The following is a 267,646-nucleotide window of genomic DNA, read 5'->3' as shown; positions in this document are numbered from 1 at the left end:
TGCCCCAAAGGTGCCTCCGAGGATGGCAGGGGGAGCCTGGCCAGGAACATTTGCTCTGAGCAGCTCTGGGTACTTGAGACCTGGCAAAACCCAAAGGCAGGACAGCCCAGACAGTCCCAGCCCTGGAATCAGCCTGGGGCTTCTCCAGGGGATCCATCTGCCCCATCCACTTTTATAAGAAAGAGTTAATTTTAAGTACATTTTAAAATCAGCTTTTTATGGCTGGGAGCAGCAGCCTGGCTGGTGGGGTTTGGGAGCTGGGGTTGTCTGCTGAGGGAGCAGTCTGGGAGCACAGGGTGGGAGGGGAAATGGTCATCACAAGGTGCTGGGCAGGGGCAATTCCTGTAGCTTTTTTCCTGTTTGCAGAATCAAAAGGAGATCTCCTCTCCCCCAGAGCACCCCCAGCAATACCTGGTAGCTTATCCCCTGCTGGTCCTCAGAAAGAAAACTGTCTGCCTGGCATGGATTTCACCATGCTCAGGACTCTTTCCCCAAGCACCCTCCCAGCCAGCTGTCCCCTTTGGTGCGGGTGGAAGAGCTCCTAAGTCTCAGAATCTTAGAACCATGGAATCCCAGGATCATGGAATGGCTTGTGTTGGAAGGGATCTTCAAGGTCATTTCACTCCAATTCCCTGCCATTGGCAGGGAATCTTCCCCTAGACCAGATTGCTCAAGTCATGTTTGATGTCTTGGCCACACACTTGCCCTCTTCCATGGACAGGAGCCTTCCTTTTTAGAGACAAACCATCCCAATGATGTCCAAAGGCAGCTCCAGTGATGGCCTTTCTGCACAAGCAGAGTTTATTGTCCCTGATTGCAGCAGGAGTGTCCCACGCCAAGCTTTACAGAGCCCTTATCAGCAGCAGTGGCATCTGTGCCCAGGCTCTGGAGCCAGGCCAGCCCCTGCTCCCCCTGGAACGTGCAGTGCCTGCTGTCCAAAGCCAGCAGGTCTCCAGGGTGTCTTTGTTCCCACTCCAAAATCCCAGAATAGTTTGGGTGGGAAGGGACCTTAAAGCCCATCCAGTCCCACCCTGCCATGGGCAGGGACACCTTCCACTAGCCCAGGGTGCTCCAAGCCCCGTCCAACCTGGCCTTGGACACTTCCAGGATGGGGCAGCCAGAGTATGCAATGCTCTCCTCTACCCCCCACTTTGGGGTCAGGTGGGCTGTTGGTGGTTGTAACTTTGCTGTCTCACACCAGAGAGGGACAACTCTCACTGGGAAAGTGTGACCCTCTGGCCCTGTGACACCAGCACCTCACCCTGCCCTTGTCTGTACCCCCTGTCCAGGCCAACAGGACCATCCCAGCACTGACCAGGGAGCTGGACACGCTCCACATGGATGTGTCCATGGGGGAGGAGCACAGAGTGCTGAGGACATTCACAGGCACTGGGACAAGCACAGAGTGCTGAGGACATTCACAGACACCAGGACAAGCACACACACTGATGTCCACAGGCACTGGGACAAACACAGAGTGCTGAGGACATTCACAGACACCAGGACAAGCACAGAGTGCTGAGGACATTCACAGACACCAGGACAAGCACACACTGATGTCCAGTCACTGCACAGGGGGGGCTGGTTTGGGACCACGCTGTGAGCAACCCGACAGCTCTGGGGGTGCTGCTGGGTGCACCCACCATCATTTTTTGTGTGTGGTGGCAAATTCCAAGGGTTTGGACTGGAACAAGGTGTTGAGAAAGGTCCCACCTCCTGGAATCATGCTGAAATGCCCATTGCTGGCTGGAAGGAGAGGCCGTGCTGCAGGGAAGCTGGATGCAGGTCTTTGGGTCTTTTTCTATTTCTTTTCCCCCCGTCCAGAATGTTCTCAGTGCTGCCAGAGAGCCCGGACCCTCTGCCTGCCTGGCTGGGCAGGATAGAGTGGTTGTAAGTTCCCTGCTTTATCAGCAGAAGGACAGAAAATGTATTCCTAAATCATGCAAAACAAGGATTCCATCGTCTTGAGACACCAACATGTCTCTCCTCTTGCTTTTCAAGTTATTCCTGAAAAAGCACTGCTGAAACTGAGGTGCTTACATGGAATCTTCCCATTCCAGTGAAAAAACATGCTTCCATTGAGCCAAAATGACTAAAAAAAGGCTCTGATCCATCCTGCCTGAAAGCTGCCCTCATCCCTCATCCCCTCCCCTGGGGATCGAGCAGATATTTCAGACACTGAACTCTGATCAAAATGCACAAAGTAATGGGGGGTGTTTTCAGTGCTGATGCAGAAAATGCCTTTGATCAACTTCTTGAAAAAAATGGGTACCAAAACACGGAGGGGCAAATTTCTGCCTACCCAGTGAACCTCTACACATTTAAATCCTTGTGTGGGGCCAAACTTCTGCCTAGTCAGTGAATCTCTACACATTTATATCCTTGCAGGCATCACAGGCAAAGAAGTTTAGGGCCAGAGGAGTCCCTGCTTGCCCTGCACTTGGCCTTCTGCAGAGAACAGGGCTAAATCCTCCCCAGGGGTTTCAGCAGGCTCAGGTGTACTGGGTGAGCTGGGGCTGGCTGGGCTGGGCTTTGCCCATGGCTGGATTTCAGACCAGCATCCCCTGATGTCCCACTGGAGCTCTGTATGGGAGGGACACCTCAGCCTTGCTCTGTGTGTGCAGGTCTGGGACCAGCAGGGAGGGGCAGCAGCAGCTGATGGCTCAGAGAGCCTGGACCCTCTGCCTGCCTGGCTGGGCAGGATAGAGTGGTTGTAAGTTCCCTGCTTTATCAGCAGAAGGACAGAAAATGTATTCCTAAATCATGCAAAACAAGGATTTGATGGCCAGGCTGACCCCCTCTGCCCAGGCTAGCCCCTTCTGCCCAGCCTGGCTGCCTCTGCCCAGCCTGGCCTCCTCTGCCCAGCCTGGCCCCCTCTGCCCAGCCTGGCCCCCTCTGCCCAGCCTGGCTGCCTCCCCAGACCGTGCTGCTCCAGCACCCAGAGCCCCCCGCCCCCCTTTCCTGCCCCTCCCTCCCTCCCTCCCTGCAGCAGCCACAGAGACACTGAACACAGAGAGCTGCAGAAGGTGTGGGGTTTATTGCCCGGTACAGACACAGCTGCTCGTGTCCCGAGGGTTTAGTGGTACTTGTGGGCCAGGGCGTGGGCCACCACCCCGACCAGCTTCTGCCAGGTGGCCTGGCAGGAGGGGCCGAAGTCCTTCCCGAAGTGGGCGGCCAGGACGATGATCAGGATGTCACCCAGGAGCTGTGGAGGGGAGGGAGGGAGGGAAACCAGGTCAGCAGGGTGCTGGCACCCCTCGGTCCTGCACAGCACCCCTGGACCAGGGGCTGGAGGGACCCTGCTCTCCCGTGGGTCCTGGGGTCTGCAACCCAGGGAAGTAGCATTTTCCATCCTCTGGATTTTATTTCCAGATGTTTTATCTTTTTTCTTTTCTGCTATGAAACCCCACACCTGCTGGAGCAGAGGGTCAGTGTGAGGTCCCCCTGCTACATCCCCAAAGCCAGGCTTAGGCAGAGGCTGAAGCAGAGGCCACCAGCCCCATCCAGCCCTCCCAGTCCCTTCCAGCCTGATCTGCTCCCTCTCCTCACCCTCAGCGAGGGTGCCTGTGCCCTGACCTCTGGCTTCACTCCACTCCTTCTCCCCCCTCCTCTGCTGACCCTGTCCCCCACTCAGACCTCTCCTCTCTCTCCAGTCCCAGTCTCCATCTCTTCCCATCCCCGTCCAGCCCCAAACCACCCCACACTTGCTTTTCCCTCTCCTCCCCTGCCTGCCAGCCTTTGAAATGGGAAGATGAAATGATCCCCAACAAAGTAGTCTCTGTCCATGGGGCCAGGAGGTGCCAGGGGGACTTCCCTCCATGCTCTCCACCCTCAGCCCCACTCAGCCTCCCAACATCCTTCTCCTTTTCTCAAGCCATGCCTGCACAAGTCTCTAGGCTTTCAGAGCATCTCCCTGTTTGTCCCCAGGTTTGTCCTCACAGCCTGGAACCTGGTATTTCCCTGCATTAGCAAATGCCAAACCTTCCCCACTCCCCCCGTGCCCACCCCAGCCAACCTCTTCCTGTTTGGTAAATAAAGTATAAGTTATTTATGCCTGTTGAAAGCCCCCAAGTGCTGAGGTGCTCTGAGGAAGGAGAGACAGAGGGCCAAGCCCCAAGCACGGCTCACCCTGAAGTTCTCGGGGTCCACGTGCAGTTTGTCACAGTGCAGCTCTGACAGCTTGGAGTAGGTTGCCTTGAGGTTCTCCAGGTTCTTGATGGCCTCCCCGAAGGAGGTGAGCACCTTCTTGCCGTGGGCACGGACCTTGGGGTTGCCGATGATGGCCGTGGGGCTGGAGAGGTTCCCAAAGTTGTCAAAGAACCTCTGGGTCCAGGGGTAGACGATCAGCAGCCTGGGGAGAGACACAAGCAGGCCCAGGGACACATTAACACCCTGTGACCGGAGGGGTTTCTCTCCAGGTTCCCGAGTTGGACGTACCTGGCCAGGGCCTCGGCCCCACATTCCTCCACGTTGACCTTGCCCCAGACGCTGCTGATGAGCTGCTTCTCCTCTGCTGACCAGTGCACCATGGTGGCTGCTCTGCTGGGCTGCAGGAGGGCACAGACCCCGTAGCTGAGCCCAGACCCCGCCGGGCCTTTTATCCCCTGCCCGCAGCCCCTCCCCGGCCGTCCCGAGGGGCCATGGGATGGGGGGTCCGGGGGGCTGGGCTGGCCGGGCAGGGGTCAGTCTGCAGCGAGGTGTGGCCTTCGAGGAAAGAGCCCTGGGAGTCACTTAACAGGCTGCTCAGGACACAGGACACTTTATCTCCCTGTCCTTCCCCCGGGGCCGCCTGCTGACCACAGGCTGGACCTGCCACCCCATCCCCACGGCAGGCACGGACCCACAGGGAGGTGCTTTAGGATCATGGAATGCTTTGGGTTGGAGGGACACTAAACCCCATCCAGTGCCACCCCTGCCATGGTCAGGGACACCTTCCACCAGCCCAGGGTGCTCCAAGTCCCTTCCAGCCTGGCCTGGGACACTCTCAGGGATGGTGTTAGCGAAGCAGAAGTCACCCCCTCAGCTCCAGGTTTCCAGGAATACCTGTGTGGGATGTCAGGGCAGGCTGGGGGTGGGAACAGGCTCCTCTGTTCTTTCCATGTGTGTCCAGTGTTAACCCTTCACTGGCCTCTCTCTGCTGGGAATTAAAAGTCTTCCACGAAGCAGGACCTGTCCTGTCACAGCCAGACCAGCAACACCCATTTCCACCAGGTCCAGGTCTGGCCAAAGGCTTTGGATTGACTCTGGGTGTCACAGGTGTTTTCCTGGTTTCCAGGCTGCAGGTGAAGCTTTGCTCCCGTACTCAGAAAGCAAAGCCAGGATGAATGAGGTGTGGGACATCCAGACAAAACCACGGACCCTGGAAGTGCTCCAGGCCAGGTTGGACGGGGCTTGGAGCAGCCTGGTCTAGTGGAAGGTGTCCCTGCCCATGGCAGGGGATTGGAATTGGATCATCTTCATGGTACCTTCCAATCCAAACCATTCCATGATTCTATGATTTTGTTCAAACTTTGGGACTGTCTGTGGGAATTTTAGGTTTCATCCAGACCTCTTGAGACATTCTAGTTACAGATCTATACTGGTCCATTGATCTAAGAAGGCTGGAGAGGGACTTTGGACAAGGGCTTGGAGGGACAGGACACAGGGAATGGCTTCCCACTGCCAGAGGGCAGGGCTAGATGGATATTGGGAAGGAATTCTTCCTGTGAGGGTGGGGAGGCCCTGGCCCAGGTTGCCCAGAGAAGCTGTGGCTGCCCCTGGATCCCTGGAAGTGTCCAAGGCCTGACAGTGGAAGGTGTCCCTGCCCATGGCAGGGGGTGGAACTGGATGAACTTTAGAGTCCCTTCCCACCCACACCAGTCTGAGGCTCTGTGATCTCATCGGAGCCACGCTGGCACAGGCCCATCACTCTGCTCCAGCTGGGGGATTCACATCCACAGTCACCTTTTAGCTCCTCACCAGGGTCCCATGGGGCTTTATTAATTTTTTTTCCATGTCCTGATCGTGGGAGAGGCCCCAGGCCCCCCTGAGCAGCCCCAGAGCCCCCGGTGTGCCCCGATAACGCGGCGGGAGCGGGGGCTGCTGGCGGCAGATAAAGGGATCTGCAGGTGGCCAGAGCTGCCTTCAGCTCCTCACCTCCAGAGCAGAGTCACGACACACCCTCGGCTTTAAGGAGACCTGAAGACTTCAGAAGTTGTATAATTTCATAATGCAGATCTCCACAGAGTGGAATGGAATATGGGCAGCCCTAAATGTGCGGGCAGATGTTCCCACCCTGTGAGCTGGGCAGTGCTGACCAGCAGCTGGGGGTGACAACAAACAGCTTCAATGGCCCCTGCATTTATTTCTTCCCTGCAGCCTGAATTCCCTGGCTCTGAAATTAAAACCACATCTGGGGCTGTTCTCAGCAATGCACTCGCCTCATCTGTGACGGGAGATTCATTTCCTGCTCTGCAAGGCTGAACTTTAAAAGGGAAGAGATAATGATGCTTTTCTGCTGCATATGAACCAGCAGCAGGGAAAAGCTGAGGGGGAGAGAGCAGGAGGGTGAAGCTGGGACAGGCAGGACAAATCAAACACAGAGGCTGGAGGAAAGTGTTAATGGCAGCTTTAATATTATTTTACAAAATGTGGTTCATAAAAGCTGGTTTTCTGGGCTCTGTGGAAAACAGGCAGAGATGTGGCTTGTGGTGAGAAACATTCAGGCCTGACCCCACACTGACCCATCAGGGTCTGGTTTTACTGGAGAGGGGGCAGGATGGCTTTTCATGGGGTGGTTAATGATGGCCACAAAGAGCTGAGGGAAAGGGGCAGGGGGAAGGCAGAGGAAAGGGGAGGAAGAGAGGCTGAAGTTGTTTTCATCAAGATAAGCCCATTCGGTGCTGTTTGCCTGTATTGATCCCTTTAATGGCTGGTTTTATCCCCACAGCAAGTCTTTAACCTCTCTAATCCCATCGGATGGAGTCAATAGAAAGGAATAACAGCAGGTGAATCAGCCAGTTAATCGGATTAGGGTCATAGCAGAGGCTTGTGGGCTCTGGCTGGGGAGAGTCTGTCATGGCAACAGCCTTTTACAGCCACTGGGGCTGGAAATCTGTACATCAGCTCCAGCCAGTCCTGCCCCACTGCTCCCCACTGGCCCATTTGGCTGTGACCAGTCTAGAACTGGTGCCTTGGATTAACTGGAAGGCCAGAGCTGATTTCCCCCCACCACACTGCTAATGCAGACATCCAGTAACAGAGGCTCCACAATGGGGCTTGGGGCAAAAGAGGATATCAGGAACCCCTGGAAAAACTGCAGAGAGGCTTTGAACAAGGGCCTGGAGTGACAGGGCAAGGGGGAATGGCTTCACACTGACAGAGGGCAGGGTTAGAGGGATATTGGGAAGGAATTCCTGGCTGGGAGGGTGGGGAGGCCCTGGCCCAGGTTGCCCAGAGAAGCTGTGGCTGCCCCTGGATCCCTGGAAGTGTCCAAGGCCAGGTTGGACGGGGCTTGGAGCACCCTGGGCTGGTGGAAGGTGTCCCTGCCCATGGCAGGGGTGGCACTGGATGGGCTTTGAGGTCCCTGCAACCCAAACCAGTCTGGGATTCTATGAACCTTAAATTCAGGAGCAGAGCAAAGCCAGATTCTCCCAGGCTGTAGGGAAAGGGGCAGAGGAGCTGCTCAGTTCAGGATGTGGTCAGTGACAAACCCGGGGAAATGAAACAGCAGGTGGGTCTGAATCAGCACAGTTTGAACAGTTTCCCTGGCTGGGACTGGTTGGTTGCTCACCTGAACATGGAAGCCAAGAATTTCTGAAAATGCAATTTTTTCCTTAGAAGGGACAGGGAAACTGGGAGACACCATGGATGGGAGAGGTGTGGGGGCTCTGTGGTGGAGACTGGGGCAGGCTGGGGCTTTACACCAGAGAGCTGGATGTCATCACCTGGAGGAGAGTTATCTCTGCTGTAACAACAAACTAAGTGAAAACCTCACTGCAGGTCAAATGAATTCCTCTCTGCCCCTAATGAAGTTCCCTCATTTCAGGATCCAGGCTTAACCCTTGGTACCCTTTAGGTCTGACTCCAAGAGGTGTGGAGCACCCCTTGCTCTGACTGCTCCAGCCTGCATTTCGTGCCATGTAATCATAGAATCATGGGATATTCTCAGCTGGAAGGGGCAGAATCACAGAATCCCAGGATCACTGGGGCTGGAAAAGCCCTCCCAGCCCATGGAGTCCCCCCTGTGCCCCATCCCCACCTTGTCCCCAGCCCAGAGCACTGAGTGCCACGGCCAGGCCTTCCTGGGACACCTCCAGGGCTGGGCACTCCAAACCTCCCTGGGCAGCCCCTGCCAAGGCCTCACCACCCTTTGTATGAAATTCTTCCCGAAAAAGGACCCAGAAGGACCATTGTGTCCAACTCCTGGCCCTGCACAAACCACCCCAAGAATCCCACCACATGCCTCACTTCTGACACAAACATGTTTTAACTGACTTAGAGCCTTTCACTGGGTTATTTTAATTTTATAGGAAATCTCCTGGGTCTGAAATGTGGGTCCTGGGTGACACTGCTGGAGGCTGGGGGCTGGATGCAGAAAAAATGCCCCAAGGACCTCCTGGGCACAACAGGAGACATGCCCTGACCCTGTTCATCTGTCCCTGTATCCCTGCAGAGGGATCCACCGGGATGTGCTCAGCCCTAGAGTCAGTGCTGTGGGCTCTGGGGTTCAGTGCTGAGTGGAGTGAAGGTGTAAGAGGCACAAGGTCAGACCCGAGAGCCAGGATGTCCAGGGAAAAGCTGGAATTTAATTAGACAGCTTCTGAGTTATCCCTCCCCACAAGTACTCGGGCAAAACCACCCAGGAACAGACAAAAGCAGTTTTTTCATTCCAGACAAGCCGTTTCCAGGACAGGCTCGCTGTGGGCAGGGGTTTCCTCCGTGGTTTGCTCTCAGCCCTCGCTGGGGTTCCATCTCCTCAGCACGGCAGGGACACGGGCTCCTGGCAAGAGGGTCCAGCCCGTGGCTTCCCCCAGCCCCTCACCCTGGGCTGGAGGGGACATTGGGAGGGACAGCGCGGGGGGGTCACGGTCGGTGGGGGAAGGAAGGGAGGGCAAGAGCGATGGTAGAGGGAGCCGGGTGGGCTTCCCGGCTGTGACCGGGTGGCAAACAGCGTCACGGCACAGCGGTGGCACAGTCGGGGCTGCCCCGGCTCTCAGCGCTGGGCTGTGTCCCATCCCGGCAGGATCCCGAGCACTGGGCTGTGTCCCATTCCGGCAGGACCCCCAGCTATCGGGCTGTGTCCCATCCCGGCAGGACCCCCAGCTATCGGGCTGTGTCCCATCCCGGCAGGACCCCCAGCTATCGGGCTGTGTCCCATCCCGGCAGGACCCCCAGCTATCGGGCTGTGTCCCATCCCGGCAGGACCCCCAGCTATCGGGCTGTGTCCCATCCCGGCAGGACCCCGAGCTATCGGGCTGTGTCCCATCCCGGCAGGACCCCGAGCACTGGGCTGTGTCCCATCCCAGCAGGACCCCCAGCTATCGGGCTGTGTCCCATCCCGGCAGGACCCCGAGCTATCGGGCTGTGTCCCATCCCGGCAGGACCCCCAGCTATCGGGTTGTGTCCCATCCCGGCAGGACCCCCAGCTATCGGGCTGTGTCCCATCCCGGCAGGACCCCCAGTTATCGGGCTGTGTCCCATCCCGGCAGGACCCCAGCTATCGGGCTGTGTCCCATCCCGGCAGGACCCCGAGCTATCGGGCTGTGTCCCATCCCGGCAGGACCCCGGCTATCGGCCCCGGCCGAGCCCAGCCGCCCTGTATCGCCCGCGGGCAGGGCTGGCCACCCCCGCCCTGCGAGCCCGTCCCGATATCCCCTCCCCGCAGCCCCTCCCGGTAGCCCCGCGCCCCTCCTGCGGCCCGAGATAAACCCAGCGCTGGGACGGGCTGTTTGCTGCCCCGGCGCTGAGGGAATGGGGAACGGGGGGGCTGAGCCCGGCCCAGCTGCCCCCGGAGCACGGACAGACCTACGGACAGACCCCCATCCTCACATCCAGTCACACCGGCATGCAGCCCTGGCGTGGAATCACACACTGGTTTGGGTCGGGAGGGACCTTAAAGCTCATCCCGTGCTGGGAGCAGATTCCTCACTGAGCCCTTCCCTTGCTCCTCTCCCCCTCTCCACGGAGGGACCCCGGGGCTCCCTGGGCAGGCTGAGCATCCCGAGGATGCTTGATTGTGGCTGTGCTGGCAGCACAGAGTGGAGAGCAGGTAAACCCCAGAGAGCTCAGAGGCCTTGCTTTCCCCACAACAAGGCTCCAGTCTCCGTTTTCTCAGACACAGGTTGGCTCCGAGGGACCCGGCCAGTCCTCCCAGCACCACACCTGCTGCAGGTCGAGCTGGCTCTGCCTGTCACTGCTCTGCAGAAGATTCCTTTAACCACAGAACTCCCCCAAAATCCCCCAGCACTGGCTGGGAACCACGAGAGCTGTCCCAGACCTCACAGTCCCAGGCACTTGCTAACAAAGGTTCTCTTTGCACAGGGACAGCTCCATCAGGACCAAGGGCTTTGCTGAGCTCAGACAAGGACTGTCCTCATCCTGCTTGTGGCCTGGGCCCTGCTGGGTCAGGAACACAATTTATGGGTCATGTGCTGCCTTTCCAGACTGTCCAACTGGCAATGGCCAGAGCCAGACCTGTTCCTGTGCTGGGGCTGGTTTAGGAGGGCAGACCCGACCCCAGCCTGGCACCTGCCACTTATTCAAGCAGCAGAACTGGCTCTGAAGGTGGGGTGGCACCCGGGGCAGCCCCTCTGCAGAGGCTGAGCAGCTGTTTGGGGGCTGCCTGCACCCTGCACCACTCAGATGGGAGAGCAGCCCCTGCCCCAAGCAAGGCACCGAACCCCATCTTTGGGGTTCTGCCTTTGGCAGAGCCTCTGCAGCCTGGACAGAGACCCTGGGGCTCATCCCAGCACCTCTGTGGTCCCAGGGCTTGTGGGTGAATGAGGGACTGGCCTGAAGTTCATCACTCACTCTGCTCAGCTCTGCCCAGCACCCAGCACTGGGCAGGATCAGGGAACCCCAAATAGCAGTGTCTCTGTGGGGCTGAGCTGGGCTGGGGGTCAGGGCACAGCCCACAGACCCCATTACACCCCATCACACCCCATCTGAGGGGACACTTGGTTTTGAGCGTCCTCTTCAGACACACTGGCAGGAAGGGAGCTCTGAGACCAGGGTCAGGGTTAGGGTTGGGGTCAGGGTTAGATTTAGGTGGTCTCACTCCCATGTCCAGGACTCAAGCCTGTTCTCTGCAGTGGGACGTTGAGTCACATTTAGGATCAGGGTCAGGGTTAGGCCTAGGCTTAGGTTTAGTGTTAGAGTTAGGGGGTCTCAATTCCATGCCCAGGACTCAAGCCCCTTCTCTGCAGTGGGATGTTTATGGGCTCTCCCATGACAAAATTGCATGTGATGAGTTTGCACCAGGCACCTGGGACAATGGCAGGGGCAGGGGCAACCTTAGGGTCAGGGTCAGGATTAGGGTCAGGGGTCAGGGTCAGGATTAAGGGGTCTCGCTCCAAGTTCCAGGCTCAAGCCCGTTCTCTGCAGTGGGGTGTTGGGTCAGGGTTAGGATCAGGGTCAGGATTAGGGTCAGGATTAGGGGGTCTCACTCCAAGTTCCAGGCTCAAACCTGTTCTCTGCAGTGGGGTGTTGGGTCAGGGTCAGGATTAGGGTCAGGTTTAGGGGGTCTCACTCCAAGTTCCAGGCTCAAGCCCATTCTCTGCAGTGGGGTGTTGGGTCAGGGTTAGGATCAGGGTCAGGATCAGGGTCAGGATTAGAGGGTCTCACTCCACTCCCAGTTCCAGGCTCAAGCCCGTTCTCTGCAGTGGGGTGTTTATGGGCTGTCCCGTCCCTCCCTGGGTGTGATGAGTTTGCAGAGGCCGGGGGGCAGTGCTGAGTCACGGCTCCGGGCCCGGCCGGGGGCTGTGCCGGGGCGATAACGGGACGGCACAAACAGGGGCCGGGGGGCAGCGATAAGGCACCCCCGGCCCCGAGACCGTGCCCCTTTCTGCTGTGTCAGATTCTGACTCAGCAAATGTCTCTGCTGAGGCGGTGGCAGCCCGCGGGAAAGCTGCCAGGTTCCTTTATTGATTATTTATTTTCCCAGCAGAACCAGGAGGGCGGCCCTGGATTACCCAGCACGGGCTGCTCACCCCTGTGGCAATGAGGGCTTCAGGACCCCCTCCACCTGTGGGGCAGAGCCCGAGGCAGGCTCAGGACACTCATATTCCCAAAGGGACGGTGGGACATGCCCTGGTATCCAGCCCCAGTTCTTCATCCTTCCCCCTTGCCCTGTTGCAAGTCCCGGGGATGGGGGGATGAAATGTCCCAGCTGCTCACACCTTGTCCCTGTCCCAGAGAACAGCTCCAAGGGGATCCGTTCTCCCTGGCTCCCCTGCACCCCTTGCACTGGCCACAGGCAGAGGTCCCCGGGGGGAAACTGAGGCACAAAGTGGCTGCACTCCCAAAGTGCCATGAGATGCTCATGGCAGGCAGGATCCCCCCTCCTCATGGGTCCCTTCCAACTCAGCCCATTCTGTGAGTCTGTGTTTGCTGTACCATGCTCTGCTCCTACCCCAGGGACACAACAAGATATAATCTTCCTTAGAATTAATAGAATTCCTTAAAATTATTAGAATTCTATAATTGGAATCTTAGACTCGTGAAATCCCAGAACAGTTTGGGTGGGAAGGGACCTTAAAGCCCATCCAGTGCCACCCTCCTGCCATGGGCAGGGACACCTTCCACTAGCCCAGGTTGCTCCAAGCATCATCCAACCTGGCCTTAGCCAGACTTCCATTCACATTCCAGCTGGATATTGATGCCCAGCCGCTTTGGGGGTGGGAGTGTAATGCCCTCTCAACCAACCAAGCCCAGTGCCAGGGGGTGGGTGCTGAGCTGGCTGCGCTCTGGGCAACCTCCTCCTGTGCTCCAAACCTGGCCTCTCCCGCAGGGATTGAGGGGCTTTTGGGTGACTGTGGTTTGGGATGATCCACAGGGAAAACAGTTTGTGTTGGGAAGCATGAAGCCATCCAGCCTGAGCTCCTGGGGCACAAGATTACCCTGGAACATCCGTCATCTGAGGAACTTGCAGTCTTCAGGAGCCCCTTCCAAACGGGCACCGAGTGAGGATCCAGTGGCACCACCCCTACTCTAGGAAGTGCCTTTTCCTTCCTGTTTAGGATGTGGCAACTCCCCGGGGCAGCCTCTGTCCTGGTTCATGCCAGGGGACCACAGACCCTCGGGGGATGCAAAAGGACCGACAGAGCCTTGGGATGAGGCAAAAGGACCAACAGACCTTGGGGCGACAGAAAAGGACCAACAGCCCTTGGGACAGACGCAAGTGGCAGCAAACCCGCTTTCTCCAGGCAGGGAAATTAAGCACAGATTTAAGGCAGGTGGGGGGAGAAAAGCAGGAGTCACTGGGGACTGCCCCTCCCGGGAGCCCCGGGCCAGACGGGCGGGCGGCTCTGCCCGGGGTGGTGGCAGCGGCACCGGCCCCGCCACCGCGGCCCCCGCACCCCGGGACCCCGGGACCCCGGGGCCGGTGGGGCTCGGCCGGGGACAAACCCGGAGCCGGGGGGGTTCCAGCTCCCTCTGGTGTCGGGGAAGCGCCGCGAGCGCGGCCGGAGCGGGGCGGGGGAAAGGGGACACTGAGGCACCCACCTCGGTGGGCTCCTGATCCCATCGGGGACCGGCATTCCCAAGGGACATGCTGGGATTTGGCTGCCCCAAGCCCATCCTCAGCCCGGGTGTGGATTTTCCAGCCAGGCTGGGTTTGGTGCTGACCTCTGCTAATCCCAGGCTTAATCCAAAGCCATTCCCAGAAATACAACCCAGGTTTGGTGCCCGGTGTGATGAGGGGCAGAGGGTGCAGAGCAGAGCTGGGGGGAGGGGGGGATGAGCTGCACCCCCCCATCCAAGGCTCAATTTATCCCCCCTCTGTTCCAGATGTGTCCCCAGCACGAGGCCAGAGCCACAGCACAGCTGCTCCCTGGGGCTTTGCACTCCCGTTTGCACACCAGCCAGGGGTGGAAAGCACCTGCAGCCACCACCCCACAAATCCCTGCCCCACAAACACCTCATTCTGCACTGCCACAGCCACGCTGCTCCAGAGAACCCCCTCCCTCCCCAGCTCAGTCCATCTCTGCTCCCAGAGCCAGTTACTGATTCTGTGCCTCTGTGATTGTGCCAGCCCAGCCCCAGCTCGTGTCCTACCCCTTTCAGCAGAGACTCTGCCCTGCCCCAGCACGTGCTGTGGTGGGAAACTGGGGAGCTGCTGGCTTGTGGCACAAAAGGTGGCTGAGATAAGGCAGTGCCCCAGTTCCCCCCCCAGCAACCAGCACGGGCTGTGAAAAGCACAGGCAGAGCTTGGGAGGAAGAGATGGGGCACAGCAGAAATTTAGAGCAATCAAAAATTAACCCTGACAGTTCCTGTCTCTCAGGGTGGACACTGAACTGGAATTGTGCTGTTTTAACTGGTCCTGTCAGATGTTGGTGCCCAAACACGACTTATTCCTCCTCCTTCCCCTCTGTGTAATGTGGGGGGTGGTTGTTAAAGAGCTTCTCAAGGACTAGAGAAACTTCCCACACATTAAAGTGGGCAGCTTTGAGCAGGCCCAGGGCAGTCCATGGAACAACTGGACTGACTGATGACTGGGAGGAGATCAGAGCCTTGCAAGCCCCAGTTCTGCAGCTGGAAAGTGGGCAAATGGGGCCCGGGGTCTGGACATGGATCTGGAGAGACTCGTGGTCTGCCCTGGGGTCCGAGGGACTCACGGGCACAAGAGTGAACTGAACCGAGTGGGCGAGGGTCGTGTGCTGTCCTGACCATCCCCGAGGAGGAACAGGGCTGGGGGTGCTGGCCATGCCCTCGTGAGCAGGGCTGGTGGGGGAGTGGGGACAGGGCAGGCACTGCTCTCTGTGCCTGTCCTTCTGCCACCCAGGACCACGTGTGGCCCCAGGGAGTCCAGGCTGGCCACCAGCCATGCAGACGGGCCATTGTAGCTGAGGGGGAGGATGAGGATGAGCAGGAGGTGAGGGGTCTGGGTCTGGGTCTGCCAGGGTCACCTCCACAGCTGGGCTGGTGTCCCCAAACAGGGGCTGACAATAGAAGTGGCTCCTGGGTCTACCAAGGGACTGGCTTTTGGGCTCAGCCAAAGGTGGTGTTTCCCTCTAAAACACAAGGATTTTCCTCCCTAGTTTCAATCTGTTTCACCTGGAGCATTTTGCCTGGCTTGGGCTGCACCACCAGCTTTCTGGAAACAACTGTCATTCCAGAATTAGCAGGCACTAATTAGGCTGCTGGAGCTTCCACAAGGAACTGCAGCTCAGCCTCCTCACACTGGCTCATTTAGACTTGGACTCACAGAATCACAGACTGGTTTGGGTTGAGAGGGACCTTAAAGATGGCCTCATTCCAACCCCCTGCACTGCCAAGGCCACCACTAAACCATGTCCCCAAGTGCCACATCTCAGAGAATCTCTGCCTGAGACCCCCTGGCAGAGCCTTGCCCAAGGTGAGTCCTCCTGTCCTGCCCCTCAGAGCTCTCCTCAGACCCCCTCCCTCGGGGACGAGCTCTGGGACACGCTGTGGGAGGCAAAAGCTTCCACAGGCACAAAAAGCAGTGAGACGATTAAATCCACATTAAATCCACGGGAGTCACCCCCGGATCCCAAAGCAGCCTCCAGCTCTTCGGTGTCAGAAGCGCCGCCGCGGGTTTTCCCCGAGCTCAGACCCTTTCCCAGAGAGCTGCAGGTGGCCAGGCTGGGATGGACAGCGCCGGGCCGAGCTCCTGGAGCAGCAGCTCCGTGTTGGCGCTCGGCGGGCTGGGCTGAGCCGGCCCGGAGCCACCGGGGAGCTCCGAGGGCAAGTGGGGAGCCCCGGGGGGCACCCGCGCGGCCGGAGCCGGGGCCGTCCCGCCCCCCGAGCGGGGAGATGGAGCCGTGATCCTGCAGTGTCCCCCTCCCCTCGGCCGTCCCTGCCCAGCCCGGGCCGGGCCCCGCGGGCGCGGAGCGCGGCTCGATGGTTCCCTCTGCCGGGGCTGCGGCGGGACGCGGGGAGGCTGCGGGGAGAGGGACATGGATGCGGGATACGGGGAGGCTGCGGGGAGAGGGACGTGGATGCGGGATACGGGGAGGCTGCGGGGAGAGGGACATGGATGCGGGATGCAGGGAGGCTGCGGGGAGAGGGACGTGGATGCGGGATGCGGGGAGGCTGCGGGGAGAGGGACATGGATGCGGGATGCAGGGAGGCTGCGGGGAGAGGGACGTGGATGCGGGATGCGGGGAGGCTGCGGGGAGAGGGACATGGATGCGGGATGCGGGACATTGATGTGGGCAGCGGGACATGGATGCGGGATGCGGGGGAGGCTGCGGGGAGAGGGACATGGATGCGGGATACAGGATGTGGATGTGGGATGGGGATGTGGATGTGGGATGGGGATGTGGATGTGGGATGGGGATGGGGATGTGGGATGGGGATGGGGATGTGGGATGGGGATGCCGATGTGGGATGGGGATGTGGATGTGGGATGCGGGATGTGGATGTGGGATGGGGATGTGGATGTGGGATGGGGATGTGGGATGGGGATGTGGATGTGGGATGGGGATGTGGATGTGGGATGGGGATGTGGATGCGGGATGTGGATGTGGGATGCGGGATGTGGATGTGGGATGGGGATGTGGATGTGGGATGGGGATGGGGATGTGGATGTGGGATGGGGATGTGGATGTGGGATGTGGATGTGGGATGGGGATGTGGATGTGGGATGGGGATGTGGATGTGGGATGTGGATGTGGGATGGGGATGCCGATGTGGGATGGGGATGTGGATGTGGGATGTGGATGTGGGATGGGGATGGGGATGTGGGATGTGGATGTGGATGCAGGAGGTGCGATCGGGATGCAAATGCAGGTCAGGGATGCCCCAGTCCCTGTCAGCCCCAGAGCCCCGCGGCCTCAGCCCGCCGGTGGGAACTCCCAGATAACCAAGGAGAGGACACATCTCCTCTTTGGGACCACAAATCCATGGGGTCACGTAGGTTGCCCCGTGCCAAATGCACCCAGAGCTTGGGAAAATACCTGGCTGCAGTCAGTCTGTCTGGGTTTATCTCAGCCCCAAGTCTTGATTTAGTGCTTTATTGAGGTACCCGGATCTGACTTCCTTCATCCTTTCATTAATTTCCATCCCACACAAACGCTGATCACTCCCACTCTTTGTTAATGCTGGATTTTCCCTTCATGCCCCCACAGAGCCCTGGCAGGGCACAGCCCGGTGCCGAGCCCTCGGGCCGGGCGCAGAGGACGGGCACACTCGGTGCATTGGTGCCCGCAGGGCAGGAGCAGCAGAGCCTGAGCGCCCACAGAGCCAGCAGAGCAGGGCCAGCCCTGGCAGCAGGGCCTGTGTCCCCTCTGTAGGGGTGGCTGGAGGTCACATCACCAGCCGTGTGTCCGCGGCCATCCCCCTCTCCCTGAGCCCGTGAGAGGGCGCCGGGGCAGCTCCAGGGGCTGCCTGGGCTCCGTCCCACGCCAGAACCTCAGGGATGCCCAGGCAGCTCACACGGAGAGTCCCACTCCAAACCACGGCAATTTGGTACATTTTTCATCCCATTTGTCACTCTGCTGCTCCTGGCTGGAGCCCCGTGGGGACCCAGGGAGGGGGTGTATAAAGAGTGTCACCTCCATGAGCCCAGATCATGGAATCATTAAAGCTGGAAAAGACCTCCAGGATGGAGAGAGACTATTTACAAGGGATGGAGGGACAGGACAAGGGGGAATGGCTTCCCACTGCCGGAGGGCAGGGATAGATGGGAGATTGGGAAGGAATTCCTGGCTGGGAGGGTGGGGAGGCCCTGGCCCAGGTTGCCCAGAGAAGCTGTGGCTGCCCCTGGATCCCTGGAAGTGTCCCAGGCCAGGTTGGACAGGGCTTGGAGCAACCTGGGCTGGTGGAAGGTGTCCCTGCCCCTGGTAGGGGTGGCACTGGGTGGGCTTTGAGGTCCTTTCCAACCCAAACCACTCCATGATTCTATGATTCCTTGATTCTATGATGTGCCTTTACATTTGTGCCTCAAACCCAGGACAGACCTATGGCAAACCTATCTCATGGTGGGTCTGACAGCTTATCCAGTGTGTCTGAGATGATTCATCCAGCAGGAACCCCACCTCAAGGACCTCCCTCCCTTGTCAGCTCCTCTGCAACCCACAGACCTGGTCCCTAAAACTGCTGATCTCTGAAAGCTGCTTTTGCTTTGCTGGTTAAAGTTTAACTCTCCTTTGTGCCCCCAAGAATAACTGTTCTCTCTGATAACCCCTGCCTGGCCCCTGTGATCCCTGCAGCTCTGCTCCCTGATTACTGATGGAAAATGCTGATCTCCCTGGCACAGGAGCAGTGGATATCCAGCACTCTGCTGCAGCATTTGAGACTTTATTGAGGCATTTATTAATTCTTTTTTTAGCAAAGACATGGGCACAGCCTTGTTCTCCACTAGATGTTTTTGTGAGGGGAAAATCAATAGAGGAAATTATGTTTGGTTCGAATATGAATGTGGTGACATCACTCAGGGTATGGGCATCTCTCCTAATTAATAACATCTCAGGCATGTGATGCACAGAACTGCATCTGACCCTAAAAATGGCACACACAGAGTCATGGAATCATGGAATGGTTTGGGTTGGGAGTGACCTTAAAGACCATCGTGAGAGTTCACACCCCTCAAGTGGAATTTTGTTGCCCAAGTCTTTACAGCTACTGCAGTTGGTACCAGGTGACGAGTTTTTAATGTCATTCTCATTGCCTTCCTGAGCTCTGGGACCCCCCACCCCCCGTGAGCCCCTGCCCACCCACATGTGCCACCATGACAGACCCCCCAGCTCTGATCCAGCCCCCCCACGACTGTGGAGTCACATCTGGCTACCTGCAGCTCTCTGGTGGTCTGATGCTGACCCATCTGGGTTCTGCTCTGCACACAGTGGGGTTCATCATGGGGGGACCAGCAGCAGACAGTGGCCATGAGGGTGGGAACAGTGGGAGAAGCATTTTCCTGAATTTGTGAATGATGGACAGGCTGGTCACTGTGGTGCTGGATGTTGCACAGCACAGGTGTGGCAGGTGCAGGTGTTCAAGGCCTGGCCCTCAATGGTGGAGAAAGTGGGGATGAAATCCATCTCCCTGAGGACAAAGCAGATGGATTGGTGCTAAAACCCACACAGCCCCCACTGCAGCACCTCCAGCCCCTCACTGTCTGCTCTGCTCAGAGACCCAGACTGGACCCAGTGCCCAGACATGTTCTCACCAGTGCAGGACTGCTGGGGAACCACTGCCCTGCACAACCTGAGAACCCCAGCACCCCTGAGACCCAGCACCCCAAAGACCCAGCACCCCAAAGACCAGCACCCCCAAAGACCAGCACCCACAAAGACCAGCACCCACAAAGATTAACACCCCTGAGAACCCCAGCACCCCTGAGACCCAGCACCCCAAAGACCCAGCACCCCAAAGACCAGCACCCCCAAAGACCAGCACCCCCAAAGACCCAGCACCCCTGAGAGCCCCAGCACCCACAAAGATTAACACCCTTGAGACCCAGCAGCCCAAAGACCCAGCAGCCCAAAGACCCAGCACCCCCAAAGACCCAGCACCCACAAAGACCCAGTACACACAAAGATTAACACCCCTGAGACCCAGCACCCCTGAGACCCAGCAGCCCTGAGACCCAGCACCCTGATTACCCACCACCAACCACCTTCACTGCAAGGTCTCCTGAAGCTGGAGTCACTCATGCCCAGCAGGGCCCCAAACCCTTTTCCAATTCTCCCTTCTGGCCAGACAGTTCTCATATGGAATAAAAGCACCGATTACAATGAAATTTAACCCAAAATCTGTGGGCAAAATCTGCTCAGCCCCAAGGCAACTGCACAGTCTGTCCCCAAGTGCTGTTTTATTCCTGCTAATTATTGTTAATGATAACAACGGGTTGTTGTGACTCAGCTGAGTGTTTGAATTCTGTGGGATTGACTTTCTAAGCAACCTCACGTCTCCCAGTCCTCAAAGTGTTCTGATTGCAGGAAGATTATCAACACCCAGACATCTCTGTCTGCTACTCTCTCATCCCGCTCAGAAAGCCTTGATGCCACTTCCAGCCTCCCCCTGGGAGCTGCAATCAGCAAAAGCCTCAGGGAAACACCTTCCCCATGTCAGCTGGGAGTCCATGATTTACAGACAGCAAAGGGGCTTGTTTGCTCCTTTGTTTTTTGGAATTTTGTTTTCTTCTGGTGGAAGGTGTCCCTGCCCACGGCAGGGGTTGGAACTGGGTGGGCTTTAAGGTCCCTCCCAAGCCGAAGGATTCCATCCCTGTGGTTCTGTGCCCCCAGCACGAGCTGTGACAGGGGTCCTGCACAGTGACCCAGGGCCATGGCACGGCCACCGCTGGCCACGGGCTTTGGACTGGGTTTGCAAGGACTGGGGACTGAGCCACATCAGGCTTGCTCCCTTGGGACTTGTCCTGGGCCTTTGTTTTTGCCACATTTAAGAGCCAAGGCAACTTTTATTCAGACTGTGGCAGTGGCTCTTTGCTCCTCACTGCACGTGTGGCTTCGGTTTCACACAGAGAACGGCAACACTCGGTGCTGAGGGAGATGTTTGTGCCTTCAACACCCCTGTGGTGCTGGGAAACACACACCTGGCAGGGTGGCAGGGCCTCAAGGAGGGGGGACACGGAGGGGACACAGAGGGGCACAGGCATGAGGTGATGAGAGACAGGCACAGGCTGGTACTGCCTGTATATAATATATATATATGTGTGTGTGTAACTGTTATATTATACAACTATGTATAACTCATGGCTATAAAACAACTCTGGAATAGTCAGTTAAGGAAATACAAGCTCAGAGTGGGGCAAAAATGCCTTGGGGGTGGCAAAGAGAGCAAAGAACAAGCATCTGACATGAAAAAATGCATCAGATCCAGGAAATGTCGGTATTGTGGGCTTGCAGAGCAGCGAGGGGAAAGCAAGGTGTAGAAGCACATTATCAAAGGTAAAACAGACACAAAGTGGGCCCTAGAGGGAGGCAGAAGAAGCCACAAACACCAACATCATGACTCCCTGTGAAGGACTCCAGGTTTTTGTGGTTCTGTGTATCATCCACCACCAAACAGAAGTCACCAAGCTCAGGACCCCAAGGAGTAGGGAAAGGGTGACCCCAGCAAAGAGGCAGAAATTGGGAAGAGTGTGTATCACAATCTTAATTTATTGTTATTATTATTATTACTATTTTTTTTCTGTAGAGAAATATTAATTTAGCTCTTTTTTCTGCAATAACTGGCTCTGGACTCACACTGACTTTAGTGTTGGCCTGTTGTCAATGGCACCAACAATTAATTCTTGCCTTTATACACGCAGTGCCTTTGCTTGTTTGCTGGTTAATGATGCTGACCATAACAACCCCTGTGGCCCCTGTGGCAGTGGGAGCCACGTGGGACCCCCTCAGCCCTCCTCGGTGGGATCTGCCATCTCCAGCAGCACTGAGCCCTCCCTGCAAGGACAAGGTCTGCAGTTCCCATGGAACACCCCGAGAGGCTTTTTGGAGGGATGGGGGGATCTGCACAACCACAAACAGGGGCTGTGTGGAACAAGCTCACAGGAAATGGAGCAAAGGGCTGAATCCACACACACTCGGATGAGCCCCATCCCTGGAAGTGTCCAAGGCCAGGGTGGACGGGACTCGGAGCAGCCTGGGCCAGTGGAAGGTGTGGCAGGGCATGGGGGTGGGCAATGCCCTTTAAGGTGCCCACCAACCCGAAACTTCTGTGGTTCTCTGATTTCTGCTTTTCAACAAATTTTGTCTGGGAAAGGGAGAGGAAAACATCAAGTCAACCGAGTTTCTGATAATATTAAATCCCTCCAGGACCAACTGTAAAAATCTGCAGCAGACCATGGTGCAGCAGCCCGGGCAGGAAGGAGTTAATGTCTTGCTGTGCCTCAAACTCCGATGGCCACTCAAGCAAGAGAGCTGGACCAGGATGTGGCCACCAGGATGTGGCTGGGAAGGGGCTGTACCAAGGTGGGGCAGCACCTTTCTGGGACAGCACCTTTTTGGGGCCAACTTCCCTGTTCCTGTCCGTGGTGACCCCACAACACAGGGGACAGCACCGGCGCAGGAACGGGGTCGGGGGGGGGGGGGGCACGAACTGTCAGCTGAGGGTCAGCCCAGTAGAGGGGGATCAAGACCTCCAAAAGACCCTCAAAACCCCTCGAGCCATTCCCAGAAAGGTCCAGAAGAACAGACTGCACGTGCTCACTCGTTTACATAAAGAGCAAGAAACCCGATCCGGGGGGGGGGGGGGGGGGGGGGAACTTCCCCACAAAAAGGTGCCCCCCCAAAGCCTGGGCAGGGGGGACCCCAGGACTGTGGACACCCTGTTGGTCAGACCAGTGCTGGAGCCAGGACGGGTGATTCCCTTTCCTCTCCTATCCAAGCTCTCTTTCACACTCTCCTTCTTCCCTCTTTCTTTCTACTCTTCTGTTTCTCTCACCATTAGAAAGAGGGGGGAAAACATGCCCCAATTTCCACACGGAGAGTGGAGTTGGCCAATTAAACTTGGAGAGCTTTGTTTTTTGGACCCTTCTGGCTTTTGCCATCCTTGTTTAACCACGGGCATCTGCGACTCTTGGGTGCTCCTTTCCACGTGGGAGTGGGATGTGACACCTGGTTCGACTGAGTCACTGAACAACAAAGCAGGAGATTTTACTGCAAAAGCAGCTGAGATGAACAGGCAGCGATGCACTGGGGAGAGCACGGGGCACGTCACATGGAAGATGACAGGCTGGTGGCTGAAAATTATCTCTCAGGAACAAGCTGTCACTGCTCTGACAGTGTTACAACACAGTTCAGTGATCAGCAGTTCCAAAAACAAACCAGATATCAGAAATTCCCAGGCAAGGAGCAGGAAAGAGCCAGGACAGCTCAGGGCATCTGAGACCACCCCAGTCCTGCACCTCGGGGGAAACACTCATCTGGTGGGGGAGGAGGGAGCAGAGCAGGGGAAGGGTCAGAGGCGAGAGGGGAAGATCTGCTCAGTGACAGCTCCAGTGCGAGGGGGAGAAGCACGAGGTTCTTTTCTACCTGCAGGAGGGGGGAGCCGGGGGGGGTCGGGCTCTGCTGCCAGGGAACAAGGGACAGGAGGAGAGGGAACGGCCTCCAGCTGTGCCAGGGGAGGCTCAGGTGGGACAGGAGGAGGAATTTCCTGCTGGAAAGGGTGGTGAGGCCTTGGCAGGGGCTGCCCAGGGAGGTTTGGAGTGCCCATCCCTGGAGGTGTCCCAGGAAGGCCTGGCCGTGGCACTCAGTGCTCTGGGCTGGGGGACAAGGTGGGGATGGGGCACAGGGGGGATCCATGGGCTGGGAGGGCTTTTCCAGCCTCAGTGATCCTGGGATTCTGTGAGCACTAAAGCGGGTTCTCCCAGAGCCTAAAGTGCTCACACATGGAATTTAGGAAGATTTGCTCCCTAGGCAAGTGGTTCATCACCAAAACATCAGCAATGTGAGTGATGAGAACAGCAAAACAGCCCCAAAAGCTGCCCTAGGAGGAAGACTCTGAGCCCATGCTGAGAGTCAGGGCTTTCCTGGGCTCTGGAGAAGCTTTTGGCAGCAATGACTGTGCTCAGGTGTTACAAGGAGCTGCACTGCTCCCCTCAGCACCTGCATTTCTGGTTTGTGTAGGGGATTGCTGTTATTCTTCCTTCTGAGGCAGCAGCATTATTCCTGCATGTCATTTGCTGCCTTTTGAGTTTATTGCACTACTTATTACAAACCCTGGGTCAGTCCCTGCCTGGCTCTGCCTGGTGTAGGGCCAGTAGAGGAAACACAGCTTGTTATGAAGGGCCAAGGCTGAGCACAGACCTGGTTTTGGAACCAAACACCCAAGTGTCTCCCAGGGAAGAGGTTCTGCCTGGGAAAGAGGCCAGATGAGCTGGTTATAACAAAACAACAAAACATTGACCTCTGCAGAAACAAAGGCTGGCACGAGTGAAACCTCCCTAAACACAGGCAGAAGTTCCTCCCAAGAGCTACCAGGAGCCTTCCTATTAAAGCTGCCCCCAGGAAGCTGCTGAGCTGAGTGTTTTTAAGGTCTTGCAGTAGGTTTAGAAGCTCTCGGGGCTGGTAAGGTTGATTTTTTTTTTTTTTGGAGGGGAGACTTGGTTTTACATATATGAGTGTAGTTATGACACAAGTTAGGTAATTCCCAGTTCTCAGATTTCTGTGTCTGCTTCCTCAGGTCTGTAACTGCTTCTTCTGGGGGTTTTTATGCTATTTTAGTGCTGTAATGGCTTTGTCCTGCTCCTGTGTTTTGCAAAATCCCTCTTAAAAGGCACTTGGTTTAGACCCTTGTGCTGTATTGATGAGGAATGGCAGGGAATTTGCTTGTTTGGGTCTTGTTGTTGGCTGTTTGGGTTTTTTGGTTGTTTGGGTTTTTTTTTAGTAAATTATGATAAAATTTGTCCCAGGCAGGCAGAGGCATCATCCCAAGGCATGATGGTGTGAAATGTCTTTTGTTGCTCAAGTCAGGCCAGGCTGGACAGGGCTTGGAGCAGCCTGGTGTAGTGGAAGGTGTCCCTGCCACTGGCAGGGGGTGGAATGAACTGAGCTTTAAGGTCCCTTCCATCCCAAACCATTCTGGGATTCTATGATTCAGGTCTCCCCTGGAGAGGGGACCCTCCCCTCAGGAGAGGGTCTCCAAAGTCCCAGACACAGATAAAACAAAAAAAAAAAGCTTTTCTGTCTTGACATATGCCTGAGGACAAGGTGTGGCTCCTGCAGCTCATGGTCCAGCCAAGGTGTCTGTGCATTTACCTGCCCCCTCTGAACACTCTCCAGGGATCCCTGACCTACCCCTGCCTCGGTGCGGAAGGTTTGGGGTCTGGAAGCTCCCTCTGAAGCAGTGGGGTGGCAAAGGACCCCAGTCTGAGCGGGTCTCACACAGGACCCCCGCTCCCCTCGGGGGTGTTGAGCACTCCCGGGGTGTTCTTCCCGACGCTGTCCCGATGATAACGTGTCTGACCTTGCAGCCCTGCCCGGGGGGAGGCTGTGCTTGTGTCCTTGGTGCCGTGAGCCGCTGGCACAGCCCGGCAGTGCCCGGCCCCCGCAGCACCTCCCGAGCTGCTGCCAGTGCCCGGCCCCTCCCGAGTGTCCCTGTCCCCGCAGCCCCTCCTGAGCTGTCCCTGTCCCCTCAGCCCCTCCCGAGTGTCCCTGTCCCCTCAGCCCCTCCCGAGTGTCCCTGTCCCCGCAGCCCCTCCTGAGCTGTCCCTGTCCCCTCAGCCCCTCCCGAGTGTCCCTGTCCCCTCAGCCCCTCCCGAGTGTCCCTGTCCCCGCAGCCCCTCCCGAGTGTCCCTGTCCCCTCAGCCTCTCCCGAGCTGTCCCTGTCCCCGCAGCCCCTCCCGAGTGTCCCTGTCCCCGCAGCCCCTCCCGAGTGTCCCTGTCCCCTCAGCCTCTCCCGAGCTGTCCCTGTCCCCTCAGCCTCTCCCGAGTGTCCCTGTCCCCGCAGCCCCTCCCGAGTGTCCCTGTCCCCTCAGCCTCTCCCGAGTGTCCCTGTCCCCGTCCCCTCAGCTCCACAGCCCCTCCCGAGCTATCCCTGTCCCCGCAGCCTCTCCCGAGTGTCCCTGTCCCCTCAGCCCCTCCCGAGCTATCCCTGTCCCCACAACCCCTCCCGAGTGTCCCTGTCCCCTCAGCCTCTCCCGAGTGTCCCTGTCCCCACAACCCCTCCCGAGCTGTCCCTGTCCCCACAACCCCTCCCGATCGCCCCTGTCCCCACAGCCTCTCCCGATCGCCCCTGTCCCCTGTGCCCAGCCCCGGCCGGCCGTGCCATGGCAGCGGTGCCGCTGGTGCCGGTGCTGTGGGTGCTGTGGGTGCTGTGGGTGCTGTGGGTGCTGCTGGCAGCCGGGGCGGTGCTGCCCGCGAGGGACCCGCTGCTGAACGTCTGCATGGACGCCAAGCACCACAAGAGCCAGCCCGGCCCCGAGGGGAAGCTGCATGACCAGGTATGAGCTGGGGGGCTGTGTGGGGCTGTCGGGGCCCCCTGTACCCACCTCCCCAGATACTGGGGGCTGCTTTGGGCTTGGCTGCTCCTTGCCTGAGGGAGAAAGCCCACGCTGGGTATGAGACCTGTTTGTTTGCTGCCTTCTTCCAGCAAATGGCCAGGGCAGGGGCAGGGGTGTGAGGAGCTGTCAGCTCAGTGTCACCCCTCTTTGCCAGGACATCTCCCCTTCCCAAAGCTCGGGTACCCCAGAGCAGAGCCAGGGAAAGGACGGAAAGGGAAGACTCTCCTCTGCTCCCTCTTGCTGTTGGAGACTCTCCTTGCTCTGCCCCAGGCCCTCGGCAGAGATGGGGCTAAGAGCAAGTCAGGGTGCCGGAGAAGGGGTTTGCTCCTGTTCCTCAGGGTGGGACTAATTCCTGGTGAGGCTCTGACCTCCACCTCCTGCTCTTCCTCCAGGGCTTCAGCCCAGAACTCCTCAGCCCAAAGTGCCCAAGGGTTTGCCGGAGGACAGAAAATCCTCTGGCTGCTGAAGACTCCTTGCTGGGGGCCCTGCAGGGAACCAGCACCTGCAGCATCCTCTGCCCCCCTGGAGCTCCTGCCCTGCCCAACAGCCTGTCCCTTGTTCTGTCACAGTGTTCTCCCTGGAAGGACAATGCCTGCTGCACAGCCAACACCAGTTCAGAGGCCCACAAGGACGAATCCAACCTGTACAACTTCAACTGGAACCACTGTGGAGTGATGCCACCCAAGTGCAAGCGCCACTTCATCCAGGACACGTGTTTGTACGAGTGTTCCCCCAACCTGGGGCCCTGGATTGACCAGGTAGGATCAGATCATGGAGTCATGGAACTGTTTGGGTTGGGAGGGATGTCAAAGCCCATCCAGTGCCACCCCTGCCATGGGCAGGGACACCTTCCACCAGCCCAGGGTGCTCCAAGCCCCGTCCAGCCTGGCCTTGGACACTTCCAGGGATCCAGGGGCAGCCACAGCTTCTCTGGGCAACCTGGGCCAGGGCCCCCCCACCCTCACAGGGAACAATTCCTTCCAAAAATCTAGGCTGTCCCAACCTTTCCTACTGGGTGGAAAGATTCCAAAGACTTTTCTGGCCACTGCTTAGGCCTGTCTGACTGATGGAAGAGCTTTTGTCAAGGCACATCTCTGTAGGGGCTGAAACACTTCTGAGATCAGCTCTGGAGCCCAGCAAGAAGGGCTGGGGGGGATCTGGGGTGGGGCAGATCCTGCCCTTGATTTTCAGGCCCCCTCCCCAGCGTGCTTGGTCCTGTCCCCTTGCAGGCTGACAGCAGCTGGCGTCGGGAGAGGATTCTCCACGTGCCCCTGTGCCAGGAGGACTGTGAGCAGTGGTGGGAGGACTGCAGGGAGGCCGTCACCTGCAAGGAGAACTGGCACAAGGGCTGGAACTGGGCAACAGGTTGGTGGGCTGTGGGGAGCCTCTCCTCGCTCCCCCAGGCAGGTCACTGGCAGTGTCACTGCTGCCAGGACCCCAAATCACCCTTACATTCCAGGGCTGCCAACTAGAAGGTGGCCAAGCCACCCCCGTCAGCCCCGGTGTGGCGAGGGGCTGGTGAAGGGCACCAGGGGAGGGGTGTCCCAGTGCTCGTGCTGACCTCTCCCCCTGTGGTGCTCTGTCCCCAGGAAGGAACCGCTGTCCCTGGGGCTCCCTGTGCAGACCCTTCAGCGAGGTCTTCCCCCGGCCCAGAGACCTGTGTGAGAAGATCTGGTCCCACTCGTACAGATACACCACGGCACGCCGGGGCAGCGGCCGCTGCGTCCAGATGTGGTTTGACCCTGCCCAGGGGAACCCCAACGTGGCTGTGGCCAAGTACTACTCTTGGAGAAAGAGATCCTCCCCTGCTGGGCTGGAGGACGTGGCTCCTGAGGGTGACCACGCTGTGTGTGCTCTGCCGTGGTCTGTCCTGGTCCTGCTGCCCCTGGCCCTCGTGCTGCTGCCTGAGGCAGCCAGGGGCTGTGGATCCCGTGGATGGGGGTCCCTGTGACTCTTTCCTAAAGGGACATGGCCTGGACTGCTCCGAGGAGCTGGCACAGCTAACTTGGGTCTGCCTGTCCCAGCTGGTCACACACCCCAGTGAGTGCTCAGTGTGAGCAGCTTCCAGCTGACCAGGGCAGGGATTTCCTTGCCATCCTGGGAAAGGCAAAGCAATCTCTGCCCTGATGTAGGAGCTCCTGCACAGCTGTTCCCACCCCATGGCTGTGCTGGGCTGGCTGAGCTCTGGTTTTAAGGTCCTTTGGGCTGTGGGGACTCCCTGAAGGGTGGGGTTGATAATAAAGTTGTGCTCTGGACCAGCCTCTCTGTACTGATGTGAAATTCTGCTGAGGAGAGGGAAATGTCCCAGGGGGAGGAAGGGGTCGGGTCTGGGGGGTGGGGGGATCTGTAAATGTAGGAGCTTGTCCTGGGGGGGTAGGAAAGGTCATAAAACAACAAATGGTTTGGCTTGGAAGAGATGTCAAAGCCCATCCAGTGCCACCCCCTGCCATGGGCAGGGACACCTTCCACCAGCCCAGGTTGCTCCAAGCCCCGTCCAGCCTGGCCTTGGACACTTCCAGGGATCCAGGGGCAGCCACAGCTTCTCTGGGCAACCTGGGCCAGGGCCTCCCCACCCTCACAGGGAAGAACCCACCTATCCCTGCCTTCTGCCAGTGGGAAGCCATTTCCCCTTGTCCCCAGTCCCTCTCCAGCTCTCCTGGAGCCCCTTTAGGCCCTGGAAGGGGCTCTCAGCTCTCCCTGGATCCTTCTCTTCTCCAGGTGAGCCCCCCCAGCTCTCCCAGCCTGGCTCCAGAGCAGAGGGGCTCCAGCCCTGGGAGCAGCTCTGTGCTGCTGTGCTCATTTGAGGCTTTCCTTCCTCTGAAGCAGAAACAAACCTCCAGGGAAACCTCAGCAGCTTCTGAAAGGAAGGGGGGAATGGAGCAGAGGAGGAGGCTCTGCCTGAGTGGGGGACAACACCTTGAACACTGCCCTGCTTGCAAAGCTGTTGGTGGTGGATGGAAAGGAGAGTCACTGCTTTTGGGGTTGGGTAAAGCTGGACCAGCCTGACTCCTCAATCCCAAAATTTAACCAGCCTGAGGTGAAGGTGTGGCAGAGCTGGTGAAGTACCTGAGAGAGGAACCCACAGGTGACAGCACTGATACCTCATGTAAAGCTGCTGAGCTGGCACAGCCCAGGGACACCTGACTGACAGCCCAGTGCTTTATCCTGTAGAAGCCCAGACCCAGTTTTAATGAGAGGGTCTCCTGACATCCCCTTTCTCAGAGTACCTTCCAAGGACACTCATCAAGGTCACCCCTCGAGGCTGAGCCAAAGAGATTTGCCCATGGTTGTTGGTCTGGGTGAGTGATATCAATCTCTGCTTAATAATTGGTTTGTTAACTTTATTATAGTTGCTCCAATATTGCTTAAAAATAGTTGTAGCTGCTATATTGTGTAGTAAATAATTCTGATTGAGATCTTTGAGTCTAATCAGAATCCTGATAAATAATTTATTTATATACATATATCTGGTTAGCCATCCTTCATCCTGTGAGACAAAGTTGCACAAAGGTTCAGTCACGGCTGCACAATCCTTTGGACATGAACCATTGACCAAGTCTTGGGCTGGGGTTGGATGCACTGCACCCAGACTCCTCTCTGGGAAGGGGTTTAGGAAACCAGGGGGTCCCAGGGAGGTTTTGGAGGGTCTGTGGGGGGTGCTGGGGGTCCTTTCTGCCCCTCGTGGCTCAGCAGGAGGGTCTCCCCAACAACCCTTGTCTGGAGCTCCCACCCTGCCCGTGGCAGTACCAGGGCAATGCCAGTCAGGCCAAGTCCAGGCTGCAGAGCTTTGTGGTACTTCAGATATTTTCAGGAGTTTTTAGATCAAAAGCAGATGTTTCCAGAAGCTTTTCTGGCTCACTGTTTTTATTTTTAAATGCTTCTCATGATGCAGCCTCTGTCACAGCTGGTCACTAATTCCTCGCATTTACATGAAACAGAGAAGCACTTTTTCCTTTCCCTCTCTAACTTCAATATGTTACATTTAATCTAATCTCTCTAAATTTAGTATGTTGTCTGCAAAAGCCGAAGGTATCCCAGGACTGAGCAGGGCTTAGGCTCAGAAATGTCTCCTAGCCCACGTGGGGGGTGTGAGGTTTGCCCTGCCTGCCCCAGGCAGGGACAGGGAGAGGGAACACTTGGGGCTGATTCCTGTGACAGAAATGATGGATGGGGCAGGACAGGAGGGAGAGCTGGAAGTGGGTACTGTGAGCAGAGAGGCAGAACTTGGTAGGTGAGATGAAGAGAAACTGTTTGGTCCCAGCCCTGTCCCAAAAACCTTTCTCCCCACTGGGATCTCTGACACCTGGCCAGGACTCGTGCAGGAATGTTGCATTTCCCGGGGTGTCCATGGGGGTTGTTCCAAGGAGAGGAGCAGTGCCACCCAGCAGGACCTCCCCTGCCAAAGACCTTCGTTCTCTTGGGCTTTTATTTGCTCTTCTTTGTCTGGTTTTTGTAACTGAAAGCACTTGACTTCAGCAAGGTGGGCTTGGGAAAACTGAGCTGGAGATACCTCGTTGCCCCAGCCCTGGAAGTGTCCAAGGCCAGGCTGGACAGGGCTTGGAGCAACCTGGGCTAGTGGAAGGTGGAAGGTGTTCCTGCCCATGGCAGGGGGTGTTCCACCCAAAACCATTCCAGGATTCTCTGATCACACAAAGACAGTGCCTGGGAGGACACATTTCAGGAAGTCGTTCAGTTTGTTACAGATGGAATCAAAACAGCAATTTTTTTTCCCAAACCCCACCAATGGAATGATTAACCAAGAAGAGCACTAGAAAGTATCAGCATAAATCCCCACCTTTGCAGTGATCCCTGGCATGAGAAGAAAACAGGAGTGATGATTTACAGAAAGAAGCAGCAAGAGCATGGAAAGCAAAAGAGTAAGGGATGGGAAGGCAGGAGGTGATTTGCATTCAGTGAGCACAGATTGATGTACGAGCTGCTTTGGTATTCAAATGCTGGGGAAGCACAGAGAGTGATGGATGGTGTGACCAGGAATGGCAGGCTTTATTTTTTAGACATAAATTATTTTTCCTGGAGTTGTCTAACAAACATCAGCAGCCAAGTAAGAAATCAGAGGAAATAGGGAAAAAATACAAAGGTAATGAAACAGATGGTTTTAAATGAGCAGGGTAGGGTAAGAGCAGGGTGACAATTCCCCTGGGAGCACTTTGAGAGGGGCAGGAGCAGCCCCAGGGCTGCTGGCAGAGGTCTTGGAGGATAAACAGGAGATAAATGGGAGTGAAAACCAGCATGGAGGGAGGTAACCCCAGGGCCTGCCACAGGAGAGGTGGAAAAGGGCAGAGAACCAGCCAGATTAACATTCATTCCCTGAAAAACAGCGACACGGAGAAGGCCAGTCTTTGTGGAGCACACATGGCAGCAGCAACCACGAATTTCTTAGGAACAAATTGTGCCAAGGAGCTGTAATTTCTGCTGCAGCTGGGGCAGCACGTCCGGCTGCCAGGGCAGGAGCAGGGCATGGCACGGGCCCTGCTGGGACTGCACTGGGACTGGGGCCCTGCTGGGACTGTACTGGGACTGCACTGGGACAGGGGCCCCACTGGGACTGCACTGGGACTGCACTGGGACTGCACTGGGACCCTGCTGGGACTGCCCTGGGACTGCCCTGGGACTGCCCTGGGACTGCACTGGAACCCTACTGGTACTGCACTGGGACTGGGGTCCAGCTGGGACTGCCCTGGGACTGCCCTGGGACTGCCCTGGGACTGGGGTCCAGCTGGAACTGCCCTGGGACTGCCCTGGGACTGCCCTGGGACTGCACTGGGACAGGGGCCCCACTGGGACTGCCCTGGGACTGCCCTGGGACTGCCCTGGAACTGCCCTGGGACTGCCCTGGGACACGTCCCATGTCACGCCTTCGGAAATGGGGGAGTGGAGAATGGTCTCAACGAAACCACCCCAAAGTGAAGACAAAACTGCCTGGAAAAGGACTGTCTCCAGACCAAATTATTGATTCTGCATCTCCAAAGAAGAGGGATGTGGTTGTGTTGCTGCCTGTATCCCCTGCTTTCGTTAAGGAGCGGCTCGGGCACAGCGGCGGCGTTGGGTGTGAACATTTCAATGTCACGGCACTCTGGGGGTGTAGAGCTGATCTTCCCTGAAGGATCTGCCCTTGAATCACTGTATTCCATGTGGATGTCCCAGACTGACGTGGTCTTTATTATTCTGCCTCACTATTCACAGGTTTTGGTGTGACTCCAGTCTCCTTCCAGCGCTCAGATGGCACCAAACCCAAGTGGGGGCACCTTCTGTGAGGTAACACAAAGACCTATTAGCAACAAAATAATTAAAGTTCCCCAGGAAATGCAGCACAAGGGCTCCTTTCAGGCACAAGGGGCTTTTGGAGAGGTACAGAGGTGCCAACCAGGAACATTAGATCAGCTTTACTGAACACTCTTCTGGGTTGGTTTGGGTGAGCTGTTGTCCTTCAAGGGGGGCAGCTGGACCACATGATCCCTCAGGGTCCCTTCTATTCCTACTTTTCATGTTTCCTTTGAAAATTTCACGTTAGATGTTTATTTTCCACCACTGCCCTGCACACCTCATTTGTTCTGTATGTGTCTTGAGATTCCTCATCTACATCTAGGACAGCTTCTCCTCCTGGGGTGTGTTGATCTTCACTAACAGGGGCACGGGGGCCTGAGTCACAGAGTCCCAGAAGGGTTTGGGTTGGAAGGGACCTTAAAGATCATCTTGTTCCACCCCCTGCCCTGGGCAGGGACACCTTCACAAGAAGGTTCCTGCACCTCCCTGGTGTAATTCCAGTGTTCATGAATACTTGGGCCCTGGGGGAGACCCACCAACCCTCTTGCCTTTCCTGTATTTTCGTCAGCAAATTGTGTGGGCTGGTTGGATTTCTCAGCTTTAAAAAAACCATCAAAGATGGGGGATTTTGTTTGTTTTTCATGAACATCCTGGGTTTAAGCCAGACTTTGCACCCTGTGAGTCTCATCCAGGCTCAGTCTGGGGACCTGACTGAGAGAGATGTTATTGCAGTAATATTGGGTGTTATTAGAGAGTCAGTGATATGAGGAAGGGAAGGGAGCTGGGGGGGCTCAGCCTGGAGAAAAGGAGGCTCAGGGGGGACCTTCTGGCTCTGCAACCCCCTGACAGGAGGGGGGAGCCGGGGGGGGTCGGGCTCTGCTGCCAGGGAACAAGGGACAGGAGGAGAGGGAACGGCCTCCAGCTGTGCCAGGGGAGGCTCAGGTTGGACAGGAGGAGGAATTTGCTGCTGGAAAGGGTGGTGAGGCCTTGTCAGGGGCTGCCCAGGGAGGTTTGGAGTGCCCAGCCCTGGAGGTGTCCCAGGAAGGCCTGGCCGTGGCACTCAGTGCTCTGGGCTGGGGGACAAGGTGGGCATGGGGCACAGGGGGGATCCATGGGCTGGGAGGGCTTTTCCAGCCCCAGGGATCCTGGGATTACTGGCTGCACACAGATTTGCCCCTCAGAACCCCCCATGCAGACCAGGTTTCCCCTCCTGAGCCCCCTGTGGGGCCACCAGGACCCCTAAAAGCACAAGGGATGGATCAGAGAACGGTGGCAGAGAAGTGTCACCAGAGGCTGTTATTTACACATTTTATACAAAGAATGTTCTTCCACAAGACTTATCTCCCAGCTCCAGCCTTTGGGCTAATGAAAGAAATTATCTCTCATCTGAAAAATAAAAACACAAAAGGCAGGGTCAGGTGTCTGAGAGAACCCCAATTTTCAGAAAAATGCATCATTAATTGTGATTGTTTGCTGGAGGGAAAAGTGGCCCAGTATTAAAATAATTTGCTTTTGCAAAAATTATCCAGAATCATTTTCTAGCACTGAATCCATCGCTCCCCCCAGCAAAACCACATCCCTCTGACGAGTGAGGATGAAACAATTACTGCTGTGGAAGCTCCTGTTCCCAGGGGTGAGTCACCTTGATCCCACAGCTCCTGGTGTCAGGGGCGCTGCGGAGGTCAGCGACAAATGGGGCCCCACAAGGGTTTAATTCCCAGAATTTGTGGTAATTATGGGATAAGTTGGATCATAAACGCCCCCATCATACTGACCGTTGGGCACCATGCTTCACCTGGGGATGTGCTTGCACCCGGCAGGAGAGGCAAAAAGCCACAATCAGCAGTGAAAGTGGCCAGAAGAAGGATTTCTGAACCCAAGAAATGCTTCAGAGAGCTCACCCCTCCCTTAGCCACGATCTGACTGTCCAATTGCTCTTCTGTTTTCTCCTCAGATCTGTTTGCTCCAACTCTGCCTCTTTCCTGACAGACACAATCATAGCAAGGGAACTTCTCCCCCTGGTTGTGCTGAACCAGCCCCAGCCCAGCTGCCAGAGCCGGTTACACGGAGCACTCGGGGTTTGAGCCTGGCCCAAATCCCACTGTCCCTGTGCAGAACAACTGGCACTTGTCACCCCAGGAGGAGAAACACACCCTGGGACCGCCCAGTCCAGTTTGGGTCACAGAGCAATACAGAGGGGATCGATTCCCACCCGGGAAAAGTGAAGGTCTTGATTTCCAGAATGGGAATGTGCTTAAAAACAAAAGCCTGGGAACAATGTTAATGTATCTTGCCTTGAGATTTGTTTTTTTCCCTTGTGCCAGGTGCAATCAGGGAGTTTCCTGGAGCAAGCCAGGGCAAATGGAAGGTGTCCCTGCCCATGGCAGAGGGATGGACCTGGATCATAGAATCACAGAATATCCTGAGTTGCAAGGGACCCACAAAGATCATAGGCTCCAACTCCTGGCCCTGCCCAGGACACCCCAACAATCCCACCATGTGCCCTGAGAGCGTTGTCCAAACACTCCCTGAGTTCTTGGTGCTGTGACTGCTGCCCTGGGGAGCCTGTTCCTGTGCCCAACCACCCTCTGGGGGAAGGACCCTTTCCTAATAGATGATCCTTGAGGTCCCTTCCAACCCAAACCCTCCTGTGATCTGGTGATTCTCAGGCACCACAGGCAGGTTTCTGTAACCTGCAGGTGACAGGGACCCCGGGGAGGCTCAGCACCTCCTCACACCCTGCCAGCCCTCAGCCCTCTCCTGTGCCCCTGATGCCCAGGGCAGCCTGGGGAAGCCAAGGGCAGGTCTGGGGGGCTGTGTGAGGGAGGGGACGTGGACAGAGACAGTCTCCCCTCTCTGTGTGAGGGAGGGGATGTGAACAGACACGAGCTCCCTGCTCTGTGTGAGGGAGGGGACATGAACAGACAGTCTCCCCTCTCTGTGTGAGGGAGGGGACGTGAACACACACGATGTCCCTGCTCTGTGTGAGGAGGGGATGTGAACACACACAGTCTCCCCTCTCTGTGTGAGGAGGGGATGTGAACACACACAGTCTCCCCTCTCTGTGTGAGGAGGGGATGTGAACACACACAGTCTCCCCTCTCTGTGTGAGGAGGGGATGTGAACACACAGATGTCCCTGCTCTGTGCAGTGCCGTGGGTGCCACAGCAGGACCCCGGTGACACGGGGCACGAGCCCTGCCAGGAGGGAGCTCTGCAGGGAGTGTCCAACACAGGGCCACTGTCACCGTGCCTTGGCACCAGTGTGGCTGTTCCGGCAGGGCTGGGGGTGTGGGGCCAGCACAGAGCCAGCACAGGCAGGGAGTGTCTCTGGGAGCTCTCAGAGCTCTGCCCCGGAGAGCTCCTGCTGTCAGGGCTGGACCTGACCCGGTACCTGAGCTCTCACATTCCCTCTGTCTGTGCAGCTCTTGCTCTCAGGCAGAAAGACACGTGAACCAAGGCTGAGACGGCTCGGGGGGATGATTTTGCATCTGGTTTCAGTCATAAGGTTCACTCGTTCGTCTGCACAAGGGATGAGATGTTTGTTCACACTAAACCCAAACACTCCCCTCGTTCCCAGCCCTGCCACCCCAAAGCCCAGCAGCTGCTGTAATTCCTCTCCATGTTTAGATCCTGTGGAGATTGGCCCAGCTGCTCCCTGATTCTTCTGCAGAGCTCAAAACCAGCCCACGGAGGGGGGAAATTCCCTGGGGGGGTTTTTCTTTCCACCCACTTCCAGTCTGATGAGACAGTGCCAGGGTGGCAGTCAAAAAGCAGTTTGCTTCAGAGCCCATGTCAGCAGGTGCATGTTTTGCAAGGGTGATGTTTAACCACAGGAAGAAGTCAGAGGAAATATTAGGAATATCCTGAATTCTCCAGATTCGGGATTTTTAGAATTCAACCAACTAATGTTTGGGCAGATGCTTTAGAGAAAAACGAACTGCTGGTTCAATCCAGTGGATGTCAATGGACAGAGAGAGCATGTGGGGTAACAACCAGTCTGGAAAAGTTCCTGGCATGTCCTCCCCAAAGTGGTTTCTGCCTGTTCTCTGCATGACTGTGAACCACTGGAGTGCCACTGGAAAACAGTATCAGAAGTGTCTTTGGATGGGGACCCAGGGATTATGTCTGAGGAGGGAATACTAAAGGAAATATTTCATGCATAACATGTTAAGGAGTAGCATTTAAAGCATTCTCAGTGATTTCTCCCAGTTGTGAAGTGGTGGGTTTGTCAGGTGAAGGTGCCCAAAGCAAAGGGTCGGAGTGGCTGCTCAGCAGAAGGTGCTGTGACCCGGGTGCTGGGTCAGCCGTGGGGTCAGGGTGGTGTTGGAAGTCCCACGGGACCCTCAGGTATCCTGAATCCTCACCTCCATCAGTCCTTCTTTGTATCAGCCATAAAGGCCAGTCTGACCCTCTCCAAAGCTGAGCTGGAGTTTCCTGATGGTCCAACTATTAAGGCCTGAAGAGTTTTAGACTTTGCTATTGTCTCCATTAACTACCAGTATTGTTTTGTGTCTCTCCCAGTTACTTTCTCTTCCCTTTAACCGCAGAGGTCTTTATTTGACAGCCTCGATGAAGCAGACCCTTCCATGGGGACTAGGCAAGGTCAGGAAGAGGCAACAAAAACAACCAACAAGCATAAAACTATTTCCATGCAGGGGAGATGTGGGTGAATCCGGACTCTCCAGCCTGGAAAAGGGATCACTGGAGGATGGGGAAGCCAATTCCAGGAGCCGTTTTTCCCTCAGCAGGATCAGGCTTTGGAATGTTTTGTCAGAGCAAACTGCAAACGGCAAAAGTCTGCAGGGCCTTCACTGAGTGGGGAGAGAAATCCACAGGAAAAACAAGTGCATGGAAGAATATTCTCCCCAAAACAGTTCTCCTGGTTCAGGGAGCGCTGGAGCTTGGCAGAGAAATGAGCCTCCTGTGCCTGCTCCGTGCTTGTGCCTTTCCTGAGCACTGCCCCGGGCACAGCCCCAGCCAGGGGCACCCTCAGCAGCCCCCGAGCAGCACAGGGACCTCCGGGGCTGTTCCCGAGCAGCACAGGGACCCCCGGGGGCTGTTCCCGAGCAGCACAGGGACCCCCGGGGCTGTTCCCGAGCAGCACAGGGACCTCCGGGGCTGTTCCCGAGCAGCACAGGGACCCCCGGGGCTGTTCCCGAGCAGCACAGGGACCCCCGGGGGCTGTTCCCGAGCAGCACAGGGAACCCCGGGGGCTGTTCCCCCCCGAGCAGCACAGGGACCCCCGGGGCTGTTCCTGAGCAGCACAGGGACCCCCGGGGACTGTTCCCTTCCTGAGCAGCACAGGGACCCCCGGGGCTGTTCCTGAGCAGCACAGGGACCCCCGGGGGCTGTTCCCCCCCGAGCAGCACAGGGACCCCCGGGGCTGTTCCCCTCCCTGACTCCGGCATCACCTCCCATCCCACACACAGGACAGGGAGAGAAGCTGCCTGGAGGGGGGTCCAGCCCCATGGAGCATCCCTGAGTGTGTGAGGAGGCAGGACAAGGGGCAGCAAGAGCCCGTGGAGTCAGGAAAGTGGGAGTGCTTTGCCATCATCCTCACCCAGCCACGGTCAAACAGCTTCTGAGCTGCTGCATCCTCCCACCTGACAGGGGGAAGTTCTGCCCCAGGAGCTGCTGGTCTGTGGTGACCCCAGTGCCAGAAGGTCCCCAGGCCTTGTAAAACATCATTTAAAATGCTGTTTGCTAGATCTAACACCAAAGAGAGAGGTCAGTATGGACAGTCTGATGTCCTTCCAGATGCTGCCCTAAGTTGTGCCGGGGTGCAGCTGCCTTCCAGTCACAGAAACATGGGAACATTAAGGCTGGAAAAGATCCCTAAGATAATCAAGTCCAACTCTCAACCAGCACCACCACCATGGTCACTGCTTAACCATGTCCCCAAGGGCCACATCCACATGTTTTTTGAACACTTTCAGGGACAGTGACAGCTCTGCCCAGCCCAGGTTCAACTCCTGACCCGCAGCATCGAGGGCATCACCCACCCCCAGCCACCCTCCCACCCCCACAGCCAAAGCCAGGGCTCAACAGCCCCACTGACCACTGATTTTAGTGGCTGTTTGTGGTCTCTGAAGGCTCAGCTTCCTCAGCACAGCCCAGCCCCAGCCCCAGCCATGCAGAACAGGGCCCGTTCCCCAAACAGCACAGCAGGGCCGTTGCCCTGAGGGTTTGTCCCTCTGGAGCCCTTGCAGAGCCCCATCTCACTGCCGAGGGGTTTTGCTGATGGGACTCAAGGGCAAAGTATGGAAGGAGTGTCTAATCCCTTCTCTCTCTTCTAATTAATATGTTCATTCACATGGGGTTTCGTCCTCGTTACAGGAGAGTTAGAAAATCTCAAGGCTGGGGAGGATCACTGAGATGTGTTCTGACATCCCACATCACGTTTCTGGGAGGATTCTGTGACCCATTTACCCACCAAGCCCATTCATGGGCTTCAGGCCAGGCCTGGGTCTCCAAGGAACTTCTGTCCTTCGCTTCAGGGTCCCAAGAGACAAAGAATCTGTCATCTGTCCATTTTTATCTTCAGATTTGCGAGCCATCGGCGTCTCATTTCATCCCATTTCAGTGTGGTTGTGTCTGCAGTCACCAGCTCACGCTGGGCTTGGGGGTTGTGCTGAAGAGTCATCACAGCCACCACACCCTGGGGACGAGTTTTAGATCAATTCAGATTTTCTTTTGCCCCTCCTATCATCTGAACTCAGTAAGTCAGGTCTCTTTGTACCTTCTTTCTCTCTGCTGGTAAGATAAATTTGCATTATTTTTTTCATATTTTTTTAAATCTTAATTTTAATTTTTTGCATTTTTGTCCAGACTTTATTCAATCTTTATCTATTGGATGAACAGTTACAAGATCTTTGGGTCAGACCTTTCACACTTACTGAAAAAAAAAAATGAAATAATCATCCTCAGTACCATAATCCACCTTCCCAGGACCAAACCTGGATCAGGGGGTTGGAAGAGTTCAGCTCGCTGCAGGATGGACACATGAGATTTAATCACTATTTAACCATGATTTACTACTTGAAATCAGAGTATTTTTAAAAAGAAACAAACAAAAAACCAAAAACAAAAAACACCGAAACAGAAACAGAAAGAAACCAAAACAAAACCCAAACTAAAACAAAACAAACTGAAACAAAAAAAACCCAACGTTGCTATGGGGAACTTGTAAATATTGAGGCAGCTGATAAATTTCAAAACTCCTTGACATGTCTGTCTGAATTTGTCTCTTGTTCATGGGTATTTTATCCAAGAAACACCAATGAGAAGGGTAAAATAACCAGTGTCGTGTTCATTAACCACTGCTGTGAGCCTGGGCAATTTAAGAACAGTAGTAATAATAAAATATATCGTATGTGCACATGAGCTCTCTGGTTTGGGGCAGCACAGGGATTTTCTGAGTGTTGAGAAGGTTGGACTGGGCAGTTCCTAGTCAGGATTGTCAGGGATAGAATTTTAAAATGAAAACCAAGTTTTTATAGTTGAACCTGTAATGTCCTTGCAAGCAAAGATCTTCCAGCCTGAAGAAGGAATTCTGGGGGTATCCAGTTTTTATATTTCCAAGGACTGAGTCCCCACCCCCATGAGGAAGAATTATTCCATTATTCTCCAACCAAATTTTCCCATATTGCAACTTTTCCACCCACCCTCTTGTCTTTTCACCTCAGATGGGTCTGATTCCCTTGTTTTTTCTGCCTTAGGTTTCAGACATCGAAAGATTTCCTTAGAAACTGCCTTTGCTTTCTTTTCCTCTGCTCAGAAGCCCCAGTTGCACCACCCCCCCAGTGGTCCCACCTGGACCTGTTGCAGTTTGTCATCACGTGCATGGAAGGGCCCCCAGCTGGACAAACCTTCCAGATGTGGTCACTGATAAAGGGTAGAACCTCCTCCCTCAGTGCATGGAAGGACCCCCAGCTGGACAAACCTTCCAGATGTGGTCACTGACCAAAGGGTGGTCACTCCTCCCTCGGGCTGGGGGAGGCTCCCAGCGTGTCCCGCAGTCCAGGGACACCCTGAGGCCCCGTCTGACCTGCTGCCCTTCCTGTGCCCAGCCAGTGCCAGGGCAGGGCTGCTCTGCCCCACGTGCAGGAATTTGTGGGGAGCTGGAGCAGCACCAGACCCTGCAGGGCTCAGTGTCCCCCGGGCTGGGAGAGGCTGGGGCTGCCCGTGGCTCCAGCAGCTCCTCTGGAAGGGGCACATTACTCCAGGCATCCCTCAGACACACAGATCCTTAGTCACAGTGACTCACACGAGACAGAGACACAGATAAGCAAATCCAAAGTCTGGGAGAAATGGTTCATTAGCATAAGGTCATTTTTTATTGCTCTCATGAAAAGGGGGCTCATAAAAAAGAGGGAGAACGACTTTTTACATGGACAGGACAAGGGACAGTGGTTTTAAACTGAGAGAGGAGAGATTTAGGTGGGATATTGAGAAGGAATTCTTCTCTGTGAGGGTGGGGAGGCCCTGGCCCAGGTTGCCCAGAGAAGCTGTGGCTGCTCCTGGATCCCTGGAAGTGTCCAAGGCCAGGTTGGACGGGGCTTGGAGCAACCTGGGCTGGTGGAAGGTGTCCCTACCCATGGCAGGGAGTGGGACTGGATGAGCTTTAAGGTCTCTTTCAACCCAAACTGGTCTGGGATTCTGTGTTGCCTCAAAGAAATGAACAGGGTTTATTTCAACGTGTTCATTCTCTAATTGCACCTGGACTGGGGGTGTTCAATAAGCTCCACGGCCCAGCTGCTGGGGCAATGAAAGGCTTGGCCCCTGAAGTCCATCAAAGACCTCTGAAAACCCCTGTCTAAAACGTGAAAGCAACAGTTGTTATTGGTGAGCTTCAGGCACGAAGGGGAAACCTCTCCAGTTCTTGCTTCCAGCTCAACTAAGTTGGTGTTGAAATGCTTCCCTTGTGCCTCTCAGTTAGACTGAGACATCATAGAATCACAAAATCACAGAATTACAGAGGGTGGAAAAGCCCCTTGAGCTCATCAAGTCCAACTGCTCCCCCAGCGTGGCCAAGGCCACCAGTGACCACGTCCCCAAGTGCCACATCCACAGGGCTGTTCAATCCCCCCAGGGATGTGACTCCACATCCCTGGGCAGCTGTGCCAGGGCTGGACAGCCCTTTCAGCAGTGAAATTTTGCCTGTCACCCAGCCTACACCTGCACAACTGGAGGCTGTTTTCCCTCCTCCTTGTTCCCTGGGAGAAGACACCAACACCTCGGGCAGCCTGTCCCAGTGTCCCTGCCCTGCGTGTGCCCTGCCAGATGAACTGAGCCCAGGCAGGACCTCCCAGGGCAAGCTCTGATTTCCACAGGCTGATGCAAACCTGGCTGTGGTTAGACCTGGCCTGGAGCTGGGGGTGGGATGTTCACACAGTGCACCACACAAGCAAACTGAAGCACAGCTGCAGCTTGGCAGCTACTAAAGAAAATGATTCTGGCCCGTGCAGAAATAGGGCGTCGTTTGTCCTCGTGCTGGCTCAGGACCTGGCCCCACTGAGCAGGATTTACCCTCCCACTCACAGCTCTGCACACCCCGCTGAGGGCCCAGGACTGGCACCTCTGGAGGTGCCCATGGCCCACATCAAGGCTCAGGTTTGGTTTCACTGCAGTTTTGAGCTCTGCCGATCCAAGCAGGGCTGGGATGGAATGGGATTTGCATGACTTTGCTGCAGCAGCACTGCTGACCCAGGGACTCCAGGGATGGTTTGTGACACTCCTCTCTAGGTCCAGGCTCGGTGGGATCCCACTGAGGAGACCCTCCAGGCCAGTCCCTGTATCTCCCTCACTTGGAGAACAGGGATCATCCCTGTGCAGTGTTTCTGTGGAGCTGTTTGGCCAGTGTGTGCGCTGGCACTGAGATCACCACGGCTCCACCAGCTGTATTTAAAGGGTTTATTGATCTGCAGGGGCTTGCTCATTCAGCTCTCCAGACACCCCAGAAAATCACTCCTTTATTCTTCTCCAAAGGATCAATGCTCAGGATGGGACACACGTCCCTAAAACAGACCTACAGCAAAACAGCAGCCCAGGTTTGACACACACCCACAAAGGTTTATGGTTTTATAGGCAGATGGCAGAGTTTCAGCATAAATTAAACCCAAATGAGGATTTTATAGAATCAGAGAATGGTTGATGTTTGAAGGGAACTCAAAGATTATCTCTGACCTAATGCAACTCAAACACTGGAAACCAAAGCCAAGCTTAGATTCGTTTCTCACCTCCAAACTCCATGGAATTGGTGATTCCTGGCAAAAGGAAACAGCTCAGCTCTGTTTTACAGGGAACCAGTGACAATGCTGGGTCCAGCACTGCAAATGGGCCATTTTATAAGTGTGGTAACACCAGTTTCCTCCTCCCTTGCAGCTTTTGTGACCCTGATGGAGCATCCACCTAGAAATTTTGTGGGGTCAAGAGCCAATCGAAACTTGGCATGTTTTGGAACTGAAACAGGTTTGGGATTTTTTTTAATCTGGGGTATATGTAGCAAGACAAGGAATCTCTGCATTCCTGCTTTGGATACCAGCACCTTTCTCATTGTCATTGCACCATTTTGGTCCCCATGTTCCCCACCATGGACACAATGGCACCATCAATTCCTCTGCCTTTGACCCTATTATTTTTTGGGGGTGAAAATGAGGCACATCACGAACTGTGATCCCCACACTGAGTCAGAGAGGCTGAACGTGCTGAGGGTTCTGACTGCAACTGAGAGCCTAGAAAATGAGATTTTTACCATAAAAAAACTTCATCTAATTTAGATTCTAAAGTGAGGCTCGATGTACCTTGGGCAAATCACCAAACCCATCTTTGCTGCTCAGAATGAGAATAAACACTCAAAATGGGAATGAGCAACACTTTTGTCCCTCTGCCTTCATAAACTGCCAGGTCTGTAGAGTCTGCACAGCCTCTGGCTCTCCAGTTGGGTGGCTGGGGCAGTGATGGATTTCCACTGGAGCATTAAGCCTCTGCCATTAAATGAGCGATAAAGTGGCAATGAATAAAATACACGTTGCTGTAGAGAAAACTATGAATTATACATGTGGCTGCCACTGGCTGGAGGCCTTGGAGGGCAGCACCAGCTTCTGCTCCCTCACAGCCACCTTCAAACAGGCAACAGTTTTTACTTGCTATTTCTTCACTAAACAGCAATCCCATGTGGTACCTCTGAGCAGCAAGAAATGAAGTCAAACTACTGAATGTTCCACCTCAGAATGGCATTAAATATCTTTTTGCTATTTGTAGAGAGAGTAACTCCAAACAAAAGGGTATTTTAGCCACAAAATGTGCTCAGTTGCACGGCTCAGTGCACCAGGCTGCTCTGAGACACCCGGCAGCCCCTGCCCAGCTCTGCAGCCCTGCCCAGCTCTGCAGTTCCAAAGGGATGCCCAAGAGATTTTTAAGCTCCAGGAAAGCAGCTGCTCTGGAGCAGGAGCATTTTTAGGATTTGATAACAACAATTTGTTTCAATGCCATTCTATGATTCTTCTGGGAATGATTTTTCACCAACGTGTTTAATCAAAGTAAGGTCAATTAAGGAATAAAGAGACCTCATGAATGCTGAAGTGCAACACTTGCTTTATCTCTGTGTTGTTTCCTTTTGGAGATTTTCCAATACTATGAATTTTATTAAAGAATAATTCCCTAAAATGAATTCCATTACACACTTGTGATTCAGAAGAACACATTCATTATATGTCTTTCCACCTGACTCCAGAGAACACAACTGAGATGGAGATTTATTCTCATGCCACAGTGAATTCCACCTGCCTCCTCCTCATAAGGGATTTACATGGGAAACTCCAGCTGAATATGAGGGAAAATTTCTTTGTTGTGCAGGTGACCAAGTACTGGAAGCAGCTGCCCATGGAGGGTGTGGAATCTCCTTCCCTGGAGATGTTCCAAACCCTTCCTGAATGTGATCCCAGGTAACTGCTCTGGGTCAGCCTGCTTGAGCAGAGAGTTGGATGAGATGATTTCCAGAGGTTCCTTCCCACACCAACCACCCTGTGAGTCTGGGATTCTGGGGTTTCCCCCAGGTGACATACCTGGGGTAGGTTCCCATTCCTTTGGTCGCTGTCCTCCCATTGCCACAGATCCTGATTTTTGCCTTTATCTTTCATTTTCCACAAACTCATGGACAGCGGTGGGGGGGTGTCGGGTGTTCTGTGCTTGACTGGGATGGCAGAAGACTTGGGAATGTTGCCTGAAAGAGTTGAAGGACACTCTGGGGTGGGGAGCTTGGAGTCCCATCAAGGTGTCCATCACCTTCACTGCTGTTCTCCCAGGAAGTGGCTCTTGGAGCAGGCAAACACCTTCACACCCTTCTCCCTGCTCTACTGTGCCCTCACTCTGCACACGAGGGGCTCAGAGGGGTGGGAGCAGCACGTGCAGGTTGGCCAGCAGGATGTGGACGTGGCAGGGGACGTTCCAGCTGAAGTGTCACATCAGAGCCAGGAAAGCAACGGGAACGTAGAAAAAGACTGAAACACAGCTGGGAGAGCCACAGGTGCTGGAAGCCTTGTGGTCCTGGAGGAGCCTGAACAGCACCACGAGGATGAGCACACAGGACACAGCGAGGAGGCCAGGGTGGAGCGTGACCACGGCCAGAGGCACCGTGAGGCACCAGCTGCTGAGGGAGGTGTGGGTGCGGGCCGGGCGGGCGGTGCCCGTGTGCCCACAGGGGGTGTGCAGGATGACCCTGTGCCCGCAGAACAGCAGCCACTTCAGCAGGAAAATCCACGGGAAGATGATGCAGAAGCTCCTCAGCAAAGCCCCCAGGCTGGTTTGGCCGTGGCTGCCGGGGCCAGCACTGCCCCTGGCACAGCGGGAGCAGATGGCACTGGAGCAGTCAAAGGCTGTGGCCAGCGGGATCCCCGACCCCCCGAGCAGGTGAGTGCAGGGAGAACAGCTGGGTCAGGCAGGCACCAAAGGAAATCTCCTGACAGAACCAGAACAGAGCCAGCCCCTCGGGCACCGCTGTGGTGGAGAGTGCCAGGCCAGCGTGGGCAGGAGGAGGTACATGGGCAGGAGGAGGTACATGGGCAGGAGGAGGTACATGGGCTGGAGGAGGTACATGGGCAGGAGGAGGTACATGGGCTGGTGGAGGTACATGGGCTGGTGGAGGCTGTGCTCGCTCCACGTGGGGAACAGCAGGACACTGCTCCCCAGCAGGGCTGCCAGGTATGAGGTGCAGAACGGGATGGAGATCCAGACGTGCAGCTGCTCCGTGCCCCGATCCCAACCAGGATGAACGTGGTCAGTCAGGCTGACCAGGGTGTGTTCACCTGAAGGCAGAAGGCACTGCAGAACGGGATTTTGGGTGCTCGAGCTCCTCCATGGGCTCCAAACGCCTGCTGGCACCTGCTCTGCTCTGTGAAGAGCCACAGCCAGAGGTACCAACCCAACTCACAGCCCCGTGCTCTGCACTGCCCTGCAGCCTGTCCTGGCTCCCCCTCCTGTGTGAACAGCAACGTCCATGTTTTCTCCTCATTTCATTTTAATACAACAGAAATGTGTTTTTCTTCCAAGTGCTTCCACTTCAAACAGAGTGGCTGGAGACAGAATCAGCCTGGTTGCACAGATACTGTGATACTTCTGTGTTCTCTGAGCCCAGAGTAGAAGGAAGAAATCAAGCAATGAGAGAAGAAAGGTCAAGTGTTTGCAGGGACGCACAAGATGTTCTCAGACATCAGGAATGGGGACTTCTAAGGCTCCTGGACTCACACTTAGAGTAGAGAACAAAATCAGCTCCAAGTCTGAAGATAGCTGCAAGTTCCTTCCTTATCTCCAAAGTCTCTCCCTTCCCTTTGGGCTCTGGGACCCCATTCAATTTGCTTTTCAGTTCTTTTTCAGAGCAGAAATAAAATTTAACCAGGCACTTGGAAAGACCTTTGTGTCAGGGGAAAACCTGAGTGAGGTGGAATTCCCCCTCCAGCCAGAGGAAGGATGTGCTGCTGCCCTAGAGAGACCTGAAGAGCCCCAGAGGCTGGATCAGAGCCAGACTCACGAAAGTTGAAAAGAAATGCAAATGTTTTCAGCAACTTCTGCATTAGCAATCAGGTCTTACATATCAAAACTCAAACCAGGAATTATCCATAGTGCAGCCAAGAGGAGAAAGTGGTGCAAGTGCTGAAAAACAAAACTGTGAGGTTCCTGCACACCAAAAAAAATTGACTCTGTGTGTTAGAAAGTAACTGTACCTTCAACAACAAATTGGATTCCCTGTTCACATTCAATTCCATGTCTACAACATCCTGAACCATGAAAGTCCAAGGAGCTTGATCCAGGGAAACACAACATGACAGTGGACTGTCTTTGAAAATAAAACTCATCAAAATAATAACTGATTCTATAATAATAATGAGAATATGGAAAATTATTGTATAACAATAATTACTATTCTTTAATAATAACAACAAATCCTGTAAATTATTTAAAACAGTTCAGTGTAAATATTGCATGAAACAAAAATAGATGTGATGTATTAACAGACAAACTATTACTAGTGCTGGTAGCTGACAGCTGTGCTGCCATGCCAACAGCTCTGCCTCTCCAGCAACACGGGAATGCAAAACTGCAAAGAAACAGGGATCCAGGGGGAATCTCAGTGCGCCGGGAGCTCTGCACCAAAGGATTCTCCTCAGCATTAGACCCCTTCTCCATGATCTATCAGACCCCTTCCTCCGTCATCCATCCTCACTATAAACGTCTGTTATCACGGGTTTTAATGCAGCTCTAAGGATGCAGATCCCACAGCTTCCCTGAGCAGCCCCTTGGATTCTTCTTCCCTGGACTCTTTTAATTTCAATTTAAACTAAAAGCAATTACCTAAATAAACAACCCCGTCCCTGCCGAGCTGCCCTGGTATGACGGGAAGCTCTGCAGAGAGCTCTGGGATCACCGCAGAAGGGTTTTGGTGCTGCAGAGGGAGGGAGAGAGGCTAGAGCCCCCCCCGCTGCATCCCTGGGGGCAGCCTCCCCCCACCCCCAGACAACCGGCCTTCAGGAGAGAGCTCGGGGGAACAAAACCCGGCTGGGGGAGAGAGGATTCCTTGGTTATTCCCAGTGATTCCCCTCTCAGGAGAAGGAAAATCGCAGACCCGTTTCCCTTGCATGGAGGACAGTGGGGGATGCTGGGGCTAAGCCAGGCGGGAGATCCACTCCGGCATCGCCCCCCGAGCATCTCCCTGGGCGGGCGGGGTCACTCCCGCCTGCTCCTGCTGCTCGGTCACCCCCAGCCCGCACCCCAGCTCTCAGGACACCCCCAGCCCCCATCCCCAGCTCTCAGGACACCCCCAGCCCCCATCCCCAGCTCTCAGGACACCCCCAGCCCCCATCCCCAGCTCTCAGGACACCCCCAGCCCGCACCCCCAGCTCTCAGGACATCCACAGCACCATCCCCACCTCTCAGGACACCCCCAGTTCCCATCCCCAGCTCTCAGGACACCCCCAGCCCCCATCCCCAGCTCTCAGGACACCCCCAGCCCCCATCCCCAGCTCTCAGGACACCCCCAGCCCGCACCCCCAGCTCTCAGGACACCCCCATCCCCCATCCCCAGCTCTCGGGACATCCCCAGCCCGCACCCCCAGCTCTCAGGACACCCCCAGCCCCATCCCAGCTCTCAGGACACCCCCAGCCCGCACCCCCAGCTCTCAGGACACCCCCAGCCCGCACCCCCAGCTCTCAGGACACCCCCATCCCCCATCCCCAGCTCTCGGGACATCCCCAGCCCGCACCCCCAGCTCTCAGGACACCCCCAGCCCCATCCCAGCTCTCAGGACACCCCCAGCCCGCACCCCCAGCTCTCAGGACACCCCCAGCCCGCACCCCCAGCTCTCAGGACACCCCCAGCCCCCATCCCCAGCTCTCAGGACACCCCCAGCCCGCACCCCCAGCTCTCAGGACACCCCCAGCCCCATCCCAGCTCTCAGGACACCCCCAGCCCGCACCCCCAGCTCTCGGGGACACCTCGTCCCCGTCGGAGCGCGGCGGATCTCAGTCGGATGTCTCCGTCAGGAGGGAAGGCTTTTCCCCGGTTTGTTGTTAACGGGGAATTTGACAGCTCTGCGCCAGCCTCTCAGCGCCCCGGAGATCCCTCGGGCCCCAAATCCAGCACACAAACACCGGCTCCCGACCTGGGGAGGGTTCCCGGCTGCGCTGGGGCGGTGGGAGCGCTTGTACCTGCTCGGGACCCCCGAGGGCGGGGAGGCTCCGTGCCCTGCTCGGCAGCTCCAGCTGCCCCGGGGTGCCCTCCCAGTCCCCCAGTGAGGAGCCGAGCCCCGGGGTGCCCTCCCAGTCCCCCAGTGAGGAGCCGAGCCCCGGGGTGCCCTCCCAGTGCCCCAGTGAGGAGCTGAGCCCCGGGGTGCCCTCCCAGTCCCCCAGTGAGGAGCCGAGCCCCGGGGTGCCCTCCCAGTGCCCCAGTGAGGAGCCGAGCCCCGGGGTGCCCCGGGGTGCCCCTCACTCCCCGGCCCCACACGCAGGAGGTGCCGCTCGCTGCACTCCCGGTCCCCACGGCGGCTCCGTGGGAGCCCAGCGAGGGCACAGTGACGGCCCCGCCGCCCCTCCTGTCCCGGGGGCTCGGCCAAACTTCGGGAAAACAGGAGCGAGGAGTCCGCCAAGCCAGTGTGACACGGACAGGGGCGAGCGGCACGGCGAGCACGGGAGATCTCTGCTGCAAATAACGGAGCACACCCGCAGAAATAGCAATCCCTGGCTGGAATGACTATTGCTATGCAGATCGCTCTTGGTGATTAATTCCCTAAAAGGAATTTGGAAGAGCTTCCCCACAGGAATGAGAGAGGAATCTGAGGGCTAGGCTCCTCTAAGGGATGGGAGGAAGAGTTTGGGGCTCTGGAGCCCTCCTTGGAAGTGGAGTGCCAGGGTGGCATTGCTGCCCATGGCAGGGGGGTGGAACTAAATGATCTTTAAAGTCCCTTCCAACCCAAACCCTTCCATGCTGTGATTCTATGAATGCCTGGGCCCCACCCCGGGGCAGTGGGTGACCACCCCTCCCTCAGCCCCCAGGGATCTCACCGTGGTTAATGCTGGAACACATCCACCTGCAGGAACAGTTTCCTGCTGGACCATTCCAGCACTGATGAACTCCAGGCAGCAGCAGCAGGGAGTCACTCCAGCACCTGGAGAAACACGGGAAGGTTTTGACCATAATAAAAATAATAATTCCACAAGAGCAATGTGAAGCACAGCATCAAACACCCCTGAACCCCCAGGGCAAGAGTGCCACCATGCTACTGCTTGGTTAGGGTTGCAGGTATTGCAGGAGTCATGGGAACATGGAATGGGTTGTTTGAGGGGACCTGAAAGCCCATCCAGTGCCACCCCTGCCATGGGCAGGGACACCTTCCACCAGCCCAGGTTGCTCCAAGCCCCGTCCAAGCTGGCCTTGGACACTTCCAGGGATCCAGGGGCAACCACAGCTTCTCTGGGCAACCTGGGCCAGGGGCTCCCCACCCTCACAGGGAAGGATTCCTCCTGACATCTATTGGTTTAAAATCATTGCCCTGTGTCCTATCCCTCTCTGCCCATGTACAAAGTCACTCTCCACTTGGATTGCTAATCCAAATAAATCCCAAACACAAGGTGAGGCCTGGCTGTGTCATGCTTTAGGCTGGCACAGGTGTCCCAGAGAGCTGCAGGATTGCTGCTGCAGTGGAATCACTGCTCCAGGCCCTGGAAAAGCTCCGTTGGTGCTCTCCAGGGGGATGCTGGGCAGACGATATCTGCTGTCCTGGCCAGGCTGGAAACACGTGCCTGGAACTATCCCACACTGCTGCCTTTGCCAGGGAAGGGGCCAGTGCCAGAGAACATGGGTGGGCACCAGAGCTCAGCCATTGTGTGAAGGAACACATGGAAAGGTCCAGCCTTCAGCTTGAAGGTTGGTTCCCAGCCAACCTCGTCCCTGGGGCCCAGGGAGAAGCATGACATGGGAATCACGAGCTCAGGGAACTCCAGGGCCATTTCCACTTGAGACAACCACCACACCCACCTGTTTGCAGGCTGCCATGGCCAACCCCACTGCAGAGCCCCCAGGGACCTTCCCTCTCCACTCCAGACCCTGCTCCCCTCGTTCTCTGAACACCCCTGTCCTGCTGGCTTTGCTTTGGGGATGTCAAACACCCCGAGTCTTCACATCCCAGCCAGCCTTTGGGGCCTTCTGGGGTTCTGCTGCCAGCCCTGCACCCCCACACCTGGGCTCCCCCCTCTCCTCTCACGGGCTCCCAGCAGTGGTGGATTCTGGCAGCATCCCCACCGAATTCCCTGTTCCCAGAGCAGACACGCTCCAGCACCAAATCTTCACCCAGCCGAGAAAAACTGGGTTTGTTTCGAAACAGAGCCAAAAGGAGGCAAACGTGTCTCAGCATCCCACGGTTCGCTTCTTGCTTGTGTGGTGCTTGGAAAGAAGCTTTCACAGGCCCCAGGTCGCTGCTCAGTTTCCTCATCTGCAAATCCAAAGAGCAGTGCTCGTGGAGGCGCTGGAAAAACCCAGGTGCAGAGCAGAACAGCTTTGTTTGTTCAGCCCTCGCTCGCAGCTTTCAGGCTGTTTGATGTCCACGTCAATTTTCTGAGTTACAGAAGTTTCCTTTTCATCAGAACTCCCCTGGTCCGTTCACAGAGAGCCCGGCTCGTGTCCGGGGGCTGTGCCCAGGGCAGCTCCCGAGGGATGAGCTGTGGTGTCTGTTCCCAGACTCTGTGCCAGGAGCAGGCAATTCCAAAGCCCAGGGTGTGTTTGCAGTCCCAAAGAGCTGCCCTGCTCTGCAGTTGTCTGCTTGGACAAAATCTGCTGCCACGCACACCTGGGACACGGCACCGATGCCAGGTTGCTCCCTGTCCCCACGATTCATCCCTCATGCCCCCACTGCCCACTGGGGACAGCAGTGGCAGTGCCCCACCACCCCCCTGTCTGCTGGCTGTGGCTCTGCCTCCTGCTCACTGAGATGTGACGGGACAGCACAAGGGGGAATGGTTTTGAACTAAGAGGGCAGGGTTAGATGGGATACTGGGAGGGAATTCCTGGCTGGGAGGGTGGGAAGGCCTCCAAGTTGCCCAGAGAAGCTCTGGCTGCCCCATCCATGGGAATGTCCAAGGTTAGACAGGACATGGAGCAACCTGGGATAATGGAAAGTGGATGATCTTTAAGGTCCCTCCCAACCCAAACCCTTCCATGGCTCCATGATTCCATAATACAGGGAAGAATTTCTCACTGAGGAAGCAAATGAGTTGCTTCCCACCGGCTCACGTCAGCCCTGGTGCTGTCCCCTGGCACCTGGCACAGCCACGTCAACAAATGTCAACCTTTTAAAGCTAAAATAATTCCTTTTCAACCAGTATATTGCAAAATCCACATAGAATCCTTCTGAGAGGACTTTCCACAGTGTGCTTGGCATTGATTTTCTATTTGTTCATGGAAGAGCCGTGGCTGGAGATGCTCATAGGAAGGTGTGTGGAAAACAGTCATGAATTCTGCTTCTGGGTGGCCTTGGAAAACTCTGGAGTCCCTTCAGACTCTACCCAGAGCTTTGCCCATCAGAAACTCATCACTGCTGTCCTCGTGTTCCTCCACCCCATCCTGGGAACTTCAAACTGTGCAAACGAGTGTTGTACCCATAAAACTTCACTGCTGGTGTTCACCTGCAGGTCACAGAGCCCTGCGTGGAAAGGGAGGGGCTTTAAGGGTAAAACAGCTCAGAACTGACACTGAAGGACAGCACAGCAGGGCTCAAGCAGCCCGGGAGGATTGTAGAGACCCTGGTGACTTGGACTGTGATGTCCCTTGGGCTTTGGTGGTCCCTGTGGGTCACTTCCAGCTCAGGAAATTCTGTGATTCTGAGATCTATCCTTGCTGAGAAGAGCCCATCCAAAGGGGATGGACAGGAACAGCTCAGAAACACCAGGAATTGTCACACTGCAAACATGCACAGAAGTAGGAGCTGGGGGGCAAACCAGGAGTGAGGACAGGAGAGCTTCTTGGTCCTCCAAAGATGTCATTGAGAAAACAACTTTGTACCCAAAAACTTCCCCTCTCCACAGGGTCATGGAGATATGGGCATAGTCACTGCTGGGAAATCTGCTGCTGCTCTCACGTGCCTCTCACAGCAGTTAATTATTCTCATTATTCAAAATAAGGCTTTTATTTCTAATCAGAATATGTCTGGCTTAGTTTTCCATTCATTCCAATTCATCTTTCTCAAGGGCATTAAACAATCCTCAGCATCAGATGTTTTCTCCTGGGACTTCCACAATGAAGATGCCTTACAGCTCTTTAAAAATTAATGTTTTGTACCCTGTAGAAAACAAGTGTTTTCTACAGTCCTGGAATAATGTCTGTTCTGTCTCCCTGCTTAGAACTTTTTGCTGTTTTTTTCAAGCACTGATCCCTAAATCAGAGCTGGAGAAGGACTTTGGACAAGGGCCTGGAGAGACAGAACAAGGGGGAATGGTTGTCCACTGCCAGAGGGCAGGGATAGATGGGAGACTGGGGAGGAATTCCTGGCTGGGAGGGTGGGGAGGCCCTGGCCCAGGTTGCCCAGAGAAGCTGTGGCTGCCCCTGGATCCCTGGAAGTGTCCAAGGCCAGGTTGGACGGGGCTTGGAGCAACCTGGGCTGGTGGAAGGTGTCCCTGCCCATGGCAGGGGTGGCACTGGGTGGGCTTTAGGGTCCCTCCCAACCCAAACCACTCTGGTATTCTAAGACAGAATAGAGTCCCCTGGGTAATCCCAGCCCTCAGAGGCTGCACTGAAGCAGCTCCTGTCTAACAGCCACCAGTTGCTGGAACAGACCTCTGGAAGTGGGTGGAGGACCAGGGGTGAGACTCCCCCATGCCAGGACACAGGTGATGGGAACTGGGGCATTGCCATTGCCAGCTGCCACTGCAGCCACTGCCATTGCCAGCCTGCTCCTTGCACTTCCTACAAGGCTTCCAGTGACTGAAAAAGGACAAAACTTTAGTCTTACAGGTCTTGAACACCCGTGACAGAACCTAACCCATGACAGCCTCTCACAGCCACAGAACTGTGGAGTGATCCAGGCTGGACAGGACCCTGGGATGTCTCTGGTCCCACCACCTGCACAGAGCAGGGTCAGCCAAGGGCTTGGGTGCCAAAATCCTCTGAGGATGGAGCTCATGAGCTCTCCAAGGAAACCTGCTCCAGTCCCTGCTCTGGGCTGTAAATCAGTCAGCCCTGTACAAGGCCAGCCAGAAGAAACAGAAAATTCACACTTTGTTCCTGTTCCATCTGATAACTTACATTGTCCAGGGAGAGCTGGGATTCCAGGCAGATGCTCCAGGCTCCTCTGTTGCTCTAATGCAGAGGGAACTCTCCAGATGGTGCTCACAATCCAAAGATGTCCATGGCTCAAACCAGGGGTTTGCCCTTCTGCATTTACCAGACCAGCAGAGGGATATTTAATGCCAGAAATGCTGAAATATGTAAAGAAAGCTCTCCCCTTCCTACCCCAGCCCAGGGGGAAGGCCACACTGTTCAGGTCAAGGTAGCACCCCACAGCTCACCTGAAGTCACCTGACGGCCTCCCAGCCCCTCAGCAGACACTCAAGGAGCTCGTCTTGATTTCCAGCAGTCTCTGGAACAAAAGACTTATTTTTCACAGCAAAGGACTGCTGTGATCACCCACCTTCGCCCCTTCATCACCCCAAAAAGCACCTGTAAGGTGCTTTGCTTTCATTTTCCTTCAAAGTTGGATCCATGTGCTGGTTCCTTGTCTCATCCCCATCACCACTGGAGCAGTGGGAGAGCTGTCCCAAGGAGACTGGGAAGCTCTGGGAGGAGCAGGACCTGCCTTGGAAGCCAGCACGACTCTAAGCCCCCCTTCACCATTCCCTCCCTATCCACATCCCAAAATGTGGCCCTGGGGACTGGGTGAAGCGTTTGGGAACAAGCTGAGGGACACATGGCCCTGTGCTGCCCACCATCACCCCTGGCTGCCCCCGGGGACACACGGGGACCCTCACGTTGGGGCCAAGCACCCCCCAGGTGTCCCCACCAAAACCCTCCTTCCCTCAGACCCTCGAGCTTCCCAATCCCCCCCAGGGCTGGGCCCCTTCCCTGGAGCTGCCCCTGCCCCCCTCCTGGGGTGACTCTGCACTCATCTCAGGTGTCTTTGCCGGAGCTAAAAACCTGATTAGCAAGGATTTTGTGCTTGTTTCTACAGAGCTGACACCCATCACAGAACAGGAGACCCAGCATTTGGCCAGTCCCTGCAGAACCTCCCGGGAAGGTGTGGAAAATGAGACATGTATGGAAAACATGTATGGAAAATGAGACATGTATGGAAAATGAGACATGTATGGAAAACGAGACATGTATGGAAAATGAGACTTTGCAGTTGGCCAAACTCCACCAGCAGCTGCTTTACTTATCATTTATTAATTTGTTTGTGTGACATAATGAGCTCTGCATCACAATGCTGTGACAATAAAAAATGGGTTGTGTCCAGCCTTGGGGTAACTTTGTCACCCCATCTGGAGTCACTGGCAAATGAAATGCCAGGACTGCACGGAAGGCAAACCCCCAAAGAGCCCTGATTGCTGTTAATTGCATTCCTGCCCTTTTACACTGTATTGATCAGGTCTCATGTTCACTTTGCCGTTATTTTATTTGGATCTAAAGGCAAATGAAACCGTTTCAGATTTCTCTGATAATCCTATTTCTCTGTTAAATTGAAGCACATAAACTTCTGTTTTTCCTGACTTAAGTCAGAAACTTTTTTTCCTTTCCTGACTGGTTTGGCTGAGCCAGGGGACACCCAAGGAAGACTCACAGTTCTGGTGGCTCCTCCACCTGCTCTTCCAGACCCCCCCAGGCACACGTTGTCCAGATCTGCTGATCTGCACTTTTGATAGAGACCTACCATTCTTTGGGCCACTGAGATTATCAAGTCCAATTTCTCCCCCAGCATGGTCAAGGCCACCACTAACCCATGTCCATGTCCCCAAGTGTCACATCCACACAGCTGTCAAGTCCCTTCAGGGATGGAGGCTCCACCACCTCCCTGGGCAGCTGTGCCAGGGCTGGGCAGCCCCTTCTGTGGAGGAATTTCCCCAATATCCAACCTGAGCCTCCCCTGGCACAGCCTGAGGCCGTTCCCTCTCCTCCTGTCCCTTGTTCCCCCCCGGCTCCCCCCTCCTGTCAGGGGGTTGCAGAGCCAGAAGGTCCCCCCTGAGCCTCCTTTTCTCCAGGCTGAGCCCCCCCAGCTCCCTCAGCCCCTCCTGCTGCTCCAGACCCTTCCCAGCTCCCTTCCCTTCCCTGGAGGATTCAGTAGATTCACTCCAGATATGCAGAGACAAGTTAAAAGCCCTCAGCAGCAGGGCATTGTCACAATATCCAGGGTGCAAAGGGGAATTTTGGGTCCCAGGAGGAGTGACCAGGTGTGTCAGGAGCTGCCACTGTGTGCATTCTGTCTCTGGAGCACAGAGGAGGGCTCCAGGCTGCTGCTGGATCACCAGGAGCTGTGGTGCCTGTGCAAAATAAACAATGAAATTCTCTGAGCATCCAGGCACTGGGGACTTAGGGAATATGGAAAATTTACAGCACATTCTGCACTGGCTCCCTCACAGTCCTCTCCAAGTGTTAGAGGAACACAAACCCATCCTTCTCCAAGGGAAATCCCTTCACATCCACCAGGTCTGGAGGAACTGAGCAGGGGCAGAGTGCTGCTTCCACCCCCTTGTGAAACACAACAGTGCCCTCCTGGACCAGTTCATGCCTGGAGTTTGGGCTCACCCAGCTGGAACTGCTGCCAGGGGATGGCCACGTGCCTCTGGCAGTGTCACTCCATAAAATGGTCACATACCTCTGGCAGTGTCACTCCATAAAATGGCCACGTACCTCTGGCTGTGTCACTCAATAAAATGGCCACGTACCTCTGGCTGTGTCACTCAATAAACCCTGTGGGGACCCCAGCCCATCCCACCTCTCTAATCCACCTCTGTCTCACCACACCCAGCTGAAACAACAGTGCTGTGACCCAGCCCTGGGTGTCACCCACCTCCTTGTGTCACCACCTCCTGTGCCATCACCCACCTCCTGTGCCATCACCCACCTCCTGGGTGTCACCTCCTGCGTGTCACCTCCTGTGCCAGCCCTGGGACAGCCCCAGCCTGGTGTTTAAGGCCCGTCTGGTGGCCCTGGGGCACTGCAGGGCTGTGGTTGTGCTGGCACAGGTGGTGAAGGGCACCAGGGACATCGCTGGTTCCTCTCCCTGGGCATTTCCTACCACTGCACTAATTGGGTGGGGACTGTCAAGCCCTGCAGACCTTCAGGCTGTCCCTGAAGGAGTCTCAGGGAGTTCTCACCACTCCATCACTCATCACCCCCCGCCACAGTCAGCCCTGCACAATTCATTCCCTGGTCCTGGATCCCAAAGTGGTTCCCAGGGTTGTGCCTGGACCAGCCTGGGTAGGTAGGGACCTGTACACCAGCTGTGAACTTTACCCCTGTCCTTGCCCCAGACTCAAAGTGTTTTGGAACCAGAAACTGTTTTAGCTTTTTGGGGAAACACGATGGAGAGGAATCTGGGAGCTCTGAGCGAGAGATCAGCAGGTATTCCTGCTACAAACCTCTCAGTTGATTTTGTCCTCATTTCTGATTTTATTGGATTACTGTTTCTCCCCTAGAAACCTGCAGAGACGCTGAGCAGGCTGTGCAGTGAGGGCAGGGGACCTGCAGTCAGCACCTTCCTGGCTGCCACGACCCTTGAGGGAGCTGTCAGGGACCTTTGGGGACCAGCAGGAACCTCTAATTCCTGAGAGCAAATCAGTCAACCAAAACCTCCCCCTGAATGCTGAGTTACCACCTCGTTTCAGACAGGACAGTTCAGGGAGGTGCTGTGCTGTTTATTATCTCCATGTCTGTGTGTGGTGGGGATTTTATTAAATTAGCACTTCATAGAATCATCTCATTCCACCCCCTGCCCTGGGCAGGGACACCTTCCACTAGCCCAGGTTGCTCCGAGCCCCATCCAGCCTGGCCTGGGACACTTCCAGGGACGGGGCATCCTGACTGGGTGGGCTCCTCACCCACCCCAGGTGAGCTCCACACATCCAGCTGGCCACTGACACCCCCCTCCTCCTGTCCCCTGCCCGTCCTTCCCAGAGCCACTCTCCTGCCACCTGCCAAGACATTACAACGAGAGAAGTGAGAGGAATTAAAACCATGAAGCTTCTCTGCTCTAATTCATCGTCCCCAGAGCTCTGCAGAGGAAGGACAGTTAACAAAGCACCACTGTCCATGGACAGCAATAAACCCCAGTGGAAATGGGGTACTTGAACCCTGCACACTCGAGGCTTTGTCCGTGATGAAAGCCAAGCCTGTCCCTGACCATGCAGCAAAGCAATCACACACTGGAGAGAGTTTTCCTTTCAAACACACGCTGAGAGCTTGACTCAGCACGAGCCCGAGGCTCCATCCCCACTCCAGGCACAGACTCAGCTCCTCTGTGTGCAAAGACATTCACTGAGGGCAGAGGATTCTCAGCAACTTCCACTTATCTCCCAAAGGTTTTTGAGATTTCATTTACTTTTCACAAAACGCCAGTTGAAATTATAGAATCATGGAAGAACGTAGAATGGTTGGGGTTGGGAGGGACCTTAAAGCTCATCTTGTTCCAACACCCTTCCATGGGCACAGAACCTTCCTCCTTCCCTTCCTCCCCCTCAGAAAAGGGTTCTTGCACTCCGAAGACACAAAAACCATCAACTGAGCTAATAAAGAATAGGTGTTTCCAGAGCTGGAGAAAAAGTAGGAAGTGCAGGAGCTGCAGTTTCCCACCACGTGTGGGTTATTAAGCTGACATTTTAACCACACTGAAATATAAATCTCCCTGCTCAGCTGGCTAATGCCCCATTAGGCATGGGCCCCTGGCCAGGAATGGCCCAGCTGGTGATTCATTGACTCTGGGACATGTCCCTGGGCAGTTTGCTCCTGACCCAGCCATCATGTCCACCCAAGGAGCAGAGCAGCGAGTTTAAAACTGCCTCCCCCAGGGTATAAAACCATTATGGGAAACCCCAAGGAGCAGACAGATCCATAGAACCACAGAATCATGGAATCCCAGAATGGTTTGGGAGGGAAGGGACCTTAAAGCTCATTCTGTTCCACCCCCTGCCATGGGCAGGGACACCTTCCACCAGCCCAGGTTGCTCCAAACCCCATGTATTGACCAACTCAAATGGCAGCTCAGCTGTTCTCAGAGCTACCAACAGCAACGCACTCTCCTGACGCATTTTCCTTCTCACAGCTCCCTCTCCTATTAGAAACCACATGGCTGTTCTGAGCAAATACTCTTTCTTTTGCTAAGGAAGCCAGTGCAAACACAAATGTTCTGAGGACATTAAAAAAACCCAACGACACGAGCAGCTTTTGTACCCGGCTCTGTTATCTCCACTGGGAGAAAAACAGCCTTTAATGAACAGACTTTCATTTCCCCTGTGCCCATCACAGGGTGCCTCCTTTGATCAAATCAGAAGAAAATAAAAAAAACCAGAAGAAACGCATTGAGAGTGTTAAGAACGTTTGGGGGTTCTGATCTGAAATCATAAATCTCTCTCTTTCCCTTTTTTTGAAGTTGTTACTGGGATGGCTGGAGCAGAGCAGGGATTGGTTTCTGTGTCAGTCACCTCCTGCGTCACTCAGGTGTGAAGACCCCTGGTCCCAGAGAGCAGAGCACCTGTGGCTCCTGCTCTCCCTCAGGGAGATTGAGTTTGATCCACCAGCTCCTATCCTGACGCAGGGCACAACATTCTGTGGAGCCCATATCCAGGGAGAGCCATTCCCTGACACCCTGGGGTCACCAGCCACTCCAGACGTTTGAGTTCAGTTCAGCAGTCATGGTTTAGGGGATATGTTTCCCTCAAACATGGGACAACAAAGCCTTTCCTGACCTCCCACAGTTCTTCAGCAGGGAAACAAACACCTTCAGCAGCAAGAGGTGCTGGGGTCCCTCAGCAACGAAGGCAGGACAGGCCAGCCATCCTCTGTGCTGTGGTGAGCAGTGAGTTGCCCATCCAGCCATGGTTGATGTGCCAGGCTCTGGTCTGGTGACTGACAAGGTGTTCAGAGTCTGGGCACCGAGAGAACAGGTGAAGGAACAGGCAGAAACGAGTCTGTAGGACAGCAAACACAACCAACAGCAGCAGGTGACAGCGAGTCAGGAGGTGTAGGAGCCTCGATGCTCCTCAGCTGAACCTGCCGGTCTCTGACGATGGAGCATCCATGGGAAGCGGCTCCAGGAGAAACAAACAGCAGTGAAAGTGCTGATGACCCAAGCCCCAGAAATCCCACCACCCTCAACTTGTCCCGAACCCCTTGGGCAAACCTTGGGTGAGAAGTGCTGCAGCTCTTGGTGCTGCTTTCCAAACCCCGTCCCGTGTCCCCCTTCCCCTGCTCAGCACCTGCCCCCGCAGCCGGAGCAGGGACGCTCCCCTGCGGGGCAGAGGAGGCGGAGGACACGCTCCCGGATCTGCCTGGTCTTCACCCCATAGACAATGGGGTTGAGCATGGGCGGGACCACGACGTAGAGGTTGGCCAGGAGGATGTGGACACGGCTGGGGATGTGGTGGCCGAAGCGATGCGTGAGAAAGGAGAAGAAGGCGGGCACGTAGAACATGAGGATCACGCAGAGGTGGGAGCCACAGGTGCTCAGGGTTTTGAGCCGCGCCTCCGGGGACGGGAGCCGGAACACGGCCCGGAGGATGAGCACGTAGGACACGGCGATGAGCACGACGTCCAGCCCCGAGGAGAGCAGCGCCGTGGTCAGCCCGTACCACACGTTGGCTCTGATGTCGGCGCAGGCCAGGCGGGCGATGCCCATGTGCTCGCAGTAGGTGTGGGGCATCACGTTGTGCCCGCAGTAGGGCAGCCGCTTCAGCAGGAAGATGGGCGGGAACATGATGCAGAAGCCCCGGACGACGGCGGTGAGGGCGATCTTCCCGATCACCGAGGGCGTCAGGGTGGACGAGTAGCGCAGCGGGTCACACACGGCCACGTAGCGGTCGAAGGCCATGGCCAGCAGCACAGAGGACTCCACGATGAAGCTGAAATGGGTGAAGAACATCTGTGTGATGCAGGCATCAAAGGAAATCTCCCTGGCGCTGAACCAGAAGATGGCCAGCATTTTGGGCACCGTGGTGGTGGACAGCATGAGATCAGAGACGGCCAGCATGGCCAGGAACAGGTACATGGGCTCGTGGAGGCTCCGGTCCGTGCTGATGACGAAGAGAAGGACTGAGTTGCTGAACACTGCAGTGAGGTACATGAGGCAGAAGGGGACGGAGATCCAGATGTGGGACTCCTCCATGCCTGGGATGCCTGTCAGGACGAAGGTGATGGGGTCGAAGCTGCTGTCGTTGAGCTCGTACATGGCGCTTCCGTCCTCGGGGTCAGCCTGGCTCGGCTCTGCGCAGGAAAGAGATGGGATAAACTGCCTGCTGAGCCTGGATTTGACCACAACCCCCTACTGATGTTACAAATCAGGCCACAAGGCACCTGCCTTCCACCCTGAGGGGTTCCCCCACTGTGCTTTGCTGTACGAAGCACCTTGTTTGTTCTATCAGTGCTACAAACTGTGTCTGTAAGGAAAACATCTTCTCTGTGCCTCCATCGCCACCACAAACCAGGTCAGGCCCTTTCCTAGCTCAGCTTTATCCACTGTCCCACAAAGATTGCAAAAGTCATAAAAATAGTCATAAAAGTCACCGTCAGCCTTGTCACGACTGGTGGCTGCATCTGTGAGCGCACAGAGCCGTGTCTGGGGTGGGACTGTGTGTTCCTCCAGGGAGGTGAAATCACACCATTCCTCACCCTGCTCAGATCAGTGACTGATTCTCCAAGAGCTCCTTGTACAAACCACAAATACAGGGATGAATCCTGCCACAGTGCCAACACTGGGAAGTGTCTGCAATGTGACTTACACCCAACTGCACCTCTGAGGGCTGTGGCCATCCCTGACACTTCTCTCTTGGAGACCCTTTAGGCACTGGAAGAGGCTCTGAAGTCTCCCTGGAGCCTTCCCTTCTCCAGGCTGAACACCCCCAGATCTCTGGAGCCTGGCTCCAGAGCAGAGGGGCTCCAGCCCTTTCTTCTCCTGCCTTTTCCTTCCTTCCATTTCTGCTCCTTCATAAAGAGGGGCAAAGACATGGTGGGCTGCACAGAGTGATCCTTGGACAAAGGAATGCTGGCCCAAAGCAGAAACACCCCAGAGAGACACCCCGAGTGCAGAGTTGTGCCCCGATGTCAGCCCGTGGCACCTCCCAGCCTCTGAACTCAGTGCCACAGTTCCTGAAGTGCCGGGCAGCCTGAGCTCGGAGCTGGATGTTTGGAGCTGGGAACATCATCCCTGAGCTGGGAGCTGGATGTTTGGAGCTGGGAACATCATCCCTGAGCTGGGAGCTGGATGTTTGGAGCTGGGAACATCATCCCTGAGCTGGGAGCTGGATGTTTGGAGCTGGGAACATCATCCCTGAGCTGGGAGCTGGATGTTTGGAGCTGGGAACATCATCCCTGAGCTGGGAGCGCCCTCCCATAACTGATCAGCCTGCGGGTATTTTTGCGCATTTGAATAACACAAACAAGCCAAGCTGCGGCTCCTCCGCGGAGGCTTTACCGTGAGAAGGGCTCTGAGGAGAAGGAGCACCACAGGACTGATGGGTTTATGTGCTTTCCCCCATTTTAGCCCCCCAGCCCCCATGTAAGCACCATCATACGCTAGAAAAACTCCAGGCCAGGGTTGGGATTGAAGGAAAACCAGATGGTTTGGACCAAACCTTCCCAGTTTGCAGCCTGGTTTACTTTCATTGCAAACGGCAGATACCCAAGTCAGACGTGTTTGCATTTCTAAGCACTTCCATTAAGGAGGATTCTCGGCCTCCCTGAACCCAAAGTCCACTGAAAACATTGCTCGGTACAGAAAAGACCTTCAGCTCAACGCAAATATTTATCCAGTCTCCTCTTCCACTTGCAAGCCCACGTCACCCAGGTGAATCGAGCCGGGCTGGGTCTAGAACTGGGGATTAAATCCGCCTGGGAACGTTCCCAGGCCAGCCGGTGAGATTCCGTGTGGGCTGCAAAGCGCCTTCCACCTCCACTTCCAGTTTATGGAAATCTATTCCTCTCACACGCCGCTTTTCTTCCCTTCGGTCTTTTCAAACAGAATCACTGCCCCGGATCTCAGCGCTCGGTATTAAATGACTCACCAGGAGGACCAGCCCAGTGTGGGGATTGGAAGCACAGCCCGGGCGGTGCAGAGCTGGGGACCCAAACCCCGCGGTGCTCCAGGGGGGGATGTCGGTCCTTCCCTCTCCCGGCTCTCGGAGGGAGCATCAGCCCCGGCACCTGGGGAAGTTTAAATTGGCCATGCATTAACCATTAACAGCAGTTAACACGCCCGGGTGAGGCATTTCCTGCTTTTCCAGCATTTGCATTGCAAGTGATTTTCCTCTCTCCCTCCCGGCCGTGAGGACCTGCGGGGGCTCAGCCCGGGCCCTCCCGGGAGCATCAGCATCGCGGATCCTTGGGAGTCTTTCGTCTGCAACGGGGGAAAATTGCCTCGATCCACTGCTGAAACCTCCCAAAACAACCCCCTCGTGCTGCCACAGGGGAGGGGATTCTCTGCCCCCCGGCCCGTGGGCACTGAGCTATAACCACGAGCATGATGTGAAGATCATTGATCAAATCAACAATCTACAAAATCACGATTTGCAAGAAATTCTTGGCTGTGAGGGGGTGAGGCCCTGGCCCAGGTTGCCCAGAGAAGCTGTGGCTGCCCCTGGATCCCTGGAGTGTCCAAGGCCAGGTTGGACGGGGCTTGGAGCACCCTGGGCTGGTGGAAGGTGTCCCTGCCCATGGCAGGGGGTGGAACAGAATGAGCTTTAAAGTCCCTTCCCACCCAAGTCACTCTGACATTCCATGATTCTTTGATGGTAAATTGAGTTTAATTTGGCTCAAGCATGCACAGGTACATATGGAAGACCCAGTTGTATTCACTTCCCAAGCTTTTCCCTTAAAAAACAACACCCCAACTTACATCCTCTGTCACATATTTAAAAAAAACCCCCACAGTTCAAAAGCCAAGGGTGACCTGGCCAGCCATAAATTGCATTTATTCTGGAATGGTTGGGCAGTTATTTATTTCAGCTCTTCAAAACATTGTACTACCTAAAGTATTTCTAATCAAGTGCGAGAGTAAACTCATCGTACAGAGCAATGAGAATACCTTTCCCTGACATGGAAGATTATTTCATGTGAAACACTTGGGGTTTTTTCCCAGAAATCTGATGTGACAGATTATGCAATGAGGGAGGACACAACCACCTCTCACTCCCTGGCAAAGCAACATCTCCTCCAGCCATTCCCTCTCCAGATTTGCTGTATTTCCTACACTATTGTGTCTCCAGGACAGGGCAGCAGCAGCAGGAGGAGGAATGTTCCCTCCCAGCCCGAGCTCTGACCTGCTCCCTTGGCTGTGATGCTTCTCTGCACTCAGCTTCAGCCCCACTAACACTAAATTAATGTGATTTTCACCCAGTTCTTAATAGAACACTTGTGTTTCTTCCTCAGCTGGAACCACAGAGTCTGCAGCAACAGGGGAATTCAAAGAGAAGGTACAAAATGGAGTTTTGTCCATGAACTGGTTCCTGATTAAACCCCAGTGATGTGGAGCAGGAGAGGGACAGAGGCACCCACGTGGTGGGGACAGGAGACAAGGGGCTGTGCAGGGGGAGAGCTCACTGTGGCCCTGCACCCCAAAATCCTCAACCCCCTGAACCTGGGTACCGTCATGAGGGTGGTGAGGCCCTGGCCCAGGTTGCCCAGAGAAGCTGTGGCTGCCCCTGGATCCCTGGAAGTGTCCAAGGCCAGGTTGGATGGGGCTTGGAGCAACCTGGGCTGGTGGAAGGTGTCCCTGCCCATGGCAGGGGGTGGAACAGGATAAGCTTTTAAGTCCCTTCCCACCCAAATGAGTCAGAGATTCCATGATTCTGTGACCCCTAAGATCATCAAGTCCAAAACTGTCAGAGAAGACAATTCTGAGCAGTGCCCTGCCCCACCCAGCAACACTGACCCCAGCCCTGGCCCCTCCACCCCAGCCCTCCAGGGCCCTTTTCCCTGGGACACATCTCCCTCCTCCCCCAGAGTTGGGAATGCCTCCCCATGGCTCCTGGGGTCAGAAGGCAGCAGGAGAGGGAGGTCCTGGTCCTGCAGAAGGATCCAGGATCCAAGAAAGGCAACAACTCTCTGCCAAGGCACCATCACGGTGCAGCAGCCGTGGAAACGTTCAACGGGAGCCAGGCAGAGTGAGGGCATTAAAACATCGGGATCATCTCTCCTCGAGGCCTCGTGCATCTCAAATTGCAGCATTTGGATTGGATTCCCCTCACTTTGGCTTTAGGAAGGGATTGGGATGATGCTCTGAGCTCTCCCGGGTGAGGGCTGGGCTCCTCCGTCCCCGGTGCCAGCACTGAGCCACCCTGTCCTGGCCAAGTGGGAGCTGTAGGGGAAATTTTTCCATTGCAGGTTGGACTCTGTGATCCCGGAGATCTTTTCCAGGTTTAGTGATTCTGTGATTCTACAGAATGGAGGATGTGCTGCTCTGCACCCCGAACACGGGGCTTGTACAAGGAGCTCCAGGTTTCCTCCCTGCTGTGGACACTTCCCACCTTGGGCTGGTTTCCAGGAGGCTCTGTGGGGTACAGCAGGAACCCTCGGGGTACCTGGCATGGCTGGGGCTGAGCAGAGCCCAGGAGCAGGGAGGAGTCCCAGAACTAGAGGGTGTCACTGTGAGGAGCAGGACACGGGGGTTGGCCCTACTGTCCCCAGAGCTGGGGCACTCACGGGGTCTCTCTGGGGCTGGTGTGAGGAAGAGGAGCCCACAGAGCTCCTTGGGGTGCTCCAGCCTGCACAGGACAGGTGAGACCGGGCAGCACGGCTTGTGTGTGACTGGAGAAATGCTGAGACTTTGGGAGGGTGACTCTAGAGGTCCCTGTGAGGCAAGAAATGGTCCTGCAGCCCAGCAGCTCCACAGGGCTCCTGGTGGCATCACCCAGAGACTGCGGTGGCATCACCCAGGGGCCAGGGGAGGTGGCAGGATCAGACCCCACAGGCACTGGGCAGCTGGTGTGGGGGGCACCAAGAGGGTCCAGGCAGATGCTGTGGAGGAGGACCAGGGCAGAGAGGGCAAGGATGTACTGCAGCCTGGCACAGGGTGGGACACAAGCCCTGTCTGTCCTCCAGGACATGAGGGGTGTCCGTGGCACGTCCTGAGGCAGCCCCTCACCAAGACCTCACCGTGCCCTCAGGGTAAGGGGCGTTGGCACCACGGCTGCAGCTGGGTCTGGCTTCAGCAGAGCCTTAAGGAGATGGACCTGAAGTGTCCAAGGCCAGGTTGGACAGGGCTTGGAGCAACCTGGGCTAGTGGAAGGTGTCCCTGCCCATGGCAGGGGTGGGACTGGATGGGCTTTAAGGTCCCTCCCAACTCAAACCCTTCCATGATTCACTGCCCCATCCCCCGAGCTGCTCATCCCCCCGGGGCTGGCAATGACAAGAGTGACAGGGACAGACTGACAGGAGGGTGGCACGGCTGGGCACAGCTCAGCACGGCTGGGCACAGCCCTGCTCCCTGCCCTGAGCCCTCACCTGCTGCTTTCCCAGGCTCAGCCCCGCGGCTCCCACCCCAGACCGGGCAGCCACAGCTGCTGCACCATTGTTCCCAGGGCTTTTTAAATCATTTTTATTTACCCACAGGCTCTTTTCTTCCCAGTGCCTGCAGCAGGCAGGGGGGCTGTCCCCCCACTCCTTGGTGCACCTGAGCACAGAGCCCTGGCACTGCTCTGGACTGGACCAGGCAGGGCCCACCAGAGCTGAGCCCCCCACCATGGGAACTGCCCCATCTGGGTCTGGGTGACATCAGCTCCCCGTGTGACCCCCAGGGTCCTGCCGACCCTGAGCTTGGGAACCCCCCGGCAGCCCCGTGTCTCACAGACTCCCCCCATCTCCAACCCCGTGAGGGCTGCAGGGGGGAGCTGTGGGACCCCACAGACAGGGGTCCTGGCTGAGCAGAGCTCTGAGGTGAGGGGGGCAGGAATTGTTTGGTTCCCACAGGAATGGTGTCAGAGAAGATTCCAGCAGGAAAGGGCAGCAGTGGCTTCCCCAAAAGCCTCCTTTGGGACTCCACCCCTGTCCTCAGCACTGGGCTTTGTCCTTCCCCCTTTCACCCTCAAACCGGACCACTAAACTCCCCCCAAGAGATCAGAGAGCAGCAGAGCTCAGCTCCACACCAACCTCACAGGGTTATTTGCTTTTCTTCTGCTTCTCTCGCAGATTTGGGGCCAGTTCACACCAGACATGGGCTCAGGGGGTCCCTCCTGCCTCTCTCACCAGAGCCACGGCCATCCCAGGGAGCAGAACTGGGACATCCCCCCTCGTATCTTCTCCACGATGTGGGTTTGTGTTTGTCTCCTCACCCACAGAACCTCGGGATGTATTTAACCTGTAAGTGTTTTCTCCCAGAAAGAAGAGCCCAGAGCTGTGGAACACAGTGTAACAGCCCAGAATAACTCTGTGGTGAACAGGTCCTGAGGTCAAGAGAGCAGGATGTGGAGCAGCAACACGGATGCTCAAGAGCTGCTGTTTCTGCTCTCAGAGCACCTTCCCCAGACAGAGCATCACCTGCACCAGGTGTGTAGGGCACGGCCAACCTGAGGGTGTCATCCCCCCCTTCTGCATCAAGGCCAGGCCAGGTGTGCTCTGGGGACCCTCTGCAGAGGATGGAATCATGGAATTGTTGAGGCTGGAGGAACATCTGAGACTGTCGAGTCCCTGTTCCCCAGCACTGCCAAGGCCACCACTGCCCCACGTCCCCAAGTGCCACATCCCCACGGCTGTGGATCCCTCCAGGGGTGGGGACTCCACCAATGTTCTCAGTATCCAACCTGAACCTCCCCTGGCAGAGTGTGGGGCCTGGGCCTGTTTGCCCACCCCGTGCAGGGCAGCTCCAGTCCTGCACTGCTGCTCTGCTCCCTCCCACCCGGGCAAACACGGCTGGGATGTTCCCCAGAACACCCCCAACGTCCCCTCACCTCCCACCACCCCAGGAGGGGGATGTGGCTGCGGCCCCACGGGGGTTCCCAGCACAGAGGGACGAGGAGGGCAGGTGGGACAGAGAGTTGGCTGAAGCTGAAACTCCCCCCGGGGCTCCACAAACCTGCAGGAATTTCCCGTTGCTGCCTCGGAGTTTCCGGGGGGGCAGTGAGGGAGATGCCAGAGTGCAGTGTGTCCACAGAGCTCCCCTTCCCCAGAGGGATTTCCAGAATGGAACATCTGCGGGGTAAAACTGAAATTTGGATGGAAACGGTGACACACGGACTGCGGGGCTCGTGCAGGGTAAATAATGACTTTACTGAATAACTAAATAATTAAATAGCTAAGTAATTAAATAATGAATTTGCAGAATAACTAAATAATTAAATAAGTAATTGAGTAATTAAATAATTAATTTGTTGAATAGCTAAATAATTAAATAACTAAACAACTCAACAACTAAATAGCTAAGTAATTAAAAAACTAGATAACTAACAGCCTTGGGCAGAAGCAGCAGGCAGTTAGTTATCTAGCTACTTAATTATTTCCATTAACTGCCCTCTCCATCCTGAGTTGCAGGGCAGCTCAAGTAAGAGGACCTCCAAAATAGATGTGTGGGATGGGCAGAGCTTCCCCCAGGCAGCGGCTGCAGGACCTGCTGCTCTGCCACATGGGACACCCTGGGATCACTGAGCTTGGAAAAGACCTCCAAGGTCATTGAGTCCAACCTTTGACCCATCAGCACCTTGCCAAGCACCCTCTGAGGCCATCGAGTCCAACCATTCCCCAGCGCTGCCAAGGCCACAAGTCCTTGCCCCAAGTGCCACATCCACACATGGAGGTGTGTATGTGTGGTGACAGCAGGGTGAGGGGAATGGGAAGGTCTAAGCAAGGTGAGGAATTCCCACGGGAAGGCCCCGGAGCACAGATGCTGGGGAAATGCTGACTCAGCAGGGGCTGAATCCACCACAGCAAATGTTGTCACCATGCACCAAAAATGGCAAAAAATCACATAGAATTACATATAATGACAGGTAACTACATGCCTGACTCAGGCTGTGGTGACAGCCCTCCCAGCCTGCCTGGGTCAGGGGATGGGCAGCAGCTTCCTAGAGCTTGGATAAACAGCAATTCCACCACGGAAACCTCTCTAGCTCCAGCTCCAGCTCCAGCTCCAGGCTGCCCCAGCTGCTGGTGGGAGCTCCTGCCTGGCACCAGGACCCTCCAGGTGGGACAGGTGGAACGGGGCTCCTGGGGCTGGACCAGGTGCCCTGGGAGTGCCAGAGCATAGGGAGGGGGGCACGTGGGGATGGGGCTGCTCTGCCCCACACAAGGAGAAGCCCCTCGGGAGTGTCACAGGAATGTGGCACAGACGGGGACAGAGACCCTGGCAGGGAGCAGTCAGACACTGGGACTGCCCTAAGGGACGGGTGGGAGAGGGACATCAAACCTCTGCCGGGTACCTGGGCAGGGGCTGGCACACCTTGAAAAGCCTGGTGGCACCCACAGGGCCCCAGGTGGGGACCATGCTGGTTCTCCCTGTACTGCTCTCAGGCCCAGGGAATTTTCCAAGCACATCTCCATTCTGGGAGGGTCCTTCTGCCTGCCCTGCTCTGGGGAGAGGCAGAGGGCTGTGGCAGCCCTGGCAGCAGCCCCCTGCCCTGCACAGGACCCAAAAGCTTGTTTCTCTCACAAGTTGTGCCAGAACATCCATCGCTCCATGTCTCATCCCATAAGGATCCTGCAGTACCATCGATCCCTGAGCTCCCAGAGCTGCAGCTGAACTGTCCCCACTGGGCTGGAGAGGGAGCAGGACAAACAGCCTGGCCTAATTCTGGGAAAAAAAGGTGTGAGGGAGACTCTGACTGACCACGGGGCAATGCTGTGGTATGAGATGGGGCTGAAAAGCGACAGCCCAGGCCAGGGGGCTGGAATTTCCTGCTGGGAAGCAGCTCTAGCAGGGACCCAGCACATTGTGACTGTCACAGGCTGGCAATTAAGAGCCTGGAGGTGAAATTGGGACCGGGGTCCCTGTGCACACACAGGCTGGGGGCAGGTTCAGGTGCTGCCCCTCAGGGTCCATCCACTGGAGAAAGGGGTTGGAAAGAGGCTTGGCTGGAGCCAACGTGCTCTATCCCATGGTCTGATAATGAATGAAGAGCTCACAGGGACCTCAGCAGGCCCTGCCACATCCTGAAGGGCCGAGTCCCTGTTGGGTGGAGCGGGACACTGTGGGCTAATGGAAAAACTCCTCGAGGACCTGACCCTGCAAAGTCTTCAGCAATCCCAGAGAGATGATGGATGTTGTCCCCAGGAGCTCACAGATATCGTCCCCAGGAGATGATGGATCCTGTCCCCAGATGACAGATACTGTCCCCAGATGATGGATGTTGTCCCCTGTCTGCCTCAGGAAGCATTTAACAATTTCCACGATGGCACCCGAAGTGTTCTGATCATGGAATCACAGAACCATGGAATGGTTTGGGTTGGAAGGGACATTAAGGCTCAGCTCACTCCACGCCCCTGCCATGGGCAGGGACACCCTCCACTGGGCCAGCTTGCTCCAAGCCCGCTCAAGCCCAAATTTCAAGCACTGTGTGAGTTATGGGACTTCCAGCTTTGCAGATTATTGAATTGTTCAGGTCCCAAAGGGCGACTCTGGACAAGCCACAGGAGGACAATGAGTGGGAGCTTCCCACTGGAGCGTGGGGTGACACCAGCACTGGGGTAGCCACAGGTTTGGGAGCCAAAGGTGGGACGGAGTGTCCTTGAGAGACCCTCAGAGCCGGGATGGGGCATCTCCTGGAGGCACAGGAGGGAGGGACACGCCGTGTGCATCAGCAGCGCGGCCCAGGGCCCTTCGGGGAGAGCACAAGGAAGGTCTCCCAGGAACCCAACAAAGGAGCCCCGGCCACGAGGACACCGGTACCGAGAAACCCGCGGGGCGAGGCAGGAGCCGAGCCGGCAGCGTCCCCACAGCTGCAGGTCACGGACTGAATGGAGCCTGCAAATTAAATTCCTCAGGAAATAATGAATCGCACAGGCTGGTGCTCCGGCCTGGGGAGGTCGGGGACAGCTCACAGCAGCAGCTGCCCAGCCAGGGGGTGGGGGCACAGGCAGGGACAAGGCTGGGGGTGCTGGGTGGCTCCAGGAGCAGAAACTCAGGAGCTCAGAACTGCAGACACAACCTGGATTTGGACACCAGAAATCCCAGAGTCATTTAGGGATCATCAAGTCCACCCTGTGCCCCATCCCCACCTTGTCCCCCAGCCCAGAGCACTGAGTGCCACAGCCAGGCCTTCCTGGGACACCTCCAGGGCTGGGCACTCCAAACCTCCCTGGGCAGCCCCTGCCAAGGCCTCACCACCCTTTCAGTGAAGAAATTTTTCCTAACACCTAATTTTTCCTGGAGCTGCTGGAGGAAAGAGCCAATCCAGCAGTGCCCGTGGGGATTTGGATTCTCCATCCCAGGAGAAGGAATCCTCACTGACAGGACAGAAAAGTACCAGGATGTGGAGTGGGAAGGTGGTGGCCAAGGCAGACTCCTACTTGGATGGCCAAAGCAGGGCAGAGGGGAATCCCCACAGCCAGACCGGGGGGAGGAACGAAATCCTGCAGGTGCCTGCAGAAGAGGGAAATCCGTGAAAACTGTGGGCAGATGCCAGGCAGGCTGAAAGCTTTGACAAGCAACTGCCTCAGGGGATCCAAACCAGCCCCAGAGCCTTCCTCAAACAATTCCAGAGCAGGAGGCACCACAGAGAGCTCATGGGCCAAGGGGTGGTCCTGGCCAAAGGGGGCCCTTGCGGCAAATGGAGCCTGGAAAGAGCAGAGGGGTAAGTCCCTGGATCTTTTGGGTTTTCCCCAGCACAGGAAGGACATGGAGCTGCTGGAGGGAGTCCAGAGGAGGCCACGGAGATGCTCCCAGAGCTGGAGCCCCTCTGCTCTGGAGCCAGGCTGGGAGAGCTGGGGGGGTTCACCTGGAGAAGAGAAGGATCCAGGGAGAGCTGAGAGCCCCTTGCAGGGCCTAAAGGGGCTCCAGGAGAGCTGGAGAGGGACTGGGGACAAGGGATGGAGGGACAGGACAAGGGGGAATGGCTTCCCACTGCCAGAGGGCAGGGTTAGATGGGATATTGGGAAGGAATTCCTCCCTGGGAGGGTGGGGAGGCCCTGGCCCAGGTTGCCCAGAGAAGCTGTGGCTGCCCCTGGATCCCTGGAAGTGTCCAAGGCCAGGTTGGACGGGGCTTGGAGCAACCTGGGCTGGTGGAAGGTGTCCCTGCCCATGGCAGGGGTGGCACTGGATGGGCTTTAAGGTCCCTTCCCACCCTTGAGAGAGCTGGAATTGGCAGCCCCACCCTGGAATCATGAACCCCTCAGATCCACAAAGGCTTCTGCATTTGGAAACTTTCCACTGGAAATGGAGGTGCCAAGGTCAGTCTGAGAGTGGCATGTGCAGGGAGAGGACAAGGAGTCCCTCCAGCAACTGGAACAAGTGCAATTGGAATAACTGAGCTGTCCAACAGGAGAATGCATTCCAAACTTTATCTGACAAGCACCGACCTTGAGAGAGCTGGATGGGGATGAGGCTGATGAAGTGAACCCTCAATTAACGGAATTGGCGGCGTGAGCGGCGTCTGTTCCACTTTGCTGGGGAGTCAGGGTTGGCTGAGGGACACAGCCAGGGCCATGGAACAGCCACCAGCTCCCAGGGCCATGGATCATGTCAGGCTGGCTCTCCTGTGCCAGGGAGATCTCTGGAGCCACGGATCATGCCAGGCTGGCTTGCCCTGTGCCAGGGGGTCCTCCTGTCCCCACAGCCCGACCTGGGGGCTCCTGCTCCGGAGAGAAGAAGAAAAAAGACAAACCACTCCACTCCTACCCCTGGAAGGGGTTGGTCCCTTGGCTCTGACACAGGTTTCTGTGAACTTTTTGCAGGAAGTAAAACCCAGGAGCCTTGGGACAGGTGGGAAATGAGGGTCCCCATCCCCAGTGTGGCCCAAGGGGACATGAATCATTCCCCTCACCAGTGCTGGGAGCTACTTCCCCAAACAACCCCAAATCCAGCAGCTCTAAGCACGTCAGGAGGGCTCAGGAAGGGATTAGGAAGGGATTAAGAGGAAAATCTTTTACCAGGAGCTGTCTCTGTGCTGGACCCCCAAGGGCTTGGGGAGGGGGGAGACACAGGCCACCCCCAGCTCAGACACCCTGACGAAGTCCCAGTTTGGTGCTGAAAATGGGCTTGTTGGGATAATTCACAGGAGAGGCCCATTAGCTGGACAAATCTACTTAAGGGAGTGAAAGAGGATGATTAATCACTCTGGGATGAAGGCTTGGGATAATCTTCCAAGGAGCAAATAATTGGGCATTAAAGTGGGGGGGAAGACTCTGAGCAGCCTGTGGATCAGTCCTGACTTTGGGGGCTTCCCCATGGGAACCACGTGGAGAAACAGCACAGCCCCCAGTGCCACGGGGCTCCCAGGGTCCCCCTGGACAGGGTCCTGGATCCACCAGGGAATGGGTATTGGAGGTTTGGGGAGTCATGGCCATGTGCTGTCCCTGCCACAGATGGGCTTCCAGGGGGCCCCAGTACCTCCAGGGCAGCCTGGGAAAGTGTCCTGGGAAGGGGAGGAGAGGGGGGGACAGGGAGGATGACGATGAGGTCCTCCCACAGGAATAGGAGGCTGCACGAGGCAGCCTGAGCACCATTCACCTGGGTCTGACAGCCAGATAAACGTGTCCCTGTCACGGCACCGCAGTCGGGGCTCATTCCCAGCATCCCCAGCACTGCATCCAGAGCCAAACCTGCAGCATTTGGCACTGGGGAGGGTCAGCCCAGATAGGCACTGTCACAGCCCAGGGCACAGGACCCAGTACAGCCCCGGGAATGGGATCTGGCACAACCCAGGGCACAGTCCCTGTCAAGGAAATCACCATCAATGTGGTTTTCACAAGGTCAAGGCTCCCAGCCCCAGCAGCGCCAACAGATGGTGCAGCTGGAACACTGGAGAGGAGCAGATCCCGCAGCAGGACCCAACAAGCTTTGTGGGACCCGCTGCCACCCCCAGTGGGACACCAGCGCTCAGGTAACCCGGGTAACCCGGGACACCAGCGCTCAGGTAACCCGGGTAACCCGGGACACCAGCGCTCAGGTAACCCGGGTAACCCGGGACACCAGCGCTCAGGTAACCCAGGTAACCCGGGACACCAGCGCTCAGGTAACCCGGGTAACCCGGGTGCAGGACACTCCACTGCTCCCCGCTCCATCCCTGTCCCGGGGAGGGGCCATGTCCAACAGCAGCTCAGGAAGGAGATGGCTGTGGGGCTTGTCCTTCCCAGGACACAGCCAGGGCCGGTGGCATCATCCTGATTCGGGGGTGGTTCAGTGCTGGGATGGTTCAAGGGCACTGAGCTGGGGGGACTCATCTCCCTCTGCTCAGGAGCTGGGGGGGGCCACACAGGCGCTCAGGGAATGGCTGATGGATGTCCTGTCCCATTTCCCCCTTTTCTCCTGCCCCCACATGCTCCTCCCTTCCTACCCCAGCCAAGGGAGCCTGGTGCCCAGGGCAGTGACACTGCCCAGGGGGGAAATGCTCCCTGAGGCCAGGATGGCTGTCTGGGCACAGGGACCCAATGGTCCCTGTGAGCCCCTTCCAAGGGATGTCCCATAGTCATAAAGTAACTGGTGGATGAATCCCAGTGTGCTCATGGCACCCACTGGCACTGGGAAACCAGTAAGAACCCCCACTGGCACTGGGAGACCAGTAAGAACCCCCTGACCAACTGGGGACTCTCTTGCTTGTTGTCCCTGTACACCAGGTCCCGCAGTCTCCGCTGCTCCCAAATTCCCAGCACAAACCTGTGACAGTCCTGAGGCTCTGGCAGGGCCAGGAGGGAATTTACAGATGTCCTGAGCCTCGAAGGTCTGAATTTACTGGGAATTGTATGAACTTACCTTACACCTCGAGGTTTGTTCCAACAGTCTGAGCACAAAGCACGGCTACAGCTCGACCCCCTGAGCTCCAGCCTGTGGCCAAAGGTGTGGGGCTCACCTGCAGCAGCTGGAGGCACCCAGAGGTCATGGAATCATGGAACAGTTTGGGTTGGGAGGGACATTAAAGCTCGTCTCGTTCCACCAGAGTTGGCCCAGGTGAGGTGACACCACCGGAGCTGGCCCCAGGCCCCTTCACCTGCTGCACCTGCTGTCACCTGCTGCAGTGGCACTGGGAGTGGGGACACGACCCAGCACAAACCAGAGAACTCACTGTGACACACCAGGAGGTGACAGGAGCAGCTGGAGCGTGTCCCTTTCTGCCTTGTGCTGTGCCTGGGCTCCCAGTACCACACCCCCGAGCCCACCCCAGCCCCGTGAGCTCCCAGGAGCTGTGCACCCCACAGGACTCATTCTGGATCACACACAGGTAATTCCACGTTCCCAATGTTTATTCCTCCCCCACCTCTCCCCACAGTGTCAGAACTTCTGGAACTGCTTCTTGGTGCCCGCGGCCTTGGTCACCTTGAGCACGTTGAAGCGCACGGTCTTGCTGAGCGGGCGGCACTCGCCCACCGTCACGATGTCCCCGATCTGCACGTCCCTGCAGGGACACCGGGGGGTCAGGGGCTCCCGGGGCTCCCCTGGCCCTCAGAACCCCAAACCTGGCTGTTCTCCCCAGGAGGGAGCACAGAGCTCCCACAGGTACTGCCCAGAACCTGCCCCATGGTTCAGCACATGCCAGTGGCGTTGTCAGCAGCCCCTCACCCGGGGGACTCTGCAGACCATCGTGAGTTTGGACATCATCACCTGGGAGCAGATTCCTGTGAGGAGCTGGGCCATGAACCCACCTATGTCCCACCCAGGTGTGCCCTCACTGCAGCTTGTATGAGTTCAGCACCACACATGGTCAGTGTGGACAGGTGTGGGGACAACCCCAGCACACCTGGCACAGCCCAGGGACACCTGCACACATGGGGACAGGGACAGAGGGACAGCTGCACACCCCTGGAGCAGGGGGACAGGGGCACAGGGACAGCTGCACACACCTGGAGCAGGGGGACAGGGGCACAGGGACAGGGGGACAGGGACAGCTGCACACACCTGAAGCAGGGGGACAGGTGCACAGACATGTTCTTGTGGCGCTTCTCGAAGCGGTTGTACTTGCGGATGTAGTGCAGGTAATCGCGGCGGATCACGATCGTGCGCTGCATCTTCATCTTGGTCACCACACCTGGGCCACGGGGGACAGGCACAGGTATTCCTCCACGTTTACCTGAATCCCAAACCCTAACCTCCCTCTGGGGGGCTCAGTGTCCTGCCAGGCCACAGGGCAGCTACTCCCTCCCTGCCAGGCCACGCCCTCTCCATTTCTGTCACAAACCCAATTATGGCTCTTTTTGAAGCCCTTCTAACACACTCTCTAATGCTTCCTGCACCACCTGCTCCTGCCCCAGAGCAACACCTGCCCCCCAGGCACAGCACACCCGGGGGGTCCCTGCCAGCACCTGGTCCTGTCACCTGCATCAGTGAAGCCAAGTGGCAGCGTCGTCAGGCCCGTGGTGGGCTCGGCAGACCATCGTGAGATCGGCATCATCTGCGGCTCCAGGACCAGGGCGGGGACAGGCACTTGGGCGGGTTTCCTGCTCCAGGGACCTCAGGGGCCCTGGCCGGTTACCTGCCCCAGGACTCCCCTGGGATTCCCTCGGGGATGTCCCATCTCACCTGAGAGGATGCGGCCCCGGATAGAGACGTTCCCAGTGAACGGACACTTCTTGTCGATGTAGGTGCCCTCGATGGCCTGCAAGGACAGGTGGGTGCCAGGTGAGTGGACACGGCTCAGGTGACACCAGAGCTCAGAGGACACTCATTGCAGCAAGGAATCATGGAGTGGTCCAGGTGGGAATAGCCCTGGAGAAGACTGGCTCTCACCAGCACCACCACTGCCCCTTCCCAAGTGCCATGCCCGCCCTGGGCAGGGCCCTCCTGGGGGCACAGCTGGGGGTCACACAGGCCCTGCCCAGGGCCCCCTCACCTCCTTGGGGGTCTTGAAGCCCAGCCCCACGTTGCGGTAGTATCGAGGCAGCTTCTCCTTGCCGCCTTCGCCCAGCAGCACCCGCTTTTTGTTCTGGAAGATCGTCGGCTGCTTCTGGTACGCGCGTTCCGTCTGCAGGGGGCGGGGTGGGGTCAGCGTGGGGCCGGGAACGGGACCCGGGCACCGGGCTGTGGCACCCTCAGCACCGGGCTGTGGCACCCTCAGCACCGGCGTGGAGCCGGCCCTGGCCCCGGGGCACTGAGGCCCTCCCCCGCCCCCAAAAGGCGCCGGGGGAACAGAGACCTCACACAACCCCGGGGCACCGGGCCTCGTGCCCTACCCCAAACCCTCGAGGCACCGGGACCCTCCCTCCCCCTTCTCCAAACCTCGAATCACCAAGACCCACCCCATAAAATCCGGGGAGCACCAAGATCTTCCTCAGCCCCGGGGCACGGGAACCTCTGCCCCCACCCCAAACCAGTGGGGCACCGAGGTTCCGCCCCCTTCGTCCCTCCATCCCGGGGACACGGGCCCATCTCCTCCCCCCGGCCCCCAAAACCCCGGGGCACCGAAATTCCCTCCCCTCCCAAACCCGCGGGGCACGGGACCCTTCCCCGCCACCCCAGGACCAGCCATCCGTCGCCCCCACCCCAAAACTCCAAGCACCGGGACCCCCCTCTCCCACTCCCAGCCCCGGGGCACGGGTCCCTCTCCCGCCCCACCCCAAACCCCGAGACTCTCCCTCGGCGTCCCGCCACAAAACCCCAGGGCCGAACCCCCCTCGCGCGCCGCTCCCGCCGCCCCTCTCCGGCCGAGGCCGCCTCCCCCGCGGCCCGCTGGCCGGTGTGGGGCCCTGAGGGGTGTCCCCGGGCCGTGCCGGGGGGTCCCGGGGGAGCCCCCTCAGCGCCCACCTGCGTGTCCGCCATCTTGGCGCGCGCGGGCCGAAAGAGGCCGCGGAGCACGCGCGGCGCGGGTTAACCCGGGGGCGGGGCCAGGGGCGGCAGCGACGTCACGTGGCGTGTGACGTCACGGGGCCCGTCGGGTGGAACGTGACGGGGAAATGGAGCCGGGATCGGGGCCGGGATCGGTCCGTGCGGGGGAACCGCCCGAGCGGGACGGCCTCGGCACCCGGCCCAGAGCACCCAGCGCCACGGCCAGGCCTCCCTGGGACACCTCCAGGGATGGGCACTCCAAACCTCCCTGGGCAGCCCCTGCCGAGGCCTCACCACCCTTTCCAGCAGGAAATTCCTCCTCCTGTCCCACCTGAGCCTCCCTTGGCACAGCTGGAGGCTGTTCCCTCTCCTCCTGTCCCTTGTTCCCTGGCAGCAGAGCCCGACCCCCCCCGGCTCCCCCCTCCTGTCAGGGGGTTGCAGAGCCAGAAGGTCCCCCCTGAGCCTCCTTTTCTCCAGGCTGAGCCCCCCCAGCTCCCTCAGCCCCTCCTGCTGCTCCAGCCCCTTCCCAGCTCCCTTCCCTTCCCTGCACACGCTCCAGCCCCTCTGTGTCTCTCTTGTGAGGGCCCAGAACTGGACACAGCCCTGGAGGTCCCTCAGCAGTGCCAGCACAGGGGCACAAAATCACTTACACAGTCCTGTTGGCCACACTGTTTCTGATACAGAAATTACCTCACCTGGGCTGAAAACCTCACCTGGAGATAAAGGGATGACTGGGAGTTGCTCACAATCAATTGGGAACTAGGAAAAAGTCTCATCCACAGGGATGTGAGGGCTGGAACGGGGCATGGTGGGGGCAGGACCCCCGGATTCCAGCCCCTGCCCAGCTCCTCACCGGCGGGGAGGTGCCACTGGGATCTGACCACAGCGGGTTCATCTCCCTGCACTATTATTTGCTATCACTTCATCCCGTTGATTCCCAGCCCTGGTGTGCAGCTGGAGCCCCAGAGCCAGGCTCTGCATTGCTGGGTGGGTGACCTTCCATACTCCTGGGGAAAAAAAGGCTGGAATAAAGCTCGCTCTGTTCCCTCTCCCCAGTGTTTCCATCTTGTACAACAGGGAATGGAGAAAAGCTGCAGTGGACACACTGAGTGACTGCAATAAAAACATGAACTATTGGAATCGAAAATGTGGATGCTCTCCAGCCACTGCTCCTGCAGGACATGGAGGGGTAAACAGGACAGGGAATGGAGTCGCTGCCCTGGGGCACCCACCAGTCCCCCCAACTGCCTGGGAGGTGCCACCACTGGGGCCCCATCCCTTTTATCCCCTTCATCCTCATCCCATCCCCTCATCCTCATCCCATCCAATCCCACCTCTATTCCCATCTTCATCCTCCTCATCCCAACCCCACTTCCATCCAACCTGCATCATCCCCGTCCCTAACCCCATCCATCCTCACCTCCATCCTCATCCCCACCCCAGCAGCACTGGGGAAGCTGCGGGGCGATGGCCATGAACAGGGAAGGGGTCCCAGGGGTCCCAGGTGGGTGCTGGAGCCCCCACACCCCCACACCTGGGGGGCCAACACCAGCACCTTCTCCATGTGCTGCCGCTGCCCCCCAACAGTCACAGCTTCACCCCACGGCTCTGGCAGCACTCGCTGCCCCATGGCCACCCCCCGAGCCCCCCAGAGCTGAGGAGAGGCAGACGTGGGGTGTCTCAGGCCAGCAGTGCCCCGACAACAGCACAGACAAGGGGACGATGCCCTCGACCAGACCCTTTATTCCGAAGGGTTTTACACAGCACAGACACACACACCCCCTCCCCATGCACGGCCCCCCCGCGCCCCTCCAGCCCCACACCCCAGGGGTTGCATAGAGAGCAGCTGGGTGGGCACTGGGGACCCCGGGGGGGCCGAGGGGGGCAGAGCCAGCCCGCCCCGCGCCCCCCCGCCCCTCGAGCCCAGGGGACCCCCAGGGTCCTGCCCTGCCCCCTGGGGCACAGGGCGGGGGGCGGCCACTCGTGTCCAAAGTGCAGCCCTGCCTCAGCCCAGCTCCGCCCCAATAAATTAAAAAGGTCCAAGTCCGGGGTTAAAAAGGGGCCCGGGGGGTCACTCCTCGGGGGGCTCGGTGAGGAAGGGGGAGGTGACGGCGTGGGCCTGGGCGATGGCCGCCAGCTCCTTGAGGAACTCGCTGAAGATGACGGCACAGTACACGGCGTTGCGCACTCGCAGGGCCTCGCCGTGCCGCGCCGGGGGGGCCAGGGGAGGCAGGGGCTGCAGCCCCCCGTCCCGCAGCCCCTGCAGGGCCAGCTGTGCCGCGTGCCGCGCGCGCGTCGGGCTGTTGGCGTGGCGCAGCAGCAGCTCCCCCAGGGACGGCTTCCGGCTGCGGGCTGTGGGACGGGGGGCACGTGGGGGGTCACATCTATGCCCTAGTGCACCCCCAGACCTCCCCCAGCCACTGCATAGACAGCTCACCTCCCCCAGACTCACACTCCCCATGGAGAAACCCCAGGGCTCCCCAGGTCCCAGCACGGAGCCCAGACCCCCTGTTAACACACCATGCAGCCCCCAGCCCTCCCCGCAGCCCCTCATACTATGCGCAGCCCCCAGCCCCTCCCTATAACCCACGCATCCCCCAGCCCCCCCCACCAGCCCACAGCCCCCCGTGCAGACTCCAGTGCTCTGCACAACCCACTACGCAGCCCCCAGCCCCTGGGCAATGCACAGGGCAGCCCCCAGCCCTTAATGCAGCCCCCAGCCCCTTGTACAGCAGAGCATGCAGCCCCCAGGACCCGGCCCTGCCCCCAGCCCACTCCACAGCCCCAACTCCCTGCACAGCCCCTATTGGTTTCACACAGCCCCCAGCCCCCCATGCACCCCCAGTCCCTGCCGAGGCCGTGCCCTCACCCAGGGTGTCGGGGCGCCGCAGGGCAGGGGTGGCCCCAGGCCCCTCAGCCCAATCCAGCCGTCCCCGAGCAATCAGGTACTTCTTGGCCTTGAAGAGAAGCGCTGGGAAATCCTCCTGGCTGGCAGCGAAGCTCTCGATCTTGTTCTTCACCGAGCCCAGCACCTGCAGGACCACAGGATGGAGGTGTCCCAGAGGAAGAGGGAGTCCAGGGGCATGGGAGAGTCCCTGTCCCCACAGCAGAATAACAGCCATGTTCCCGTGGCACTTGGGGACACGGGGCAGTGGTGGGCTGGGCATTGCTGGGGGAACTCAACAGTCTTGGGGGCCTTTCCAACTCTTTTCCGTGACTCCATGAGGGAAGACGGTCCCAGGGAGCCATACCTGGAGCAAGGACTTCACACTGGGCTGGAAGACCATGTTGGTGTTGAGCAGGAAGGAGCGGAGCAGGGGCTGGGGGTAGCAGGCCAGCTGGGCCACCAGCCCCGTCAGCAGGAAGTTGACATAGAGCGAGTTGTGGGGCATGTTCTCCAGCTTCCCGAAAAGCACCGACACGAAGGGGCCTGGGGTACGGGGGGGTCAGGTGGGGGCACAGGGGGGTCAGGTAGGGCCCCGCCGGCAGCCGGGACCCCCACCCCATCCCCCCGTGCCCACCTGTGAAGGGCTGGCTGGGGGGCGGCCCCACCGCCCGCGGCGGGCTGGCCACCACCTGCGCCAAGGGGTCCGGGGGCCGCGACGGCGCCCGCCCGGCGCCCGCGTCTCCCTCAGGCAGAGCAGCGAAGCTGGCGAAGGCCTCCTCCTCCTCACGGGACAGGGGCGGCTCGGGGGGCTCTGGGGGGGCGGCCAGAGGCCCCCCCACGCCCCCGTTCCGCATCTCGGCCTCGATCTCGCGCAGCTCCTCGGTGAAGGTCTCGATGGAGACGCCGGTGCCGGGAGGCTCAGCAGGCGCACGGGCCAGCAGCTCCTCCAGCAGCGAGTCCACGGACGGCAGCGGCTCCCAGCTGGGGGGCTGTGCCTGGGGGGCCCCATTCGGCGCCCCCCCATTGCCCTCCCCCTCGCCCTGGGGGCTCCGACGGACCTTCTTCACCACCACGTCCCCCTCGGGCCGCCCCGGCTCGGCCGCTGTGTGTGCCCCGTTCACCAGCGTCCCTCCATCCCGGGGGTCGGGGCCAGACCCCCCCACACCGGGCTCATCCCCCCCGAGGGACCCCCCCAGCGCCTCTCGCGCCCCCTCCTCGGGCAGCCCCCGCTTCTTAGTCCGCGGGGTGGGGGGCCCCGGGGGCCGCGCTGGGGGGCTGTCGGGGTCAGGCGGGGGGCCGGGGGCGCGGGGGTCCTCGCCGTCGTAGGGGGCTGACCAGACGCGGCAGGCCCAGGCACAGCGGTCGATGCTGCGCCGCGCGTCCCGCAGGTATTCCAGGTAGTTCCTGTCCAGCTCCGCCACCTCGTCCCGGGGACCGGCACAGGGGGGGCTGCCCGCGGGGGCACCGGGGGAGCGGGGGGCGGCCGCCTCGGCGGGGGCCGCGCTCGCCTGGCGCATGAAGAAGGAGAGGCGGGACGGCGTGGAGGGCTTCGGGGCCGGGGGGGCGTCTGCGCCGGGGCTGCCGTGGGCTGCGGGGGGAACAGGGGTCAGCACCAAGCTGGGGGGGAAGGGGTTTGAGGGGCTGTGGGGGGAACAGGGGTCAGCACCAAGCTGGGAGTGGGGTTTGAGGGGCCACAGGAACGGTGGGAAAGGGTTTAATGCTGGGACAGGGAGGGGATCTGAGTGGTCACAGGGATGGGCTCAGCTCTGAGCTAGGATGGGGATGGGGTCCCAGGGGCTGTAGGGATGGCATAGGAGCACTCAGCACTAGGACAGAAAGGGGGTCCAGGGGCCATGGGGACAGCAAGAGAGCCCAGTGCCAGGACAGAATGGGAACAGGGTCTGAAGGGCCACAGGGATGGCACAGGGGGCTCAGTCCTGGGATGAGACAGGGCCTGAGGGGCCATGTAAAGCCTGGGAGGGGGTTCAGCATCAAGCCAGGATGTGTAGGGGGTGCGAGGGGCTGCGGTGCCATACCCCTGGCCCGGGATGGGGGCTCCTCCTCCCGGTCGGGGGGCGGTGGGGGGCTCTCGGGGCGGCAGCAGCGTGGGATGAGCGACAGGAACTTGGCCGCTGTCTTCCCGTAGATGTCCAGGTCCCGCACTGCCCGCTTCTGGCTCAGCATCACATGGCTGCAGGGCAGCAGGTACCTGGGGGCAGGGGGGCACGGAGGGGCTGCAGGGGCGGACACCGGGACAGGGACACCCCACTAGACCCCAGCCCCTTCACAGCCAGGCAACAGTGTGGCTGCCCCACACCCACATGCGCAGCTGGGAGCAAAGCCCTGGGTCCCATCCCAGAGAATCCCCTGGAATGGGGTGGCAGCAGGTGACCCCCCCGAGCCCCTCCGGTCCCCATTACCTGAGCACCAGCTGCAGCATCACGTCCTCGCAGTTGAGGCTGAGCAGGGTCCGGAACAGGCTCAGGGACACCATGCACAGCTGGGGACAGCACAGGCATCAGGGGGGCAGTGGGGCAGGTGGGCTGGGGATGGGAACGGGATGAGGATGTTGGGGATAGGGATGTCGGGGATGGAATGGAAATGGGATGAGGACAGGGATGATGGGGGGCCGTGGGGGCCGCAGGGGCTCACCTGGGAGTTGCTGGTGCAGCCCACCAGCGTGTCCCAGTCGGGGTGAGTATGTTGGGGATGGGAACGGGATGTGGGGGGGCCATGGGGGGCTCATGCAGGAGTTGCTGTTGATGTGGCCCACCAGCGTGTCCAGGATGGGATGGGGATGGGATGGGGGTGTTGGGGGGCCACAGGGCTCACCCGGGAGTTGCTGTTGATGCGGCCCACCAGCGTGTCCAGGATGGTGGCGTTGTCGTGCCGGTGCAGCAGCACGAAGCGCAGGAAGGTTTTCAGCAGCGCCGTCTCGCTGACGCTGCGCAGGAACAGGTCCAGGTATGCCGTGCTGGCGATCATCTCCTCCACCGAGGTCTGTGGGACGGGCACCACAGGATGGGCACTGTGTGGCCCTGCCCACCCACACAGGCAGGGGTATGGGCAGCAGACCCACACTCTGTGCCTGCTCCTGGGGGTCCCTCACCTTGTGCAGTGCCGGCCCCATCACAGGCACGAGGAACCCGTTGTGGACGTAATCCACCAGCTGCTTCTGCACCAGCGGGTGGGCAACCTGTGGGGCCACAGGGAGGGTCAGGCAGCCCCCTACAGCGCTGGGAGCCCCCCACAGCCCCTCAGAGCCCCCCGGCCCCACCTGGATGACAGCGTTGCAGAACTCGAGCGAGTTCATGAAGAGGACGAGGGAGGAGACACCAATCCAGTCCTCACGGCGCAGGAAGTGCCAGTCATCCCCCCGCACCTCGATCTTGCGGGGCAGGGAGGAGTACAGGGCGCTCAGGCCCGTGGCCAGCACCTGGGGACACACCTGGGTACTCAGCTGCTCCACGGCCCCTCAGACCTCCGGCCGCTGGACCTGACCAGCCTCCTCTGAACCCCAATCCCACAGGAACCTGCCCCCCTCCAGCCCGGCTTCAGGCAGGGCAGCTGGGCTGGGCCCAGTGTCCCACTCTGGCCCAAGGGACCGGCCCCCTTGTCCTCAGCCCAACACTGAGCCCTCCATCATCTTCAAGCCCCTCCATCATTCCCAAGCACTCCATCTCCAGGCCCCCTGTCACCTCCAAGCCCATCACTTGCAGACCCTCCATCATCCCCAAGTCCCTTGCCATCTCCAAGTACCCCATCATTCCCAGGCCCCCCATCACCATGCTATCTCCAGGCCCCCATCACCCCCAAGCCCCCTATCTCAAAGCCTTCCATCACTCCCAAACTCTCCATCACCTCCAAGCCCCACAAGATCTCCAGACCCCCATTATCTGCAGACCTCTCCCATCCCCAAGCCCCCATCCAGGGCAGCGCTCCTCCCTCCAGGCCTGTCCGTGGCTCCAGCCCCAGTGGCCCAACCCAACCATGTCCCAGCCCTGCCCCAGGCAGGGGAGGCCCCGCTGGCCAGTCCGTACTGGGCAGAAGTAGGAGTTGTCGGTGATGGACTGTGCCACGGTGCGGTTGCTGGCCGACATGGCCATGATGAGCAGCAGCGCGTCGCGCGCCTGCTGGCCCCGCGCGCCCTCGTGGTGGATGAAGGGGATGAGGAGCGAGAAGATAATGAGGTTGGCGGGGCCCTGGTCCGTGTGGCTGTGGAAGAAGAGCTCCAGGATGGCCGGCTCGCGGGCCACAGAGACGCAGAGCTGGTTGAGCAGCAGCACCAGGCTGTTCTCGAGCGGGGCCGAGGCGGGCTCGGCGCACACGCTGAGCAGGCGCAGCAGCGGCGTCAGCACCGCCTTGTGCCGCAGCAGAGGCTGCTGGGCCTGGCTGATCAGCATCTCGTACAGCTTCAGCTGCTCCACCTGGGAACGGGGACACGGACGGGGTGGGAGAGGCACCGAGACTCCCGGGTCCATCTGCTCCCCCGGCGCTGCCCAGCCCACCACTGAGCCCCATCCCCAAGTGTCACAGCCAGACAGCTGTGAAATCCCCCCAGGAGTGGGGACTCCAGCCCTGCCCTAGGCCACCCGTGACAGGGCTGAACAGCCCTTTCCAGGAGCAATTTTCCCCAGTATCACAGAACGATAGGACGCTGTGGATTGGAAGTGACCTTAAAGCCCATCTAGTCCCAACCTAAATCCAACCTGAACCTCCCCAGGTGCAGCAACCAGCCCTTGGCCTGGCTGACCCTCACCCCACCACCCTCACCCCTTGAATCCAGCCTGTCCCAGCCCCCCGCAGGCCACTCACTCCCGCAGACCCCTCCCCGCCCTCTCCACTCCTCATCATGGACCTTCCTCTCCTCGGTGAAGTCTCCCTGCAGGTGCCAGCACAGGAGCTGCTCCAACAGGTTCTCAGCAGCCACGAACTCCAGGATGGGCCCGCAGGCCATGTCCCCATCCCCCTGGGACCTGTCCCCATCCCGCCGGGGCCGGTCCTCGGCCAGCAGGTTCAGCATCTGGTAGGTGTTGTTGCGGACGGCGCTGAGGTCGTCGGGGGCCGGTTTGCTCCCGCGCCGCTCCAGGATCCGCAGCACCTGCGGGAGGGGGCACACGGCGGTGGGTGCCGGGGGCTGGGAGATGGGGGGTCCCTGCCACCCCTGCGCCCCACTCACCTGTGCCCAGTGGTTCTTGAAGACCATGAGGCAGGTCTCGGGGTCGGCGGTGACGGGGGGCTGCAGGCTGGCACTGCGGGGGGCTCGCTGCCCACCCGCCCGCGGTGTCAGCTTGCTCAGCCAGCTCATCCTCTCCATGGGCACGCGGGGCACGGCAGTCACGGGCAGCGCCAGGGGGCCCCGACCGCTCCGGCTGAGGCCTGGCACCGCCGTGGGGGCACGGGCGAGCGAGCGGGACACCGGGGTCCTCTCTCCATGCTGCTGCCAGTGGCTGCAGGGAGAGGGGAGGTCAGGGACCCCCAGCCCGGCTCTGCACCCAGCAACAGGGAGGGAGGGAGGAGGGGAGGAAGGCAGGCAAGCTGGAGTGCCGGGAGCTGGGCCAGGGCAGGGAGGGCAAGTGCGCTGGAGCAGCGGTGGCCGGAAAACTCTGGATCCCAGCTTTGCTCACACCCAGAGCCGGACTTTGAACTGGGAACCAGCCCAGCGCGGGTGTGGGGAGCACCCAGCACCCACCGGGACAGCTGGGACAGCTCCCACCCCAGGCAGCATCACCCACAGCCGGTGTGGCATGATGGTGCTGCCAGGGATATTTATAGGGCCCTGTGCCCCAGAACCTCCACCACAGGCACCGGCACAGGACCAGGCACCGAGTGTCCCCGGGGGAGCCTGGTGACATTGAGACACCAGGAGTCCCCCAGCAGCACGTGGGGAGAGCAGTGGCACCAAGAGCCACTGCCGCAGCCCCCATGTGGGGCTGAGGGAAGTGAAAGCGCCATTAAAGACACCCCAAACCGCAGGAGCAGGAAAGGGAAGTGGCCAGAGCCAGGGTAGTGGGACACAGCACCGGCAGAGCCAGCTATTTATACCGGCACAGCCGGTGTCCCATGTCCCACCCACGCACCAGGGCTCATGTGGCTGCTAAAGTTAGACCTGCCGAATGCCGGGGCAGTGCCAGCCCAGGGCCCAGCACCACAGCCCTGCACAGCCACAGCACGGACACAGAGCCAAAGGCCACAACGTGGCACACCAGGCACAGGGACCTGTCTGGCACACAGCCAGAGCCATGCCAGTGGGATAGGGACACTGGCTGCTGCCACCAGCCCCATCCTGGCACCAACACCCCAACACCCTGACCCGGCAGCTCCCACTGCATGTGAGGGGACACAGCCAGGACATGGCACGGGCCGTGTCACCGGGCGGGGCTGCAGCGAGGGACTGGCAGCAGGGGAGCAGCCGGTGACCAGGGCATAGGGAGGTGTCTGGGTGTCACCAGGGCAGGAGCACCTGGGGTAGGGACAGCAGGGGCACGGCCACCATGGGTAGGGGGTTGCAGCCAGTGCCGGGGGGTGTAGTTGTGGGCACCGGCCCCTCCTATGCACCTTGGGAGGGGGAGCATGGTGTGGGGTCACCCGGGGGGTCACCGCGGGATGCCAGTGGTCCCGGTGACGCTGAAGGCTTACGCGCGGCTGTGGGCTGTCCCACCCCGGGGCTGCTGTTCTCCAGCCCGCGGGAGGTGCTGCCCACCCGGGCACCCCCAGTCCCGGGGCCACGGTGATACCGGGACCTGGAGTCTCACAGACCCTGGGGTCACGCAAGACCGGGACCTCCCCATGCCCCGGGGCCGGGCCGCCTACCTGGGTCAAGGTCGCGGCGGTCCCGTCCCGTCAGCGCCTCACCTGGGGAGGGCAGAGGAGGCGTCGGACGCGGGGCCGGGACCCCCCGGGACCCCGCGCCGCTCCGGGCCCCCCCGGCACCGGGCCCCTGCCCCGCGGCACCGCGACCCGCCCAGGCCCGGCCCCGCCGCGGCTCCCGCGTCCCGGACACGGCCCGGCCCGGCCCGGGCGGTCCCGCACGGCCAAGGGCGGGCGGCGGCCCGGGCGCCCCAGGACCGCGGCGAAGCTTGGCCGGCCCGGCTGCGGGGCCCGCCCCGCCCGCGGTGCCCCCCGCTGCCGCCGTCCCCACGCGGGGCGTCCCGCTGGCGCTGTCCCGGCCGCGCCGGTGCCCCCGGTCCGTCCCGCCGCCGCTCACCGCCCGCCCCCGCCGCGGGCCCCGCGCGCCCGCCGCCATCTTCGCGCCGCGCCCGACGCACCGCGCGCCGGCCCCGCCCACCAGGCACGGCCACGCCCACCACACCTTGGGGGCGAGCCCGACCGGGGGGCGTGGCCGGGCCAGCCGAGCGCTGATTGGCTGCGCTGCCGGGGAACGGGGAACTGCGAACCCCGAACGGGCACCCCTGGGACGGGCACCCCTGGGACGGGCACCCCTGGAACGGGGCAGCCCTGGAACGGGTACCCCTGGAACGGGTACCCCTGGAACGGGGCAGCCCTGGAACGGGCATCCCTGGGACGGGCACCCCTGGAACGGGGCAGCCCTGGAACGGGTACCCCTGGAACGGGCACCCCTGGGACGGGCACCCCTGGGACGGGCACCCCTGGAACGGGTACCCCTGGAACGGGGCACCCCTGGAACGGGCACCCCTGGAACGGGGCACCCCTGGAACGGGTACCCCTGGAACGGGCACCCCTGGGACGGGGCACCCCTGGAACGGGTACCCCTGGAACGGGTACCCCTGGAACGGGCACCCCTGGGACGGGGCACCCCTGGAACGGGTACCCCTGGAACGGGGCACCCCTGGAACGGGCACCCCTGGAACGGGGCACCCCTGGAACGGGTACCCCTGGAACGGGGCACCCCTGGAACGGGGCACCCCTGGAACGGGTACCCCTGGAACGGGCACCCCTGGAACGGGGCAGCCCTGGAACGGGGCATCCCTGGAACGGGGCACCCCTGGAACGGGGCAGCCCTGGAACGGGCACCCCTGGAACGGGGCACCCCTGGGACGGGGCAGCCCTGGAACGGGCACCCCTGGGACGGGCATCCCCGAAACCGGGAACTCCCCCGAGCCGGGCATCGAGAACTGGGCATCCCTTACCAGAACCCCTGCAACCAAGTAACCCTGTACAGGCACCCACTGTTACGAGGCACCCCCAAAAACCGGGCACCCCTCCGAGCTGGGAACCCGGTACGTGTGTACTGGGAACCCCCCGTAACTGGGCACCCCTGAACCGTGTACCAGGAGCCCCTGCACCGGGTAGCCCCAGCAGACTGCATCCCCAGAACCGGACACCCCGGACTCAGGCACCCCCCTGAGCCAGGCACCGAGAACTGGATTAACTGGGTACGGGGACCCCTTGGAACTGGGCACTCCAGAACCCGGAACCCCTGTACCGGGACGCCCAGAACTGGGCATCCATGTACCAGATAACCTTGTACCGGGCACCTCGTGCCAGGTAACCCCGTACCGGGCACAGCTCTGACGTGTGCACCACGCACCGGGAGCTGCCACCAGCTATGCAGAGGGCACTGCCTGGCACCGGCCATTGTCACTGGGGCCTGGCCTGGGCCCCAGCACACCTGGCCACAGCTCCATGCCCTGGCCTGCCCGGTGCACCTGGCACCGTGGCTGCCACAGCCCGGGCATCCCGGGGGGCCGTGGCTGCCCCAGGGACCCCACGTTGCCAGGACGCACCTGGCGCTGCAGGAGCCACGTGGCCGGGACCCCTTGAGGGACCGCGCTCAGGGCCGGGCACCGGCAGCAGCACCCGCTGGGCACTGAGGTGCACAGGACCCAGCACAGGACTCAGCACAGGACCTGGCACAGGACCCAGCACAGGACCCAGCACAGGACCCGGCACAGGACCCGACACAGGACCCAGCACAAGACTCAACACAGGACCCAGCACAGGACCCGGCACAGGACCCGGCACAGGACCCACCAGTATGTGGATGCACAGGACCCACCCGGTACCAGGACGCACAGGACCCCTGTCGCGCAGGATGAAGCCCCTCAGCTCCCTCCTGTCCTGCCGCTGGGCCTGGCTCCGGCCGTGCGGCACCTCCAGGCCCATGGCCGGGGCTGAGGCTGGCACCGGCACTGGACACGCTGTGGGGTGAGCAGGGCACGGCTGCCCACTGCGGGGCTGGGGTGGGGCACTGCAGGGAACCCCTAGGTCCTACAGGTGCTGGGGGGTGGCTGAGCCCCAGAGCCCCTGGCAGCTGTGGGTGGGTGCAGGGCAGCAGGGCCAGGGGTCCAGAATGGGGATGGGGTGACACTAGGTTCCTCTGTGCCCCCAGCAGCACTGCCATTCCTCAGAGGTGGACCCTTGACCCCGCTGGGGACTGGCACTACTGGTGGATCAGCCTCATGGTGCTGCCCATCCTCTACAACTGGGTCGTCCTCATCCTCAGGTGCCAGGCAGGGGGGTCAGGGCAGGGGCGTGGGGCGTCCTGGGCCCCTCAGCCCTGTCCTGGTGACGCCCTGTGATGCCACCTGCCCCCCAGGTGCTGCTTCCCCGAGGTGCAGGAGGCACATGTGGGGCTGTGGCGGGGCCTGGACGGGCTCAGTGATGCGCTGTACCTGCTGGACATTGCCGTGCGCCTCCACACAGGTGTGTACACACACACAGACACACAGTGTTACACACAGACAGACACACGAGTGTGTTACACACAGACAGACACACAGTGTTACACACAGACAGACACACACACACAGACACACAGTGTTACACACAGACAGACACACAGGTGTGTTACACACAGACAGACGCACACACACAGACACACAGTGTTACACACAGACAGACACACGAGTGTGTTACACACAGACAGACACACAGTGTTACACACAGACAGACACAGGTGTGTTACACACAGACAGACGCACAGTGTTACACACAGACAGACACACACACACAGACACACAGTGTTACACACAGACAGACACACACAGACACACGGGTGTGTTACACACACACACAGACACACAGTGTTACACACAGACAGACACACGGGTGTGTTACACACAGACAGACACACAGTGTTACACACAGACAGACACACGGGTGTGTTACACACAGACAGACACACGGGTGTGTTACACACTAACACACACATACAAATGCACAGGTGCGTAAACACACACACACAAATGCACAGGTGTGTAAACACACACACACACACACACACACATGCACACACTGGTGCACTCCCACCTGGCACAGCTGTCACCCAACCCTGCACGAGGGGGATCTGGCTGGGCACTCTGGGGTCCCAGCATGGACTGCTGACCCCTCAACCCCACAGTAGCCCAGGGGACCCCCAGTGACATCCCCAGGGTGCCCATCCAGAGGTACTGGTCTCCAGGACACACCCCCCACTCCATGGCAGGCACCCACCTAGTCCCTACTGCCAGCCCCTCCCATCACAGGGACCCCCTGAGAAACCCCTACCCCTCAACTCTCCCGGGCCCCTCCGGCGCCATGACCCTCCTGGCTGCCCCCAAGGTTTTCTGGAGGATGGGATCCTGGTGCGGGACATCAGCCGGACGCGGCGGCGCTACCTGTGCTCCTGGGCCTTCCCCTGGGACGTGGCAGCTGTGCTGCCCACCGAGCTGCTCTGCCTGCTCCCAGGGGTCCCGGGGGTCCCAGGGGTGCCGGCAGCACGTGCCAACCGCTGCCTGCGGGCGCCACGGCTCTTCGAGGCCTTCGACCGGTGTGAGACACGGACGGGGTGGCCCAACACCTTCCGCGTGGCCAAGCTGATGATGTACCTGGTGCTGGGCATCCACTGGCACGGCTGCCTCTACTTCGCGCTATCGGCGTGGCTGGGGCTGGGCACCGACCCCTGGGTGTGCCCTGCCTTGGCGCGCCCGCTGCGCCGATACCTGCACAGCTTCTACTTCTCCACGCTGGTCCTGGCCATGGTGGGCGACACGCCGGCGCCGCAGCGCGAGGAGGAGTTCCTCTTCACCATTGCCGGTTTCCTGCTGGCTGTGCTGGGCTTCGCCACCATCACCGGCAGCATCAGCGCCGTCATCGCCAACCTCAGCGCGGCCGACGCCGCCTTCTACCCCGACGCGGGGCCGGTGCGGCGGTACCTGTGTGCACGGGGCGTGGGCGGGCGGCTGGCGAGGCGCGTGGCGCGCTGGCACCAGCACCTGCGCATGCAGCGCAAGCTGCCGGCGGAGCGGGCGGTGCTGCAGCACCTGCCGCGGGGGCTGCGGGCCGAGGTGGCGGCCAGCGTGCACCTGCCGGCCCTGCGGCGCGTGGGGCTGTTCCGCGGCTGGGGGCACGAGGTGCTGCGCCAGCTGGTGCTGCGCCTGCGCCCGCAGGTCTTCGGCCCCGGCGAGTTCGTGTGCCGGCGCGGTGACGTGGGCCGCGAGATGTACTTCGTCCGCGAGGGCCGGCTGGCCGTGGTGGCCGAGGACGGCGTCACGCAGCTGGCCGTGCTGGGCGAGGGGCTCTACTTCGGGGAGATCAGCCTCATCAACATCAAGGGTGAGCCCCACACCTCACACCGACGCCGACCCACGGCCCCCCTGGCTCATGGCCCCCACCCTGCAGGGAACACGGCGGGGAACAGGCGCACGGCCAACATCCTGAGCATCGGCTACTCGGACCTGTTCTGCCTGGGCAAGGAGGACCTGGCCGAGGTGCTGGCTGAGTTCCCCCACGCCCGCGCCGCCATGGAGGCCAAGGGCCGGGAGCTGCTGCTGGGCATGGGGCGGCTGGACACGGGTGCTGAGGCAGCAGCAGCGGCAGCCGAGGCCGAGGCTGAGCGGCGGCTGCGGGGGCTGGAGGTGGCCCTGGAGGGGCTGCAGACACGGGCGGCTCGGCTGCTGGCACAGCTGGAGGCCAGTGCCCTGCGCATGGCCCTGCGCATCCAGCGCCTCGAGGGGCAGCTGCACCTGAGGCAGCAGCAGGACGAGGCAGCGGGGATGGCTGGGGCAGCAGGAATGGCCACACCGCAGTGGCCAGCCAGGACACGGGGTCCTGCTGTAGGACAGGGGCCCCCCAGGACACGGGGTCCAACCGAGACGCAGGGTCCCCTCAGGGCCCGTGATCCTGTCGGTGACTGGGATCCCTTCAAGGTGCGGGTTGCCCCCAAGGCACAGGGTCCTGTCCAGGGACCAAGTCCTGCTGGAGGATGGGGTCCCACTGGGGTGCAGGATCCCTCCAAGGCACAGAGTCCTCTTGGGGATCAGGGTCTGCCCAGGGCACAGGGTCCCCCAATGGCAGAGGGTACCCCAATAGCACAGGGTCGCAGTGGCACACAAGGTCCCCCCAGGTCACAGGGTACTCCCACGGTGTGGGGTGCCCTCAGGACACAGGGGCCTCCCAGGACACAGGGTTCCACTGGGGCACAGGGTCCCAGTGGGGTGCAGGGGCACAGGGGGGCACAGGCTCCCCGCAGGGCACAGGCTCCCCCCGGGGGCCGGGTTCCCCCTAAAGCACAGGGTCCTTCCATAGCACAGGGACACCCTGGGGGAGGGGGTCCCCATAGGATGCAGGGTACCCCCATGGCACAGGGTCCCTCTTGGTCACGGGGTTCCAGACGAGTGCAGGAACTCCCCGGGGCTCGAGGTCCTGCGAGGGGTCGGGGTGCAGGGGGACCAGTCCCGCGGCACTGAGGGGTCACCGGGGGGGGGACAGCAGCGAGGCACCGACAGCTGCTGCCGCTGCGGAACGGGGACCGGGACCGGGACGGGGAAGGGGCTGGGAAGGGAACGGGTCGAGGTCGGGGAGCGGTGGGGTCTGGGCTGGGAACGAGCCGGTACCGGAGCCGGAAGCAGCTCGGGACCCCCAGCCCGCCGGGCCGTCCCGGGGTCACTGGCGGGGACACGGTGACAGTCCCACAGTGACAGACACCGCGGTGACGGCCGCCGCCGCCGCCCGGCGCCGCAGGAGCGCTCCCGGCGAGCCCGGTGCGAACCCCCCGACCCGCCCGGGGCTCCGCCTGCATCCCGGTACTCCCCGAGCCCCGCTTACGGACTCTCCGTGCCCCCCGCCGTCCCCCGGGTTCCCCCGTTCCCGACTCCCCCGCGTTCCCCTCGCACCCCCGGGCTCCCCCCGCCGCCGCCGCCCCCCGCCCCCGGCCCCGGCCCGCCCCGCGCCGGGCGCCGCCCCCGCTCATCCACCGGCGGCTCCGAGCGGAGCGGAGCGGAGCGGAGCCTCGTCCCTCCCGGAGCCTGCCGGTGCCTCCCGGTGCCTGATCCCTCCCGGTGCCTCCTGCCGGGGGGGGGGGCGCGGGGGGGCCCACCATGGATCCCCGGTTCCCCAACGAGTCGCTGCAGGAGCTGCTCTGCCGCGCCGGGAACGGCACCGGGAACGGCACCGGGAACGGCACCGGCACCGGGACTAACAGCTCCGCCTGCGACCTCCTCCGCAGGGGCCTCCGCGGGCCCCCGGCGCCCAGAGGTGAGATGGGGGAGGGCGGGAGGGACCCCCCGTGCCCGGCCCTGCACCCCCAGGCACCCCGCTTCGTTCCGCCGTGCCGCCCTCGCCCTGCGCACCCCGGTGCCCCCGGTCCTTGCCCGGTGCTGCCCCCGATCCCCGCCGTGTCCCCCATCACATTCCGCATCCCGGTCCCTGCACCCCGGCCGGAGGCTCGGCGGCCCCGGCACTGCCCGGTGGTCCCGCTGGGGATCCCGGAGGGGACACACCGGGCTGTGCCGGGGCAGCAGGAAGGCGGAGGGGACCCCGACAGGGGTGGCGCAGCCACCACCCGTCCCGTACCCCGGCCCCACTGACGAGGCAGGGACCCCCAACCCCTCCCCTCTGACCAGCCGGGACCCCCAATCCCAACCCACCAACGGGGCTGGGACCTCCCAGTCCCATTCCCCGACTGGAACCCCCCAACGCCACGGTCAGGGCTGGGGCTCTCATCGCCCCCCCCCGCCAGCCCCCGCTGTCACTCGGCTCCCGGGTCTAGACGTCCCCGGTCACGTCCCTGCGCTGCCGACGGACCGGAAGCCCAGCTCCGGGGGAGGGTGGGCAGGATGGGGGCACCCGTATGGCTCAGGGTCCCCCAACCTCATGGAGCAGAGCCGGGGGTCAGCGGGAGCACCCCGATCCCATGGCGACTGCCACACGGGGAGAGCCGGGATGCTCAGCTGCCGGATCCCCACCAAGGCACCCGGTCACGCTGGAGCTCCGGTGCCCCGGAGCCCGGACCTGTGCCGGGGTGCCTCCGGGGTGCCCTGGGGGTGTCTTTGAGGTGCCACTGGGGTGCCTGGTGCCTGCTCTGCACTGAGCCCCGTGGAGCCAGCCAGAGCCCCAGTGCCTGGACCTGTCCTGGGGTGGCTTTGGAGCGCCTCTGGAGTGCCACCGGGGTAGTCTTAGGGTGCCTGCGGGGGTGCCCTCGTGGTGCCTTTGGGGTGCCCCGGGGTCCCCAACGCGGCTGCCCGCAGAGCTGGACGTGGCGGTGCGCGTGGTGCTGTACGTGCTGATCTTCGTGCTGAGCGTCGGGGGCAACACGCTGGTGGTGGCCGTGCTGGCGCTGAACCGGCGGCTGCGCACCGTCACCAACTGCTTCCTGCTGTCCCTGGCGCTGAGCGACCTGCTCCTGGCGCTGTGCTGCATGCCCTTCACCCTGCTGCCCGGCCTCATGGGCGCCTTCGTCTTCGGCGATGCCGTCTGCAAGCTCGTCGCCTACCTCATGGGTACGGGGGATTGTCCTGCCTCATGGGTACAGGGGGATTGTCCTGCCTCATGGGTACGGGGGATTGTCCTGCCTCATGGGTACGGGGGATTGTCCTCCCTCATGGGTATGGGGGGGGATTGTCCTTCCTCATGGGTACGGGGGATTGTCCTGCCTCATGGGTACGGGGGGATTGTCCTGCCTCATGGGTACGGGGGATTGTCCTGCCTCATGGGTACGGGGGATTGTCCTTCCTCATGGGTACGGGGGATTGTCCTGCCTCATGGGTACGGGGGATTGTCCTTCCTCATGGGTACGGGGGATTGTCCTGCCTCATGGGTATGGGGGGGGATTGTCCTGCCTCATGGGTACGGGGGATTGTCCTGCCTCATGGGTATGGGGAAAGGATTGCCCTGCCTCATGGGTACGAGGAGGGGGATTGTCCTGCATGGGTACGTGGGATACAGGGTGGGGGGCTCGTCACCTACCTCATGGGTACATGGGGTGCACTGGGGGGCTGCAGGAGGTCACGGGGGGCTGTAGGATCATGCCACACCCACTGACCTCCCCCACTGCCCTCAGGGGTGTCAGTGGCCGTGTCCACCTTCAGCCTGGTGGCCATCGCCCTCGAGCGCTACAGTGCCATCTGCAACCCGCTGCAGTCGCGCGCCTGGCAGACGCGGTCCCACGCCTGCCGCGTCATCGCGGGCACCTGGGCGCTGGCGGCGCTGCTGATGCTGCCCTACGCCGTGTACAGCACCACGCGCCCCACTGCCCCCCGCGCCCCCCGCCCGCCCCCCACGCAGTGCACGCACCACTGGCCCAGCGAGCGCGTCCGGCAGGCCTGGTGAGTCCCGGGGGGGCACGGGGGGCATGGGGGACAAGGGGACACTGAGTGACAGAGGCCACTTGTCCCAGGTACGTCCTGCTGCTCCTCATCCTCTTCTTCATCCCGGGCGTGGTGATGACGGTGGCGTATGGGCTCATCTCCCGCGAGCTCTACCGGGGCATCCACTTCGAGCTGCACATCAAGGGGGAGGCGGCAGGTGAGAGGACGGGGGGGTGATGCTGGGGGTGACCCTGCCCCAGAATGAGAGGGAGGGTAGAGCCCCCACCCCATCTCCCCATAGCGGGGGATTCCCCGGGGACATCCCCTTTCCCAGGGACCTCCTTGTAGGATGTTCCCACAGCCTTGGGGTGCAGTGTGTCCCTGTGATGCCATAGATGTGTCTGTGTCCCCTGCACCCCATCCCACTGCCCAGAGGATGCTCCCATGGTGTTGGGGTGCAGCATGTCCCCCCAGTGCCACGGCCCTGACCGTGCTCCCTCGCCCCACAGCCCAGCGTGGTGCCGGGGGGGACGCGGTGCCCAGCTGTGACGAGGGGGACGGGTGCTACCTGCAGCTGTCGCGCCCGGGCGCGGCACTGGAGCTGCGGGCGCTGGGGGCGGGCGCGCAGCAGGACCGGGCACGTGTCAACAGCTCGGGGGCCCAGCTGGCAGCCAAGCGGCGCGTGATCCGCATGCTGGTGGTCATCGTGGCCATGTTCTTCCTCTGTTGGCTGCCCATCTTCACCGCCAACACCTGGCGCGCCTTCGCCCCGCGGGCGGCCCAGCGGGCGCTCTCGGGGACCCCCATTGCCTTCATCCACCTGCTGTCCTACACCTCGGCCTGCACCAACCCCCTCATCTACTGCTTCATGAACCGCCGCTTCCGCAAGGCCTTCGGGGCCACCTGTGCGGGCTGGGGGTGCCGCCGCACCTGCCCCCGCCGCCCCCCCAATGACGAGCCCCCCATGGCCAGCGCCTCGCTCTCCAAGTTCAGCTACACCACCGTCAGCAGCCTGGGCCCCCCCTGAGCCAGACACCTGAGCTGGACCCCTGAGCTGGACCCCCTTGAGTACCCCAATACGAGTGCCTGGGGCCCCCTTGAGCCCCTACCCTATGAGCCCGGTCCCCCTCAAGCCCCCCATGGCCAGAGCCTCACTCTCCAATAATTCAGCTACACCACTATCAGCAGCCTGGCCCCCCCTGAGCTGGGACCTGCCAGTTGGACCCCCTTGAGCCCCCCCACACCAGTGCCTGGGGCCTCCCTGAACCCAGCCCCCCTGAGCTGGACCCTACCAGCCGGACCCCCTCGAGCCAGACCCCCACTTTGCAAACCCCGGGTGCTGCCAGCACCCTCTGTGCCCCCCCGCTGCCTCCCAGCTCAGGGCACCCCGAGTCCCCAGCCCCCCCCCCTTCCTTGACCCCCTCACCCACCAGCCCCACTCAGCCCCCCGCCCCCAGTCCCCATCTGGGTGGGCGCGAAGGGCGAGGCAGGGGAACCCTCGGGGCTGGGCAGGCTGCGAGCGGGGGGAAGTCGAGGCGTCCACAGCCCGGGGTCCCCCTGCGCCGCTCCCCGGCTCCAGTCACAATAAACTTGTCCTGTGCCGACCCGCGACAGCTGTGCCACCGGTGCCCACCCGCGACAGCTGTGCTCCCACCACGCCTGCCTGGCCGCCGCGGAGGCTCCGCAGGGCAGCCCCGGGTGGGACGGGGGGTCGGCACCGCGCAGGGCTCGGGGGGCGGCGGGATGGGACCCTCCGCTGCAGGGACCCCCGAGCCTGGCGGCGGCGGGAGCAGCCGCGGGGGGCTGGGAGCCTCGAGTCCGTTGTGACCCCGCCGCCCTCCGGGGGGTGACCCCACAGCCCCATGTCCGCCCTTTACACCCCGGCACGCCGAGGTGCCCCGGGACTCCATCTCCCGTCATGCCCCGCGCTCCAACACAGGCCCCGCCCCTCACACTGCGTGTCTCCCCAGGTGGCCACGCCCTCTCCCCATAACTCCGCCGGCTATTGGCCACGGCCATGCTCCTGTTGCTCTCGGCCGCCCCGCCTCTGGCACAGGCACGCCCCCCCGCGTCCCGGCCCCGCCTCTCGCTAGGACTACCGTGCTGGCCCCGCCCCCGGCTCCGCCCCCTGTCCCTCGGTCATGGCTGCCGGGGCCCAGGCCCCGCCGGGGCCGCTGTCCCGGTCCCTGCCGCTGGCCCTGGCCCTGGCCGTGCTGGCGCTGCTGGCGCTGCCGGGGCCGGCGCAGGCGGGGCTGCCCCCCGACCCCGGCGAGCAGCTGGTGGCGGCGGCGCCGCGCTGGGGCTGGAGGAACGTGTCGTGTCCGGCCTGCCGGGTGCTGTTCGGGGCGCTGGACCTGGCGCTGCAGGTGGGCGCGGGGGCACCGGGACACGGCTGGCACCAGGGAGATACTGGGACACGGGGGGCATCGCGCGGGGGACACCGGGGCACCGGGACACGGGGAGCACCGGGGGGATACCGGGCGGGGCACGGGGATGGGACATCAGGACACCAGGACGGGCAGAGCAAGGCGGCAGAGACGCGACAGGAGCGGGGACAGGGAGTGGGACGGGACAGGGACGGGCTCAGTTACGGGAACGGGGACAGGGACAGGGCAGGCCGGTCCGGTCCCTCGTGACGGGGCTGGGCCGGGACAGGTCGGGGCTTGTGACGGGCACGAGACCGGGACAAGAACGGGGACAGGGACGGGCGGAGACAGGGAGACTGACAGGCTGGGACAGGAACGGGGACAGGGACGGGCGGGGCCAGGCCAGGGGCTCTGCTTGGGGGAACAGGGACAGACAGGGCAGTGACAGGCTGGGACAGCGATGGACTGGGACAGGGACGGGAACAGGGACTGAGACAGTCTAGGATGGGCCGGCAGCATCATTCGGGGACAGCGATGGGAGGGAATGGGGGCAGGCAGAGACAGGGACAGGCTGCGGTGGGGATGGGGTACAGGCACCCCGTGTCCTTCCCCAGGAGGGAACCGGGCTGGGGGATGGAGGGGACAGAGAGGATGGGGGGCCATGTGGGTCCCCTTTGGCCTCGGGACACCCAGCTGAGGGCTGGGGGTGGCCAGTGGGTGTGAGAGTGTCAGCAGCCATGGGTCAGGGTGTGGGGTCCGCCCCGGGGAGCTGGTGGGTACAGGGTAGTGAGGACACATGGGGGGTCAGTGTGCTGGGGTTGTGGCCAGTGGGTGTGGGGCAGTGAGGACAGTGAGGGGTTTTGGGTGCTATGGCCATCCTGGGGAACTGGCGGGTGCAGGGCAGTGAGGCTGGCCATGGAACAGGGCGCCGTGTCCATCCCCGTGCAGGGCTGGCAGGCGTGGAGCAGCGATGGCAGCTGGGGTTTGGGGTGCATGGCCTATCCTGGGGGGCTAGTGGGCATGGGCAGCGGGGGCACCCATGTTTCGGGGAGCTGCGTCCATCCCGGTGTACCCCCACAGCTGGAGCCGAACGTGGCGCGCGTGGGGCGCGTGGCATCGCGGCTGTGCCAGGAGCTGCGGCTGGCACGGCCGCCCGTGTGCCGCCAGGCCGTGCAGCTGTTCCAGCGCGACGTGGTGGCGGCCTGGGCGCGCTCGGTGCTGCGCCCGCCTGAGGCCTGCGGGCTCCTGCTGGGCCCCCGCTGCGGCCACTGGGACATCCTGGGCGCCTGGAACCTGTCCCTGCCCGCCGCCCCCAAGCCGCCGGTGCGGCCCCCCGTGCCGCCGCCGCCCGGCGCGCCCACCGCCCGCATCCTGTTCCTCACCGACCTGCACTGGGACCGCCGGTACACGCCCGGCAGCGCTGCCGCCTGCCCCGACCCGCTGTGCTGCCGCGGGGCCCCCCGCGACGGGCCGGGGGCCGCGGGGTTCTGGGGCACCTATGGCAAGTGCGACCTGCCCCTGCACACCATCGACGCGCTGCTGGCACAGCTCCCCAACGCCAGCAGCCACACCAGCGACGGCTCCGGCGACGCCAGGAACAGCACCGGAGGGTTTGCGGCCGCGTACTGGACCGGGGACATCCCCGCGCACGACGTGTGGCAGCAGAGCCGCGGGGACCAGCTGCGGGCGCTGCGCACGGTGACGGCCCTGCTGCGCGCCCGCCTCGGGGGGCTGCGCGTCTTCCCGGCCGTGGGCAATCACGAGGCCACCCCGGTGAACGCCTTCCCCCCGCCCTACGTGCGTGGGAACCAGTCGGCCGCCTGGCTCTACGACGCCATGGCCGAGGCCTGGCAGGGCTGGCTGCCCCCCGCCGCCCTGCGCACCCTGCGGTGGGCACGGCGGGCGGGGTGCTGGGGTACCGGGCATCGGGGGCACAGCGCTGGGGGCTCTGGGCTGTCAGGGAGAGGGGGCTTGGGGTAACAGGGCTGGGGGCTTCTGCAATGGAGGGAGCAATGGGGGAGGCCTGGGCTAGCAGGGGTAAGGGGGGCTTGGGGCTGGTGGGGGGCTCTGGGCTACTGGGGGCTCAGGGCTAGGGGGCAATGAGGGCCCCAGGCTAGCAGGGACTTGGGGGGCTTGGAGGGCTGCGGGTGTCTCAGGTTCATGGTGCAGGGTCGGGGGGGTGTCTGTGCATAGAGGAGGTGCAAGGAGAGGGTTCATGGCTGGTTGAGGTGCAGGGAGCTGCTGGCAGGCCAAGGACAAGGGGGCCTCCAACTGAGGGGGGCAGGGGTCTGTGGGCAGAGGGGGTGGGTAGCTGGGGGGCTGTGGGACGAGTATGGGGTCCATGGGTTGGGGGGCACAGCACTGACTCCCTCTTTCCCTGCAGGGCCGGTGGGTTCTACACAGCGCAGGTCTGGCCTGGGCTGCGCCTCGTCTCCCTCAACATGAACTTCTGCTCCCAGGCCAACTTCTGGCTCCTCATCAACGCCACGGACCCTGCGGGGCAGCTCCAGTGGCTCATGGGGGTCCTGGCAGATGCTGAGCGTGATGGGGAGAAGGTGAGGGGGGAATTCTGGGGGGAGATTGGGGCGTCCCGGGGTTCCTGGGCACCCCCAAGCCCTGGGTCCCTACCCCCAGGTGCACATCATTGGGCACATCCCCCCGGCCCACTGCCTGCACAGCTGGAGCTGGAACTACTACCGCATCATCAGCAGGTCAGTGCCCACACACACCCCTGGCCCGGACCCCCACCCTGTGCCACACACCCCCAGCCTGGACCCCTGGCCCTAACCCCCACACTGTGTGCCAGACCCCTGTCCTTGTGCCCTGCCCCACATGCCAGACCCCCACACTGCACCCTGGACTCCAGCCCCATGTGCTGGGCACCTCACCTGCACACCAGACTCATGTCCACAGGCCCTGGACTCCTACCCCACACATGAGACCGCTGCCCTGCACGCCACACTCATGCCCCGCATGCTGGACCCCTACACCAGACCTCCACCCCACGGCCTGGACCTCCACTACATGAGTCAGACCTCTCCCCACTCGCCCTAGACCCCCATCCTGTGTACCAAAGACCAAAAGCCCCTCCCCACATGCCAGACCCCCACCCCATGTATCCTGGACCCCCACTCCACACGCTGGACCCCCTTGGGGTGGCATCAGCATGGGAGGGGGGCAGAGGATGGTGTTGGAGCACCCAAGGCTGGGACCCTGAAGCTGCCTGTGCCAGGCAGAGCCATGCCAAGAGGTCTGTGAGTGGCCAGGCCTGGCTCAGGTTGGGGGCCCAGGGTGAGGGGCTGTGGGTCTGGATGCTGCCCCCCCTCACCCCACAATGGCAGGTTCGAGGGCACCATCGCAGCACAGTTCTTCGGGCACACACACCTGGATGAGTTCGAGCTGTTCTACGATGAGGAGACGCTGTCACGCCCTGTCTCCATCGCCTTCGTGGCACCGAGCGTCACCACCTACATCAACCTCAACCCTGGTGCGCCCCGACCCCCCCACATGTCCCCCCACCCCGCAGTCCCTGGCACTGACAGTCCCTCCCCCGCAGGGTACCGCGTGTACGAGGTGGCCGGTTCCTACCCTGGGAGCTCCCACGCGGTGCTGGACCATGAGACCTTCATCCTGAACCTGACGGAGGCCAACGCGGCCCCCCCGGGGACGCCCCCCCGCTGGCAGCGGCTCTACAGCGCGCGCGAGGCCTACGGGCTGCCCGCGGCCTTCCCGGCCGACTGGGACCTGCTGGTGCGGCGGCTGCAGGACGACGAGCGGCTCTTCCAGCGCTTCTGGTTCCACCTGCACAAGGGGCACCCTCCCCGCGAGCCCTGCGGGGGCCCCTGCAAGGCCGCCCTGCTCTGTGCCCTGCGCTCCGGCCGCGCCGGCGACCCCGCGCTCTGCCGGCCCCTGCGCCCCGCCCTGCCCTTCCCACGCATTCAGGAGCTCTGGCGACAGCGGCAGCTCTGCTGACACCGTCACACTGGGAGCGGGCTTGGAGTCAGCACATGGTCACACTGGGAGTGGGGCCGGGAGCGGGGCCGGCACATGGTCATGCCAGGACTGGGTTCGGTACTGGCACGTGGTCCTTGCATCTCACCAGATGCACAATAAAGGCACAGTGGGCCCCACTATCCCTCCCCATCCTCATCCACCAGGATTGGGATTGGAGTCAGGATCAGCACACAATCCTTGTGTTCCCATCACCCAGCCAATACAGGTGTGATGGACCCCACTGCCCTTCATCTTCCTCTTCCCAATCCTCACCCCACAACACCTTAGGGAGAACCAAACCAGGTATAACGTAACCCTCACCCCTTCTTCCTCCTTCCCGCATGAGGCCGAAGGCAGAGCCGAGCCGGGCTGGTGGAATGGGTTTATTAATTAATGATTTAGTACAACACAGACCCTCATTACGCCGCATGCATTGGGGACGGTGAGGGGGGGTGTGACCCACCACAGGGGCAGTGGGGGTGGGGCAGGACCCCCGACCCAACACCACGGGGAACTCTGTGCCCTGGGGCGTTGGGTCGGCCATCCTGCCCCCCCTCCGCTTTGCACTCCCCGTGCCCTCACCCCCTTCAAGGGGTCTGTGCCCCTCCCCGCCGCGGTTTGAGGGTCCCCAGGAGGGTCTGCACCCCCCGGCGCACGGAGGAGCCCACCCGCCGCGCCACCGAGTCCGCCGGGGGGGCCGGCAGGCAGGAGCTGGAGGCCTGGGGCCGCGCGTCCAGGCACTTCTGGTAGCGGAGCTGCGGGGAAGGGGAGTCAGAATGGGAGAAGGGGGGCTCGGGGGTCCCACTCGCCCTGCAGGCGGCCTGCAGCGGGGGGCACAGGGAACTGGGGGCTCGGGGGTCCCACTCACCACGCAGGCAGCCTGCAGCGCCTCGCTGAGCCCCGCGGCGTTGGGCTCACACCACACCATGTGGCAGCGGAAGGTGCCGGGCGCGCTGGCCATGATGAAGGCGAAGGCGCGGACGTCGCGTCCCACCCCCATGAAGGACAGGAACCGCACGCGGCACTCGCACAGCACCGCCTCCGTCTGGGGGCACGCGGAGGGGTCAGCACGGCACCCCGCCTGGGAGGGGATCCCCAAGGCCCCGTGGAGTGGGGGGACACACTGTGTCCCCGTGGTACGGGGAGGGGTCCCTGCAGCCCCCCAACACAGAATGGGGTCACTGAGGCCCCCAGAGCAGGAGGGCATTACCAGTGCAGGTGGGGGTCACCATCTAGGGGGGTCACCAGTGTGGGTAGGGGTCATTGCAGCTTCCCAGAGTAGGACGGGGTTATCACAGTGAGGTGGGGGTCACCATGGTCCCCAGAGTGGGAGGGGGGTCACCACAGCCCTCCAGGACAGAAAGGGGGTCACTGCAGCCCCTCAGAGTGGGGAGAGGTCACCACAGAACCCCCCAGGGTAGGGGGGGTCCCAGGTGGACACACCTGGTGGTGGGCATTGATGAGAGTTGGGAAGTAGGGTGGGGTCCCCCAGGGCAGGGTGGGGGTCCCAGGTGGGCACACACCTGGCGGTGGGCAATGGTGAGGGTGGCAGGGGCCACACTGACCACGACAGGGGTGGGTGCGGGGGGCTCCCCCGAGCTGGGGGCCAGTGCCGCCTCCAGCGCCGCGTTGATCACGTCCATGCCTGGGGGGTACAGAGGGGTCAGGGCAGCCCTGAGGGTGCCCCCAGCCCACAGCATCCCCCAGAGGCCGGAGGGAGCTCCCTTGAGCCCCCCACTCACCTACAGGCTTGGCAACAGGGACACAGCCCAGGTAACACACGGGGAAGCGCTGAACCGCCTCACTCTTGGGGGCCGGGAACTCCACTGTGGGGGGCACGTCAGACCTGCCCAGAGCCCCCCAAAACCCCCCAGAGCTCCCCCACCCCTCAGTCCTCACCCAGCACACCCCAACACCCCCCATCTGCACCACCTCGCTCCTGGGGACTGGGAACTTCACTCGGGGGGCACTGTCAGGAGCCCCCAAAGCCTCCCTGAACCCCCCAACACCCACCCTCTCCCCAACCACCCCCCAGCACATGCAGCCTCCGGACACATGAGCCCCCTGCCCTGGACCCCCCCATGCCCCCTCCCCAGCCCTCCTCCAGCCCTTTTCCCCCCCACCATCCCCCAGATCCCCAATCCCCTCCGGGGTACCCCCCAGATCTCCCCTGCTCCCTCACAGGTACCTCCCTCTCCCACACCCTGCAGGGGGGTCCCTCGGCCCCATGCCCCGTACCCTGCAGGGGGGGCTCCCCCAGCCGGGGGTGGTCCGTGCCCAGCCCGTTGGCCGCTGCTCGGGCGCTTCGCCGCTCCTCCGTCAGCTGGGGACAAGGGGCACAAACCCCCCCAGTGTCACACCAGGGCACCCCAGGACCCCCGTGGTGACCCACGGCCCCCTAGACGTCACACCATGGCTCCCCTGGATGTCACACCACGAGGATCCCCAGGGACCACCTGGTTGTTCTGTGGGGACACCAGGAGGAGAGGGGCTCACCCTGGGGGCTGGCTGGGGGGCCTGGGGGACCTTGGAGGTCTCACCTACCCACAGACCCGGTGTGGGATGGGAAAGCGGGGTTTGGGGGTGTCACCTGGACATAGACGTGGTACAGGCCAGGGGAGGTCCCGGGGGGAAATGGGGTGGTCTCACCTGGGGACAGACCTGGTGCAGCCCAGCAGGGAGGTCCTGGGGGGTTTGGGGGTCCCAGGGGTCTCACCTGGGCGCAGACCCGGTGCAGCCCAGCGGCGATGGCACTGGCCGGCCCCTCACAGTGGAACACGTGGCACTTCAGCACCTGTGTCAGGGGGTCCCGGGCCACGTACGCGAAGTCCCTGGGGAAGGGGGGAATGTGCTCAGGACCCCCCCGGCCCCCTCCCTACCCAGCGTGGGCTGAGCCTGGGGGCACTGGGGGGCTGGGGGCAGGTTGGGGCCATACCTCTCCCTGCGTCCCCGGCAGCACGGCAGGACAGAGCAGGGTTAGATGGGGCAGGGGAGGCATGGATCCCCCCCCAGCCCCAGGACCCCCACAATCCCCCCGAACTGGGTCTGACCCTGCTCCACACCCTTCCCTGCTGGGGGGTTCAGTGCTGAGACCCCATGGCCCCCATCTGCTACCCACATGTGGGACTCCCCAGTCCTGTACACGAGACCCCCACACCTCACCCATATGGAACCCCCCAGCCCCCTGCCCACCTCCACACCCAGATTCCCCCATCCCTGTGCCCCACATACATGGCAAGCCTCCAGCCCCATATAAGTGGGACTCCAGAGCCCCCACTCCATGCACGTGGGACCCCCAAGCCCCATGGACCCCCACACGCCCAGACCCCTCCCCATCTCTGCACCCCACATACACAGGACCCCAAGCCCACACGCACCCAGCCCCCTGCAGACACCAGCCCCCCGTGCAACCGCCACCTGGCCCCACGCCACCCCACGCCCCACACGCAGGTAGCCTGTGCCCTCACCTGGCCCCACGCCCCACACGCGGGTACCCTGTGCCCCCACCTGGCCCCACGCCCCACACGCAGGCACCCTGTGCCCCCACCTGGCCCCACGCCCCACACGCAGGTACCCTGTGCCCCCACCTGGCCCCACGCCCCACACGCAGGTACCCTGTGCCCCCACCTGGCCCCATGCCCCACACGTGGGTACCCTGTGCCCCCACCTGGCCCCACGCCCCACACGCGGGTACCCTGTGCCCCCACCTGGCCCCACGCCACCCCACGCCCCACACGCAGGTACCCTGTGCCCCCACCTGGCCCCACGCCCCACACGTGGGTACCCTGTGCCCCCACCTGGCCCCACGCCCCACACGCAGGCACCCTGTGCCCCCACCTGGCCCCACGCCCCACACGTGGGTACCCTGTGCCCCACCTGCTGCCGTGCCGCCCCACGCCCCACACGCGGATGCCGCCCACGGGCTGCGCGTGCAGCAGCGCCCGGTCCCGGGGGTCCACGAGCTTCAGCGTGCGGCCCTCGAGCAGCAGCAGTGCCCGCGCCTGGGGGCACAGGGTCAGGCGCTCCCTCAGCCACCCCAGGTGCTGGGGTGGCGGTGAGGGGGGCCAGGGGGGTCTGGGGTCACTCACCTCCCCCCAGGTGCCAGGGGGGCCGTCGCGAGGCCCCGAGAGCTGCCGGATGCAGGCGCTGACGGTGCCGCTGCTGCGGCCGGGCCCCAGCTCCTCCTCCCGCAGCTGCACCCAGCCCAGGGAGCGCACCGGCAGGCCCTGGGGGCAGTGGGGTCATGGGGGGTGTGGGGCTCGGGGGAAGCACGGGGCAGCCCCAGCCCCCAGCAGAGACCCAGCCCCCCTCCCAGTGTAGCCTCCAGTCCTGGGTCAGGGTGACTCGCAGCAGGGCACAGCCAAGGCCCCTCCCATGGGGGTGACAGCCCAGGGCAGCCCTGAAGAGGGTCGCTCAGCCCCCCAACAGTGGGCCAGATCCCACAGGGGTGGGGAAGGGGCCCTGTGGGTTAGAGGATCAGGGACCAGCCCTACCTTGGAGTTCAGCACGTCCTCCTCACCCAGGGCCATGCTGCAAGGGGAGGTGGTCAGCAACTTCACCCAGAGACTCTGGGACACCCAACTCCGGCCACGTAAACCCTGGGAGCCCCCCCACCCCCACCCCCAACCCCCAAGACCCTGGGACCCTCCCCACCCAACCACTGCTTCCTGAACCCTGGGGTCCCTCCACCCCACAACCCCTGACCCCCATACTCTGCCCCCCTGCCCTACACCTAGATCTCTGCCTCCCATGACTCTGAACTCCCCACACCTGGATCCCTGTCCCCTGTGACTCTGGAACCCCCCACGCCTGGGTCTCTGCCCCCAGAGCCTGGCTCCCAGCCCACACCAGCTCTCCCTCCTCCCATGCTGCTTGTGCCCTGAGGTCCCACCTCCCCATAGGGCCCAGGCACAGCCCCCTGCACCCCACAGCCCCCGTGTCCCCCCAGCACCCCCCACACCCCTCTCCCGGCGATCCTGGGCCTGGTGACGGCGTCTCTGCATCTGACACTCCCGGTTCCTCATCTTCCTCCTCCTCCTCCTCTTCGGCCGTGGGGTCCTGGGGGGCAGGGGGGGCTCGGTGGGCCACTGACCCCTCCTCTCCCCTTCCCCCCACTGCCCCCCCTCACCTTCCACAAGTCTCCATCACCGAAGGTCTCAGCTGGGGCGAAGCTCGTCCAGGAGAGCTGGGGAGGGTGGTTTGGGTCAGGGTGCACCGTGGGGCAGCCCCACAGCAGCCCACGGCCACCCCATAGGCATCCTGTGTCCCATAGCCATCCTACCCCACAGCAGCCCCCAGTCACACCATAGGCACCCCGTGGTTGCCTCCCAGTCACCCCCCAGCACACTACGGCCACCCCACTCCTGACCCACAACCCCTGATGCCCCATGGCAACACCACAAACACCCACAGCCATCTCCAGATGCCCCACAACTGCCCCCAGTCACCCCATGGCCCACAGCCACCCCACGGTCACCCCATGGCAGCCACATGGCCACTCTGTGGCCTCCCCACAGCTGCCCCACAGCCACCCCCCAGTCCCCACTCACGGTAGGCCCCTCGGTGGGGGTGCTGCCATCAGAGGGGGTCTCGTGGGGCCCCCCCGGGGGCTCCCACTGGGTGGTGCCAGTGGGGACGTGCCAGTAGTAGGTGCCTGAGGTGTCCTGCACCCGCAGCCACCCGGGGGGCAGGTCCCCGTGTGCCCCTGCATCGCGCGGCCACAGCGACTCTGGGAGGCATGGGGGAGTCAGAGGGGTCAGCCCAGCCCCACACACAGCCCCCGTGCCCAGGGACATGGGGACCCCCAGGAGGGCTCCACAAGGACAAGGGGGCAAAGGGGGGGCCATGGAGCTAACGGGGGCTGGAGGGCAGCGGTGGGCACACAGCCAGGGGTGGGGGCAGACAGGACCATGGGGGCACGGGGAAGGGGCAGGCAGGGGCGGCCGTGGGGCAGTCACAAGTCACCGTGGTGCCCACCTGGCTCGTCAGGGGAGCTGCCCTGGCTCAGCGTGGCCCAGCTCGAGTCTTCGTCGCTGCCGGGGCCGGGCCCCCCGAAGAGGCGGCTGGCGCTGCGCCCGGGGGGCTCCCGCGGGCCCCGCTCCGCGCCCAGGGCCGGCGGGGAGACCCCGGCCCCGTCCTCCTCCTCCTCGTCCTCCTCCTCATCTTCCTCCTCCTCTTCCTCCTCCGAGGCGCCGATCAGCAGCGCCCGGGGGTCCCCGGCGGCGTTCCTGGCGTTGCGGGCCTGGACCCCCGGCTCCAGCGCCTCCGGGGACGCCCCCGGGCCTGGCCCCGGCTCCAGCTCGTTGCGGTTCTGGTCCCGGCCGGCCTTCGCCCAGCCGGCGCCGGGCAGCTCCTCGGCCGGGGCCCCGCCGGGCCCGGTGCGGGGTTCGGGGGACAGCCCCAGGCTCAGCCCCGGGCACCGGTTGTCGTTGGCGAGGTCGCTGCGCTTGCTCAGGGCCCCCGACATGGCGAGGACACGGGGACGGGCGCGACCCCCGGCACGGCGGGACCCCCCGGCCCGGCCCGGCCGCTCCTGCCGCTGGGGGGGTCCTACAGCCCCCGGGGCGCCTCCGCGTCCATCGGGCCTGGGGGGAGCGGGGGGGCAGCGCGGGCAGGGGACCCCGGCCACGGAACCCACGACCCCCCGGCTCCCCCCGCCCGGGGTCCCCCCGCTCCTGCCCCGCGGCCCGGCCAGGGGAGGCCCCCGAAGGCCCCGCACGCACGGCCCCCCGCCCGGGCCGGCTCCGCGGGGTCTCAGCGCTCCCGGCCCCCCCATCGCCCCCGCAGCGCAGCGGGGCCGGCCCGTGTCACTCCCGCGCATCCCCCCCGTTCCCTCCCGTCAATCCCCATCTCCATCCCCGTCTCCACCCCCGTTCCCGTTCCCATCCCGATCCCATTCCCGGTACCTGCGGCGGCGGCTCCGCTGCCGGGGGGTCGCGGGGGGGGGTCTGGGGGGGCTCAGGGGCTGCGTCACTTCCGCTTCCGGCCAGCGGAGAGACAGCGCCCCCTCCCGCGCCGGCACCGCGCGGGACCCCCGGGAATAGCGGGGACCCTCCGGGACCCTCCCCGGGAATAGCGGGAACCCTCCGGGACCCTCCCCGGGAATAGCGGGAACCCTCCGGGACCCTCCCCGGGAATAGCGGGAACCCACCGGGACCCCCGGGAATAGCGGGAACCCTCCGGGACCCTCCCCGGGAATAGCGGGAACCCTCCGGGACCCTCCCCGGGAATAGCGGGAACCCTCCGGGACCCCCGGGAATACTGAGAACCCTCCGGGACCCTCCCCGGGAATAGAGCCAGAAGGTCCCCCCTGAGCCTCCTTTTCTCCAGGCTGAGCCCCCCCAGCTCCCTCAGCCCCTCCTGCTGCTCCAGCCCCTTCCCAGCTCCCTTCCCTTCCCTGCACACGCTCCAGCCCCTCAGTGTCTCTCTTGTGAGGTTCCAGACCTGGACACAGCCCTGGAGGTCCCTCAGCAGTGCCAGCACAGGGGGACAGTCCCTGCCCTGGGGCTGTGCCCACACTGGGGCTGGCACAACCCAGGGGCCATTGGCCACCTGGGCACACCTGGGCTCATGTCCAGCCTCTGTCACCAGCACCCTCAAGGCCTTTTCCAGCTTTCCAGTCCCTCTGTCCCAACCTGGAGCATTCCGGGGGTTGTGGTGACCCAAGGGCAGAAGCCAGCCCTGGGCCTTGTTTACCCTCACCTTGTTGGCCTCAGCCCATCAATCCACTCTGTCCAGATCCTTCTGCAGAGCCTTCCTGCCCTCTGGCAGATCCCCATCCCACCCCACTCGGTGTTGTCATTGAACTCACTGAGGGTGCCCTTGATCCCCTCGTTCAGGTCATCGATGAAGATGCTCAGCAGGACCAGCCCCACACTGAGCCTTGGGGAACCCCAGCAGTATCCACCCCACTGGATGTCTCCCCATTCCCACCCCTCCCTGTATCCAGCCATCAGCCAGGAGCTGTCCCAGCCTGGGGCTGCAGGAGCTCCAGGAGAGCCAGAGGAGATGGCTTTGCTGAGCTCCAGGCAGACACACCCACACCCCTCTCACATCCACCGGATCACCTGGGCACAGCAGATCAGGTGGGTCAGGCAGGACCTGTGTTTCCCAACCCCAGCTGGATCTGATCCCTGGTTGTCCTGTCGGTGCCGTGGGATCCCCCCAGGGTGATCTGTTCAGGGCCTTCCCAGCATCCAGGGCAGGGACAGCCTGGACTTCCCTGGATCCTCCTCCTGGCCCTGCTCGGGGAGGGGGTCACTGGGCACCTCCAGGGCCTGGGACCCCCCGGGGGGCAGGGGCTGTGAGGAATGATGGGGAGGGTCCAGGCGAGCTCTGTTGCTGTCTGGGTTCCCCCTGGGGTCTGGGCCTGAGGGGAGTGGTGGGAGCAGCTCCAGGACCCCCCCACAGCCCCCATGGTGGCCCCAGGGGTCCATCAGCCCCAGGGACCTGTGGGGTCTGAGTGGCTCAGCAGGTCACTGACCCAGTCCCTGCTCCCAGTACAGACCAGTCTGACCCAGTATGAACCAGCATGACCCAGTCTCCACTCCACTATAGCCCAGTTTGGCACAGTACAGATGAGTATGATCCAGTACAAATACAGATCTGTCCAACCCACTCCCCGCCCCCAATATAGATCAGTCCAACCCAGTCCCTGCTACCAGTATGGACCACTCTGACCAATACAGACCAGTCCATCCCTGTCCCCATTCCCAGTTGAGACCAGCCCATCCTGTCCCCACTCCCAGTCTGTCCCAGCCCGTCCCCGTCCGTGCAGAAGGGTCAGTGCTGGCAGAATGCCCAGGCTGGGCAGCGCCCGTGGTGCCACCAAGCTCCAGGCACTGTCCCTGTCCCTGCTCAGCCTGGCACTGCCGGGGGGGCCCAAGGACATGGGGGGCAGCAGTGCCGTGGGCAGGGTGTGTGCAGGGCAGGCAGAGCTGTGGGGCAGCAGGGGCCAGGGTACTTCCAGAATACTTTATTTTGTACATACAGTTTGTCAGCGTGCGGCGGCCGCCCCTCAGGCCCCGGAGCCCCCCAGAGCCGTGGGGCAGCAGTGCCGTGGGGCAGCAGTGCCGTGGGGCAGCAGTGCCGTGGGGAGGCAGGCACGTGCCATCACCCCACGGGGCTTGGGGCTGGGGAGGGGGGGCGGGGGGCAGCCCCTGTAGGGCCCCAGGACTGACTGCCCCCCAGCCTCCCCCAGCCCTGCCCATGGCTCCCCCTGCCCCACACACCCCCCATCAGCCAGGGCACTGGGGCTCCAGGAGGAGGGGTCAGATCGTGACCCCCAGGCAGCCCCCGCCCCGTGGGACCCGTCCTTGTCCCCCAGGCCCGGCCGCCCCCCAGGATAAAGTGCACATGAAGCCAGGGCGGCGCGTGGGGGCAGCGAGGCCAGGGGCAGCCGTCCCTCGGGGCACTGTGGGCCCGTCCTGCCGTGGCGTGCCCGCGGTCCGGCGTCACTGCAGGTACCGATAGGCCTTGAAGCAGTGGTTGCCCGAGTCAGCCACGACCACGTGGCCATCGGAGGTGAGCGCCAGCCCCTGCGGTCCGTACAGCGGGTCGGCCGCCGTGTTGATGTAGGACAGGAACGAGCCCGCGCTGTCGAACACCTGTGGGGGGACACGGCTGTCCCTGACGGCCCCACAGCCCAGGACTCCCAGCCCTGATGGTCCCTGTAGTGGTCTCAAACCATGACAGTCCCCGACAGCCCCATGGCCCAGGGACCCCCCACCCCAATGGTCCCAGACAGCCCCACGGCCCAGGGACTCCCAGCCCTGATGGTCCCAGACAGCCCCACGGCCCAGGGGCCTCCAGTCCCTATGGCTCCCAACAGGCCCATGGCCCAGGGACACCCAGTCCCTATGGCCCCTGGACCTGCATGGGATCTGCAGGACCCACTCCCTGTGGGAGGACGTGATCAAGTCCCCCCAGGTCCATCCCAGTTGACACAAGATCCTTCCCAGTTGCTCCCAGTTAACCCTAAACCCCTCCCCAGTCCATCCCATTTGCTCCCAGATGACCCCAGACTCCTCCCCAGGCCATCCCAGTTGCTTCCAGTTGGCCCAAAACTCGTCCCAGTTCCTCCCTAGACCCCCCCATAGACTCTCACCAGTTGACCCGAGACCCATCCCAGTTGCTTTCAGTTGACCCCAGTTGGCTCCACAGTCTTCCCACTTGACCCAGTTGCTCCCAGTTGACTATAGCACCCCCTCAGACTGTTCCTAGTTGACTCCAGACCCATCCCAGTTGTTCCCAGTTAATACCACTTGCCTCTCAGTGACCTCCAGGTGCCCCATAGCACCTTCCCAGTGCCTCCCAGAGCATCCCATCAAGAACACCTGGGGTTAGGGGGTCAGGGATTGGATGGAGAGGGTTTGGGGAGGGGCTGGTTCTGGGGCTGCAGTGGGGGTGTATGTGCAGGTACAGGGGTGGGTGCAGGTACAGTTGTGTGTGCAGGTCCAGCTGTGCAGGTACAGGTGTGTGTTCAGGTCCAGGTGTGTGTGCAAGTGCAGCTGTGCAGGTACAGGTGTGTGTTCAGGTACAGGTGGGTGCACAGGTACAGGTGTGTGTGCAGGTACAGGTGTGTGCACAGGTACAGATGTGCATGCAGGTACAGGTGGGTGCACAGGTACAGGTGTGTGTGCAGGTACAGGTGGGTGCACAGGTACAGGTGTGTGTGCAGGTACAGGTGGGTGCACAGGTACAGGTGTGTGTGCAGGTACAGGTGGGTGCACAGGTACAGGTGTGCGTGCAGGTACAGGTGGGTGCACAGGTACAGGTGTGTGTGCAGGTACAGGTGTGTGTGCAGGTACAGGTGGGTGCACAGGTACAGGTGTGTGATCAGGTACAGGTACAGGTGTGTGCGGGTACAGGTGTTTGTGTGGGCACAGGTATTTGTGCAGGTACAGGTGTGCAGTACAGGTGTGCAGTACAGGTGTGCAGTACAGGTGTGTGTGCAGGTGCAGCTGTGCAGGTGCAGTACCTGGATGCGGCTGTTGCCCCAGTCGGCCACGATGATGTTGCCGTTGCTGTCCACAGCCACCCCCGTGGGCGCGTTGAACTGCCCGTTGCCCTCCCCGTGCGACCCAAACTTGAACAGGAACTCGCCCTCTGCGTTGTACACCTGAGGGTGTGCAGGGGGACACACCAGGGGGTCACGGGCCGTCATCACAGCCCCCCCAGGCCCCACGGCACCGGGGGGACCCCAGCACCGGCTCACCTTCACCGAGTGGTTGTGGAAGTCAGTCACCACGATCTCGTTCTTGTTGTTGACAGCCACAAAGTGGGGCCCTGGGGGAGACATGGGGGGGTCATCCCTGGGACTGGGGGGCTTAGCCTTGGGGGGAATGGTGGGGCTCAGCTCTGGCCCCATGGCAGGACCAAGATGGACTCAAAGCCCTGACCCATGGACAGAGCCCAGAACCCAGGGCCACCAGCACGGAGCCACTGTCAGAACCTGAGCCCAGAGCCACAGCCCAGAACTGAATCCAGAACCCAGAGCCAGAACCTGGAAGCGGATCCCCAGCCCAGAGCCCCAAACCTGGCCCTGGAGCCAGAACCAGACCCTGAGCACCCGTCCGGCCCCAGAACTCAAACCAGAGCTCAGAACAAACCCCAAGCCCAGAGCCTAGATCCAGAGCCCCAGCCTGGAACCAGGTGGACCCAGAGCCTGGACCCAGCCCCCAGCCCACCACTGGGGTCCCAGTGCCACCAGCCACCCTGGTGACACCAGACACATGGTCCTGCCTGCCCCGGTCCCTGGGGAGCCCAGGGCCCCACAGCTGGGGACCCGGGGGGTACCTGCAAACTGGCGCTCGGCGGTGCCGCGGGAGCCGAAACGCGCCACCAGCTTCCCATTGGGCTGGAAGATGAAGACACAACAGGCCTTGTTGTCCACCACGATGATGTGCCCATTGCGGTCTACGGCGACACCCTTGGGGCCCATCAGCCGCCCTGCACCCAGCTTCGTCTGGGGGAGGCAGGGGGTCAGACCGGGGGTGCCATGGACACCCAGCCCCACAGACCCCCCCACAGACACCCCCTGCTTTCTTTTTCCTCACCTTGAACTTGCCCTCAGGTGAGAACACGCTGACCCAGCGGTTGTCGTAGTCGGCCACGATGATGTCGCCATTGGTGTCCACAGAGACCCCCGTGGGGCGCTGGAGCTGCCCTGGGGAGCGCCCCCGCACCCCGAAACGCAGCCGGAACTGCCCCTCGTTACTGAACACCTGGGGGGGCAGCAGGGTCAGGGGGGGTCAGGGGAAGCACCCCCGCACCCCGAAACGCAGCCGGAACTGCCCCTCGTTACTGAACACCTGGGGGGCAGCAGGGTCAGGGGGGGTCAGGGGAAGCACCCCCGCACCCCGAAACGCAGCCGGAACTGCCCCTCGTTACTGAACACCTGGGGGGGCAGCAGGGTCAGGGGTGTCCCGGGGGAGTCAGTGGGTGTCCTGAGGGAGTTTGTGGGTCTGGGGGGGCCTGTACCTGCACACATTGGTTATTGCTAATGGGGCAGTGGGGTCATGGGGATCTAGGGGTACCCAGGAGGGTCTTGGGGGGATCAGTGGGGGTCCCAGGGGTCTATATCTGCACGTACTGGTTGCTGCTGTTGGGGTCAGTGGGGCAGGAGGGATTCAGCAGGGATCAGGACAGTGTCAGTGGGGGTCCTGAGGAAGTCTGGGAGACCCAGGGGGTCCGTACCTGCACACACTGGTTGTTGCTGTCAGCCACAACGATGCGGCCGGCGCTGGACGTGGAGATCCCCTGCAGGTTTGTGAACTCGCCCTTCTCCCGGCCGCGGCTGCCTGCGGGCACCGGTCAGGGAGGCACAGGGGGCCCCAGGAGACCACTCACCACCCCAGTGAACCCCTTCCACCTCTGGGGCACTCCACCACACCAGGGACTCCCCCACAACCCCAGGGAGCCTTAGGGAGCCCTGGGGAGTCCCTGCTGCTGTGGGTAGCCCTACCACCCTGGGGAGCCCCCATTGCCCTGGGGAGCCCCAAGAAGGGTCTGCTGCTGTGGGGAGCCCTGAGGAGCCCCCCACCACCCTGAGGAGCCCCCACCACCCTGGCGAGCACCAAGGTCCCCCCCGTGCCACCTGCTCACCGACGCGGAAGATGAGCTCATCCTCGATGGGGTTCTCCTTGCGCTTGGCGCTGCCGTACATGCTGGCGGGGCGGCGCAGGGCCTTCTGCCGCACGTGCCCCCCGCCCGGGGACTTGACGCGGCGCTTGGCCTCCTCAGGGGACGGGGGCACGTCGCCGGGACGCAGGGCACGGGCGCGGAAGGGGGAGCCGCGCACGGGCTGCCCGTAGAGCAGGATGGACAGCACGAAGTCGCCCTCGGCGCGCGGCGTGTACACCAGCTCGTAGGTGCCGTTGCGGTTGTCCTGCACCTCGGCCTCGGCCGCGGCGCCGTCGGGGCCCGTCACGGCGAAGCGCAGGCGGGCGCCGCCGCTGCGCACCAGCGCCCCGTCCTTGTCCTTGGTGGTGACGCTGAGCGAGCAGGGCTGCCCCACCACGGCCTGGCGCAGCCCCTCGCCCGTGGCCACCGTGGTGTGCGCTGTGGCACTGGTGGTCAGCAGCGCGCCCAGGTTCTGGATGGAGCGGCGCAGCCCCTCGGGCTCAGCACGGAACTCGAGCTGCGCGTTCTCGTGCGGGTGCTCAGGGAAGGGCCGTGCCGCCAGCTCCCGCAGCCGCTCGCCCATCTGCTTCTGCACCAGCAGCACCTCTGTGGCCGAGCCGTGGTGCAGCGCCTGCTCCGTGAACGCGCAGCTGCTCAGGATGCTCTCCTGGCCCTGCCGCAGCACCTCCAGCTGCGCCTCCAGCACCTGGGGGGAGCAGCACCTGTGACACCAGGTGGGACCCACACCCAGCACCCACACCTGCATCGCTGTCCGCACCCCAGCCCTGAACCCACCACAGCACCTCCAGTTGCGCCTCCAGTGCCTCTGGGCATGGCCCATCTCTGTGGCGCTGGGGCAGGACCCCCAGACCCAGTACCCCCAACCAACACCCCACCTGCATCCCCCACCGGCACCCGCACCTGCACCACAGCCATGCCCACAACCCCAGCCCTGGTGCTGCACTGGGACCCCAACTGCCACACTGGGGGTGCCACTGGCACTGGGGCACGGCTGGGGCATGCACACCCTCCCAGGAAGGGCTGGCAAAGGGTGCAGGGGCACACGAGGACAGGTGTGTTACCTGCTGCTTGGCAGCACAGGTGGCCTCCAGGTCGCGCAGCAGCACCTCCCGCCGCTGCCGCAGAGCCGCCTCCAGCTCCTCGAAGCTGCTCCCGATCTCGGCCTCAGCCTCGGCCCGGCGCTGCCCCAGCTGCCGGCTGATCTCGGCCACCAGCCCCACGGCCGCTGCCAGCTGCGGGAGCCTGGAGGGACAAGGGGAGCCCCTGAATGCCTCCAGACCTCCAACTCCCTCTTCCAGCACCCCCAGCTCCACAGTGCTGCCCCAGCTGATCTCAGCCACCAGCCTCACTGCCGCTGCCAGCTCTGGGAGCCTGGGGGAATATGGGGACCCCCTGAACCCCCAAAGCCCCCCACAGCTGTAGGAGCCTGCAGGACTAGGACAGTAGGGGGACCCCAGATCCCCCTGGACCAGCCCCAGTCCTTCCAGCCCTCCTTCTCCCTGTACCATGTGTGAGTGACACCAAGCTGGTCCTGCAGCCTGCGGGAGCGGGGCCGTGGTGACCCCCGGGCACCCCCAGGCCCCCATACCTGGCGCGCACGGCATCGAGCTGGTGCTGCAGGGCTGCCTTGTGCTGCTCCAGCACATCCCGCAGCGGCACCGTGTGGTGGTCCCGGTGCTCCCGCCGCTCCCCCTCCGTGCACTCCCGGCACATGGCTGTCTCACAGGTCTCGCAGTAGAACTCCATCACCTGCCACACCTGTGCTCGTCAGCTGCCCCCCGCCCCAGCCCACGGCGCCCTGCGGGACCCCCCCTTCCTGAGCCCACACAGCTCCCACAGTGCTCCCCAGACTCCCTGGACCGCTGTAGCCCCCCCCCGGCCCCCTGTGGACTCCCTCTCCAAGGCCCGCGGCCCCCCAGACCTCCTTGGCCCCCCCAGATCTCCACAGCCCCTCCTGTTACCCACAGGCCCCCCAGCGCTCCCCAGATCCCACACCCTCTGAGCCCCTCCAGCTCCTGCAGCCCCCCAGCCTCCCCTGCTCCCCCACCCCCCTGAGCCCATACAGCCCATTGCAGCCCCTCCAGCCCCCCAGCCCCCGAGCCCCCACCTTTCCCTCGTGGTTGGGGCAGCAAAGGGGCTGCCCGGTGGCGGTGCCCAGGGGGGGCAGGGGCGCAGGGGGGGCCCCGTGGGGGTCGGGGTCCCGCTGCAGCACCTCCATCAGGTTGGTGATGAAGAAGTTGTTGGGCAGTGCCGGGACCCCCCGCTCAGGCAGGATCGAGGTCTGGCGGCACACAGGACACGACAGGGACAGGCTCTGGGCCGGGATGTAGTTCTGCAGGCACCTGGGGTCACAGGGGCCATGGGGGTCACAGGGGTCAGGGGGCACAGAGAGCACAATAGGGACAGGCTCTGGGCAGGGACGTAGTTCTGCAGGAGCCTGGGGTCACAAGGGGTCACAGGGGTCAGGTCAGGGGTAACCCAGGGCTGGACAGGGACAGGCTCTGGGCTGGGACACAGAGAGGGCAGGGACAGGAACTGGGCTTGTAGGGGGACATGGGGGAAAATGGGGTGACAGAGGATGGGACAGATGGAGGGACAGTGGGATGGGGATGGAGGGTTGGGATCTGCTGGGGATGGGGGCAGAACGAGGGAACAGAGGAACAGATGAATAGACAGGGGACAGAGAGATGGATGGTGGAGATGGATGGGGGACAGAAAGGTGGACAGGGAGCGTGGGACAAGGGCAGAGCCATGGGGTTGGGGGTGGGCAGAGAACTGGCTGGACAGACAGACAGGGGGTCAGGCTGTGGGACAGGGGCACAGGGACAGGTCTGGGGACAGGCAGTGGCAGGGGGACAGACAGATGGACAAGAGGGCTGCACATCGGGGGCAGGGACAGAGGGACAGTGGGGCAGCAGGATGGACAGATGAACAGGGGTTCAGAGTGCAGGCAGAAAGCAGGGAGACAGACGGACAGAGGGGCTGTGCCGTGGCACACTGGGGTGCAGGAATGGGGGAATGAGACACAGACCGAGGAGACAGATGGACAAGAGAGGAGCCTGCACCGTGTCACACTGGGGTGCAGGAGCAGGGCAAGGGGGACAGACGGACTGACAGACGGCAGGGCTGCACGGTGTCACACTGGGGCGTCAGTGGGACAGACGGACAGACAGACAGGAGGGCCGTGTGGTGTCACACTGAGGGGGAGCAGTGGCAGGGGGTGGCAGCCAGCCAGACAAATGGACAAACGGACGGGATGGACACAGGGCAGGGGTGCCAGCACCCTCGGGGGGAATGGACAGATGGACAGGAAGTGGATGGGGAGACTGAGGCAGGGCCAGGGGGGCTCTGGGAGCACAGAGAGAGGGGGCTGTCAGCACCCAGATCCCCCCACTGCAGGGACCCCAGCCCAGCCCCCCCATATACCCCACACTTGGGGGGCTCAGGGGCTGGGCACAGCAGTGGGGTCCCAGCCCCGCCATGGGCCATGGAGTGCAGGGGGGTCTCAGCCCCCACCCCTGAGGGCACGGGGAGGCTCGGCCCCATGTCTCACTGGGGGGGCAGGGGGCCCACGGAGCCCTAGCTCTTCCACAGGTGGGGGGTGCTGGGGGGGGTGTCACACTGCAGGTTTGGGGGGTGCAAGGGGGGACACTGGGGGTGCAACTGTTGGGGGGGGCAGTGAGGGGAGCCAAGCTGGGGGACACAGGGGGGGTGCAGCAAGGCAGAAGAGGGCTGGGGGCACTGGGGGGGCAGGGGGGATTGGATGCTGGGGGGCCAGGGGGCTGCAGCAAGAATGCAGCACAGCCAGGGGGATGAGGGGCTGCAAGGGGGTGCAGTCAGGACGTTGGGGGTGCATTGGGGGGTGCAGTCAGGACACAGTGGGGATGTGGTGGAGGTGGATGCTGGGGAGGTGCAACAGGGGGATACAGGGGGCTCAGAGACATGGTGGGGATGGAGTGGGGGTGCTGGGGCACAGGGGGGATATCGGGAGCAGTGAGGGGCTGCAGTGAGGGGTCCCACCTCTCACAGAAAGTGTGCAGGCAGGGATAGGGCTCAGGGGGGTTGAGGGGGGCTCAGGGGGTCCCACCTCTCACAGAAGGTGTGCAGGCAGGGATAGGGCTCAGGGGGGTTGAGGGGGGCTCAGGGGGTCCCACCTCTCGCAGAAGGTGTGCAGGCAGGGATAGGGCTCAGGGGGGTTGAGGGGGGCTCAGGGGGTCCCACCTCTCACAGAAGGTGTGCAGGCAGGGATAGGGCTCAGGGGGGTTGAGGGGGGCTCAGGGGGTCCCACCTCTCGCAGAAGGTGTGCAGGCAGGGATAGGGCTCAGGGGGGTTGAGGGGGGCTCAGGGGGTCCCACCTCTCGCAGAAGGTGTGCAGGCAGGGATAGGGCTCAGGGGGGTTGAGGGGGGCTCAGGGGGTCCCACCTCTCGCAGAAGGTGTGCAGGCAGGGCAGCACCTTGGGGTTGCGGTAGCGGTCGAGGCAGATGCTGCAGACCAGGAACTGCTGGTCGATCTGCCGCACCACCGGGCTGGCGGGCTCGCGGCGGGCCATGGCGGCTCCTCAGCCTGGGGGGCACGGCACAGTGAGGGGGGTGCCCCACAGCACCCCACGGAGCTCCACGGCACCCCACAGCCACGACCCATAGCCCCCACCCATCCCACAGGCTCATGGTGGGCCACGGCAGACCCTCAGGCTAGGGAGGGGAGGATGTAAATGGGTGAGGGGCATCCCGTGGCACCCCACAACCCCCCACTCAACCCACAGTGCCCCACAGCCCCTTGCCCACCCCACGCCCTCACAGAGAGCCACGGTGGACCCTCACTCTGCGGCAGCAGGGTCATTGAGCTGTGGGCACCCTGGGGTATGCACAGCCCTGACCCACAGCACCCACAGTTCCCGATCCCACAGACACATCGAGGGGCACACGGGGGGGCTGCCCCTGCCCACCAATGTACCCACGACCCCCAGGTGCCCAGAGCCAGCCCCACACCTGCCCCCCAGCCCCACACGCCCCCGTGCCCCACAGCACTCACCTCCCACAGACCCACCGACCCCACTGTGCCCTATGGCACCCACCCCGTGCCCCGTGGGGCACCCACTCCACAGCACCCACAACCCCCACCCCCGACCCCACTGCCCTCCCTCCTGTGCCCCGCAGCTCCCACCCTACCCCCTGCTCCAAGGAGCACCCATCGCCCCCGCTACCCCCCATCGCCCCCCACCCCATCGCCCCCCTCCTCTCGCCCCGGCCCCGCTCACGGCGCTGCGGCGGCTCCGCGCTCCAGGCCCCGGCCCCGCCCCGGCCGCCATTGTGCGGCACCGCCCCCCCGCCACACCAGGACCCCGAGGGGGGTTTTGGGGGGTCCCACACCCCGCATTTCCCCATGGGGGTCTGCCCCCTTCATCCCCGCTCACCCACCCCTAAACCCCCCTTACCCTCCCCACGATTGCCCCCCTCGCCCCCCCGATCTCCCACCGCTCACCCCGTGCCCACCGCCCCCCACCCGGGCCCCCCGGCCCCACTCACCCCCCCCGTAGCCCCCTCCTCGCTCCAGCCCACGCCGCGGGACCCCACGGCGCATCCTCGGCCCCGGCCCGGGATGCGACAGGGAGGCGGCCGGGCCGGGCGGCACCAAGGGCGCCGGGAGGGGGGGATTAGACTTGTCACCCCTTCCCCCTTCAACGAGACGCCCCCCGCCCGCGGACTGCCGACTCAGGGGCAGAAACGAGTCCCTCCGCGACGCGTTGCCGCCCCCGAGTGGGGGATCCGCGGGGGGGTCCCGTGGGAAAGTCCGTAAAGCGACCCCTCAACCCCCCCCCGACGCGAGTGGTCTCGCCCGGGCTGTGGCTCTGCAGTGGGGGGGGACTTCGCGCATCCCGGGGTACCCGGCTGTTGCCACGGCAACAGCATCCCGCCCCCGAATTTGGGGGGTCAACCCCCCCAAATTGCGGGGGGATAGGATGGAGGAGGGAGGGGTGCGGGTACACACTGGGGGGTGGAGGTTTGGGGGGGGCTCACCAAGTGCGGAGAGATGGGTGGTATAAATGGGGGCGAATAAAGGGAGGGAAAAGGAGGTCTAAAGGGAGGGCCGGGGGGGACACAGGGGGGTAAAAAGAGGGGTAGAGAAAGAGTTATGAAAGGGAGAGGGTATAAACAGGGTACCGGGGGCATGGCGTGAATAATTGAGGCACAAGGAAGGTACAAAGAGTGCTGTAAAGGGCAGGGGTTAGGAGTAATACCAGAGCCCAGTAGCCGTCCACACAGCCCCTCAGTCTGGGGGGATCCCACACCTGCCTGCTGCCACAGGTCCCCCTCCACCTCCTCCACGTGGGACTCCCCACTCATCACTCCCCCCCATCTCAGGTGGGCCCCCTCTGCCCTGCAGGGCAGGGTCCCCCTCTCAGCTCAGGACACGGGGAGCCCCTCACCGTGGCATCAGGCCCGCATGCTGCAGCCTCCAAGGGAATTCCAGCAGGTTCCTGGATGGCTTCTTTTGGAGAGAGGGGGGAGGAGCAGTTGGCAGCCCACCATAGCTGGGGGGTCCTGGCAGAGCTGGAGTTCAGGGGATGCAGAGGGGGTGACCCCATCCCTGGCCAGCTGACCACCAGAGTGAAGTGTGGGGGGGACGGTAGACACAGGGACAGGAGGGTCCTGACCCAGCCCAGGGGGGTACAGGGACCCCCAACCCTGTGGGGTCTCAATGGGGAGAAGTGGCTCCAGGACAGACCCAGAGCTCTGTCATGAACCATCCCCCCAGTAAATCTGTCCTCATCCACGTGCGGCCCCCGTGTGGCCCCCAACCCCACACCTCATCCTCAGTGTCTGGAAGGTTCCTCAGCCAGGTCAGACCTGGTTGTGCAGCCGTTACAGTCCCCCAGGAGCAAGGAGGGTCATGGGGGTGCACAGAACATGGGATCCCTCCGGGCCCCCAGCTGGGCACCTCCGGCAGCAGCAGAAAGCGCTGGGGATCAGGGGTCCCAGGGGCTGCAGCCGGGACACCTGTGGCACAGGGCAGGGTTCAAGGGAGTCCCCCTCCACCAAGGACCTCCCCCAGCCCACCACCCTCACCTCCAGCAGCTCCTTGCCCCCACAGGGGCCCAGACCCTTCCCCAGTGTCCCACATGGTCTGGCAGATGGGCCTGGGGGGACACAGCAGGTGCTGGGGACTCCCCACCCAGGTACAGGGTGACACTGAGCCCCCAGGGGTGACACCCCTGTCCCTGCAGGGGGCACACACCCACCCAACCCTTGCAGCTCAGTGAGATCAGGGACCCCCCACATCCATGTCTGGGGAGCAGTGGGTACCCCCATTCGCCCCACCCCCGCCGGGACCCCAAAGAGGTGAGGAGCAGAGACCCTCAACACTCTCCCTGCCGGGACCTTCCCCCATGGAGAGGGTTTCAGTGTCCGGGGCAGTGCCTTGGAGGGACACTGGGGAGCGGGAATCTCCTGGGGGGCAGAATTTTCCACAGGGAGTGTCCCAGGGGTAGGTCAGTGACCCGGAGGTTGTCTGGAGGTCCCAGGGGAACAGCAGCCGGAGGCGTGGCAGGTTGAGGGGTGATGGAGGGGGGCACCGTTTGGCACCGAACCCAGTGCCCAGCCTGGGGACGGGGAACTGGCCCCATGGGACCTCTCAGCTCCCAGTGTGAGCAGTAGGATGGTAATGACAGCACTGGGACCCCTGTGCTGAGTGCCCCCAGCCCCCACTCCCGAGGCACCCCTAGCCCATCCCTGTTCAGCCCTGCCCTGTCCTGACTCCTGCTGCAGGGTCGGGGTGAGGGGTAGCCCCTCAGTCACCCCCCAGAACCACCTCTTCCATGCACCAGCTCCCCACCCCGGGCCCTGGCCCTGTCACAGGGGTCTTGGCCCTTCTGGGGCTCATGCCCTTGTCTCCCACTGGCCCCAGCAGCCCCAGCCCATGGGGTGCAGTCCCCTAACACCCCCCAGCTCCCCAGCACAGGGGTCCCGGCTGCAGCCCAGCACACACTGATCCGTACCATTTATTGGGGTCTTACAGAAGTGTGGGGGGGTCAGATCGTCACCGGGAGGGGGTTGGGGTCAGATCCCAACATTAAATTACGGGTTAAATTAATGAGCAAGAAAAACCAACAGTTTTGTCTCAGGAGAAAGTGCCCAAGTGCAGGGGCGGGCTGGGGGCCCCTCGTGGGGTGGGGGGGACACTGGCCAGGACCCCGGCCCTCCGTGTGCAGCACACGTGCCCTGGGACACACGTGTCCTCGCACACAGATACGCACTGACACACGTGTGCACCTCCAGTGCCTCTGCTGGCGTTTGGTCCCTGCTTGGAGCTCCCCTGGCCCCCCAGGGTCCCAGTGCTTGGCCAGCACCCTCCCCCCGCTCCACTAGCAGCAGCGTGCAGGGACCCCCCCAGCTCAGGATGCCACAGCCCCAGGGGAGCAGAGGGGGCTTGGAGGAGCACAGCCCCCCCCGGGTCAGGAGTGCAAGAGCAGCCACCCCAGAAACACTTGGGATTGGCCTGGAGGGAGCCGGGGTGACCCAGGTGTCGGGGGGACAGCAGGAGCCCCCACAGGGGGGGACCCAGAAGGGGACCCTCACAGCCCCCTGGCACAGGAGGGACCTGGCTGTTCCGGGGCTGGCCCCCCCCAACTCCACTGTGCCACAGGCAGGGGTCTCCCTGGGGGAGCAGGGAAAGGACCTGGGGGGGGACACCCCCATCCTGCCTGGGGGAGGCAGAGGCAGGCAGTAGAGGGTCCTGGCCCACCCCGAGGTGAGCAGGGGGACCAGGGTGGGGGTGCAGCCCAGCAAGGGGGGCGTCCCCAGCCCCTCAGTGGTGCTGGGGGGCAGGGGTTCTCAGGCTGTCTGCTACGTGGGGGTCTGTGCTGAGGAGCTACTGGACTCTACCCTGAGGGGGGCTGTGGGACAGTTGGGCCCCACCCCCACCCCTCTGGCAGCCCCCACCCCCAGCAGGCCCAGGCTGTGCCTCCAGCAAGCCCCCGGCCACAACTCAGGTCCATGTGTACCCCACAGGGGGCTCCCCCGTCCGGGGGGGGCGCGGGGGGCTCACTGCTCCTCCAGCCAGGAGGGCTTCTCAGCGCCAGGGGTCTTGAGCTTGATGTTGAACTGCTTGAGGGTCTGCTCGAGCTGCTGCTGGTTCCCGGCAAAGTATGCGGAGATGGCGTTGTGGAACAGCAGCAGCTGCTTGTGCATCACCTTGATCTGGGACAGGGGGGGTTATGGTCCGGGGGGGCCCGACTCCAGCCCAGCAGCAAAGGACTGGGAAAGCCCTTGGAGGCCCCCCCAAGTCCCACTGCTCCCCCAGCGCTGCCCACCCCACCGCTGAACCATGTCCTCGAGTACCACATCCAACACAGCTGTTAAATCCTTGCGGGGACACCCCGCCCCTGCACCCTCCATCTGTGTCTCCCATCCCTGTCCCATACCCCTCACCCCCGTGCCCCCCACCCTGCATGCCCCACCACGCACCCCATCCCTGTTCCACCCACGATCCCCCTGCCACCTTGTTCTCCTCCAGGAACTTGAGCTTTATGGCCACGTCTGCCCGCAACTTCTCATACTTGTCCTTGTGGCTCTGGAATTGGCTCTGGGCTGCGTCCAGGCGGCTCACGGCGCCAGCGTCACGCGGGCCCATGCTCAGCTCCTCCAGGTCCGTGCGGTACGCATCATACTCCAGCCTGCCGGGGACCCCTGGCATCAGCGACCTGCCCCTGGAGCCCCCCAGGACCCCTGAGCCCCCCCATCAGTTCCCCTGTCCCACCTGGCTGTCTCATACTGCTTGACCGTCATGAGCGTGTCTTCCATGGTCTTGTTGACCAGTGTGTTGATGCTGGACACAAAGAAGTTGACAGCGCCCAGCAGTGTCTCCCCGTTCTTGCACAGCAGCTTTTGTGTCTCCGCGTTGTACCCAAACTCCTCCTGGCACCGGACAGGGGCCACAGTCACAGCCCCGCTCCCCTCCATTGAGGGTCTCTTGGGTTGGAAAACTCTCTCCCCTGAGACCACCGAGCCCAACCACAACCCAGCGCCACCAAGCCCAGCTCCAGCTCACATCCCTACCAGCACGGGCTGTCACCCCTAGTCCCAGCAGTCCCCATCTCCCCCGGCCCTGCTGCCCAGGTGTCCCTGCTCTGCCCTGGTGCCCAGGTGTCCCCCAGCCCTGGCCCCGCCACCCAAGTGTCCCCCCCCAGTCCCGGTGTCCAGGTGTCCCTGCTCTGCCCCGGTGCCCAGGTGTCCCCCAGTGCTGGTGGTTCCCATGTGCCCCTGGCATACCTGGAGCTCAGGGGATTTCTGGCTGAGGTCGGCGAAGGCGTCGCCCAGGGCGTGCTGTGTCTGCACGAGGCTGTACAGGTGGGCCGTGAGCGCCCGTGCCAGCTGCAGGACGCTCTCGTACTTGCGCTTGGTCTCGCGCAGCAGCTCGATCTGCGTCTCCAGCTCCAGGTCCACCGTGCGGGACCCCCGCCCGAACCGCTCTGACAGCAGCTGCTTGGTGCACTGCGGAAGGGGGGGTCAGGGGGCCCGGGGTGTGTGGACCCCCCAACTGCTCCAAGAGCAGGGCACTGCAGGACAGGGGGTTGGGAGGCCCGCTGGGGTACCCTCAGTCCTCACCTTGTAGGTGTTGATCCCCCATTTCTTGACGATGTCAAACTTCTCGACAGCGATGCCACGCACGACCTCCTCCCCGCTGGGTGGGGGGCCGGGCGGGGGGGTGTGCAGCCCGGGGCCTGGCACGGGGACAGCACCTGGCACCAGCTCTGGGGGGGCAGCGCCCACGGTGGGCCAGGCAGCCCCTCCCCTCCAGAGCCACTGTCCCCACAGCAGGGTCCCCAGCTCTGGCCACGTGTGTGCCCAGCACCAGCTCATGGGCATCGTGGTGGGAACCTTGCTCCTGCCAGCCCCCCAGGGGGTCCCACACAGGGGAACAGACCCCAGCCCAGCCACATCTGGCAGCACAGCCGAGCCCAGGCCCTGCCTTGTTCTGCTGTCCCCCATTGCCAGGGGGGAGCAGGACCTGGCAGCACCAGGGGACCCTCGGGTGGGCTGCAGGGGCAGGGAGGACCCCCTGACTGGGACCCACCTCTGAGACCCCTGGGCCCATCAGCACTGTCCTTTGTCCCAGTAGCAGGACGGGTCGGGGTGGGGAGAAGGGCAGTACCTGCGGGGGAGGCGGCCGGGCGGGCCATCCTGCGGGCAGCGGGCGCGCTGGGGGACACCGACGGTCCTCGGGGGGAGTGAGGGTGGACAAGAGAGCCTGGAAATGGGGGGGCTGCAGGTGCCGAGCGGGGGGCGGGGCAGGATGGCAGGGCACAAGGCACGGGACAGGGATGACCAGGGCAGACGGGACAGGGGGCAGGGAGTGGGGACGAGTGCGCGGGCATGCGGCAGCGGACAGCGACGGCAGCAGGTGAGTGTTGGAACACAGAGACGTGGCTGCGGCCACACAGATGGACCCCTCTGCCCCAGGGAACCCCCCCCAGCCCCCTCTGGCTCCTCTGTAGGGATCCCTGTGCTCCGATATCCGGGCAGGCCTGGTGTGCCGGGGACACAGGGCTGCCAGCCCCGGGAGAGCACGCACACACACTCCCTCTGCCCCCACAGACCCCTCCAGGCCCCGTGGGGGCTGGGGTCTGCCATGGAGGGACTTTCAGGGTCAGATCCATGTGGAACAAGGACAGAGGAACAGCGGTGCCAGGGTTCCTGCAGCACAGGGCCGCCCTGGCCCCACCACAGCCTGACCCAGCTGGGGCAGTGAGGAGAGTGCAGTGGAGAGCGGGGCTGAGCTCTCCAGTGAGAGCACTGCCTCAGTGCCCCCTGCCTGCCCCCGCCATCCCCGGCACAGCCCAGAGCTCTCACTGCCCCTGGCCTGCAGCAAAGGCAGGACCCTTCACCAGAAGGCCCAAGAGAACCTTGCTGGGGTGTCCTGGCTGAGAGGATAGAGATTCCACGGCAGAGACCCCACCTTGGCCCGGGGGGAGCAGGGCTTGGGTCAGCAGCACAGCCCCCATACGGTACCCCTGCACAGGGCCTGAGCCCAGCGGGGATGAAGCCCCCCAGGAGGGGCCTCGGCTGAGCGGCCGCAGCAGAGCTTCATGCCAGAACTGGGGACAGTGAGGGCAGATGAGCACACCCTCCCCTGCAGGAGCCCCCGTGACAGCCTGTCCCCAGTACCTTTGATAGTGCCTGTGGGGATGATGCCCTCGGCCGTACCCCCATAGCCGCCCGACACAATGCTGGTCTCATTGAGGTTGGGTCCCGACACCATCACCTGCTGCAGGTCCTGGGGGGCAAAGGAGAGCGGGAGGGCGAGCTGCAGGGCCAGCTCGGCCTCAGCAGGGCCCCGGCACAGCCCCAAACACCCCCGGGGTCCCCAGCCCCCCAGACCTGCTCCAGGCCATCATCCTCGGGCAGACTGCTCGTGTCCCCGTTGCTGCTGATGGGGATCTCCATGGTGGCCGCCTTGCTCAGGATCCCGTCCGACATCCTCAGGGCCTGAGGGGACACGGAGGCGGCGCTAGGACCTGTGGGGCCGGGCTCCGATGCCAGGGGCAGGAGAGGGCAACGAGGGGCGTCCCACTCCGGCAGCTGCCGGCACTAAGCAGCCTCTGTCCCTGCCCAGGGCCTCCTGCCGCCACTGTCCCGCCCGGCCCTCGGGGCTCCCCTGGCTCCCAGAACGCTCCCGGGGAGTGGAGCGGGCACGTCACGGAGGCACCAGTCCCAACCCCGACCCCGGTGCCAACCCCAGCCCCGCGACGGCTCTCCCCCGTTCTGCCCAGGCCCCCCCGGGCCCCTCCGCTCCCAGGGTCGGACCGCGCGCCCCCTCACAGATCCCGGCGGGGACCCGCAGCCGCTGTCCCGGGGCAGCGGCGCCAGCAGCGCCGGCCTGCCCCGCAGGAGCGCGCCGGGAGCCACGTCCGCAGCCCAGGGGGTGGGGGGGGCCCCGAGCGCCCAGACCGGTCCGGGCACATTCCAGGGCAGGCGGGGCCCGGGGCGGGATCCAGGTGCCCGTTATCTGTGCCGTGTCCCTGGGCCCGGCTCGGCGGGAACGGCCCGGCCCGGCCCATCCCAGCGGCAGGGCCGAGCCCTGCGGGCCGGGCCGGCACCCCTCCGCGCAATCTCCCGGGGCAGCGGCCCTGCAGCCCCCGGGAAGTGACCGCCCGCACCCACCCCCGGCCGAGCTCCGAGGACCCCGCGCCGGGACCGACCCCCGCGGGGACCCCGGGCGGCCGCTTCCGGTGGGACCGGCCAGAGACGGCCCGGCCCCATCCCGGGGCCGTCCCGGACAGGCCCCGCCGCCCCGCGGCCGCTCCCCGCGCGCGGTGCCCCCCGGCCCCACCTGCGCCCCGGCCCCGCCGGGCCCCCCCGCGCCGCTCCCGCTCCGCCTCGGCCCGGACGCGCCGGAAGCGTCGCACGGCAGCGCCGCGCCGGAAGTGGCGTCAGCGGCGCGCCGCCGGGAACCGCCGTCGGGGCGGGCCCCGCCGAGCGCGGGGGCACCGGCGGGCCCGGCATGGACCCCGCGGCCGAGCACCGCCAGCAGCTCCGCAGCGTGAGCGGCCGGGACGGGGGGCGCAGGGGGCTGGGCTCGTGGGGCTCTCGGGCGGGATCCCGAGGCCCCGGGTTCGGAGCAGCCCATGGCTTTCGGGCCGGTGTGGGGGGTCCCGGTGGGTTTCGGTGGTCCTGACCCCTGCCCCGTGTGACTCCCCCCGTGCCCCCCAGCTACGAGACTTCCTGCTGGTTTACAACCGCATGACCGAGCTCTGCTTCCGCCACTGCGTCTGTAGCCTCAACTACCGGCTGCTCACAGGCCGCGAGGTGAGCGGGGCGGGGGGGGGGCGGGCGGCCCAGGGGTCCCCGCGCTCCCTGACCCGCCAGCCCGTCCCGTCCCGTCCCGCAGGAGTCGTGCCTGGATAGCTGCGCCGCGAGGCTGGTCCGTGCCAACCACCGCCTGATGAGCGCCTACGTGGGGCTGGTGCCCGCGCTGCTGCAGCGCCGCGCGGCCGAGCACGGCGCCGCGGGGCCCCCGGCCGCGCCCGGCCCGGCCCCAGGCCCCGCCGCGCCCTCGCTCGACGCTCCCGGTGCCGGCACGTAGCACGGCCCGGCCACGCCTTCCCACGGCGGCGGTGGGGCAGGATCGGCCCCCCCGGTCCTGGCGGGAGCAGCAGCGCCGGGGCCCCACCGAAGCTCCGGGCGGGAGCAGCGGCTCCACTCGGCCCCGGGCCGGCGGCACAGAAACAGGGGAGCCCCCACGTGTCTGGATGTTTGGGAAGTGGATGTGTGGTGCCAATAAAACGTCTCTTCAGCAACGGCTCCGTGCCATGCTCCAGGAGGGCACCAGAGCCCCAACCCTGTCTGGCAGGGGTAGCCCATGGGGAGCCCAAGGCACAACTGGGAATCCTGCCTAAACATGAGACAGACGTCTCTTTGTGGGGGCTGCAGAGGGGCAGCACCAGGCTGTCCGGGAGGCCCTGTTATGGCAGAGGGGCAGCACTGGGAGTGGGGGGGGAAGGGGGAAGGGTCACAGCTGCTCCACCTGGGCAAATGGATACCCCCAGGGGTCCTGGGCCTGATCCTCCAGCTCCAGCCAGCACTGGGGGATCCATGGGGTCTCCATGTGGGCCAGGGGCAGCACAGAGGCTCCTGATGGACACACTGGGGAGGGTCCTGGTCCTACAGCTCTGACCAGTGCTGGGGAGCTCCCAGAGTAAGGGGAACCCCTGGAGTAGGACAAGCCTGGAACAGGGTATCACAGGGCCAGTGCTGCCCTCAGAGCTGGGGTCACTGCAGGGAGGCTGCAGGACCCCCGTGGGCACCAGGACAGGGGTGTTACAAATGGCTGGTGCAGAGCAGGCACCCAGTACCAGGGGGTGTCGGGTGCTGTGGGGCCATCACCCCCAGCCCAGGGCCTGCATGTGCAGGGAGAGCCTGTCCCCTGCCTGTGCTGCCCAGGGTCAGAGGGGATGTGCTGCAGCCCCCGGCCTGGGCTCAGGGCTTGAGCAGGAGCCCCAGTACAGAAATAAATCAATATATTCCATGTATAAAACATGCTCCTGCGGCCCGGCCGGACGCTCCCACGCATATAAATAAGGCCCGGCCGGGCGCCCCCCTGTCCTGCCCGCGGGGCCAGCGCCTGCGCCGGAGCCACCCCTCCCGCGGGACCCCCGGGCTGGCCGGGGTCACTTGAGGTCCACATCAAAGTCCAGCACCAGCAGCTTGGTCTCCTCGGTGCCATTGCGGCTGCCCACGGCGCACACCAGCTTTGTGTTGGAGGCACGGATGCGCCACACGACGCCGCCAGAGCCCCCGCTCTCCAGGGCCACCAGGTTCCGCACAAATTCCCCCGTCTTCAGGTCCCACAGCTTCACCGTCCCATCGTCAGAGCTGGTCACCACGAACTTGGAGCTGAACTGCAGGCAGGTCACAGCACTCTGGTGCTTGCTGGGACCTGCAGGGAGAGAGCTGTGAGCCCCAGGAGCGCCCGGGGCACCCACGGCTGCGTGACACCTGCCCCGCCACATCTGGGGCACCCACAGCCAGGTGACACCTGCCCTCCCACATCTGGGAGCCCCACTCCCTCTGCAGCCCCCTGAGGGAAGGAACTGCTCCCTCCCAGCCCCCTGATTGAAGGGAGCCCCCCCTGCCACCCGCTGGCCCCCAAGGGTGGGGAACACCCCTCACCCTGCAGTGTCTGCAGGCACTGCCCCGTCTTGATGTCCCAGATCTTGACGGTGGAGTCGGCGTTGCCAGACACGAGGATGTTGTCGCGCAGCTCCATCCCACTGGTGAGGGACTGGTGCCCCATGAGGGTGTGCAGGCAGTTCCCGCTCTCCACGTCCCACACGCGGATCGACGTGTCTAGGGACCCGCTCACAATGTGCGTCCCATCAAACTGCCAGAGGGGGAGGCCCAGCTCAGCCACTGGAGCCAGGAGTGCCCCCCGCTTTGGGGTGCAGCCCCCCCAGCTCCAGCTCAGTCCCTGGCTTAGTGGCTGAGTCATGGCCTCACATACCCCTCAGCTTTTTGGGGTCTACAAATGCTCCAGGGAACGGGCACAGAGGAGTGTTTGTGCCCACAGCATGTGTGTGGGAGGGAGTGTCAGGGAGGTAGAGTGTCCCCACAGGACACAGATGTGGTCCATATGTCTTTGCATGGCACAGATGTGTCCCTTAAGGGCACAGATGTGGCCTACGTGTCCCTGCAACACACATAGGGACTGTGTGGCACAGCTTGTGCCCCGCGACTGGAAAGCAGGGGAGTGACAGGTGAAGGCAGCAGAAGGGCAGGTGTGTGAGGTTGTACCTGCAGGGAGCAAGGAAATCAGGGCAGCAGGAGGGGGGAAGGCAGCAGGAGGGGAGGTGTGTAGGGCTGTACCTGCAGGGAGGGCAGGGCAGCCAAGGAGTGAAGGCAGCAGGAGGGGAGGTGTGTGGGGAGAGCAGGGCAGCTGGAGGGGGGAAGGCAGCAGGAGGGGAGGTGTGGGGCCGTACCTGCAGGGAGGGCAGGGCAGCCAAGGAGTGAAGGCAGCAGGAGGGGAGGTGTGTGGGGAGAGCAGGGCAGCTGGAGGGGGGAAGGCAGCAGGAGGGGAGGTGTGGGGCCGTACCTGCAGGGAGTAAACGCGGTTGGTGTGCCCCTGCAGGGTGTGGGTGCAGCTCTCGCTCTCGGGGTCCCACACCTTGACCGTGTAGTCGTAGGCGCCACTGACCACCTTGTTGCCATCGTACTGGACGCAGCGCACGGCCGCCACATGCCCCATCAGCACGTGCAGGCACTGCCCCGTCTCGATGTCCCAGAGCCGCAGCGTGGCGTCCCGGGAGCCACTCACCACCCTGTGGGCAAGGGAACACCTGGGGCCCGACTGCCAGGGTGGCCCCAGGGCAACAAGGTTCACCTCCTGGGCTCCCCCTCCCACAGAGCTTGCTCAGCCCGTACCTGTTGCCGTGCAGGTGCATGCAGCGCACGGTGGAGGTGTGTCCATACAGCGTGTGCACGCACTCGCCACTGTCCGCGTTCCACACCTTGAGCGTGCGGTCCGTGGAGCCGCTGATGACGATGCTGTCCCTCATCTGGGAGGACCACACGCCCCCCGTGTGGCCCACCAGTGTCTGCACACACTGCAGGGGGCAGGGCGTGAGGGACAGGTGGGCCTCTCCCACCTACCCCCACCTGCGGCAGGGCAGAGCAGCACAGCTCAACGTCCTTGTCACCAGGAGCCCAAACTGATCCCCGGGGTCAGGGTGCAGCCACATCTGTGCTCAGCATAGGGGGATGGTCCCTGTCCCGGCCCCCCGTGGCACCAGTGACAGTGGCACACTCATCTGCCCCGTGACAGTGACACCTGCCCCGTGACAGTGACACTCACCTCCCCGGTGACAGCTGACCACACCTTGAGCGTGTTGTCATCAGAGCCGCTGACGATGCGGTTCCCACAGAACTGAAGGCACGTGATCACGTGGTCGTCATGGCCTTTCAGCACCTGTGGGAGCACAGGCATGGAGGAGGGGCAGTGTGGGACCCCCAGCCCACAGGACCCCCCAAACACGGTGAGCAGCGGGAGGCAGCAGGTGCCACGTGGAAGAAGGGCAGAGGGCTCCCCAAATCACCTGCACCTCCCAGTGCTTCTGCACGGCAACAGAGCCAGAGGGAGTGGTTGGGCAGCTGCTGCCAGGGGCAGGAGCCTACTGGGGAACAGGGAGTGGGGGGGGCTCAGGAGCAAGACAAGAGGCAGCAAAGGCTCTGCCCAGACGGCAGGAGGGACCCCCAGGGAGAGCATCCCAGGGGTCTGGGACCCTGCATGGGAGACAGCTAAGCCCTGGGGGACTGTACCCTCCCTGGGTACTGGATTTGGCTGCAGCTCTGCACAGGGGCTTGGAGAGGGGCAAGGGGAGGGTCCCTCCTTACCCAAGCCCATGGGACTCCACTTCTGCTGCCCCCACTGCTTCGAGCTGGATCTGCTCCCTGTGGCTGATCCCACACCAGCTCCCCCTGTTACAGTGCCCCAGACCCACCTTGGGGGCTCTCAGCTCCCCAGAGTCTGTCCCTGGTGGACACCCAGACCCACCTTGGGAGGCCGCAGCTCCCCACTGCGCCAGTTCATGTCGATGCGGTGCTGGCGCAGGAAGGCGAATTTCCAGGGGCTGTACATGAACCCGGGGCTCAGCAGGCGCCGCTTCCGCAGGTGCAAGGGCTCCTCGATCCCTGTGGGGGGAATGCAGCGGTGCCTCACCTGAGCTGAGCCCAAGGTGGCCCCCAGCCTCCACCCTGGGGGGCCCTCACCTTCCTCACGGCACTTCTCCCTCCAGAGCAGGTTGTCCTCAGCCAGGACTCTCCAGTAGCGGCAGGTCTGGGCAGCGCGGAGCAGGTCCCGCGGCTCCAGGAAGGACAGGACATACAAGGCCAGCTGCACAGGGGACAGGGGTCACAGGGGCCCCTGGGAGGGGGTCAGGCCATGCCCGTGGGCCCCCAGCCCCACTCACCTCCTTGGGCAGCAGAGAAATGAAGTCCCGCTGGAACTGGGGCTCGATGACCTGCATCATGTACTTGATCTGCGCCGGCTCGCAGCGGTCAATGAGCTCGTCCAGGGCCAGCAGCTTCTCGGGGCCGCTCCAGCGCTGCAGGGAGACCCCCGGTGACCCCCAGCTCCGTGTCCCTAACCACAGGCCAGCACACAGGTGGGGACCTCCTGGTGCCCCCAGCCCAGCCAGCCTGGGCTCCCGCACCAGTCCCCAGGCCAGGAACCCACGGCAGACGGGAGCTCGGTGGGACACATGCGGTGGGTCGCAGGTCACATGCAGTGTGACAGGTGACACCATCTCAGGCCAGGGGGGCAGCAGGATGGGGCAGCAGGATGGGGCTGACACCCCCTCTGTGCTCCCTCACCTGAGCAAAACTCCCCAAAATGCACTGTGGGCCCAGCCCCTGCCCGCAGTGGGGATCCATCGGGCCCGGCTCCTACCCTTTGGAGCCCTGAGTGAGCCATACCTGAAAGGTGCGGAGCCAATCCTGCAGCTCAGGTGGGGGAGCCACCGAGGGGATGCGGCGGCGCCGGGCCTGCCCCGCCTTGGCATTGCGCAGGTCCCCGAAGGTGGTGGTGGGGCTGGGCGTGCAGGGACCCAGTGTCCTGGGAGAGACCAGGCACAGGTGAGGCCAGGGCACAGGTGAGGCATGCCAGCACTGCTCCAGGCCATGCCGTGCCAGAGGATCCGGGAACTGGTCCCCACTGCTGGGAGCTCCACCCTGCTGACTCTCTCCCCTTGCTCCCACCCTGCTGACCCCTTGCCCAGTCTCCCACCCGGCCACAGCCCTCAGCCCAGCCTGCTCAGAAAATGGACAACTAGTCAGGCCTGGAGATCATCTGGGCCAAACCCTGATCAACCCAGGTAGCTCCAGCATCCTCTCGGGGTGAGCCGGAGGAGGTATGTGTATCCCCCAGCACATGGAACCCGCTCACCTGCTGTACTCAGAGCCCCCTCCCCCTTCACCTTGCATACCCAGAGCCCCCTCACCTGCCATATTCAGAGCCCTTGCACAGCTTCTTCCCAGGGGACAGGGCCCGGCCATCCGGGCCGTTCTCTGACTTCCGCTTCATCTGCGGGACACGGCAGGTTGGAGCGGCTGAGGCAGACCCAGACCCCACCGACCCCTTTGAACTCCCCACCCAGAGCTGAACCCCACATTTCCCTAAATATTGCCTGCCCAAAGCCGACCCCTGTGGATGCCCTGCCCAGAGCCACTGGGAAAACCTCTGCCCCCTCCTGCTGCCCCTCTTCAGGGTCCACATGGCAATCACGGACTCCCCTGCAGGGCAGGGGGGCTGCAGCAGGGCTGGGGACTGGGGCAGGGCCTCCTTCCCCAGCCCCAGCAGCCGGGCACCAGGAACCCCCCCAGCGCTCAGCCCAGCAGCCCCCTGACAGCCCCCAGCCCCCCAATGTGTCAGGGTGACAGCAGCAACAGCCAGCCCCACCCTCCCCCCTGCAGGACCCCCAAAGCGCCTCATCAGCCCCCTCGGTCACCCCCACGGTCACCTTGGGGCGCAGGTGCCGCAGCAGCCCCCGGTCCCCTGTGCGCTGCAGGTAGTCAATCCAGCGCTCCCCCAGAGTGTAGTACAGGTACACGTTGCTGCTGTCCTCCCCCTCCTCACTGCAGCAGCTCCCTTCCTCTTCCTCCTCCTCTTCTTCCTCGTCTTCTTCCTCCTGCTCCCCAGCAGAGCTGGGGGGCTCCTGCACTCCCCGCCCCCCAGATGCATCAGGCTCTGCTCCGGACCCGGGGCAGCCCTTCCCAGGGCGCTCCGACTCCCAGGGCCCTGGCGCTTCTTCCTCCTCCTCGTCCTCCTCCTCCTCAGCCACCACCTGAGCACAGGGAGAGGCATGGGCAGGGCTGGTCCACACCAGCACTGGGGGGCTGGGGAGCTGCCAGTGAGAGCCAGAGCCCTGGAGCACAGGGACTCCGGTCACCAGCACCACGGGGGTCATGGGGCCAAGCACCCCCAGACCACGGGCACCAGCTGCTCCAGAGCCCAGTGTGGGTCTGTCGGCTCCCCACACACAAGCTCCCCTCCCTCGGCCCTGCCCCTACCTGTGCCGCGGGCACCCTGCTGTCCCCACTGTCCACTGGCTGGGCGGGGCTGGCCCGTGGGGCCCCCTCGGGGCCGGGGCGCCGCCGGCACGTCATGCGCTGGCTGTTGAGCTCCAGGATGCGTGTGGTGATGCCCTTGACGTGCAGCAGGTCATCCAGGCAGGTGAAGCCCTTCAGCTCCTGCGGGGAGCGAAGTCAGCCCTGCCAGGAACAGCTGCTCCCGGGAATCCCTCCCGTTCCCACAGATCCCCTGCCCGAGCAGCCTCACGGGGAACGGGCACGGCCCCGGGGCAGGGGCACTGTGCCCCCCATGGAGCAGTGCGGCTCCGGGCCGTCCCGCGGGACCCCGGGGCGAGCACCGCCCGGGCCCGACCCGGTAGCAGGAACCTCCCGTCACACCCGCATTGGCTCCCGCCGCGCCTGCCACGGGATGAACCCGGCCGGGCTGTGCCGGGGCAGGACCCAGCGGGGACCCAAGCGCAGCTCCGAGTCCCGGCAGGGCCCGGACAGCCCTTCAGACCCGGCAGGGTTCGGTTTACGGCGATACTGCTGCTGCTCCCTAACAGCAGCACCAACCCGGATCGCCCTACTCCAGACCCCCCTCACCGCCCCTCGGACCACCCCCCCCTTGCGTAACCGCCCCCTCCCCTCCCGGCGCTTCCATTCCTGGTGTTCCCAGCTGCTCCCGCCCCCTCACCTCCCCTTTCCCAGCCCAAAACAAGCCGAGCGCCCCCGGCGCTGTCCCCGTGGCAGGGCTGGCGCTGACCCGCCCGCCCGTGCCACTCCTGTCCGTGTCACCGGTCGCCGCGGGGTCCCCCCGCAAGCAGTTCCCGCCCCATAAGCGCCGGTGACGGCGCTCGGAGGCCGCCAGGGCGCGGTGCCCGCCCCGCCGGAACCCGCGTTCCCCGGAGCAGGCAGCCAGGGACGGCGGCACCGAGGCCGCTCGGGGGGCATCTGCGCCCACCTGGCCCCGCGGGGATCCCGACCCAGCCCCTGAGGCGAACCCAGATACCGAGACGAACGCGGCCCCCCCGCTCGCCCCCCCGCCCCCAGGAGCGGCACCGGCCCCCCCCGCCCTGGCACCCCCGGGACCGACACCCCGCCCCGCCGCCCCCTCCCCGGCCCCGCCGCCTCCCCCGGACCTCTCTCTTGCGGACAATGCCTCGGGCGCGGCGGCGGCCGATGCCGCTGAGGGCACCCTCCAGCTCGGCTACGCCGGCGCGGTTGATGTCGAGCTTGGCCCCGCCGGGGCCCGGCCCGCCCGGCCCCGACATCCCGGTACCGGCCCCGGGCGCCGCTGCCGCCGCGCAGGCCCGACCGTACCGCGCACGCGCGGCCAAGGCCCCGCCTCCCGCCCCCGACACGCACGCGGAGCAGAGCGGAAACAGCGGCTTTATTGGTGGTGAGCGCGCGAGGGGGCGGGGCCAGCTCGGGGGGCGGGGCCAGCCCGGCGGCCCCGCCCCCATCACCGCCGCTTGTACAGGCAGGGCCGCAGCCGCAGCCCCGGCGCGGGGCCCGCCCGGCACGGGCCCGTCTTGGCGAACTCCAGCACGTAGAAGTAGGAGCTGGAGAGGTCCTGGGGGCACGGGGACAGCCGGCTCCATCACCAGCACCCCGCGATCACCGGGGATTCCAGCACTCGCGGGTGCCAGCACCACCCACTGTGGCCCCAGCGAGCCCCATGTTCCCCCTGCGTGCTCCAGGCCCTCTTCCATCCCGCCCCACAGCCCCTGTGTGCCCCCAGTGCCCCAGATGCCACCGCAGACCTGACCCCAATGCACCCCCCAAAATCCATAACCCCATCATCAATCCCCAAACCACAATCCCTCCAGGCCCTGGTACCCTTGACACTCTCCAGGCTCCACCACCACCACACCCAGGCCCCGCATCACAGGCCCAGTGGGCCCCAGGTTCCCCCTACCAGACCCCAGCAGCCCTTTCCCTGCATACCCTGAGTGCCCCTGACCCCTGGTGTGCCCCTCTCCTCAATACCCCCACACTACACCCCCTATGACTGCCAGGTCTCTCAAACCTCTGTCCAGACCCCCACCCCTGTGGGCACTGGGTTCCCCCCCAACACCCATGTGATTTCACCACCCCAGGGGCCTGCTCCCCCCCAGCACCAGGCTGGGCCCCAGCACACCTTCCCCACAGGCTCCTTCCTGGGGTTCCCCAGCTCCCAGTGCACCCTCAGTGCCCGACCTGGGCATACCCAGGGACATACCTTGGAGACTGTCCTGAAGCCCAGCTGTGCCATGGCCTTCAGGAAGGTGCGGATGTCCTCAAAGCGGCTGGCCACCTCGGCCACCATCAGGGTCCCCCTGCAGTCACCCCGGTCCTGAGTGGGGTGCCCAGGCACCCCTGGGGCACAGCCAGTGCCTCTGTCCCCCCCCATCACTGCCCCCCAATCCCTGCCTACCCCAACTTGAGCACGCGGTTGGCCTCCCCCAGGATCTCCTGCAGGTTGGTGCCCATCAGCGCCAGGCAGAACACAGACACGTCCACTGACTCATCTGCCAGCGGCACCTGCCAACCCGGGACAGTCCAGAGGAGAAGGAGGGTGGTGATGGTGCTGGACAGCCCCACTGGGCTCCCCAGGCTTGTGGGTCCAGCTGAGCCCCGTCTCCAGCTGCCCGAGACAGACGCACGGGACCCTCGGGGTCACCGTCCCCTCCCCGCAGCCTGCCCGGCAGCACCCGCCCCCGCTTCGGAGGAGTCCCGGTACCTCGGCCATGTCACAGACAGTGACACGCGGGCTCAGCGGCACCAGGTCGAAGCAGTGCACCTGGTTCCTGACGCTGGCGGCCAGCGTGCAGTCCCCGCACCCGAAATCCGCCACCACGAGCGACGCCGGCCTGGGGGGGCAGCGGGGTAAGGGTGGCCCGGCCTGACGTCCCCCCGGTGCGACCCCTGGTCCATCCCCAGTACAACCCCGGTCCCCGCTCACCGGCGGCGCAGGTAGCGCACGATGCGCTGCACGGGCCGCTCGGGCCAGCGCCGCACTTGGCGCTCGAAGCCGCGGTGGTACAGGTGGAAGGCGGCGGGATCCGCGCGGAAGAGCCGCGCCGCGTCCCGGCTGCTGCCGGTGTAGAGCTGCTGGTTCAGGTACCGGAACTGGGCGCCGAGCAGCCGCTCCTCCATCCGCGCGCGGAGCGCGGCCGAGCGGGCCGAGCGGGGCTCTGGGGGCGCCTCCGGGGGGCCCGGCGGCTCCGGGGGACCCGGCCCCGAGCCCCGTTCCCCGCCCGGCCCCGCCGCCGGCTCCTGCTGCGGCCGCCGCTGCTGCTTCTTCTGCCGGTTCCGCCGCTGCCTCCGGCTCAGCTCCGCCGGCGGCTCAGCCAGGCCGTCTGCGGGCACCGAGAGGGCGGTCAGGGCGCGGCGGCGGCTCCCAGCTGCCCGCCGGGCCCCGGAGCCGCCCCGGTACCTGCGTCCGGGCGCTGCAAGTTTTCCCGGGGCTCGCCGGGGCCGGCCGGGCGCTCCCCCGCCGCACCCCGAGGCACGCCGGCCTTTCTCCGCCCCCGGGGCCGCTTCCGCGTCGCCTCGCCGTCCAGGCCGGCCCCCGGCAGCCGTCGCTTCCCCGCCGCGAAGCCCTGAGGAGGGCGGGGGCCGGTCACTTCCCCGCGCCCGGGACCGGCGCGGCCCGCCGCCCCCACGCCACCCGCTTACCGGCCGTCCCGGGCCCTCGGGGGCGCCGCGGGGCACCGGCTCCGCCGCGTCGTTCCAGTCCTGCTCCGCGAACATGGCGCGGGGACTCCCGGTACCGGACACACGTGCGCCCGCCCGCCGGCAACGCGCCGACCGCGCCCCCTACGCGGCCCGGAGGACCGGCGACCCCGGTGCGGGGGCGGGGCCGCGAACGCCCCGCCCCAGCCGGTTTACACGCCCCCGTACTGAAACCACGCCCCGTCCCGGTGACCACGCCCCCGCGGCCCCGCCCCGGTGCCGTGTGGCGGAGCCGTGTCCGGTGCGGGTTCCGGCCGGCAGGGGGCGTCGTGCCGGGCGGAGCCGCCGCAGCCGCCGCCCTGCGGAGCCCGGGACACGCACCGGTAACGGCGGCACCGCCACCGCCGCCCGCACCCCACCGGCGGGGCCAGGCCGCGGGATGGGCCAGGGGGCTGCAGGGAAGGGGTGGGGACACAGGGGAGAGGTTGAAGGGACCGCGGGGAGGGCAGAGTGGGGCCCCGGCAGCTGGTTTGGGGTCACCCGGGGGCGCGGGGGGGCACAGGGTCCCCACATCACGTCCATCGCGGGGCGGTGGGGCCGGTCTCGGGGCTCGGCAGGGCGGGGGTGGGCACCTGGCGATCCCGGCTGGGCTGGGGCGGGGGGTCCTGGCGGTCCCGCGGGACCGGGCGGGGGCTGGTGGGTGACAGGAGAGTGCAGCAGGGGACGCGGCGGGGTGTCCCCACGGCGGGGTGTCCCCGCGGCCGAGACAGTAGGGAGGGAAACCACAGGGCCGGGACCAGTGTGGGGCGTCCTGGGGTGCCCCCAGGTGGATGGGGGATAAATCCCGTCCGGGGCTGCGGGTGCTCCAGAGCCGGGTGCTGCCACGATGTGCCAGGGCCGTTCTGGGGCCTGAGAGACCCCGGCGAGGGTCCAGGGTTCTGCGTCCCACCCCCCGGAGCCGCCTGGGGCAGGGGGTGCAGGCAGGGCCCTGGGGGGTAGCTGCCAGGCGCTGGCAGCGGGCAGGGGTCCTGTCGTGGCTGGGTGGGCACCGGGCCCTGGGGGGCCCTGCAACAGCAGGTTTGAGCCCCCACAAGTGCACACTGGGCACATCGTGCGCAGTTTGTCCCTGTCCCCACACTATGAGACTCACTCCATGTCCCAGCTCGATGCCACAGAGCCCAGTCAGGGTGTCCCATGCTCACAGCCAGGGCCTCGGGGGGACAGCAGGAGCAGGAGGGAGCTCTGTGCCCGGATCCGAGCTGAGGTGTCCATGGATCCAAGGGGAGCGCATGGGGCTTTGGGGTCCTGGTTCCTGAGCATGGTGCTGTGCCAGACCCAGCCAAGGGGATCAGGGTAATGGAGCTGCAGGAGCCTGTGCAGGGGATGCTGAGCTCCCCCAGCCCTGCTCCCCCCGGATCTATGGGATCCCGTGCAAGGGATGCTGAGCTCCCCCAGCCCTGCTCCCCCCGGAGCTGCGGGTAAAGGGCTGGCTGTGCCCGGCGATAAGCCTGGGGGTGCCAGGCTGGCTTCCTGCGGGTGGCCGCTGCCCCGCTGGAGTCACCCGGGAACTTCCCCTCGGGCCGCTGCTCCGGCTCCATCCCAGCCCTCGGCCTCCCAAAGGGCTGCGGGGAGGAGCTGGGAGGCGACAGGGAGGGGGCCGGGAGGCTCCTGCCATTACTGCCCCAGGGGTGAGCAGGATCGGGGGCTCCGCGTCCTTACCCCCCTTCCCTCCCACAGTCGCCATGGACGACATCTTCACGCAGTGCCGGGAGGGCAACGCGGTGGCCGTGCGGCTGTGGCTGGACAACACCGAGAACGACCTCAACCAGGGGTGAGCGGGGCCGGGCCGGGCGGGGGGGCTGTGCCGGGGGGTTTGCACTGGGCTCCATGTCCCGGGCGGGCGGTGGGACGCGGCTCCTCCCCGCCGGAGGAAGTTACCGCATCGCTGAGGCACGAGGCCGAACATCCTCCGGCCGCTTCCTCGCGGCCACGGCCATGGCCAGGGTTCGGCTGGGCCGGGGGAGCCTCCCCGTCCTTGCGGTGGTCACTGTCTGGTGGCTGTGTCGCCGTGCTCTCTCCAGGGAGACCACAGCAGCTGTGTGGGCGCACGGCTGTGTCTGGTGGGAGGGCCGGGACCACCGGGGCCGGGGGCTGCGTGGGGCGCTCCGTGTGCCCAGGTCTCTGCCCCACACAGCCCCTTCTGGGGGTCCCACTGGACTGTGGGGCCCACAGCCATTCAGGAGCCGTGTCTGGGCCGGGCACAGGGCTTGGAGCAGCCACTCATGGTGTGTGCAGCTGGCACAGCCCAACCCCGCACAGCCTGACCCCGGCCAGGCCATGGCTGCAGCATTCTGGATGAGCTCTGGACAAGGGGCCTCCCTTGGCTGTGCCTCCCCACCCCTCCCGGGGTTCCAGGCACATGGAGCTCTCCCAGTCCCACAGAGGGTGTCCAAGGGACAGGGGCATTCTGTGCCAGGTACCCCCTGGCTGTGGGGCTATGGTGGAGGTGGACGTGCCAGGGAGCTGGAGGGAGCCTGGGCTGGAGGGGAGCTGGGGCTGTGGCAGCCCCCCTGCCAGTCCCTGATCTCCATTTAAGGCCCGGCTGCCGCCTCCTCCCTTACTTGGCCACGGAGCGCGGGGGGACAGGGAGGGGATCCAGCTGTGATTCAGCCCTGGAGTAGAAAGGATTTGGCTGGTGCCGCCGGGGCCCTGGTGGGGGTGGGCGGGAGTGGGATGGATGCTCAGCCTGGCCCCGTGGCCAGCGTTTGGTGGGCAATGCCCACTGTGCCCAGGCCGAGGGGCTGCAGCTGAGCAGGGCCCCCCCACTGCCCCACAGGGATGACCACGGGTTCAGCCCCCTGCACTGGGCCTGCCGTGAGGGCCGCTCCAACGTGGTGGACATGCTTATCATGCGGGGGGCTCGCATTAACGTCATGAACCGGGGGGACGACACCCCGCTCCACCTGGCTGCCAGCCACGGCCACCGCGACATCGTGCAGAAGGTACCTGTGCCCCATGCCAGCACCTGCCCTTCCCCACCCCCTGTGCAGCCCACCGCCCCACCCACACAGTGCTCAATCCCCACGTCACCCGGCATGCCCACAGTGCCTCTGAGCCCCTCCTCCGACCCCCTCTGAATCCCTATGAGCCCCACACCAGCTCAGCCCCCTCCCCACAGCTCCCAGTGTACTGCTCCTGCCTCCCCCAGGACAAGGCGCAGGGAGGACAGGGACAGTGCTGGGCTCACAGGGACAGTACTGGGCTCACAGGGACTGTCCCCTGTCTCCAGCTGATGCAGTTCAAGGCGGACATCAATGCAGTGAACGAGCATGGGAACACACCACTGCACTATGCCTGTTTCTGGGGACATGAGCAGGTGGCCGAGGTGAGCGGGAGCACCTGGATGGGCAGGAGGGAGAGGAGGGGAGGGGGGAGATCACAAACCACAGCCTTCGCTCTCTGCTCGCTCAGGACCTGGTGGGGAGCGGGGCCCTGGTCAGCATTGCTAATAAATATGGCGAGACCCCCACGGACAAGGCCAAGACACCACTGCGGGAGGTCCTGAAAGGTACGAGGGCCCTGTAGGGCCCCACACCTGTCCAGCCGTGACAGGCTCCAGGTGCCAGTGGGTGCCACCCTCCTCCCTCTCCCTCTGCAGAGCGCGCTGAGAAGCTGGGCCAGAGCCTCACCAAGATCCCCTACAAGGACACGTTCTGGAAGGGCACGACCCGCACTCGGCCAAGTAAGGACTGCGGGTCCTTTGGCAGGGGGTCATGGTTCCCCCATGCCCTGCCAGCGCCGGACCCTGGGTCCGGCAGCTGTGGGCATCCATCCCCCTTCTCCTGCAGGGAATGGGACCCTGAACAAACTCGCTGGGATTGACTTCAAACAGCTGAGCCTAAGTCAGAAGCTCAATGAGAACCAGTCAGGAGAGGTGGGTCCCTCCTGCCCTCAGACAGGCCTGTGCAGATCCCCCGTGTCCTGGCCCTACCAGGCACGGCCGCTCCAGGGTCCCACAGCTGGGTGCAGGGGGGGCTCCTGCCTGGCTCATTGTGGACCCTTGGTCCCATGCGCTCCAGAGGCCCCCCCAGCCCCAGGCAGGAGCCTGGAGGGGGCTGGGAATCTCCTGCCCTTCTCACAGTGCCTGTGCCCCTGCTCCCCCTCCAGCTGTGGAAGGGTCGCTGGCAGGGCAATGACATCATCATAAAAATGCTGAAAATCCGGGACTGGACGACACGGAAGAGCCGGGACTTCAACGAGGAGTACCCTAAGCTGCGGTGAGTGCCCCACCTGCCCCGGACCAGCACTAGCACTTGCTTGGGGCCACCCACCCCAGCATCTGGCCAGGGCCATCACGGCTCTCAGGGTGTGGGGAAGGTGGGACCTACCCTGCTCTGCAGGGCCAGGAATGCTCCAGAGCGGTGCCCAAGGGGTGGTAGGCCCTGGGGGATGGCAGGGAACAGCTAAGAAGGTGCAGGCAGCTCTCCCCACCGCCCCATTCTCAGGGCTGTCACTTCTCTTGCAGGATCTTCTCCCACCCCAACGTGCTGCCGGTGCTGGGTGCCTGCCAGGCCCCCCCAGCCCCCCATCCCATTGTCATCAGCCACTGGATGCCCTATGGCTCCCTGTACAACGTCCTGCACGAGGGGACCAGTGAGTGCTGGGGGACAGTGCATTTGGGGGTAGTGGACCCCCCTCCAGCTGCAGCCCTAGGGTAGGCTCACCCCCTGTCATGCTCTCCCCAGACTTCGTGGTGGACCAGATGCAGGCAGTGAAGTTTGCCTTTGACATTGCGCGGGGCATGGCCTTCCTGCACACGCTCGAGCCCCTCATCCCGCGGCACCACCTCAATAGCCGCAGTGTCATGGTGAGTGGGGGGCCCAGACCCCCTCCCAGAGCAGGGGGGCTCCCCGGGGGCTCCTGCCAACCACCCACTCTCCCCAGATCGACGAGGACATGACGGCGCGGATCAGCATGGCCGACGTCAAGTTCTCCTTCCAGTGCCCGGGGCGGATGTACGCCCCAGCCTGGGTGGCCCCCGAAGGTGAGCGCCCCATTCCCAGCCCCACAGCGTGGCCCCTCTCTGCCCCAGCCCCGCTCACCCCCTGCCACCCCCCAGCTCTGCAGAAGAAGCCAGAGGAGATCAACCGGCGCTCGGCTGACATGTGGAGCTTCGCGGTGCTGCTGTGGGAGCTGGTGACAAGGGAGGTGCCCTTTGCTGACCTGTCCAACATGGAGATTGGCATGAAGGTGAGGGGCTGGAGGGGAAGGGGGTGATTTAGGTCAGGTAGGGCAAAGATATTCTTCCCTGTGAAGGTGGTGATGCCCTGGCACAGGTTGCCCAGAGAAGCTGTGGCTGCCTCATCCCTGGAAGTGTCCAAGGCCCGGCTGGAAGGGGCTTGGAGCAACCTGGGCTGGTGGAAGGTGTCCCTGTCTGCGAGGGCAGGGCCCTGATCCTGACTCCAGCCCCTCTCCCTGCTCGCAGGTGGCACTCGAGGGGCTCCGTCCCACCATTCCCCCTGGCATCTCCCCCCACATCTGCAAGCTGATGAAGATCTGCATGAACGAGGACCCAGCCAAGCGCCCCAAGTTCGACATGATTGTGCCCATCCTGGAAAAGATGCAGGAGAAGTAGAGGGGAGGTGCCTCCCCTCCCAGTGCTGCCTTGCACCCCCCACCACCCCCAAGTGCCTTTAACCCCAGAGCCGGGGGGAGCAGGGGACACCCCTCACCCTGAGCCAGCCACGGACACACGGTACAGACGGCGCTGCCTCCGCTGCGGGACCCGGCCCCTAGGGCTGGGGGGGCAGGCCAGGGGGGTTGCCCGTGACGCCCAGCACTGCCCCTGCTTCGCGCTTCACCGGCCGCTTCCCTCCAGCCCCGGCATGGCCACCGGCCCCCAAATAAACGTTTGGTATGGAACCTTCAGCTGCTGGGGTGCAGAGAGGGGCTGCCCTTGAGTCTGCGAAGCCCTGGGCACAAATTGGCACCCACAGCAAACCTCTGATGCCCAGTGCAGGTGGGTGGGTTCAGGACCTCCTCAGGAGGTGCCTAGTGCAGGGGTGGGTGGGCTCAGGACCCCCTCGGCAGGTGTCCCGCACAGAGCCTGGCATGGAGTGGGGTGGTGGTGTGGGCTCAGGGCCCTCTCCCTGGCTCCATCTGCAGTGCTGCCAGTGCAGCCCCCAAGCATTCCCTGTAGGAAACAGTTTGGGAAGGAGGAGGGAAGAGTGCTGGGCAGTCCTGTTCCCCCCGCCCCACTCTGCTCCAGCCCCGGGAGGAGGGCTGAGCCCCCTGGGACTGGCAGAAGGGGGTGAGCCTGGCAGCCCCTCTTTGGGGAGCCAGGGCCAGCATTTGTGAGTGCAGGCACAGGAGCCGGGCTGCCTTCCCACAAAACCCTCCTGGGTGTTTAATGGCACCAACACAGCCCCTACAAACTGCCTGAGCCCCCCAGGCCCTACGTGAAGTAATGTGGCTTCTTCACATTGATGCCGTACTCGGCCAGCGCCGGCGTCAGGTCCTCCATGGTCAGGGTGTACTTCTTGTCCTGGGGGACACAGGGCACACAGTCATGGCAGGGACAGCCAGGGGGGTGGGACTCCCCTATGGCATGGGGATAGGGGTGTCCCACTCCCAGAGGAGCTGCCAGGGCTGTGCGACACCCCCCAGAGCAGGGATAAGGCTCCTGCTCCCACAGGAGCTGCTGGGCAGTGTTGGGATGTTCTCAGCTCCCCACATGCCATCGCTCTGTGTCCTCAGCCACCCCCAGACCCTGAGCAATAAGTGCCATTGCCCTTGCGGGACCCCAGCCCCCTAATGTGACATTACAAGGGTCCCCACTGACCCCCTCTCAGCTGCTCCCCAGCATTGGAGCTGCCAGGAGGCAGCTGCTCCCACACTCTGGGGGGGCACCAAAGCATGTCCCCGCCAGCCCCTCCCCACCCGTGGGGACCCCCAAGAGCACGGCAGGGTTGGGGTTCCTGCTCCCCACATCCCAAGCTCAGCCCCAGCCCGAAGAGGGGGTTCGCTGGTGCCTCCACCTTGCTCTTGCTGCGGGAGCTTCCCGAGGCCGTGCCCTTCATCTTGCAGTGCTGCAAGGCGTCGTTGGCGATGTCGGAGATGAACTTCTGCGCTGCCAGCGAGATCAGGCGGATGCTGCGGGGCAGGGACCGCGTCGGCGAGGGGCCGGGGGGTTAATCCTAACCGTGGGCCCCACTGCCGCCCCCCACCCTGCTGCCACTTACATGCGGGGGTCCGAAGCCTCGAACCCCGCCCGGTTCAGGTAATACCCCGTCACGGCGTCCGGGATCTGGGGAGGGAAGAGCTAGGACAGCTCCACGGCCCCGTGGGAGCTGCCCCGTGTCCGTCCCCTCCCGGGGACACGCCTCGTGTCCCGTCCCGTCTCCCCGGAGCCGCCCCGTGCGCCGGTACCGTGGGTGTGTAGTCCTCCAGCTGCATCAGGAAGTCCACGAGCGGCGTGGTGGACACCACGGGCTTCACGTCGCCGTTGGCCGCGGGCGGGACGTACACGCCGTTGGACATGGCCCCGTCCGGGGGAGCGGCCACGGCCGCGGACACAGGCACTGCGGGACAGCGCGGTCAGCCCCGGCAACACCGCCCCACCGAGACTCCGGGCCCCGCGGACACCGGCCCCGGGCGACCAGCAGGCCCCGCGGCCCCGGCCGGCCTGGTTCGGGGCGCCCCGTGGGTTCCCCGCCGCTCCCCCCGACTCACCGGACCCCCTCCCGCCGGCCGCGCCGCCCTCGGCGCCGCGCGCCGCGCCTCCCCCCGCCGCCCCGGGCGCGGCGCTGCCCACGGCGGCCGGGCTGGGCTTGCTGCCCTCAGCGGGTGCGGGCGGGGCCGCCGCGGCGGCGGGCACGGGGTCGGCATCAGCGCTGCCGCTCATGGCCCCGGCTCCGCTCCGCGCCTGCGCGCGCCCGCCCGCGCCATTGGCCGCGCCGCTCATCGCCCCGCCCCGCCCCCCGCCATTGGCCCCGCCGCTCATCGCCCCGCGCGCCCCCTGGCGGCACCGCCGGCACACACAGAGGCGGAAGGGCGGGGCCACGTGTTTATTGTCCCCGCCCCCGACAGTCCCCGCCCCCGACAGTCCCCGCCCCCCGATCTCCAGCGCCGCCGCGTCCCGCTGTCCCAGTCCCCGTGTCCCGCTGTCCCAGTCCCCGTGTCCCGCTGTCCCAGTGCCAGTGTCCCGCTGTCCCAGTCCCCGTGTCCCGATCCTGCTGTCCCAGTGTCCCAGGCCCGGTGTGCCGCTGTCCCAGTGCCGATGTCCCGATCTTGGTGCTCCGCTGTTCCTGTCCTCCTGTCCCAGTCCCCGTGTCCCGATCCCGCTGTCCCAGTGTCCCAGTCTCCGTGTCCTGGCGTCCCGGTCAGGGCAGCAGCAGCGCCCGCAGCAGGCTTGGGAAGTTAGGGGTGCCCCAGCCGGTGACAGGGTCCCAGGCAGGGCCAGCGCAGAAGCCCTGGCCCTGCACAGTGCCGTCCAGGCAAGACAGGTGGCAGCCCTGGGTGACCTGCAGGGATCAGCCTCAGTGCGGGGGCACAGGGACTCCAGGAAATCCAGCATGGGGACCCCCACAACACTCCCCATGGCACAGGCCCCCCCTCCCTAGGGTCTTCTCAAGGGACAGCACCCCCCAAACAGCCACAGCCACACGAGGGGACCTGCCCCACGAAGCTCAAGGGAGGCCCACAGGGACCCTCCGCAGACACCCCTCCCGAGGGAAGGTCATAGGGACGCTCCTGTGCCCCAGCAGGGCACTGCTGGCCATGCCCCAAGCACGGCTCTGGGAGAAAGAGGCCCAGGACAGACCCCCAGCCCCCAGGACAGTCCCTTGGGGCACCCATGGCACCCCAGCCCCCAGGATGGTGTGCCCAGCCCAGCCCCTCAGGATGCCCATGGCCCCCAGCCTGTCCCTCTGCCCCGCTCACATCGTAGAAGGCAGCACCGAGGCCCCGCTCCTGCAGCTGGTAGAGCGCGGGGTTGAGGAAGCCGAGGGGCGCCAGGCCCCGCTGCAGCCGCCGGTCGTTGATCAGCGCCACCATGCCCGCCACCACCGGCGTGGACGCCTGCGGGGACACCACGCTCAGCCCGCAGTCCCCGGCACGCAGGGCAGCGGGGGACGGGCCCTTACCGAGGTCCCCGACACCCAGGGCAGCGGGATGCGGTTTGTCACCACCCAGTAGTTGTCAGAGAGTGCGGCCAGGTCGGGGTACGCGCGGCCACTGCTGTTGTAGTATGAGCTGGGCGGCAGCTTCGAGGCTGAGTGCAGGAAACGCCCGACGGCAGCAGCCTGGGGACAGCACAGCCTGTCAGCACCCAACCACGGCCTTCATCACCCACCATGGCTTGTCAGCACCCAAACATGGCCTTCATCCCCCACCACGGCCTTCATCCCCCACCACGGCCCACTGTCACCCACACCACGGCCCACTGTCACCACACTATGGCCTGTAGTTACCTTCAAGTCCATTATCCCCCACCAGGCCCCCCACAGCCCCAGGCAGCCCAGCAGTGCAGGTGACCCTCACCTGGTACCCAGGCATGGGGAAGATGTTGCTGAAGCCGCCCCCACTGATGTAATCCGTCACCTCCTCCGTCACCAGGAAGGGGTTCTTGAAGGATGTGCCGCCCACAGTGGTGACATAGGGGCTAGGGGGACAGGAGGGCACTGTGGGTGGGCACATGGCTGCCTGGGCCTCAGCAGCCCCCCACAGCTCCCTTGCCACCACAGCCTTGCCCTGCAAACCCAATACCACCCCCAAGAGCTGCACAGGCCCCAGAACTGGGGTCTGCGAGTGTCCCCAGGCCCTGGTGGGGACTCTCAGGTGATCCCCGGGGGGCTTAGACCCCACAGGGACTGAGGCCAGCAGTGCCCCCACACCTGGCTCCCTCCCTCACCCACCTGGAGGCTGGGAAGCTGGGCCGGAACGTGTGGTTCCCACTGTGCACCCGCCGGCACCCGGCACCGTCGTCACCTGCCGACACACAGACAGAGAGGGGACAGGTGAGGGGCGCCCCAGCAGCCCCCTCAGCCTGGGGTCCCCGGAGGGACTCCTGCAGCCACACTCGGCACTAAGGCCGTGCCGGGCCCGGCCGCACCTGAGGCGAACAGGACAGTGAGGCCGCGCGCCGCCGCCTTCATGAACTCGGCGTTGACGCGCTCCATGTAGGCGAGGGACAGGCTGTCCTCGTCATCCCCGTAGCTCACCGAGTGCACCCACGGCACCGCTGACATGTTGCTGAGCAGCAGCAGCCAGGCCAGGAAGGGCTCCTGGCTCTCATGCCTTCCTGTGGGGACAGCGGGGCAGGGACACAGGGACACCAGGGGTGGGGGACAGTGCAGGGGGCCCTGTCTCAGCAGCACCACCAGCACTGGGGGCTGAAGAAGCCCCCCAGCTCCTGCCTACGGGGCACAGAGTCACAGCACAGCCAGCCTGGAGCTCCGTGAGCTCATCCTGGGGCCAGTCATGGTGGATGGCACCAGGCTCCAGCTTGGCCCACGGGGATGGCAGGAGGGTCGCCCTGAACCCCAGGGCAAGGGGCTAACATACCTCTCTCTCCAAGCTTCTGCCACAGGGCTGCAGCCACCTAGGCAGCTCTGGATCCAGCAGGGCCTCAGCCCCTCCCGTGGCAGTGTGTCCCAGCGCAGTGACACACATGCCACCTCCACGCATTCCACCTGCTCCTGCCCAGGTCCCTCCCTGCCCCCCAGTCCTCTCCATTGGGAGGGGAGCAGAGGCCCAGCCACCCTCGCTCACTCTCAGTCACTCACTTCACTGTCCCCACGCTCTTCCCACAGCAGTAATTGTGTGGGGGCAACGGGAGGGACAGTGCCAGGCTGCTGTCACGGTCGGGAACAGGGACAGTGTCCCTGGGGCACTCGCCTCCTGCTCAGCCAGTTCTCAATCTGGGACAGGGACACTGCCCCCAGCACTGTGCCCTGTTTGTGTTTGTGCAGCCTGTTTGGCAATTTGTTTTCGCAAATTCCCCTCACTCTCCCTGCTCCACTGGGAGACTCATGGGCAAGAGCTCAGCTCCAGCCCCAGCGAGGCCAGAAAATGCCGTGGCTGTGCCCTCCTCCACAGGAGCGAAGTGGGACAGTTGCTCCACATGGTGCTGGCGAGGAAACCTCTGCTCTGGGATACTCTAGATGCTGAAGGTTCACACAGTTCAAAGCCACTACACAAATCAAGGGTGATTCCCCTACGAGCTGGGAATCCAGTGTCAGCTCCGACTTGGTGGGGGAGCTTGGAAGGCACCTGGGGCTGTACTGCAGCCAGGTGTGCCTGCACAGCCCTGCAAGCTCTTCCCTCATCCCTCAGGGTTCTCTCCTCACCCCTCTGGGTGTTCCCCCCACCCCTTGGGGCTCTCCTCTTGCCCCTCCAGGCATTCCCCTGCCCCTCCAGGTGTTCCCCCACCCCTCAGGGCTCCCCCCCGGTACCTGCATTGCTAAAGACCCAGGTGGAGATATTGGCACCCGTGCTCATGATGTACTCCACATCCAGGCTGGCCTCCAGCCCGGCCTTGCCATGGCCCTGGTGCCCCACTACTCGGTCCACTTGCGTGCGGTGGGCGAAGCTGCTGCCGAAGAGCTGCATGAACTCAGCCAGGTCGGCCTGGTGGAAGTACTGCTCCAGGAACTGCAAAATATGAAGGGGCAGACTGTTTTGTCTTGAAAAAATAAGGTAAGATTTTGATCCTGACTTCAAAAGTTGCCCAGCACAGGTCTGTGCTACACCAGGTACTCCCAGCAACCACCGAGGGACCTTCAGCTGTCTCATGACCCCCAGAGCAGCACCAATCCACGGGACTGCCCCAGCCCACAGACCTCCACTCTGGGCAGCTCTGTTACCTGTGCACAGGCCTGGCTGTTGTTGGGCAGGAGCCCCACGTCCCCCCCTGTCATGTTGTATCTCTGGCGCAGGATGGCCGGCGTCACACCCAGGTGGAACGACGCTCCCGCTGACCCCACGTCCTTCCTGGCCTCGGCTCTGCTGACCGTGTGCTCCACAGGGAACCGGTGCATCCCACCCACTGCGGCACAGCCCAGTGGGACCGGAGGGACCGTCAGGGCACAGAGCCCCAGGAGGGCAGGACATGGCCCCTGGGCTCCCCCATCACCTTCCATGGCCCCTGGGCTCCCCCTTCACCATCCCCGTGTCCACATGGGCTGGCCAGCAGCAGGGCTCGGGAAGCCCAGCTCTGCAGCCCCAGCCCTGAGGAGCCTCCTCACGTGGGCTCCAGTGCCCATCCCACACAGGGTGCTGTGGGGAGGCTGAGGGGGCTCCTGGGGGCTGGGACTGCACCACAGCCTCATCTCCCACAAGTGGAACATACCAAAGTCCAGGTGCTCCGCCAGCTCCGGGGGGACAGTGTAGGGCAGTGGGGACCGCACCAGGCTGCGCTGGCCATGCACATACCGGTGGAACTCGGCCCCAGGGAGCAGGAGCTCAGCCATACTGCAACACAGGGACAGTCACCACGGGATGGGACACGTCTGGTACACAGGCCCAGCCACCACGGGACCACCAGAGCAGGTCCAAGCCCTCGGGGCTCACCTCGCAGGCAGGTGACACTCCAGGAAGTCGAGGGTGGTGACAGTCCGGCAGTCCTCCACTCCATGGTCTTGCAGCCACTTCAGCACTGTCATCAGCGTGGCTGGGGATGGCTGCACCAAGTCCCGCACCTGCTCCAGGGACAGGTACTGCCCTGGGAGGCACAGAGGGCTCAGACCCCCACACAGGCCTGGGGGACCCGGGGGGCTCGGGCACGCAGCCGTTACCGTATTGGGAGGACCGGGGGTCCGAGACGGCCTCGACGAGGCGGGCAAGGCGGGCGGTGCCGCGCTGCCGCAGGGCGAAGGTCAGCTGCACCGGCTGTCCGGGGTCCACGCGGCCGGCGTGGGTCCAACCGGGGGGCACGCTGTGGGGGGGCGGTGAGCAGGGGCGGCACCGGCGCCCCGTCCCGTCCCATCCCAACCCACCCCACCGCCCCAAACCTACCGGAACGGCTGGTCCCGCTCCAGCGCCAGCCCCGCGGCACAGCTCCAGGCGGCCGCACACAGCACCAGCACAGCGGGGATTCCCCGACACCTGCAACGGGCTCAGGGGAGCGCGGGCACCGGCACGGCCCCGGCAAACCGGGACGGACTGGGCACTGACTGACCCCCGAGAACCTGTCACCGGGGAGCCCCGCCTGAGCCCACCGAGTCCCCCTGACCGGAGAGCCCGTCCGACCCCTGTAACCCTGGGGCTGGGGAGCCCCGTCTGAACCCCCCGAGTCCCAACACCGGGGAGCCCGTCTGAGCCCCCGGCCCCCATTCCTCCCTTCACCGGGGAGCCCCGTTTGACTGCTCAAGTCCCCGCCACCGCCAGCACCGAGGAGCCTCGCCTGGTCTCCCTCGGCGCCCCTTCCTCCCATCACCGGAACGCCCCGTCCGAACCCCCGTCCCGGGAGTCCCCTCGGCCCCGTTACCTCCGCGCCATCCCGGTCACGTGTGAGGTCGCGTGACTCCCGGCCACGTGGGGAGACCAAAACAGCGCTCACGTGACTGCCCGGTCACGTGGTGAGCGGGCCGGGAGCGCCAGGATGGGGCCGGGATCTGGGGCTGGGACCCCGGCTCAGGACCCCGGCTCCAGCCCCAGAGCTCCGGGCCCAAAGCTCCGGGCCCGGCACCAGCCCACCCTCCCGGCCGCTCGCCAGCGCGCCCCTGGCATGGTCCTGACAGAGAGGCCCCCCCCCTCGCCGGCGGCCTGGAGAGGAGGCCCGGCCGCGGCACCGGCCCCTGTTCCCGTCCCTCTCCCGGGCGCCTCCCGGGGTGTGGCGAAGCCGTTCCCACGGCGGGACGGGGAGTGCGGCTCGGAGTCCATGGCGGGGATCACGGCTGGTGGGGGCGCAGGGCTCCTGTGCGGGCGGAGCCCGGGCTGGGCAGCGGCAGCGGCCGGGCACGACCCACGGGCCCCCCGCTGCCCTGCACCCCGCGGGCACGGGGGCGCCGGTGCTCCCGGGGCTCCGTCCGTCAGGGAGCGGGGCTGGGGGGCCGGGCGAGCACTGCTCGTGTTCCTGCTCGACCGGGGGCTGCAGGGGCCGCGGGGTGGCAGCCGGGTCACACATCGCGTTCCGCCGCTCCCAGCCGGTCCCAGCTGTGTTCCTGTTTCTGCAGAGCCGAATCCAGGCCAGGAAGAGACGGGCAATGGGAAAATCACCGGCCTGGCCCCGGCTGCTCCGCAGCAGGGCTGTCCGCGTTCCCGCTACCGCCGCCCCGGCCCCGTCCCAGCCGCAGAGAGGGACAGGCCACCCTGGCGCTGGCCGGAGGCCGGGGCTGCACCCCTCCGTGTCCAGCTGGTCCCAGCTTGGAGGTGGACTCTAAGTGGGATGGGATTTGCAAGAGATCATGTCCCGTACCCGTCTGGCCGGCCGGGATTAGGGCGCCCAGACAGAGCTAATCACTCTAACGAGCATCTGCTGCCGGTCTGGAGCCCGGAGGGGCCAGGGAGCCCCGGTGTCCCGCGGAGCCTTGGCTGGAGCCCCGCGTGCTCTGGCACGCTCGTGTGCTGTTCCCGCAGACGGGGCCAGGTGTGTCCCTGCTCTGGGCAGCAGGGTTTTCCCCGAGGCCAGGAACACCGGGCGAGGACAATGGCACCGAGAGCATCCTGCTGGTCCCGGCCTCGGTGTGCCCCCGCAGGGAGCTGGAAGGGGTCGGGATGGGGGATAAAGGAGCAGAAGAGCCCCAGGAACACTGTCGGGGAGGGGGGCTCTCCCCGGCTCACACTCACCTTCACATTGCGAGGGGTCCCGTCAGAGTATGGGGACGGCAGCTGCTCTCCTGGCCCTGTCAGAGCAGGGGGGACAGGAGCTGCCCCCCCGGGCACTGTCGGGGGGGTTGGGACACGCTCTGGGGGGTGAGCCCTGCAGAGCAGGTTGGGGCTGTGCAGGACTCGCTATGGCATGTTGGGAACTGAGAGCTGAGGACCAAGAGGGAGCAGGGTGGTTTGGGGAGCAAAAAAAAATGGGAAAGCAGGGAAGGCAGGATGGAAGCAATTGGTCACATGTAGGTATTTGATGGTCAGTGTGTGGGTATGGCCACGTCCCACGCCTGACAGCTGCATGGCCACTTCCAGTTCTCAGACTGTAGGACTGTTTCCCAGGGTCGGGGGGACTGTTGGAGGCTGACATGTGGAGCCAGATCATAGGGTCTGGAGATCAGTGGAGAACCCCTCATGTGTGTCTGTCACCCAACAGGGGTGAGCAGAGCTGAAGCTACTGGGCAGACTGGTGGGATCACCAGGATCCCCAGTCTGTGTCTGTGTGTGCTGGTGTCTGTGATGGGGCCGTGGCCTCAGGGGCTCATATGTCCAGGTGTCTCCAGTGGGAATTCTGGGAACGTGGTGCACCCATTTGGGCAGATGGCGTGTCTGAGCCCAGCTGCTGCAGCTCTGGGTCCCCGTACAGCCCTGCCCACAGCCCTCACCTGAGCAAAGGCAGCGGGATGGGCTGGGCCTGCCCATAGCATGTGGGACCAGCTGTGTGCACACGTGGAGTCACGTCTCGCACAGCTGTGTTTGTGTGTGCCCACAGGGACACACAACCAGCCTCGCTGCTGGACAACCCCGGGCCGCAGCCTTGCCGGCCTGATGGGGAAGAGACTTTGCAGGATACAGCCATAGACATGGGTGCTGGACCTGGCCAGGCCCGTGGCCCGTGGCATGTTGCCAGCAGCTGAGCCACGTGGTGACCCCTCTGTGGCACAGGTCTGTCCTCCCCTGCCAGTCCCGCAAGGATGCAGTGCCAGCTCGGCACGAGTAGCACGGATGGGGCCATGTCCATACAAACACGTGTGTGGTTTATTAAGGCATTTTTTGAGAAGTTGGCACTTGGGTCCAGGCTGCGCCGGACGGCCCCTGCGCGGCCGCGGGCAGCGCCGGTACATGCAGCTCCGCGAGACACGATACAAAAGGTACAAACGAGTAAAAACAGGAATCGTAGTACAATGTGTAAAAATAAATAACTGGGGGCTCGGTGACCCCGGCCCAAAGTGGGGTGCGTGTGTCTGACCCTTCCGTGTGGTGTGCAGGGTGACCTGTCTGTGTCCCTGTCCCAGATGTGCAGTGGGAGCTGGGCTGTGTGGGCAGCCTGGGCAGAGCAGGGCTGGGGGGCACAGGGCATCCCCAGAGTGCCCCTGCAGGGGCTGAGAAGCACAGGACACCCCCAGAGTGCTCTCACAGGGCCCAGGGAGAACAACTTGTTCCCACAGTGCTTGGGAGCAGGACAAAGAGATGTGCCCACCAAAGATGGGGGTGCCCACCCCAAGAGCCTCTGTGAGCTGTCCCTGCACCAAAGCAGAAGTGTCCCCCCCTCCCAGAGCCCCTCAGGTCCCTGTGGATCCCAGGCAGGGTGGACATGACCCTGTGCCCCATTAGTGCCCCCGTCACTGCTACAGATCCCTGTCCCTTGTCACTGCGACCCACTATACATTGGGACTGGGGTGCAACACTGGGGGACCTCCACGGTGTAGGGACCCCCACAGCACAAGGGGGATGGGGGGCTGATGATGACAGATGGGGCTGCAGCCACAGATGGTTCTTGGTGGGAAATAAGGGGAACAAGCAACATCTTTGGGGCTGGGGCTGCAGCCACTGCATGCAGGTGCTGGGTCTGGGGAAAGTGTGATGGGAGGAAGCTTCCCCCAGACCCTGCTCAGATGCGGGGTGTCCTCCCTGACCCCCAAACATGCTCATGCCCAGACTGGCTGTGAATTGAGGGCTGCCACAGGGCTCTCCATGCCCTGATTTGGCCCTCACTCTGCACCCACAGCTGTGTGGGGGTCACAACCTCGGGGGGCAGCGAGGCCGCAGTGGCAGAACCCCCGGCTGCACTGCCAGGGCTCCCGACTCGTGGCTGTTCCCTGTGAGCAGCTGTGGGCTCAGAGTAAGCTCCAGTGAGGGCTGAGCCTGGTGTGAGTGTGACATCGGCTCCACGGCCGGCTGTGCGAGGTGCTGGGAGGGGATGGGGACCGGCCCCATCACAGAGGGCTCTGTCCCGTGCTCACAACATGCATGCCAGGGGTGCAGAGCAGTCCTGCACAGGGGGCTGGGGCCAGTGGAGGTGGCGCCCGTGACCCAGACTGTCCCAGAGAGCAGTCACGCAACAGGGCCCCAGGGGAATCCAGCTGCCCAGTGTCCCCACTGTGGCTGTAAGAGAACGCGCTGGCTGCCACCACACCAGCTTCTGGCCACGTGGCTTTTTGGGGTACCCCCTCTCACCTGCATCCCTGCAGCTGCAGGCTGCCCACCAGGCCTCAGATGGATGGGGGTCACAGCAGCCATCACTGCTGCTCCTGGGGCTGGGCTGTCCCCACCACCTCTCACACAGCTCTGCCAGCCCCATTGCACTGCCCATGCTTGGACACTCTTCCAGCCTGGGATCCCCGCCCAGAGAGGCACCTGGCCCGGGGAATAGGGCTCCCACACTGAGCAGGGCACCCGTCTCCCTGCCTGGAACCCCAGGAACAGCTTCCTGCAGCTCTGGGCAGGAGATCCCCTGGAAGCATCACCTGCACTGTGGGTGGTGGAAGGGCTGGAGAGACCTCAAAGGCTCCCCTGTCCCCACCCAGCCATGGACAGACAGCAGGACACTGGCACTGCCTTCTCCATCTGCCATATCCAGATGTGGGGTGGGTGTCCCCTCCCGGTCAGGGGGCAGGTTCAGCCCCCTGTCCCTGCAGACAGCACAGACAGATGGGCAGGCAGCATCCCTGCCCTGGGGCATTGCCCCCAGCTGTGGTGCATCATCCCCCTACCCTGGGAGATCATCCCCAGCTGTGGGGCATCGTCCCTCTGCCCTCGGACATCACCACCAGTGCTAGGGCACCATCCCCCTGCTCTGGGAGCAACTAGGGAAGGGGCAGCAGGGATAGGGCAGGGTCATCCTGCATCCGGGCTGCTGCATGGCCCTGGGGCTGGGGAGGGCAGGGTCTGGGTCTGCAGTCCCTGGCCCAGCAGCCCTCTGCTCCCAGCCACTCCCAGAGCACTGAGTACCGTGACGCACCATCCTGCCCGGCGCCGATCCAAGACACTGTGAGCAGCACATGGACCATCGCCCCGGGGTGCCAGCACTGGGGTCAGCAGTCCATAGGGCACCAGCCAGTGTAGGGTCTGCCAGACCACAGGGACAGGGGCCACAGCCCCAAAGGACACAGGCACCCACAGCCCCTGGGGCCCAGGCCAGGTATAGTGCTGCGAGCAGGAGGAGCACCCGTGTGAGCAGCCCTGGGCTGGGCCCCGCTCCAGCCCCATGGCTCCGGGCTGGGGCGGAGGAGTCCAGGGGCCCAGCTCTAAATCCTGAGCTCGGCCTCCTCGGGGGGCTCCAGCGAGTGCTCAGCACTGATGGTGGAGGCCGACGGCCCCTGCGAGATGCCAAAGGGCGAGACCACGGGGGAGCGGGCGGCCAGCGGGGACAGTGACGGAGAGAAGCTGGGCGACATGGCCGAAGACGAGATGGAGCCCTCGTGGCTGATGGGCGAGCGGCGCAGGGAGGACAGGTGTGGGAAGGTCCTGCCCGGCGGCGGCTTGGGGGGCACGGACTTGGCGCCTGGGTGGGCCACCGAGGTGATGAGGGGTGGGGGGTCGATGCGGGGCTTGGGCTCTGCCTTGGGCTTGGCCTGGAAGGGCTTGCGCAGGGAGCTCTCATCCTTGAGGCGGGCGATCTCTGTGAAGACGCTGGCCAGCGGCTGGAACTGGGGGCACCAGTTCAGCAGGTAATCCCAGTTGTAGCTGCCACGGAGCTCCTCATCACTGGCCACGATGGCGGTGAGCGAGCCGTCCACGGAGGGCTTGCCATCCTCCGGGAAGGCGTAGTCCTGGGGCTGTGAGGAGACACTGAGGCCACAGCGGACACCCAGGAAGGCGCTGCCCCCCCCATCCTCGCGATACAGCTGTAAGGGTGGCCCCGGCAGCAGCAGCCCAGAGCCCTTCTTGCTCTTGAACCACTGGGCGCTCTCCAGCGCAGCCGGCTCACAGGAGATGTCGGAGAGCTGGTCGGCATCCTGCTGGATGCCGGAGTCAGGGCCGCGGGCAGCGATGTGCTCCTGCATAGAGGCCGTGATGCTGGCCACGCGCGGGTACTCGTTGATCATCCGGATCTCGTCATCCTCAGCGGCTTCAGCAGAGCCGCGGCCACTGGAGTGGGAGGGGTCCAGCGAGCCACCCCGTGTATAGGACCCTGCCGGCTCGGCCCCGTACCCCGGCAGTGCCTGGTGGTAGATATGCTCAGCCCCGGGCAGCGCTGGCTCCTCACGGCCCAGTTTCTGCAGGGACCCGCTCTGCGTGCGAGCCAGAACTCCGTCCCCCTCCGCCTTCTTGCGGCCCTGGCGCTGCCGGGAGCGCACCAGTGCCAGCACAATAGCCACGGCGGCCAGCACCACCACAACACCCAGCGAGGCGGCCACGGCCACCAGCAGCAGGTTGAGGTCAGGTGCCAGGCCAAAGGAGGTGTGTGTGACATCGATGGTGACTTGTGTGGAGGCCACACGGGAGGCGGGCAGGGGGCTGCGTGCCTGCACCTCCAGGCTCATCTCCCGTGGCTCCCTCTTGGCGCGCCCTGCCCCGGCCTGGGGCTGGCTGTCCACGCGCAGGTAGATGGTGCCCGTGGTCTGGTTGATGGCAAAGTACGGCGAGGGCTTTGCCAGGGCATACAGGACAACGCCGTCAGCCCCCTCATCCTCATCCGTGGCCAGCACACGCCCAATGCTCTGCCCTTTGCGCGCGCCCTCAGGCACCTCAAAGTTGAAAGAGGGGCTCAGGAAAATGGGATCATACTCGTCTTCCCCCGTCACCAGCACCCGCACGGTCACCGTGGCCGAGGCATTGCCAGCATCAGTGGCTCGAACCAGGAGCTGGAAGGCTTTGGCTCGCTCATAGTCAAAGGTGAGGCGGGAGCGCAGCTCCCCAGAGCTCCTGTTGACGGCAAAGGCGTCCCGGCCATCCCCCGTGGCAGGGTCCCCCACCGCCTGCTCCAGCACTGTGTACCGCAGCTCCCCGAAGGCGCCGGTGTCGGCGTCGACAGCGCGCAGCGTGGTGACCAGCGTGCCGGGTGGCAGGTTCTCCCGGATGCTGGCGCTCAGCACCTCTACCGGGAAGTACGGCTTGTTGTCATTGATGTCCTTCACCTCGATGGCCACGGGGACCAGTGCGAAGTGCCCACCCGGTGTGTCCGTGGCCCGCACCACCAGTGTGTGCATGGTCTGGGCCTCCCGGTCCAGCGGCAGCACCAGGCTCAGGGCCCCTGTGGTCTCATGCAGCTGGAACAGCCCGTGCTGGTTGCCTGAGCTGATGGTGTAGTGTACGTGGCCCCGCGGCCCCGAGTCAGCATCGTGGGCCGCCACACGCAGCAGCTCGGTGCCGGGCGGCGTGGCCTCGCTGACGGCCGCGCGGTACTCGGCCCGGGCAAACACGGGTGGGTTGTCATTGACGTCCCGCACGGCGATGAGCACGGGCACAGTGGCGCTGCGCTGTGGCAGGCCCCGGTCTGAGGCCGCCACGGTCAGGTTGTACACCGGGATGGTCTCGAAGTCCAGGGGCTCCACAAGCACCAGGGCTCCTTGTGTACGGAGCTGCCCCTCGGCCCAGGCCACCCGGCTCTCCACCTGGAAGGCGTTGCCACCGTTCCCGCTGACGATGGTATAGTCGAAGCCGGCGTTCTCCCGGGAGAGGTCGGCATCACCCGCCTCCAGCGTCAGCACAGTGGTGCCCGGGCGCAGGTCCTCAGGGACGCTGGTGTTGTAATGTGGCTCCTGGAAGCGGGGGCTGTGGTCATTCACATCCAGCACCTGGAGCTGCACTGTGGCCCAGGATGAGAGGCTGGGAGAGCCATGGTCATGGGCCTCCACCACCAGATCCAGGGTGGGCTGGCTGGCATCGAACTCCATCTGCCGGGTGGTGAAGAGAGTCCCTGTGGGGCACAAAGCCAGGGTCAGCACAGGGTCAGCAGGAGTCAGGACTGATGTTGGGGTATTGGCTGGAGGAGCAGGTGTTGGGACACTTGTTGGGACACTGCGGCAGGAGCGTTTGATGGCCATCCTGCTGAGTCTGCCTCACCAGACACCCCAGAAAGTGACTTGGTGAGGGGCTGAGCAGGGCCAGCATGGGGGTGCCCCCCTCCACAGACATCCCCAGAGTGACCCATGAGAGGAGCCCACAGAGCACCAACCCCACCCACCATTGCTGGGGTCAATGGCGACATCAGGGCTGGGCACAGCCAGGCGGAAGGTGACATCCCCGTTGCTCCCCGAGTCGGAGTCAGTTGCGCTCACGGTGAGAATAACGCTGCCAGCAGGTGTGTGCTCTGGCAGCAGCACCTGAAGAGGAGGAAACCTCAGTCAGTGTCTGGTACCCCCTGCCCAGAGCACCCAGCAGGGCTGGGAGTGGGTCTGGGGTTGGCCAGGGAGCCATAGCCAAGGTGGCCCAGCACTTCACTGGCCAGGACAGCCATAACCCAGAGGCCTGTGCTCCTTCAAGCATCCCTGAGGCTCCCCAGCCCCTTGCCTGGGCTCCAGAGCTGCAGCACACACTGCCTGAGACAGCCTTCATCAGGGACCTGTCCGTGGGATCCCAGGTCTCACCACAAACATTTGTCCAGGCTGTGGCCCATCTCCCACCCACTCTGGCCTCCCCTCTGTGCCAGCCCATTCCAGTTGGACCTTCTGCAACTGGTTGTGCCCCTTGCAGGGGCTGGTCCCAGGGTCACCTGTGTGGTTTCAGCCCCTTCTACACCACAGCATGAGGGGTGTCAGGATGTGGTTGGGAGGCAGGAAGCGGGGCCAGGAGGGGCTCAGACCCATCCTCTGTGCAGGTGACCAGGCAGAAGCCGCAGAGGGCTCGTGCGGGATGGCCCGCACTGCCTGGCACACCTGGTGCGCAGTACCTGATAGAAACTCTGGGTGAAGGTGGGCACGTTGTCGTTCACGTCCTCCACGAGGACGGTGAGGTTCGCCTCGGTCTCGTGGCGTGTGTCGGAGGCGCGCAGGGTGAGGGTGTAGTGGCTGCGCTGCTCGTGGTCCAGCGGCCCCGTCAGGGCGATGCGGCCCCCGTAGCGCAGCACCCCGAAGGTGCCCGCTGCATCCCCCTCCAGCAGCAGCGTGTAGGAGAGCGCAGGGCCCGAGTCCACGTCGTTCCCAGTCAGCTGGGCTATCTGGGTGCCCAGCAGCGTGTCTGTGGGGAGCAGAGGCGTAAGCAAGCAGCCCCATCCCCGTGGAGCACACGTGGCTCACCTGGTGGGAAACCAGTTCATTCTAGAGCCTGAGCACCAGAGAGGGGGGCAGATACCATGGGAGAGGGAGATGCTAGGGGAAAGGAGAAGGTCTTGGGAGCCTGGCAGGACAGGTGGAGGTTGGCATGGACACAGAGTACACTGGCTGAGGACTGTGAGCAGGCAGGGCCAGTGCCTGCAGCCAGAGCTGTGGCAGCGGGGTAGGGGCCTGGGCTGAGTTGGGAATTCAGATGGCTTCCTCAGGACACAACTGCACCACAGGGGTTGTGCCAGAGAGCTTGGGGGGCTCAGCCAGAGGGTCGGTGTGACTTAGTCCAGCCTGCCTGGGGGCTCCTCCCCACCCCATAGTGCCCATTACACCCCAGCTCCAGCCCTCAGTGCTGCAACACTTACTCTCAGGGACACGAATTTCCCAGGGGACCGGGATGGTGGGGCTGTTGTCATTGACGTCCATCACCACCACGGTCAACGTGGCTGAGCCCACGAGTGGTGGCGTCCCTCGATCCATCGCCGTCACCACCAAACTGTGGGCAGGCACAAGGGTCAGACATGTGCCCACATGTGTGAGGGAGCACCTCACACGTGAACACCACCTGGGACATGCACTGCACACATGCATAGCACCTGGGACATGGACCATAAGTGTGCACAGCACCTGGGATATGCACTGCAGGTGTGCACAGGGCTGGAGCATGTGCATGTGGTGGGGAAACCATGCACAGCAGCTGAGTGTCTGGGGTGATGGATCCGTGAGGAGCATTCCCTGGAGGTGTCTAAGGACAGACTGGACATGACAGTGTCATGGCCTAGTTGACAACATGGTGACTAGTCATAGGTTGGACTCAATGACCTCAGAGGTCTTTTTCAACCTAATTGATTCTGTGATTCGGTGGTCTGGAGAGCATGTGTAGGAGCAGAGACATAAAGAGAACGTGTGGGGCAGTGGGTGTGGGTACATGGGGGGCATGCTGGGGCAGGGCAGCAGGTGTATGCACTCCTAAGGCACGTGTTGGAGTCTGGAAAATGTGTGGGTACAGACAGAGCACCTTGCGGGGTGCAGGCAGGTGTCTGAGGCTCTCTGGCTGCTGGGGAACACTTGGAACCTCTCTGGAATGGTGAGAGGTGTGTGGATGGAAGGAATGCCCCAGGCCTTCCACACTGGGAGACAGGAGAGAGGGACCCACATCCACCGAAGCACAAGTTGGGGGGAGAAAATGGCCTGGGGGGCCACACCCAAGCCAGGTGTGTGGGAAAGGGCAGGTAAAGACTCAGACTCTCAGTGAGGTGTTTGCCAGCATTTCATATATGTGCAGGCAGAGTGGCTGAACATGTTCAGAGCATGCACACATGGAGAGGGGCTCAGAGGGCCTGGCTGGATGCAGGGGACATCTGGGGGGGCTCAGTGTAGTGCAGCGGCCTGGAGCCATGCGGCAGGACACAAGGGTGCTGTGCTCCGAGGTGGGAAGGGATTGAGCAGATGTGGTGTGGATTAAGCAGGCAGGAAGGGAGATGGATGAGCCCAGGGCCCCCTCACAATCTCCTCAGCTCTGCAGAGACCCAGCTGGGCCATGCTTGGGCTCATCTTGGCCATCTGCCTCCTGTGTCCTTCACTCCCACACTCACACTGACCCTCAGCTCCTGCTGCTTGCAGAGCCATTTCACAGCCAGGCTGGGACAGCTTTGGGGGCACCATGGACAGTGTCCCCCATGCCTTGGGGCTGTGCTGCACAGCTCTGCTCTGTCCTTGCACCCCCCCAGCCGGGCTGCACTCACCGGGTCTGGGACCAGATCTCCCTGTCCAGGATGGCAGTGGTGGTGATGGTGCCGGTCTGAGGGTCGATGTGGTACAAGCCTGGCATTGGCAGGGACTGGTTGATGGCGTAAGTCACCTGCCCATTTGCTCCCTGGTCCAGGTCATCTGCCAGCACCTGCAAAGCCACATAAGATTCAGCTGTGGAGCCCCTGAGGCAGGACCTGTGTACAGGTGCCAGGCCCAGGCCCGTGTAGCCCCCACCCCCTCACCCCACCCAGGCCAGGGCTGAGGCATCCCTGTTTGTGCCCCAGCCCTACCTGGATGACAGGTGAGTCATAGCTCTGTGACTCCCAGATGAACGCCACGTAGTTCTGCAGCTGGAAGCGGGGCAGGTTGTCGTTCACGTCCTGGAGGTTGAGGTTTATGGCCATAAAGCCAAAGGAAGCCACGGTCTCTGCCTGGATCACCAGGCGCAGCCGAGGGCTGGCCTCGAAGTCCAGACTGCTGGAGTCCTGCACCGAGATGGCACCTGGGAGGGGGAACAGTGGGATGGGGAAGTGAAGGGGGGGGTGATGCACTAGCATGTCCACCTCTCATCCATCCCTCCCTCGATTCATTCCTCCATTCATCCATCCCTCCCTCTGCCCATCCATCCATTCTCAGATGGACAGGACAGATACATCGAGCCCTTCCCAGCCCTCCCCACATTGGCAGCTTCTCATTGTCCCTGAGAACTGCCTCGGGTGATAAATTCCACATCTTGCTGGGGACAAGCACCTCCTGCTGACATTACAGCATGTGCCAGTCCCCCCACCTGGAGACCCCCCCAGAGGTGTGGAGCAGAAAGAGCTGTTCCTATCATGACACAAGCTCATCCAGCTCTGAGCCAGAGTCACCTCACTGCAGCTTTGAGTCCAGTAAGAACCTTGCAAAAGGCTCTAAGGACAGACACCCACTGCCACCACCCTGAGCCATGGGCACCTTGGCTGCTGCAGCAACAAGGTGTTGCTATCCTACCTAGGAAGGAGGATGGCAACCAGCAGGATGTACTAAACCAGTTGGCAGCATTCCTACAGGCATGTGTTCACATGGAACAAAGGGGAACTGAGCTCCTATGGCTGAATTCCTGCCCCAGGAGTCCTGCGGAGCCTCTCTGCAGCCTGTTCCAGCATCCACATGAAACAAGCAGCTGAACCACTCCAGTGGCAGGGATGCAGTGGCAGCATCTGGAACAGCTGTGTGGCTTTGGACAAGCCTGGCCTGTGTGAGAGCTCTGCCACCAGCTTTGCATGGGGACATGGTGACAAGGGTTCCAGGGCACACAGTGAACCAGGGCACATGTCCAGGAGCGGACATGGGTGGCAGCTGCCCACACAGGGGCCTGGTTTGGGGAACAGCCACGTCCTCACCTCCCACCACCTGTGGGCTGGGAGCTGACTGCTCTGTTGTCTCCCTTGCACCCCCTGCCTCTGTAACCCTGCTGGGCAGCTGGCACAGGGCAGGGGTCAGATCCATGCCAGCCCTTCTGGTCTCCTCACTCCTCCAACCCCTCATGTCTGCCTACAGCACTGGCCCCTTGCCCTGGGAGAAGGCAGGGCAGCATCACAGACAGGCGTACAAGACTCAGAGACAGACATGTTTTAAGGGAAAAATCTTGTATTCTGGATGCTTTGCTGAGGGTAGTGTTTCCTCAGTGGAATGAAGTGGCACTGCCACAGTGACCGTGCGGAGCCAGGATGTGCCCAGGGTGTTCTGGGAACCATGGGCACACGTGGCTCGAGCAGGGGCACGACAAGGGGATGCAAAGGAATAGGGATGATGGGGAGTGGTTCTGTGCCCCCACAGCAGTGTGCCATGCAGTCCAGTGTCACAAGAAGTGCAGCAGAGTCCTGCTCACACAGCTCCATAGCCATGTAATGCTCACTTCCAAACTTTAGGCTCACACAGACCCACTCCTGCATTTGCAGCAGGAAACCTGCGACTCAGGCCGCTCAGGACTTGGTGGGGCCACGGCTGTGTGGGGGCTGAGACCCCCTCTTAGGATGCAGGGGGCTGACCTGGCCTCCCTGCAGTGCTGTGCTGGGGGAGGGAGGGGTTTGCGGTGACACCAAGGTGCCGGGGGGGCCGTACAGTGGCTGACGGGACGCGTGGTGACAGTGGACTGCTACAGGCACCCTGATGTCAGATGGGCTCTTCTGCATGGCTGAGCATTGCCTGCTGTGCCCATGGGTGACTGACAGTGGCCAGTACTTGGTCATGGTGCCGAAGGATGCACATTGTGCTCTGCCACGGGTGGCTCACAAACACCTGCACAGTGGCCATGGGCTGAAGAGGGCACAGGCACAGTGTCAGTGAGATCTCTTGGGTCTTGTCCCAGACCTAACCACCCCACGGGCACAGGAGCTTTAACAAGAAGTTCCTGCTGGATGTCTGGGCTCCGAGGACCATCTTTTTCCTGTCACAGAATCTCAGACTGGCTTCAGTTGGAAGGGACCTTAAAAGGTCATCTAGTCCACCCTCCTGTCATGGGCAGGGACACCTTCCCCTATCCCAGGTTGCTCCAAGCCCTGTCCAACCTAACCTTGAACACTTCCAGGGATGGTGCATCCACAGCTTCTCTGGGCAACCTGTGCCAGGGCCTCCCCACCCTCACAGGGAAGAATTTCTTACCTATGTCCCATCTAACGCTGCCCTCTGAGATTTTGAGGAAAGGTCCAGTTATGGGAGGACCACAATAGCACTGGGAGCAGTGCTAACAGCCACTGGACAGTGACAGGGCAGTGTCCCCATCCCAGTCCCAACACCTCTCAACTGACGGATACAGAGTTGTGGGCAGTGTTCCTGTGCCCTGGGGGCCGCTGAGCAGCCAAGCAGGCACAGGCAGAGCTCCCCAGGTGTTCCTGGAGCTGTACCTGAGCTAGGCTGGATAAGGAAGGTGTTCCTCTCATTGCCGCTGACAATGCTGTAGGTGATGCGCCCCGAGGAGCCCCCAGTGTGCACAGCTTGGACACTCGCCACTACAGTGCCTGGGAGAGAGAAAAGGTGTGAAGGGACAGCAGAGACTCAGGACAGGTGGCAGAGGGTCAGGGTGGCATGTAGCAGCATGTGCTGTACCACAGGAGCACCGCTCTGCCCAAGGACACTGCTGACAGGGAACACAAATACTAATGGTAATGTTGGGCTGGGAGCCTGGAGTTGTGGCACCTTTCCACGGCCCCTCTGTGGTCTGTGACCCTGGAGACCTTCCAGGAGCACCTGGGTGTCTGTGGCTGCCTACAGTGATCTGAAAACCCTGAGGCCAGCCCACAGGAACACCACCCTGACCAGCCTGGGCACCAGTCAGACCATGCGGTCCCTTGGGTCTGCCCAAAGCATAATGGGGCTTCTTCAGACCCTGCAGTGCTCCCTGGTCTGAGTTCCCCACAGCATTGCTCCCACCTCCCCTCCCGCCCTGTCCCATTCCATAACAGTGCTTGCTCTCACTGCCAGCAGGTACCTGGGGCGGCATTTTCGGCCAGGACCACATCGCTGGTGCCACGGGGAAAGCGCAGCCCCCGGTATGGCTCCTCCTGCACATGGATCACGACCACCCCAGTGGAGGAGAGCGCCGGCTGCCCCAGGTCCGTGGCCAGGACAAAGAGTGTCCGCTGGCGCTGGCTGAGTGAGCCCAGAGACTGCAGCAGCTGGATGTCCCCCGTGTAGGAGTTGATGGCGAAGGCAGAGCTGGGGGTGGTGAGTCGGTACAGGATGGAGGCATTGGCACCTGCGTCCCTATCCTCAGCCCTCATCGTGGCCACCACCTGTTTGAGCGGCGTGTGGCGGGACAGGTTGACGGTGAGTGGGCTGTGCAGGAAGGCCGGGGCATGGTCATTGACGTCTCGCACTGTGACGGTGACACGCACGGCCGTGCTCTTGGGCTCCCATGGTGCTGAGTCCACCGCCTTGGCCAGGAAGCTGTAGCTGGGCTGGCGCTCCCGGTCCAGCACCTGGGTGCTCTGGATGCGCCCGCTCTGTGGCTCCACCTGGAACATGCCCAGTGACTCATTGCCCAGGTAGTAGGAGACCTGCCCATTGGTGCCCTCGTCGGGGTCCTCGGCCACCAGCTGCAGCACCAGGGCACCGACTGGCAAGTCCTCTGGCACCTCCACTGCATAGGTGGCCTGAGCAAAACTGGGTGCGTTGTCATTGAGGTCCAAAACCTGCACAGTCACCGACATGGTGGCACTGTGTGGGGGGGAGCCGTGGTCCTGCACCACCACGGTGAGGCTGTAGGAAGCAACTTGCTCCCGGTCGAGGGCACGTGCAGTGGAGAGGACACCAGAGATGGGGTCTAGGCTGAAATCTTGCCCAGGGTCTCCATCTGGAAGAGAAGACGGGGAATAACAAGGCACCATGACAATAACTGGAATGAGGAAGGCCCTGGACAGCAGGAAGCCCACCACCATGTGGCCTGAGAGGGTGGGGAGAGTAAGCCCCAGTGGGACTAAACTTCCTTGGGTCAGGTCCATTTGCAGAACTGACTCCAACCACACATAGGCCAGTGCTGCTGTCATGGAGGCTCCCTAGATAACATGTGGCAGGATACAGCAGAGAGCTTACTTTGCAACCTGTGAATTCACAGGTCAGAGCAGCTAGGAGAGGTGTGGAACTGGTCTAAGCCTGGGAAACCAGACATGAGCCTGGGGAATGAGGAGCGGAGCCTGTCCAGACCTTGGGGTGCTGTTTACTGGGGGCAGAGAAATTCAAGGGCTTAGAGGTGGCAGCAGTGCCATGCAGTTTGGAGCAGGAGAGAACTGAGGTGGGAACAGGACCTGCCGCTGTTGATGTCCCCAGAGCCAGGGGAGCACAGAAGAACCACCCTTACCCAGCCCTGCACTCCCACTGCACCTCACCTGCCACTCTGTATTCCAAGCGCCCGTTCTCTCCGCCGTCGGGATCGGTGGCCCGCAGGGTGTAGAGTGCTACGCGGCTCTGGTTCTCGGGGACCTCCACAGAGCAGGACTCGCTCTCCAGCTGTGGTGCATGGTCATTCTCATCGCCCACTGTGATCCGCACGGTGGCCTTGGCGAGGCTGGGGGGCAGGCCGGCATCCCGCGCGTACACTGCAGGACACAGAGAGCGCCCCGCCGACAGGGAGCTACGGCCTCGGCGCCCATGTGCCAATACCCAGGCATGGGAGCACCAGCATTCCTGCACCTCCAAACCACCCCACAGCCCTGCTGTGCCCCACAGACCCCCTTCCCTCCCCATGGCCTGCCTTCCCTGCAATGCTCCCCACCCCAGCAGCAGGGAGCCCCTATCTACTCCCCTGACCCCCTGCCTGCTGCCCCTCATCACCTACCCGTCAGCACATGCTGCTCCTGCTCCTCCCGGTCTAGGGGACGCGTGGTCACAATGAGCCCTGTCTGTGGGTGGATGGAGAACGGCCCCCCAGAGAGACCCCCATAGGACACCTGCCCGTTGGCACCTGCGGGGAGGAAGGAGGTCTGACAGTGGCCCAGAAGCATCCCCAGTGACTCATTCAGCTCCCAGCCCTACATCTGTCTGCTCTCAGCTCCCACCCAGGCTCACAGGCTGAGCAAGAGGGTGGGTTTGCTCCCTGGGGGCAGAGAGGTATATGGGGGTCCCAGCCCAGCTGATGGAGGTGCACATGGCCCAAGGAGCCCTTAGAGAACAAAGGCCACTGGCCGGGGGGAGCAGAGGAAACCATAATCCCTGTTCCATTCTCAGCTTCTACCAAGATCCAGCCCGTCTCCCACCTCCAGGCCAGGTGCTGATCCTTCTCTCTGGTCAGCCAGGCTCTCCAGACCAGCAGAAGCAAGCAGGGTGTGCATCTCCCGATGGACCCTGATCGAACTGGGCAGCTCACCCCTGTGTGTGTCCTCACCCAGATCCCGGTCCGTGGCCAGCACCTGCAGCACCGGACTGCCTGCTGGCAGGTTCTCCATGATGTGGGCTTCGTACTCAGGTTTCTCAAAGGCAGGAGCCTCATCGTTGACGTCCAGCACCAGCACGGTCAGCAGCTGTGTGGCGGAGCGGCGTGGGAAGCCATGGTCCATGGCCACCACCGTCAGGTTGTGCTGTGCCACTTCCTCCCGATTCAGGGCTCGCACGATGGAAAGTGCACCTGTGGGCACAGCAGAGGGGCGAGCTGGGACCAGCGGCGCTGGGGCAAGCTGGGACCAGTAGCACTGGGGCTGAGAGCTCTCGGGACAGGTCTACTGTGAGGCTGCAGGCACTGGGGTCTGCTGGGACAGCCAGGTCTCAGAGACCAGCAACACTGTGCCAACCAAATACTGGGCTTGGGGCTCCCTGCACCCCTAATCTCCCTCCTCCAGGCTTCCCAGACCATGCTCTCCTCCCACGCACCATGCAACATCCCCATGTACTTCTGCACCCTCCTCAGCCTCCATGTTCCCAGTGTCCACGCTGCCACCCCTGCACACTCCTAGCCCTCACCAGTGCTGGGATTGAGGTGGAAGCGGCCGTCACCATTGCCTGCTCGCAAGGAGTAGCTCACACGTCCATTCTCTCCCAGGTCGCTGTCCTGGGCCACCACGTGCAGCGCCACGAAGCCCGTGGGCTGGTCCTCCATGATGCTGACAGTGGCCGGGGAGAGGAAGACGGGCGTGTTGTCATTCTCATCAGTCACAAACACGCGGGCGGTGACGGCGGCTGAGCGGCGCTGGCTGACGTTGCGGGCCTGGTCCGTGGCCTCCACCACCAGCAGGAAGGAGGCAGCAGCCTCCCGGTCGAGGCCCTGGCGCAGGGTCAGCTGCCCCGAGCGGCTGTCGAGCTGGAAGGGGGCCCCAGCGGGCTCCAGGTGCAGCAGGGCGTAGCGCACCTGGCTGTTGGGGCCTACCCCATCCCCATCCAGTGCCTGGAAGGTGAAGATGGAGGAGCCAGCCTGGGTATTCTCCGGCACCACGATGGTGATAGGGTCTTCAGGGAAGGTGGGCGCCTGGTCGTTGCAGTCCTGCACATGGATCTGGACCAGCACCAGCCGGCTGGAGGGATAGCCATGCTGCGTGTCCTCGGCACTCACCTGGAGCACATGCCGTGCCCCAGCTTCATAGTCCAGCTCCCGGGCAGCATAAATCTCCCCTGTCACACTGTCGACCACAAAGGTGCCGTCCCCACCACCTCCTACCACCGTGTAGGTCAGCTGTCCTCGTGCAGGGGCATCCGGGGGGGCCACCGAGCCAATCACAGACCCCGGCTTGACCCCCTCGAGAGGGTGCAGGGTCAGCATGGTGGCATCAGGCCGTGGCAGCACACGGGAGGATGGCAGCACCTGTGAGGAGAGGCAGCAGTGAGAGGCACACGCAGGGGGCTGTGTGCCAGGGCACATGCTGGAACACAGGAGGGTCCTTCTGGTCCTTGGGGTACACTTTTCACTGTGAAGGTGCCCAGGCCCTGGCACCAGAGAGGTGGTACAGTCTTCAGCCTTGGACACAGCCAAAAGCCACATGGATGACCCTGCATAAGCAGGGGGCTGGACAAGGTGACCTCCAGAGGTGCCTTCCCTCAGCCACTCCTTGGGCCTGTGGCTGTGTCAGATACCGCAAAGGCAACAGACAGCAGCAGAAACACTTCTGCAAACATGAGCAAGACTGGGCAAGAAGAGAGGTCATGCTCATCCCAATGGGATGTACAGGAAGAGAGAGAACCCAGTATGATCCCAAGATAAATAAATACTATCTCTAATTTTATTAGAGATACTGGAGTTAATTTGGGGATGAGGTGCACCTGTGGATAGGAGAGAGAATGCTGGAAAGGCCACCACAGTGTGATCTGAATGGAAAACCCACTGAAGAACTCAGCACACTCCTGTCAAGGAGCTGGGGAAAATGGGAATAACATCAAACCTGTCAGCCCAGAGGGGATCAAACCCAGTGACTGTCAAGCAAACCCTGTTACAGGGGTGCAAACCAGCACACTGGGGATGGCCAGCCTGGCCTCAGTGCTCTGGAGGCTCCAGAACAGCTTTGCTGACAAGAACAGTCCCAGACATGGTGTAAAAAGGAAATGGTATCAAACATATTGTGGGTGGCTGAAGGCAGATGTGCCAGGCTAACACCAGGCTCTGCTCCTCGAGAGAACGTGGTGTATCGCACTCGCCTGCGCTGGAGCTGGGCTCTGCTATGGGAGCACACACAGAGCTCCCAAACTAACAGGGGAAAGGCACAGAGTGGGGACAGCTGTGTGACAGAAAGGGGAGTGATGGGCAGGGCTGGAGGGGATGGCACAGCATGGAGAGTCAAATGGTCCTGACACCTGCAAGGACAGTGACAGGAAGATGCGAAACAGTGTTTTGTGGGAGTGCCTTGATGGGGGGAACCAGGGTCTCTGCTGTTAAAGGAAGCTCATTACTAACAGAAGAGAAAGGACGTGGCTGTCCGGGCAGCACGAGGCAGGGAGTGCCAAAGTGACACAGATGTGAGGGACATCCTGAGGGTCAGAACAAACACCCTGGGGGTCAGAACACCCATTTCAGTAGATGGTGGGAAGAATGGATGTCTCTGTGCAGGGAACCTCTGAATTCTTCCCTGTACCAAGGTATGTAGGACAGAATTGGCTGTCTGAGGCTTGATCAGAAGGCAGAACTGGGGTTGGCCGCTTTGGAAATGAGAACATGTGCAGGGGCAGATGGACTCATCTCTTCCCATTCCAGGTTCTCCACACGGATTTTAGGGCTGGATCAACAGCTGAGCAAGGGCAGAGGTCCCCGGAGATGAAGGTGGTGGAGGGTGAGGAGGTAGGGAGAAAGGCTGACAGGTAGCTGGAAGGTGTTCTTCAAGAGGCGAGTGAGGGGTAGATGGTACAGGGACAGGAGGAGCTGGGGTGCAGGGATGAGACGAGCTGGGATGCAGGGACAGGAGGAGCTGGAGTGCAGGGACAGGAGGAGCTGGGTACTGGGTACCTGGACGCGAACAATGGCTGACGTGCTGCGAGGCACCGCGCCGCGGTCGCTGGCTGTCACGGTGAAGATGTACTCGGCACGGTCAGCCCGGCGCAGAGCCGTGGCCGTCCGCAGCTCTCCAGTAGCCATGTGCAGGGTGAAACGCTCTGCCCAGGCTCCTGCAGAGAGAATTGAAATGCTGTCATGGAGAAGGGAGGGCAGGGCAGGGCAGGAAGGAAGGGCAGCACAGTGTGGGGGTCCTGGGCAGTGGGCACCCATCTGCCTGGGTGATGGCTGCAAGGCAGAGCAGCATCAACTCGCCAATTCTGGAGCTCGTACCTATCAGTGAGTAGATGATGGTCCCATTCTCCCCCTCGTCGGGGTCCTTGGCCTGCAGGGAGGCGACCAGAAGTCCTGATGGCTTCTCTTCCAGCACCTGCAGCACAGCCCAGGGAGCAGCTGAGTGGCACAGGGCACTCTTCAGATCACCCCCACAGCTCCCCAAGCATGGCACGGGGTCTGCACTCTCCTGCACCAGCCTTACACCTCACCCATCGCACAGACCCCCGGCAGGACCTACAGGTTGTGCCTGAGGCTGGAAACACGGAGGAGTCTGCAGTGACACTGGCCAGGGGAGGTTCTGCTTCCCTTTTGCCCTGTTTCACAACCTGCTCAGCAGGGTGGGGGGGCAATGCAGGGTTGTGGGAGGGCACTGTTTCACCCATGTTACACCCAGAGCCTCTGCAGATAGGAAAGTGCAGGGCTCCATGACAGTCCTGGTTCCCTCTGCCCCTTCAGCTGCCAATGCCAAGGCACGAGCCCTGACAGCCCAGTGCCAGCCTCCCTGGCCACAGCCAGTGATCTCCTCAGTTCCCACATCCAACCTGGGAGGTTTGCTACCTCTGGAAATGCAGCTAGCAGATCTTCCTGGGCTCAGGCACCTTCACTCGGGGATTTTCCCTTCCCTCCTTTGTTCCTGTGTAGCACTGACTGCCTGTCTCTGAGCACTTTAGACCCATGTTTTATGCCAATGCAGCACAAGACCATTGAGAAATCAATCACACACATGCTCAGGTAACCCCACATCCTGAGGGGAGTTATCAGCTTCCCCTCAGAGACCACACATAACAGCATTGCACACAAACATCTTTCCTGGATAGTTATGGTACTGGACACATCCTCATCAATGCTCCTCAGCACCTGTCAGGTTTTGGGATCACCCTCAGCAAACATCCCTTTACTGCTGCAGACATGCCTCCTCCAGCACAGACTCCTTGGTGGAGCAGGATTCCTGCTTGGCACAGGCCCTGCAGTTCCTTCCATCCCAGCAGATGCCAAATTCCCACCCCAAGGGGACAGATCTCACATTTCCACGCTGTCAGCACATCCCAAGGCACAGATCACCTTCCCAGACCCAGATGTGCAGTGTGATCTGTGTCTCTTAATGCATTTAGGAAAGGGACAAGTGGAATCTGAGCAGGACTTCAGAGGAGAGGCTGCGGGCTCCCAAGTGGAGGTGAGGGCCAGGGCTGTTGCCCAAGCTGCTGGCACTGTGCTAGAGCCCTGGAAGGGAAGACCAGAGGAGCTGGACTCATTCAGCCAGGCCAAGCAGTGCTGGGACTGCACTCTGTAAACACTGGGAGAGGGAGGGAAATTCCAGAGAGAGAAGAGAGCTTTTTAAGCGAAAACACAATACTGGCACAAGAACAAATAAGTATAAAATGGTCAGAAATTAGTTTAGGCTGGAAATGAAGAGATGGTTTCTAGTACCAGATCAACGAATCTGGAACAGCCTTTCACAGCAGTGATGGAGGCACAGACCTAAATATAGCCTGGCCTTCGATGAAAGGAGAGCCTGCGTGGACACCTCTACGTGGGGCCACGCTTCGGAGCCCCTTCCAACCCCTCCCCACCACAGGCCAGGGCAGGGTCTGCCCTCACACTGTCCCTATTGCTCTCAGGGAGAGACACGACTGAGGCTCTTGCTCAGTGGGCAGGGACACGTTGCCCTCCCATGAGGAATTGGATCTCTTCAAGGAAGGCAGAGACTCGGCAGAGGAGTTACATGAGCAGCACTCACACAGCCCCATGTCCAAACGCCGGTTCAGCCGCTCAGAGAGGAATAAACAGCAATAGCAGTGGCCGTGCCTCTGCAAACTGGTGAGACAGGGCAAGGCCACCTGAAGGTTGCTGCAAACACCAGCCTGGTTCCAAACTCACAGAGCCATTCCGGCCACAGGCACAGCTCTGGCAGAGGCTGGCAGTGGAAATACAGAGAAGATGTGAGAAACATGGTACGTGTGGAACAATCCTGCTGTGAACCTCCCCGGCTCCCAGCCTACTGTGGCTCAGACACTTCCTGAGCCACAGATCATATTTGTGTTCAACAGCCTTTGATGGATATTTTTTTCTTTCCATGAATTCATCTAGTTTTGAACGCATGCAACTTTGGGCAATGATTTCACAATTTAATTATGTTCTGCATGAAAAAGTGCTGCTTGTGTTTATTTTAAACCTGCTGCCTGGTCAGTTCTTATGGAGCTGCCCAGTCTTGTGTTGTAAAAAAGCAACTTCTCATTTCCCCATGACTCTCTGCACGCCTCTGTGATATTCCTGCAGCTTCATCCATGCCAAAGAATGTCCAAGTGTTTCTTTTCTGCATGGAAACCATTATCTGCCAGAGATCCCATTAACATCCTTTTCTGAACCATTTCTAGCACTTCTGCTCACTTCAGGAACGGAGCTGGGCAGAGAGAGTGGGCAGAATCTGAGGTGGTGTAATGATGTTTTCTTTCATTCTCTGTTCCTTTTCTAATTAAACTCAGAATCTGATTTGCCTCTTTGCCTGTGCTGAGCCTGCGGTGACACTTTCACAAAGCCACAGGCTTCTCCCCAAACTGAAGCAGCCAGTTCAGAACCCACCACTGTGTAAGTCCCATCAGTGTCTCTTTCCAGTCAGCAGCAGTGATTTCATCTCCCATCGTCTTTCCTGACTGAACAGTGAAACATGATTCTTCTACAGTTTTTCACTGGGAGCCCTCACCTTGATTGCTGTGAATAGACTAGTGACATCAACCTTCACCTCTTAGGAGGATACAGAAGAACAGCAGCACCGGGGGCATCTCCTCTGTGCAAACAGACCCCTTTTTCCTTCCCTTTGTCCCTTCTTCCCTCTCCTAGTGACCATTCCCTGGGAGGATCCATTACTGCAGACTCCATGCAGAAACCCCTGGTCCTGCCAGCATGTCACCAATGTGCTTCAACTTAGAATCCCCCCCAGAAGACACTCCTCCAGCTGATGCTGGAAGGTGCTGACATGGAACCCTCCTCTGCTTTGCCTGATGCACACCAACATGAACACAGCACCAAGTATGTCTGAGGGAATCACAGAGCTTTGTGTTATCATCCAGTTTTCACTTTTCCCTCCAAGCCTCTCTTCTACACCCAAACCATGGCTAACAGTGGGCTCTTCCCGTGCTTCCTACCCCCATTTCCAGCAGGAGAGCTGCAAACCAAAGTGCCCAAACAGGTGTTTGCTCAGAGCTGCTGCAGCATTTACCTGCAGTCAGGGCTCTGAACCCATCCCAGCTTTGCCCCGTCCCCTGAAGGACATACCTGCTTTTGTGGTCCCTTTGTATAAGCAGAGCCCTCCTAAGCTGTAGCAGGGCACTTGCAGCACTTCGTGCCCCCAGACACTGGGATCAGCTGCAGATCTTGCCATGCAGCATGTCACAGGTGTCCCCACACAGGAGCAGGGCTCATATGGACCCTGGCTGCGAGCACTGCTGTGTTGCAGAGCCCGTCCAGCGCAGCCTCAGCCATGCCGTGGCTGGCTGCTCCCTCACCTGCTCTGGTCCCAGAGTGCTGCTCAGAGAGAGGGCAAGACTAACTGTCTTCTCTGCCTCCTTCAGGCCCTGGGAGATGCGTTCACCCAGGCCAAGCCCTGCTAGCAATGTTGCCAGCAGATCAGGGCACGCAAGAAGGCATCTGGGCAAGGGATGGCTGCACCCTGGAACATGAAGGGAAGCAGCAATGAACAGGGAAGGCCTGGCTGGAGCTGCAGAGTGTCCCCAGGTCCTGTGTCACCCAGATAGGCAGTGACCACCAACACAGATCTGCCTGCTCTGCAGGGGGTGCGTGGCTCAGGCAGCATCTGTGACAGAGAGTGGTTTCCACCACTGTGACGTGTGTGAGCCAGCCCCATGTGAGGGGCTTTGAGCACACAGCCTGACATGCAGTGTCCAGCCACAGGCTGTCCCTGTGCCAAGGAGATGAGGCCAGGGCTCTGGCTGCTCACTGTGCTCTGCTGCTGCCAGCGATCCTTGGTCGACTGCCATGAGCCCTTGCCCCTCATGCTGCTCTTAGGGACGTAGCAGAGCAGAGGCAGGCAGATGCGAGGCTGGTCCTCACCCACTTCTCCTGAGCAGCACCCACATAACTGGGTCTGCAGCACATGCAGTGCCTGGTGAATGCTGCCACCAGAGTGCTGAGGGAAAGCTGGCAGCCACAGCGGACTCCCAGAAAACCACTGTGTGTGCCAAGCCCAGCTGTGCACTGCTTTCTCAACCTACCAGAAGTAAGGGTGGCTGTACCCAAAATCCCCAGAGCTAGGTGATGGCATCCTGCACCTTCCCACCCACAATTGCTTACCCTGGCTCTTCTGGGTCAGGTTCAGGGCTCCTCTTGCCATCCCTCCCTGCAGGCACGTGCAAGCCAAGAGCTTCTGTCTGCTGGTCAGTCTTGCTGGTGCCAGAGCCCTCTGCAGCCCTTGCCTGCTCTGTCACCAGGATGTCTGCATTGCCCAAGGACATGCCCATCCTGCCATGTCTCAGTCAAATTTGCCAGACAGCCCTGGCTGCTGCATATGCATAGATCTGACTCATGCCTGCTCATCTCCCACCCCAAAACTCTCCTGGGTGTCCCTACCCCTCCCTATCCCCCAGCAGAACTGCCTGTCCCATAACCAGAGGCTACCTGATCCCTGCCTCACCAGCTCTCCAGCCTGTGCCTCTACCTGCACGGGCAGCTCCTGACCACTGCCCACGTGGAGGAAAGCAGGAGCGTTGTCATTCTCATCCAGCACGGTGACATAGATGGTTCCGGTGGCACTGCGGGGCGGTGCTCCCCCATCCTGCACAATCACCAGGAGCTGGAAGCTGGACTGCTGTTCCCGGTCCAGGCTGTGCTTGGTGCTGACCTCTCCTGTGAGGGAGAATCCCAGAAGGGCTTGGGTTGGAAGGTACCTTCAAGCCCATCTTGTTCCACCCCGCTGCCATGGGCAGGGACACCTTCCATTAGACAAGGTTGTCCCAAGCCCTGTCCAACCTGGCCTTGAACACTTCCAGGGATGGGACAAGCACAAGAAGTGGGAACACGGAGAGGTGGGGACACAGCTCGAGCCCTCTCTTAGAGCAGAGCCTGTGCTCAGCTGTGTTGCTCAGGTGTGTTGCTGGAGCCCAGCATTGCAGGGGCAGGAAGGTGCCTATTCTGCTGCTGCACTGGCCTGTCTGCCATCACTGCTGTCCTGTCATGGGCTTTCCCACCAGTCAGCCCCACCTAGAAAGCCGGGAGTCTCTCACCTGTCTGTGTGTGGATAAGGAAGTTGGGATCGTGCTGGAGCAGGCGGTAGGTGAGCCGGCTGTTCTGCCCCGCGTCCCGGTCGCTGGCCGTCACCCTCCCCACGCTGCTGCCAGGAGCCTGGTTCTCCGGCACGGTGAAGAAGTACCGCTCCTCGCTCAGCCGAGGGCTGTTGTCGTTCTCATCAGTGATGCTGATTCGCACGGTGCTGGTGCCAGTTTTGCGGGTGTCCCCCGCAGCCCCACTGCCTCCCACCGAGGCCAGCACCGTCAGCACGTACAGGTCCCGCATCTCCCGGTCCAGGGCGCTTTTGACGTACAGCCAGCCGCTCTCGGGCATGATGCCGAAGCTAGCAGCGTCCCCGTCTGCACGCAGATGGTAGGTAAGGGCTGTGGATTCCACATCGTGTGCCAGGGCCCTCACCTGCAGGAAACGGGTGGAGACGGGGACACCTTCCTGCACCTCCACGCGGTAGGTGAGAGTGTCAAAGATGGGCCCGTTGTCATCCTCGGCTTGCACGTGCACCAGCAGCGTGAAGGTGGAGCTGAGCTGTGGGACGCCACTGTCCCGGGCCACGATGGCCAGGCTGTAGGCTGAGCTGGCCTCAAACTGCAGGGCCCCAAGGAGCCGCACCGCCCCCGAGGTGCGTTCCACGTTGAAGGTGCCCTCACCCCCTGACACCAGCTCGAAGGTCACCTGGCCGTTGGCACCGCTGTCACGGTCCTCGGCCTGCACGGTGTAGACTGTAGTCCCAGGTTCTGTGGCCTCTGGCAGCAGGATGGAGTCGGAGGGGCTTGGGAATGCCGGCACATTGTCATTCACATCTGACACAGAGATCTTCACGCGTGTGTTGCTGTAGGCAGGGGGTGAACCGCTTCGGGCCTGGACATCCAGGATGAGGACTGCCTGGGACTCGTGATCCAGAGGCATGCTGGTGCGGAGCTGCCCCGAGGCCGAATCAATGGAGAAGTAGCCATGAGGATCCCCCGAGGAGATGGAATAGAAGATGTCATCAGCATGACCTGTGGACAAAGGGATGGAGACAGGAGGAATGACAGCAGGCTGGGCAGCGCTGGCTGTGCCGGAGCTGGTCTGAGATGTCCAGCAGCACTGTGCCCATGCTCATGGATGCATAGGTGTGTGTATAGACATGGGTAAGCACACATACTGAGCTGGGTGACAATCATAGGGTGCACCTTCAGACGTGTGTGCGTGGAGCTCCCAGAGCAGGGCTGCTCTGTGAGGAAGTGTGGTGGGTGCTGGACCTTCAGGATGGTGAGGGGACAGGGAAAGTGACGGCATGCGAAAGGGACGATGCCTTACCTGGCGGGTTGTGGGCCTGGACAGCCCCCACGCTGGCGCCCTGCGACGTGTCCTCGGGCACAGTGAAGAAGTACTGAGCTTGCTCAAAGACAGGAGGTGAGACCGTGCCCTCCACGATGCTGATGTTCACCCGGGCGTTTGGCTGTGCCTGCAAGCCCCCCCCGTCCTGTGCAGAGATCACCAGCTGCACCAGGGTGTTGGCTTTGCCGCTCAGGGACCATGACAGGGAGATGACACCTGGGGAAGAAAGCCATTGATGGGGCACTATGCTGCACCCCTGTCTGTCACTTGGCTCCAGGGGATAGGCCAACCCATAAGCTGGAAAAGACAGATCAGAGGGGACAGGAAACAATGTGAATCATAGAGGGAGCTTGCTATGGAGGAGCTGGAGTGAAGGAGAGGAGCCTTCCCAGGAAAGCCTACCCAAATACTCCCCACTCAACCTTACACCCAGCCCTGAGCTAAGCAGTGGTACAGGCTGAGGGACACGAGCCAGAGGGTAGGTCTTGGGAGAGAGAAAGGAGGGGAGAGGGCTTTCTAATGTGGGGCACAGGGTGAGAGTCATGACACAGCAGGTGGGTCCTGGGCTATGGGGAGGCTTTGGGACTGAAGTACCATAATTGACAGGCCCTATGAAGGAGGTGACCTTGTGTTAGGAGGACTGGTAGTGCCTGTCTCATCCCAGTTACCTGCAGGGAACTTGGGAACAGTTTGCAGATCCCTCAATGCACCTTCCTGTCCCGCTGAGAGCCCCCGCCACCACACGCTCATGCACCCACCTCCCCAGCAGAAATTGCTCTGTCTTCAATGGCCAACGCAAGGCAGAGCAGACACAGCCAGTGAGAATGGTGGAACCAAGAGTGACAGATACGGAGGAGAGTTAACTGAGCCGGGGAGAGGAGGGAACTGGCAGGGACAAGAAACAAACCAGGATACGGCTCGATGGGGCAAAGCATCAGCACGTAGGAGGAAAGGCACAGTGAGTCAGGGATGGGGAAGGGGGGAGAGGAAGGAAGATGGCACAAACGAGGAACAGAGCAGGGAGCAGAAACAAGAGGTCAGGGACTGAATCTGGGAAGGGGCTGCCAGAGGCTCAAGAAATCAAACAGAGAATGATGTGGCAGGGAAAAGAACAGGCATACTCCAGAGGCAGATTGTACTGCTGAGGTGTCCAAGCATTGATACACAGGCTTGCTTTGACATTTCCCATATCACAATGCTCTGGTTTCTGCCTGCTCTGGCTCCCTGACAGCTCTCACCTGTGTCCTTGTTGAGGGAGAAGAGCGGGGGCGAGTTTCCCAGCACAATGCGGTAGGTCACTCTCCCATTCAGCCCCTCGTCCTTGTCGTTAGCAGTGACACGCAGCACAGCTGTCCCTGGCATGCTCTGTGTGCTGATGCTGGCAGCGTACTCCAGCGGGTAGAACACTGGCCGGTTGTCATTTGTGTCCTCCAGGAACACTTTCACGTACACCATGGAGTTCAGGCCGCCCTGCAGAGGGACTAGGTCAGAGACAGTGCAAGGGCAGCAGCATCCCTTGCACAATGCTGAGGCAGCAGCACCGCGTCCCACGGCCTCGCCAGCACTCACCCCATCCACAGCAGTGATGGTGAAGTCGTAGGCAGACGTGCCCTCGTCGCGGTCCAGGGGCTGCTCCGTGCACAGCTGCCCCGAGTGCTTGTCAATGCTGAACTGCGTGGGGACAACGCTGCCGATGCCGGAGCCAATGGAGTAGGAAAGAGAGCCAAACGCGCCACTGTCTGCATCTGTGGCTGTCACCTGGGTCAGGGAGGGTACTACCTTAACAGAGCAGACCACCAGCCAGACCCAGCCCTGCCCCATCACCACACCCCACTGCCACCCTCTGCTCTATGGTCCACAGCCACCACACTGTCCTCAGAGAAGATCATCGTGATGCAGAGTGACAGTGACTGTCTCAAGCCTGCAGCTCTTGTCCCACACCAGCCACCGCTTCCCCTGCAGCCCTCCCTGCAGCAGGACAGGGCTCCCAGGGCTCACTGATGCAGACAGTGCCGTGGGCAGTGTTGTCCGCAGCTGTGAGGCACCCTGGGATCAGCCTGTGCTGGCGGGCCCCTGTGAGGGGACATAGAGGAGGGGGAGCACTGTGTGCAAGAGCTGCACTCTGTTTTCTATCTCCAGCACTGCTGTGGGTTCCTCACCACCCAGGTGGCAACTCCCTTCTACACCTCTGGGGCAACATCCATCACCCAGGTCAACAGACTTGCCTTGGCAAAAGAAAAGACCATAGGGACAGGGGGAACAGAAAGGCCCAGGCTCACCAAGATGCCAAGGACCTCACAGTCAAGCACCCCCATTGCCCCCCACATGATCAGCCAGCCAGGGACAACCTGCACGGCAGCAGCAGCTGCCCCTGCCTCTCTGTTCCTTCTTTTCTCAAAGACACTCAGGATGGGACAGGAAGAAAGCCAACCCCCTGTCACCAGAGCCCTGGCTCTGTCCTGCTTTCAGAGCTCTGTATCCAGCAGCCCCGGGTGCTGGGGATGAGGATGGAGAGTGGCATTGCCCTGTGACAGCCCAGCCTCACTCAGCCTGGGGCACAAGAACTGAACCCACCACGACAGACACAGCAGGAGGATGAATGCTGCTCCCTGCTTGCCCACCTCAGTTCCTCCTACGGCTCCTGCAGAGCTCAGGTCAGCAGGAACCAACTCCTGACCCCACATCCCTGCCCACAGCTCCTCCACCAGCTGGGAGCTCGGCAGAGAACAAAGCTGGGGGATGGAGCCGGGGGGAGGCAGCTGGGCCAGGCCCGGGTGAAGTGGAGTTCAGGCCTCGTCAGCCACAGCTCCTCCCTGCAGCGGCCATGGGGCCTCGGCTCCCGCGTGAGGAACGCCGGGCGCGCGCCAAGGAGAGGGCCCGGCTGGGGGCCGCGAGCACGGCCACCGGGGACGGAGGGACAGGGCCAAGGGGACACGGAACGGCTGGGCCACGAGGGAACAGTCAACCCGGCAGGGGTGGCACCACCCTGCCCTGACCAGGAAGAGGAGGCAGCACCTGCAACACCCCCGGCAGCCCTGATGCCTGTGGTCTGAGGGGCTGCCTGCACGGAGAAGCTCAGAGCACATCTCCAGTGAGCACCAGGCTCCTGTGCAGAGGATCTGCTTCCCAGCTCTGCAGCAGCTGCCAGAAGAAGCACCAGGAACAGGATCCCCCCCTCCCTGCTCCAGCTGCAGAGCACTCAGAGACACAGGTGTCATGACAGAGCTAGGTCAGGAGGCACTTTGGGAAACTGGATCCATCTGCTCCTCTGGAGCTCACCCTTCCCTCTACAGCCCCAGCCTCCCTTGCTGGGGAGCTGCTCACTGGAGAGTACAAATCTGACCTCACTGACATCACTGGAGCTCATCTGAAGGGTACCAGCAGAGTGGCTCCATGTTGGCTGTTGTAACTGGGGTACAGCCCCAGACCCACACCCCGGTGTGCAACTGGGCCTGGCCTTGTCTCCCTTGGATGGGTGATGCTAAACTGGTGCCCAGAGAAAAGCCACAGGAACAGGAAATACTTGCTGGAGCAGGTAATGGTGTTGGCTCAGTTTGGGGCCGCTGAACACTTTGCTTTGTGCTCTGCCACTGTGTGCAGGAGGGAGGCTGTGGCCGGCACACCCCCAGCCCCAGCTCCCTGCCCACAGACCGCTGACATCCCATGTGTGCATCCCGTGGGATGGGGCTGGCTGCCTGCCTGCGGGCTGCCCACACTCAGCAGGGCCTGACTGAGGCCCAAGGGCAGCAGGATCCCCCATACAGCTGGGTGATGTCTCCTGGGGACTCCTGAGAGACATCACAGGGGTCCACCAGCCACCAGGTACGGCAGCCACCTCATTTCAGCTGGCACACAAGGCTGCAGGCTCAGAGCACACACGGTCTGGGAAACGGACACATTTTTAGCTGTGAGGGTAATTAGCCACCAAAAGGGCTCATCAAGGCCTGCGGTGAGTTCACCACTCCTGGAAATTTTTAAAACAAGTCTGGACATTTTTCCAGGAACTTTGCTAGAAGCTAACGCAGGACAGCCCCAGGCTCTGTATTTAGCATCCACCCCAAATCTTGAATCCACAGCTGGTTTTACTGTAGCTCACTCATGAGACTCCTGATGTTTGCCTGAAAAACAGAGGGAAATGGGGTCAAGCTGCCTATGGAACTGCCCAGGAAACACTCCACTGGGGCTGTGCCAGTCCTGCTCCTTGAATATGTGGGAGCAGGAGTCAGAGCTCTGAGCCTGAATGGAGCCTTTACAGCCCCCTCATCTCTGACTTTTGAATGGAGTCCCCACAGCCACTAAAGGCTTTAAGCACAAGGACATCAATGCTCTGCCAGGAAATCCCTGAAATAAAGCTGCCAATGAGGCAGCAGTACCTGGGGAAGCCAGGATCACAGACCCCTGATCTCACAAAGAATTCCAATGTCCCTGGCCAAGCAGGGGTGGCACACAGCTGGATCTGCTGTTCACTAGAAGGGAGCACTGATTGGGGATGTGGCAGTTGGCAGCAGGTGTGACTGCAGTGGCCATGGATCAGCAGGTGCAGAATCCTAAAGGGAGTGAGGAAGGAGAGAAACAGAGTACACACCCTGGAGTGCAAGAGAGATTTCAGCTTATACAAGGAACTAGTCGATGGGAGGGATCCCATGGGAGGCAGCGCTGAAGGCCAAGGGAGCTCAGGAAAGCTGGCAAGCCTTCAGGACAGCACAGTGCAGAACAGTCCATCCTAGTGCTCAAGAAAGCAAGGAGACATGTCAGCAGATGGCCTTGGCTAAGCAGGGGCCTCAGGGCTCAGCTGCCATGCAAAAGGCAATGTATGCTAAGAGAATTGGGATTGTTCAGCCTGGAGAAGGGAAGGCTCTGGGGTGACCTGATTGCAGCCTTCCAGTACCTGAAGGGAGCTGGCAAGAAAGATGGAGAGAGACTATTTACAAGGGCCTGGAGTGACAGGACAAGGGGGAATGGCTTCCCACTGACAGAGAGTAGGTTTACATTAAATATTGGGAAGGAATTCTTCCCTGTGAGGATAGTGAGGCCCTGGTACAGGCTGCCCAGAGAAGCTGTGGCTGCCCCATCCCTGGAAGTGTCCAAGGCCAGGTTGGACGGGGCTTGGAGAAACCTGGGCTGGTGGAAGGTGTCCCTGCCCATGGCAGGGAGGTGGAATGAGATGAGCTTTAAGGTCTCTTCCAATCCCAACCATTCCATGATTCTATGAGATGGGAGGTGGGTATGGAGGCAAACTACACAGTATGAATTTACAACCATCACCAGGCATGTCAGGAGGGTGTCAGCAAAGTCAAAGTTCAAGTCAGGTTGAGACTTGCAAGGTGAACTGAGGGTGCCAAAAAGAGCCTCTACCACTGCAGGGGTAGGAAAAGGCTGAAGAAGGGCCCATTTCCAAGTGTGGTGGGTGATTTAGTGACAGCTGGCACAGATAAGACTGGGACACTCGATGCCTCCTCCACCTTGGTCTCCACCAGTTTCCCAGGCCTCCATGCTGTTCAAAAGGGTTCAGAACTAACAGAGAGGGGTGAAGATGGAGTCAGGATTTCTTTAATGAAGTTGATCCACATGAATCCATGGGACTCAACAGGCTGCATCAACGGATGCTGACAGAAATGGATTTATAGGGCTGCTCTTCACATGTGGTGGAGATCAGGGGAGATTCCTGACAACTGGAGGGAAGTAAATATCACACCCCACCTTCAACAAAGGCCAAAAGGATCATCTGAGGATCTAAATTCTTGTCAGCCACACTTTGGTCCCTGGGAGAATCATGGAGCGACTTCTCTCAGAGCGTGTTTTTGGCCACATGGAGTATCCTGGGAGGGAAGAGCCATCATGGATTGACTGTCCTGTTTGCCCTCTGTGATGTTACAGTGATGGGATGTGGGGTCACAGGGCTGACAGCTGTGGATGACGGTTGCCTTGACTTTAGGAAGGATTTCGACACCTTCTCCCACAATCCTCATATCCAAGGCAGGATGATACAGCTTGGAGGGCTAGACAACCAGGTGGGTGAAAGACAGGTTGGAAGGCAGGCTCTGAGGGGAGAGGTTCATGAGCTGTGCTCTGCCAGGAAGTGGTGATGAGGGAAAGGAGCTGGACGAAAGTGACAGATGAACTACATCCTTTCTGTCACATAATGGATGCAAATGAACTGGCATGTGCCCTTGGGACCAGAGGATGTGTTAAGGAACTCAGGGGATGAACCCGATGCTGTGTTTTGAAACCTTTTCCTTGATAGGTGTAGAAGAGGATGCTATCACGGGTTGGAGGGAGGCTCAGGGAACACACCTGGGGCACTTTCTGCTGAAATCACCCACTGAACAGTGTAATTACATGGAAACGCAGCTGCTGGCATCCAGTTCCCAACTGGATTTTAATCTGGCCAGGGATGTCAAAGTCAAGATGAAGAGCTTCTATAAGTGCATCAGTGACAAAAGGAAGGCTAGGTAAAATACAGGACCACAGACGAAGGAGATGGGGAACCTGGTGACACAGGACATATAAAAGATTGGGGTACTTAATGCCCTCTCTACCCTAGTCTTTGCTAGTAAGAGCAGTCTTCAGAAATCCTAGGCCCCAGAGACCGGGATGGAAGCTGGAGCAAGGAAGATAGACCACTGGTTGAAGACAAACAGGTCACTGAATTCCTAAGCAAACTGGACATGTGTTCTGGGCACCCATGAGTGCTGAGGGAGCTGGCAGATGCCACTGTTAGGCCCCTCACAATAATCGTTTCTCAATCACAGTGTTTGGGAGGAGTGCCTGAAATCTGCAGGAAGGTAAATCTCTCTCCTATCTTCAAGAGTAAGCAGCAGGATTCACTGGTCTACTCTGGCCTCCAATCGGGAGGCCTGGAGACACACCATCTATAATGCTGCTGCTTCCTTTGAGAACGCACGTGGGATCACTCTCGAGGAGAAAAGACAACACAGAAAGAACCGTGTCTTGCCGATCCCATCCAAGGAGTCTTTCTGCTGTGCCTTTTGCAACCGGACTTGTCTATCTCACATTGGCCTCTTTAGCCACCAGCGTGCTTGTAGCAAATGTGGGTAGAGTCCTTCCCAAATCTTTGTTTGTGAAGCCTAGCCATGATGACAGGTAACTACAGACCAGTCAGCCCCACCTTGATCCCTGGGAAACTGATGGAGCAGCTAATCCTGGAAATCATATCTATGCACAGGAAGAACAGGAAAATCATCAGGAGTGGTGAGCATGGTTTCTCCCAAAGGCAAATCATGCTTCACCCACTTGATAAACAACTGGTAGATGATGAAAAAGGAGTGGATATTGTCTATCTGAACTTCAGGAAGTTCTTTCACACTCTCCCCCCTAAGATCCTCATGGAGGAGCTGTTGGTGAATGGGCTGGATGAGCCAACAGTGAGGTTGGCTGGAAACGGGCTGAATGGCTCCTGTCCAGAGAGTGGTGATCAGGGGCACAACACCTACTTGGAAGCCAGTAACTGGCAGTGTACCCCAGATGTCAATCCTGGGTCCAGTCCTGTTTGGAATCTTCATTAATGACCTGGATGATGGGGCTGTGCATAGCCTCCCCTCAGCACATATGCGGAAGACCTCAAATTGGGAGGAGTAGCCTGATCTGCCAGAGGGTCGTGATGCGCCCAGAGGGACCTCGACAGGCTGGAGAGATGGACGAGAGGCCTAGCAAAGTTTTACACGGGGAAGTGCAAAGTTCTGCCCTGGGGAAGCAACAGTCCCCTGCACTAATATACGCTGGGGGCCACCCCACTGGAAAGCAGCCTGGCAAAAGAAGCCCTGGGGGTCCTGGTGGGTGCCAAGTTGAAGATGAGACAGCAAGGTGTCCTTGCTGCAAGGAAGCAGAATGGTATCCTGGGCAGCATCGGGAGGATTGTGGTCAGCAGGTCAGGGAGGAGATCCCACCCCCCTGCTCAGCGCTGGTGAGGCCAGAGCTGGAGGCGCTGGGTCCACTGCTGGCTCCCCAGTACAGGAGAGAGATGGCCACACTGGAAAGAGTCCAGTGAAGGGCCACGAAGATAATGAAGGGACTGAAGCAAATCTCCTGTGAAGAAAGGCTAAGGGAGTTGGGATGGTTCAACCTGGAGAAGAGAAGGGGTATCATCCATACATGAAAGAAGACAACAAGAGGATGGAGCCAAGCTCTTGTCAGTGGTGCCCAGTGCCAGGATCAGAGGCCATAGGCACACAGTAAAACACAGGAGGGTCCCTCCGAAAATCAGGGAGCACTTTCCCACTATGAGGGTGACCAAGCTCTGTCACAGGTTGCCCAGGGAAGTGGTGACATCCTGGGCAAACAATTCTGGATGGTGCTGCTTGTGCATGGGGGGGGTTTACTAGATTATCTCAAGAGGTCCCTTCCAAACACAACCATTCTGTGATCTCCAAAGACCCTCCTAAACACCCCAGTTCCCCATTGAGCTCCAATTGTCCAAGAGAGTTGATCTGCTTCCCCAGCCCTGCACGACAGCCCTGACCACACTGGGCAGCAGCACCTGCTACCTGCCCCTCCTTCCTCCCAGGTGTGGTGAGAAGACTTAGTTGGAGTGCCCTGCAGCTGGTCAGAACAACACCTGGTGGGAGTGCTGTGGCCACCACGGAGCAGAAGAGGACGACACAAGAGAGCAGCAAGATGGCTCAGGGCTAGGCAGAAAGGAGCCAGAGCACCAGCCTTAGAAAAGGAAGCGGGGTCCTGGGCTAGTGTGCCTCTCCCCACTGCATTGAGAACTGGGAGGGCAGAGATGGGCATCGAGGCCTTGCTATTTCACACTCTCCTCCCAGTTCCCCAGCAAGACAGGAGCCAAGGCACTACAGACATCTTCCATTCCCCAGAGATGGGGATGGATTAAGTGCAGCCCCACACCGGGGTCCTCAGCTGCATTGCCTCCCCTTCCCACAGACTCATCTCGAGGGCAGCACCAGAGTCCCTCACCCAGAGCCATCCCTTGCCTTCACAGCCCTGCTGCTGAGCTGTGTGCCCCTGCGCAGCCCGCAACGCTGGAAAGCAATTGAGCACTGCTGAGCAGCTCGGGCCTCCGTTCCCTGGCTGTCCTCCCCGCTCCAGCCAGCGCAGTCGCAGGCAGGGAGCTCATCTGGAGCCTGGCCCTGGCTGGGGTTCTGCTGCGCACATGTTACACTGTGGCTTTGGCAAACATCTGGCCCTGGGCTCCCTCCCCTCCGAGTGACGGCTCTTGGTGGGAGAGGAGGGGAGGCTGGCGCCAGTGTGGTCAGCGATCCCACGCACGGCTCCCCGCGCCTGAGTGCGTGCCAGGCGTCCTGCCCTCCCGGCCTGGCACAGCCGCTGACCAGCTAAAAGCCGGGGAGCGGCCACGCGGCTATTTCAGGAGCCGTCCCTGGCTCCCGGGCTGCGTCTCAGCCTCCAGCACGCTCGGGCCTCGGGGGAGGGAGCGGGGTCAGGGTTCGGCCCAGCGACAGTCCAGCACACGTGGCTGAGGCGAGGGTCAGAGCCCGCGGCTGCTGGAGCCCCCCGTCCCGGGAGCCCCTGCACAGCTGCCGGCACCGGCACCCCGTGCCGCTGGGTCCCCGCTGCCCCGGGCGTGGGCAGGGGGCTGGCTGGCAGCCCCACAGCCACAGTCTCCACGCTGCCTGTTCAACTGTTGCTGCCTCATCCCTGGAAGCGTTCAAGACTGAGTTGGACGAGGCTTGGAGCAACCTGGTTTACTGGAAGGACCCCCTGCCTATGGCCTATGGCAGGGGGTGGAACAAGATGGGCTTTAAGGTCTCTTCTGTGATTCTATGAAACACATCGGGCTGCCACAGCCACACACAGCCAGGAAGGGGAGCAGGGCCTGCCAATGGCCTCCAGCACTGCTCTGGGATGGGGTAAAGGCCTCAGTTTGGAGGATGAGGGGAAGTGGGCTAACCACAGACACTGTCAGGAAGGCAGGATGCAGGATGTGGAGGGTGAGGCTGGGCAAGAGGTGCAGGAGCCTGGGGACACACAGCGCCTTTCTGGGAGCCTGGAGGCCTCTGAGCGCAGGGGCAGACTAAGGCACAAAAGGAAAAGGAGCAAGGCTCACACCTGGGCACCCAGGTGTCCTGGCTGGGGAAATGGCAGCTGCAGCTACTAGGGCATAGGGAGCCCGTGCAGGGTGCTGAGCAGACTTGGAAGCTGGGAAGCAGAATAAGGCAGAGAATCCTGGAGCTGAGTGGGACTGGGAAGCTGGGCTCTGCAGGGAAGAGTGCTCACGGTGCAGGGCTTGAGTAGGGCAACCACAGTGTAGGGTAGAAGTGGCAGAAGGACCCCAAACCAAGGTGTGGGGCTGGGTTTCAGTCGTGCAGAGCTCAGGCAGGGAGTGCTCACAGAGAAGGTCTGTGGCTGGGCAAGACATGCAGGAGAGATAGGGCTGGGGTCAGCATGAGATGAAGCATGCCAGGCAGGGCAAGCCTGGGGACCAAGGCAGGGATGGGGTCCCAACAGCAGAAGGACGTGGAGCTGCTTGAACAAGTCCAGAGGAGGCCATGGAGAGGCTCCAAGGGCTGGAGCCCCTCTGCTCTGGAGCCAGGCTGGGAGAGCTGGGGGGGTTCACCTGGAGAAAAGAAGGCTCCAGGGAGACCTGAGAGCCCCTTCCAGGACCCAAAGGGGCTCCGGGAGAGCTGAAGAGGAACTTTGGACAAGGGACAGAACAAGGGGGAATGGCTTCACACTGACAGAGGGCAGGGTTAGATGGGATATTGGGAAGGAATTCTTCCCTGTGAGGGTGGGGAGGCCCTGGCACAGGTTGTCCAGAGAAGCTGTGGCTGCCCCATCCCCAGAAGTGTTCAAGGTTGGACAGGGCTTGGAGCAACCTGGTCCAGTGGAAGGTCTCCCTGCCCATGGCAGGGGGTGGAATGAGATAAGCTTTAAGGTTCCTCCCAGTCCAAATCAGTCTGTGAATCCGTAGGGAGCAAGGAGAGGCTGGCATGTCCCAAGGGCTGTGCAGGTCAGGGAGAGCACAGCCAGTGAGAGCTGCCCTGGGGTACAGCAGCAAAGGTCCTGGGGAAGAAGGCAACTGCAGCTGGCACTGACCAAGGGGTGTGGGGAGAACAGGAGGGAGCAGAGACTGGGGGGCCCATGCTGGTGGCTGGGGCTCTGTGAGGGGGACACGGGGACTGGCCCTTTGGAGGGCAGCATGCACCAGCGTGGGGCTATGGGTGCACGTGGAGGAGGGAGCTGTGTGAGCAAGGGCGGTGGGAGGAAGGAGTTCTGAGGGGCCTGGAGCTGAAGCAGAGGTAAGGGAAAAGGGGCAGCTGTGAGGGGGCTGGGGATTGCGTGGAGGAAGGAGAGAGCTGTGCGAGGGGGCTGGGAGGAGGAGCAGAGCATGGGGGGAGAGGAGCGCAAGGGGCTGGGGCCTCTCAGCTGCAGTGGAAAAGCTGCTGCAGCTCCAGGGGAAATGCTACTTGAATTAATCATGGCGCTGGCTGCTGTGCCAAGCCCAGGAGGAGGCTGCTGGCAGCGCAAGGAAATAACTTTCACAGGAATTTGGAACAAATGCAGCTCTTCTGGCCGTAACAACAGCACTCACCTCCCCCCACAACCTCCCCATGTACCAGCATCTCCCCCATGTCCACACTCCTGCGTACCTCCAGACTCTCCCACATGGCAGCCCACTCCCCAGGACCATGATGCTCTCCCTCCCCTTGCTTCACTCCCCAGCACACTCACAGGCATCTCCCCATTTCGCCTCGGAAAGCTTGCCTTGCTTCTGAGGAGGGGGAGGCCTGTTCTATGTCGTGCAAAGGTCTGAAAATAGGTTGATGTTAAATCCCTTGACTCAAGAACACAAACGTAGGCAGCAATGCCCCCTCTCCTTGGCAGCAGTTGGTGAGCATGAGTCCTCGTGCTGCTTCAGTCCCCATGCACAGCTATGCCTCGTGTCCCCTCACAGCTGCCACTTCAGCAGCACAACCGAGGCATCAGGATTAGCCCTCCACACGTTCTCTTTCGGTAATACAGTGTATGTGGCCTGGTGTAGCCTACAGCTCTTCACCCACGTCTTCCTCCCAGGGGCACAGCCCACAGGGCTGTCCCAGTGCAGTGCACGCATGTCCCACAAATGTCCCATGGAATCACAAATCAGACCCCAAAACTCATCAGACTTATCCTCAAAACTGCAGAGACTCTACGTTTGGGTGCATTGCTGGTCAGCGTTTCATTTTGGATGTCCCCCAACAATTGTGTGTATGGATGCTCTGGTTCCATAATCATCAATATTGGATCTATGCAAGATTCAATTAACCACCATCTCATGTCATTCAGGTTTTTGTCCAGTCAGCCCATGCTCACTACATGGGGTTCACGGCTCTCTGTCAGAGCACAGACAATGCTTGATTTAGCATGAAAAGTCAGAAAGTCCCAGAAAAACAGTATCTGACCATGCATGCAGCATGCTGGTACAAGTCAAATGTTTAAAACAAATTTAAGCCAGCAGGGTGAATTTATACCAGAGCAGTGCTTCCTATCATGGAACCACAGCACTAGAACGTGGTCCAGTGTGCCCTAAAGCTTCTGCATCATCAGCTGATGGCCACAGAGAGGAACAAGGAAGCTAGCCAGTGACTGTCTCCTGCTCCATTTTCTGCTGATTGTATGTTCACTGGTTACATGGGTTCTGTCTCCACTGGTGTTTCTCTCTCATCTCAGACTTGAACTGAGAGTTTGCCATTTTCTTTGCTTCATGCTCATGCAGAGTCTGCTACTGTGGGACTTGGCCCATGATAAACACAAGTGACAGAGGAGATGTTATGAGTTCCTTTTCTTTCTCCAGAGCTCAGGCCAGCAACCTGCTCTGCTCATCCCTGTTTGTACCCCAGGTACAAAGACTGACCTGGCAAAGACGGGAAGCAGGAGACCTGCAAACACTCTTCAGGTCTCTCCTGGTCACTCACAGGGACTCCTCTGTTCCCCACTGTTTGTCCTACCCACAGAGAGCAGATATAACTGTCTGAAAACAGACCTCATCCTCCCAGGGTCTTCTGCTTAGAAACATGACAGTCCGATGGAGAACCAAACCCACCGAGTTCTGTGCTGACCTGAGTGACTGTCCTGTGTCCTGCATGTCATCTGGCAGGGCCAAAGCTCTCATGACCATTGTGTGGGTATGGCCCAAACCCAGACCTTGACAGAGACCCTTTACCATCCCAAGTCTGGGTGAGCCCTGATGCCTGGAAGCCATGGACAGACGGAGTCAGGCAGGAGCAATGGCACACAGGGGCTGTGGGGCAGCACACCTGACATGGGTAATCCTGTGGAACACTGGCCACTGTGGGCCCTGGCAGCACCTCTAAAGCCCTCCTGTTCATGACAAAAGGGGTGGTCATGCTGGGCAGCTGTGCTCCGAGCTCAGGGCTCCCTGCCCTGGCTCTGTCCAGCTCCCAGATCTGGCTGGCTCCTGCTGCATCCCCGGCCGAGCCATCAGCCTGGCCAGCCTCCTTTCCCATCCTCTCACATTTCCCGGCTCAGAGGAAGCAGCAGCAGATGTGTGAGCTGTTTGCTTTGTGCCGAGGCCACGCGGGAGTTACCTGCACTCAGCCCAGACGCGCCGTTTCCAAACGAAACACAAGGACTGAGCCAAGACCATCAAAATTTGGCCAAAGCCTCTGTCGCTACTGACCGCCGGGTCAGCCCCGTGCCCTGTGCAGCATGGAACCGGGCTGGACCCTTCAAGGGCCAGGCAGCCACATGCTGGACCCGCTTCTGGATGCGTCCCCACGGCCTCGCACACCCTGGCTCATCCGCAGGGTCCGCTCTCCCTCCGGCTCAGCCCCGCACTCGCAGTCAGGAGCCCAGCCGCCATCTCCGATTGCATTTCCAGAGCGCCTTCCCACATGGCGAGCGGCACTGAGCGGGAAGGCACGGACAAGGAGAGAGGAGGGCCTCCCTTTGGGGGCTGTGCAGCCCAGACGTCCCCGCACACGCCTGAGGCCACCATGCTCACCCAGGGACATGCAGCTCCCCTGCTCCAACCCTGTTCCTGAACCCATTCCTGACCCCGTCCCCATTTCTGTCCCCAGCCCTGCCCCATCCCCACCCACCCCAGAATGGGACAATGTGTAGTGCGACCCTGCATAGACCAAACCTAAATCTCCTCTGACCCAAATCTTCCTCCTCATCTCCAACTCACTTCTTCTGCCCAGACTTCCCCCTAATCCCACCTTGACCCATCCCCAAACCCCCCAGATCTGCCCTATCCTACGCTTGCCCCTGCCCCACATCCCTTCTCTTCTACATTCCTCCTTTCCCTCACACTCCTACCCCATCCCCTGCATTCAGCCCCCGACAAGCCCCTCTCTAGTGTTCCCACCCCACTCACAGTCACATGCATTCACACACCCACCACAGCCCACCCTCCCCAGCCCCCACTCACCCCCCCCATGCCACTGCCATGCATCCACAGAACACCCATAGACAGTTCTTTCTTGCCAGCTCCAAATCCTTCTCCAGGCCCATCTAGAGACCCCTTTCCCAGGCCAGGTCACAGGACCTCCTCCTGCCTTGTCTCATGGGCCCCAGGATTCCTCCTCCTCCTGGCACCGTGGGCACCTCTCACCACCTGGCTCCAGAGCTCCTTATGGCCCCAGCCAGACATCCTTATGTCCCAAGGCTTCAGCAAAGAAGCGTCCTCAATGTCACTGATGCTTGTCCCAATGGACAGCCTGGACACCGCTGTGGTCAGGAGTGCCTCACTGCACCCCTGCACCAGCTCTCCACTGTCCCCAGTCCTGATGGCGGGTGGCATCACCTGTCCCCAGGAACCAGGGCTCCAGGGCTTGAGCTGTGACAGAAACACCAAATGCAGGGAACACAGAACACACAGAATCCAAATGGCACTGCTGGCTCATTGTGGGGTCACGGAGCTTTCGGAGGGGCAGCAGCTGCGACCTCTTGCAGCATAAAGGCTGGCGCAGCAGCACGTGCCTCAGTTCATTAGCATAATTAATACTAATGCTCACAACCAGCCCCAGTAACACCGATGAACTTGGGCTAATGACCTCGCAGGGGAGGGGGAGTGGGGGAGAGGGAAGTTCGCAGCCTGGTTACAGGCAGCTTCCCAGAGGTGGTTCCTGAGCTCTATTGTGAGTGCCCTGGCTGCAAGGCAGCTCCACACTGGTGCAAGCAAGGCCTGGCACAGCAGAAGCCACCTCAACTGAGGCCCACAGCGTGCTCTGTACAATGGACAGCCTCGCAGTGTGCCCAGTGTCAGTGGCATTGCCCACGACTCGCACGCAGAAAGGGCGTGACACCGCTTGGCCCCATTCCAGACTCACATCGAGAGCAGGAATCTCCGCTCCAGCATTCCTGCTGCAAACACTGCCCGTCAAAGCCATGGCATCTGCACTGAACACCCCGCAGAGCACCCCAAGCCACTCACAGCCCTGGCCATGCCCTCCCCAAGACTGTACCTACCTGCAAGAAGCAGGTCCCAACAGGGGTGTTCTCCTTCAGGGATACATTGTAAAAGTTACTCCTGAACACCGGCTCGTTGTCATTGACGTCCTGCAAGGCCACGTGCACCACAGCTGAGGAAGAGAGGGCAGGAGTTCCCCGGTCTGTGGCCAGCACAGTCAGCTGAGGCTGAGGGTCCTTCTCGTAATCCAGTGGGGCAGCGGTGGTGATAATGCCAGTGGCAGGGTCGATGGCAAACCAGCTGGAGTGGGTGTCGTGGCCATGCACGATACTGTACCGCACCTCCCCGTTGGGACCCTGGTCCTTGTCACGAGCCGTCACCTGCAGGACAAAGCTGCCTGGGTACACCACCTCGGGGATGCTCTGCTTGTACTCCTGCTGGTCAAAGAGTGGGGGGTTGTCATTGACATCCATCACCTGCAACACAAAGGCCGATTCTGCCCGGAGTGGGGGTGTTCCTGAGTCAGTAGCTGTCACCCGCAGATCATAGGAGTCTCTTTCTTCCCGATCCAGAAGTTGGTCCACACAGATCAGATAGATGATGTTATCCTTAGTAGTGAGGGCAAACTTGCCATCCCCTCCCTCCAGTGTAACATTGACATTGGAGTACTCTCCATAGTCTGGGTCAGAAACAGAGATGCGAGCCACATACTGTCCAGGCTGGGCTCCCTCGGAGATCTGTGGGGAGCCATCCTCACTCAGGAAGATGATAGTCATGGTGGGCTGGTTGTCATTGTAGTCACGCACATGAATAGTGACAAAGGCTGTGGTGACCTCAGGATGGACAGCCTTATCCCTTGCCTGCACCACCAGCTCATGCACCTTCCTCACTTCATAGTCCAGACCCTTGTTGAGCTTGATGACTCCAGTCCGGGCATCAATGGTGAAGTACTGGTCAGGATCACTCTGCCGCCGGTTGATCTCATAAATCACATCCCCATTGTCACCTTCGTCTGCGTCAGAGGCAAAGACTTGCAGGATGCTGCTGCCAGGTTTCAGATTCTCTGAGATCAGTGTATGATAGCGGCTCTGGTTGAAGCTGGGAGCATTGTCATTGATGTCCTGGATGGACACATCCAGCGTCATCTGGGTGCTGCGGGGAGGAGAACCACCATCATAGGCTTCCAACAGCAGCGAGTACGATGAACGATTCTCCCGGTCCAGAACATTGCTGACCACCAGGTCCAAATACAGGACCCCGTTGGGTCCTCGACGTGTTTCCAGGCGGAAGGCCTGCCCCACGTTCCCTCCCTTAATCACATAGCCTTGTGTGTTCAGGAGGCCACTGTCAGCATCAAAGGCCGGGTCCAAGGGAAACCTACTGCCAGTGGGTGTGTGCTCTGGAATCTGGAGGGTGCTCTGCTGTTTGGGAAAGGCTGGAGCGTGGTCATTGATGTCATTCACTTGGATGTTCACTTCTACTGTGACGCCCTCCGGGGTGACAGCAATGAAGCTGTAGTGGTCCCGAGTCTCACGGTCCAGGACACGAGCTGTTTTGATGATCCCCGTGTTCTCATCTATCCCCAAGTCAGTGGAGACACCGCTGCCCTCCTGTGCCGAGATGAAATACATGTAGGCACTAGTTCCAGGGGGCAGGCCAGCACTGATGTCCCCAATGATGGTGCCAGCTGGCTGTTCTTCATCTATTTGTAGATCCAGGGTGCCTAGGACAGCAGAGCCCATCCCTGCTCTCAGGCCCCCAAGAATGAGCAGCTCCAGCAGAAGCATGGCTGACCCTTTCATCTGCTCCATGGCTGGCAACCGGCAGAGCAGAGGGTGTCTTGATCTCCTTTGCAGTATTTGCTTTAATCCTGCATGGAATGCAGACCAGAGGATACTGATTAAGAGGGAGCAAAGGAAGGACAGAGAAAAATGCCTTGAGAGGAAAGGCCTGCCAAGTACCTGCTGCCCAATCACTGTGTATCACCTGTCTCTCACAAGGAGCAAATGTGACAACATGTCAGAGGGTGCCCAGAACGGAGGCCGGGGACAGCACATGGAGTCAGCCCAGCAGGTCACACCTGACAGCACATCGAGGTGAGCAGCTCATACCCCATCACCTACACCCTAAACTGCCCCTCCCAACCACCACCCGGCTGGCAACACTGGCACCAGCTGCCCCAGAGCAGTGTGCTCCTGTGCCTTTAACAGCTGAACGCTTCCTGTGAGGCTCAGAGCCTGTCTGCAAGGGGACAGAAGTTTTTAGACAAACAGCAGCCTTGCACCTCTCCACCCTGAGAAAAGCTGGTCTCAAATCGTGAGAGAGCTCAGCAAGTGACCAGTTGAGACTCTAGCTCTCGTCCCCCACTCCCCGCCCCCCCTCCCCAGCAACGTGCCTTTCGGGACCACAGGGATATAGGTGCCAAAAACCCATGAAGTGGAAATCTGGTGTCCCTGGGAGGGAGCACAGAGAGGGAGTGGGCTTCCATCCAGTGAACAATAAATCAAAACGGCTGTATTGCAAAGGATGTGCCCACAGCTGGGAATGCCCGGGATAAAATCAGACCATGCCCATTGTTTGGGCTGGCACCGAGATCTGTGGGTGCCCCAAGCTGGTACCATGGAGGGTGGTGGCAGTGCAGTAGGAACGCAGCGACTCCCTCTGAGCTGCCGGTTGCTCGGGTTCCTTCCCGTCCCACACCCTCTGCTGCTCACTCCCCTCCTTTGTCTCCTTCTCGCTGCTCCTTGCTGGCTCCGGCTCCTTCCCTCCCTTTCCCCCGTAGCTGCATTTCGCTGCAGCAATGGGGGAGGGACGCGCAGCCAGCCACAGCTCCTGCAGCACCGCAGCCGGACACGGCGGACGCGCTCCCCGTGTCCACGGGCTGCCAGCCCCCTGCTCTGCCCACCCCGCTGAGAACAGCCAGGGGAACCCAGCGGCCGAGGAGCTGGAGAGGAGCACCAGCCTCAGCACTCGCTCAGCCCCGGTGAACGAGGCTCCGTGGTCTGCGGGGATGGCGGCAGCATGAGCTCACACTTGGACTCTCTTGAAAGCGTTTGCTGCTGGTCCCATAACCACACTCAGGAGCCGCTCATGTCAGATGAAGGAGCAGGAACCTCCCTGTTTTGGGGGACGGAGGTGGCTGACATTGTTTAGTTTGGGAACTAAGAATGTCAGCCCTTGACCAAAGAACCCACGGTGGTGTTAACCCTTTCTAGGGAACAATAGGATGGTTATTCCTGGGTCCCCTTTCCCACCTTGGATCAGCTGTATAGATTGGTTTTGCCTGTAGAATTCCAGGTTACTGATAGAAACAGAAACATTAAAAAGTATTTTCTACGCATAAAGAAGTGTTTACTTCAGTGGGCATCTGGTGTCTGAGGTCTATCCACACATTCTGAGGTAAATCCACATGCTTCCCTTGCACCCAGCAAGTGAGAACCCTTGCACTGTTCCAAGAGCAGAAGTCAAAAGAAGATACTTTTGTCCCTTTGGGCTCTGAGTTGGGAATCTGCACCAATTCAGTGGTCCTAGACAGGTCTGTCTCTCTGTTGGAGCCAGTTCTAATTCCCCAGCTGGAGGGGTAACTGCCCACCCCAGAACATGCAGTGCTAGAGCATGGAGTCCCAGGTAGCTTCTGTGATGAAACTGCACCATCCCAGTGGTGCCCAGCTGCTTAGGTCATGGGAAGGGATGGGGCAGAGGGTTTAAAGTCTTGGCAGGAGCTTAGACACAAAGAACAAAAAAATAAAAATGAGAGTGGAAAAGCAGGTAGAGGGCCAAGGTTCCCTGGGGCAAACTCAGTGGCTGAGGACAGGATGGAGCTGAAAGATCTTGCGTAGTGCCCGGAACAGATCAGGCCACAGATATGGGGAAAAGCCCAACTGGTTTGATTAGTAATGCAGCTCTTGAGAAGCCAGTGAGGCTTTGTAAGCTGCTGGCAGGGAGGAGAGAAACTCGAAAAGTGAATCTGGGGAGTGTGAAGACCGTCTGAGAGCACTGGGACAAGCAGGGAACAAAAATTAGGGTCCCTGGGTTGGGGAACTGGTGATGAAAGCCTGTGTAAAATTCTCCATTTCCATCCTCCCTGGATGCAATTGGGTAGTTTCAGAGCCTGTATTTTGGCAAGAGGTGCAACTGCCCAGCTGCCAGGCTACAACAGTCCGGGGTAGCAGAAGCCCCCTGTTCTGATGAGGTCTGCAGGCTTGGGTCATAGGGAGACAACAGTGACCTCAGTGGATGCAGAGTCACCAAATCTGCACAGCTGCTTCCAGTTAGCAGAGAGCTCAGCGCAGGGGCTGGCTTGGCCGGTCCCTGTAACGTGAGCCAGACTGCCCCACTCCCCCTCTCTCCCTCCCACTGCCGGGCACCAAGATCCCTTGTGAAAAACGGCAGCAGGAGCCTCTGAAGAAAACTGCCAGGATGAGAATCTCTCCACATAGGCGTTTGGGGTCCAGAGCCATGGTGAGGATGTTGACAGGAAAGGCAGCTAAAATGGAGCAAGCTGCAACATCCATAAGCACATCCAAGCTGACAGGCTGGGGCACCAGGAGAGCCCAGCCTAAACTTAGCAGATACGTCACATTTAGGAAGAAAAAAATATATGGAATTGCATTGGGACCACTGTGTCCACCTTTGCCTTCCAGTGGCACCTCACACCTCGTGTCAGCCATGAGAAAAGGGATGTGGGCCCACAGCAGCCCCAGCAGAGAAGATGGAAAGATGGCACCCACTGTGCACGCCACAAACAGATGTCAGAGTGCTTGCTGTGCAAAGGCCCCATCAAAGCTGCAGATGCTGCTGATGCCATACCCTAAGTCTCACATGAGAGGCCATGACTCATGTAATGATGTTTTTGAGACACCAGTCCAGATGAGGAAGGATTCAGAAGCCTATTTAATCTTTGCTGAGCACCAGTTACTGACCTGGAATATGCTTTCCTCCTCTACATTCACACAGATTCTCTCTCTAGTTTCAGATGATCTGCCCTCTGAACCATACACAGTTTAGACTTGCCTGCAGTGCACCCTTAGGCTAAAAACTCCCTTCCAGCCTGCACTTAGCCTGCTGCTACAGCCATCTCCATGCCTGCTGGCCCTCCTACCATTTCCCACCTGGGCCTTCAGGACCAGCACCCTTCTGCTCGCTCCCAGCCAGGCCACACAGCCCGGTGTCCCTCTGATATGGGCTCTGAGCAGTCACAGTGGCAGTGGCCATCCTCTCCCAAGGATGCAGTGACCCACCGCACCCTTGTGGATCCCATTTTTGTGCCACACTGGGGCTACTCACGGGGTCTCCTGTCTCTGAGAACGCTTCCTCCACAAAGGAAGCTCTAATGAAATTTCTTCACGCCGGAGCCAGTTCCCGCAGTCCCAGCCCCGGGACGCCCCCGCGCTGCACCGGGTCCTGCCAGGCTGTGCCCATCGCCGAGGCGCTGCGGGGCCTCGCCTGCTCCCTGCACACCGGTGCCCCCGGCTGTCGGGGCTCGCGCTCCCCCGGAGCTCCGGGGGCTACCCGGCCGCCGGGCCCAGCGCCTCTGCCGCTCCCTGTCCTTGTCTCCGGCGCTCCCGGGCGTCCCGCACCGGGCGGTCCCTGTGCCGGCGTTCAGCCAGCCCCGCTCCCCGCTCCGCTCGGGCCCGCAGCCCCCGCCCGGCGCCTCCGCGGCTCCGCCGAGCGCCGTCCCCGCGGCGGGTCTGCCCTGCGGCGGCACCGGGCCCGCCCCGTCCCGTCCCGTCCCGCCCGGCCGCTGCCAGCGCCGGGGCCGCGGGCGAGCCCGGTCCGGCCGCGGGTCCGCGGTGCTGCGCCGCCGTGGGCGCGCCCCCCCGGCACCCCCCTCCCGCCCCCCCGCTCCATTGTTTGCACGGCGGAGGCAGAACAAAGCGGCGGGTCCCGGTGCCGGACCGGACCCCCGGGCGGCGATGCCGCCGTGCGGGGCAGCGGGCGGGCGGCGAGCGCGGGCCGGTCCCCGGCGCTGGCACTTACACCGCGCGTCCCGCGTCGGCGGCGCTCACATCCCGCAGGGTCCGGCCCCGCCGCGACGTCCCGCAGCCGCCCCGCTGCTCCGGTGCCGAGGTCGCTCCGGTACCGCCGGCCGCTCCAGCGCCCCGGTACCACCCGGTGCCGCGGCCGCCCCGCTGCGGCGGTGGCCCCGCGGAGCGCTCGGCGGCGGGTCGGAGCTGGCTCGGCGCGGAGGCTCCTGCTGAAACCCGACCCAGCGCCGCCCTCAGCCCCCTGCTCCCCCCGCCACCCCCATCCCCGCCCCGCACCGGAGCGCGCCGGCGGAGCGCGGACCCGGGGCAGCCCCGGGCGGGCGGGGGTCCGGGGGGCGGGACGGTCTGGAGGGGCACCAAGGGGCCGGGAAGCGGGGCCGGCACGGAGAGGGGGAAGGGCTGCAACCGGGGTACAGAGGGATGGAAGGAAGCGATGGGCGCTGGGAGCCCGGGGAAATGGGAAGGGGCTGGCAGGAGCAGGAGGCGGCAGTGGAACGAGACCGGGCAGGGAGGGCTTGGCAGGGAATGGACGGAGGCCGTAGGTGACACTGGGGGCATGTGGGGACATGATGGCGGAGGCACGGGCCATTCTTTCCTCTCTGCTGCAGTTCCTTCTTCAGCACAGAACCCAGAGCCCAAGTACCTGTGACCTGCCAACCCCTTGATTGTCATCAGGACTCGTAGGGTCCAGGCTGGAAGGTGCTCACCACGTGTCTGTGCTACAGGGGACTGGGGCCGTGCCAGTCTATGCCAAGGGACAAGCCAAGACTCTGGTGAGTGACTGTCCACGCATCTCTACCAGTGACTGGCTCCTCAGCTTGGCTTGGCCACTCGGGCAGCTTTTCCCTGCTCCAGACAGGCCAGGTCTCAGCAATGTCCGTGTGTCTGTTGGAGCCACTCAGCACCCAGACCAGTAACTACTGCTGGACCTTCTTTGATTTCTTAGTGGAGAAACTGCCATTGACTACAGTTCATTACTAAGATCATCTGCTATAAAGGCCATGGCTCGATCTGCTCCATCAGTGACAATCAATTTAAAGAAAGAATAGGGACCACCAGACAAATTTCACAGAGAAGGAACCCTTCAGGATTTGTGTGTCTGCATCTCTTCCTGAACACCACATAGACTGAGCTGGATTTAGAAATAAAAAGTAGCTCTGGATTACTGCTACTGATCTAAAGGTACCCTAAAGAAGCCAAATCCTTTCGACCCTGAACAGCACATCTCACAATTCTTATCATAAATTCCCCAAGCTATAGTATATTCAGTTTATTTCCTCCTGCATCTATCTTGAAAAGGTCACAGGAAGGCAGAAAAAAAAGTTCAGAAGAGGGGAACGAGGATAATAAAGGTCCAGACTAGTTCAGTGCATGGAACAATTTAGTTTCCATTCTGGAAAGGAGAGAAATGACAGAAATGGGAAAGAGGACAATGCAGTCTGTGGAGGGTCTTTTTGTTCAGCTCTGTGGAGCCGATTTTGTCCATGTCTCTGTTTCTCTGGCAGACCTTTAATGACACTTCACATAGAGGGCAACAGCTCTCAATCCCCACGTGTCAGCAATAATGTGGCCAGCAGGATCAGGGCAGTAATTCTTCTTCTCTGCTGCACCTTGGAGAGACCCCACCTGGGGCACTGCACAGCTCTGGAGTCCTCAGTACAGGACAGACACCAAGCTGTTGGAGTGAGTCCAGAGAATGGCCACAAAGATGATCAGAGAGCTGGAGCATGCTGAAAGAGTTGGGGTCGTTCAGCCTGGAGAGAGGGCTTTGAGGAGACCTTAGAGCCCCTTCCAGTGCCTAAAGGGGGCTTATAAGAAAGATGGGGACAGACTCTTTAGCAAGGCCTGTAGTGATAGGACAAGAGGTGATGATTTGAAACTAAAACACGGTAAATTCAGAGTAGGTATAAGGAATAAATGTTTATGGTGAGGGTGGTGAAACACTCAAGGTCAGGTTGGCTGGATCTCTGAGTAACCTGATCTAGTTGAAGATGTCCCTGCTCATTGCAGGAGGGTTGGAGTAGGTGACCCTTAAAGGTCCCTTCCAACCTATCCCATGCTATGATTCTATTATTCAAACATTACACTCACCTTTAAGGAAGGCAGTGAGGAACTCAAAGAACCATCCGTTTGTCAAGGTCACCTCCATACCTGGAAAACTCATGGACCACACTGTCTCAGAATCCATCTCTGAACATATGAAGAACAAGGAGGCAATTAGGAATAGTCAGCATAGATTTAGCAAGCACAAATCATGCCTGAGCAGCTCAACTAACCAGCTGTATGGATGAAGGGAAAGCAGTAGATGCAAAGTGTCTTGACAGTGGCTCCCACAGAGTTTTAATTTATAGCCTGAGGATGTATGGGCTGAGAGAATGGAGCATTACGTGGGCTGAAGATTGGCTGCACCTCTGGGCTGTGAGGGTAGAGATCAATGACTCAATACATAGTTGGTCATGGCAGCTAACAAAGTACACTGAGCACCAATTTGGGAGCCAGTATTGTTCAGTATCTTTGTTGATACTCCGTGATAACATGGAGTACAAGTCTGAAGATGACACTAGGAGGGGTCACTGATATGTGGCACTTTAGTTCAGAGAGATATCTAGAAACTCACATGAATTAGATTAGCAGAAACCTTGTGAAGTTCAATAAGGAAAAATACAAAGTTTTGCACCTGAGGCAGAATGACCCCAAAACTGGTACAGGTTGGGAACCACCTGGCTAAGTGGCAGTCTTGCTGAAAGGAACAGGGAAATAGGGGTGAGCATGGAATGAAGAGTCAATAGGATGCTCTCATTGCTAATCAGGTAAACAACTTCCTACATTGGAGAACTTTAGGAGAGTGATCAGCAGCAGATCAAGGGAAATAATCGTGCCCCTCGAACTGGGACATGGTAAAGCCAGACCTGGAATTCTCTGTACATTTTTGTCTCCCACATGAGGAATGTGGAAAAACTGTAGGAGATAGGTAGGGGCCTGGCACACCTGATCATTTATAACGAGAGACTGAAGAAGCTGGGATCTCTCAGTTTGGTGATGTGTATGTAACAGCATCCTGCTGCTACCTGAAGGACAGGTTAAAAAGATGATGGAACTAAATGCAGACAATAGAGAATAACAATTACCACAATTACTCTTGAGAGATTCAGAGTGAACATTAGGGAAAGTTTTTTTCACCAGGCGAGTAGTGTAGCACTGGAAAAAGCTATTCACAAAGTAGTGAGTCTCATCCCCTTGCAGATTTCCAAGGTTGATTTGACCTAGTATTGTTGACTGTCTTCACATGAGAAGTTGGACTATGCATTTCTGGACTGTCTACTATGAATCTATTAATTTTATTCCATTTCTGTTAATGTACTCTTTAATAATAGCTTTTTGCTTTTATGATGTTCCAGTCACCCTCTATACCCACGATGCCTCTTGCCTTTGTGCCACTGATCTACCTTATCAGTGTACTTTTTTTTCCTTTCTGAGACCTTTACTGAAAAAAAATTAAATAGGTGAGCTCCAAAGCTGTCCTTGAAAAGACTGTGCATTTCCCCAAGCATAAAACTTCCGACTTTTTGTTTTGGGTTTGGGGTTTTTCGCCAGCCTTCAACATCTTACAGTTTTCATATTAATTTCTAACTTCTTTGGTTGAATAAATAATTTCTTATGTGTTACTGTAGCACTGCAGTTCAGAAAGTCTGATCAACCTTTCTTCCTGGCCCCAAAAAAATCACCTATAAAGGTGTCTGATGTGCTATTTTGATTTGACAAGCTTGCTGCATTGGATCACGTTTTCGAACTATCGTTTCCCTTTAAAATCTGCTTTGAATCATTTATACTATTACATGCAATCTGCATTTTCCTGGGTCATTCCCTTCAGTCCTTTCTTTGGTACTAGTGAGTTTGTTATTCCTCAGCCCCATGGCATTACCCCAGATCATCAAACAATCCTTCTCTTAGACTTCCAATTTATTCACAAGTGCTCCCTCTACTCAGAGATGGAAATTAGTGAATTCCTTTTGGTCTCCTAGTAGAGTTTAGCTCTGGGAGCCCCTTGGCAAGAGAGAAGAACAGATCCATACCATGTGCTTGGACATTCAGAGAGGCCTTGCACAGTCTTTCTGATATGCATCTTTGGAGCCGTATGTGGACTGGTAGAAGGATGTAAGTCAAGCTGTGCCTTGTGAGAGCAACTGATACATAGCAACAGGAGCAGAAATAAGCTGTTCACCTACTTGAGGCAGGCTGTTATCGGTAGTAGTAGTTACTGGTAGTAACTACTTTGGTGAACTTCCAAAACTGAAATAATGTAAGAGATGGTGAAATGTGGCAAACTGGAGCATGTAGTGGCCCAAGTCCAGCTGAGGTGAGCACAGAAAACACACTCTCTGCAGGCTCTGAGAGCTGCAGGCAAACGCAGTGGGATGCCAGGATACCCCTCACGCTGTTCTGCCTCCACACTGACCCTGGCCCCAGAGTCGGGCACATCCCCACCCAGACTGGACTGTGCATTTCCCATCCTCATCCCTAGCAGATGGAAAGCAGTTGGGCAGTTTGGCACCTTCCTGCTAGATGGCAACTTGCTCCTGAAGCTGACAGTAGCCACCTGGCCCACAGCCTGGCAGGACCGAGCTCACTGCTCAGAGGCTCTTGCTCATGCAGGTTGGAGTCTGGCTCCAAAGTCCCAAACAGGAAATCCTTCTAGGATGTGCTTAGACTCCGATTCCCGGATGTTCACAGCAAGCAAAGGCTTCCTGCATGCAGAATGGAGGTTAAAAATAAAATAAGGCACCTGCTAGGAACACACATGGCCAGGGCTGGGGGGAAAGTGAGGGGAAAACTCTCCTTAAGGCAGGAAAAAGTTTTTTTTATGTGAGATCCAAAGTTTGCCTCTGCCATTTAGAATGCCCTTGAAATCCATGAAAGACAATCCACAAAATCCATGAACAGAGAAGAAGCTGCAAGATCATTTCACCTACAAATGGAGTTGGTACCTCAGCTGTGCAGCTCTGTATTCACAACCAGGACAAGAGGAAATGCTACTTGTGTGCTCCTGCTGGATCTAACCTGATTAGAGGGCTTTGAACCTCACAGAGGAACAGTTCTTCTGCATTCCCTGCTTGTCTGGATGGACGCAGAGCTCCTGTCACACAAAGTTCTTGCAACAGGGATATTTCTGTGCCACAGCAGTTACTCCTGAGCAGTCTGGAACCCTGAATGTAAGGTTCTGTCCCTGGGCTGCACTTGATGAATGCTTTAGGGTAGAGCAGGTAGAGTTCAATTTGTTGATGAGAATGTTTGCAATCTTGGAAATTTGGTGAAGCTCTGGCAGTGTTGGAAGCAGCTGGATTGAGCAGGGGTCTTAACATCACACTTCGGCTTCAGCGTGGATGAACCCAGCCATCACCTCCACTTGCTTCCCTATTTTCTTATGGTAGCAGTCTGTTTTCCAGGAGGTTATTTAGCACAGCCCCAAGCACCCTGAACACCTGATTGTCAATCATGCTTCCTTTTATAGATAAATCCTCTAGCACACCAGAACCTGTGAAATAGTTGGGCTTAAAAAGTTGCTCCCTGCTACCTCCTTGCCTTGAGCTTATATTACACCCTGCATTGTTCATACCAGGAGCCCTATTGCTCTTTGTTTCACCTCTCCCAGCCCCGGACTTGTTCCTAATTTTGGAGTTCCTTGCATTCCCAACTAGCAGTTGTCTTGAAATTCAGCATGAGACATCTAAAACTGCTCATTTGGTATTATCTTAAGTTATAGCAGCATCTAAATGTTAAGACTTTAAGTCAAGTGCAACAATAACACAATCATACCCAGAAGACAAAATGGTCAAGTGAAGACAAGTCAGTAGATACAACAAAGAGCATGGAAGGATAAGGCTACAAGCGAGACAGCAATTATATTCTCTGCAGGTACTTCCTAAACAAAATAGCACAGGCAAGTTTTAAACAGTAGAAGAAAGATCTAGGGCTGTCAGATGCTTCATTCCCTCACCTCCAAGAGGGTTCAGTTGAACCCATGAGCACCTGCCATGCTCATCGGATGTGCACCCAACTAGTTCTGAAAGTCCACCCAGAATGAAGATTTCATAAACCTGCCAGTCAATCTATTCAGTGCTAAATTTTCTTTGCTATTATTTAGATGTTATTTCTTGTACTACCTGTCATGAACACTGGAAACAGATTGTTGTCTTTGCAACTGTCCTGTACAAATCAAGGTGGTCATCATGTCTTTTCACTCTTTTCTGGGCTAAACTGCCCAGATCATTTAATCTTTCCATATCGTATTTTCTGAATGTCTAATCATCTCCTCTGGACTTTCTCAGATTTGCCTATGTTCTTTGAGGTGCACTCACTAGGACTGGACATAGTCTGTGGCTGATCAGAGCAAAGCAGTGCCAGAAATGTTACCTCGTCACAGAATCACAGAAGTTGGAAGGGACCCACAAGGATCATCAAATCCAACTCCTTACCCCACACAGGCCCATCCCCAAGAGTCACAGCACGTGCCTGAGAGTATTATCCAAACACCTCTTGAACTCTGTCGGCCTAAGTGCTGCCCTGGGGAGCCAGTTCAATGCCCAACCACCTTCTGGGGGAAGAACCTTTCTTCTAATATCCAAACTAACCCTCTCCTGAGGGAACTCCGAGCCGTTCCCTGGGGTCCAGTCCCTAGTCCCCCCAGAGCAGAGCTCAGGGCCTGCCCCTCCTCTGCCCCTCCCCAGAAAGTTGGAACTGCCATGAGCTCTCCCCTCAGTCTCCCCTTCTCCAGCTGAACACACCAAGTACCCTCAGTGTCCTCACACGGCTTCAAATCAAGGCCCTTCCCCATCTCTGTGTCCCTTCTTCAGGCACTCTCTAAGAGCTTTAGAATTTTCCAATATTGTGTCCCCCCAAACTGCCCCAATGTTGAGGTGAGGCCGCCCCAGGGCAGAGCAGAGCGGGACAATCCCCTCCCTGGCCTGGCCGATGCTGGGCCTGATGCCCCCAGGACAGGTTTGGCCCTCCTGGCTGCCAGGGCACTGCTGACTCATGGCCAAGTGGCCACTGACCAAGACCTCCAGGGCACTTTCCCGGCACTGCTTTCCAGCCTCTCATTCCCCACTCTGTCCATACATCCGGGGTTGCCCCATCCCAGGGGCAGAATCCAGCACTTCCCCTTGTTGAATTTCCCATGGGTGGTGATTCCCAGCCCTCCGGTCTGTCCAGGTCTCTCTGCAGGGCCTCCCTGCCCTCCAGGGACTCAACAGCTCCTCTCAGTTTGGGGTCATCTGCAAACCTGCTCAGTGTCCCTTCCAGTGCTGTGTCCATGTTGTTTATGAAGATGTTCAGGAGCACAGGGCCCAAGATGGAGCCCTGTGGAACCCCTTAGTGACAGGTCACAGTCTGATGGCACCCCAGTCACTGTCACCCTCTGTGCCCAACCTGTGAGCCGATTGCTCACCCAGCACAGGATGTGTTTATCCAGCTCTGGGCTGGACAGTTTGTCCAGAAGGATCCCAGGAGAGACAGGGTTGAAAGCTTTACTGAAATCCAATAAGATCACATCAACTGGCTTCCCTTGATCAACCAAGTGGGTCACCTTGTCACAGAAGGAAATCAGGTTGGATAAGTAGGACTTTCAGAAGTTTCATGCTGGCTATGACCAATGACTGCATTGTCTTTCAGATGTTTTTCAACAGTTCCCAGAATAATCTTCTCCATAACTTTCCAGGCCCTGAAATGAGACTGACAGACCTGTAGTTTCCAGGGTCCTGCTTCTTGTCCTTCTTGAAAACAGAGATGATATTCACCAGCTTCCAGTCAGTTGGGACCTCTCCAGATTCCCAAGACAGCTCAAAAATCATTGAGAGAGGTTTTATGATGACATCAGTAGCTCTTTGAGGATTCTGGAATGAATCCTGTTAGGCCCCATAGAACTTCATGCATCTTGCAGGTCTTATTCTGGTTTATACCATCTCATATGATGTTACTTACTTTGCTTTTGCAATATGCCCTCTGATTCATATTCAACTTACAGGTCCCTGTAAGCCAAACTGTATAGACGGGTTTTTTATCTGTACAGTTTGTTATTCCCACCAAGTGGATCATCTCCCAATCAAGGAGTAATGATAATTTTAAAATTTCTATGTTGTTTAATGTTTTTAATGTCGTTTAGTATCTTGACTAACTATCTTCGAGGAAGTATGAACTGACTAAGCAGAAGGACACAGAACAACAGGGAAATTATGTTATTGCAGCTTTAGTGTTGTAAACATAATGTTCAATATTTATAAAGACTGTATAAAGTGGTCAAAGTCATAAGAATAATTCAGTATCCATAGTGCAAGGTGCCACGCGGAGACCTTCAGAAAGATTAAAAAAATTAATGATTTCTAAGGATCTGTAAGGAAGAAAAATTTTAATTGTTTCAATAATAATAATGTTGCAATCTAGCAAATGAAGGTAGAACAGGAGCAATGGGGTGGAACTGAAATTATACAAACCGGAATTATACAAACTGAAAGGAAATAGCAACAGTTAAGTGGAAGGAGAAATTAATCACAAGAATAACTATGACAAAGGCATAACAGATTCCTAACAGACAAGGTTGTCCACCTTGGTTTATAAGGGTGCCGGGCCACCAGTGCTTTTGCCCAGAAAAGCTGGACCAGATGATCCCTGAGATCACTTTAAACCTGCTGTTCCCTGATTCTGCAAGTCTGTGGCCTTTCTCAAGAGGTAGAGTCTGTCCTCGAGCTTGTGTGAGCTTTGTGATTCCCAAAGGACATGGACAGTGTCACCAAGTCCTGGTGTCTGAACTGCCCTCTGGACCTGTGTGCTGCCTGCCCTATGAAACCCTTCCCAAAGAGATGGCTGAAGTGTGCCAAAACAAGGAATTGTTGTTGTGAGAAAAGGGAATGGGAGACTGATGAGAAGGAAACCATCTAGTACATTTTCATCTGTGAGCCAAGACAAAACTGGAATCAACATTTCCAGAGGGGGAGTTGACTGAGCCGAGCCCTGAGCTACTGACTGCTCTACTTCCTGTCCTGGCTTCTTCCATCCTCCTTCTCTGGAATCTCTTCATCCATGTTTTGCAGCGGGGTGACCTCATTTGGCAGGAGTTCTGCGGAGCATTCGCTGACTGAAGCACACCGCTCTCACCGGTGCCTCTTAGCTGCTCGCTAAGGGCTGGACTTCCTCCCTGGGAGCAAACAAGTCTCCTTCTGTTCCCGTGAAAATCAGCTGGGAGGAAGCGAGATGGGGGGGTGGTTTCCGAAATGACATCGATTGTGATTACAGACACACCTCGGAACCCGCAGGCTGGGAGTTGGGGGCACAGGGGCTGCAGGTCATTTTTGCATAAGGTGACACATGCCTGAGCCTGATGGCAAAGGGCCTGCTGATTTCAGTAAAAGGAAGAAAACAATTTGAGGAATATCTCTTCCCAAAGAATATGGCTTTTGCTTTGGAGGCGTTTTCTATATATAGTGAGGTGACTATTTCAGAATGGAAAATGTTTGTTCAGGAAGGAAAGGCTCTGAGATCAGCAGAGTTGAGTCTCACCCACACGCTGCCGACTCCATCGGACTCTTCTGCCCAGCAGCAGGGACTCAGGAGGAGGCTGCAGGGGAGAGGGGACTGTCCAGGAATTGCCCACCTGCACCCCATTTCTCCACGCTTAAGCTTGGGTTCAAGCTCTGCTCTGTCACGGAGGGGCAGGTTCTGAAGTAAGATCTGATAATTCCTCCAGGAAAAAGAAAAATGCAGATGGTCTGACCTTATTTTTTCACTCTGATAAATGACATTTGTCAGCCACAACCTATGTGCACTTGGGTGCTGCAATATCCCACGAATACCCTGGACTGCAGATGCCAGCAGCAAACTGGAGGAGTGCCACACTGACCAGACAGCCCCTGCTGAATACACTGTGTGCATATATAAGATATATGATCTGAACTTCACTAAATATACCTGCCACAAATGGGCATGGGGAGCTGTCATTCCAAACTAGAGAGGATCACACACACAAACACAAGGACCGCCAACCCGGGGGAAGGCGGGATGAACTGGTATGGTGCAGCTCCATCTCGTGGGAGTTTATGTCTGACACAATCCTAATCTCATGAATGTTAGTTATCTGTGGTGTAGCATTGCTTATGAGTCCCAGACATTGACCCATATATGTGCTAAACTTACTGTGATTAAGTTATTTTAAAAAATGAAAAATCAATTGTTACCTTGCGGTTTAAGCTGCCATGATGCACATAAATTGACTAATATTTGACCTCTAGGTAACACCACACGATGTAATCCAAATCACAGTCCCCATGTATGCACTCATGGGCTAGAAATGCACACATGAGCCTACCATACACTTTAAAAGTCGCTCAGATCTCCAGGTTGAATCCCAGCCCTATCACTTCTCCAACAGCAGAATCAGGTTACAAACTACCACTTTGCTGATCCTGTTTTACATAACCTTAAGGGTAATAACTAGTAGAGCAGAAGAAAGAAAATTTGGTTTATGACTCAATTTAATGACTCTTAAATATCTAGAAATAACTCAGGACACTGAGAGGCACTGTGAGATGGCAGAAGGGATGGGTAACCCAGAAGGAATATAGAAGTGTTATCCAAGCAAGCAGATATGGGGAGGGAAAACCAAAGCCCACCCAGAGTCAAATACAACAAGAGATGTGAAGTGCAACAAGAGAGGCTTCTGCAGGTGTGTCAGCAGCAACAGGAAAATTAAGGAAAACATGGGCCCTTCACTGAATGGGGCAAGCACCACAGTGACAAAGGACACGGAGCAGCAGCCCTCAGGAAACCCAGGCCTCCAGACCAAAGGGAAGCTCAGGAGCAAGGAATATTTACCCTCAGCAGAAGAGGGTGAGGCTAGGGACCACTTTTATCAGACTGGGCTTACACAAGTCCCTGGGATCAGAAAGAATGCATCCATGGCTGGTGAAGGAGCTGGGTAACACACTGTGAGGCCACTCATGGCTGTCTTTGAGAGGCCACTGTGATGGTGGGAGGTTCACAAGGGCTGAAAGAAAGCAAATATGATTCCTATCCTCAAGAAGGGCAAAAAGGAAGATTCAGAGAACTACAGACCAGTCAGCCTCAGCTCAGTCCCTGGGAAGGTGATAGAGCAAACCCTCCTGAAAAGCATTTCTAAACACAAGAAGACACAAAGTAGTCAGCAAGGATTTATGAAGAGAAAATCATGCTTAAATAACCCGATAGCCTCCTTTGTAGGAGACGACTTGGTGTTGGAGGGGAGAGCAGCGGATGTTGGTGGCTCAATTTTAGTAAGGCTCTACTTGTCCTTGCTTCGAGCAGGGGAGGTGGACTAGATCTCTAGGTGTCCTTTCCAACTTCATTTCTTCTGCCCCTCTTATGAACATGATATACATTCTGGTTTGGAGGTGCCCAAACCCAGTTTGTGAAACAAATCTTAGTAAAACCAGGGACTGTTAAGACTTTATTTTTTTCAGCATTATTTCCTTCACTTCTCTGTTTCTTATTTTTACTCCACCTCTTTGTTTATTACAGAGAATAAGTATATGGACATAACCCACTTCTTTCACCATTCCTTAAGGTATCCCACCTCCCCGATACCATCAAATTAGAACACAGGATTCTGTTTAAACCCAAAAAGTATTCTCTTGTGTGTAGGGGGGTGTCAAACACTGGATCGGGTTTCTTGGGGACATTACGTAGTTTCCTGTCTTGGACATAATCAAACCAAACTGGAGATAGTCCTGAGCAACCTGCTGCAGTTGATGCTGCCTTGAGCAGACGGACTTGACTAGAAGTTTTTTCAACCTTTCGACCTCACCTGTTCTAGGATTCTATGATTGCTTTCTGTTATTCCACCGGCATAAAAGAATCTGTCATTGTCATCCAACACTGAGGGAACAGTCATCCAGTACACACAGATCATGCAGGATACCCACAGAGACACAATCCTGGTGTGGTTTGTGTTGGAAGGCACCTTAAAAATCATCTCGCTCCAATCCCCTGCCACGGGCAGGGGCACCTTCCACTATCCCAGGTTGCTCCAAGCCCTGTCCAACCTGGCCTTGGACACTTCCAATAACCAGAGGAGCTAAACACTTCTCACATCACCTTTATGAACAACTACATGGGATTATTTTTCCTCCTTTTATTTAAATTGCTTGACACCTTAGGTAACTGCAGAGAATGTTAATCTCACAGCTAGTGCGTGGAGTTACTGATTTTAAAGTCAAGGTGTTAGTTTCTCTCTCAAAAATTTTTTTGTTTTGTTTTCACAAGCCTCAGTGTAATTTTAAATTTAACATTTCAAAGTTTATGATCCTCGTCTCCTCTGTGACATTCTCTTTGATGACCAAGTACACAAAGGATCCTATCTATGACTGAGGATGGAAGTCTTTGGCAGCCACTAATTTGCCACTGTGTCACAGGCTCACAAAGCAGACAAGGTACGGTTTCCAGTTTATAGCCTTCCTTACAAAATCTGAATACCTTCCAGAAGCTCATCAAGCAATATTATAAAACCTCTCTGGGCTCTACTGACAGTGTCCATGAGGTGGGGGATACAGTAGGACAGGTGTGAAAAAGGGGGATGTCTATAAATCAAATCCACATAATGCCGAGTATCTTCAAACAAGTAAATCTGCTTCCAAACATCAAACCCTTCCCATGTGGAATTTATAAAAGAAGCAGGTCCGAGAGCATTGGAACCTGACAACTGACCAAACAGAACAGAAATGTATTTTCTGAACTGATGGCCCACTACAAAGCAGGGGAGATAGACAATTCAGATGGATTACATTTCACCCTGCAGCAGGAGCTTGAACTTCTGCTCATGCAGGAAGAGTTCTCACAAACCACAGACAAGCTGTGTATCCTCCACTGCTTCCTCCTCCTCTCCCATACAGACCTCCCGGAACACCCCTCAACACTTACTCCCTGACAGCAGTCTTGCCCTCCAAGCAGCCTTGCCTCCAGTCATGGTTGGTGGGTTCCAGCACGCTGGCCAAGATGTCTCTTGGTGCTCCCTTTGCAATGACAGCGCTCTTAGCGCAGTACTGGAGTCCTTCAGCACTCTGAATCCCATTCCATGTTTTAACAGCCTGACATTTCAACCAGGTTTTGTTTGCTTTGTTGTTGTTGTTGATGAGGATGATGATGATGATGATGAACTGAGGCCCAATATCACACTGTCATTGGCTAAAGCATCAGACTTCCCTGTATGAATTACTACCTCAAAAAGGTAATAGAGAGAAACCTAGAATCCATAGAAATGCAGAAGAGGCTGATTTCTACACCTGAGAAACGTGGTGTTAACACACAGGGGCAAGTAGGAATAGGGTGCGGAAATGCTCATTGCCCTGATGGAAACAATTAGACTTTAATTTTAACTAGATTCTTGCACTGCCTCTGCATTCCAGACTGGACAGAATGGGCACACATAACTGCAGCAATTGATAATGGAAGCAATTTTTAACCAATTCTGCCATATCAGAACTGAAATATTTGGTAAATAGCCAATGAAGTATCTATATTTAGGAAAGATTCCTTAAAAAATATTTTGAACAACTACAGGTCTGTTAGCTTGATTATAACAGAATGCAAAACTGTCCTGGATGGAAACTTATAAAACAGACCAATTCAGCTCAAAAGTCGAAAACAAAATTTAACAGCCCAAGTAATTAACAATATGAACAACTTAACTAATGATGTTGTAAATTTCTGGTAATTGGTAACTCTTGAATCAAAACATACTTATGTGGGGGTTTGCTTTGGGTTCGTTTTTTTGTTTGGTTTTGTTTTGATTTTTGTTTGTTTGTGGTTTGTTTTTGTTTATGTTTTTTTTTGCCAAATACATGTTAGTAAATCAAGGAAAAGATAATGCAAGGAAGTTCGATGGCATGTGTTTTACAAGATGACAGGCCAAATCACAATTCACAGTACTTCTTTTGTGGGTTTGTGATTTATGACTGCTAGCAACTGTATCCCAGAGTCATTTAAGTCCTACTGTTCTGAAGATAAAACCCACAGCTACACGTGAAAGTAGACTGTAGATCATATAATTGCAAGACATAAATAAACAAAAGGGTCAGGAAGATTCAAGGATTGGAGATTTTCAAGGATAAGAATATTCAGTGTTACCATGGATTGCAAACAAACAAACAAAGAGCTTTAATTATGTGAACATGTCTCTGCTACGTCCAATCTAAATCTATCCTCTTTTACTTTAAAATCATTATCCCATGTCCTATCACTGCAGGCCTTGGTAAAAAGTCTCTTTGTTTTTCTTATAAGCCCCCTCTAAGTATTGAAGGTCTTCTTGGAGCCTTCTCTTCTCCAGGTGAACACCCCCAGCTCTCCCAGCCTGGATCTAGAGTAGAGGGGCTCCAGCCCTTGGAGCGTCTCTCTGGCCTCCTCTGGACTCTCTCCAGCAGCTCCACAGCCTTCTGATGTTGGACCCCAGAGCTGGAGGCAACACTGCAGGTGGGATCTCACCTGAGCAGAGAAGAGGGGAATATTCATTCCCCTGGACCCGGATCCGATCCATTTTCTGGGCTGCCAGCCCACATGGCCAGCCCATGGCTGGTGTTTCATCCACCAGTACCCCCAGTCCTTCTTGGCAGGGCTGCTCTCAATCTCTCCATCCCTAGAGTGCATTGATACTGGTGGTTATCCCACTCCAGGTTCTGTGGTTCTTTAATGAAGGCAAAATATGATCCTAAGCAACTGAAGATCAAGAAGTGTTTGGACAATACTCTCAGGCACATGGTGTGACTCTTGGGGATGGTCCTGTGCAGGGCTAAGGGCTGGACTCAATGATCCTTATGGGTCCCTTCCAACACAGCATATTCTGTGATTCTGTGAAGATTCTCCATTCATCCTGGATCTGACTAACCTGAAAAAGTGATCAAAGTAAAATCATGTGAGCAGGGAGCACAACGATAAAGGAATCAGAGAAATTCGGGTTGTTTTTTACTCTGAGAGATGATTACTTGTTCCTGTAATTCCACTGGCAGTTTGGGTATAATTTCTAAGTCTTCAGAAGTATATTGCCATGGCACATGGAACTCAGTGAAAACAATGTCACATAAATTCTTTGAAATGCTGCAGTTGAAATCCTCAAAGCATTACTTGGGATTACAATAACAGAATAAAATAGTTAAGAAATCTCTGCATATTTGAGGGGTAGAAGAAAGAGAAGAATGACACAAGGCAAAGAGAAAGTAAAGAGGTTATTTCTTGTTCCTTTCCTGTGGTAGGAAGCATTGAGGTCTTACAAAGAAATACCTGAAAGCAGGAGGGGGAAAGTGTTTGAGAAATGAGCTAAAACATGTTAAAGTCACCAGAAATCAAGGACAAGGGAATAAGTAAAGCTTCGAACCTTACCATTTTAAACTAGGAAGATAACAAAGTGAAAGTGGGAGGAACCAGTGTAGGAGGTGAAAGATCCAGAAGTATGTAAGGGCTCAGGACTTTCAGGGTTTGGTCTGCAATGGAAGAGAAGGACAAAATGAATCAGGGTAGAGAACAACAGAGAAGAGAATTAGCCAGCAGAGAAGTGCAAGCCATGGCTGTGAGCAAAAAAAAGAAAAACTGAAAGAAGAAAGGGTGGCAGGATGATCTGGTGACAGCAACACCCAAAAGCTGAACACAGCACTTCTCTGAAGAGAAGATGAAAGGAAGCAGGTTAAGGGAAAGGCAGCAGTGGAAAAGCAGCAGTGTAGCATTCCCTTGGCACCTGACCCAATTCAAGCAACATGAATTATCAGTTTAGACATGAGAAATGTCAAATAAAGGCATTGAAGTTTTTTAAGGATTCGGGACATAGACAGGAAGACCATGAAGAAGACCATGACAGATGCATTTTTTACAGAGGACATTTCAGAAACAGCAGGAGAAAGCAAGGTGATATTTTTAAAATCAGCAACATGACCAGTGGAGTAAGCAGAAAAGGTGGACAGAAATATTAATCAAGCCAAGGGGGGTGGAAGGAAGTAGCAGGTCTTGCAAGTTGGATACAGGATTTAAATTTATACTTATCATGGGAAAACAAAAACAAGGCAGAGAAAGGATCTAGCAAAGGCAACAAGAACCACTAATAGACAAGGGTAACAAGATGAAGAAATAGCATCAGAGAGGCAGGAGGAATAAAAACATAAGAACAGCACATAGACAAGAACCCACCCTCAAAGAATTTGAAAAATGCTGAGCAGAAAATTGTCATAGCAGGACTCCAAAGTAAAAGACTGTACAAGGCTACCCCAGAGGAAAGGAGCATGATGACAAAGGAAAGCATAAAAGAATATCTTTCACATGTTTGCAACATTCCCTGCTAAGTTATGAGCAGCAGTATCCCAAGCTCTACATTAGTCCTTAGAAAAGGTTGGAGGGACAAGCCCAGAGTGCCATTCCACATTACAGTGTCACCTCAAGCAGAGTCCAGAGAGGGGTCAAAGGTGAAAAAAGCCTGTTGTGCTTCCCTTCCATTTCTAATTGATCTTTGTTTTGCTCTGTTGCTTTAAGTCCTCTCCTCCTGGGATGAGCTTCAGTCTGGATCTTACTAAGAATGGGTCTCATCCTCCAACAAGGACTCTTTCCTACAGAGTAAGTGCATGCTCCATTCCTGCAGAATTCTCCCTGTGACAGACTGGACCAGGACTGCACTGTTCATCAATGCCTGCATTTGCCAGCAGAGCTGTCTGCTCTGCACTGGTGGCAGATAATTAAAACCTTCCTCCATGCTGCTTTCTCCGCTCAGAATAGAAAGTGCCTCTCTCTCCATTATGAAACTCATTCCCAGCCCAGAACAAAGGCTGGAAGTTTCTGGCAAGTACAGATCTTGCCACAAGAAAGCAGGGGCCAGCACAATTTATATTATTTCCTCCATTGCCATCTATGTGTGGGGGCCCAAAGTGATGACATTGTGGCTCACATGCTACAAGGCCAAATTCATGGACCAGAGACTCCCTGGAGACTGACTAGATGTCTGTGTCAGGTTAGGAGTTCCTGGAAGCAGAAATAATAGCAGGATGAAGCTGAGAGAATTGGACGGTGCAGAACTGGGAGTGGGATCACTGGAGAGAGACTTGCTCTTTGCTAGTCCTGTTCATCCAAGTCTCCTGGGAAGAAATCGGTGAACGTGACTCTGTTTTAAAGATCATGTGGACAGGCAATTCTAATTTGGGGAAAGCAGCACCATGTCTGCTGGCAAACATGACAGTTGTCATGGTTTGAGATAGCCCCAAAATCCAATCCCCTAGCTCCATTCCCCCTCCCACATCTCAACCTAATGTGAGATGGGTTTTTCCAGACAAAAACACACCAGACTCAAAGTGGGGGAAAGGGAATATATTACAGTGACTGTACAAATAAATACCATATCACATTATACACACAATCACAACTATCTCTACCATGACATATAGTATTTACAATGGATCAGATCTCCTCTCCCCTCCAAATAAAAGTCCAGGAGGGAAAGAAGGACAGATCCCTTCCAGTCTCTGAACAGCAGCATCTTCTGAGGCAGCAGTCTGTCTGTCTTCTTCACATGCATGCAGCAACTGTGGTTGGATTTCTGCCAGCACTCACGAGGGAGGTATCCGACCTCTCTCGGCCCCACCGCCTCCAACCGAGGGGTCTTCCGTGGGCTTCGTAACCCCAGACAAGGTCGTATCACCACGTCATATCACGAAGACACAGGGGGGTCCTCGTGACGGTCTGGTATCTCCAGGAGACTCAGCTCCTTGCAGGGCCTCTGTGCCCTGTCTCTCAGGCTGCCACCGTGGCAGCAGTGCAAGGGGGGGGAGCCAAGGTCAACTCCCCCCGCATTCCTCTGGCCATCCCGGTCCAGCTCCGGGACGCTCTGAGCTTCTCAGCTCCTCTCTCTCCGGTGCTGCGTGTCTAAAACTCTTCTCCTTAATAGGAGTCCATGTCCCTCTTTTCTCAGAGGGATCTCAAAGGAGTTTTGGGGGGCTGGTACAGTCTTACCCCCAGAACTCTGTCTCTCAGCTGCTGGCTCTCTTTTTCCCGGTTCTCCTTCCAGGAGTCCTTTCTCTGGTGCTGCATGTTGCTTCTGCTGCTCCTTCAGTTCAGGTCCTTATCTCCCGTCTGGCTCTCTGCCACCGTTTCTCTGGTCAGTGCTGGCTGCTGCTCTGCGCCCATGGAGAAAACATCTCCCGGCATAACTACAGGCACTTAGTCCAGTCTAACACTGTTCTAGGTCTTTGCAGTCCCCCCCAGCCAGGGGCTGGGAGGCCCCAGAGGGCCCAAGGGGCTCAGAGCCCCTTCCTCGTGGCTCTACAACATGGCCACCTCTCCTCAACAACCAAAACTACAACTCTTCTCTTCCAGTGAGCTTGTGGGATGTTGACATTTTTGCAGGAGCGCCCATTGGGCAGAACTCCAAAACTTCCAGGGGTTTCCACCCCTTGGGGTCTACCACTTTTCTTAGCCTCTGGGGGAAAACAAGATTCAAACCACTACACAGTACAATACTGGTGATCCTTGAAACATCAGGAAATTGATAAGAAATAATGTCACCTGCCAGCAGAACAGAGGCACCACGTAGCTGAGATCCTGACAAAATTTACTCGCAGTCCAAATACAGATTTTACTTCATTTTCTGAAAATCCTGTTGTAATAGTAGTCAATTTTACAACCATTTTACAACTAAAGAGACTCAATCTCAGAATATAGGGGACACCTGAAAGCAGAACTCCTTTTGTCTTGTAACCAGGAGGGGTTTGAAATGCTGATCCCGGAACACTGACATTGTGCCAGTAATCACTGTACTAATGGAATACATAGAAGTGATGCCAGTCCTTCCTGCAGTTGGACCAGAGGCTCCTTGGTCACCTTCAGCTGTTGTATTCTATTCTACTCCATTCTATTCTATTCTACTCTATTCTATTCTATTCTAATACTCTTCAAACACTTTTTGGTCTACCTGTTTCATCAAACTGAGAACTCCTACTCTGCTGGTCACCTAATACAATCAATAATTCCTTTAATTCCTGCTTTCCAGGACACAGGCACCAATCTGTACCTGTGAACTGCTCTGTGGGACTCTCCTAGAAACAGCCTTGCTGCTGACAATCATCCGTTGGAAAATCAGCAACGGAGTTTAAGTCAAAAGTTGATGAATTACTGTTCCGTATTTATTCAGCTCTTCATGTACCACTGACAAATGCCTCACAGACATCCCTTATCTATCTCTGATGTGCCAAAAAATCCTTTTTTAATTCATGCTTTTCCCCTTGAAAAGCATGGTCTTATTCCCGTGAAATTTGGTCTTATCCCCATTTTACAGACATGGAATTGAGACAGAGAGTTAAGGAGGAAACAATGTAAGAGCCAGATTTTTGAAGGCTTTCCAGTCGTCAAAGAAACTGTGAAGCAGCCAGTATGTAACTTGTGCATTCGGGGTGAAGAACAAGGGTCTTTATCAGAGCTCTGAGAGGCTTGAGTCTGCTGATCAAAGCAGCTGCAGGAACAGCACCCCAGACACCAGGCCCCTGAACACAGGCCCAAAGGTTACTTTTGGAACTATAACTTCCCTCAATGGAAGTTAAAGACTTCTCTCTTACTCATAACTGTTTTTAAAAAATCCGCAGTGGACAGAAACTTGAACTGGAGTTCAACCTGTTCAGAGAGCAAAAGCAAATTGAGACGGAGTTTCAAGGTCTTTGAACAGCATGAACATATGTGTAACACAGCAGAACGTGCCGTGTCACTTTACCAGGAGCACATTCCATGTTTATTCACAAAATGCACAGAATCACTGAATGTAAATGCAACAGATACATTTGGGAATGTGTCCTTGAAGTGGGGAAAGCAGCAGTTAGCACAGGAGCTCTGCGGAGGGTGAGGAGATGGAGAGTGCTCCCACTGAGCAGAAGGAAGGCAGATGGAGGTTACTATCACTTGATGGACAGCTTATGAGTGTTCTCCTGCAAGGATGAGACTTCAAGACATTTTTTCGAAAGCCTCTAGTAATTTTTCTGAAAGAGATGATTGTAGCAGTGGCAAAGGTCAAGCCTAAGGTCAAGCTCTTGTCCTTCAACATGGAATGGATAACAGAATATAATGAGTTTCTGAACTATTCACACATGGGTTTTAAAAGACTATAATATTGCACAGGAATAAAACAGGGAAGCAAACCTCCTAGGATATCAGTGTATCTCCACTGGTGGTATTCCACACAGATATAGAATTACATTTCTCAGAAATGTATATTGGTTGTATAGATAATGGCACTCATTGCTCCCTCTGACAACACGTGGTCAACCTTTCCTTTTTTCTGTCCAGGGCTAATACTGCAGTGTTGAACAATCTCACATGACACGTCCTTTTCATCCTACAAATATCAGTGCACTGGTACTTCCCCCAGATCCTCTAGTCTAAGTTTTCTGCAAAACAAAAACAAAAGAAAAACAAAACTCCACCTTCAGCAGTCTTGGTCCTCACATCTCCTCAGCTAGTTCTTTTCACCTTCCTCATTGATTCACAAATCTAAGTCCATTATAATACCAGTGCAAAGTTATCCCTCCAGGCTAGTATTTTAGCCATACCCATATCTCACTTCCCCCTTCTGTACTGCAGTCTTGACAAGGCAATAAAACAAACCACTTTACAACTGTTTCCTGCACTTCCTAACTTCTATGACAAGACCCGGTATGATTGTTTCTTCTCTCCACTTCCCACATCACTGCAGTTAGTATCTAAGGATATCTACTAAACATCCTATCACTCCTTTTGAAGAAGAAAAGATTCCACTGAACATCAAAGAATGAGAAAATCACAGTATCTTCCTTGACAGTGATGGGGTTTTTTGGAGATGTTTACATTCTTAACAATGACTCGGCAGCTGGTTCTTGTGATTATATTCAGTACTCAAGGCCAGGTTGGACAAGGCTTTAAGCAACCTGATCTAGTGAAAAATGTCCCTGTCCATGGCAGAGGGGTGAACTAGATGATCTTGAAAGGTCTCCTCCAAACCAAATCATTCTGTGATTCTGGGATTGTATTTTGTTTTGTTAATCATGGCCTCTTTGATGAAACAGATGTATTTTATGCAGTATTTATGTTGCACACTCGAGACTTCCGTGTGCATAACACACAAGTTGTGTTGTTTATCTCTACATTTTCCTTCACCGCCCTTAGCCTTGCCCTGTCACTGAGGCCTCTCTGTGGTATTACATTACAATAAAATGATCAAGATCTGAGACTCAAACCATATGTTCTCCTGGATCCAATTCTTACCACATCATCCTAGACTGGCAGATGAATCCAGCCCTCCACTCTTGCAGTGACTGGCAGCAACGGGACCATATCAGTAGTGCTAGAACCAAGTCTTTTAGGTAGAAATGTTATTAAGGTACAGCCCTCCTGCTCAGCAAAACACAGATCTGTAACCTTCTTATAATTTCTAGAACTATTTCCCAGGTGCAAGCTGATACAGAGACCATGCTGATAACCAACTGGTAACCTTCAGCTTGAATCCAAGTGGTTAAAAAAGCAGAACAGGGAAGGGAAAATGCTTGTAGGGGATCAGAAGCACAGATCATGCGTTGCTGAGTCAGCCAGTAGAAAGACCCAAACTCCTTTGGTTCACCTGAAATTGAAGAGTCTTGATCCTGTGGATACAGAGTATCCGTCTCTGGGAACAATACCTCCCATTTGATCTCCCCTCCTTCGGTGGTGCTGGTGCGTCTCCTCCCAGGCTGGGCAGCCTGGCTGTGCCTCTCTCTGGATCACTCCCTGTTCCCCATTTGGGGTTCTCTGACGTCAACTCTGAGGTCAGGCAGGCAGGGCCCCCTCCCAAACACAACAGACTATAGATAGCTGCAGCAGCAAATGCTTTTTATTAAGTATCCCCCCTCCTCAGCCCGGCGCGGGTGGGAGCAGCAAGAGGCCCCCGTGCTGCTCTGCTACATGTTTTCTGTTATTTGGGGTGAGCTGTGCATTCCTCACAAGCTTTGAATGTCATGCAGAGCCCCGGGGGAATCCTCAGAGGAGTGGGAGGAGAGACCAGGCAGGGAAAGCTGCCTGAGCACATAGGGGAAGAGGCACCCCCTGACCGTGCCCAAAGCAGAGGGACATACCAGGTCTGTGCCAGCACCCCCTCCCACACAGCAACCAGCCCCTCAGATATGGATTTAAAAGCCTTCTACTTCCCGCCAGCCAAACTTGCTCAGCTAGCCCTAGTCTGGCAAAGCAGACCATGAGGTGATAAATCTGTCTGTGTGTGCCCCAAAAGTAAAGAAACAACTTCAGATTAAGACTAACTGTGAATCAAGAGTAGCTGGATATAAATCAGCCATTAAGACATGCAACAAGAAATCTGGAGATTTCTAGCTGTTACAGCAATCAGGCTCCAAAACACCCTTCCAAATTAAAAAGAACATAGAAACAAAAATCCCATCTGCTTCCAAATGAATGCCTGATAAAATTGTGATTACAGGATTTTATATCTGTGACAGCTAAGGATCACACACACACAGACCCAAGAGTGGCTGCACACTGCCTTCTCATCCTGTACCATGGAAATCTGACCTGGACTCCCTTCCTGGAGCACACATATGATGTCTTCTACTAAGGACAGGGAAATAAACTCCAAGCCCGCCCCCTCCCCCCCAAACTATTCGTGTCTGTGTTCGTGTGTTAAACCCAAGATGCCCAGTTCATGTTTCAGTGTCAGCTCACAGAGTTTGCACAGAAGATTGTTATGGATATAGTATGGATATAGAAACGTAGGACTGGAAAGCAGTTCCTGGGATGGCTGGAGGCAGTGAGCTCAGTGGCCACGCCCCAATTCGCTGCCATGCATTTTGGTCATAAATACATCTCAGGGAAAAACTTCCATGTGGTTGATGAAATGCCAGCACTGGGCTGAGGACTGAACTTTATGGTCCCAGTTATAAAAATACACACTGACCATTCTCTTTAAAAGTGACATTTTGAGATTGTAACTTATTTAAAGCACGGTATACTAATTTGTGGAGTGCAAGATGCATAGAGATGCTGAATAGGAGAGCGCGTGCAGCACTCGTGGCATCTCACACAGCTCAGGCTACCACAGCTCCTCTGTAACTCCCCGTACAAATCCTAAAGAGAAATAACACGAAATGTTCACCACGGCTGCCACAGACAGTCCCCTGGCCCTGGCCATTTGTCCTCGGCACACCCAGCCTGGGGACCCCAGTCCGGGGTCCCAACAGAGCCGTGTCCCAAATGGCAGTGCCACCAGTGCCACCTCTGCTCTCCACGCAGCCCCGGGGACAGAGCTCGGGCCAAACTATTGAGGGTCCTGCTGCATGGAGCCGTTCCCGGAGCCTGCACCTCTGTACACAGCACTGCCCATATCCCTGCCCCGATCCCTGCCCGTATCCCCGTCCCGATCCCTGCCCATAGCCCTGCTCATATCCCTGCCCCGATCCCTGCCCATATCCTATCCATGCCCATATGCCTGCTCCGATCCCTGCCCATATCCCTGCCCCGATCCCTGCCCATATCCCTGCCCCGATCCATGCCCATATCCATGCCCATATCCCTGCCCCTATCCCTGTCCCGATCCCTGCCCACATGCCTGCCCCGATCCCTGCCCATATCCTGCCCCGATCCCTGCCCATATCCCTGCCCCGATCCCTGCCCATATCCCTGTCCCGATCCCTGCCCATATCCATGCCCATATCCCTGCCCATATCCATGCCCATATCCCTGTCCTGATCCCTGCCCATATCCATGCCCATATCCCTGCCCCGATCCCTGCCCATATCCAAGCCCATATCCCTGTTCCGATCCCTGCCCATATCCATGCCCATATCCCTGTTCCGATCCCTGCCCATATCCATGCCCGTATCCCTGTTCCGATCCCTGCCCACAGCCCTGCTCATGTCCGTGCCCCGATCCCTGCCCATATCCATGGCCATATCCCTGCCCATATCCCTGTCCCGATCCCTGCCCACAGCCCCGCTCATGTCCGTGCCCCGATCCCTACCCATATCCATGCCCATATCCATGCCCATATCCCTGTCCCGATCCCTGCCCATATCCATGCCCATATCCATGCCCATATCCCTGTTCCGATCCCTGCCCATATCCATGTCCATATCCATGCCCATATCCCTGTTCCGATCCCTGCCCATATCCATGTCCATATCCCTGCCCATATCCCTGTCCCGATCCCTGCCCATATCCCTGCCCATATCCCTGCCCATATCCATGCCCATATCCCTGTCCCGATCCCTGCCCACAGCCCCGCTCATGTCCCTGTCCCGATCCCGCCCGTTTCCCGGGCGCGGCCTGCGTGACGTCACTGCGTGCGCCAGACGCCGTGCTCCCGCTTCCGATCGGCGAGGCGCGAGCGGGATGAGCCGTGTGGGGACCGGAGTCGTGAGTGACTGCGGGGTGAGTGAGTGACCCCAGCGTGAGTGTGAGTGAGTGACCCCAGCGTGAGTGTGAGTGAGTGACCCCAGCGTGAGTGTGAGTGAGTGACCCCAGCGTGAGTGTGAGTGAGTGTGACCCCGGTGTGTGAGTATGAGTGACCCCGGTGTGAGAGTGACCCCGGTGTGAGTGTGAGTGACCCCAGCGTGAGTGTGAGTGACCCCAGCGTGAGTGTGAGTGACCCCAGCGTGAGTGTGAGTGAGTGAGTGTGACCCCCGTGTGTGAGTGAGTGACCCTGGTGTGAGAGTGAGTGACCCTGGTGTGTGAGTGACCCTGGTGTGTGAGTGACCCCGGTGTGTGAGTGACCCCGGTGTGAGTGTGAGTGACCCCGGTGTGAGTGTGAGTGACCCCAGTGTGAGTGTGAGGGAGTGAGTGACCCCGGTGTCAGTGACCCTCGTGTGAGTGACCTCGGGTGTGTGACCCCGGGTATGAGTGACCCTCGGGGGCCCGGGGGCTGGGTCAGACCCTGGTTTGGGGTGGCGGGCGCTGTCGTGCCCTCCGCTCCGCTCGGAGCCCCCTGGGCGCTGCCCGGCCCCCATCCCGATGTTGATCGGAAGCGGCAGCGCCGTGCCATTGTCCCAGCAGGTCCAGGGCACCGGCGGCAGCAGTGCCATCAGCAAGTGCTCAGCGGCAGCACGGGGCTACATCCAGGACCGGTTCCTGCGGCTCTTGGCAGGGCGGCAGCGCCGGCGGGCGCCGCTTATCCACCGGTGAGGAGGGGACACTGTGCGGGGCTTTTGGCTGCTCTGTCCCCAGTGAAATGTGCCACCAGACTGGTTCCTAACTCCAGTATTTAATGCTGCTGAAAGCTACTTAAGATTTGAAAACATTCTACTAATGTAAGCACATCAGTAATTTTCCCATTAACTCTCCTGACCGTTACAATTTCAGTAAGGTATTTGGTGGTTCTGGGAAGCAGGATTATCTTTTGAATAAGCAGTGTCTGTCCAGGAGCTCTTCTCCAGAGCTTTGCAAGACACAAGCACGTTTTAATGTGTGTGTGCAAAGGGTTCTAGGCTGATGTGGTCGTGGAGTTTATTCCAAGCAAATAGTTTAAAGCAATTCAAATGACTGTGAATTGCCAAAGGAGTTTCGTTCAGAGCAAAAAAACAAAGAGTGGTGTTAAAGCAGAAGCTTGCAGGCCTATAAAGACAGGTGTGGCTCATCAAGTCAGGAAGCTGAGCCTGTGTTGATTTGTCACACAACATTGGCAGGCCAAGCTGAATTCGTAGAAAGGGTTGTGTGTTGCAGTTATCAACACTGTCATCATGAATATTGGAACATCTTAGACTATCTGGTGAAATATTTGTCCCTGCCAGGCATGGAGATGAAAGCATGCTTGTTAAAGGGATAATAGGAGCTCAGATATAGCCGGGTGGATCTACAATGAAACCAACTAAAAGAGAATGCCAAGGAACAAGAGGCATCAGTCCCTGCCAGACTAGGAAATGGTAAATGCTTCCCAGGAATTCGACTAACTTAGTTCCATTTATTCAAAAACCAGAGAACAGAAGTCCTCTCCTGAGTTTGCTTCTCTTCCTTTTTCTGTTCCCCTCTCATTGCATTTATATACACTCATTCATTTTGTTGTTATAGCATGTGATTTGGGACAGGAGCTCAGGTATTGGTCATCTGCATTGCAGGGGAGCATCCTCACTTTCTGGATTCTTACATTTTCACTCAGTGAATATTTACTTATGCAAAACAAAACAGGTCCAGCTGGGATAGCTGCACGTTTTCTGTGGGTTTTCCATAATCTTGATGGTTAATACTCTCACTGAGTGCAGGAGATCTGTATTTATTAGGAAGCTCTAGAGATGACAAAGTCATCTCCCAGTGCAGGTCTGTAAATGAGGGGTTATTGGGTAGAAACTGAGAGGAAAAATAATCTTTATTTTTCTGAAATGGAAGATGCCAGTGTTGGAGAAATCAGGTTTCTGGACAGCGATTCCAACTGAATTTCTCTCGGCAGGGGTTATTACGTCCGTGCCCGTGCTGTAGATCACTGTGTCCAGGACTTCCTGCTGAAGACACAAAGCCACCCTAGGACACAGGTGCGTTTTCTCTGGGGGTACTGGCAAGTTCCACTAAATGAAAAGTCCTTCTGGCATCTGGGCACTCCAGTAACTCGTTGGTGCATCTGTTAGGATCCTTTCCCAGGAGGGCACAAGAGAATCTTGACTGGCACTACTGTGGATCTCCATGTGTCACTTTGGCAGAAATATCTGGAAGAGGGCAATATCCACACAAAATTCTTCTGCCTCTTGCAGGATTTTGCCTGATTTTGTCACTCTGCAGATAATATTGAATATTTTTCACACCTAGATGCTCAGGATGCTGTTAGAGTTGAGCATAACTTTTTCTGACACTTTCTCTGCAGGTCCTGTCTTTGGGTGCTGGCTTTGACTCCTTATACTTCCGTTTGAAGGACGTGGGTCTTCTGCATCACACTGTGGTATATGAGGTGGATTTTCCAAACGTGATGTGCCAAAAAGCTACTCTGATCAAAAGAATGGAAGAGCTGTCAGCACTGGTGGGAGACACTGCAGGGGAAGGATTAGGTGTGGTATTTATGGAAGGTTTTTTAGGTACTAAATGTTTAGAAGAGACAAACATACCTTCAGCTTTCAAAAAATGGGAGATGATAGTGGGGGAACTATGAAGCTGGAAATGAAACGCATGTTCATTTTATGAAAAACATTGAAACAAATAATTTTTAAGCATTTGGAGATAACAAGAAGTTGCCAGGGTGGATTTGTCAGGAGCTGATTGTACCAAACCAAGATCCGTTTCTTTCTGTTGCAATTTCTGAAGTCCTGTGTCCAGGTTTGAGCTCATTGGTACAAAGACAGTGGCAAACTTCAGCATGTCCAGTGGGAGGTGATGAGGGTGATGAAATGATGGAGCAGGTGATGTTGGAGGGGAGCTGAGACAATTGGATTTGTTTAGCCTTAAGGGGAGGAGGTTGCAAGGGAGGTGAATCCTACTGCAGTCTTCAGCTACCTGTTGGGAGAGGGTAGAAAAGTTGGAGCCAGACTTTTCTTGGAAGCACAAAGCAAACAGTCAAGGGGCAATGGTTGAAAGTTGCTTTGTTAATGACTGGGTTTTGGTTGAAAAGGTCAACAAACCATAGCTTATCATGTTCTGGTGAAGTACAGAGATATGATAATACTTGCAGATCATAAACTGGAACTTGTGAGGATGATGATCTGTGAGTCAGGGCCTGGTGTTTGCAGAGCTGGCATGTGTGAGTTCAGGACTCAGTGCCATTGTACAGAAGTGAAATCTATTTAGCAAACCAAGCCTAAGAAACTTGAGAAGAGTTTTCTGGTTGTGAGGCGAACCATTTGAATTCTATCAAAACGATGGTGCTTTCTTAGCCTAAACTGAAAGGTGTATAAATGAGAGTCCTTAAGGTTTGATTCTGAATTACAGTGGTTCTAGAAAAAAGTTCTTAAAGTAAATATGATGAAGTTTTGTTGTTATAGTAAATGTAATAATTCTATGAGAAATCTGTAGGTGAAATTTGCATTAGGAATAACAAGAGTTTTAGATCTGCATTTAATGGATCATTTGGCACTATCCCTTCATGGTTCAGGTAGTAATGGGGATTTTCATGTACATGTCCCAGGGAAATAGAGTTGGTAGACACAGCCTTATGAGTGATTGCCTGTGGGTTTTATTTTCCTGTTTATCCCTTTTGCTTTCATTATTGCAGCAGCACTGTAGTGAGATTGCATCGTTTTTGTCTCCCAGGAGCCATTACCTTTTCTGGAGAGGATTATAAATTACTGGGAGTGGATTTGTCAGAGCTGTCTGAGCTGGGGAGAGCCCTGGAGGAAGCAGGACTGGACAATGAAATCCCCACCCTCTTCATTGCAGAGGTGGTGCTCACCTACATGGAGAACAGCAGGTCAGTTGGGTTCTCCTCCCGTATCCATCACCTTGGGCTGGGAGACCTGCTCTCTTAAAACTAAAGCCTTGGGAATTCTGTGGAGTCCCAAATAGCTCCTTGTATCATCACTGTGATGGTGTAATTGATGTCCCTGTGATATCCTAAAAGGGAGGGAAGAAAAAAGAAAAATCTCAAATGAGTGATTTTGTTCTCTCAGAGAATTTTTTTGTTCTTCTCATCCCCTCATTGTCTGTGCAGATGGGGAGGAGATGCTCCTAAGTCCCCAGTACAGCACTCTCATTTGTGTATTGCCATTTATCAGGATGCCTCAATAGCAGCTTCGTGGTGTTGAAGGAAGATGTACTGCATCTGTGTGGTGATGGGGGAGCCCTCAGTTATTTAATGTCTTACACACAGCCTCCCCACAGGTCAGATGCCTTGATTCAGTGGGCAGCAGAGCGTTTCCCTCGGGCCTGCTTCCTGCTGTACGAGCAGGTGCACCCAGAGGACCCCTTTGGACATGTCATGCAGCAGCATTTCAGCCAGCTGAACTGTGCACTTCGCTCTCTGGCACAGTACCCTGACTGTGAGGCACAGCAGAGGCGCTTTTTGGGGAGGGTAAGCACCTGCTTCTCTAGGGCATGCACAAAGCATGACTGACCTGATAAAGATTGGAACTCTGAGCGCTTGGTCAGTGACAGGTTGAAGAAACAGGGCTGAGGCACTGCCTTCTCTAGTAGCACGACTAGTCATTTGAAAATGCTTCCAACCAGCTTGCAGCTTACTTTCTGATACAGGATTAAGGTATGATGAGTTCCTCTGAGACTTTTGTTGTAATAAATTAAGTTCTTAAGAGCTTTAGAGATAAGAAATCTATTTTCACCAGATTTTGGGCTGCTGTTACTTCAGCTAGACAGTCTTAACAACTCATGCAAGTGTTTAATTTGGGGTCTTTATTTTCTTATGGGAAGTGAGTTTCTGTCCTTCCAGAGGTGATTACTTTGAAGGATTTCTCTTTTAGGGCTGGACTGAGTGCAGTGTCATGGATATGAATGAGTTTTTCACCTGTTGTATTCCAGAAGACGAACAGCAAAGAGTGCAGGCTCTGGAGCCTTTTGATGAGTATGAGGTAATTCTCCTTTATTCTAAAGATGAGCAACCTGGTTTTGATGCCATAAGGTGTCTGCAGTTTCTCATGGTCACTGTTCTGTACAGGGCTACTGGGGCACAGGTGTTCATGGAGGCAGAAAGGACCCTGGTCTAGCTTGGTTAACACAGAGGCTGCAGGGAGCTCCAGATAAAGCTGGGGCAAGGAGCATGGGAAGAAGGCTCTCCTTGATGTTAGAAAAGCTTTATGTTCATTCCTCAGTGAGTGATCTCTCAAGGAGACAGTCTTGCCATAGCAAACCAGCTGGTAGTATGAAAGATGTTTTAGATGCTAAAAGTTTGCGTGGATTCAAGGGGCAATTACTTTGATGAAAGAGAAATACATTAAGGATTATACATTAAGGATTACTGACTACATAAAAACACACCTGATGTGAGGTTCCTGACTGCAAGTGGTTGGTAGCATTCTTGGGGAAAGTAGATGCACTTGTCCTGCTCTTTTCCATTTCTGTAGACTACTTTATATTTTGTCATTGTCGGATACAGGCTACTGCAGATGTTTTTTGGTCTGACTTTGTACAGCCATTCCTGTATTAATGATTGAAATTCAACTATGACTTTATTCTTTGCCATTTTTATGTTAACTGCTGGCAAAGTTTCTGACTATTTGAAATCTAGAAGTGAAGGTAAGTGCAAGATAGTGAGTAACTTTGAGCTAAGTATTCTGTGAATACTGTGAAATGCTTACTAGAAGTTTCCCTTTTGATTTTGTGGTTCCCTGCTTATAATTCTAGAAATCTAATTTCTGCAGTATGAAAATAATTTAACATGCTTGCATTTATTTTGCCAACATGCAGGATCTGCTCAAAAGTAATGACTGAAAGAGCTGGCAGATTTGCAAAGTGGTTTAGAAATGTGTACAAGAATTGTTGTAGATCAAGGCCGTTGCTCATACAGTAGGAAGGTAAAGACTTGGTATTGTTGTTGGAAACATGCATGAGAATAAATGATGTGATAACAGAGAGCTCTACAGTTAGCCTTTGAGAGAAAGATTAAGATCCAGGTCTTACTGTAAACAAGCTTGGTCAAATTAGGTAAGAAATGTAAACTACAGACTTAGTGCTGAGGGAGACATTTTTGGAATAATTTGCCTAGGGACTAATAGTGGATCCTTCCATTTTCAGTATTTACATTAATTTCTGGATACCACTTTTCAAAAGATGCTTTTTACTTCTAGTAGAGGCTGGGGCAATGATGCTGATAATGGGGTTTATTTTGCCTTTTAAATTCATGTTTATGCTTTGTAGTTGTATAGTTGGCTGAATATATCCCACCCCATGGGAATGGACACAGTCAATTCCCTAATGTCCATAAAGGCCAGGGTGGACTCCTGTATATTCCTGGTGCTTGTGCTTCTGCCTCAGAATGATTCCAAGGCCAGACTGAAAATTATGTTTCTGTATTATCATTCAGCACAGACCATGTTGCATGTCTGACCATTTGTGATTTCTTTGGAATCACTTATATTCCATGAACCTTAAGAAACCTTAATCCTTCTGATATAGAGCCCTCACTCTTTCTGTGATCGGAATTGGGAAGCATAAAGGGAAACTGATTCCAAAAAGAAAAGCTTCCTCATGCAACTTATAGTTAAGCTATGGAACTTGTTCCTACAGCGTGTGGGAACAACACCCTACAGCACGCTGGACATGTTAAAAGTTTATGTGAGTTCAAAGAGCAAGTGGACGCATTCATGGATGAGAAATCCATCAAGGATTGTTCAATAAAAAGACACAGCTTCTTGCTTAGAAGATCACTGAGCTGTAAATTTTTGAAGATTGAAGTGAGGAATGTATTTACACACCTTCTCTTTCTCAGATTCAGCCTTAGACCTCTGATTTTGACCCCTGTTGGAAACAGTGCAAGACTGGGTTGGTATTTGATTTGATCACCCTGGCTGTTCCGAGATCCTTACTGCTTCTTGCTCTAAGATTTTGAGGGGGATTGTTTTATGGTTTTGTTTTTTCTTTCTTTTGGACTTGCTACAGGAATGGCATCTGAAATGTTCTCATTACTTTGTGTTGACTGCATCAAAGGGGATGGAACCTTCCTGGACTCCGTTGTTACCCAGTGTGACAGGTACAGTCCGACTAATTTTTACAGTATTTTTTTATCTCATGCAGGTTATTCTCTGAGAGGTTTTAGGAGACAGTGAAGCTCTGGAAGGGGCAGATGGGATGCTGCTGTCTGGTAGCTTTCTTCACCCTTTTAAAAATACTGTTCAGGGCCACAGCCTGACACTGCTGGTTCTGATCAGTTCCATTCTTTCAGTTTATTGAGCTTTTCAGTCTGAACAGCACCTCCTTCTGTATATACCTAGCCCCCACCCCATACATGCCAGCCCACCCTGCTCTTCCTGCTGTTTTTGGGATCTCCCCTTTGAAGTTATTCCTGCTTGCCTCCATACATGGCTCTCTGAACCATTCTCTCCTTCTGGCTCCCAAAAGGGTGTTCTGTTTTCCTTACTACCCTGTCCAGCAGAGCACTCAGGAGCCTGTCATGAAGCTGTGCTTTGCTTTGTTATCCCATGTGGGTGGAATTGTACCTGTAGTATTTCTGTTTGTGAAATGCTTTTAGATCTGTATGTCACTTTTTTTTAGATGGGAGAAAAGTGGTACAGCTGGGGAAAAGCCAAGACCAAGACTCTGTTTCCATGATAAGGATTTGGCAGCAGTAGCAGTCCAAAAAATTCCTGCCTTTAGCTGCTTTCTTTCTTTTTCAGGGTGGAAAGCAGAAGGTTATTTTTAACCTGTTTCATATCACTAGTCTTCACAGATGGGTACCACAAGTAGTTCTGTCTGCAACAGAAAGTTGAAGTCTGTGTTTTAGGGAGCAAGAAAAGCAACTGAAAAAGGATAGGGCAGGATGGCATTTCTGAGGCCAGCAAGGCCACTGAATCCAAAGTACTGTGTCTTGATTAGATCTGAAAACATGAAATGTGAAATTGAAGCTAAATGAATGTGCCTGTGGTTACATATACTGTGTGATTGTCACTGGTCCTTGGGAGGCTTTAAATCCTTAAAGGCTCCTCAATGTGTAGTATCTATCCTTAAGTTAAAGTCCCTTTGCTTAATGGACTTTATTGCAGTCAAGACACTTGATTCATTAGAGACAAGTAGAGTCTTTCTGCTGCTGTCCCTGTTGTATTCAAATCTGATAGCAGAAGCCTTCAAAGTCTGATAAATGTTCACGATCAGATATTTTTTACTGTGAATGCAAAAGGTATGTCTCTAACGCCAGTAAATGCCCCCAGTTATCCTCTCGGGTAGATTTGAGTCCCTGTTCAAGAGAGTGCAAGTACTAAATCTTCGAAACAGATCTTGGTAAATATATTTTCTGATATGAAAAAAACTCCTCAGTCTTAAAAAGATCCATCTTTAGAAAGACATTTAAGCCCAAGGAGATTAAATTTCTTACTTCATCAAACGATAAAGTAGGGTCTTGTAGTAAACAATGTTCAGTACAGACAATTTTTCTGAATATGGCATACAAAAAATGGACTGAGAGCCACTTCTCCTTCACCTCATCATCTCTAATAACAGAAGAATAAAGCTCTTGATTAAATCACAGAAGATGCAAATTCCAAACTGATTAAAAGAAAACAACGTGTACAATGTGTTGGTGAGCCAGAGTCCTGTGCTGAGAGTTTGTTTTGTGTTAAGGGGTATAGTATTTAGAGAGAAGGTATTTAGATAACTGGAAATATTCTCTTATAGTAGGACCATTGGAATTAATGTAGATCATTTGTCATGCTTCAGAACTTTATTTCAATGCTTTGTGAAGGTAGGATCAAAATCTAGCAAGAAACTTTGAAATCAGCTTCCTGGCTTTTGTCCTTTTTCTGCTGTTCTTTGCCATTCATGTAGCCAAATATTGTCTTAACCAGACAGGTGCTCCTTTTGAAGGCATTGCAGTGGTTCATTCTTGCTGCAGCAGCTTAGGACACTGCAGGCTCTTGGCCAGTCTTACCTCCACCCCATGAAAGCAGTCTCAGAACTGTAAGGAGCTGAGTGAGCAGTAAGTAGAAGTTAAAGTTGGCACAGTGATAGTTTTAACCATTACAGGATGATTTATAGGGCATGTCAGATTGTCTGTGTGCTCTGTCAACTTGCTTCTCAATTTTTGCTTCTCGAAAAGATCATCTTGAAAAGATGGTGTCCATTATCTCTCACTTGGTTTGTGTTTGTGCATAAGTTCTTTGGTTCTCTTTGTCTTACAGTTCCTCATTGTGCTGCTCCTGTTGGAATGGCTGGGAGTGTCCCTGCAGCAGTGTGTGCAAGGCTCTCAGGAATTCCTGGCCTGAGACGTTATGGTCACCGCTCTGTTCTTATAAAACCCGATGTGATTCTCACCACTGGAGGCTTTGGGGAGGAGGATGGACAACACTGTCGCCTGAGAAATTTCCATGTGCTGAGTAAGCATGCAGGCTGCTGGAAAGCTGGCTGTGTGACAAAGAAACATCCTGATAAAAGATGGGGTGAGTTCCCACGCTGATGGCAAGTGTAAGGGAGATACCATTGTGCTAAAAGTGAAAGAATGTCTAGAAAAAGTGGTGTCTGAGCACAGTGATGCTGACAGTCACAGAGATCTGAAGGTTCTGAATTCTAAATGCTGGGTCCTGCTCTTTGATCACCACAACTCCCTGCAGTGCTCCAGACTGGGGGCAGAGTGACTGGAAAGCTGGAAAAGGACCTGAAAGTGTTGATTGACGGGGGCTGAACATGAGCCCAGGTGGACAAGAAGGCCGGTGGCACGTGGCTGGTACCAACCATAGTGTGGGCACAGGCCGAGGGCAGGAATTGTCTCCCTGTGCTGGGCACTGCTGAAGGCCCCTCAAGTGCTGTGTCCAGTTCTGGAACCTTATGGAAGAGAGACATTGAGGGGCTGGAGCGTGTCCAGGGAAGGGAACGGAGCTGGAGTCATAGAATCATAGAATGGTTTGGGATGGAAAGGACCTTAAAGATCATCTAGCTCCCACCATCTGCCACGTGCAGGCACACCTTCCACTATCCCACGTTGATTCAAGCCCCATCCAACCTGGCCTTGGACACTTCCAGGGATCCAGGGGCAGCCACAGCTTCTCTGGGCAACCTGGGCCAGGGCCTTCCACCCTCACTGGGAAGAATTCCTTCCCAGTATCCCATCTAACCCTGCCCTCTGGCAGTGTGAAGCCACTCTCTCTTGTCCTGTCCCTCCAGGCCCTCATCCAAAGTCCCTCTCCAGCTTTCTTGGAGCCCCTCTGGACACTAGGAGGGGCTCTGAGGTCTCCCTGGAGCCTTCTCTTCTTGAGGCTGAACAGCCCATACTCTCCCAGCATGGCTCCAGAGCAGAGGGGCTCCAGCCCCATAATCAACTTAGTGGCCTCTGGACTTGTTCCAACAGCTCCCTGTCTTTATTGTGCTGGGGGCACCAGACCTGGACTGCAGGTAGGGTCTCACAAGAGCAGAACAGAGGGGGAGAATCACCTTCCTCAACCTGCTGCCCATGCTTCTTTTGATGCAGCCTGGGACATGGTTGGTTTTTCTGGGCTACAAATGCGCACTGCCAAGTCATACTGAGCTTTTTGTTCACAAAAACCCCCAAATCCTTCTCCCCAGGGCTGCACTTAATATGTTCTCTGCCCAGCCTGTATTTGTACTGGGATTGCCCTGACTCAAGGGCAGGACCTTGCACTTGGCCTTGTTGAACTCCATGACACTGGCACAGTCCTGCCTCTCCAGCCTGTTTAGGTCCCTCGGGATGCCCCATCCCTTCCCTTCAGCCTGTGTCTGCACCACACAGCTCCATGTCATCGGCAAGCATGCTGACAGTGCCCTTAATTTCATTGTCCCTGTCACCAGCAAAGATGTCAAACAGTACTGGTGCCAGTACTGACCCCTAAGGGACACCACTCACTGCTGGTCTGCACTTGAACACTGAGATGCTGACTGTGACTCTCTGAGTGAGACCATCCAGCTAATTCCAAAACTGCCAATAGTCCATCTGTCAAATCCATGTCTCTCCAGTTTAGAGACCGGACATTGTGCTCAAGCAGTGTCAAACGCTTTGTACAAGTCCAGGTAGATGGTGTCTGTTGCCCTTCCCTCATCCACCACTCCTGTAATCCCAACGTAGCAACAGCTGAGGGAGCTGGGGGGACTCAATCTGGAGAAAAGGAGGCTCAGGGGGGACCTTCTCACTCTCTGCAACTCCCTGACAGGAGGGGGGAGCTGGGGGGTGATCAGGCTCTGCTCCCAGGGAACAAGGGACAGGACAAGAGGAAACAGCCTCAAGCTGTGCCAGGGGAAGCTCAGGTTGCATATGGAGAAAAATGTCTCCAAGGAAAGGGTTGTCCATGCCTGGCACAGGCTGCCCAGGGCAGTGGTGCAGTCCACATCCCTGGAAGGATTTAAAAGCTGTGTGGATGTGGCACTTGGGGTCATAGTTTAGTTGTGACCTTGACATTGCTGGGGGAATGGTTGGACTATGATCTTTTCCAACCTAAGTGATTCTGTAAATTTCTTGGAAAAAACATCCGTGTGAACCGTGGCGTTTTGTGTCTCTGCAGGTGAGCGGTTGTACCATACTGTGTCCTGTCTCTCAGACAGTCTGGCCCTGGTGGTAGGAGGACGAATGTCCCCATCAAATGCAGGTTTGGGAATGTTGTGGCTAAAGTTCCCCGAAACCTATAATGCTTCAGACCCAGATGACATTGCAGTGGAGCTTGTAAATCTGCAGCCTGCTGCTGAACCAGCAACTTTGCGTTGGAGACACAGCACAACTGAAGTGACATTCAAAGGTAAAAAGCCTGGAAAGAGTGGAAATGGCCATAGATATGCAGGACCTTGTACTCAGTCTTGTTGAACTTCATATTGACCCACTTCTCAAGCCTGCCAGTAGGAATGAAATTAAAAGAGGCTCTGAGATCTTGGCACTTGAAATGCGGTAATTTTATATTTCATATGCTACATAACCCCCAGTGGTAAGTGGAATTGAAACCTAGGGATGTAATCTGTTCTGGAAGACTGATTCTTTGAGATCATTTATGGCTGAAGTTATTCATTCTTGATCACACCAGAAGGAAGTTTTGCTATCTCCAAAGGATATTTTTTTGGAGCAGAATTCCTAGCTCTTTATCCAGAAGTGCCTCAGAAGTGTTACTTTTCTACTAGGAATTGACAAAGTAGTTGTGAATGGCTCTAGAATCAGGTCCTGTAGTAGCAAACTGAAGGTTGGCCTAGTAAAAGATCCTGACTGTAAGGGGCAAAAACTTAAGCATTCAGGAGGTGAAAGCTGTCCTTTCCTAAGCTGTCCCATTCCTGCCAGTGGACAGGGAGCTCTCCAAGGAGAGCAGAAGGGAACTGTTAAGCAATTGGTAGTCTAGTCTGGAGCATACTTTCCATTTGTGGAACAATGTTTAGTTAAAAGTGTGATGTAGTTTAGAGCTCAGCCTTCCAGTCAGAATTTTGTATCAAAGAAGCAAATGTGAAATGGGTAAGAAATATTTTATAAATATTATTTTTTTTTGTCTTTGTCAGACTGTATTGTTTCATCTTATTTTTGCCTTGATGTTGCTTTGTAGCTGAAGGAAGTGACCAACCCTGGTGTTGTCAACACAGTCCATTCTCAAGGAGTGAAAGGACAGGGCATAGTGCAGTGAATGCACGTCCTTGACATCTATCCAAAGATGTTTGCACCCTTTTTAACCTCCTTTTTGAGGCTTCTCCATATTAACAAATACACATTCGTGTTATTATCAGTTTTCCTGAGATGAATAGATGTCCTTGAGCTGCTGTGATTTAGATACTTAGTGTTTTCTAGTTTTATTAGTTCTACAGGAGTCACTTTTCCATTGCCTAGAGTTCCATTCCCTGAGTCTATTAGGTATATTGGAAAGCATGTTTTCCCCTCTTCATTTTGAGACTAGGGTGTGTGATTTCTGTTCCTTAAACATTCCAGACCGTAACCATTCAGCAGCTACATAATGTAAGTGGATGATGTGATCTTCTGAATGACCACAAACATGAAGAGTGCAGGTTCTTAGAGTGTTTAGGATGGTCATGTGCAGGGCTAAGGGTGGGACTTGATGATCCTTATGGGTTCCTTCCAACTCAGCATATTCTGTGAATCTGTGATTCCATGTGTCTTATAAAAGATCTAGGTACAAGAGTAGTTCCAGTATCTGTGAAACAATTTCTTGTATTTATTGATGAAGTCTGGTGTTGTTTCTCAGGTTGCAGGATGTCTTCTAGAAATAGTATATAGAGCTTCTGCCTGACTGCCTTAATTTCTGTCTTCAGTCAACTTCCCTTCTGTGTAGACAGAAATTTTTGCTTTGGTGACATACCAAATTCTAACTTCCCTTTTCACCTGGTTGTCTGTTTCTGTAGGTGAACAGTACCTGTTTGTGTATGGGGGCCGCTCTGCTCTAGAGCCTGTGCTTGGGGATTGGTATTTCCTGCACACTCGAGAACTCTCCAACACTGTGGTAAGAATGTACTCCATGGTGATTCAAGTTAGAGCTGACTTCTAAACATCCTGCTTTTTACTGGAATACAATCTTCACAGACAGTCCTTGATGACCCTGATAGTACAATGTGAGGGGTTGTATGTTTAAGTGGATTTCTTTGTATGCCAGTTTGTGCCCATGGCCTTTTGTCCTGTTGCTGGATGCTACTGAGAACATTCTGTCTCTGTCTTCTTTGGCCTCTCGCATCGTAGACTTATCTAGCTGTATGCCGGACATTTTTGCAGAAGAATACTGTTAGAGACTGTATTAAAGGCTTTGCTAAAATCAAAACCACTCCCACATCTGCTGTCTTCCCTCAGTCAACTAGATTGCTGAACGTGTCATAAAAGGAAATTGAGTTAGAGGACTTCCCCTCTCATGAACTTACTGGTGACTGGCCACCAGCCTGGTATAACCCCATTTACTCCGAGTGTTTGAGCCCAACCTTTTACGTAGCACAACCATAGGGTGAGAGATGCACAACTGTAGGAGCTCACGAGCTAAACATGAGTAAGCAATATCATGGTGTTGTGGGAGGCCTAAACTCTGTCTTCAAATATGTAACCAGGACTGTTATCTGTAAGCCACATGAATTGCTCCTTTTATTTTCTTCAATGTTCCCAGCAGAATTCTTGTAAAATACCCAAAGCTGATTGCTGAAAAAGATGGACAGAGTGCGGTACAGCTGTATAGAGGTATACGAGAGTAACCACATACCTCACAAGGGAAGGTTTTGAAGGACTTGGAGAAGATTCAAGATAGAAATAAATCTTCAAATATGTAAAATATCACTGCAGAGAAGACAAAAAAATTGCTCTCCATTTTTACTTTGAGTAGTGCAGGGAATCAACTGGACCCTAAGATAAGCTATTGATTGTGGAGTTAGGCTAGCCAAGTGCTGCAACAGACTGCCTAAAGAGGCAATAAATTCTTGTCACTGCAGACTTTCAGAAGCTATTATATAAACATCTATGCAGATGATAATAGATATAGTTTCATATATTTTAGGGGAAAGGGATGGACAAGGTGGCCTCCGAATTTTTCTCCACCGCTTGCTTGCTATGATATTTCTTTAAACACCTGATCTTACATTTTTTCCTTTAGTACTTGCACTGAAGGGGTTTTTTTCTGCATTTTAGTCCTGCAGTTCAGCCTGCTATCCTGCTCTGTGGTTTGAGCCACTGATCACCTGCTTTGCTGGTCACTGCCATAGTCCATGTGGACTATGGAAATGGAAACAAACTCAGGGTTCTCAGGTGTATCTCTTGAGCAGAAAGCAGCATGCAAGAATGCAAATAAAGTTACCTGTAATAAATGTGCAGAAATAAACCCTCTAAAGACTGATTATATTAAATATACTGAGGCCCAGAGAAATATTTGAGATAGTGTAATTGGAAGCACTTGTATTTAGCAGTCTCTAGAGGAACGTGTGGATAAGGTTGGGTGTCAGAAAACTCAACCACAGAGGAAAAAGTCATTTAAAAGCCTGGGCATTAAGAAGACACTTAGCTTGGCAAACTGCAGCCTTGGACTTGTGTTTTTCTAGATTGCTGTTGACGGTCCAGTCCCAGAAAGCCGCCACTCTCACAGTGCCTGCAGCTGGGAAGGAGGAGCGCTCATCGCAGGAGGTCTGGGAGCAGCTGAGCAGCCCTTGGGTTCAGTTTTCCTTCTGAGGAAGCTTGAACATGGCTTTCAGTGGCAGGCAGTAGAGACATACCCTCCTCTCATCCCAAGGTGAGCAGAATGTGTTTATAACATCATAGAATAGTTTTATTTGGAAGGCACCTTTTAAAGGCTATCTAGTCCAACCTCCCTGCAATGAGCCGGGACATCTTCAACTAGACCAGGGTGCTTAGAGCATTCATCAGTGAATCTTCAGCCTGTCTCTACCAACCTCCCTTACTAATGGGGTTCAATCTCATTTTGAACTCACAGGTATTCACATACTGCACATGTGCATGAAGGAAAGCTTCTGCTCGTTGGCGGAGTGTGGTTTCACGCGTCCTCCGTGCCAGGCATCACTGTCATTGACTTAATGACTGGCCTCTGCTTGGACTATGTGATTAATGTGGTAAGGACCGAAATTTTTCTTTCAATGTTGTATGAAGGAAGATGATAACTTTAGAGCTGTTCCTTGAAACTGAGTAGAGAAAGCAAAGTCGGCAAAGCTGGGAGTGGAATAAACATTCCCTGTTCGAGGTAGAATCTGATTTTGAAGCGCTTTTACCAGTACAGAGAACATAACAGTATTAAGAGAGAGACAGACACTGCATGGCAGAAGACTGGAGGACATAAAGCTGCTCTGTTCTAGACAGGGGCAGTAGAACTGAAATGGGCACAAATCGAGTCCCTTTGGGATACCTGTGGAGGAAGGGAACAGATCAAACCAGAGCCTCAGTGAGTCTTTATGGAGGTCTGCGGTATAATTGCATTGAGAACTTCTTGGTGGAAACTGCAGTGTGTTATAGCTGCTCCCTGGAATACAAGAAAAAACAGCATGGAAATACTGGAAACTCCACTGAAACATAAGAAAAGTTTACTGTAAGGCTCACTGAACGCTGAACAGAGAGGCTGTGGTGTCTCCACTATTGGAGATATTCAAAACCTGACTGGGCAGGGTACTGAGCAACCTGCTGTAGTGGAGCCTGCTTTGAAAAGGGGTGGTTGGACTGGATGATGCTCACAGGTCCCTTCCAACTTTAACTGTTCTGTGACTTTCTTCTACGAATCACTGAAGAACAGTCATACAGGTGGTGTCACATAGCAGGATTTTGGCACACTCCGAGCAAAACTTGGTCTGCATGTGTGAGTAGCCCTTATCTCAGATAATACTGTCTGGAGTAAAAGAAAGACATGCATCTGCTGGAGTGAGTCCAGAGCAGGGCCACAAAGATGATCAGAGAGCTGGAGCATGTTTCCTGTGAGGATATGCTGAGAGAGTTGGGGCGGTTCAGCCTGGAGGAAGAGGGCTCTGGGGAGACCTTAGAGGCCCTTCCAGTGCCTAAAGGGGACTTATGAGAAAGATGGGGACAGACTTTTTAGCTGGGCCTGTAGTGATAGGACAAGAGGTGATAGTTTTCATCTAAAGGACAGTAGCTTTAAACTAGGTATAAGGAAGAAGTTTTTTACAAAGAGTGTGGTGAAGCCCTGGCCCAGGTTGCCCAGAGAAGCTGTGGCTGCCACATCCCTGGAAGTGTCCAAGGCCATGTTGGACAGGGCTTGGAGCAACCTGGGATAGTGGAAGGTGTCCATGTCCATGGCAGGGGGTGGAAAGAGATGGCCTTTAAAAGTCCCTTAAGTCCCAAATCATTCTGTAATTCTATAAGAAAACTTCTGTTGCTTGACAAGTTATTTCTTTTACATAAAGAAACAACTGTCTTTAGATAGCTGTACATATGGAACCTGTCCTTGGTGAAACTGGAATTTGTGACAGGTCACAGTGGACAGTATGTGTGCATCTGACTGACCTTACGGCATGTTCTTGGAGGCATAAAGCATGAAGCATGCTTAAATGCAGCTTAGTTTTTAGTTACTGTCTGTAGCAGAAGTTGTAAGGGGCCTCATATCCTTTAGATAAAATAGGCTGCCCTTGGACAGCAGTGAGGGTGGGTAGGGTGGTAATAAAGTTGTATCTAAAAAAATATAACTTTTTTGTTTACGTTGAATAAGTGGATGCAGGTGGATTGGTAGCTGCCTTTGCTTATGAGCTGTTTGCTTTGGCTTTGGTGAAACTCTTCAGGCTTTTGAACCTACCAGTTCCATAGTAAGCTTTGGAACTCCTTGCCACAGGCCAGGAATGCTAAAGGCTTCCATTGAATCAAAAAGTGACTGGTGTCACCCTTTTCGGAAAGCATTAGGGTTCAAGGATTACCAAGACATTCTCTCCCATCAAAAGCACTGAACTGCAAATTGGGGAGTGGGTGGGTGTACTGGAGGATTATACCTCATGGGTTCCTTGTTCCTGTATTCTCAATCTATCTTTTTGCCCACATTCATGGGTGATACGGTGAACCATGTGAAGTCTTGTATATTGAAAATCTTCTTTCCTTTTTCAGGAGCATCTGGAGTGGCCATTAATGCTGCATAACCATAGCAGCATCTTTCTGCCAAATGAGAAGGAGTTGTTGGTTATTGGTGGTGGTGGTAACTGCTTCTCCTTTGGGACACACCTGAACCCAGAGCCTGTCTCACTGAGCCTCAGCAGCATCCTGACCAGTCACTGACTGGGACCAAGCAGGGCTGAACTGTGCTGCTGCACTGTGGGGAGACATCTATTCACTCAGAGGTCCAAGATTTCCACAAGGGCTTTGTATCCAGAACGCATTTGTGAAGGTGGGATCAGGAGGGACAGTTTACAGAAAGGGGCTCACAGCTCACTGGCCTTTGCTTTTGTACAGCTCTTCCTATTACTATAAATAAAGTGCCTGAGAAGCAGCTGCAGCAGAGGGTCTTAGAGGTGAAGTGAGGGTCAGACTTTGTTCAAAATCTGAACAAAGTCTAACCTGAATTCATAGAACCATAGAATGGTTTGGGTTGCAAGGCAGATCATCCAGTTCCACACCCCTTACGTGGGCAGGGACACTTTCCACTATCCCAGGTTGCTCCAAGCCCTGTCCACGCTGGCCTTGGACACTTCCAGGGATGGGGCAGCGACAGTTTCTCTGTCCAACAAGGTGATGTCCTTCCTGTGCTGATTCCTCAAGGCTGGAGGCAGCTCTGCAGGTGAGGTCTCACCCAAGGGAACAGAGGGGCAGAATCCCTCCCTGCCCTGCTGCCCACGCTATGGGATTAGCCGAGCACACAAGAGGTTCTGGACTGGGCCATGTCCAGCCTCTCCCCCACCAGCATCCCCAGATCCTTCTCCCAGGACTGCTCTCAATGTGTTTATCCCCCTACCTGGATTAATATTTGGGGTTGCCCTGACCCAGGTACAGCACCAGCACTTGGCCTTATTGGACTTAATGAGACTCCCATGGGCCCACTTCTTGAGCTTGTTCAGGTCCATCTGGATGGCATCCAGTCCTTCAGGATGTGGAGCTGCTGGAGCAAGTCCAGAGGAGGCCATGGAGAAGCTCAAAGTGCTGGAGCCTCTCTGCTCTGGAGTCAGGCTGGGAGAGCTGGGAGTGTTCACCTGGAGAAGAGAAGGCTCTGGGGAGACCTCAGAGCCCCTTCCAGAGCCTAAAGGGGCTCCAGGAGAGCTGGAGAGGGACTTGGGACAAGGGCTGGAGGGACAGGACAAGGGGGGAATGGCTTCCCACTGACAGAGGGCAGGGATAGATGGGATATTGGGAAGGAATCCTTCCCTGTGAGGGTGGGGAGGCCCTGGCCCAGGTTGCCCAGAGAAACTGTCGCTGCCCCATCCCTGGAAGTGTCCAAAGCCAGGTTGGACGGGGCTTGGAGCAACCTGGTCCAGTGGGAGGTTCCCTGCCTATAGTAGTGAAGTGGTATTTGATGATCTTCAAGGTCCCTTGCAATCCAATCCTGTGATTCCATGATGATTCTCTGACTGACTGCACATCATTTGTTGGATGCAGAGAAATTGTTCACATTTGCTTTGGTTTTCTTCTCACCTTGTTTGTTTTCTCTCTTCTAATATTTTCAGAATTTTTTTCTAGTTACTGAATTGTCTCACCTTATGAGTTTTTCTCCCTGTTTTTTTTCCTTACTGAATTGGCAGGTGGGGTTAAAACACAAAACCCTTTTTCAGCTCCATTGCCCTTCTCCAGACATACTCCAGCACCTCAATGTCTTTATTGTCGTGTGGGGCCCAAAACTGACCCCAAGATTTGAGGTCCGACCTCACCGTGCCCGGCCCAGGGGGATGATCACTGCTCTTGTGTCATGGAGGGTCCTGAAATTGAGATAAACCACCTATTCAAAAGAGATTTATTTGATGAACCAGTTAAAACCCAGCAGTTACAGATCCAACATCAGCTGAAAACAGATTTGTGATGTCAAATGGAATTGTTACAACCCAACTGACCTTAGGAATCCCAACGGTTTGAGCAGGACAACCTGGAATGCAGGGTCACTGCCTGAGGCAGCGAGGGCTCTCCCTGGGGCTCCTGGGAACTCCCAGTGTCACAAAGGGGGCCCCACCTGACCTGTGATGTCACAAAGGGGGCTCTTCCTGCCCCATGATGTCATAAAAGGGGCCATGCCTGTCCTGTGATGTCACAAAGGGGGCTCTTCCTGCCCCATGATGTCATAAAAGGGGCCATGCCTGTCCTGTGATGTCACAAAGGCGGCTCTGCCTGCCCCATGATGTCACAAAGGGCTATAACAGGCCCCAGGACACGGGGCACTGCAGGTGGGCACCACCTCAGCCTCTGCCACCCCAGCAGTGTTGGGATCCCATCACTGGGACCCTGCAGGTCACTGGGGAAGCTCCTCCCCAGCTTGTGCTGGTGACCTGGAGTGGCAGGGATGGTGCCATGAGGTCCCTCGACATGTTCACCATGGGGGAGCTGGTTGCAGTCATGATCCTGGTGCTGCAGCTCCTCCTGGTCGCTGTTGTGCTGCGGGACAAGCGTCTCTGGGTAGGTGCCTCTGCACGGCTCTGTGGGCTGGGTTGGTTTGGGGTGGGCTGGGGTGGCATGTGGAGCATCATGGGGGGCTGTGGGGTGGGCCCAGGAGCTGCTCCTGTCTCAGCTATCCGTGGTTCCTGCAGAGGATCCTGCAGAACTGGAGGTGTCCAAGGGCAGCGAGAGCCCAGCCGGAGGAGCAGAGCAGCGTGGACAGGGCGCAGGAATCGGCAGACACGTCCCCTGGCAGCTCCCAACGAAGTTCCATGAGCTACAGGAGGCATTTCCCAAGGTTCATCCAAAGCTCCCAGGACTCCCCGGCGCTCATTGAGGAGCAGCAGAGCGAGCTGAAGGCACAGCTGGCCCAGCAGCAATACAGAGGAGGGGACTGCAGGGTGCTCCAGACCGAGGTGCCAGTGGAGCTGCCGGGACTGCTAGGGGGCAGAGAGTCTCCCCAGTGCCTTGCAGTGGAGCTGCCAGGGCCGGACATGAATGAGGGGACAGAAGAAGCCAAATGTAAGAACACAGGACAGTGCATCAGGGACTACATGACACTGCAACGCAGAAGATCCGTGCTGATGGCCAGGCTGCTCCCTAGACTAGTGGTGATTGTAAATCCCACAGTGTTGGAAAGCTGCAGCAGCAGCAGCAGCAGCTCCATGGAGGTGCAATACAGCAGCACCACCGCTGGATGGTTCCTGGGGAAGCTCCGTGCCTGGCTCCAGAGATCCCTGGAGGCCTCGCAGACACGCTTTGTTCAGCGCTGCCGGGGCTTCTGCATCCGTCTGAGGTCCCAGCGGTGGTGGCGGCGCTGGACCCAGAGGAGAAAAGGGCGTAGTAATCATGAGTAGTCAGGGAGGGGTGGAGGAATGGGGTGCTTCAGGATCCACCTGGACAGCCCAATCCCTGTCCCTCTCCAGATCCCCCTGTAGAGCCCTCCTGTCCTGTAGAAGACACACACTCTCACCCAACCTGTCCTCTGCAAACTGACTGAGGGTCCCCTCTGCAAACTGACTGAGGGTCCCCTCCTGTTCCCCACCCACCAATGCTGTAGCACCATCATAGAAAATCACCAGTTTTGTCAAACATGATTTTGCCTTTATAAAGCCACGTTGGCTGTTTCCAATCATCTCTTTGTTTTCCATATGCCTTATCATAGTTTTCAAGAGAATCTGCTCCACGATCTTGCTTGGTGCAGAGGTAACACTGACTGGTCTGTAGTTCCCTGGGTCTTCTGCTTTCCCCTTTTTAAAAATGGGAGTTATATTTCCCTTTTTCAAGTCATCAGGGACTTCATGTAACTGCCACAATTTTTCAGAAATGATGGATAGTGGCTTAGCAACTTTGTCTGCCAATTCCCTCAGGACCTATGGATGGATTTTGTTTGGTCCCATGGACTTGTTTACATTCAGGTTCCTTAGATGGTCTCAAACCTTATCCTCTCCTACAGGGGGCTCAGGGTCTTCATTCTCTCAACCCCTGCATTTGCCTTTCCTGACTTGGGTGGCGTGGCTGCAGCACTTGGTGTTGAAGACTGAGGCATAGAAGTTGTTGAGAACCTCAGCCTTCTCTTTGTCCAGGGTAGCCAGGTCTCTTGTTTCCTTCTGGTGAGGACCCACATTATCCCTCGTCTTGCTTGCAACATATCTATAGAATCCCTTCCTGTTATCCTTAATATCCTTGGCCAGACTCAATTCTAATGGGCCTTGGCTTCCCTAACCTTGTCCCTAGCTTCTCTTACAGTTTCCCTGTATTCCTCCCAAGCCACCAGTCCTCATTTCCACTTCCTGAAAGCTGCTTCTTTTGCCCTGAGTTTGCTCAGCAACTCCTTATCCATCCATGGAAGCCTCATGGCATTTCTGCCCCATTTCCTCACTGCTGGGATGCATTGCTCCCAAGCTTGGAGGAGGTGATCCCTGAAATTCAGCTGACTTCATGGCTGAGGAGGGGTGGGCCCTGCTGGGCAGCTCCTGGGGATCACCTGGGCCCACGTTCCACAGGGAGCTGCTGGGGGGGAGCAGTGGAGCATTAGGGTCTCTCAAGGAGGGGTGGTGAGAGCCTCTCGCAGCCCTGGGGAAGCACCCAGATGCTCCTGAACATGGAGCATTGCCCAGGGAAGGGGCCGGGGGATGAGCCCTGTGCTGAGGGGCAGCACAGGAGGGGGAGCAGCACCCAAGCAGGTGGGGCAGAGTGGGGGCGCAGGGAAGATTGTTCTCATTCTGCCTTTTGATTTCATCTTCCCAATCCCTCCCCAGTGCGTTCCAGTGACCCCAGAAAATGAGGGGTTTGAGGGGAAAATGGGTTTAAATTGAGGTGAAAACCTCCTTCTCCACTATTGTCTGTTTAAACTGAGGGGGACCCCACCTACAGCTGTGATTTGAAGTGTTTCAGTTGAAGAAAAAAACCTGCCTTTTCCATGATTTTAGAGGTTTTAATTGACACGCAATCTCTTATTCCCTTATTTTTTGGTTTAAATGGAAGGGGAAAACCTTTATGAGGCCATTTTCATCATCTGAAGGTTTAAATTGAGGGAGAATCCCTCTAGTCCCTCATTTTTGAGAATTAAAATTGAGACGGACCTCTTTATGTGCCATTTTAAGAGTTCCATCGAGGGGAACCTTCCATTACAAGGGACCCTCTTGGGGAAAAAAAGATTTAAAAAAGCCACAAAAATAGTGCTTCTTGAGGGAAAAAAGACCAGTGGGAAGGGGAAGCATTTTAAAAATTAAAAAAAAAAAAAAAAAAAAAGGAAACTGAAAATAAAATAAAAATAAAAACCAAACGAGAAAGAAAATGAAAAATAAAGAGCATAAAAAATTAATGAAATTAAGAATGTAAAATACAAAAGAAAATTAAAGAAAAAAAATAAAAGCGAACAAACTAAAAAGGAAATAAAATGAAAAGTGAAATGAAACAGAAAAACAACCCTTCTTGGGCACCCCGTTTACTCCCCGCCCCGCCCTCCGACCCGTAAATTGGGGGTCACCCCTAAAATGTGAGAAGGGGACCCCAAAACGTGGGTGGGGGAACCCCAGGGAGCCGAAAAAGCAGCGGAGGGGGAGCCGCGAAATGTGAGGGAGGGCCCCGGCAAAGCGGGCGAGGCGCGCGCAGTGCGAGAGCGGAGCCGAGCGGTCGGGCGATGGGGGGGGCAACCAAAGTGGCGAAGACGGCGCATGCGCAGTCGTTGGCAAAACGCCGGAGATCACGTGGTAACTAAGGGCAGCCAGGAGAGGGACCGTTGACGCATGCGCAGTGGCTCTCGTGCCAGTGCAGCGCTCCCTGCTCAAGTTAAGGGCCGTCTCCGGCGGCACAGCGGGACTTGCGGTCTCCCGTCTCTCCAGGGGTGTGTGGGGGAGGAATAACATGAAGATTTTTGGGGTGAAAGCGCAGAAATTAGCGAGGGACGCTAATTTGGGTAAACTCGGGCACCGGAAGTAGAGAGCGACCGGACTATTTTCGACGGCGCACCACCAAAAATGGCGCCCTCCTGGACCGGAAGTTCTGCGAGGCCACCCAGAAAGAAAGATGGCGGCGCCCTCACCGGAAGTCCTCCAATGCCGTACACAAAGATGGCGGACTTCTGGTCGGGGCCCGCCCATAGTAAAGATGGCGCCACCAGGACCGGAACTTAGCCGCGACCACACTAAAGATGGCGGTGAGAGGCCCCCTTGCCTCAGAGAGGCGTTTATCCTGTTGCCTGACCTCCGCCCCGACCCGGACCCCCGCCCCGAACCCGCAGCGCCGTCTCGCCGCGCCGCTTCCCGCTGTGGGGACAGGGCGGGGCGCTCGGCGGCGCCGGGCGCGGGCGGCAGGTTCGTGGGCGGCGGCAGGCACCGGCGCGGCAGCCCCCTCTCGGGGCCGCGGTGTGCGGCGCAGGCGCGAGGGCCCCAGGCAGATACTGCCGCCCCGTTCCGCTCTGCTCCCGCTCCCGCCCCGCTCTGTCCCGCCGTGCCCCGGAGATGCTGTCGGGGCTGCGCCGCCGCCTTCTCCCCCTGGAAGCGACCCACGGCGGCAGATCCGACGTCCGGCTCTCCAGGAGATCGTCCCCGGGGTAAGCGGCGGGGGCACGGCGGGGGCGCAGCCGCTCTTCTGCCTCTCCCGCGACCATCGGGGGACTGCAGGCAGGGGAAGCTAAAGGCAAGTTTCTCGCCTCTGCGGAGACACCTGCGTGCCGCCGCCAGGAGAAGGGGCGGAGAGAGCAGCAGGCGACAGGGCCGGGTTCGGATGTGCCCTGGCGTTGCAGTTCCCCGGGGAGGGTCTGTGCTGCCTCAGGGACCCTGTCTATGCTGCCAGGAGAGAGAAATCCTTTGGGAAGCCGGGATAAAAACAGCAACTCTGTGAATTGCTCAGCTTTTCCTAGGGAAGGGCAGGTTTTAGGGAAGAAAGGCCCGTCCTCGCGAAAGGCGCCGCGGGTCTCGCAAGGGGGGGGCGCGGCTGCAGTGCCGTTCCCGGCCGTGTCCGCCAGGCGGCGACCGCGAGGCAGCGCCCGGCGGTCGGGGCGGGCCGGGAAGCGGAGAGCGGGAGTGTTTTGGCACTGCCGGGCTTCTCCGAGCTTAAATCCGGAGCCGGAGCTTTTTGTGGGACTGCACAGCGAAGCTGCCTGTGGGGATGACCCGGCTCTTGCTCGGTGTACTCCTAACGACAGTGTCTTTTACTCCGTGTTCCCAGGCTGCCTCTTTCCCTTCGGTCACCGTGGACACTGTGCCGGACGCCTCTGGCAGGACTAACCCCGTGGCTTTGACGTCCAGCGTGCTGTGCTGTGTGTGCCTGCAGGTAAGAAAAGCTGGGAGTGCAGTCCCTCTGCTTTGATTGCTGTGTCTCTTTGGGAGTTGTTTCGGAGGGGAATCAGAGAGCGATTTGGTTTGAAGGGGACCTTCAAAGGGCACCCTGCCTTCCGTGGGCAGGGGCACCTTCCACTCATCCCCAGTTGGATGCTGCAAGTCCCATCCAGCCTGGCCTGGAACACTTGCAGGGATCCAGGAGTAGCCTTGGCTTCCCTGTGCAGTGTGCTCTGATAGCTCTCCACTGGCATCACGAAAAATTTTGTCAGCACGTTTTGTGTGACAATGGTAAGCGGGACCCGGGTGAAAATTGCCTTCTCTGAGTTGCAGAGGGAAATAATTCTCCTTTGAAGTCAAATGTATTGGGTTTTGCACGAGTCTCGTCTGCCTTCTGTTTGAATTGCTTTCTCTTCTCGGCAGTTCTTTTAAATTAAACTTTTATTTTGTGTCTCCCCCCTCAGCATCCTGTACGAGACAAAGCTACCTTTCCTCGTGGGAACGGACTGGCCGGGCTTTGGCAATCTGGCCCCTTGAAAGACTAAAGTGACCTCTTCCAGCAGGGGAAGACTGAAGCAAGGGGTGCCAGGAAGAACTGGAGTCTCTGGAGAATAAAAGCTGGAAGCGTGCCCCTGAAAATCCCCAGCCCTGGGTGGTCAGTGGTCTGACTTGCACGGACCGGTGGCCTTGGCCAGGAGCGGTCCTGCGGGAAGCGCCTTTGCCCAGGCTGTAATTTTAATTTCCCTTGGATGCTTGGCAAAGCCCCTCTGGGTGAGCCCCAGTGCCTGGCAGGAGCAGAGCGGGCTTCCAGGGAGGTATTCACCTGGTCAGCGTCAGGAACCATCCTACCTGAGGCCTCGGTGAGTGCTTTTTGGACGACTGGACGGTGAAGCTGTCTGTGGGAATGACCTGGCTATGGCTCAGTGTAGTCCTAATTAAGGTGTCTTTTACTCCGTGTTCCCAGGCTGCCTCTTTCCCTTCGGTCGCCGTGGGTGTGCCGGACGCCTCTGGCAGGACTAACCCTGTGGCTTTTATGTCCAGCGTGCGGTGCTGTGTGTGCCTGCAGGTAAGAAAAGCTGGGAGTGCAGTCCCTCTGCTTTGCTTGCTGTGTCTCTTTGGGAGTGATTTTGGAGGGGAATCCCAGAGCGATTTGGTTTGAAGGGGACCTTCAAAGGCCAGCCTGTCTTCCGTGGGCAGGGACACCTTCCACTGTCCCCGGTTGCTGCGAGTCCCGTCCAGCCTGGCCTGGAACACTTGCAGGGATGGGGCAGGCTCAGCTTCCCTGTGCAGTGTGCTCTAATAGCTCTCCACTGGCATCGTGAAAAATGTTGTCAGCGTGTTTTGTTGGACGACGTTAAGCAGGACCTGGGTGAAAAGGACATTCTCTGAGGTGCTGGGAGAAGGAGGACTCGTGCGGGCACCTCCAGAGACAGCGGGAACGGGAGCGTGCTGCGGAGGAGGGAAATTCCAGGGGGTGGGTGCCGAGAAATTTGTCCTTCCCTCGCCCTGTGCTCTGCACTTAGCAGTGGGTCAAGTGCAGAAGTTTCCTGGGGACCCTGGGAAATGATGCCGGGTCTGCCAAGAAAAGTGGGGCCAAAGGAGCAGGACCTGGGTCTGCCAGCGTGGGAGAAACAAGGGACGGGTCATCCTCTGCCTCCAGGAGGGAGGGCAGCAGGAAAGGCCACGGACTAAAGCACTGAAGTGCCGTTCCCCAGGGAGCCCCTGCCCAGCACTGAACTTGCTTCTGCACTTGCTGTCCCTTTCCCAGCGGAGCCGAAGCGTCGGCTGCCGGGGGGATGGAGCTGCCAAGGACAAACTGGGAGGGTGTTTGCGAGGGAAGGGGGTAGAAGGAGCTCTTGATGTGCTTTTTTTACTTCTTCATCCCACAGAATTGCCACGAGAGGAAATACTTCAGAGGGGCTTCCCTCCAGATAAGCCCTGAAGATGCCAGGAGGTTTCAGCCGGGAGGAAAGGAGCTGTGGAAGAAAAGCGGCCTAAAAATAGCCAGTGGGGATCATCAGGTTTTCCAGCCAAGAAGAACAAGGAGAGAGATGAGGGAATGGGGTTCCAATTCCTAATGCTTTGGTGGGTGCAGGAATGATTTCTGTGTGTTTTCCAGTCCCTTTGGATTCCTGGGATGATTTTAAAATGATGGCTTTAGCAATCAACTAAATCGCAGATGTTGTTTTTGAGAGGAAATGATGCCAAATAAATGCAGAATTTTGGGTCAGTTTTGGGGATGATTTGGGTCAGTTTTTGGGGTCAGTTTGGGGTCATTGTTTGGGGTGATTTGGGTCAGCTTTTGGGATGATTGGGGTCAGTTTTGGGTCAGCTTTTGGGATGATTTGGGTCAGGTTTTGGGGTCAGTTTTGGGTCAGCTTTTGGGGTGATTTGGGTCGGTTTTGGGTCAATTTTTGGGGAGCACTGGGTGTTACTGGGGGTTGTTGGGGAGCACTGGGTGTTACTGGGGAGCACTGGGAGAGAAAATGAAAAATAAAGAGAATAAAAAATAAACGAAATAAAGAAGGAAATATAAAAAAGAAAAGAAAATTAAAAAAAAAAGGCAAAAAAACTAAAAAGGAAATAAAATGAAAATGAAATAAAAGAGAAAAAAAAAAAAGAAACCCCTTCTTGGGCACCCCGTTTCCTCTCCTCCCCCCCCCGAACCGTAAATTGCGGGGTCATCACCCCTAAAATGTGAGAAGGGGACCCCAAAATGTGGGTGAGGGAACCCCAGGGAGCCGGAAAAGTGGAGGGGGAGCCGCAGTAAGAAAGCGAAGCCGGGCGGTCGGGCGGCGGGGTGGGGGGCAAGCCAATGTGGCGACGCCGGCGCATGCGCAGTCGTTGGCAAGACGCCGGCGATCACGTGGTAAGTAAGGGCAGGCAGGCGAGGGACGACGACGCATGCGCAGTGGCTCTCGTGCCGGTGCAGCGCTCCCTGCTCGAGTTAAGGGCCGGTTCCGGCGGCAGGGCGAGACTCACGGTCTCCCGTCTCTCCTGGGGTGTGTGCGGGGGGAATAACGTGAAGATTTCTTGGGGTGAAAGCGCAGAAATTAGCGAGGAGGGACGCTAATTTGGGTAAAGTCGGGCACCGGAAGTAGAGAGCGACCAGAAGTCCTCCAAGGCCCCGGCCCGGAAGTCCGCCAAGCCCATAGTAAAGATGGCGCCACCAGGACCGAAACGACCACACTAAAGATGGCGGCCCCGGCCCGAAAGTCCGCCCCGACGCCACACTCAAGATGGCGCCGCCAGGACCGGAACTTAGCCCAGGCCACACTAAAGATGGCGGCGAGAGGCCCCGTCGCCTCAGAGAGGCGTTTATCCTGCTGCCTGACCTCCGCCGCGACCCGAACCCCCGCCCCTAGCCCGCAGCGCCGTCTCGCCGCGCCGCTTCCCCCTGCAGGGACAGGGCGCGGCGCTCGGCGGCGCCAGGCGCGGGCGGCAGGTTCGTGAGCGGCGGCAGGCACTGGCGCGGGCAGCCCCCGTCTCAGGACCCCACGCGCCCACGCCGCGCCGCGCCGCCCGCTCGCCCCGATCCGCTCCGCTCCACTCCCGCTCCCGCTCCTGCTCCCGCTCCCGCTCCCGCTCCCGCTCCCGCTCCCGCCGTGCCCTGGAGATGCTATCGGGGCTGCGCCGCCGCCTTCCCCCCCCCGGAAGCGACCCACGGCGGCAGATCCGACGGAGATCGGCCCCGGGGTAAGCTGGGCGCGTCCAAAGGCGCCGCGGGTCTCGCCAAGGAGGGGGGGGGGGGGGAGGAGATGCCCGCGGCTGCAGCGCCGCACGCGGCTGCAGGGCCCGGCGCTCGGCGGCGCTCTTGCAAGCGACGCCCCTGGCAAAGCGGCGCTGCTTGGGCACTGCCGGCCTTCCCCCGGAGTGCCCGGGCTGGCCCAGCACCTGGCCAAACCTCTTAGGGAAGAGGCAAGGAACAACTGCGCTTGTTCTGCCGTTTCTTTAGCCAGGGACTGGAACACAGACAAAATCAAGGGGCTCTTGGACCTGTGCAGGCTCCGAGCAGTTTTCAGCCTTCCTTAGCAGGGCATTCTCACCCTCCGAAAAGCTGAAAGGCTTTAACAGCTGGAGACGCGCCTGCAGCTGTGCAGATTAATGTAGTTTCTTTTAGGAAATGAAGGGGAAGTTTTCCTGTTGGGAGCCTAAATACCGAGTCTACTCTGCTTTTTCAATCAGGTGACGAAGCTTATGGAAGAAAAGACCAAAGGCCTCCAGGTGAGTACATTCTACCGAGTTCTGCTTTTCTGGCATCGGTTTGGGAAAATCACGTGAAATTCTAAAAAGCTTCTCTCCGTGTTTTCTAGTTGTTTTTTCAGCCTAAGTTTCATGTAGAAAAGGGCATAGAATTATTAGAACAGACAAACTAGACTTTCTCGGGAGAGATGGAAGAAAAGTCTGCTGATTCCAGTTCTGCTTTTCTTGTCTTCCCTTCGACTGTCATTTTCTCTCCCCTGCTGTTCAAATAGGCTGCAGTTAATTGCTCTGCTGAAGAGTTTGCTGTCCTAAGTGTCTGTCAAATTGGTGCCTTCAACTCAAGATAGCACCTGCTCCTTAGTTACAAAAAGTTCCTCACAGGAAATTTTCAGGCATGCCCATAAATCTCCTCGCTGTTTGTTTGGGAGAACAGGGTTTTCTCCTCTGTAACAGAATAGTCGTGGCATTTGCTATGGAATGCTGGTGGCAATCTAGTCAGAAGAGGACCCCGTGCTTCACTAATTTTCCCTTTTTGTTGTTGGGGGTGACTTCTTCCCAGGCATGTTATTCTTGACCCCCCGGGGCAAACGGAGGTGTCAGCGTCAGGAGCCATCCTAACTGAGGCCCTGGGAGGTCAGTGCTTTTTGTGTGACTGGACGGTGAAGCTGTCTGTGGGAATGACCTGGCTATGGCTCAGTGTAGTCCTAATTAAGGTGTCTTTTACTCCGTGTTCCCAGGCTGCCTCTTTCCCTTCGGTCGCCGTGGGTGTGCCGGACGCCTCTGGCAGGACTAACCCTGTGGCTTTTATGTCCAACGTGCTGTGCTGTGTGTGCCTGCAGGTAAGAAAAGCTGGGAGTGCAGTCCCTCTGCTTTGATTGCTGTGTCTCTTTGGGAGTGATTTTGGAGGGGAATGAGAGAGCGATTTGGTTTGAAGGGGACCTTCAAAGGGCACCCTGCCTTCCGTGGGCAGGGACACCTTCCCCTCTCATCCCCGGTTGGATGCTCCAAGTCCCATCCAGCCTGGCCTGGAACACTTGCAGGGATCCAGGGGCAGCCTCGGGTTCCCTGTGCAGTGTGCTCTGATTTCTCTCCACTGGCATCATGAAAAATTTTGTCAGCACGTTTTGTGTGACAATGGTAAGCGGGACCTGGGTGAAAATTGCGTTCTCTGAGGTGCAGAGAAAGATAATTATCCTTTGAAGTCCAATGTAATTCAGTTTTGCACGAGTCTTGTCTGACTTATGTTTGAATTGCTTTCTATTCTAGGCAGTTCTTTTAAATTAAACTTTTATTTTGTGTCTCCCCCCCCCAGTATCCTGTCCAAGACCAAGCTACCTTTCCTCGTGGGAATGGACCGACCAGGCCTTGGCAATTTGGCCCCTCGAAAGACTAAGTGACCTCTTCCAGCAGGGGAAGACTGAAGCAAGGGGTGCCAGGAAGAACTGGAGTCTCTGGAGAATAAAAGCTGGAAGCGTGCCCCCGAAAGTCCCCAGCCCTGGGTGGTCAGTGGTCTGACTTGCACGGACCGGTGGCCTCGGCCAGGAGCGGTCCTGCCGGCCTGTAATTTGAATTTCCTGCCTAGGCTGTAATTTTAATTTCCACTGGGTGCTGGCAAAGCCCCCCTGGGGGTGAGCCCCAGTGCCTGGCAGGAGCAGAGCGGGCTTCCAGGGAGGTATTCACCCGGTCAGCGTCAGGAACCATCCTACCTGAGGCCTCGGTGAGTGCTTTTTGGACGACTGGACGGTGAAGCTGTCTGTGGGAATGACCTGGCTATTGCTCAGTGTAGTCCTAATTAAAGTGCCTTTTACTCCGTGTTCCCAGGCTGCCTCTTTCCCTTCGGTCGCCGTGGGTGTGCCGGACGCCTCTGGCAGGACTAACCCTGTGGCTTTTTTGCCCAACATGCTGTGCTGTGTGTGCCTGCAGGTAAGAAAAGCTGGGAGTGCAGTCCCTCTGCTTTGGTTGCTGTGTCTCTTTGGGAGTTTTTTTGGAGGGGAATGAGAGAGTGATTTGGTTTGAAGGGGACCTTCAAAGGCCAGCCTGTCTTCCGTGGGCAGGGGCACCTTCCACGCTCATCCCCGGCTGGATGCTGCAAGTCCCATCCAGCCTGGCCTGGAACACTTGCAGGGATCCAGGGGCAGCCTCGGGTTCCCTGTGCAGTGTGCTCTAATAGCTCTCCACTGGCATTGTGAAAAATGTTGTCAGCGTGTTTTGTTCGAGGATGGGAAGCGGGACCCGAGTGAAAATGACATTCTGTTAGGTGCAGAGGGAAATAATTCTCCTTTGAAGTCAAATGTATCGGGGTTTGCACGAGTCTCGTCTGCCTTCTGTTTGAATTGCTTTCTCTTCTCGGTAGTTGTTTTAAATTAAACTTTTATTTTGTGTCTCCCCCCTCAGCGTCCTGTACGAGACAAAGCTACCTTTCTTTCCTCGTGAGAATGGACCGACCGGGCCTTGGCAATCTGGCCCCCTCGAAAGACTAAGTGACCTCTTCCAGCAGGGGAAGACTGAAGCAAGGGGTGCCAGGAAGAACTGGAGTCTCTGGAGAATAAAAGCTGGAAGCGTGCCCCCGAAAGTCCCCAGCCCTGGGTGGTCAGTGGTCTGACTTGCACGGACCGGTGGCCTTGGCCAGGAGCGGTCCTGCCGGCTTGTAATTTGAATTTCCTGCCCAGGCTGTAATTTTAATTTCCACTGGGTGCTGGCAAAGCCCCCCTGGGGGTGAGCCCCGGTGCCTGGCAGGAGCGGAGCGGGCTTGCGGGGTCCTCCTGGCAGGCGTTGTGTTTAAGGGAAGGGCAGGGGAGCCTTTCTGCGTCCCAGAGGAGCTGCAGTGTTCTTTCTTCCTCTCTGGAGGACTAAGAACTAAAAAAAATAAAAACCAAACGAGAAAGGAAAGGAGAAAGGAAAGGCAAGGAGAAAGGAAAGGAGAAAGGAAAGGCAAGGAGAAAGGAAAGGAGAAAGGAAAGGCAAGGAGAAAGGAAAGGAGAAAGGAAAGGCAAGGAGAAAGGAAAGGAGAAAGGAAAGGCAAGGAGAAAGGAAAGGAGAAAGGAAAGGCAAGGAGAAAGGAAAGGAGAAAGGAAAGGCAAGGAGAAAGGAAAGGAGAAAGGAAAGGCAAGGAGAAAGGAAAGGAGAAAGGAAAGGCAAGGAGAAAGGAAAGGAGAAAGGAAAGGCAAGGAGAAAGGAAAGGAGAAAGGAAAGGCAAGGAGAAAGGAAAGGAGAAAGGAAAGGCAAGGAGAAAGGAAAGGCAAGGAGAAAGGAAAGGCAAGGAGAAAGGAAAGGAGAAAGGAAAGGCAAGGAGAAAGGAAAGGCAAGGAGAAAGGAAAGGCAAGGAGAAAGGAAAGGAGAAAGGAAAGGCAAGGAGAAAGGAAAGGAAAGGAAAAATTAGGCGAATAAAAAATTAAGGCAATAAAGAAGGCAATATAAAATACAAAAGAAAATTAAAGAAAAAAAATCAAAGCGAGCAAACTAAAAAGGCCCTAATAAAATGCCAAGTGAAATGAAAGGGGAAGACAAGGCTTCTTGGGCACCCCGGGGTTTACTCCCCGCCCCGCCCCGCCCCATCACTTGGGGGTCCCCCCTAAAGTGTGAGAAGGGGACCCCAAAAGGTGGGCGGGGGAAGGCCGGGGAGCCGAAAAGGCAGCGGAGAGGGTGCCGCGAAATGTGAGGGAGGGGTCCCGGCAAAGCGGGCGAGGCGCGCGCAGTGAGAGAGAACGAAGGGGGTCGGCTTGGGGGGGCAAACAAGATGGCGACGGCGGCGCATGCGCAGTCGTAAGTGAGACGCCGGCGATCAGGTGGTAAGTGAGGGCGGCCGGGCGAGGGGAAGCGGCGACTCATGCGCATTGGCTCCTGTGCCGCTGCAGCGCTCCCCGCTCGACTTGAGGGCCGGCTCCGGCGGCACGGGGGGAGCTGCGGTCTCCCGTCTCTCCCGGGGTGTGCGCGGGGGGAATAACGTGAAGGGTTTTGGGGCGAAAGCGCAGAAATTAGCGAGGGTCGTTCTCCGGGTAAACCGGGGCACCGGAAGTAGAGAGCGCCCGGGCTGTTTTCGAGGACGTACCACCCGGACCGGAAGTGCTTCGAGGCCACCCAGAAAGAAAGATGGCGGCGCCAAGACAGGAAGTCCTTCAAGGCCCTACACAAAGATGGCGGCCCCGGCCCGGAAGTTCGCCCCGAGGCCACACTCAAGACGGCGCCGCCAGGACCGGAACTTAGCCCAGGCCACACTCAAGATGGCGGCGAGAGGCCCCCTCGCCTCAGAGAGGCGTTTTTCCTGTTGCCTGACCTCCGCCCCGACCCGGACCCCCGCCCCGCGCCCGCAGCGCCGTCTCGCCGCGCCGCTTCCCGCTGTGGGGACGGGGCGGGGCGGGGCGCTCGGCGGCGCCGGGCGCAGGCGGCAGGTTCGCGGGCGGCGGCAGGCACCGGCGCGGGCAGCCCCCTCTCGGCGCCGCTGCGCAGGCGCGGGACCTCAGGCAGTCACCGCCCGCCCGCCCCGCTCCGCTCCGCTCCCGTTCGGTCCCGCCGTGCCCCGGAGATGCTGTCCGGGCTGCGCCGCCGCCTCCCCCCCCCCCCGGAAGCGACCCACGGCGGCAGATCCGACGTCGGGCTCTGCAGGAGATCGTCGCCGGGGTAAGCGGGGGCCCGGCGGGGGGGCGGCGGCGGCAGCTCTTCTGCCTCTGCCGCGGCCAGCGGGGCCTGCAGGCAGGGGAAGCGACAGGCAGGTTTCTCGCCTCTGCGGAGACACTCGCACCTGCGTGCCGCCGCCAGGAGAAGGGGCGGCGAGAGCGGCGGGCGGCAGGGCCGGGCTCGGATGTGCCCTGGCATCGCACCCCCCCCGCAGGGAGGGTCTGTGCCGCCTCAGGGACAGACGAAGCGGATCTTGCAGAACCCCTTTGTTCGCTCGTTGAGCTCGCAAGAGACACGAGGGGCATGAAATCCCAGGGCAGCTGCGCCTGCCGGAGGGGTTGCAGGGAGAAGCAGCTGGGGGGGGTTTTGCTCTCAGCCCCTTTGCCACCTTCCCCTCGGTTCCCTGGGACTCCAGGGAATCCCAGCTCCCCTTGGCTTCTCCGGGGGCCTCGCGGCAGGGTTTCGAAGTGTGGCCCTGAGATTTTCTGGCCTTGGAACTGATGGCTGTTTCGGGGCACGTCTCACCGGGCAGTCTGTCTTTTAACGCTTGCCGGGGCAAGAGAATTGCGGGGGAAGAAAGCAAAGGAAGCCCAGAGCCTGGAGTAGGCAGGCCCGGGCCTCTGGCGAGCCCAGGCCTTGCTGCTCGGTGCCGATTGTGCCCGGGGCTTGTTCCTCACCGTTCGGTTGCAAATGAGAGGGGAGCAAGAGGCAGAACAGCTGCTGCTGCTGCTGGGGCTGCTGCTGCCGCTGCTGCTGGGGCTGAACTGTCTGCAGTGCCCGGGGTCCGGGCAGGACTTGGCCCCGATGCCTGCATTGCTCTGCAGCGGCCAGGGAGGGGTCCCAAAAGTCATCCCCCCGCCTGCTGTGCTGCACAGCAGGGGCTGGCTGGGCCGGTTCCCGGCCGGGGGAGCCCGGGGGAGGCCGTGCTGGGGCTGAGGGGCTGCTGCTCTCTGGGCCTCTCGGGGTTTGCCTTGGAATCCCAAAGCCTGGGCCTGCGCGGGGGAGAGGAGGTAAAGGGGACTGTAAATTGGTCTGTTGTGGAGTGTTTTGGGGCCGAGTTAATGCTCTTGGCTTGTTGTGTGTCAGTTCCCAGCCTCCGTCAGGGCTTCCCGGGGAGCGTTGCTGCTGCTGCCGCCGCTGCCGCTGCCGCCGGGAGAGAGAAGTCCTTTGGGAAGCCGGGATAAAAACAGCAACTCTGTGAATTGCTCAGCTTTTCCTAGGGAAGGGCAGGTTTTAGGGAAGAAAGGCCCGTCCTCGCGAAAGGCGCCGCGGGTCTCGCAAGGGGGGGGCGCGGCTGCAGTGCCGTTCCCGGCCGTGTCCGCCAGGCGGCGACCGCGAGGCAGCGCCCGGCGGTCGGGGCGGGCCGGGAAGCGGAGAGCGGGAGTGTTTTGGCACTGCCGGGCTTCTCCGAGCTTAAATCCGGAGCCGGAGCTTTTTGTGGGACTGCACAGCGAAGCTGCCTGTGGGGATGACCCGGCTATTGCTCGGTGTACTCCTAACGACAGTGTCTTTTACTCCGTGTTCCCAGGCTGCCTCTTTCCCTTCGGTCACCGTGGACACTGTGCCGGACGCCTCTGGCAGGACTAACCCCGTGGCTTTGACGTCCAGCGTGCTGTGCTGTGTGTGCCTGCAGGTAAGAAAAGCTGGGAGTGCAGTCCCTCTGCTTTGATTGCTGTGTCTCTTTGGGAGTTGTTTCGGAGGGGAATCCCAGAGCGATTTGATTTGAAGGGGACCTTCAAAGGCCACCCTGTCTTCCGTGGGCAGGGGCACCTTCCCCTCTCATCCCCGGTTGGATGCTCCCAAGTCCCATCCAGCCTGGCCCCGAGGCCACACTCAAGGTGGCGCCGCCAGGGCCGGAACTTAGCCCGGGCCACACTAAAGAGCCTCCTGGCTCGCGCCGCCCCCTCTCCCCTCCCCGCCTTTGGCGCGCCGGCCCTCGGGACTCGCTCTGCGCACGCGCCGCTCCGTGGGCAAGCGGCTTTCTTGGGGGCCGCGGAGGGCGCCGCGGGACCGGCAGGACCTTGAGGTGTGCGGGCGGGAGGGCGCTGAGGGGCTGCGGGGCCTCGGCTCGGCTCGGCTGGGCTCCCGGGGGTGGCAGGGTTCACTGTGGAGCCCTATGGGCCCGTTCCGTGAGGGGGCTCGTCGGTAATTCCCCCTTCCTCTGGGAATGACCCGTCCTGCGGCTTCTGCAGGGCTGAGCTGAGCTCGGGACAAGGCTCGGATGGGCAAAGGCAGCCTCCTGCTGCTGTTAGACCGCTATTCAACCCAAAAAGGGAGGTGTTTCACAGCACCATTGAAAGAGCCCCACATGCTGGGATTTGGGTCTTTCCAGTGATTGCTCGCTGGAAGCTCTTTGGAGAGAGGGCAGTCACGGCAGGTGTGCTGTCCCGCACTCGGAGGGCAGGCCGCATCGCTTCCAGCTGTGCTCCCAGAGAGCCGCCGCCTCTCCGAGGCCGGGACAGGGGGAGCGGCGGGCGGATTTCTTGGCTGCGCCAGGCGGAGGGAATCCCTCCCCCCCCCCCGCGGGCGTGCGCTTGAATAGCTGCGGCATCCCTTGGGAGCTGCAGCCCGGGAATGTGAGTTTGCCAAGGCTGCGAACTCCTGGCGTCGCTGGGGACAGGACAGGGAGCACGGGCGTGGAAAAGGGGGGAAGTGTTTCGCTGTTACAAGGGACCTGGTGGCGTGTTTTGCTGTGGGTATCGTTATAAGGGACCTGGTGCTCTATGTGCAGCGATTTACCCTGGAAGTTGTTTCAAGAGCCCGGGTCCTTTAGGAGGGATGGGTTACCGGGTGTTGTTACCAGGGGTCCGGTCCTGTGCGGTGCGGGACTGTGGATGTTGTTACAAGGGAAACGGTTCTTCACGAGGCACGTTTTAGTTCCGTTTCCAAAGGGCTTTGAGGGGAGATCTGAAGTACTCCCCGAAAGTCTCTGAGAAGGGCAGTTTGAGCAGTGCATGTGCAATTTTGGGGTTTAGGCCGTTGTTTTTACACTTCTATCTTGTCACACTTGTTGTAGCGTGTGCTTGCCATGAAAAGGCACTCCACCCTGAGAGTTCCATGCTTTGCTGTAACACTTTCTTCCATCTCCCAGCTGGTTCCCCCTGCTCTTTTATTCTTGCCCCTTTCCCTCTCAGTTTCACTGGTCTGTGCATTTTAAAACATTTAGCTAAGTGTTTTTCTGGCCTCTTGAGAAAAATTAATGACTACCATAAGTAAGAAACTTTTTCTTTTCTTTTTTTTTTCTTTTTTTTTTGGTACTTTGGTACAAGGAGTTAAAAATATTTTTAGAACACTGATTTTGACAATGTGATTGGTGAGCAGTAGAACCACCTTGTTCTGTGGTGCTTTTCCCTGTTTGTGCCATAGTGAGATTATCACGAAATAATTTACCAGCATGGATCACACACCTTTGGTAGTGCTTGTGGGCTGAGGACACGTGGGCTGTGTGGTTCAGCTGTTGCTGTATCTCATGTACAATCCTCTTTCAAACTTCTACTTTAGGCATAAGTGACGTTTTTTCCTGTATTTTTTTTTTAGGGTTAAGTGTTAATAGAATCCCAGAATGCTTTGGTTTGGAAGGGACCTTAAAGATCATCTCTTTCCAACCCCCTGCCATAGGCGGGGGATACCTTCCACTAGACCAGCTTGTCTGTCTTCTGGTTGCCTGAGGTGGCAGTTCTGCCCTCCTGTCCTGCTTTGGTGGTTGTTTTTTTTTAGTTCCCCATCAGTTTGTAGGTGGAGGTGTCACCCTGACCGACAGGGTGACAACGTGGTGGTCTCCTTGGCTCTCACAGCAGCAGCTTCAAGCTCTAGTTGCCAAAAAGCCCTGAAATAACCCAGTGGCCTGGGCTGCCTTTGTGCCCCTGGGTGAGCCAGTGGCTGTTGGGTGTAGCTGCTGCATTTACTGTAGGCTTCCCTAATTCCCATTTGCTTTGTGGGGTTTGTCTGTGGGAACCAATCAGCAAGGCAGGCTCAGGATATGAGTTAGGGCAGGAGTATAGGTGAGCACAAAGACAGGGATCGTTCTTAGGATGCTTCTCTGGGTTTGTAGCTGTGGTTTAAATGACACAGGGTTTGCTCAAGAGCTGAGTCTCCTCCTTTGTGTGCAGGGAGGCTCCTCTTGACCAGTATTTGCACAGTTAGCTGCAGGGTAGCTACACATTGCACATCTTGCAAAGCTGCTTCGGACCACAGGGCCGATATTTTCTCTCCTCTGGTTGTGTGGGTTCCTCTGCATCCTCACCTCTGCCTTTGGAATGTCTGTTGCTCAGTTAAATAGCATTACCAGGTCAGGCATGGGCTCGGGAGAAATGGTGGCACTTTTTCTACGAATGGTAAAAATGAGCACGTGTTGAGGGTAATGAATCTGGGGGGCTGGAGGCAGTGCTTTCCTTTTCCCTTTGGGATTCTTGGTGAAGCAGGCTGAAACTTTTTAGTGTCGTGTCACAAGTCAAGGGAAGGTTGATAGGGAAAATAGAAATAAGAGTAGTTCCTTTAAAAATACTTTGTGTTTTCCACTGGTAAAAAAAAGCAAGCCCCAAGTTCCAGCCCCAAGCATTCCATGACTCGATGCTGAGCAGTGTGTGTCCAGTGGAGCCTGCAGTGGCAGAGGGGCAGAGGGTGGCACGGGGAGGCTGTTCAGGGTGAGGGATCTGCTGTCTCTGCGCCTCAGGGTTTGGTGCTGTACCCGGTGTCCCCATGCTCAGGCTCTGGTGCTGTACCCGGTGTCCCCAGGCTCAGGCTCTGGTGCTGTACCCGGTGTCCCCAGGCTCAGGCTCTGGTGCTGTACCCGGTGTCCCCAGGCTCAGACTCTGGTGCCATACCCGGTGTCCCCAGGCTCAGGCTCTGGTACCATACCCGGTGTCCCCAGGCTCAGGCTCTGGTGCTGTACCCGGTGTCCCCAGGCTCAGGCTCTGGTGCCATACCCGGTGTCCCCAGGCTCAGGCTCTGGTACCATACCCGGTGTCCCCAGGCTCAGGCTCTCGTGCCGTACCCGGTGTCCCCAGGCTCAGGCTCTGGTGCTGTACCCGGTGTCCCCAGGCTCAGGCTCTGGTGCTGTACCCGGTGTCCCCAGGCTCAGGCTCTGGTGCCATACCCGGTGTCCCCAGGCTCAGGGTTTGGTGCCGTACCCGGTGTCCCCAGGCTCAGGCTCTGGTGCTGTACCCGGTGTCCCCAGGCTCAGGCTCTGGTGCTGTCCCCGGTGTCCCCAGGCTCAGGGTTTGGTGCCGTACCCGGTGTCCCCAGGCTCAGGCTCTGGTGCTGTACCCGGTGTCCCCAGGCTCAGGGTTTGGTGCTGTCCCCGGTGTCCCCAGGCTCAGGCTCTGGTGCTGTACCCGGTGTCCCCAGGCTCAGGGTTTGGTGCTGTACCCGGTGTCCCCAGGCTCAGGGTTTGGTGCTGTACCCAGTGTCCCCAGGCTCAGGCTCTGGTGCTGTACCCAGTGTCCCCAGGCTCAGGGTTTGGTGCTGTACCCGGTGTCCCCAGGCTCAGGGTTTGGTGCTGTACCCGGTGTCCCCAGGCTCAGGGTTTGGTGCTGTACCCGGTGTCCCCAGGCTCAGGGTTTGGTGCTGTCCCCGGTGTCCCCAGGCTCAGGCTCTGGTGCTGTACCCGGGGTCACCAGCACATGTTGCCCCCACCAAGGCTCCACATCCCGGCTGTGCCCCTGCTGAGCGGGAGAGCAGAGCCTGGCTCTCTGTTCCATCAGCCAGAGGAGGGAATGAGCCCTGGTGCTGGCCATCGGGGGGACATTGGACTGCTGTTACCATCTGCTCTCTTCCCTTTTGCACGGTGTGGTTCTGCCTTCATTGGACAAGGTATAAAATGAAGCAGGAGGGGGAACTCGTTTCCTTTCTGTGAGCTCCAGGCTTGAGACAGCTGCAGAGCAGCTTGTTTTCAAATATTCCTACCAAACACAGTCACTTGAACCTCCCTGGGCACCTCTGGATCCTTCTGTGCTGCTGCTCCTTTGCTCCTTTACCTGGGAGCTGTGGGCTCTGAAACACCCATCTGCTGGATGGGTTTTTACCTGTACAAGATTTTTTTTCTTAGAAAAGCAGTCCAGTCCAATGAAAACATGTTCTGTTTACAAACCACCCAGAAGCAGATGTTTTGCTACACTAGTTAATAGGATACCTCGTGGGAGATGCCAGGAGGTGAATTAGTTGGTTCAGCTGGAGAATTGTGCCCGTTGGTACCATGAGTGCTGTTGCATCCAAGCTGTCTGCTGTCAGCACAGAAAGGAAGGCAAGCTGCAGGGTTGTTATTGGCAAGGGGGTGAAATAACCTTTATTGTTGATTGGGCCCTCTGTTGTTCTTAAAAATGAATTAAACACTTCTGAGAGACAAAGTAAGTCTCATATCACATTTATTTTTACAAATCTGCATCTCCAGTGTTTTGGGTTTAAAACTACCTGAAACCTATCCTGAAAATGATACTCCACGTCTTACCTCTTTAGTCTACTGCTCTTTATACCTGAGAGAGTAGATTTACTTGAGCCCTCCTCCACAGAAACTGGCAGACTGAAATCACCCAAATTACAGAAACATATTTTTACTTCCAAAAAGGAATCTTAGCTCTGCCTTCTGTGGATTCTGTTTCATTAGTTTCTACTCAGTATTTATGTAATGAGAAAAAGAAGACAAACAGTAAGTTAGTTGTTTCCCACTACTGGGGTGGGGGGGATTTTTTACATACTGATGTATTTCTGTTGTCCTCTTTTTTTCCACTACAGTCTTGGCTTTTTCCTTCCTTTTTCAATATCTGCTGCATTGGGTGTCGCAAGGGATCCTCACAAGGGATCTTGGGAGCTGGTGGTAATTCTGCTTTTTCTGAAGGTGTATCAAATTGTGGTGCTAAAATGGATATTTTCTCCCCTGGCAAGCTTTCCCCCAAGGATTATCAATACATGTATTTATGTTGATTATGTAGCTAGACGTACTAAGAATTTAATTTTAAAAGCAAACACATGTAGTAGGAACCTGCTGTTCTGTTGCAGATCTGCAGCAGTGATAATTCTTGAGGAGTGGTGTCAGGGTTTGTAAAAGCAGAACAGGGAACAGACAAATCAGCTCCAGTGGGTTGAGGACTGTCTCCTTATATTTCCAGAACACTTAACCCAACAGTGAACCCAAAGCCTGTGGTGATAATTAATACCAATAATTGTACCTTTTGTTTCTCTAGGTCACTGGCAAGCATGGGACAAGAACTGAACGATGACTTGGTGCAGGCCCAGAGAGAAGCAGCAAATCCTCCTGAGGGGGTTCCTGTGAGTACCTGCGAGATCGTGATCTTATTAACAGGTTAAGAATGAATCTGAATGGCGAGGCACAGGATTTTGCAGGAAGACCTCAGGGGGAACACGTGACAGAGATTATTTGATGAAAGATTTCTTGAATATGTTCGAGAAATGTGTTGATGTTAATTTTTTTTTATACAAGCAAAGCATCTGAAAACACTCTGCAGAAGCCTGTGAAAGGTAAGCGAGGAGCTGAAGGCAAGAAGGAAGGCATTTAGGGGTGTGTTTTGGTGTCACAAGGAGTTGTAGATTTCAATGGGTGCTTTCAAGAGAGGGAGATCAGCCGGAGCACTGAGAAGCTTTCTTTGGAACTCATTAGCAGGGGTGCTCTCGAAGTTTGCCTGCAGGGTGCTGAAGGGGTGCTGGAGTGTCGGGATAGCCCAGCAACGTCCCTGTACGTACCCCATACACGGTGTGGGCCCTGGCAGAGCTGCCTGGGCACTCTGCCCGCAGTGCTGTGCTGCCAGGGGCACCTGGGATTGCTCCTGCCCCGTCTGCTGCTCCCCCTCGTGCAGCTGGGTGACTCGGGGGACTGTGTTGCTCAAGTTTCAATTGCCATTTGTCAGTTTAGCTGGGTCCATACCCTTCAGTTTAAAGGGAGGATTGTCCTATATTCTTGGCTTTTTAATAGCTTTAATTTTGTATTGGGAGGAGCGTCCTGGTCTTGCTGCTGCGTTCAGATAGAACAGTGCTCTTTGGTACCTTCTTCAAGGAGAAGCAGGAGCCTGGCTTTCTCTCTCTTAGGTGGCCTTCATGTTAAAGAAAAGTAGTGAAGGTGACTGCAAAGGCAGCGCTGGGTGCTCTGGAAGTCAGGAGTCACTGTGACTTTATTTCCTGGTTCTGCTTAGGAAATTGTTCAGGCTATGCTAAGGATCGTTTTGATATCCTTCGACTCTCCTGATGGAAGTAAAAGCATCGTTCCCCTCCCTCCCTTTCCTAATTCCAGGGTCAGTATTTACTCTTTGATGGTGAGCTAATTAGCCTCTAGAACGTGCAGAGGAAACGAAGCTGGTGCCCCAGCACATGTGAGCAAGCTTTGCCCTGAGCTTCAAACAGCTCCTGGTGTCTGCTGCCTGGCAGGTATCCTGGGGACTGTGCGTCTTGGGATGGCTTGGGAAAAATACGGCACAAAAGGTTAAACGTGTGGCAGAAATGAGGTAGGACGGAGCCGTGCCTTGGAAACGGAATAACCGTCGGCGATTGTATCCCCTGAGTGCCGCAGTTCTTCCCCTTCTGGCCGCGGTTTTCTGAGCCCCCTGTAAAGGACCTGCAATCTCCTTGTTTAACAGACGGGGTCACTCCTGGGTTAGGCAGAGCCCTTCCAGCCAGGGAGGGGCTGGCGATGCGTGCAAGAGGTGTTTCTGACTGTTTATTGGAGGGGCAGCAGGACTTAGTTTTTATAACCTGAAAAGGTTACTTTTTATAACCTTTCCTGATCCAAAAGATTTTTGGGGATAATTTTT

General features: G+C 58.7%; 22 protein-coding genes, 3 long non-coding RNA genes and 2 other non-coding genes across 47 annotated transcripts; 12 read left to right on the top strand and 15 right to left on the bottom strand.

The window, feature by feature from the left end:
• Nucleotides 1-3,057: 3,057 nt before the first annotated feature.
• On the bottom strand, nt 3,058-8,193 carry LOC127472690 (hemoglobin subunit rho). 2 transcript variants are annotated; one of them, XM_051791281.1, is made up of 3 exons: nt 7,772-8,193; nt 4,129-4,351; nt 3,058-3,205 (listed from the first exon to the last, which is right to left on the bottom strand). In XM_051791281.1, exons 1-3 carry the CDS (start codon nt 7,777-7,779, stop codon nt 3,077-3,079), a joined length of 360 nt encoding a protein of 119 aa, XP_051647241.1. In that variant the 5' UTR covers nt 7,780-8,193; the 3' UTR covers nt 3,058-3,076. The 2 variants fall into 2 exon arrangements, with proteins under 2 accessions (XP_051647241.1, XP_051647240.1); XM_051791280.1 differs by lacking the exon at nt 7,772-8,193 and adding an exon at nt 4,438-4,856.
• A 17,620-nt stretch (nt 8,194-25,813) lies between these two features.
• Nucleotides 25,814-28,380, top strand: LOC127472680 (folate receptor gamma-like). Its single transcript, XM_051791260.1, has 4 exons — nt 25,814-26,066; nt 26,696-26,884; nt 27,356-27,491; nt 27,716-28,380. The coding sequence occupies exons 1-4, from the start codon at nt 25,893-25,895 to the stop codon at nt 28,075-28,077; spliced, it is 861 nt and encodes a 286-aa protein (XP_051647220.1). The 5' UTR covers nt 25,814-25,892; the 3' UTR covers nt 28,078-28,380.
• A 16,492-nt stretch (nt 28,381-44,872) lies between these two features.
• On the bottom strand, nt 44,873-45,693 carry LOC127472719 (olfactory receptor 52B2-like; the record flags this gene model as incomplete). The annotated part of the gene is given in 4 exon segments (XM_051791300.1): nt 44,873-45,326; nt 45,328-45,441; nt 45,522-45,666; nt 45,669-45,693. Coding segments are annotated over 4 exon segments (738 nt in total), but the record flags the coding sequence as incomplete, so codon positions are not given.
• A 13,121-nt stretch (nt 45,694-58,814) lies between these two features.
• LOC127472668 (olfactory receptor 52B2-like) lies at nt 58,815-67,722 on the bottom strand. The gene is made up of 3 exons (XM_051791239.1): nt 67,660-67,722; nt 62,657-62,795; nt 58,815-60,860 (listed from the first exon to the last, which is right to left on the bottom strand). The coding sequence occupies exons 2-3, from the start codon at nt 62,781-62,783 to the stop codon at nt 59,851-59,853; spliced, it is 1,137 nt and encodes a 378-aa protein (XP_051647199.1). The 5' UTR covers nt 62,784-62,795; nt 67,660-67,722; the 3' UTR covers nt 58,815-59,850.
• Nucleotides 67,723-74,954: 7,232 nt separating this feature from the next.
• Nucleotides 74,955-77,588, bottom strand: RPS11 (ribosomal protein S11). Its single transcript, XM_051791277.1, has 5 exons — nt 77,467-77,588; nt 76,556-76,687; nt 76,246-76,321; nt 75,625-75,754; nt 74,955-75,124 (listed from the first exon to the last, which is right to left on the bottom strand). Exons 1-5 carry the CDS (start codon nt 77,479-77,481, stop codon nt 75,001-75,003), a joined length of 477 nt encoding a protein of 158 aa, XP_051647237.1. The 5' UTR covers nt 77,482-77,588; the 3' UTR covers nt 74,955-75,000.
• Nucleotides 75,243-75,332, bottom strand: LOC127472740 (small nucleolar RNA SNORD35). Its single transcript, XR_007905149.1, has one exon. It is a non-coding gene; the product is annotated as a small nucleolar RNA SNORD35 (small nucleolar RNA).
• Nucleotides 76,038-76,122, bottom strand: LOC127472741 (small nucleolar RNA SNORD35). The gene has a single exon (XR_007905150.1). It is a non-coding gene; the product is annotated as a small nucleolar RNA SNORD35 (small nucleolar RNA).
• Nucleotides 77,589-79,210: 1,622 nt separating the features above from the next.
• On the bottom strand, nt 79,211-87,664 carry FHIP1B (FHF complex subunit HOOK interacting protein 1B). Its single transcript, XM_051791193.1, has 14 exons — nt 87,582-87,664; nt 87,188-87,229; nt 85,554-85,824; nt 85,233-85,475; nt 84,415-84,801; nt 83,652-83,810; nt 83,484-83,570; nt 83,207-83,374; nt 82,795-82,874; nt 82,411-82,583; nt 81,009-81,962; nt 80,739-80,917; nt 80,357-80,519; nt 79,211-79,839 (listed from the first exon to the last, which is right to left on the bottom strand). Exons 3-14 carry the CDS (start codon nt 85,689-85,691, stop codon nt 79,559-79,561), a joined length of 3,012 nt encoding a protein of 1,003 aa, XP_051647153.1. The 5' UTR covers nt 85,692-85,824; nt 87,188-87,229; nt 87,582-87,664; the 3' UTR covers nt 79,211-79,558.
• A 1,795-nt stretch (nt 87,665-89,459) lies between these two features.
• CNGA4 (cyclic nucleotide gated channel subunit alpha 4) lies at nt 89,460-93,024 on the top strand. Its single transcript, XM_051791299.1, has 6 exons — nt 89,460-89,503; nt 89,688-89,801; nt 89,895-90,001; nt 90,899-91,891; nt 91,958-92,814; nt 92,851-93,024. Exons 1-6 carry the CDS (start codon nt 89,460-89,462, stop codon nt 93,022-93,024), a joined length of 2,289 nt encoding a protein of 762 aa, XP_051647259.1.
• A 303-nt stretch (nt 93,025-93,327) lies between these two features.
• Nucleotides 93,328-97,654, top strand: CCKBR (cholecystokinin B receptor). Its single transcript, XM_051791236.1, has 5 exons — nt 93,328-93,811; nt 94,804-95,055; nt 95,616-95,880; nt 95,952-96,079; nt 96,372-97,654. The coding sequence occupies exons 1-5, from the start codon at nt 93,655-93,657 to the stop codon at nt 96,887-96,889; spliced, it is 1,320 nt and encodes a 439-aa protein (XP_051647196.1). The 5' UTR covers nt 93,328-93,654; the 3' UTR covers nt 96,890-97,654.
• A 335-nt stretch (nt 97,655-97,989) lies between these two features.
• On the top strand, nt 97,990-102,361 carry SMPD1 (sphingomyelin phosphodiesterase 1). Its single transcript, XM_051791223.1, has 6 exons — nt 97,990-98,228; nt 99,309-100,117; nt 100,612-100,783; nt 100,863-100,939; nt 101,570-101,715; nt 101,785-102,361. Exons 1-6 carry the CDS (start codon nt 98,004-98,006, stop codon nt 102,198-102,200), a joined length of 1,845 nt encoding a protein of 614 aa, XP_051647183.1. The 5' UTR covers nt 97,990-98,003; the 3' UTR covers nt 102,201-102,361.
• Nucleotides 102,362-102,591: 230 nt separating this feature from the next.
• Nucleotides 102,592-109,186, bottom strand: APBB1 (amyloid beta precursor protein binding family B member 1). 2 transcript variants are annotated; one of them, XM_051791220.1, is made up of 14 exons: nt 109,127-109,186; nt 108,198-108,805; nt 107,771-107,949; nt 107,350-107,406; nt 107,182-107,279; nt 106,715-106,751; nt 106,310-106,447; nt 106,098-106,222; nt 104,938-105,052; nt 104,460-104,544; nt 103,964-104,047; nt 103,745-103,866; nt 103,090-103,302; nt 102,592-102,976 (listed from the first exon to the last, which is right to left on the bottom strand). In XM_051791220.1, the coding sequence occupies exons 2-14, from the start codon at nt 108,685-108,687 to the stop codon at nt 102,809-102,811; spliced, it is 1,911 nt and encodes a 636-aa protein (XP_051647180.1). In that variant the 5' UTR covers nt 108,688-108,805; nt 109,127-109,186; the 3' UTR covers nt 102,592-102,808. The 2 variants fall into 2 exon arrangements, with proteins under 2 accessions (XP_051647180.1, XP_051647181.1); XM_051791221.1 differs by having other exon boundaries at nt 103,090-103,266.
• A 1,973-nt stretch (nt 109,187-111,159) lies between these two features.
• TRIM3 (tripartite motif containing 3) lies at nt 111,160-121,006 on the bottom strand. 6 transcript variants are annotated; one of them, XM_051791210.1, is made up of 12 exons: nt 120,623-120,663; nt 119,787-119,928; nt 117,472-117,706; nt 116,953-117,113; nt 116,426-116,606; nt 115,326-116,049; nt 114,918-115,021; nt 114,278-114,445; nt 114,018-114,186; nt 113,437-113,507; nt 113,200-113,340; nt 111,160-111,826 (listed from the first exon to the last, which is right to left on the bottom strand). In XM_051791210.1, the coding sequence occupies exons 2-12, from the start codon at nt 119,912-119,914 to the stop codon at nt 111,674-111,676; spliced, it is 2,235 nt and encodes a 744-aa protein (XP_051647170.1). In that variant the 5' UTR covers nt 119,915-119,928; nt 120,623-120,663; the 3' UTR covers nt 111,160-111,673. The 6 variants fall into 6 exon arrangements, with proteins under 6 accessions (XP_051647170.1, XP_051647167.1, XP_051647171.1 ...); XM_051791208.1 differs by lacking the exon at nt 120,623-120,663 and adding an exon at nt 120,891-121,006 and having other exon boundaries at nt 111,161-111,826; XM_051791207.1 differs by lacking the exon at nt 120,623-120,663 and having other exon boundaries at nt 119,787-120,341.
• Nucleotides 112,700-113,204, top strand: LOC127472707 (uncharacterized). Of its 2 annotated transcripts, none has more exons than XR_007905116.1 (3): nt 112,700-112,797; nt 112,834-113,013; nt 113,068-113,204. It is a non-coding gene; the product is annotated as an uncharacterized LOC127472707 (long non-coding RNA). The 2 variants fall into 2 exon arrangements; XR_007905117.1 differs by lacking the exon at nt 113,068-113,204 and adding an exon at nt 113,014-113,054 and having other exon boundaries at nt 112,834-112,959.
• Nucleotides 121,007-123,346: 2,340 nt separating the features above from the next.
• On the bottom strand, nt 123,347-128,771 carry ARFIP2 (ADP ribosylation factor interacting protein 2). 6 transcript variants are annotated; one of them, XM_051791144.1, is made up of 9 exons: nt 128,695-128,771; nt 127,743-127,850; nt 127,530-127,638; nt 126,517-126,627; nt 125,970-126,085; nt 125,634-125,855; nt 125,122-125,279; nt 124,864-125,038; nt 123,347-124,562 (listed from the first exon to the last, which is right to left on the bottom strand). In XM_051791144.1, exons 2-9 carry the CDS (start codon nt 127,839-127,841, stop codon nt 124,407-124,409), a joined length of 1,146 nt encoding a protein of 381 aa, XP_051647104.1. In that variant the 5' UTR covers nt 127,842-127,850; nt 128,695-128,771; the 3' UTR covers nt 123,347-124,406. The 6 variants fall into 6 exon arrangements, with proteins under 6 accessions (XP_051647104.1, XP_051647109.1, XP_051647107.1 ...); XM_051791149.1 differs by lacking the exon at nt 128,695-128,771 and adding an exon at nt 128,184-128,583; XM_051791147.1 differs by lacking the exon at nt 128,695-128,771 and adding an exon at nt 128,169-128,279.
• A 10-nt stretch (nt 128,772-128,781) lies between these two features.
• Nucleotides 128,782-129,661, top strand: TIMM10B (translocase of inner mitochondrial membrane 10B). Its single transcript, XM_051791158.1, has 3 exons — nt 128,782-128,904; nt 129,075-129,170; nt 129,253-129,661. The coding sequence occupies exons 1-3, from the start codon at nt 128,866-128,868 to the stop codon at nt 129,445-129,447; spliced, it is 330 nt and encodes a 109-aa protein (XP_051647118.1). The 5' UTR covers nt 128,782-128,865; the 3' UTR covers nt 129,448-129,661.
• A 705-nt stretch (nt 129,662-130,366) lies between these two features.
• Nucleotides 130,367-137,271, bottom strand: LOC127472635 (F-box/WD repeat-containing protein 7-like). The gene is made up of 13 exons (XM_051791143.1): nt 137,066-137,271; nt 135,924-136,103; nt 135,374-135,697; nt 134,855-134,937; nt 134,331-134,469; nt 133,826-133,960; nt 133,626-133,749; nt 133,411-133,547; nt 132,712-132,825; nt 132,282-132,463; nt 131,953-132,178; nt 131,034-131,244; nt 130,367-130,800 (listed from the first exon to the last, which is right to left on the bottom strand). The coding sequence occupies exons 1-13, from the start codon at nt 137,195-137,197 to the stop codon at nt 130,532-130,534; spliced, it is 2,256 nt and encodes a 751-aa protein (XP_051647103.1). The 5' UTR covers nt 137,198-137,271; the 3' UTR covers nt 130,367-130,531.
• A 25-nt stretch (nt 137,272-137,296) lies between these two features.
• Nucleotides 137,297-139,778, bottom strand: RRP8 (ribosomal RNA processing 8). The gene is made up of 7 exons (XM_051791155.1): nt 139,587-139,778; nt 139,345-139,510; nt 138,871-139,267; nt 138,649-138,778; nt 138,343-138,449; nt 138,148-138,244; nt 137,297-137,499 (listed from the first exon to the last, which is right to left on the bottom strand). Exons 1-7 carry the CDS (start codon nt 139,659-139,661, stop codon nt 137,389-137,391), a joined length of 1,083 nt encoding a protein of 360 aa, XP_051647115.1. The 5' UTR covers nt 139,662-139,778; the 3' UTR covers nt 137,297-137,388.
• On the top strand, nt 137,546-145,505 carry ILK (integrin linked kinase). 4 transcript variants are annotated; one of them, XM_051791154.1, is made up of 13 exons: nt 137,546-137,568; nt 141,321-141,414; nt 142,420-142,585; nt 142,873-142,968; nt 143,055-143,151; nt 143,242-143,325; nt 143,432-143,517; nt 143,751-143,860; nt 144,109-144,236; nt 144,329-144,450; nt 144,528-144,627; nt 144,703-144,833; nt 145,069-145,505. In XM_051791154.1, the coding sequence occupies exons 2-13, from the start codon at nt 141,326-141,328 to the stop codon at nt 145,216-145,218; spliced, it is 1,359 nt and encodes a 452-aa protein (XP_051647114.1). In that variant the 5' UTR covers nt 137,546-137,568; nt 141,321-141,325; the 3' UTR covers nt 145,219-145,505. The 4 variants fall into 4 exon arrangements, with proteins under 4 accessions (XP_051647114.1, XP_051647111.1, XP_051647112.1 ...); XM_051791151.1 differs by lacking the exon at nt 137,546-137,568 and adding an exon at nt 139,847-139,966; XM_051791152.1 differs by lacking the exon at nt 137,546-137,568 and adding an exon at nt 139,906-140,048.
• Nucleotides 145,506-145,961: 456 nt separating this feature from the next.
• Nucleotides 145,962-147,559, bottom strand: TAF10 (TATA-box binding protein associated factor 10). The gene is made up of 5 exons (XM_051791156.1): nt 147,315-147,559; nt 147,012-147,163; nt 146,825-146,889; nt 146,621-146,735; nt 145,962-146,127 (listed from the first exon to the last, which is right to left on the bottom strand). Exons 1-5 carry the CDS (start codon nt 147,544-147,546, stop codon nt 146,038-146,040), a joined length of 654 nt encoding a protein of 217 aa, XP_051647116.1. The 5' UTR covers nt 147,547-147,559; the 3' UTR covers nt 145,962-146,037.
• A 142-nt stretch (nt 147,560-147,701) lies between these two features.
• On the bottom strand, nt 147,702-153,106 carry TPP1 (tripeptidyl peptidase 1). 2 transcript variants are annotated; one of them, XM_051791309.1, is made up of 13 exons: nt 153,070-153,106; nt 152,598-152,687; nt 152,378-152,517; nt 152,154-152,304; nt 151,933-152,054; nt 151,448-151,629; nt 151,037-151,235; nt 149,695-149,883; nt 149,498-149,570; nt 149,124-149,244; nt 148,727-148,885; nt 148,524-148,661; nt 147,702-148,105 (listed from the first exon to the last, which is right to left on the bottom strand). In XM_051791309.1, the coding sequence occupies exons 1-13, from the start codon at nt 153,078-153,080 to the stop codon at nt 147,965-147,967; spliced, it is 1,716 nt and encodes a 571-aa protein (XP_051647269.1). In that variant the 5' UTR covers nt 153,081-153,106; the 3' UTR covers nt 147,702-147,964. The 2 variants fall into 2 exon arrangements, with proteins under 2 accessions (XP_051647269.1, XP_051647270.1); XM_051791310.1 differs by lacking the exon at nt 149,695-149,883.
• A 1,864-nt stretch (nt 153,107-154,970) lies between these two features.
• DCHS1 (dachsous cadherin-related 1) lies at nt 154,971-202,958 on the bottom strand. Its single transcript, XM_051791304.1, has 21 exons — nt 202,863-202,958; nt 194,844-196,654; nt 181,005-181,193; nt 180,674-180,905; nt 179,415-179,651; nt 178,094-179,113; nt 177,529-177,716; nt 172,854-172,950; nt 172,536-172,693; nt 170,072-170,906; nt 169,500-169,739; nt 168,954-169,079; nt 168,505-168,714; nt 167,109-167,972; nt 166,525-166,638; nt 163,930-164,141; nt 163,633-163,787; nt 162,253-162,383; nt 161,515-161,801; nt 160,810-160,948; nt 154,971-160,542 (listed from the first exon to the last, which is right to left on the bottom strand). The coding sequence occupies exons 1-21, from the start codon at nt 202,933-202,935 to the stop codon at nt 157,928-157,930; spliced, it is 9,933 nt and encodes a 3,310-aa protein (XP_051647264.1). The 5' UTR covers nt 202,936-202,958; the 3' UTR covers nt 154,971-157,927.
• A 22,130-nt stretch (nt 202,959-225,088) lies between these two features.
• LCMT2 (leucine carboxyl methyltransferase 2) lies at nt 225,089-243,434 on the top strand. Of its 4 annotated transcripts, none has more exons than XM_051791307.1 (14): nt 225,110-225,185; nt 225,807-225,931; nt 227,194-227,275; nt 227,602-227,782; nt 228,978-229,134; nt 229,545-229,734; nt 230,138-230,245; nt 232,272-232,362; nt 234,503-234,760; nt 236,831-237,061; nt 238,653-238,750; nt 240,318-240,505; nt 240,707-240,842; nt 242,827-243,434. In XM_051791307.1, the coding sequence occupies exons 1-14, from the start codon at nt 225,147-225,149 to the stop codon at nt 242,992-242,994; spliced, it is 2,052 nt and encodes a 683-aa protein (XP_051647267.1). In that variant the 5' UTR covers nt 225,110-225,146; the 3' UTR covers nt 242,995-243,434. The 4 variants fall into 4 exon arrangements, with proteins under 4 accessions (XP_051647268.1, XP_051647267.1, XP_051647265.1 ...); XM_051791305.1 differs by having other exon boundaries at nt 225,118-225,185; nt 225,804-225,931; XM_051791308.1 differs by lacking the exon at nt 225,807-225,931 and having other exon boundaries at nt 225,089-225,185; nt 242,827-243,432.
• A 6-nt stretch (nt 243,435-243,440) lies between these two features.
• Nucleotides 243,441-246,308, top strand: LOC127472727 (uncharacterized). The gene is made up of 2 exons (XM_051791313.1): nt 243,441-245,310; nt 245,442-246,308. Exons 1-2 carry the CDS (start codon nt 245,005-245,007, stop codon nt 246,144-246,146), a joined length of 1,011 nt encoding a protein of 336 aa, XP_051647273.1. The 5' UTR covers nt 243,441-245,004; the 3' UTR covers nt 246,147-246,308.
• Nucleotides 246,309-249,199: 2,891 nt separating this feature from the next.
• Nucleotides 249,200-255,761, top strand: LOC127472729 (uncharacterized). Its single transcript, XR_007905129.1, has 5 exons — nt 249,200-249,346; nt 249,964-250,068; nt 250,538-250,933; nt 255,014-255,115; nt 255,589-255,761. It is a non-coding gene; the product is annotated as an uncharacterized LOC127472729 (long non-coding RNA).
• A 101-nt stretch (nt 255,762-255,862) lies between these two features.
• LOC127472731 (uncharacterized) lies at nt 255,863-256,848 on the top strand. Its single transcript, XR_007905131.1, has 3 exons — nt 255,863-255,993; nt 256,098-256,199; nt 256,671-256,848. It is a non-coding gene; the product is annotated as an uncharacterized LOC127472731 (long non-coding RNA).
• Nucleotides 256,849-258,012: 1,164 nt separating this feature from the next.
• Nucleotides 258,013-266,862, top strand: LOC127472717 (WAS/WASL-interacting protein family member 1-like). Its single transcript, XM_051791298.1, has 4 exons — nt 258,013-258,038; nt 258,297-258,893; nt 260,419-260,523; nt 266,069-266,862. The coding sequence occupies exons 1-3, from the start codon at nt 258,013-258,015 to the stop codon at nt 260,489-260,491; spliced, it is 696 nt and encodes a 231-aa protein (XP_051647258.1). The 3' UTR covers nt 260,492-260,523; nt 266,069-266,862.
• The last annotated feature ends 784 nt before the right edge of the window (nt 266,863-267,646 follow it).

This window comes from Manacus candei, unplaced genomic scaffold (genome assembly GCF_025592945.1).
Source record: "Manacus candei isolate 608988 ecotype Guabito, Panama unplaced genomic scaffold, ASM2559294v1 h1tg000031l, whole genome shotgun sequence".
In the NCBI taxonomy this organism is placed as follows: domain Eukaryota; kingdom Metazoa; phylum Chordata; class Aves; order Passeriformes; family Pipridae; genus Manacus; species Manacus candei.
This window is presented reverse-complemented; position numbering and strand designations above follow the sequence as displayed.

Coding starts and splice junctions, on each gene's coding strand:
- CNGA4 (XM_051791299.1), top strand. CDS start 89,460: ATGGCCGGGGCTGAGGCTGGCACCGGCACTGGACACGCTGTGGG. Junction 89,802..89,894: donor TGGGTCGTCCTCATCCTCAG/GTGCCAGGCAGG, acceptor CCTGCCCCCCAG/GTGCTGCTTCCCCGAGGTGC. Junction 92,815..92,850: donor AGGCTCCCCGCAGGGCACAG/GCTCCCCCCGGG, acceptor CCTAAAGCACAG/GGTCCTTCCATAGCACAGGG.
- CCKBR (XM_051791236.1), top strand. CDS start 93,655: ATGGATCCCCGGTTCCCCAACGAGTCGCTGCAGGAGCTGCTCTGCCGC. Junction 93,812..94,803: donor CGGGCCCCCGGCGCCCAGAG/GTGAGATGGGGG, acceptor GGCTGCCCGCAG/AGCTGGACGTGGCGGTGCGC. Junction 95,881..95,951: donor GAGCGCGTCCGGCAGGCCTG/GTGAGTCCCGGG, acceptor CACTTGTCCCAG/GTACGTCCTGCTGCTCCTCA.
- LOC127472668 (XM_051791239.1), bottom strand. CDS start 62,783: ATGCTCCCTCCGAGAGCCGGGAGAGGGAAGGACCGACATCCCCCCCTG. Junction 60,861..62,656: donor ACACTGGGCTGGTCCTCCTG/GTGAGTCATTTA, acceptor TTTCCTGCGCAG/AGCCGAGCCAGGCTGACCCC.
- TRIM3 (XM_051791208.1), bottom strand. CDS start 119,914: ATGGCCCGCCGCGAGCCCGCCAGCCCGGTGGTGCGGCAGATCGACCAG. Junction 116,050..116,425: donor CCTGTGCTGCCAAGCAGCAG/GTAACACACCTG, acceptor TGCTCCCCCCAG/GTGCTGGAGGCGCAGCTGGA. Junction 111,827..113,199: donor GGGGCAACAGCCGCATCCAG/GTACTGCACCTG, acceptor GTCCCCCCACAG/GTGTTCGACAGCGCGGGCTC.
- LOC127472717 (XM_051791298.1), top strand. CDS start 258,013: ATGGCGACGGCGGCGCATGCGCAGTC. Junction 258,039..258,296: donor ACGGCGGCGCATGCGCAGTC/GTAAGTGAGACG, acceptor CCGGAAGTAGAG/AGCGCCCGGGCTGTTTTCGA. Junction 258,894..260,418: donor TGCAGGAGATCGTCGCCGGG/GTAAGCGGGGGC, acceptor CCGTGTTCCCAG/GCTGCCTCTTTCCCTTCGGT.
- LOC127472680 (XM_051791260.1), top strand. CDS start 25,893: ATGGCAGCGGTGCCGCTGGTGCCGGTGCTGTGGGTGCTGTGGGTGCTG. Junction 26,067..26,695: donor AGGGGAAGCTGCATGACCAG/GTATGAGCTGGG, acceptor GTTCTGTCACAG/TGTTCTCCCTGGAAGGACAA. Junction 26,885..27,355: donor TGGGGCCCTGGATTGACCAG/GTAGGATCAGAT, acceptor GTCCCCTTGCAG/GCTGACAGCAGCTGGCGTCG.
- FHIP1B (XM_051791193.1), bottom strand. CDS start 85,691: ATGGAGAGGATGAGCTGGCTGAGCAAGCTGACACCGCGGGCGGGTGGG. Junction 83,811..84,414: donor ACAACTCCTACTTCTGCCCA/GTACGGACTGGC, acceptor GTGTGTCCCCAG/GTGCTGGCCACGGGCCTGAG. Junction 82,875..83,206: donor GCATCAACAGCAACTCCCGG/GTGAGCCCTGTG, acceptor TGCTGTCCCCAG/CTGTGCATGGTGTCCCTGAG.
- LOC127472727 (XM_051791313.1), top strand. CDS start 245,005: ATGTCACAAAGGCGGCTCTGCCTGCCCCATGATGTCACAAAGGGCTAT. Junction 245,311..245,441: donor TGCGGGACAAGCGTCTCTGG/GTAGGTGCCTCT, acceptor TGGTTCCTGCAG/AGGATCCTGCAGAACTGGAG.
- RRP8 (XM_051791155.1), bottom strand. CDS start 139,661: ATGTTCGCGGAGCAGGACTGGAACGACGCGGCGGAGCCGGTGCCCCGC. Junction 139,268..139,344: donor CTTGCAGCGCCCGGACGCAG/GTACCGGGGCGG, acceptor CGGTGCCCGCAG/ACGGCCTGGCTGAGCCGCCG. Junction 137,500..138,147: donor GCTTCAGGACAGTCTCCAAG/GTATGTCCCTGG, acceptor CCGTGCCCCCAG/GACCTCTCCAGCTCCTACTT.
- ARFIP2 (XM_051791146.1), bottom strand. CDS start 127,021: ATGGATCTGACCCTGAAAGTCCCTCCATGGCAGACCCCAGCCCCCACG. Junction 125,280..125,633: donor AGAAATCCCCTGAGCTCCAG/GTATGCCAGGGG, acceptor GTCCGGTGCCAG/GAGGAGTTTGGGTACAACGC. Junction 125,039..125,121: donor AAGCAGTATGAGACAGCCAG/GTGGGACAGGGG, acceptor GGTCCCCGGCAG/GCTGGAGTATGATGCGTACC.
- ILK (XM_051791154.1), top strand. CDS start 141,326: ATGGACGACATCTTCACGCAGTGCCGGGAGGGCAACGCGGTGGCCGTG. Junction 143,518..143,750: donor ATGAGAACCAGTCAGGAGAG/GTGGGTCCCTCC, acceptor CTCCCCCTCCAG/CTGTGGAAGGGTCGCTGGCA. Junction 144,451..144,527: donor TCAATAGCCGCAGTGTCATG/GTGAGTGGGGGG, acceptor CACTCTCCCCAG/ATCGACGAGGACATGACGGC.
- LOC127472635 (XM_051791143.1), bottom strand. CDS start 137,197: ATGTCGGGGCCGGGCGGGCCGGGCCCCGGCGGGGCCAAGCTCGACATC. Junction 134,470..134,854: donor AAGGGCTCTGAATATGGCAG/GTGAGGGGGCTC, acceptor GGTCTCTCCCAG/GACACTGGGTCCCTGCACGC. Junction 131,245..131,952: donor ACCGCGTTTACTCCCTGCAG/GTACGGCCCCAC, acceptor CCCCTCTGGCAG/TTTGATGGGACGCACATTGT.
- DCHS1 (XM_051791304.1), bottom strand. CDS start 202,935: ATGAGTTTTCCAGGTATGGAGGTGACCTTGACAAACGGATGGTTCTTT. Junction 160,949..161,514: donor TCACCCAGAGTTTCTATCAG/GTACTGCGCACC, acceptor CCTCCTCTTCAG/GTGCTGCTGCCAGAGCACAC. Junction 160,543..160,809: donor CGCCATTGACCCCAGCAATG/GTGGGTGGGGTT, acceptor TGTGCCCCACAG/GGACTCTCTTCACCACCCGG.
- APBB1 (XM_051791220.1), bottom strand. CDS start 108,687: ATGTCGGGGGCCCTGAGCAAGCGCAGCGACCTCGCCAACGACAACCGG. Junction 107,280..107,349: donor GTGATGGAGACTTGTGGAAG/GTGAGGGGGGGC, acceptor CCTGCCCCCCAG/GACCCCACGGCCGAAGAGGA. Junction 105,053..106,097: donor GTGGGGCGGCACGGCAGCAG/GTGGGGCACAGG, acceptor CCCCTTCCCCAG/GGACTTCGCGTACGTGGCCC.
- LOC127472690 (XM_051791280.1), bottom strand. CDS start 4,529: ATGGTGCACTGGTCAGCAGAGGAGAAGCAGCTCATCAGCAGCGTCTGG. Junction 4,352..4,437: donor GGGGCCGAGGCCCTGGCCAG/GTACGTCCAACT, acceptor GTCTCTCCCCAG/GCTGCTGATCGTCTACCCCT. Junction 3,206..4,128: donor TGGACCCCGAGAACTTCAGG/GTGAGCCGTGCT, acceptor TCCCCTCCACAG/CTCCTGGGTGACATCCTGAT.
- RPS11 (XM_051791277.1), bottom strand. Junction 76,322..76,555: donor GCTTCAAGACCCCCAAGGAG/GTGAGGGGGCCC, acceptor CTGTCCTTGCAG/GCCATCGAGGGCACCTACAT. Junction 75,125..75,624: donor CACCTGTCCCCCTGCTTCAG/GTGTGTGCAGCT, acceptor GTGTCCCTGCAG/GGACGTGCAGATCGGGGACA.
- LCMT2 (XM_051791305.1), top strand. CDS start 225,147: ATGAGCCGTGTGGGGACCGGAGTCGTGAGTGACTGCGGG. Junction 229,735..230,137: donor AGAGGCGCTTTTTGGGGAGG/GTAAGCACCTGC, acceptor TTTCTCTTTTAG/GGCTGGACTGAGTGCAGTGT. Junction 230,246..232,271: donor AGCCTTTTGATGAGTATGAG/GTAATTCTCCTT, acceptor GACTTGCTACAG/GAATGGCATCTGAAATGTTC.
- SMPD1 (XM_051791223.1), top strand. CDS start 98,004: ATGGCTGCCGGGGCCCAGGCCCCGCCGGGGCCGCTGTCCCGGTCCCTG. Junction 98,229..99,308: donor CGCTGGACCTGGCGCTGCAG/GTGGGCGCGGGG, acceptor GTACCCCCACAG/CTGGAGCCGAACGTGGCGCG. Junction 100,940..101,569: donor TACTACCGCATCATCAGCAG/GTCAGTGCCCAC, acceptor CCACAATGGCAG/GTTCGAGGGCACCATCGCAG.
- TIMM10B (XM_051791158.1), top strand. CDS start 128,866: ATGGACCCCGCGGCCGAGCACCGCCAGCAGCTCCGCAGC. Junction 128,905..129,074: donor ACCGCCAGCAGCTCCGCAGC/GTGAGCGGCCGG, acceptor CGTGCCCCCCAG/CTACGAGACTTCCTGCTGGT. Junction 129,171..129,252: donor GGCTGCTCACAGGCCGCGAG/GTGAGCGGGGCG, acceptor CCCGTCCCGCAG/GAGTCGTGCCTGGATAGCTG.
- TPP1 (XM_051791309.1), bottom strand. Junction 151,630..151,932: donor GGCGGAGCACCTGGACTTTG/GTATGTTCCACT, acceptor GCTGTGCCGCAG/TGGGTGGGATGCACCGGTTC. Junction 149,884..151,036: donor CTGGGTCTTTAGCAATGCAG/GTACCGGGGGGG, acceptor CTGTCCCCACAG/GAAGGCATGAGAGCCAGGAG.
- TAF10 (XM_051791156.1), bottom strand. CDS start 147,546: ATGAGCGGCGCGGCCAATGGCGCGGGCGGGCGCGCGCAGGCGCGGAGC. Junction 146,890..147,011: donor TGGAGGACTACACACCCACG/GTACCGGCGCAC, acceptor TTCCCTCCCCAG/ATCCCGGACGCCGTGACGGG. Junction 146,736..146,824: donor GAGGCTTCGGACCCCCGCAT/GTAAGTGGCAGC, acceptor CCTGCCCCGCAG/CATCCGCCTGATCTCGCTGG.